We start from the raw sequence: 288,358 nt of genomic DNA, 5'->3' as shown, positions 1-288,358 counted from the left end.
TTCCATTCAATACTAACTACGGGTCCGCACGCTAGATTTTGTCAATGAAATGGCGACCCTGTTTCACGGATGTCTCTACACGACCACCGAATCCGTAAAGAACATAAATGACAACATCTTTTACAACTTGTCTGTAAAGATTACAGATCTACAAGCATCAGTTGACAGAAACATCGAACCTTAACATCGCGCGGTGCACTATCTCCATTCACGACCTCCATTCCACGGCTCGGAGTCGTCCGAGCATTTCCGGTGAATCCATGCACTGCGTCAGTAACAGACTCATTAATTAGAGACGAGAGCATTTAATACCAATTAATAATCTTACTCATTTTGTAAATTAAGGTAGGTTATAGAGATCGCTGGTTTATAGCGGACACCGCGGCAGTGCATCATTAGCGGCTGTCATCCACACACCAATTTACAACGCCTCACATTGATAAGACTAAATGACTTTATCTTGGTGTTCAGAAACAATAAATAAAAGTGAATGTCTGAATCATTTATTTCATGACGGGTAACTGTCGGGATTCCAAACCTACCGCAAGAAAATGAAATTGAAATCTGCCTGTAACAAAACACAGAAAATATACTATGCATAACGTTACACGGTAACAATAACAGTCCGCACTTTGGTGACGTCACTAGCGGTCCGCACTTTAGTGACGTCACTAGCTGACCGCACTTCGGTGACGTCATTAGCGGTCCGAACTTTGGTGACGTCATTAGCATTTGGCACTTTAGTGACGTCACTAACGGTCCGCACTTCGGTAAAGTTAGCAGATCATAGAAGGCGGTCGTTACAGCAGTATTTGTGGGTGCACTTCAAGGCCGTATACCCTGAGAAGCCTGGGTTTGAGTCTAATAAATTAGTCCCCTCACTAAACAGTCGCTGTATCTGTCTGCGGGGTGTCGGCGCTTTGTGCATTCCTCTACTTGATAGTTTATCTACAGGACCAATCTGGGCACCACCCGAACATTCAAGGGTAACATGTAAGCGAGGCCGGCGGATAGGACTGGGATCAATCTATCGCTACTGACTTTTATAGGCCGGTAATACGACTACGAGGAAGGAGAGCGCGCAGCCAAATTATTTCACCTACAACACCCAGGTATGAATTTAACACGGGAGGAAAAACTTCATTTAATTACCATCAGAACGCCAAAGCTCTCATTATTAATCTGCAGAAAAGTAATAGGTCTGCACTTTACAGATAAAATCCATAAAAATTAGATAAATGAGTTCGTTGGTAGTAAAGTTTATAGGATAAGCATTTCTGATATGCGAAGTTGGTGATGAGGCGTGGAAGCCAAGTCGCCCCTCGGTCTCTCGTCGCTTCACCCACACGCCTATCTGAGATGAGCTGCCAAAAGATTTGTATTTTAATCAAAGTGAGCCTTCAGAGTATAACCCATCAGTCAAAGCCTGCATGTAAAAAAAGAAGAAAAAGAAACCTTGAATTAAAACCCCACATCACGGTTTGTGTATCCGCTCAAGTAGTGTTATTTTTTTTACGAAGGTCCTTGAAAAAGAACAATGTTCCTGGAGATACTGTGACTGTTTTACGTGCTTCAGAATGTTTGTATCAAACGGTGTTTCATCGCTCAGATTTAGACTTTCTAAGGTTCCAGAGCTTGTCAGCACACACGGAAAGTGCGAGTCCACTTAAAAAATTAAGTCAGAGGGGAAACAAAGATAGAGCTATCAAGAGGTGTAGCCAGAAATAGCGACTGAACAACGCTTCTAACGTCGCCGCGGCCCGCCTCCGATTCCAAAATTATCCTCAAGTATTTCACTGACTAACTGTACGAAATTCAATTCATTGAACTCTTTTTGTCAAATTTGTTCTTGGAAAATAAAAAAAAAATGATTAAGATCATGCAAATATTTTGTATGTAATTTAACACCATTAATGACAGGGATCACTGTCTTAATCACGGACCAGAAAAATACTTCCCGCAGTTTTACTTGGTGAACAACCCCGGAAATGTTTGGAGACTCGGCAGTGATTGTTATATTCAAACTCGACTTCACACAAAAAAAGAAGCGTTTGTTTTGTGCTGACAGAAAGTAAATGTAGTGTAGATAAGGAATGACAAAAATAATTTCAACAACCCGATTCTGTATACTTATTTTTCACGAAGATAGTCTCGTTTAGACATCCGTATCGTAAACCGTGCCACTGGAGAGTTCATTCATGAATAACGCGCAAAGTGGGCCGAGGGTATGATTACGGAAATGGTTCTAAACTTGAATTGTTTGGAATTTTATCACCCGCACATCTCACAAACCTGGTATATAATACTAGACACAAAATACAAGTCGATGATTGAATTATTAATATTAATTAATAAGCGATCATTGGCGATGATAGACTGCGTTCGGTACGGACTTCCACGCGCTAACGCCGAGGGGTGGGTTTATCGGGCATCTCGACCCATCAGAGGGGTGCTCCCACAAAGGCCCAGACTTTAGCCTCTTTGTGATGATCGATGATAGGTCATTCATAAATAAAACAATATAGTTTTTATATTCTTTGATTGGACTTTATCAGTGCCTCGCCTGCCTGTTGGTCCCCTTTATACAGTAGTTTGTGGCCGTGAACAGGTCCCCATTACATATCAACAGCCTAACACCCCCTTGGTATAGTTCCTCTACTGTATGTGGGTTATCAGGACTACAGAGAAACAGGACCAGTATTTGTTAACGCCATCAGGACCGCGGACCAGCTAGAGTACAGGGAACCTTGTTTGACCATGACAATACAAAGTCTCAAATTGTTTACATCTGAGCCAGAACTTGCGTCTCACGATGACTTTAATAAATTCTTTTAAATCCCTCCTTAATTAGGAAGAATGTGATCCCCATTAATAAAACGGTAATTAATATCAGACTACAGACCAGATCGTATGGTGTACAGGGATGCAATACAAACAAATGGTAAAGGACTTAACGCTCATTCAGACAAGCCCTGGAATTCGTTAGAACAAAAACAGTACATGTAGGATTTAGAACGATCAAATAGCTCCTCGTCATAATGTACACGGCTCAAAACGGCACATATCGCTATATGTAATTTTCATTGTAAAGCTTAATTAATAAACAAACGATAATAATCTGTTGTTGAATCATGGTGATCTGCAGTTCTGGCCTTTTTTAAGTGTGTATGATGTATGAACGTACGTCAAACGGACAGTGACGTCATGTCGATAGACCGGACGTCTGTTGAGTGAAATTTTAGTTATATTCATAGAATAAGATTTTTAAATTATTTATTTTACCACTCTTAATGATCATGTTTAGTTTGAAATAAGCTTTTTGCTCAGACGAGCGGAGTTAAAACCCATATGCACCAAACTTGATCAAAAGAGAGTTTTAGTAAAGAGGGTCAGATATTACTTCATCTGTTTCGTAAATTTAGAAGAGAAGTTGGGGGGAAAATCTGCCGGAATTACGCGTGCGTATCGAGTCGACTTTTAGCTGTAACCTATCCGAATGAGTAAGGCGTTCTTGTAATGCCGTTGTTTTGACGCTTTTTTGTGTAAAATCGTCGGGATAGGAGTTAATGAAGTTATTTTCAAACGAAATAAGTTGGGAACGGAATAGAAAAAAATCGCAACTATGCAAAAGAAACGACTTGCAGTAAAACGTGCGATACGAACATCTATTTCACTCTACCGGGAGTCTAATGAAAATTACAGATAATTAACTACGACTAGGGCCACCCAAAGGAGCTGGTATTTGCTCGCACTTTCTGAAAGAATTTCTGAAATGCCATAATGTCCACGGTATTTGAATTGAATTAGCATCTTCATGATATATCCCGTTGAATGAGTTAATTTTCTGCGTTTTGCCAAATTCATTTCAAGGTGCACTTTCTCAAGATTTTTTCGTCAATATGAACTGTAAATGCTATTTGTTCAAAGCCTCTTTGAAGAAAAGGTAGAAAATTGAAAATAAAACGTTTCATCAGTCAGGAAAGGCGCCGTAATTTTCTTGAAACATACAGTCTAACTTTACATTTGCTGCCCCGAGTCTCAATAGGGACCACAGGTAATTAGGGGAGAGCTGAGAGCTGAAAAATGACACCTCAACGGAGCGTGTCGTCACTTGGGATGTTCATTACACCCCAAAATAAAGATATCGCAGCCACTTCTTATTCTTCCAACATCAACGCGAGTCTTAATGGAGTACCACTTGAAAAAAGACGATTAAAAATTTTAACAGGGTCGCACCTCCCAATTGATTGAGGCTGAATAGAAGCTTTGAAGTCCTTTACTTTTCACACCATTACGAGAGAAAGGTCGCGCTGTGGCTCAATCCAAGTGCCTGCTACTGGTCATTAGCAGAGCATGATGCGGCCTATCGCTGCCTGCGCCTGCGCTAGGCTCGGACCGACCCGCGCTGCTGTTCGTTGACAATCTCTAGCGCCACCTGGCGAGGGCGCGTTCAGTTGCTCGTACCCTGTTATTTGGATGGCGTCCCGCTGCCTCCGCGGTTGGAGGCAGGCTTCGGCATTCATTTTGTGTGGTCCAAAGATGGGTATAGTCTAACCATTGTACAGGGTTGAAGTTTGAAGTTCTCATAACTCAAGTCTGCCGTCTAGGTGGCGCGTTTTTTTCTTCGGGATATCGTGCGCAGTAATGCCATTTATATTGATACCTGGTATTTAATTTACAACAGTGTTTGACTTCATTTTGAAGACATAAAAGTTTATGTGTAATGATATGTGTTATATGCAGATTAAAGGTGACACGGGGCGGTGGTCTCTGGCACTTCTCCTCACTTCTTGACGTTGCTTTCAGTAGACGAGACTTCGGGAGGAAATAAATGCTCCAATTTACATGATAGACATCTTGATCGCTGAACGTTATCGACCAATTTTAATGCATTGAATTCTTTATGTCTTGATTGAGATCATTGTATGCAGAAGTTGAGTTCTCCCACCAGTTGAGATGCGCTGAGAGCTTCGTACTCCCTTGCGCTGTATGCTCACGCTGCATAGAGGTTGTTTCAGCGACTCAGTCGGAGCAAGGTTGAGACTAATCGAACAATGGCTTAACTGTTACAGACAAAACTCAAGAGAAAACAGTTTAATCAAGGAAACAAATCTATCGACTTTGATCCTGTGCTTAAAATGCTTGAATTCAACAAAGAAGATTGAGTCATGGACCGGAACTCTTAAAATCAGTGTCATCCATTTTTTAAAATTTCAATGATCATACCCGACTTATTTGGTCTAAAATTTGTCTTCCGTGATCAAAACCGCCTCTGTTTTTTCAGCAACAACACTAATTCTTTTTAGGACCAGGGTATAATGGAAAGGCTAGCCTATCTGATTTTGGAAAGAACTTTTCCCCTCAATACTGTCCCTTTAAAACGTTATGAGAACCCCAAAACGACAAATCAATTATTGTTTCCAGATTCCGCACAATCTTGTAAATCTAACGATTTTTGTCACAGCACACATAAAGCTAGTGGTCTATAGCGCCAAACATCTTTGACTCAATCAAAAGGACATCCCTAGATGGATAATTCTCATGTGATACGTGTTAGGGAAGAAAGATTAAACCAGTCTGGCAGTCATGGAGGTAATTTGGCGGGACGGCGAGAGTAAAAAGCGCGCCAAAAGTCGTTCACATATCAAACATAAGGGCGCCGAAACGTGGCTTCACGGAACGGAAATTTCAGAGAACACGTCTGTCCATATTTCTTACAAACAGAATTGAGTGACGTGATGTCTGGGCTTTTATTGCCTAATTTTGGTCCGTATTTACATGTGTACACATTAAGGCTCCTACGATGTATGAACAGGCGTCTATCGCTTACTCAGGCCTGGGTCTATCACCCTGGACTGCTCGCTCTCAATCACTGTGACGCCGGCCATCACGTAATACCCAATCAATTCATAGATAAGTTCAAAACTGTTAAACTTCTACACTCCTCTGTCGCTGCCCATGCTTACAGAGCACTGCGATCGCTCTAATACCGATAACTAAAATTTGCCTGATTTTTTATCAAAGAAAATTGCTTATTCTTGAATAATTTCCGTAATATGTCTAGCTGAAATACAATATATAGGCCCTGAGATATAATACAGAGACTCGCGAAAATCCCATACTTTCCTGCCTATTGTGAGAGACGCTCTCCATAAGCCTATCCTGCTTTTATGAATGAAATATTACAACTGCACACCAAAATATGATCAATATGGATAAATAGTGTAAAGGGAAAGACAGAAACCTGAATCAAATACCTCTGCCGCTACCTACAGACAAAGCCGCCACTCGGAGAGTAACGGTTATATCACGGCAATTAATTATAAGCGGACGCCCCTCATTAGAATTTAATCGACAATATAGATAAGGAACATCACAAAATGAAAGGAAATTACGTTTATTAAACGCGCGAGGAAGTTCGCAGAAAGTGAAGATTAAGCAATAAGACAACAGGCGCTGCTCTGGACTTAATTAGGATTTACTCAACGATAAACCCCCAAATCTTCAATCAAATTTTCCGTAATCCCAAACAGGAGGTGCCGCAAAACCAAAGATACCAAAAACCATAGTAATTGAGAGAGAGAGAGAGAGAGAGAGAGAGAGAGAGAGAGAGAGATTACATGCATTTGTTCTTGTTTACTGAACAAATTTAATTATGTCAAAAACATAAACTTAATTTTGCAGCAGTAATAACAATACATGTAATTTTTAATGTATATATAAGTGCAACTTTAAATATAGTCTGTTTGTTTGTTTTTTGGTGTGTTTTTTTTTTTTGCAATATTCTTTTTGTTACATAATAAGAAGTCTCGGAGTCTTTCCGACACGTAGAAAATGTTTCCGAGCTATGCCGGAAAGGCCCGATTGTGTAACAGCGAGAGTCTGGTATATTTATTCGTGCTCATAATTTGTTTATTCCCAACACCAGAGGCCGTTTTGACAGTACCGAACCAATTTGATTTCACTGCAGCACGTATCTAAATTCAATATGATTTTTTCTTTCGGGCTTCGAATCTATCTTATCATGAGCACATGAAAGAAACAAGTTTTCTTATATGTTGAAATCATTGAATGAGAACGTATTGTAAGGGCTGTAGATCTCAGCATTATATTAACAGTTCAATACTTTTATCACAAAACATTAAATTGTTTAATAAGTTGACAGCACACCTGTCAATCTCACAGGTAAAGTGACAGAAGTGTTCTAATTCAAAAGTATTAATAGGCTCCCTCCATTGATCTCCGTGGAATTATCGAGGTATTTCGCTCTTCATTCCGTCTAGTGAGGGACGTTAAACGCCTGAGTGTCTCATTCAGATAGCAAGAACAAACTGATACAGGGCCATCAATCGCTCGTCACCGGTCCAGCTTAAAAGTCCCAACCACTAATATACAGAGGCATCGCTTTTCTGGGGCCGATATATCATAACCAGCAAATGACGAAAAAATGAAGATGAAGAATCTATACTATTGAAAGGCCGTCAGTTTAAGCGCAACCTGTATCTTGTTAGACATGATTAATGGAATTTCCATCGCAGAAATCCTTTTGAAATTTTCCTCTCATTAGAGAAACTGTTGGGGTTATCGTGTTCACCGACACGTTAGTGTTTACAGGGAGTAGCTGATCCAATATATATCCAGGACTTAATGATTTGAACAGACTGCCCGTCCAAACATAGTCTGTCTTTATGTGAAATATGTGGACGTTGAAACAAAGGCGGATAAAATATAGAAACAAAAAACCTCGCAATTTTTCTTTGAAATTAGCAGAGAAATACCTGTCATTTAAATCGAGTTTTAATTAAATCTGTCTTTTGAAGTCACAACAAAACAAATGTATTTAATGCTAGATTCGTCTATTTTTACTGCGCCGTGCTAATTTTGTTGAAGTAAATGTCAGATTTCCTAAGATTTTTTTACACGACAGAAATTTCTGACAAAGCCGTTTTTCGTTGATAATTACCGACAGTTAAGTGTTTGTTGCAGTACACTCATAACTATAGGGGCGCATCTTACGAAAATAAAAACTGAAAATTCCATCAACCCCGCCCAGGTTGTTGTGAAGTCTACGTGATTATTAAGCAAAAAAATCTCTAAACACTGAAGCCCACAAATTCAAAACTGAATTATGCAGGCATATCTGTACAAAATTGATAACGTATAACGTGATGTAACACATACCTAAAAAGTACATGTATTTAGCTTAAGGTTTAAGTAAGCAGGTCCAATCTTTGATTTTATGTCTAATTGAGGTGTACTACCATTATAGCTTAAGTTTAAATGAAAGCAACTATTGATCTAGATGTATAACAACTAAAAACTGTATAGCTAAAGAGATTTTTTATTAATAAAAGATAAAGTGAAAAGTAGAACCTATCAAGTTATCTAACAATTCAAATGTAAATTGAAATAGGTAAGTAAATGTAACTGTAACAGTTTACATGTAAAGTAATGCAGATAAAGCTACGTAACTTTAACAAATTAAGTGCAATTTTAAAAAAAGATAAAGTGTAAAGTAGAACCGATAAAGTTATCTAACAATTCAAATGTAAATTGAAATAGTTAAGTAAATGTAACTGTAACGGTTTACATGTAAAGTAATGCAGATAAAGCTACGTAACTTTAACAAATTAAGTGTTTAATTTTAAAAAGGGTATGGTTATGTAACGGTGACGGTTGATTTGTAGAGTACAGCAAGTAAAGTTATTTAACTGTAAAGGATATATTTGAAAGTAAGGTATGTAAAGTCATGTAACTGTAACGGATATAGTAAAGAAAGGCATGTAAGGTCATGTAACTGTAACGGATATATTGTAAAGTAAAGCATGTAAAGTCATGTTACTGTACCGAATATATTGCAAAGTAAAGCATGTAAAGTTGTGCAACTGTAACGGATATATTGTAAAGTAAAGCATGTAAAGTCATGTTACTGTACCGAATATATGGCAAAGTAAAGCATGTAAAGTTGTGCAACTGTAACGAATATATTGTAAAGTAAAGCATGTAAAGTGTTGTTTCTGTAAAGGTTAATTGTAGATAAAAGCATGCAAAGTTATAACTGTAACGGTTACATTTTAACGTAAACAAGGTACAGTTATGTAACCGTAGCGGTCATATTGTAAAGTAAAGCTTGTAAAGTTATGTAACTGTAAGTAACGTTTAAGTAACGTTTAAGTGTAAGTTAAAGCAAGTTTACATATATTAATGTATCCATTTAGAGGTAAAAGTTTATTATGATTTCTACACAATAAAGTCAATATAACGTTACAATGCATTTGTTGTTGAGTTATTTGTATGCATTTGAAATTCTTGATTAAAAAATTATGCATTAAAAATTCCTTTTAAAACATTTCATTGATAATAAAGAGAATAAAATAAAAGCTTTTGGGCCAAAATAAAAAAATCCTTTTGTTTCCCTAAACGCGACCGACCCAATCAAATTCCGCCGACTGATTTTTTTTTACCACAATATAGCTTTTAAAAAAAATCTAATTATACCCGAAGTTTGAGAAATTAATTGATACTTAGTTGACATGTCAAGAATTATTAAAATGATATTTGAAGCTATGCTGACATGTATATACTTCAACATTGAAATGATTATGAAACTAGTCATGCACATCTAGTCATTGAAACAAACATGTTGAAATTTAAAATAAACAATATTAAACAACATTGTGAACTTGAAATTAAATTGTTAAATTTGTTTTACATTCCATTGGTACATGAATAATAAACCAATTTGTTTTACAATTGGTCATGTTGTTTAGTTTTGTTATTAATTAAGGAGTTGATTCATTTTTTGATATTAGTAATATAATGTATTTTCATTCTCTGTCCTGGAAGCCACCCAACTTTAAATTCTAGGGTCAGGTTAGGGGAAACAAAGATATTTTTAATGATAGCCTTGACATTTAACTTTACTTCTCAAAACCGTTGTTAAATCAGTTTAGAAAAATCTAAAAAGAAATATTTACATTTATACAGTATTATGCGCATTATATCTGAACAATTCGACTTCTTTACATGACTTCAGAGAAACTGCATCCTTGGCGTTTTATCAAATTATACTTTTAAATACACCATTTTGTACTTTCAAATACACCATTTTGTATTGATTATAAAATCTAAATCATAGAATTTTCTGAAATAAAATCAGTCATGTGTTACTCTTTAATGCGATTTTCTTACTTTACATACTATATAAGGTAGATTTATATTCTTATACGTACTCATTTTCAGGCAACAGAAGTGTTTATAAAGAATAACATCGCATTTCTGTTGCGTATATAAATTAAAAAGGTAGTTCAAATTTGCCAGCGCTGTGTGTGATGGAACATGTAAGGAGATTCATTAATCTACAAAATTTACATTGTACGTGTATATATAAGAAAAACATTTTTGTAAAAAATTCGGGATAAGTCTTCCCGTTATCACGTGATCGATATTAAGGAACAACTTCAATTACAGGAGGCACTTCGCGAATTCCCGGTCTCCCTGGAACCAGCGGGGGGGGGGGGGGGGGGGGGGGTCCGGGCCAGCGTGTTTACCCCGGGGACAGGAAGGCGTGGGTGATAGGTGACCACGGCTCGGACCCAGGCACACAGCGCTGTTCCCCGTCACGACCTCTCACAAGAATGCGACCCCCTGGGCCGGAGTGTTTTTGTGATTATTGTTGGGGTTCTTCAGCTATTTGATAACCAAGCATAATGCACCTGAAAACAGAAGCACATAACGGAAAGATAAGGTCCCTTTGAGAATATCGACTTTGATTACTTTTACCTGCCCCTTCCGCGCCTTTGACATGGGAATGAATTGCCTCTTCATATCCCTCTCAGCTCAGAGGTGTTAGCGTATTACCTCTTACAAGATAATTTTATCGATTGCGGTTCATAATCATTCAATGGCATCTTAGAAGCGTGTAAATATGTCGATAAAATTATAATGGGACGATACGAATAAACAATATTTTTCTTCTATTCCCGGCTACCTGAACGACTCAGTTTTTACCTTTCCTACTGAGTTGAGTTTCCGACTTTTTCTATGAGGACAGACGCCTGTCGATTGTGACTGCCATCAGCTCTTCAGCTCTTCACTCGGCGTTATGTGTTCTACCTTACAGGAGCTTTGTTCTGGAACATAATAAACAGTGGATTAAGACGGTTAAGGGCCGAGATAGGGGGCAAGAAATATTCAAAGTATTTCTTGTGTACGTCAAGTTGAGTATTCCTGATATCATACCTTACAACAACTTTAACATACAAACTACTGCCGTAGTAAACGTTTACACTCCTGTTTTTGTTGAAAACGAAAACCGCTATGGTAGTTCTGTTAGACGAAAAAATGATTCAATATTAAAATTTTGGTGTTTTTTTTTATTTACCCCTTTGATTATGGAAATTTTATACGGTATTTGATAAATAACAAAACAAACGGAAATGTAGCTTTAGGAAAGTAAGAGTAGAGCAAGTTCCAGGATTCTGTATGAATGCACAGACGACTTAAAAGATGGCGAGCAGCTAAGTGGAATGGCACGCCGTTAGTCCCTCCGCCCCGCCTGTCATGACGCGCCAAGAAATATATTGTCGAAAAAAACATTCCACATAGTTACCCTGTCACTTCCGTTTGTTATTCGTGCAATTAATCATTACACAATTAACGAAAATGCAAGACAACCTGGAGCCGGCTCTATGGAACAATGGCGGTTTTTTGCAACCTTTCCGATCGTCTGCTACCAAGAACTGTTCAAGAATGAAAACTTGCTCAAAAACTGACCAATGGCATAAGATGCTTGTAAGTGACGTCATTGATATGTAACACATCATGCAAACTCCCACACCAAAAATTCTGAGACCTTCAGGGAAGAATAGTTAGCGTCGGTGGTGCAATAAATTTCACGAAGTTGAGGGATAATTTCTTGGAAAATACACTGATGCAAATATGCATAATTGTGCACTTTTAGGTATTCTGAAAAAAAATGCAACCTCAAAATTTTCAATATCATTATGTATTCAAATGTACAAAATAAAAATAAACAGGTAATGTATTGAAATTCCTTTATTCGTGTCAACAACATGACACAATGCAATGCATGTTGAGCAGTTCTGAGCGAGTTTATATGCATGCATGGTCAGTACTATACGATCAGCGTTGTTAAAATCTCTGGAGACAGCCGAATGCCTTGTCGCGGTTTTAAGTATTGTATTCTTAATTATAGCTACTAAAATAGATGCACTTTGCTGTCAATTTAGATAGACATTTAGCTAAAAGTTTGAACAGGCTGTTAGTCGGTTCATCAACAAGAATCCGTGTTTTTAGTACAAAATAAAATTATATACTTATAGCTTCTTATATACATTTACTTAAACGTAGATTAAGATAAATATTTGGACAAGCTACAAAAATCGCACTTAGTGTATATAAATATAAAATAATATGCTTTTTGTGCTCAACGAATTAAATGAACCAAGAAATCATTGCCTGGACCTAGTCTGTCTTTTCTAGTTAACCCAGGGTACCACTTCATCATTCTCTGGTAGGGCCATTTGTCAGATTGTTTTGCAATTTGGTGGTGCCACACACGGAATCTGATTTCCCGCACTTATTCACGCATAACTATGAAAACTAATGGTTGCTACTGTGTACACGTACGTTTCTAGCATATTCCCTGCTTAGAATTTCTCTCTAAAAATTATTTCGTCAAATGGAGACACGATCCGTCGGCATAGTCAAATTTTCGTACCGTGGCTATGTCAGGAATTCGCAAACCCATATAACAGAATATGCTAAATTTGTTGTACCCACCATAAATCTGGTATAATTAAATTAAGTCATCTTTACCGAATTCTGCGTTGTAATGTTCCCGTATCATGAACTGTAGTTTGGGTCAACGGTTCCTAATGGTTGAAGAAAACTGCCACATGATCATTTCATTCGAGAATATTAAATACCAAGAAAGCCAGCTTTGTACGGTAACAGCGGCACATGATCTGCACCGATTCGCTCGCTTTAACATCCCATCAAGATGAATTCCAAGTTGGTGTAATAAAAAATTGATTTGGCCAAAGACGATGTACCAGAAATTCAAATTTACACGTTTTTGCATCTTGAGGTTAAGTTTGATTGAAAATCGGGAATGTTAAGTAGAATTATTGAAATTTTTACCCCAACATTCTTTTAGAGTGGCTATTTAAAGTTTTTGATAAGGATGCATCAAATAGATTCTCAGATGTAACCATATGTTGCTACATATCATTTGTTTCCTCCGAAGCGAATCGTTCAATAAATTAGAGCCTAGATCACCGCACCTACTACTTAAGGTGATGCAAATAAGAAGCGTCAATACTACGTCAGAGTTTAAATTAAAGTTTTATTTTTATCAATAAATATTCTGGTCATACGAAAAAAATATGACCATCACATATATATACAGAGTGAGGATGACCCATGGTTTAGTACAATTGTCAATAAACAAAAAACAACAGCAATTGCACTAGCGAAGGTTACAGAGTCCATGTAATATCAGTCTCTCTGGTACGGTACTCGGTTTGCCGGAAACCAAATCACTCGTTAGAAATGAAAGGCTAAGATCATCACTACATTGTAGCCCGAATGTCTAGGTATTTCTGCCAAGGAGTAGACGCCGTCTCCCACCGGAGGACGTGGTCGTGGCGGACGGCCGCGCGCTGGAGAAGCTATCCCCGGCGTTTGTAATAACAACCCAAGCATCTAGTTTACCGCACTAAGACGTGCATCTAAAGAACAATCATTAACGATAATGACCACATTCAGCGGATAAATAAATGAGATATTGTTTATTCCATAAACAAACGAAAGCCCTTCTAGTTCAGAACTCGAGGGAGCGAGGGTAGTGTGTTTTAACACCAATATAAGCCCCATAATGCCGCTATGTCGTCGCGGCGTCTGCTAAGATCCAAATATTTCTTCAATGTACCTTTCTTAATCAATGTATTTCCATTACAAGGTTTAAACATGGCATTTTATCAACTAGAGTAGAAGGTTGATGAGCGCACAGACGAGCTTGGTCACACAGCGACGCTTTGAACTCGGCCTCTTCACACATTGAGCTGATATAAGAGAAATTATCTAACAGAGATTGCTATTCACTGGTTCAGTTCTTCAGTTTGTTTGACAGATTCTTCAAACTTTCCAGCACGGGGCTCAGTTAATCGCGTTTTTTAATTTCCATGTAGAATTTTCCTCGCCATCTCAGATTATTCGGTAGATGTCCAAGTGAAAGAGGCGACGATAATCTGTGAAAACGAGATTACACATCGGGATAAGACGGGATAGAGGATCACCCGAGTTCCTTGTGTTTCTATAAACAGAGTTTGTACGAGAACTAAGGGTCGTATTTGGAGTCTTCGGGTGACGTATTTTGTTGTTTCACACCATGAACGTACTCCAATATAACTTCTAGTAACACCCAGAATAGCAATTAAATACGACAGAGTCAATATATTTTCACTGTGTCTTTCTAAATGAAAACACTGGCCATGGAAGTTTTCAATGATAAATTTAACCCATTGTTCCGCTGTTTGCGTTCGATTTTAAGATCCCTTCATATCAAACTCAGCTGGATCTGCAATTTGAAATCCCTATATTTAGTGATCACCACTTGAAGACTTTTCTATTTGTCTTCGTTCAATATCGCTATGAGCACGAACACGCACATTCCGTGAGCACTGGGTACTGCACTTTTATCCAGGAACAGTTTGTCCCAACTTCCGGACCCCGACAGTACCAGCGCAGTAACGTTATACGCATAGAGTCACTGGGCTGACAGTACATTCCGGGGGGAATAGAGCACGATTTCCCCCTAAAACACTGTCCTTCCCGAATCCAGCGAGGCCAAAATCTAACCCCCAAGTCTTTCCACGTGTGGAAAACTGGACAATGAGTATAACTCCATAAATATTTTTGCACTTTTTTTCTATCCTCACGTTTGAGTTTTAGTCTGATAGGTTTCTGAGTTTCACCCGTATAGACACGCTGTCCAAAGTATTTGATGAAGAGGGGCCTCCTCCCTTTTGGACGTCCCTTTTTGATTTTAAAATCCAAAGTTCCATTTCTGTGCAACACATGTTCTAGCGGTCTCACAGTGGACATGTAGTCCCGGTCAAAGTCTCTCCCTAGCAAGCGACGCAAGCGTTTATACTCCAGATCCTCTTCCTTCGGATCGTATAGCGGATTCGGATTTTCCTCTAAGTCAATGATCGGCAGCTGGTTCGAGGGAAATGGACGCGTCCCATCATGGAATGAAATAGAATTGCGTTCCTCCGGCTCAAAGGGGTGCCTCAGTCGGTTCCAAGCATCACGTGCACTTTGAGCGGTCACCCAACGATGCTCCCAGACCAACAAAACGACACAGTTCAATATAAAACGATATAGAATCATCACTTCATCCGTATACTTATATCTGAAAATACAGTGACACTGAATAAGTCCCACATAAAAACGGGCGTTACGGATTTACCGACATTAGTAAAATTCAAGTTTGAAATTTCATATGTTTTTGCGATGATCGTTGAATATACATAATAAAAAGGTTAAATACTTACCATCTATGCATCTTCTCATCTAATGCCATTGTATGAAAAATAAAAGTCAATATTGGAAGGTTTCACATGTAAAAAAAAAAAAAAATGTCGCCAAAATCTATTCCATTGAGAAACTGCGTCCAGACCAGGGATTGCGGGGGTAGCTCACTGGCCCCCTAAAGATAAATATCTCCAGTGTACACCACGACCCTCCAGGGAGAGGAATGTAGATGCTTTATGTTGGAGTTTAATGTAAACTATCCTTTTTGTATTTTTCTTGCTAGACACCCAGTCTGAAATGAATAGCCGTCTCTCTGAAAATCTACGGTAGTTTTTACAATGTTATGAGAAGACTGCCCGTAATCCTAAGCATAAGACAAACGGCGGCGACCATACGTGTTTAGAATCTGTGTCAACTCGGACAGTGCGACGATCAGTGTATGGGATTTCAGACCTATTCTCTATGTACATCGAATGTATGCTTGTCAAACTGAAGGGGGCGTGGCCTAACATGCGAACCAATACAAACGACTTCCCCCGTATTCATGATCCCATTCATAAATCGAAATAAAAGGTTCAGAGAGAGAGATCCGGAACCTGTGATTGGGCTTGAGAGATAGATTAATTCTTATCTGTTCCACAAGAGCGTTGTCTGTGAGATAGTACGAAATAGGAGAGTTCCCCGGCGGCGATCAATCTCCTTCCTTCACTCGTTTCGTTCCCGGCAAAAACGAGTTGAGCAATAAAGCTAGTAGAGTTATGGTAGAAGGGTTAGGCGGCGCCACGACCGATACCGCACTAATCCTCCCCTATTGTTATATCCCTCCATAGATACATTTATGTGCATGTAATAAGTATACACCGTACTCAACGCGTTTTCGGAATTTGAATGTTATCTTAAGTATACGACACAGAAAGAAATATTAATTTCATTTAATGTATTAATTTATTTCCACAAATCATAGTTTTGGACGCCGACATTTATCTAGAGTTTGTTGAAGAGCGGACTCGTTTTGTAAAGTCACCAAAGAAATGTCAGGCGAAGTTGTTAAACGACCACAATGACATATTTCAATTTAGAAAATTAAGTAGTGCGAGTAAATTATTGCTGGTAATTTTTTATTCTTCTAAACACAATACTTCACAATGTTGGTTGGAAATAAAATACATGTACCTTACTCAGTGACAAATCGGAAGATTAACTTGAAAGCGGTACAAAAGTTAACCAAATATTTTCGCTTAGCGGCCATTTCAGTCCTGATTTATGTTTTTAAAACATGATCGCAGAAATCAACCCAGTTCCGTTTTCTGAATCATAGTCAATTAATTAAACGCGTGAACTAGGGGGGTATCGTATTTCTATGACCTGTCGGTTTATATATAAATCGTTAAAAATAAATTTCCGAAAAATTCCATCGTACATTAAATTTCTCCATCAAAATTTTTAAGCGTAAATATTTCATGCTTTGCTGTAGTTGGCGGTTCGGTTTTCTCCGTGTTTAGACTGTACCGGATTGAATGACGAAACGTGTGGTAGGTTTGAATGGTAGATCAGCAATATCCAACTGATTTATTACACTTTTTATTTCGTAATTAGATTTAATTATCCAACAGTTCGGATCAGCGGTAGGCGATGTGCGAGAGTTATAATATCGGTATTCTTTCCTCCCTTCTGACGTTAAAGAGTTCGCGTGCAGGGGCCTCAGTGGTCGCGCCCGTGTCCCCGGAAATCAGCCTCGGTGTCACTTTACCCACCCTCTGCCAGGTCGAGGCTGAAGAATCCTATCTTAATATTATTTGTATGAGTGAAGATGGTTGATAAACACCTGTAGTTATTTTTTTTTTTTGCCTTTGTTGCCTGAACATTCTGCGACGTAGCCCAATGAACCTCTTTAATTTGCTGAATTGCATAATGTGTGATCGAAGAGTCGCGGGTGGTGGAATCGCATACTGTAATTTTAATAATGCACATTGATTGATCCTTTGTTTGAAATATTTAACATCACAAGCAAGAAGAAGCTGTAAATTAAAATTTCAAATATCCAGCGCTGGTCGTACAGGAGATTGATTATTATGGAAACTGGAGTTAAGGAAAATTTGTTGCGTCTAAAAATATGCACCAAATAGCCCAAGTAACAAAATTTGATAGCAATTAATCCCCTAAAATTTATTGAAAAGCGTTAGCATGTATTAATGAACCTTCTGGCCCATAAACACTCATAAAGATGAAAGAAATCTAATAACGCTGTAGCAGATTTTATCCAGACTGAAATCGTTTCTTTATGAATGAAAATCACAATGTACAATTTGGGGGCCCGGAATGCTTAGAAAGCAGTTGAGAACTCGCCGCCCCTCAGCTTTCTATTGTCAGAGTCACGGAGAGAGAGAGGAAAACGGCGTGTTTTTAGGTTTAGAGAGGTTGGAGTATTAGCCCCTGAAATACTTGGGTTGATAGACAACATTCATTCTTGTAATAGACGGAGACACTGCAGTTACTAGTATTTATATGCAACAAGACGACCGCATTCTATTCCATCAGCAGCGTGATAAAAAATTGACGCGGCCTACATCACAAGTCAGAGATTTCTCAAAACAGACCAACCTTCGCATAATGAGAAAATAATAAACTTTTAAATGAAAACATTTAATCTATTAGCGCTGAATAGGGCGCATTGTAGACCCGGTACAATTTGTGTCCAAAACATCTAGACTTGCAGAGTTTTTGTCGCATTATCAGATATAAATATATAAGAATGTAAGAAAGCAGTTTAAATAAGCTTTTGATTGAGTAACACCTGATACCATCGCAGTCTGACTTTTAGTCTCCATCTGCCTCGCCCGGTCAGACGTAAGGCGGCCCAGTAAGGCGTGCTGATGGGGGTGACGAGAGACGGACACCTTGGCATTGACATTGCAATCAATTCCCTCAAGGCTTAAAGCCAACACGTCTTTGTCTCTCTGATTGTTTATCGGGGATAACTTGGGATTTCTTTACGTATTAAAAGTAATGAACGGAAGGTTACTTGTGTGTGAAGGAAAATGTCCCGTGTAAAGAGACAAGACGGGGCTACGACTTCAACCCTTAAATACCGCTGCAAGATCAATGAAGTCAACCTGCCATTGAATTAAATCTAAATTTAAGCGGCTACCATTTTAATTTCATTACAAACCTGAGACACAGGACATCGTAGGAGATAACGATCAGAGAGCGCGATTTCCCGTGGTCTTTTTCAATTACCCTACACAAACAACTTAGTTGTTAAATTGTTTGGAGTTTATTCGGAATCACGCTGGCGATCCTTGTCATTTTTGTCTTTACCCACACCACTGAGCCCTAACCCTCCATCACCTGTCCCACTCCACGATTAGCATGCCGTTTTAACACTGTTTTATCTTGATTGGGGTAGTTTTAAATGATTAGAGAAAAGATATATTCTTTATTTGTTACATCACGTGAAAATTTATTCTTGTCGTGATCTTTCTGTAGACCACGATCTGATAAACGCACAGAAGATCACAGTTTTAGATAGTAATCAACGTTAGAAGTGATCAAGATCAAACGCTTGAGCTACCCTGATCAACTTTCGCCCAAAAAGGTTCTCCCCCGCCCCTTGGTAAGAACGGTTCAGTACAACGTTTCAGAGACTACAATAGGGCACAATCATTATATGTAATTTCCCCGTCTTTAATATCAAATGTAAACAGAGATTCAAACGTCAAAAATGGCGTCGAATAGATTCACTGTAAAGATTGATAGGTGCATTATGGTTTGTTCTACAACGTCTTATAATTAAACATCACCCTGGATTCAAAGAACCACCCAAGTAGGAGCATTCCAGCATTTGAGAATAAAGTGAGCACAGTATACTTAACAAGGAAGCGCTACAACAACCAAACTCATTACCCACATGGCTATATTAAAATAAAATTATTGTATTTTATTTATGATAATTATAGTCATGTCAGATCAGACCGTCTTCAGCGCTAGATTTGTATTAATAACAAGTCATAATCCCGCCAGAGGGGAGTCAGGGATTCTAGCGAACCTCTTCCAACGGGGGAAGCCTGGCTCCACAATGCTAATGCCCAACGATTTCTTGACAAATAAAATTGATACGCCGGCAATACTGACTTCATCAGAAGACAATAAATGGCGATAGTGTTCACTGGCCCCCGATACGTGCAGGGAATCTGAGAGGGAGCAAGGAGATCACAGGGAACCTTTTACCTGTGTAGTGTGGGGGAAAGGTATTAACATTCAAAGGGTCCACCTTATCTACCTTCAACAAAGGGTCATGGCTTCGCGTTTATTTGTCTATTATAATCTTTAGTTTAGCGATTTTATGGCGAATATAAAACTTATAATTACCTTGTTGACAGAACAAAATATGAAACGTTTATTCGAAAGAAGCACACCACGTTCTTTGATAAGAGCTAACATCGTTCATACAAGCGAATTGTTTGGAAATTGATACTTTGTCGTTCGCGGGACAAGATATGGAATGCCTCTCCAGCTGTTCAGTTTAAAGAACAGAACACGCCCATTTAGATTTCTTATATAACAATCTGCGGAGCCACCATTCTTGTTTTCGCCTCCTGAAGAATTTGGTAAAGTGATCAAAGCTAAACATGTTAGATTGGCTTTTCTTTTTTTTTATTTTACGTGTCGTAAGCGGTCTTATCTTAACTTGTAGTAATAATTCCTTTAAATGTCTGGGAAAAACAGTTTCATGTAAATAGTCATGAAGGTCATCACAAGAAATTTTGACACGAGACTTGTCACTTAGTACACGTTTGTTTCAGTATCAGTCAGTTTGGAGACACTATCAACAGTCTCATCAGGACTCTAATGGCAGCTAGTGGTGCTATAACCCCTGCCATCCAGAAATAACCTGTCTGAATGTTTTAATTTAGGGCCCAGAAAGTGTTCAAATAGAGAGAGATAAGAACATTATTGTGATGTAGAAGAATACCACCCCGCAATATGATGTTCCCTGCATCACCATTTATTGCTATATTTTCGGTATCGCCATAGTTCTAATAACTTAAAATCATTCCGCCTCGACTTATTGGTCTCGGTAAAAGGTCGGGCGGACTGTGTTATGGCGCTATCAAAGTACAGACTCCTACACTTATTTGACAAAATGGAGTAATAGTATGAGACACAAAGTACAGAACATGCTGGACCAAAACGGGGAATTTATCAGCAGATTCGACGAGTTAAATATTAATTCTGAATATTTTAGTGAAAATGCGCTGTTTACTAATTTAAATCGACAGAGAGTCAGGGGCTTTAAAAAACATGACATATCCACATTGGTCAATAACAAACTGCAAGATGTTAAACATTGAACGGGGCCCATTGTGCTTGATAGTGGCAAGTGTTTAAGGGAAAGTGTATTCGATTGATAAGACGCTTCATTGCATCCGTAATGTTACAGCTTTGTCTAAAGCTCTGTTTTACCAAAACACAGGTACAATGCCTGCAATGGGGAGGCGAAACGTTTCCTGCACTGAAGAAAAAGATGCGTTCTAGTTTTTAATGAAAGTCAACCATAAAAACATGTGTTTTGTGGAGACGAATGAACTGATAACTGAGTTAATTAAAGCAGTTCTTTGTCATAGCAACACGTCTCTACCATCCCTCCGCCACGCGTTAATCGGTGACCCGGAAGTGACGCTACCCGTTCCGCCATTGATGGCGTCTTGGTTCTAGAATTGTGACGTCATGATGTGAAGGATTGACTTAACACCCCAAGCGCTATTGAATCACGATAAACAGATTGCACAAAGTTCATGTACTTTTAAGATATATTCTTATAGTTGTACACAGGTATTTCTTTTATTAGAGAAATATTCTGACTGTTTTTAGCGGCAAGATACTGATGATAACGATTCATTCTGATAGTTGTAAGTTCGTACTTACGGTAACGAAATATTCTGACAGTTGTAAGCAGGTACCTATGGTTACGACATGTTTATTAATGATGTACGAGTAATGAACGTGCTTTGGTGTTTTCAAGTCAATTGTACCGAGTTTTAGATGTGTGCTCACTAATTACACGATTAAAAATATAGCTTCGTGATAATTTATTAATAAAAATAAAAATAAAAGAATGAAAATAAATTCTATAAAGAAAAAAGATTACAGAATATAGCCTAAGTGTAGCAGGACTCTTGGCATGGGGCGGAAACCACTTAGATACATAGCAGTAGTGCTGTGACTACAATCAATCAAGATACATACATGTATTGGATATGGACCAAGAAAGGAATTTATAGAAAGCGCTCGGAATGCAGTTCTTTGTCCCTTGTCAAAATATGTAGCACCTAATAAAAATCGGAGTATTTGACGAGAAAACACACGGTTTTATTATTGTTAAACACCATTTCACAAGACAGTCCGAGACTGTGGCGCAAATCGCAAATCTTCATTAGTCTACGTGTGTCAGGACAAACAGCCTCTATAAATATTGAACTCCCCGTTTGGTTATAGATTCTTTCATCTTTTTGACCCTTAAAAATGACACTCGATTAACAAAGGGCTTGTTTGTAGAACGGCATTTAATGCCATCACGCAAAAGGTCTTAATGTCTCGACTATATTAAAACTAATTCAATCAAATGTTTTGTTCACTACCTGGCTAGATTGACCAGTAGAACGACACAATAATGCTATTGTGCTCGCTGTGATGTGTTGGGTACAATGGCGTTTTGTTTCACAAGCTCCGAATGCCTCGCCGTTCATGTAATGTGTCACAGCGTTTTATTTCCTTTAATGTGGAATCCAAACAGTACAAAGACTACAAATAGTTTGTATACAATCATAACGTAACCTGCCCGTCACACTTTAAATAGAGGTAAATATTGAATTGACATATAAAGCCATATATTATTAATGGGCAAAATCACTGAGTTTTCGACTCAATAATTGCGATAAATTGGATGCCTTGCCTTCATTGTTCAGTTATGTTGTAAATAACAGATTATCAGTTTGAATGACAATGCCACAAGAAAGGTAGATGTCAAATTCACAGATTTCTTAATGATTTAAAATACAAGTCAAAGAAGCACATCACAGCTGTATTCCGTGCATCAAATGTCACAGGGCGAGTATAACAGTGTCTGTGTGGTTGGTCCAACGCCTTTCTTGTAAACCAATCATACAAATAAATTTCACGCAATATGAAAAATTAAGAATATTTCGTAATAACACAAATTACAGAGGGGACAGGGAGCACCGGCCAAGGAAGCGCCGACTATAAACTACAAGCTTCAATCTCTAAATCAAAGATGACCTCTAAAAGCTATAGTTATTCGTTTTATATTATATGTATTTTCAAATATGAATGCTACTTTAAACCCATGGCATCTGTAATGAATGACGTTTTTTTAAAAACAATTTTAAATCAATTTCATTCCTTTTTTTCACGTAACGATGAAGGAAAAATACTTTGATTTTGATATTTTATTTTTTTTTAAAAATTAATTGTTTTATTTTTGTAATTCAGTCAATGCATTTTGTGTAATGTTGGCTTTGATTAAGGTACTGTGGTAGCTACAATAACGTTACCCTTTATTTTCGTAAGATGACCTCCCCCCAAAAAAATGGTGGAACGGGCTAAATCATTCAGACTGTTCATTATTTTTTTTAGAATACTCGATGGCTTACCCATATCAGTAAACACTATCATACATACTAATTGCATTTAATTTTTTAATTAAAAATTTAATTTTATTCAATTTAATTTTGACAATGCTTTAATACCAATATTTTGTCTCGTCATAGTAATTAACTAAACTAACTAACAAAAAATACAAAATATAAAACTGAATAAAAAAAAATAAATTGAGAAAAAAAACCCTTTGTTTAATTGTATTGACGACAATGCCGGATCGTTGTGTTCTGTGGCCTTGACACGGTTGGGGAGGGAGAAATAAATTAACCTTAAGGGGCATCTATCACAGAGCACGGGAACCAATATACACTGTTGCTATATATTTTCCAGAGATTGAATGAATAAAGTAATATCCCTGTCTCGCCTCGAGGCTTCATCAGATTGATTGAAATTCTTTATTCTTAAATGAAATCCAGGCAATAATAAGACCCGGCTTTCATAGAAATTAGTAAAGATATAGAAATGAAAACGAGGTGAAGGGATAATCATTAACAGAATAAGTGCAGGACCTGAGTTCTTCAAAGAATCAAACATAAGTAAATAATAGAAAACACTTTGTAGCATTATCTGATCATTTCTGCTATTTCAAGTGGAGTCGGGACACTATTGACTTAGTCTTTTCAATGTAAATATGTCGCCGATATGCCAAAGACAGAAGCAAGTTTCTTGTCATTTCTTACAGTTTGAAATCGATTACGGCGCACTAGGGGATTACTGGAATCTTTATGGTGACCCTTGCTATCAATAAACCTCGACCCCGTGTTGTCTTTAAGATGTTTTTCCTCCCGTCCGACTCCACAATGTGACAATGGCGACACCTCCCGTGATCAGGGTTTATAAATGGAGAATTTTACGGTTATAAAATGCAATTCTCCCGTCAGAGCGATTCTAAATCTACCGCACACTTCAACTATTCAAGATTTAGAATGGAACATATATTTAAAATGTTCAGCTGATTAAAAAGGTCAACAAAAATGCACTAACTGGCGCTTTAGAGTATATAATTAAATTCGTCATTTCTTCCCCAAATTCGTTTTTATCCGGTAAGACATATTTCAAATAGCTAAGTAATTTCTTTCACGCTTCAGTAATTACATAACGTGTTTATTTCGTTTATTTCGATGGGTAATAAAAATTTCGTTATCTGATAGCAGGTATATCAACTCTTGGCCGGGCGCTATCTTTTTATATCAAAACTTTTAAATGATTTAAAGAGTTCAAATCTAAATAATCAAAGTGATGACTCATGGTGATCCATCTCTATACTCATTAACAAAGTGACGTCACAATTAGACTCATTAGCTTGCTGCAGGTGTATCTTTCATTGTACGAAAAGATAAATATGTACTAACATTCTGTGTGCTTTTTTCTGAAATGAGTCAACAGTGACCAAGCCCTGACTTATCTGATCAGGGTGCATGTGTTTAGTGAGGAAATATACGAAGAATGTGAAGTTTGGGGGGAATTTCTCAAGGACCCAGGCACAACATACTCCAAAGAACTTGTCTGTGATCAGTTCCCTTAGCTTTTTGGTATTCCACTAAGTACAAAAGACAAATGAAGAGACCTGTTCATAGCGGAGGTATCTGAAGATTTCACATTAAAAAAAAATAACATCGTCGCCTGCTGTTAAAAAAAGTTCAGGGAACAATTACAGATATTTCATTTCAAAATTAAATTTTTAACATTAAACTGAAGTAAACTTATCAAAGTATAAGAAAGGCGTAAACTCGGCGGTTATTGGGGACTTGGAGGGTGCGATAGCTGTCAAGGGCCGCGCAGACGTGTTGTTCTTTATTGTGATTTGGTCCTTAAGAGGACTGTTCTCGCCGCTGAAGAGTCTGTATCTGTCAAACATTGTCTCCCCCGATCAGATGAGGGGATTATTAGCGCTGATTGATAGATATAATGGCCCTACGTGGCGTCAACCGTCGACTCCTTGCTGGGCCGCCGAACACTCCATCGAATAAAGACCAGCTCCCCCGTCATTGTCTGGACACTTAGGGACTGCTTTATAATCGGGATACACAGAATTCATGGAAATGAATGGAAATCTGTACAGCGATTTCTCAGATTATCAGAAGTGGTTTTGACTCGATAATAAAGAGAAAATTAATGAATATTTTGTTATTGTATCTAATGTTTTGTGGAATTCCATAAAGCTGTCAAGAGAACTTGTTAGTGAAAATGAAAACATGACTGCCATTAGATAAAAACAATGCCTAGATAAAAATTCCAACAAAAGTTATTACAGAGACGGCAAATAAAAAAGAAAGAAAGAAAAGTAATGTTTTATTATGATTTCCTAAAAAAAAAAAAAACCTATAACAGAGACGAAAAACCCCAGATAACGACAGAACGTAAAATACGGTCCACTCTTCAAATGGGATTTTTTTCAGTGTTTCAGTTCTTTGCTGGTGTGTAGGATTAAGATGGAGATCACAGGGCTATTTCACTCTACAATGTTATTACAATTATATACAATATATATATAAAGATCGTTCACCTTGCACTTCTTGGTTCAGGGGGCTTCGTGGCATTCTTTCTTGCATTTAGCACCAAGACACGATTCGTAATTTTTATTTCCGAGGAAGCAGGGCCCGGTCACCGGGTACCCGCCGGATGAACCCCACCCCAGGGTTCTCATCCGGTCCACGGAACCCCGCGATAATCTCGTTGTAATGGCCCCCTCTCACGTCATCCTGAGAATTCTACCCATGCGAACATGACCAGCGACAATTCTCCATAGCCCAGACAGCCGGGGGGAGGCGCGCACGGAATCCCCCGAAATCCACACATAAATTATGCAACTCTAATGAACATGTACGCTTTTTGATTTACAAACATTTGGCGCCAAAAGAAATCGATGTATGTTTTATTTATGGAAAAACTGAACTAGACTTCCACATTTTCAAAGGGGAGTAAAAGTCTTTTATCTTTTCCAGTAAGAAACGGGATTAAGTGTGTGTTGTTGAGGGGCTCGTAAAAGTAAATAATTGATGAAGGGTAAATGAGTGTATATTAGTAGTTGAATTCCGTACAAGTAGTTAAACAACTAGTGAACACATAGAAAATAGCAAGTCATTTTGGAATTTATAAACGGAAACCTTGAGATACTCTGGAGGGACAATCCAATTACGTCATCGTATCGAGTCCTAATTCCAGTCCCAGAATCGGCTTTGGAGGACGGGGGGGGGGGGATCGACATAAGTTTTTTTGATTAAAATTTGTTATTTCATTATCTGTTATAGCTATATATTATTTTGAGTTGATTTTTTCTTTACCTTTGAAATGACATTATTTACCCCCCCCCCCCCGTCAGGAGTGACAAGGTCAGAGGAATGACGAAAAAATTGGTCAAGGTCATTTAGGTGTGTGGGTTTTTTTTGGCGCTATTCTGACTGAATGGTTAAGAGTAACCACTTCCCATAGCGGGCAGTACTCTTGGACTGCATTTCATCCAATATTTATATTTTTATCTTTAATATGTTTATTTAAAATGTTTTCAAAAAACAATTTTGTAACATATAAATGCATAAATAAGGAATATTCCCGTTATTTATACTGGTTCTTAGTGGTAGTAAAAATGTTCTTTATTCATCTTTAACTGACCTTGAACTTATCCCATGCCACACCTATGTTTGAAAATTCATAATCCATCAATATTTATTAAATTTTTCAAATTGAATTCGATTATGTCCGAAAAGTACTATACACAATCTGTAGAAAAGATCGATTAAAATGAAAATCTAAATAAAATGTATAGAAAGATAAAGAAAAATGCAATTATGATGATCGTTTTGAGATGTCAGTTTAGATAAAAGGAGATTCATATTCATATGAAATAACTGTGTTGAAATTTTGAATTATACAATATCTAACCTGCTTTAGTTACATTTTAAACTGTCATTTACGATATATTTATATTTCATTGTATCAAATAAAATATGCAAAATGACTCTTTTAAAGTACTAATGTATATTTTGTTTGATAAAATAAAATATCGGAAAGAACAATAGTAAGAAATTGTGAATGCCCGAGTTCAAACTCACGACTTTCATAAACATGTAGCTAGGGTTTACTTTCCGTCAATCATAATTAGAAGTCTTACCCACACACACCCCTCCTTTTTTTTTAATTACTGATTTTTTTCTCCTTTTTATTAACGGCGTTTTATTTAATTTTTATTCAATTTCTTTTTTAAGGGTTTCATTTTTTTAAAATTTCTTTCTTAATAAAATAAAGCTGATGTCGTAATACCATCAACACTAGTGATCAAACTACGGTACCTCTTAAAGCCACTACTCGTTAAAACCAAATATAAATACATGTGCAAACACATAGTTTACATGTAATGTAATTATGGTTCACTTGGGGAAAAACAAAACCAAAAAATTCCTGCTGATTGAACTTTTCGTCTTTACCGAGCACAGCATTAATAAGATTTTATTGGTATGATCGATAAACAAGAGTGCTTAGTCTCCTCGCAGACGTCTGCCTCGGTCTGGGGCGTGATTTAACGAATCCTCGACGATAACTCACGACCGGTCCACCATATCGTCTGCTTTATCTCGCTACCCAATCAGTGACGACGCCATTTTATGAAGATGATCAACATTTATTGCCGTTCGGCCGTAAAAGACCCAATAGTCCATATTCATATTTTTCCTAAATAAAAGCATAAATGCGCCTTATCTGACTCCATCGAAATGTAAAAGTCTTTAAAATGTCAAGTAATTAAATTATGGTGTACACCATTTGAAAGAGAAATCTACAGACAGCTCTTGACTATCACTGAGAAGATAGAGATGGAATCTAAAAAGATGGAATAACAATGCTGCAAACGGGGGTTTGTGATTCAAATGATAAAGAATGAAATGGGCTTAAGTGAACGTGGAAATGATGATTACAATTAAAACCGTCTGGAAAAAGTGATGAGATAAGAAATAAAAGAAAACGGCATAAAAATGATGTACTTTACATATTGGTGAATTAAATGTAAATGCATCCTTTTAAATGATTTATTTACCGGGATAACTTTGAAATTCTCAGCCCCCTCTCATTAGTAAGTAGTCATAACTTGTGCATATGACGTATCACTGATAAACTTACACATTAGGTAATTCACGCGACTCGTTTGCTCCCTAAACCAGCCCCCCCCCCCCCATTCGCACATGACGTACATGTACATGTATTATCTCATTAGCAGCTAGTCTACTACATGCCACATCATGGTGCCGGCTGACCAGACTCTTATTTCCATTTACAAAGATAATCTACATGTATTTATGTTCTTCTAATCAATAATTATTCTACATTGTTTATATGCATTTCGCAAAACGCAGGGGTTTAGTTTACTTGTGTACTTGACTTAAATATATTTTCGACAGGCAAATTAATAAGGGTATATTTTTTGAAGTGAAAAGAATTTGAAATTCAACACCAATACGTTTTTTGTTTTGTTTGTTTGTTTATTTTTGTGGGTTTTTATTTTTTAATTATGTGTGTATAACAAGGGGAACAATTACCATACTTTTTGGTAAAAATGTTCTAGTATTTTTCTTTTAAAATTACGGTTTTCTCTTACGTTCTCTTCATTGAAGTTCGGTAAATGAACAGCAAACATTTTTGAATCATATCATTTTTTTTTAGACAAGCACAAAACAAATGTGTTTCTTTTCAGGAAAAAAGGTCTCATAAGTGAAATAAGTTTGTCATCCACAGCCATAGCGTTTTTCTTATATCATAACATGTATTATAGGATTATAATATCATTTTTAGTAAAAATATTTCCGTAAAACATACGTGCCTTTGGTAATCAATTCCACGGGTAAAATAAATTTGTTATTTAACACTGTAACGTTTTTCTATAATTATCAGATTACATTTTTACGTCATTCTCAATTATTTTGCATGCGATATTTTCAAGCTTCCCTTTTCATTTAGTTGATTAAATTCCGGCATTTTATCGTGGAAAACGTAATTAAAAACAAACAACATATCATTATTTCCTCCTGTAATTTACATAAAAAAAACCCCCAAAAAACTATTTGATTGCGGTATTGAAATAAACGAAGATAATTATGCTAAGGGAAATAACTCCTACAGTCTTTCTATATATATTTGCAGCTTGCAAGAGTTAAATTTGCTTGCAAAAATATTCTTACATGCAAGAACATTACTTCAAATACGATTTGGCTGTTTCTTTTAGCTAAGTGAACGCTAATCACACGCACAGATTTTGAGGGGGTCAAAAGGGGAATGTTCTCGAAAATTTAACATTACTAAATTACCAATTCAAAGTCTAAAATCAAACACTTCTTTTCCCTCTTTTCTGCGACGCTCAATGGACTTACAACAAATGGTCTGAAAGGAACTTGTATAATGCAACCCGATTTTACTAAGTATCCAATGCTTTCTGTTACAAAAGAAAAGTTCTATAAAGCTGACTTATCATTTTTTCAAATAAATCCTCGGTGGGTTAACTTCAAAGGGAATGTCATAGCCAGTGTACCACTGTACACAAATAGAAGCAGCCAGAATAATAACAGGATTGAGAGTTAACTCTTCTAAAAGTATCTTATATAGCGAACTTGGCTGGGAGACCCTACAACCTCGAAGGGATAAACATAAGCTTATTCTTTTCTACAAAATAATTCATGGTTTAGCACCGCAGTACTTGTTAGACTTAATTCAACCATTCTTTCCAACTGAACATGCATATTATTTAGGTCTAATGGCAATTTTTACTCTCTGCCACTATTTGATGTCGGACTATTTCTTATTACAATAGCTTTATTCCGTCTACAATTAAATTATGGAATAATCTTGATGCAGAAATAAAACATTCATCATCTTTGTCTATTTTCAAGTCAAAAATCAAAAACCGAAATATACCCAAAACTTGTAAACACTACAGTTTTGGCAATAGGAAAGAAAATATTATCTTATGTCAATTACGGAATAAAGCTAGCAATTTAAATGCTCATTTATTTAAGGATTTTTTAATCGATGATAGTCGATGTACAAACTGTGGGTCTGAATCTGAAGGTAATATACATTTTTTTCTTGAGTGTCCAAGATACACTCAACATAGAGTTAAACTTTTTAATGACATTAGTGTATCTTTTCATATTAACTATATCCTTTATGGTAGTTCTGACTTTTCATACAACTTTGTAAAATCGTTTCTTATGTTCACAGTAATGAGTTATATTATAGCTTCTAAGCGTTTTTGACTTTTTTTTTTACTTATTAGTTCTTTTTTTTCTTTCAAATGGGCTGGATCATGAGAACTTTATACTATGTCTGTCTGTCGGTATGTATGAATGAGGTGATGGGTTTATAAATGTAGGAATATATGCTAAACAACAAATTAAATTTATAATCATATGACAAAAGTCAAGCTTATTATTTATTATCCAATTATCCTTTGTCTTGTATACAAAAAATATCAATAATATATCACTCTGTAAACTGGTAAATTATACTATATTCTATGATTATTCTATAACACCACTTCTTGACTTTGTATTTTGGAGAGGGTTTATATAGGCTTTGCCTGTTACCTAATCCATTTGATTACTCAATAAAATATGTTTAAATCAAAATGCACATTAAAGATAATGCTATAGATAAAGGTTAATACTATAGTCATTTCTAATCAATCTCTGCTTTCACTTTCACATAATATATTCTAACTATATTGAGAATGTATTAAATATACATACCCAAGCCGAGCCGTCTATGAGATTGATCAACCCAATATATTTCCGTAGTGAGTCAGTAACTAACCTAATAAGTGTTTTGTTTTCCCGAGTACTATCAAGCGACATATTCATTCACAAATAGCGGTGATCTACGCAAAGCCATGTATACAAGATGCCTTATATGTCGTCCAATTAAACTCATTTAAACTCTTCAAAATTATCAATACCACCTTTCAAATGCGCTTTAAAAATCTTCGCTTCACCCATATTACTTACAATGTTTTGTTGCTATTCAATTTTAAACCTCTGCAGGGATTTCCTAGACGCTGCCATTTTGTTCTGCTCCAGACACAACAATGTGACGTCAATATTCAAAGGGCAACTACTCTAATTTAAAAATAATTTCAAAGGGCCACTACTCTAAATATTTTAATGACTTACTGAACACGATTTCTGTGTTAAATAATATGAAATATCGAGATGAGTAGGTGCGGCGGCGGCCAATGACGGCCATATTGCCTAATATTAATCCTCAAAGAACCTACATAGAGATTTATGAGGCAATCACGTGCCATGTTTAATCCAATGAAAATGTGACATTTCAGTCCGAGGGAAAACAAATTTCCGTAGTTAGTCAGTAACTAACCTAATAAGTGTTTTGTTTTCCCGAGGACTATCAAGCGACATATTTATTCACAAATAGCGATGATCTACGTAAAACCATGTACAAAATGCCTAATATCTCGTCCAATTTAACTCATTTAAACTCTTCAAAATTTTCAATCTCACCTTTCAAATACTCTTTCAAAATCTTTGCTTCACCCATGTTTACTTACAATGTTTTGTTGCTATTCATTTTTAAATGTTTTCTCCCTTCCCTCTGCAGAGATTTGAGCAAATTTCGACGCTGCCATTTTGTTCTGCTCCAGACAAAACAATGTGACGTCAATATTCTAAGGACAACTACTCTTATTTTAAAGAATTTCAAAGGGAAACTACTCCAAATACTTTAAGAACTTACGGCATGCGGTTTATGTATAAAATACTATGAAATGTCGAAATGAGTAAGCGAAGCGTCGACTAATGACGGCCATATTGCCTAATATTATTTCTCACAGAACAAATATAGAGATATATGAGGCAATCACGTGCTATGTTTAAACCAATGAAAATGTGACATTTCAGTCCGAAGGAAAACAAATGTATATGTTGACCATTTAACTTTTAAAAATTGAATATATTATATCGTTATCAAACCCGTAGTGTCTTTTATATAATTCAAAACACATTTTTGGAATATAAATTTACCTTTTAAAACACCAAGCAAGGAAAAATAGATCAAGTTACAAACTAAATACAGCTTTTTCACATTGTACACCAAAATTAAAATGCTCTCGTGTCATTACATTGATAGGGAAGTTTGATATTCTATATGTTTTTCATGTCATATGTAAGAAACTCTTTCATAGGTGCATTTCAGCATTGAATTCTAAAGGTAGTGGGTGAATAATTTAGTGTTAGCTATGTGGAAATCCTCCTATCACTGCTCAAACACACAACCCACGTGATCTATATTTTAGTAGATCAAGATCAGGAAGAAGTGCCGCCATGTTGAATAAAGGTTAGTTGTTATTTTTTCACACATATAATAGTGTATATTTATGCCACGAAAGATCTTTTTTCATTTACTGTCGTTTTAAGAAATTTTGACTGAACAAAAGAATTGTGGTTAACTAAACTAACGAGATATTTTCAAATTTTGCATATGTAACAAAACCTTTCTGAATTAAAATAAAGCATAACAAATACATAATTTTACAAACGTAGAGAAGTCATTCCTCAGTAACAATTTTTTTTCGACTAGCAGCCCCTACGGAAGATATACATCTTTGCCGTGCGCTTTGCTTTAAGTAAATCACTTTTCTTTTTACAAAGTCTTTCAATACAATAAACATTACTTTAATAACTTATAACACCTGCAACCATGATAATTACTAGTAAACAACATTCCTAAATATATGAATTAGTTCACAAACTTTAACTTTGTAAACATTGTCTACGAGGGTCAATCAAAAAATACGAAGACAATGTGGCTGTCTATCATAGATTTCTCATGAAAGTCAGACTTAACAGATTAATCTGTGCACCAACACTCATGTTATTGATATGCGAAGTTTAAGTCCATTTGATGAGACGGTATTTTTGTTACCCCTTTTTAAAAACAACATGTTTTGTCACCATGGCGCACGGTAACGTTCAAAACATGACGTCAAGATTAAACACGCACAGTTTATAGATATGCCCCGTCTTTATATCACGCTTAGTCTCTTGTGCCTTTCTCCTTACAATTTAAAATGGCACTGAATTCAGATGTTAAGTGGTTCGAACCACTTAACATCTGATTTGCACACATTTGTTCGAGAATCATACGTTAGTTCTTCAAAGTTTTCATTTTCTAACCGTGTATCTCTTAGTTTGCAGTAGGGATAACCCTGAACGTCGGTTGACGTTACTTGTTTTTTTGACCGAATATTTACAGATATTCTACTCTCTTTCAGACTGTTTTATATTCAAAATACAATTACCACCACCCCCACAAAATTTATTACAATTAAACACAAACTTGCAAATAATTGTTGACTTATTTTTTGCACCATTGAGCATTTTCACAGCTTGTATCGGCGTTTTCCTGAGTTAAAATCCATTTTGTTTGTTCTTCTCGTTGCGCCGTGACGTCCGGCGTCGTCGAAGTTTTTAGTCAATTCTAAAGAGGACCATCTGTCTTTAGTTACAAATGTCTGTTCGACAAAACAATACATCCCGTCATTATTTGGTACATAGAATACCAGGACTATACTTAATTTGAGGTTTCAATATTATTTGGTTTTTAGCCCAATTTAAAGAGATATTACTTTCAACATTATATAGTTTAATGTTGACATAACACAAATTTTGACCGTGCGCCGTGACCTCATTTTTGCAGGATTAGATTCTAAATAAGTCTTAGATATAAAGGAATTTATCAACTTTTTTTTCTTGCAAATTGTTTGAAACTTTTGCTGAATTATGTCTACCAAATTTAGTAATGATATGACGTTAAGTAACACAGCAATGACAAAAGTCTTCGTATTTTTTTATTGACCCTCGTATTTATGAATAATTTAATTCTGGTTGTAACGCGGCATTTGATTGGATAGAAAAATTTAGTTAAATTTGTATAACCTGGTTTGCACGTCACAAGACACGTCACAATGCACCAACGTACTAATTCACTTGACGTTACGTTTGAATTTTGAACAGATTTATATCATTTTTAAAAGTAAAACGGACTCAATTTGTACAGCAAATTCCAGAAAATTAAATTATAAGGAATGAACTCAATATCTACCCAAGTTATACTCGTATAACCTGGGTTGGAGCAATTTACGCTTTTTTATAATCCGCTTCGCGGATTATAAAGCGTAAATTGCCCCAACCCAGGTTATACGAGTATAACTTGGGTAGACATTGAGTTCATTTCTTAATTATTTCACCTAATATCAGTTTTACTTTAAAATATGTGAATAAAAAAATCATTCAAGAAAAATTCAAATTTGCAAAACAACAAATCTTGTGAATCAAGAACAAGAGTTGCGTTGATAAAATTTAATTTTATCCATGTTTTTTGTCTTTGGATTTATATGCAGTTCATTGTCACTTTATTAGATAAACACATGTTGGATATTCGTCAAAAAGAGAGTAAAAGTATATTAAACCAAGTACCAAAACCAGCAAGATATCAGTAAAATATGAAAATCTTTGAATTAAAGGATTTTTTTTTCAGGTTTACTAGAGTAAATAAGTTGTCGAAGAATACATTCCCTGCGTTGGGCCCAGGATGTGTTACGGTGTCGCCTCTGTGAGACCCCGGGCCCCCCTATGTACTGTGACATTTGTCACATACATCTGTGTAAAGCCTGTGTGGGGGAACATCTCTCAGATCAATCCACAGAACACAAAGTGCTGCCATTTGAACAGCGGGGATCTACTCCAAATTACCCTAAGTGTCCGAAACATTCCATAAAACAATGTGAACTTCACTGTGAACAATGTGACATACCAATTTGTGTGAGGTGTGCTTCTTCAGCAGAACACCACGGTCATAAATTTATTGAAATAAGGAAAATCCTTGACAGCACAAAAGAAGTCATCCAGAGAGATCTACAAGAGCTAGAAAATTCAATCTATCCTATTTATCTAGAGATTGCCTCTAACATCCCAGTTCAGAAAGCTGATCTAAGTAAAAACTCGCAAAAATTGGCCGCTGCTATCGACAAACATGGTGAAGACTTGCACAGGGAAATAGACAACATGATAAAACAACTAAAATCTGAACTTGATGAAATAAACTCCAAAAATTTGGCTGTCTTTCTTTTACAGGAAGATGAAATCACAAACACCATTTCTCAAATCAAACGGAGCATTGCTAATCTGAGGAAACTACTGTACTCCAGTGATGTCACCCTTGTTTCTGCCTACAAATCAAGAAATTTTAGATTCAGAAGATTTCCTTCTAAACTTACAATCTCTTTACCAAGTTTTACCCCTCAGAAGATCAACAAGGAACAGCTTTATCAGCAATTTGGTTCTCTTTTAGCGACACATATCGAAACCAAAGAACATGGCAACACAAAGGATTCTTCAGGTGCTAAGTACATGCACTCTCCCCCGGACAGACCGCTCATTGATGTACCACGCATCATTACAGAGATAAACACTGAGTATGGAGACTCTAATAAGTTATGCAGTGTCTCTTGTGTGTATGATGAAGAACTGTGGACACGTGGTTGGGACAACATCATGAGACTCTACAATCTGCGAGGAAGACTAGTGAATTCAATCCGAACAAAATCAGGAAACCAGCCTCGGGACATTGCAGTGACAAGGAGTGGGGATCTAGTTTATTCTGATTACAATGATCGCACTGTGAACATTGTGAAGAATACACATTTGCAAAAAGTGATTAGAATATGGGGATGGAAACCTTGGGGTGTCTGTAGTACCTCTTCTTGTGACCTCCTGGTTGTCCTGGACAGTAATGACGATAATCAAGCAAAGGTTGTACGCTACTCTGGTTCCACAGAGAAACAAAGTATTCAGTTTAACCATAAAGGAAAAGCTCTGTTTTCATCTGGTGGCACTAAGTACATCAGTGAGAACAGGAACCTAGACATCTGCGTGTCAGATCGTAAAGCCCGCGCAGTAGTGGTGGTCAATCAGTCCGGGAAACTCCGGTTTACATACACTGGTCCTCCGTCCAAAAGATCATTTAATCCAGTCGGCATCACTACAGACAGCCAGAGTCGGATCCTGACAGCAGACTATGCCAATCGCCGTATTCATATCATAGATAAGGACGGACAGTTCCTCTGCTACGTTCACAACTGTAATCTTCAGACTCCATGGGGTCTATGCGTGGACACCAGAGATAACCTTTTGGTGGCTGACTATAGCACATGTAAAGTGAAGAAAATCCAGTATTACATGTGAACGAACTATGTGCTTTACGTTTGAAGGTGGCTCTATACACCACTTTTTGATAACGCAGTACGCAAAAAAGTAAACCGTAAAGCAGTTAATCCCGGTACTGGCTGATTTCAACTGAAGCGAATTGTATGGGGCCCGCTCTTTTGAAAAAATTGTCAATAAATGAATAGATTTAATTTGATAATTGGGAAATTCATTATTTACATGTAAGGTGGTATGGGTCACCATATGCAGGCACGTAGCATCAGGGGGGGCCAGGGGGGGCCTGGCCCCCCCACTTTTTCTCGCAGCAACAAATTTTTTAAAATATACATATAAAAAATTGAATTATCATGGAGTTGGCCCCCCCACTTTTTTGGGAGTATGTAAAAAATTGATATGAAAATAAGGAAATAAGGAGTGAAATTGAAGTTATATACGACGCCAGCCCTCCTCCCCCCCCCCCCCCCCCCCCGGATTAGAATTTTGAAGATTTTTGAAAACCTTAAATTTACCTTCTTTTTTTTTTTTTTTTTTTTTTTGCTTGTCAAGATTTTTTGGATGAGTCTGGCCCCCCCACTTTCAAAAACGATGCTACGTGCCTGATATGTTGTATCGTATTATTTATCGAAATAAACAATAATATTAAGTATAATTCTATAAAAAGCGCAGTGGGCCCCAGAGGGTCCACTACGGACCTGTAAGTCATGAGTTCGAATCTGCTGGGGATTTAAAAATTGTTACCTTTCCAAAGTTTTTTTAAAACGTATTTTTTGGTAAAATATTGCGAAAGAAAATTCTAAACCGGTGAAAGTATTTCAATTACTTGTATAATGTACTTTAATCCACACTAATGTCGACAGATGTTCCATACCACCTTAAGGGGATGGGAGGGTGGCGATGAATTTTTCTCAGGTTGGGATACATGAAATCCTACAAGTTAATTTTCCCCTTTATTTATTTGACTTAGTTTTGCATTAAGCAAATATATCTACTTATATAAGCCTATAATGAAATATTTATGTATTTACAATGAAGCGCATTGAAGTGGTAAATTTTTCGTTTGAATGGAATGGCCTACACTTTGTATCGAACGTCAATTGTTACATAAGACACGCCTATTTCTTTTATAATGAGGAAAATAGTATATGTAACAATTCTTTTGGAACCGCTCAACTTCTAAACAACACAAGTAGGGCTGCGGACCCTGGAAATGTGGACACAAGCTGAATCCCGATATTTTCTCTGTATATGTTTTCCGTGCCCCATGCATATCCTCATTCCCCACACCATGCTGCGAGCACAGCAAAAAATGCAGAAGAAGACGAAGAACGTAGCTTACCCCTCTAAAACGAAAAACTGAAACATGTGCATATATGTTGTGAAAAAATACTAAACTTTTCTTTATTTACAATACAGAACATGTAACAGGAAGTTAAAAACAAAAATAAATTTGTTACTAAAAATATTCTTGACTCTTTAATTTGAACAATATCACTATTTCTGAACATAGTTGGCACGAAAGAAAGTGTGTTTATGTAATGTATGTAATGTGTGAAATTCCTGCTGTTTAGAAGAGTGGCGGTTCCGAAATCATTGTGACGAATATTGTTTTCCTCGTTTCAAAAGAAATGGGCGTGTCTTATGTAACAATTGACGTCGATACAAAGTTTAGAACATTCCATTTGAACGAAAACTTTTACCACTTCAATGTGCTTCATTACCGTCTTCCTTGGAAGACGGTATAAAGAGTTGAAATAATTTACAGTCTCCGGGTTGTGCACGTCCTTTCCTTTGTGATTGGTAGAAAATACATGATGTGAAAATTTACATTTATTTCATTGGTTAAAATACTGTTCGGCGCAAGGGAGATAATTTTCTGATGATCTTTTTCATGTACGACCTAACAAATTTCGTAGTTTTCAAATCTTTCAAAAAAAAGTGAGAAAACGAAAAAACCAATACAAAATTGCTATGAATTAAATTCAGCCTTTGGTTTTCAGGTCCAACTAGTTGAAAGTAACATTCTATAATATCTATTGAAATTATTTGTTTTTCTTTTAGCATTGTTTATTCAAATATTTATACAAAATGAAAAAAAAATTGATACGGTATGCCTAATATCGGTAAAGATATTTGCACCTTAGATAGATAAATGCAGTGGGATAACTTTGATTTTATAAAAATAATACGAGTCTACGACCCTACCTAAGATCTCTTTTACCCTGTAGTCGATCTCAACTTACAAGCTCGGGTACGCAGTTCTCAATTTTAGACACGAAGGCTTCAACGACACATGATATAAAATGTTCCACTCGCCATGCTATGTAGAGGAAGGTGACATTTATATAAAAAGAATTAAACTGTCTTTGATAACTAATTGCTGTTTAGGGTTTGTTCTAAAGACGGTAAGCTTTTTAAAAAAAGCTAAACTTGTTGTATCATTCCAAACAATATTCAGGGAATTTACTTCAATCAGATATTGAAAAGTCCCCAAAGTGTTTGGGCCTTGGGACTTAGGAACGATAACTCTTACCTGAGGAACTTTCATACCAAATACAATTTTAAATATTTTTTGTGTTTATTTGCAATGATTTTCATTTTTTTTTATGTCACATTTATTAAAATACACTTTCTTATAACATCAAGCAGCTTTTTCAGATGATCTGTCAACAGAGTAAGAACTTATAAACAATTATGTTTCGGGGAAATACTAAAAAATAAGTATTCCTTTTAAAGGAATGATCAGCATGAAATATCATTGGTCAGCTCTGTTTTAATAATATACGCTACACGCAGTAAACTATATATAGCACCGTTTTATTCATTTCCGAAATGGCAAGGCATGAATGAGCTTTACTTTTAGTAGGCGAATTATACTTCCGACTAATATTGGTTCGCATAAGTTATGTGAAACAAGTATTCCTTTTAAAGGAATGATCGGCATCGGCATGAAATATCATTGGTCAGGTCTGTTTTTGCTAGCGCTCTCGAGCGCTAGCAACTACGTTAACTAGTCTTTTTCACTGGAATACGCATGCTCGACTCCATAGTAGGGGATTCTGGGAATACTGTACTACTGCAGATAAACTGTACCATTTGAATTTCGTTTTATCATTTTCACATGAAGTTTTGAAATGAAATGTCAAAAAGTAACAGTAGGTCTTATAATGCAAAGTTATTTTCAATACAATGATAAACAGCTAGCTTTATCTTAAATTTCTTCAAGCTCGGAAAACAACTTATGTTTTCCGAGCTTGCCAGAAAGGCCCGAGAAGATACGATTGCTACATAACAGTACCGATGTTTCTTGAAAATTTTCACCTTAAAATTGAAATTATAGTAATTAAGGCGCAATTAATGAGCTATGCCATGCCTCTAATTTCACAGTTCTAATTTGAGACCCCACTCCAGCGCAATTCCAGTACACCACTGTGCTTCCTATTTAATTAATCGATTCAGAAATATAAAACCAATGTTTTAGAAATTTGCTTCTGTGTTTTATGATGGTTACAGCGCTAGCTCACCAATCTTTTTAAAAGATAAGCTTGTTATAATATACGCTACATGCAGTAAACTATATATAGCACCGTTTTATTCATTTCCGAAATGGCAAGGCATGAATGAGCTTTATTTTTAGTAGGCGAATTATACTTCCGACTAATATTCTTACGCATATGTGAAGAAAAAAGGAGATTTGAATCATTATGTATGTAACTCTATAAATGTTTTATTTGCAGGGTAAACGGATAAGATTATCATTTTCAGTAATCTACGTCTAATTAAAGATTTGAATAAGGTTTTCATTGCATAGTAAATAAGAGTGCAAGGCGCAATGCGTACGCAAATAGTTAAATTTGCCGGATGCCTCATATGGACACAACTGTGATCGACCGAAGCCGATCACAAAAAACGTGATTTGAATCATTATGTGTGTAACGCTATAAATGTTTTATTTTCAGGGTAAACGGATAAGATTACCGTTTTAGTAATCTAAGTCTAATTAAAGATTTAATTAAAGTTGTCATTGCATGGTAAATAAAATAGTGTAAGGTGCAATGCGTGCGCAAATAGTTAAATTTGCCGGATGCCTCATATGGACACAACTGTAATCGGCCGAAGCCGATCACAAGAATGGCAATAATAAAAATTTTGAATATTATGAAGTGTTATATTTTATACAGTCAAGGGACATAATTATTCGCCACTTCAAAATGGCCGCCGGCTTTCGAATTTGCGCACATTGATATTTAGGATGTATCAAAATTTATTAAATGCCTATCTTACCTCAATACTTTGTTAGATTGCCTTTTATCTTTAAAACTTCAATTAGCCTTCCAGGAATAGTAGCATACAGGCACGGGTTCCCAGTGTTCTTTTTATCTTTAACCAAATATTCTCGATATAATATTAAGGTTAGGAGACCGGGCAGGCCATGATGTTGTAACTATATTTTTATTGGCAATGTATTCTTTAACTAAATTGGCTCTATGTACATGTACGGGAGCATTGTCGTCCATAAATACATATTGGTTATCACCGAAATGTCTGGCTAAAAGGGGCCAAAGGTTATTGTCTAATATTTCATTATATTTTCTGGTATTTATGTTACCTTCTACATCAGTTAAAGTCCCTATTCCCTTTATATAGATACACATCCCCAGATCATGATACTCAGGTGACGTCGCGATGGCGGACACACAAATTGCGCATTGTATTTTTCGTCGTCTTTCTTTTATAAACTTTCTTTTTTCCAATTACTAACTAGCTTTCGTCACTAAACTCCCATTTACTCCAGTCATGATCAACAGTTCAATTTCTCCTCTCCTTTCACCATTTACTCCGAGGCTTTTTGCTGACCTTGCGAATCGCGACTTTTTTCTTGGCAACACTCCGTTTGTATCCTAAGAATTTTTCTTTTTATGGTTCTGGTACGAAATCTATGACTGTTGCCCTCAGTCACAATACCAGTTATATCTTCGTAAGTTCTTCGTCTGTTTTCTTTAACTACGCGCGAAAGTTTGTTTTTATCTCTGTCCGTAAACACTCTCTTCCTTCCCTTTTTTACATGTCCCAATTCTTCAAATTTTTCACAATACTACGAATTGTAGATCTAGGAATTCCTAATGTTCTTTCGAACATATCTCATGTTTCTAAAGTATGGGGCATTTTACATTTGTTGGCTTCCTTGTGTATCTAATTATTACTTCTAACAGTTTGTTAACGGTAGAAAAGCGGTATTTAGCCGTAATATCAATTTAAATTATAGCCCCGATCGTTTAAAAACTCGTTAATTAGATAGCGTGTCACGTGGTACGGTGACGTCACATGCGACCTTCTTCGAACAACTGACTCTAAACAAATTGTAGGGTTAGCATTATCTTCTTTAAATCGTTTACATTTATTCACCATGTACGTTTTTGTTTTACATGCTGACTAAATTAAAAGAATTTTATTATTCAGTCGTGCATGTTTGAGCCACCAGTATGGATTAATAACGATGATATTATAGCCGAGGAAGCGACGATGAAGTCGGCAATAACGATCGACGTGTAAAAATTGTAAAGACAACTTAGTAAGGATTTTGGCTCAAATAAATCGGTTAAAGGTGTTTATTAAATTAATATCTACATCAGTCTTGCTTTTTGGCGTTCCTAACGACTCAGAGTGTTCATTATTGTAAAACTGTGGTGCACAAAAAGTTTGTTTCTTCGGCTGTAAATTGTCACAACTTTATAACTGATATTACTGAAAATCAAAGCCGATTAAACTCGCTGTTATTTGATGCACAATCATAAACTTAATTTGTGCTTCTCTTTTTAAAGTCAAGATATAATATTGATACAGGGTTCTTAACTACAATAATGATGACATATAAGAGTTTAGACATATTTGCAATTCAAGCTGATTTGATAAATGCACTTTATATTTTTAATACTGGATCCAGCATTGTCCCTTGAAAGTGTAACTTATTATAATACATGTATAAAAATATATCATATTGCGCTAAAATAAAATAAAAACATCCTGAAAAGTAAAGTTTGAAAGCAAAATGCATTAATTTTGCTTAAGAACCCATAAAATTCATTTTAATTAAAATGCGCTATGACAAAGAGGGACAAATGTCAGAAAATTAGATGTTAACATAAGATTTACAAGATGACAACCTGTCAATTTACATTGACCCATTAAATTCAAAATTTTCAGTAAGAAAAAAGGCAAAAAGTTAACACAGATTTTTTGGACTTCCTAATTACTTAACATGATATATTTATAATTCTATTGAGCACATTACACATGTCATCTACTTCAACAAAGTAATACTGAGTAAAGGCCCTGTCACACCAAGCTGCGTCCCCACGGCGTGTTTACGGCGTTGTAAAATTCATGGAATCGCCGTAGGATTGCAAGGAAATTCAGAAAAAATGCACAGTTTTATTTGAAAATTTTACAAACGGAGATGTCACGGCGTCCTGACGGCGACCAAGGCGTTCTTACGGAGCTCCCATGGCGTGTAACTGCGTTTCCACGGAGTTCTACTTGGCGATTAACTGCGCTCTCGCTGAGTCTCCGCCGAGCGCTACTGACGTGCTAGGAGTTTTTACCGCGCGTCCACGGCGTGCTATGCGCCCTGACTGCGTGCAAAAGTTAAGACGTTCTTTACTTCTTGGTAGGTTAATATCAATTTGTACAATTGTATGGGAAACAAACACGAATTTACAACTAGTAATTGAATGATTAAAAAATTGTTTTGATTTTATGAAAAGGTACATTGTAATTGAAACATTACTACTTCTAACCAATTAGTGAAGGACTAGGACAAAACTCTTAGTAGTCAGAAGAACTTACGACAAAGTCATAGATATTTACAGCCTCGTAAAACGATCTTTAAAGAACAGAATTGAGATATTATATAAATAGTGCCTGTTTGGGAGGGTAACAGTTGAAATTGACACCCCGAGAAAACCATTGTCAACCGACGCGAAGCGGAGGTTGACAATGGTTTTCGAGGGGTGTCAATTTCAACTGTTATCCTCCCAAACAGGCACTATTTATTTTGTTATACTGAATGTCTTTTTTAAAATTTTTAAGAAAATTTTACTGCTTTTATATAGGAATAACGTGAATTCTACAGCGAACCGTACGCGCATAATTTTCGCGCATGTAATATTTTTTAATGTTACCCGTTGCCAAGTGCGTTGCTAACGCTGAGGGTAATAGTAAATATTATTAACTGCGTCTTAACCAATCAGATTTCAGTATTTAACATGAAAGTATAACAAAACCATTTGTTTACAAATATTTTAACTCAAATAATTATATTTTCCAGCCATAAGAATAAATCATTGATTAGTTGGTGATTAATTCGCATTCATTAATTTGGTCGTAAGTCATAAGTTCTTTTGTAAAACGCAGCCCAGGTCTACAAAAAAGATCTGTTATTAGTTGTTAGAAAAGATGTGAAAACATCAGAACCAAATGGCGTGAATTCCATCTACGTCCATTGATAGGTCTTGGAATATTAGCAAATGTTACTTTTTACATAGTCATCTACATACAGTTTGATAATTATTACTACATCGCTTGCTATTGTACAACAGCCATTGTTCGAGTTTTCGTGGTCTTGATGACCACGCACTAGAAACGCCGAGGAAGCGCGGTATAAACGCAGAAGAAACGTCACGAGAGCGCGATGGACGCAGCAACAGCTCTTTGGGGTCGCTGTGTTAAGTAACTCAGCCAAATGAAAAACAACTTGTTCTAACGCTGTGGATGCGCAGAGCTGGTATTTCAGAAAGTCATAAAACGCTGCATTATCGAGGACTTATGCCAAAGCTATAGTCTAAAGTTTACACCTCTAGTTACGCCGCTTTATGAAATGCAATATAGATAGATAGATAGATAGATAGATAGATAGATAGATAGATATATATATATATATATATATATATATATATATATATATATATATATATATATATATATATATATATATATATATATATATATATATATATATATATATATATATATATATATATATACGCCCGACTAAGTTTCGGTGCAAGTCCTCGGACTAGCCTAAGTTAATCCCAGTTTTAAGGGATTTAAGCCCAAAATTTTGGCCGCTCTATGAAACGAGCCCCAGATCTTTTTATCTCGTCAGATTGTCAGGGACGTCTTTGTGGTTGGTAAGGATGTTAAAGTTGAAGTCACCACGTTTATCAAGTTTTTGTTGTTGTTACGTTGCCATTAATGTCCTTTTCAAGTAAAATATCTAAATATGAAACAGATGACTCAAACTCTGTGGTCTCTGATGTCAGACTCAAATTCCCATAAAAGACGAGTTGACTGTTTCTTAGATCTAATGCACTGATGAATATTAACAAATAACTAGTTTTTTTTCACATATACATGTACTCTTTATGATGAATTATTACCCGGTTATAATAATGGTGTGTAGCACTGATAGGAGGAGGGTTTCATACACGTGCATGTGTAAATTGTAAAAATCATGATTAATTAATTGAGACATACGTCCTATTAAGATTTCACCATGGGTGTTTTATGCCAAACATTATCTATAATTCTCTAGTACATGTTTATGTTATACTTATGTATATGAAATATTTGATTCACAACAACTCATTTTTTGCACTAAAATCATAATTCAACAACCAATGACTTTGGTGAAATGTTTACTTTTCACTGATACCAAAAACCGCGGACGTTTAGTACTAACAGGTATATAATCATATATACAACCTATTGTCCATATTACAGTAGTTCTAGATACTTTACAACACCTACACATCAAGATTAAAACCATTCAGTGAAAATCGATATCCTAAGGGAATACCACTCATTGATTTAACTGGGATTTAAATCTCGGCGACCAATGAAAACTTAAGACGTAGCTGTTAAATTCGTCGTCTTTCGTAGGTTTGACAAAACAGAGGTAAACAATGACAAAACATCTACCTGTCTATACACAGACAGTAAACATCCCCGTAACAACATTGAACATGCAGACGGGGGATTGAAAGTGAAAGCATGGCGATGTGGGGACGTGTGGTGTGTTTGTTGGTGCTGTGGCAGGTACTTGCTCTGAGCCGGGGGAATACCCGGGATCTACTGGACGACATGTTGACGGACGGGGAGGCCGGGAATGTGGAGGGGATGATAGATAAGGTGGGGGACATGCTGGGGGAACTCGTGGATTCCCTCGACTCCATCAACAGTCCGTGCTCATTTAAGTGTCCGAACGGTAAGAGAGAGAGAAGAATGATAAGGAGAAAATGTAAGAGGTCGAGAGAAAGAAAGAATGATAAACAGGTAGAGATAAACTAATGAAAAGTAGAGAGAGAGAGAGAGCGTAAGAGAGAATGAATGGAAGAAAGTGAACGCATGTACCTATATTTTGATGCTATGTGCCTGTAACGCACTGAGCTGATCGTTCTAGGATTTTATAACAAAGGAAAGATATTATGTCATATTAGACATATAATAGTCGAGAATGGAATGCAGTTTATTATATCACACAAAGGAAATGAATGACATGCACGGTCTACCGAACATGGCACAATCACTTTAAATTTGAGAGAGAGAGAATAAAAAGAGTGAAAGAGAGAGAACTCGCAATATATGTTATGCACTTACATGTATATATTGTAGGCATAAAACCAAAGGCGCGTGAAAACCACATCAAGTCCAGCAACGGATGCGGAACGTTCGGGTTCGAGGTAATTTTTTTCAATGTGAAATAAAGAAAAAAACCATTATAATTTTAGTTATATAATAGTTCATATACTAGATCTAATGTAGATTGATGATTTATCAACCACCGAGAAAAATAAATCATTTTGTTGTTACTTTTTAATTATATGATAGTTTATATACTAATGTAGATTGATGTTTAATTTTATTAACCACCGAGTAAAAAAAAATCATTTGGTTGTTACTATATGCATCGGTGTACATATGCAATACTAAATGGAAATCCATTATCCCTCCACTTGTTTCTGATGTACTCAACGCACGATAAATGCATGGATCACACGCACTCTGGGAATAAACATCCCCTCCTCTTAAGCTGCTTTAAAACTAAAAACCTATTCAAATGAACATGCTATACATGTACTTCTTCTATGTGTTGAAATTGGCTACATATACATGTAGTACATTTACAATTACATGAATTGTTCTACATGTGGTACAACATGTATTTGTTCTACATGTGGTTCAACATGTACTTGTTCTACAGGTGGTTCAGCATGTATTTGTTCTACATGTGGTTCAACATGTACTTGTTCTACATGTGGTAGAGCATGTACTTGTTCTACATGTGGTTCAACATGTACTTGTTCTACAGGTGGTTCAGCATGTACTTGGTCTACATGTGGTACAACATGTATTTGTTCTACATGTGGTACAACATGTACTTGGTCTACATGTGGTACAACATGTACTTGTTCTACATGTGGTAGAGCATGTACTTGTTCTACATGTGGTACAACATGTACTTGTTCTACATGTGGTAGAGCATGTACTTGTTCTACATGTGGTACAGCATGTACTTGTTCTACATGAGGTACAGCATGTATTTGTTCTACATGTGGTACAGCATGTACTTGTTCTACATGAGGTACAGCTTGTATTTGTTCTACATGTGGTACAGCATGTACTTGTTCTACATTTGGTTCAATAATTACTTGTTCTACATGTGGTTCAGCATATACTTGTTCTACATTTGGTTCAATAATTACTTGTTTTACATGTGGTTCAGCATATACTTGTTCTACATTTGGTTCAATAATTACTTGTTCTACATGTGGTTCAGCATATACTTGTTCTACATTTGGTTCAATAATTACTTGTTCTACATGTGGTTCAGCATATACTTGTTCTACATATGGTAGAGCATGTATTTGTTCTACATGAGGTAGAGCATGTATTTGTTCTACATGAGATAGAGCATGTATTTGTTCTACGTGTATTTGTTCTACATGTACTTGTTCCGTAGATCGACACCTCCACTGTTCCACTGATGACAAAGTGCTGTGACCAGCATGACTTCTGTTACGACACGTGTAACTCCAACAAGGATAAATGTGACAGTGATTTTAAGGCTTGTCTTCTTAATATGTGTAAGAAAATGGAGAAATCGCTTGAGAAGGACGAGTTTGAAGGTACGTTATATATACGAAATAGAAAAATGTCTCTCTACCCTGAAAATATGCAGTGAGTTTATAAATTAGTAACATAATCTCATTATGTTGTGCATGTATAAGTTCTTGTTCTTTATAATGTATACATGAGTGGTTTTGTTCTATATGTCTACAAACGCTTGCCATTTCACGTTGTCGTAATACACCATGACGACAATTAACTGGATGCATTGATCCATAGGTATCCTATCTGAATAATGTAGTTTTAGACAGTGAACCTGTTATGGAGGGGATGGAGAATATAGTTACTAACAACATCTCCAACTGTCACGTGATCTATTGCAGGGTGTAAGGCGACGGCAGAACTGATGTTTACCGGAACTACCATGTTGGGTTGTACTTCCTTTAAGGACTCCCAGAAAAGGGCGTGCGACTGCGGGGATATAGACATGGACTCGGACCCGGACGTACTGCGCGTCAACTCGGGAAAATCCACACTCATCCACGGGAAGAAGTCGGTAAACGCAAAGCCTATTCCGGGGACTGAGAACGAAAATACGGAGAATTTTTCCAAGACTAAAGACGTACCTAAATCAGATACTGTCCTAAAGGCCACCAAGCTTAAGGCGGAAAACCGGCACCAACACGAGGACCTGTGACATCCGGTCGATACGGTACACGTACAAATAATCAAGTACTTCAAAACGGGAATTCGTGTTACTGGTTTGGGCCGTCAGATTGCCCAGTTCAGACAGATAATACATTTGATACTGCGAGATTTTAACGTTCTTCCGTCCATGCCAGGTGCGCAGGATTTTTGTGTAGATGTATGTATACACACAACTGTTATCTTCCTGTTTTACAGTATTGTAGAACAGAGCTCGGTACTTTTGTAGAAACTAAAATGTCTTTAAAGAGATATTGTTATGAACTTTTATATTCGTTGAATTTTATCCCTTTTTGAACGATTGTACATTATATTGATATCAGTGAAATACGCAATTATATATATAGTATTTGTTATACTAGATTGTATGCATAGCATCTTTATATTTTGTTAATTTTTCATATTTGGTCATTTTCTGTATGTATTGATATGATAATAGATATATTATCCTCTATATTCGTATGTACACTGGTTCGTGCACACTTTTGTAAATCAATTGTATATAATTTTTTATGTTCTGTGTATAACATACATGTACATCAGATAAATGATGTAACTGTTATATCCGTGTATATATATTAATAGTGGATTTTACACAAACGCTTTATTATACCTATAAAAAAATTTATACAGTTTGTCATATAATTTCACGTTTCAAACATTCTTTATAAAAATACCAGTAGGTTTACCTCCCTTTCATGCAAAATGGAAATTATTTCTCTCCTATACGCAATTTACGTACACTGAAGCAAGTATATTCAGATCAATATGTTTATCGTGGCATTGTAAATCCAATATTCCCTCTCACTCTTCCTATAGTCTGTCCCAAGATATTTATGCAACACATTTGGACGATTTTCAATCAAAATACACATATCTTTAAAAAAAGTGCAATTGGAATAGTTGAAAGGGATAATTTCCAAAATAAATTCATTGACACATTATCAACTGTCACTCGGAAAAATTCACAGGAACGAAAACAGACTCCGTACGGAGATTTTTAATGGGGAATGTTTACATCTTTTCTCCATTCTGAATACACTCGGAATACATCGCGCAATTTTACAACGTTATCAGCCGGGCTTGCTGCAATGCAAAATCTCCGTAGACATCGCATTTTTTAGCATTATATTGAAACCTGATGGGCTAACAGGAGCGTTTTGACTGGGAAATCTTGGAAATTTTTCATACTTTTGAATGAACATCGTTTGAACCCTGAGTTATTTATAAATATAATGCAATTAGGCAAAATGTAAATCCAGGATATCTTGGAACCGAGTACAACACACTTTCAACTCCTCCAGATGAACTATGGGTCCTATATTTTTCAATTTTATCATTATATATATTTTAAATATAAAGTTTATTGTTTTCATGTTATCATTAAACATCTTCGCTAGCCAAGAGTTTTCGGTCCACTCCGCTCCCCATAAGATTTTCGGTCCACCCCCCCCCCCCCTAAATGGGGGGAGGGGGATGACCAAAAACCCTCAGCTAGCGAAGATGTTTCATGAAAAGGTTACTAGTATTAGATTTAAAAACACGTATAATATTATTCAAGCAAACCAACAACACCAAATTGACACAAAAAGCATCTGTATTCTGTAAATAGACAATTTAATGTACATTTCGCGTAAATTATGTTGATCATTATGTGTGTTTTTAAAGACAGTCGTTTAGTTCACATGACGATGTAATGTTTCAGATGGAGCACCCTGACAATCCTGTTTATTACAGTCAACATCTGTTATGCCGAGCGGGGCTTTAGTAGTACATGTCCGCCGTGTCCACGCTCTCAGATCTGGGAGGATCTTTTAGAAACTCTGAAAAACAGATTTAAACATAACATTATCCTCAAGATGTAAATTTTACTCTGAACTCTGAAAAACAGATCAACATTATCATTGTTTATTTACTTCCTTTGTGCGTTATAAAAGAATTCCGTTCTTTCATAGAACAGAATGATATAGAATATTGAATAGGGGGTAAGGGGAAGAAATTTCACTACTTCTTTTGGTATTCCAAAGTTATCAAATGTAGGTGAGGTTTTGTATTAACTGTTGTATCCAATACCGTGTGTTCAGTGCATGTTACACGTAGATGTATCCTACATGTATTTCAAGATATTAAAAAAATGATATTTGTGGCGAATTATAGTCCAATTCGTGTAACTAAATCTAGCATCACAGCAATTAACATGTGACATGTACTAAGTCTTTTGTAAGAAATGTTCCCCTACCCCAAATATCAAGGACGCCATCTTTATTGATGTCGAAGTTGTTGAGCTGTTGTTGAGCGTATCTTTCGGCTTCGTTCAGGGAGAAGTGGAAATTGTTGAAGAAGAAGTAGGCTATTTCGTGGAATTCCAGCTTGGAGTCTCCATTCAGATCGAACTTGTCGAACATGTCGAACACTGAGCGTTTGTCGAGAGAGGGCGCTGATCGCTGAAAAAGAAGCGGGAAAATTACAATGAAGCTTAGCAGCTTAGCTTGATCGCAGGCAACTGAAAACTAGGAGTACTATGACCCCACCCGTTCTTTCTATTTTATTTCATTTTATTTTTTTGCTTAATAATTTTTGGATTGTGTTAATTCCCTGTCTATCAATATACTTCCCTCAATCTAAAGATATTAAATATATATACACCTGTGTATTTTATTGTAAAGTAAACGTGTGCTCCCATGGATTTCTTATATCTCTAAAAGACATGTTAATGTGTCTCCATTCACAGTGGAACAGATTACAGTGTTAAATGATTGCGCCTCTCATCAGACACTGTGTGATAGTAGGCAGGAAATCTACTTATTTATATGAAATATTATCCCCGCAATTTTTGTATTTATAAAAAGCTCAGTATTAAAGGGAAGGGTGTTTTCAAACCTGATATGCCTCAAGAGTCTGTAGTTGATTATGCCTAGAATTTCTTCTGAATGCAAAATATCTACTCATGATTTAATTCAAGTCGAGTTATGATGGATTCTTCCTGTTTTACGTTAGAAGAATTTTGAAACATTGCTGACTTTATTTCTTGTTGTTACCGCATTAGAAGCTGATGAGCTGAATTTGAATACATGTCATAACATAGAGCCAACCCACAGTCAGACTGTGTTTACATGTCTGTATGTCTCACTCCTCCTTTTTATTCTTTGAACGTGATGTGTATCTACGGTTAATGGGCAAAAACAAATTCTTATTGTCTCCTAGAAAAACTAGTCCAGTAACTTCTGATAAAGTTAACAACCGCCGATAAACCTGCATTAAAGAAATGACGGCTAATCAAGCAGTTCTAGTGAACGGTGATAAGTTTAACAACCACGCGCTGATCGTCAGGTACATCCAGAAATAGAGAAAGGTACTGCAGGTTCCATATTTTCAGTCGTGATAAGAGGAAATCTAATATCATACGTTGTCATTATATTGAGTCCCAAAAGAATTAGAAAAAAATCATTTCATTAATTAACCCTCCAATTTTAGATCAAGTTGAAAAGAGGAGGCAAATTCGGAACGTGCAACATGAAAGTCCCCTGGGCGATTGATCCGGTCCGTGTTTATATAATCAGGGATAAAACCCGGTTATCGGGCGAGTCCGTGGAAACACAGCTCTCTAAATATAGGAGATCCATTTCATGTTGCCTCGATGAATTAAGTTCCATGATTTCAGACAAATCGCTGAATGAGCATGTTTTGATGTCGCGCTCCCTTGATAATTGTTTATTAATTTCAAGATTCGATGACGAAAGGTTCGATGAAATGACGATTAACAATCAGAACTGCCCTGATGTCTGTCGTATTTTATCACACAGACCGAAGTCCTGGATAAAACAAGAACAGACGGGTTTGTTGATAATTACACGGGTCTTTCATTACAGCCATTGGCGTTCGTGAATATTGTAGATTGGAATATATCAGTATTAATTTAATTTCATGATAGTCATGATTTGAGGTATTCAGATAACACTTTGCGTGGCGACTTTGAAGTTATTACATATTTTTACTGGTCAATTATCCAAATAAATCTTTTTTTTTTTACTATTAGCTACGATTTTTACTTCTAAGTCCAATATCACATTTCTAACAAATCGTACGTATGTCGAGCCAATTTGATAAAAACACCAATATATGGTTTCGATTTGAACATATTTTTATTCTACAAAATTACAACTGTCAATGGGCACAGGCTCAGAAACTCAGAGCGCCCTCTCCTCTATATATGGTAACACTTCCTAATATGTTAAAAGTATATCATATACCGGTATAGCATAGAGAGAAAGTAAAATTATATAATATATATCATAGAGAGAAAGTCTGTGTCGATTTGAGCATCAGACAATTTGTTAGCGAGTGGACATTTTAACAAAATATATCATGTTGATAGCAATCGTTTCATTTCGTTCTAGAAAAGGTCTTTCTTGGTTACCCTAAATATTGTAAAGTTGGTGAACGAATATTCGCAGTTTTAACGTTTTATAGGCGAACACAACAATGCATTATCAAAACTTATAATAGTGTTTTCCTTACATCTTACCTTACATACACGTACTTATATACACACGTCACTTTTCTGCAGCCACCCAATTGAAGTTAGTGGCATTAATTTATAGATGTTGAAATAAAAAATTAAAGATAATTCCGGTTTCACAGAATTATCTATAAAAAAAATCACACACCTCTTTAAAAAAACTCCCAAAATTGATCGCGTGCTTCAATATTTTTAGTTTGATATACGCGGCGGAAGTTTAACATAGACTGTACAAGAAGACCAGAAAAATTGGGATTTTTTTTATCATAAATGCCTGTTCACATAACTATTGGTACCTATAGTTTTGATGTGTACAAACTGTTATTTCTGCGCTTGAGTTTATTGCTATTGAAACCTACTCACACAAAACGTTAAGTAACTATGGCAACAACAGTTGATTCAAAGCCTCAATTTATATATCAAGTTCAATCAATGAAATAGACAACCTTTAAAAATGTTACCATAATCTGTGTTTTCACAGTCGTATGTTCATTACCACCTAATTATGATCCTGGGGATCTGCCGTTTTTATTGACCTGGGTTTCTAAAAAAAAACTCATCTCCACCTAAACCCAGTAAAATCGTCACACAAAGTTTATTCGCAAGAGCTAGAAAGAGCATAAGGATTAAGTCTTCCTATCATATGTGGCTATAACATGTACATGTATGGCAATATAAACTGATTAAAAACCATTTTAGTTTTACATTTTGCAACTTGCAAATCAACGATGATATGTGCACCGGATGTACATGTAATTGTTTAACCATGGTCAGATGCGAACACAGTCTGCGGAATACTTGTACTTATCTACTAGTATACAGGTAGTAGTTACGGGTGGCCATTAGTTTTTTTGTTTTGTTTTGTTTTTTTTTTTTAGATAATTACAAGTGTTATTTTATTTCATTGATGCATTTTCACCAAAGACATAGAATTATACCGGTTATATCGAATAGCCTGACCTTAGCATATAGGATGTATTCTGACAAATGTACATTTAATTTAATATTATTAGATACGATATATTTGTATCATGTAATATGTAAACGGTGTGACCGTTGGACCGAGCGCAGATTTAACACAGTGCATAGGATCCGCCAGCATGGTTGCCTACTCAAATCATTCGTCAAAGTTAAACTAAACGTCGCGTGCTCAGTCTACATTATGACGTCATATTTCAGACGTAAGACGTTCGTTTTGTCTTCGGAAATAGCCGAAGAGAGTTACGTGATTCCGAAAAAAAATTTTATTCTTTCATTGTTCATCAATTTAATTCATATGAATGTCAATGTAATAAAATTGAATACTTTATTCAGAATCTAAAAGATCAGTTCCTTGACGTTAATGTTTTTATTTTCCATCTGATCATTGATAAGACATACATAGAACAAGTCGTGTTTCTTGATTGAAGCACTATTGAAACTTATCTGGTTTCCTTTTTAATTTCTTTTAATTCAAATTACCTTCTATTGAAACACTGGAACTTATTTAATCGAGTTTAGGGGCAATAAAATCGATAAGTACCAGTCAATCAATGATCGAACTAACTTTTAAAAAACAAAATGGCTGCCAATATGGCGGCGCCCAGGGCTGGAAGAAATTTTTTTTGGCCTTAGTACCCCTGATTCAACTTTCATTTTTCACTGATTTTCTTATATATACGTGTTACCATTAATCCTCGCTTCGCGAGGCGGGCTTCTCGCTGCGCTCGGTATAACAAGTATTTAACTTCCTTGTTAACCTTAATAAAGCAGTGTTCTACATTTATTTCTCTACTAGTATATCAATGTATTGTTTATAATGTTGCGAAATTACTATTAAGCCGCGTATTCAATCGTAATATGTAAACGGTGTGACCGTTGGACCGAGCGCAGATTTAACACAGTGCAGTTCGATTTTTGTATGATAAAATCTATTTTAAAAAACGCATACAGTAGGATCCGCCTGCCTACTCATACCATTCGTTAAACTAAACGTCGCGTGCTCAGTCTACATTATGACGTCATATTTCAGACGTAAAACGTTCACGTTTTGTCTTCGGAAATAGCCGAAGAGAGTTACGTGATTCCGAACTTTTTTTTATTTCTTCTTTCATTGTTCATCAATTAAATTCATATGAATGCCGCTGTAATGACATTGAATATTTTATTAAGTATCTAAAAGTTCAGTTCCTTGACGTTTATGTTTTTATTTTCCATCTGATAATTTGATAAGACATACATAGAACAAGTCGTGTTTCTTGCTTGAAGCACTACTGAAACTTATCTGGTTTCCTTTTTAATTTCTTTTAATTCAAATTACCTTCAAATGTAACATTGGAACTTATTTAATCGAGTTCAGGGGCAATAAAGATCGATAAGTACCAGTCAATCAATGACCGAACTAACTTTTTAAAAACAAAATGGCTGCCAATATGGCGGCGCCCAGGGCTGGAAGAAATTTTTTTTGGCCTTAGTACCCCTGATTCAACTTTCATTTTTCACTGATTTTCATATATATACGTGTTACCATTAATCCTCGCTTCGCGAGGCGGGCTTCGCCCGCCTCTCGCTGCGCTCGGTATTAAAGAAAAGAAAATTGGTTCAATATAATCTATGAGAACAAATATATTTCTAAATACATAACTTAAATACTACTGTTTGATTTTGACTATATAGAAAAATAGGAGATAAATGTTTATATCCCAGATAATAATTTCTTACAAAATTTGAATACTCATCGACTGCTTGTTAATTTGACATATTGTGAAGTTACTTTATACACTGCGCAGGACGTCGGCTGTCGTACATATACCATTCCTAGTTATCTATTCATTCATTTTCTATAACTGACGCTCACTTTTGAATAAGAAGAGCTATCATCCACCGTCACCCTTCCCCTTTGGACTGAATTTCTATTCTGGGTTTTCAAATCGGCGTCATCGACAGGTGTCTGAGAAACTTAGAACTCGGGCTTAGAGATCGTCTACATGTCTCTGAAATACCTAGAGCTAAGGAGATCTGGGAGACCTAAGGAGATCGCTACATGTGTCTGGAAGATCTAAAACTAAGGAGATCGTCCACCCGTGTCTGAAAGACCTAGAAATAAGGAGATTGTCTACAGGTGTCTGGGAGACTTAGAACTAAGGAGATCGTCTACAGGTGTCTGGGAGAACTAGAACTAAAGAGATCGTCTACAGGTGTCTGGAAGACTTAGAACTAAAGATATCACCTACAGGTGTCTGGGAGACTTAGAACTAAATAGATCGTCTACAGGTGTCTGGGAGACCAAGAACTAAAAGAGATCGCCAACATGTATCTGGAAGACTTAGAACTAAATGAGATCGACTACATGTGTCTTATATACCTAGAACTAAGGAGATCGTCTACAGGTGTCTGGAAGAACTAGAACTAGGACTTACCTTCTGGACGGATCGTGACTTGGACTTGTCTGTTGGTAACGTTAGCACCACTGCCACCATAGACACAAAGAGAACCAGTTTAACAGCCGCCATGTTGTTTCTTCTGTAAGTGAAAAAGGAATGCCGTTACGCTACTATTCACTAAGCGATACTTAGTAATCTGCGCTGCAGAGGGGGTTTATATCCTAAACAAGTCATCTTCAAAATCAATCGATGACTTCTTTAGGGAATCGGACACATTTATCGAGGATTTGATATGAGGGTTTTTTAAAAGAAAGATGGAACCTGTGAAGGGGCAGAACACAAATGGTCAATTATGGCACAACAGATGGAGAACGTTACGTTATCTCCAATTAAAACCAATTCAGCACCGGTCCGTCCAGGAGGGCGCTCCAAGTCGATTATCGCCGAGCCTCGGCACTCAGTATAAGTCCGCCTTGCACTCTCCGTCCGTCTGTAAACACGACTGTTGACGCTGAGTGTTATCAAGATGGGTCTGAAGTGGCCGAACCCTGATGGTCCGTAGTTTATTCCTGCCCGGAACAAATACGATTTCCGCGATATGTGTTTCGTCAGTCCGACAAAGTGTAATGACTGGAGAGAATGGCGAGGAACACCATGTATACATTTCCTGGAGCCGTATTACTAAGACAAGCTCACTTTGAACTCAGTCTTACTTTTCCAAATTTTTTTCTTGTAATACTGCTGAGACCTAGATCAAAAGTGAGCCAATCTGAGTGATACTGTCCCGGAGCCTGCTGTAAGGTGTACGTTTTGTTTGTAGCCATAGAAACGTAGTTAGGCTAGATTTCCCGACAAATTGTCCATGCTCGTACCAACGACGTCTAACCTTACCTGATTAAGGTAAATATTTAAATTATGGTCCACAAGGGTAAAGTTGATTCGCCTAAAGACAGTTTCCTTTATTACCTGACGAGAGTTCCAACTCGTCTCTCAATGGCGCTGTACATCTGTATCTTACTTCAGACAGGTGTTTACTGTTTGTCACACCTGTACAGTATACTCAATTTTATATACAATATTGCGGATTCTAATACCGTACCCAGTTTTAATATTTTTACCTGTGCACAGGTGGTTGACCAAACTTTTACTGTAATAAGGCGGTTCTTACCTGTACGCACGTGTGTTGATCGTCCACGCTCTACTGGTACTGGTGTCCATACCCCAGTGCGGGTTTTATACCTGATCATCTGTCGTCATCAACTACCTGTGTTTCTCCGATAAATCAACTCTCTCTTTCTAAAGTTGGAGAAAAATTTAATGTCACACGATCTCCATCGATAATTATTTAGCAAACGCAATTAATGCTAATTGATCAATTACAATATACGGAGGGTTCACAACGGAAGTGTCATAAAACTTGAAAATTAAATAGACCGATTCTCAGAATTTTGACGTTGTTCAAAAACACGAACTCTTCCATTTTGGTATGCATTTTCCGTTGATTTTTTCTTAAAATTCCTGGGTTATTTTTTAGTTTGAAGGTTCTATCTATTTTTTTTTACTTAAATTCAACACCTTGGTTTATGTTTTATTTATATTTATACATAAATGATGTTTTTCGTTTCCGTTTTCTCGTACAGCACATGTTGTACATTTACCTTTAGTAACTAAAGTATGATTTTTCAAGTTTCTGTTTCATGGTTTTGGGGAGTTCGATTTGTTTACAATAACAGTATTTACGCCCTTTAAATCCTTGCTTCTTGGGGTTCATATCATACTTTTATTGGTTTAATTCTATATGCTTTGATGTTATCAATGTTATTGTATTTGTGACTGTTTTTATCCTTCGCTGTTCTTGCTTTTTAAAATTATTTGACCCAGCTACCTAGTTGATCCTTTGACATCATCATCATCGGACAGTTTTCAGTTCAGTTCTTAAATTAATTAATTAATTCATTCATTTTACATTCATTCATTCAAAAGTCATACAAATGGTACAAGCTGTACAAGTTACATATACACATCTGTCAACAAAGAGCACAACTTTAAGAGGACTCTGTGATCGTGACCATTTTTAGACTGTATTGATCTCAAAGAAGAAGAGCTTAATATAAAGATATGTGAAAATACCCAGTTTTAAAAGGAAACATTTATGGACTTTTTAAAAGTAAAGCTTGTTAATAGCTCAACAAACCACGTCTTACAATTTCAGGTAGATCTGATGGTTAATCTGTTAACCACTGAGCCTTTGGATTGTAATGATAAATTAGATTTAGAGTACAAAGTTCAGTTTCCCCATACGCCAAAAATTAAAGTATTAGATTTGAGATTATGACATATTTTGAAATGTTCAATTACACAATATACATCAATACAATAGATCAGGAGTGACCACTTCGTCAGATAAATCTGGCTGACATTCAAAAGGTAAACTACAAGAATATAATCTATCTTCTCGACTTGACTTTGCTTAGTCCTCTTAAGGATTGTTCTTTACACCTTTTGACTCAGTATTCACTGTAAAGTGATATCACCGGCACCTCCTCCTGTTGGCCACTTCATTGCCAGGAAATTGTATCACCACCGGCGTTGAAACACCACCTTAGTACTATCATTCCGACTCAGGTTTTAATGGCATTGGTCTGATTATGATTATAGTAATGCGATTGTTTTTGTTCTCAGTTCGGTAAAGGTATAGAAATCATCAGATCCAATTATTGACTCTTCATAAAACATAGCCGCCTTTATGTCTTATCTTTGCTGTAAAAAATACTATGTTGAATAATTTAATCATCTCCGCCACATCCAGATGTCAACGCCGCGCAAATTTCTGGATGTACAGAAATACACCACATTATTTTAACATTGAATTAAGCACAAAAAATCAATTTAACTAATAATGAAAGGTGTTTGATCTGCGTGTATCAAAATTCAATAACTACACGTTTTAAAATTTAACCTCTTGACAGCGATCCTTTCAAAGTGTTGAATTTTTTGAGTGAAAATAATTCAAAATTCATTGTAAAAACGTGTCCTTAGTTGTAAAATCAAGGGGAACACGCATAACATCAAATCATATTATCATTTCGAAAGCATGTTTTATATCTTCTGTGTTTTAATTACTTTTCCGTCAAGCACGTATTATGTGTGTGGTACCGTGGGCGTTGATCTCTGCCATGTGCAATCTTGTGATTTCTCGCCCAAAAATAGAGAGCCACCTACCCCAAAGACCCAATTTTTGCACACAAGAAATGCTGCAATTACGTCATATGGAGATGACTGAAACTTTACAAAAAGGAGACAGAGAAGCATATTTATCCCAGTTACTGATAGGCGTGGGTTTATTTTTCGATTACATGTATAGCGAATCTTCCTCACAACCTAGTTCCTGACATTGGTAACCTTAGCCCTACACCCCACACACACTGGTTCTCTGCAATGACAGCTTTTTGACAGTTCTACATCCCAAACACACTGGCAATTGCAGTCTTCGCTTTATACCCTCACACAAATGGTTCCCGGCAATTGCAGCCTTTGCTCTATAGCGCACAAAAACTGGTTTCTTGTAATGATAGCCTGGGTTCTATATCTCATAAACTGGTTACCTGCAATAACTGTCAGTTTTACTTGACGGTCCTGACAATTCTGAGACCAAAGGTAGACAATTTTTTAACAGATTGGGCTCTGTCTTTTCTTTAACCTTTTGTCGTTTACAAAGGGTTATATTAGGTCCAGAAATCTTGGTTTCTTTTATTTTGATAGCGGCTTACAGTTTCGATGATATAATTTCAATCCTGAAACCTAACTGTTCGTTTATTGGTTTTTGCATGAGATAACAACCCTCAAGGTTATCGGGGATTTGCTCTTGTTTGGCCTTGGTCAGTAGAGGATGGTCATAACGGGCCACGACTTGAGATTTAATGGACAAACTTCCGTTCGTGACGTGAGAGAACGCACTGACCCAAAAGAGATCGATACCTGGATATTCCGACCCCCTCCCTTTTCGTGGACGATGGAGGGTTGACCTGTATATATGTATAGTGTCTTCCCACACTTGTTGAGAGTCAGGGCACATTGCTGATGAGTGTCCATTCACAGGTCAGCAATTAAACAAACAAAAACAAAGAAACTGTAGCCGATAGTACGGATTTAGTAGTATGTAAACGCGTTTATATTTCGATTATAATGAACCTATTGAATCTTTATTATTACGCCCATCAATATAAAAATCAGATTAAACAATCTGACATAACTTTGGCTTCCAAGAACAATCGCAACAAGATATGGAATATATATACAAATGGTTATTGGTTGTTTTTTTCACCATAATTTTGATGTAAAGTAAGAACTACATATATATAAATAGTCTGATTATTTGAAATCAAAGTTCTGAAAGGCTTGTGATTAATTTAGAGTGACTGACTTTCCGAAATCAAATATTAACAGGTGAATTATTTTGAAGCGAGATTCGATTAACATTTCATGAATTTTCCCTCCCAATATCCTTCTTCTTGTCACGTGTTTCCGAAGTTTGATTAAAGACCAACGTCAAAGAAAACAAAGGTCTTAAGCTCACCGACTAATGCTTCATTTCCAACCAATGCCTGTGCTCTATTTCTCCGCAATTTCTTTGTATGGAACGGGTTTGTTTCCTTTTGTTCTAACTGACCCATTTAATAATCTTGTTATTTTTATTGACAAAGTTTTACTACCATTCAACAAAAATTACCTCCTTTGACACGAGACCCACCCCACAACGTTTACTCAATATTATTCCTTACAATCGCCGGGTGGTCGGGTCTGGTTGGGGGTAATTTCCCACAATCCTTCAGAGTTAACGTTTGCTCAGTTGCTTTTAGAGAAAAACTGAGCGATAGTGTGATTGGTGTCTCGATTATTTTTCTCGCCGCTCGAATTTACTCTCTTCATTCCACTTTAGTCTGGTATTAGATATTATTAGATATAGGGTGTGGCACGAGCAATATGATAAATCAATGAATTTTGCTATTATAGAAATTTAAACGCATATGCAACTTGCAGGTCTCACGTCACCATTTTTCCGAAGGTTCACGTCAAAACATGGCTGAGTCAAAATAAATCCCTAATTCCCCTTCGCGTAATAGGGTATTTCCGCCAGCAACAGGGGCTGTATTTTTATGATATAAAAACGACATGTACAATGTAAAATATCTGATTTTCCCACTTTAAAAAAAAATACGAGATCAATTGAATGTTGATATTAGTTGTTTCGGCAGGGGGTGAAAAGGCCTGGGCTTGATTTTTAAGCACATGTACAACTTTGATGTAAACAAACCATCGTGCTTTGTGAATGGCTGTGTGTTTTTTGCTACTAAATTGTTAAGGAACTATTGTTTTAAAAGTTGTAAAGGGGGATTTGCCCAGACGTTTAAATTTGCTACCTGCATCTAAACTTGCGTAATTTTATTAGAATATATAGTAAAAATAAAAAGTGGTGTGCAACCTGAAAGAAAAACTTAGATATTGTTCTTAGATATATATTATTTCCTCCAAAAAACGTAGTAAAATATTGAAACCCCGAATTCATTATTCTTTTGTACCTTTTTTAAGCTTGATGTTGTTTTATCAGCAATAATACTTATGATATATGAAATATTTTGCTTTGATGTATGATTCTCAAGACCTTACTATAATACAATGTGATGTGTTACTCTAGTAAATGTAACAATATGACATTACTTATATTAATTGATCAAATAAAATCTTTGTAATCATATGGTTTTATTGACAAAATATACCATTGTACATCACATTACGTCTAATATAGCGAAGTTTATCCAGCAGAGCAGAGACCTCTTCAGTTTTTGCTTTGAAATTAAGTGTATCAAGTTGTACCGTTCATGAGAGGAGTAAATTTTATAAGTGAATGGGTTGTAGTAAGCTCGCCGACCGGGCCCGCCTGCCTATTTGATTCCTCTCCACAGAGCGTAAACATGCCTGTATACGATCGAATTGGCTTCAAGAAAAAAATTGTTTATGGTTAATAATACTTCAGGGTTTGGCGATTATGAAAATGCATGTTTGTATCAAAACATTGATGCGTCATTCGGTATACTCTATCAACCCCATTCCCTCTCAGACGTCACAATGAGTCTATGACGTCAAATTATCACTTCAAAATCATTGGACCAATAAAGAGAAAATGGAAGCTTTCCCATAGGACCGATACTTTAGTAAAAAGCAAATATTTAATTATATCTATTTTTTCTTGAAAGGAAATAGTCAAATTGCATGAAACAATGTGGCCGATTAGAGATAATAATACATCTAATGGTTATTTATTTGAGCAAGAGAGTTCGGGAGAAACGTTAAATACGATGTTCGTTGACAATCGCTGATTGATTAGTCTACAGTATATGGATGTAAGCATTCCCATGACATTGTAATTGGTCTGTTAGATAAAAATACTAATGACATGTCATTACATAACATGGGTTGTAAGTCATTAGTCCTATCTATAAAATCGATCACATTAAAAAAAAAATCGATCTGTCAAATTGTAATTTTTGAATTTACTGTGTGGATGTATATATAAAAAAAAGTAAAATATGACAACTTGGAATTTTTTGATCATTTTCATTATCTAAACCACCTGACTCGCAGAATGTGGTCGCCTGACAATCAGAAAGGAAACACTCTCAGTAGATGATAGCAATATAAGTGTATACTTATTTTTGAAAAATTATCTTAAGGTCCATCGACCCTCCACAAGAAGAAATAATTCGAAATAATTCACGCCAATTGATTCTGTTCTAAAGAAACTTAAAATGTTCACGTGTATAAGCGAGCGAGTCAAATTCTGCATCTTACTGTTAATGGTAAATCTTTTCTTTTGTACATGTATATCATATGATTCTGTCGAGATCCTCGGCTCCCAGCTGTTTAGATGTATCCACATTAGACATAGCAGTCAACAACAAACTCTACATGACATTCTGTGGGAAAGGCAGAAAAAACTCCTGTTTTATCATTCAACGCAATCCACTTATTTCGTACTGTTCAAGAGATAATACCAATCAAACTAAATTTTTATACACTGTACGAATTAAAAATAAAAATGATTCAGATAATGAAAAAAAGCTGTGAATCCAATGCAGTAGAGCGAGTTATCTCTCTTTACACGATAAAGCGTCGACCTCCTAACACGGTAAGCTGTCTCACTATGCAGATATATTTTACACGTGGAAATATTGTGTATGGAAGGAGCGTAGAACTTTGTAACTTGTCCTAGAATTTTTGGTAATCTAACCTTGGTCAAAGTATTTCCTTCGTCCTTCCGTCTAGTTTCAGTTCTGTTATACAGATAGTATAGAATTGATGTGTATGTTATGCTTTTTCATATGAATGATATTAAATATATACATACATGTATATTGTTAGCTCTTTAGTCTGCTCGCCCTTATTTTCCGAATTGATGGAACAAAGTTTAATTTCTTAGATAAGTGTAGTATGTTGCAGCAGAGTTTTTGGCCCTTGAACTTCGAAATGTTTCGAGCTTTTGTATTTTACTAAATATATATGTTTTTTAATTTTTTTTTAAATTTAGGAAAAGTTGAAGTTATAACAATTTTAAACTTTTATAAATAATTGTGTAAAAGTTAGTTTTAAATTCTAGAAATCGGTAGCTTTATGGGAAACTTTGGGTTGACATATCGCATTTCAACCCGAATTTTCCCGTAGAGCTAAAGATCGACAGCTAGATCAAACAGCGTATTGAAGTGGTCTGTTGTTTTGGGCGGGGGTGAAGGGGAGGAGTTCCGATGCTGTTTTGGCGAGAAAGTTCATCTTCCTCCCCCGCGTCATCATGACGTCATCGTCTGTTTCAGATCAACACAACGTCCGATTTCCCCCACCAAATCAACAACCTTGAATTCCTTAACTAACACCATTTCTTCATCTCCATGATAAATATATACATGTACACTGCTCACTATAAGCTGAAATAACAGCGTGAGTTTTCTATTCCAACTTTACAGCATCACCTCCCCTGACACACAAATCAACAGAACTGTGTACTCTATCACCTTGCTTCCAGAAAAATGTGAACTTCCCCTCCCTTATACCATTCCTCCCCCGCTTTTGTAATGCAGGCATCTGTGTTTATTCAAGGTATCACACCGGTAATTGTTTTCACTATATAACACTATAGAGGGGAAAAAATTCTTAAAAATCAGTTTGTATTTTTCATGACAAAATATTCGGAGGAAATGTTATTTGTTACCTATCTCATCAGCTAACACCATAAAAAGGGCAAGCGATACTGCATTTTCTCAAAATATCTAGCTCCAAACAGGTCTACCCTCAAAACCACGTGTTTTCCATTTGTATGTAAACAGACTGCACACTCCCCAGGAAGCTGCTGCATGTGCCATGAAAGAAGTAGTCCCTGTGAAAAAAGATCATCACCTAACAAAATACATGAAATATCCTACTCAGTGGTACAAAAATTTTTAAAACTGAGTAAAGGAAAATGTAAAAATTCAGTCAAGGAAAAAAATAATTCTGAAGTATATATGGAACTGTTCATTTTGATTGGCCGATTACCGGTGTGATACCTTATAGAGGAGCCGCATACTGAAACATGGAGATGGAAATTCCTTCTCCCAAGATGTCGTCCGCTATTTTTTGTGAAAAGATTTTATATTTTATTTATTGGCGAGAATAAAAGAGCATCAATTTCTAAATGTAGTATTTCATGCAATTTATGATTCATACAAGAATTTAGATACAACTGGTTCAAAAGTTATATCAACCGGCCGGGGTCAGAAGCTATTCCAACCGGTCGGCCGGGGTCAGAGGTTATACTGACCGGGGTTATAGCTGTGGGTTATACTGACCGATTGACCATACTAAGATCGAAGTTCACAAAACGCATTATAAACAACACTGCTATCCTTATTCCACAATAAGTCTGAAAATGGGTTCAGAGACAGAAATGGTGTCAATAGAAAACACACTACGTTGTCTTAATACTAGTACCTGTTTGAAATTTAAGTTTGAAAAAAGGAGTACAAGAAGGTCAGTACATTTAAGTGTGGCATCCATACCTCGGAAATGTTGTTACACAAGTAGTGTTTTAAGAAATGACAGATAATTGTTTTCATGCAAGTTCTGTAGAGCATTCAACCTTCCGCCAGTCGTCGTCACGTGAGCTCAAATTATTAATCCATTTCGCTTACTTAATATCATTTGAGCCTCTAAATAGCGAGGCTTGCTTCTCAAACGTAAAATACCCTATAATGTAAGTAGCAGGTCTAGGTTCCTTCCGGTTCTCATATTTCCCCAAGAAAACTTCTTTGCAGAGGAATTCTTATTCAATAATGCAAAAAAAAAAATTGAAATAATGTCACCGATTTAGTTTATTTACGACTTAGATAACCGATTTTCTGTGTCCGCCTGAGGACGAACTATGATCCGGGGAACTGAGGAATCCGCGTTAATTACGCGTGATGGTTGAGAAATTGACAGGATCTACGCGCCATTGACTCAAAGCCATCAACGCTGTCTTTTTCATTGAAAACACAATGGACATTTAATGATTTGGACTATTAAAGTAATAAAATAATGTCCGTTATTCCGTTATATCGGTAATGCATGGTTATCAACATGCAAGGAAGAACCTCTCTCTCTCTCTCTCTCTCTCTCTCTCTCTCTCTCTCTCTCTCTCTCTCTCTCTCTGTTTTCATTGTTCCCCTGGAAGTGTTTCTTTCATAATAAAATTTCCTTAAGAGTCATGATAAAGAGCTACATACTACATGTTTATTTATTTTTTCATTAACACTAATTGCAAAGAAAGGTAATAATATACACGAAGCTATAGACACCGGCATGGACAGCTGTACATGGATCCCACGTGATAACTGCTATGTTAAGATGCACCATTTTCTAAAGACTGCATTCAGAATGTAAAACCTCTCTACCGCCTGCTACTCAAATTGTTATGTTTGTTGAAATAGATTTTCTTGTCATGTTTCAGACGATGTTTCCACTCATAAAACGATTTTGTGAAACCAGAAATATAATATACTTCAGTCAATGAGTTAAGGATCCATTCTACAACGACTGGAACACCTTAAAAATAAGAAAATCTTATTATTGTAGGTCATCAATCAGTAGAATAGTGGTATATTATATTATTAGATGTTCAGACTAATGAATCAATTTAATTAATCAATTGATACTGCGGGTTATGGAATTTGATAGCTATAATTATGAGTCTGTTTTCGTTTTGTTATCTGCGACTTCACCAGTTTTTGTTTCCGACTCTTCAAATTTTATCTCAATAAAAATGTAATTACAAAACTGGTTAAATCAGGTCCATCTGCGCACTTCGTTCTCTTAATTGACAAGGCGAAGTTTCGACATACCATAAAACAAATCAAGTGGTCAACCTCATACCATGTATAAATTATAGTATCTATTGCATGTATTTCAATGGACGATGTCACTTTATAAATTTAACATTGATAAATAATACGTTTTAATGCAGTTTTAAACTCCATGGAATGCGTGAATTCACACGGACAAATTGATTGAAACGTTAGAATTTAAAATCAACGAGATAGGTGACTCGCAATAATGAGATACGTAACCTGTTTTACCGAGATAGGTTACAAGTTATACCGAGATAGGTAACTTGTTATACCGAGATATGTAACTTGTAATAATATGATAATTAACTCGTTGTAAAGAGATTATCATTTTTTAATTTGCCAATTGTCGATTATCTCCTTTCGTACTAAGATTAATGTCAGTAACTTTATGAATTATGTCGGTGTTGTCAGTAAATGTATGAGCTTTTACGGTGGACTCTATTTGTAGTATCAATATAATTGTATGGGCTTTATCTGTATTGTCAGTAACTTATGTATTATACCTGTAATGTAAGTAACTGTATAAACTCTGTCGGTAATGTGTGTGTCTTATATCGGTAGAGTCAGTGAACGTATGAACTCAATCAGTAATATGAATAGCTACATGTATTAAATCGATTGACATTGTCGGTAAAGTCAGTAACTGTACGAATTATAACGGTTATGTCATTAACTGTATGGACTCTGTCGGTAATGTCAGTAACTATATGAACTCTCTCGGTAATGTCAGTAACTGTATGAACTCTCGGTAATGTCAGAAACTGTATCAATACTCTCGGTAATGTCGATAACTGTATGAATTATCTGGGTAATGTCAGTTACTACTAGTATATTAACTCTGTCGGTAATGTCACTTCTTATATAGAGTCTAACTCTAGGCATTTATCTGTAGTATTAGTCAGGCACGAAGCATCGTTTTTGAAAGTGGGGGGGGGGGGGGGTGCAGACTCATCCAAAAAATCTTGACAAGCAAAATAAAAAAGAAAGAAAGAAAAGGTTACTTTCCGAAATCATGAAAATCCTAAACCGTGGGGGTTGGGGGGTTGGAAGTTACTTTTAACTTCAGTTCTTCAGTTAACTTATTTTCAATTGAATTCAAATTTTAATATGGTCCAATAAAAGTGGGGGGAGGGGGGGGGGGCAACTCCATCTTAATTCAATTTTTTGTATGTAAATTTAAGAAAATCTTTGCTGCCCAAAAAAGTGGGGGCCAGCCCCCCCCCCCCCCCCCCGCCCCCCAATGCTACGTGCCTGTTAGTAACTGTATGAACTCTATAGGTAATATCAGTAACTGTATGAAGTCTATCTTTAATGTCAGTAACTGTATGAACTCTATAGGTAAAGTCAGTAACTGTATGAACTCTATAGGTAATGTCAGTAACTGTATGAATTCTTGAGGTAAAGTCAGTAACTGTATGAACTCTATAGGTAAAGTCAGTAACTGTATGAACTCTATAGGTAAAGTCAGTAACTGTATGAACTCTATAGGTAATGTCAGTAACTGTATGAATTCTTGAGGTAAAGTCAGTAACTGTATGAACTCTATAGGTAAAGTCAGTAACTGGATGAACTTTATAGGTAAAGTCAGTAACTGTATGAACTCTATAGGTAATGTCAGTAACTGTATGAACTCTATAGGTAAAGTCAGTAACTGTATGAACTCTATAGGTAATGTCAGTAACTGTATGAACTCTATAGGTAATGTCAGTAACTGTATGAACTCTACAGGTAATGTCAGTAACTGTATGAACTCTATAGGTAAAGTCAGTAACTGTATGAACTCTATAGGTAAAGTCAGTAACTGTATGAACTCTATAGGTAAGGTCAGTAACTGTATGAATTCTTGAGGTAAAGTCAGTAACTGTATGAACTCTATAGGTAAAGTCAGTAACTGTATGAACTCTATAGGTAATGTCAGTAACTGTATGAACTCTTTAGGTAAAGTCAGTAACTGTATGAATTCTATAGGTAAAGTCAGTAACTGTATGAACTCTATAGGTAATGTCAGTAACTGTATGAACTCTATAGGTAAAGTCAGTAACTGTATGAATTCTATAGGTAAAGTCAGTAACTGTATGAACTCTATAGGTAAAGTCAGTAACTGTATGAACTCTATAGGTAATGTCAGTAACTGTATGAATTATATAGGTAAAGTCAGTAACTGTATGAACTCTATAGGTAAAGTCAGTAACTGTATGAACTCTATAGGTAATGTCAGTAACTGTATGAATTTTTGAGGTAAAGTCAGTAACTGTATGAACTCTATAGGTAATGTCAGTAACTGTATGAACTCTACAGGTAATGTCAGTAACTGTATGAACTCTATAGGTAAAGTCAGTAACTGTATGAACTCTATAGGTAAAGTCAGTAACTGTATGAATTCTATAGGTAAAGTCAGTAACTGAATGGACTATATCAGTAATGTCAGTAACTGTATGAACTCTATAGGTAAAGTCAGTAACTGTATGAATTCTATAGGTAAAGTCAGTAACTGAATGGACTCTATAGGTAAAATCAGTAACTGTATGAACTCTATAGGTAAAGTCAGTAACTGTATGAACTCTATAGGTAAAGTCAGTAACTGTATGAACTCTATAGGTAATGTCAGTAACTGTATGAACTCTATAGGTAAAGTCAGTAACTGTATGAACTCTATAGGTAAAGTCAGTAACCGATGAATTCTATAGGTAAAGTCAGTAACTGTATGAACTCTATAGGTAAAGTCAGTAACTGAATGGACTATATCAGTAATGTCAGTAACTGTATGAATTCTTGAGGTAAAGTCAGTAACTGTATGAACTGTATCAGTAATGTCAGTAACTGTATGAACTATATCAGTAATGTCAGTAACTGTATGAACTTTATAGGTAAAGTCAGTAACTGTATGAACTCTGTTGTAAATGTCAGTTATTGAATTAATTCTGTCGGTTTTATCAGTGACTGTAGGAAATCTATCTCTGTAATGTCAATATCTGTATGAAATCTATCTGTCATGTCAGTAACTGTAATGATTTTTCGGTAATGTCAGACACAAGGGAGAAAATAAGTTAGGAGTAGATGCAAATATATTTCAAAAAAGTCAAAAGCTATTGAATGCATTTATTCCTTTCATCAACTTTGATAAAGTTTTTTGGCGATCTTTAAAGAAAATTAGAGCAGAAGCAACTTTTTCACCCAATCAGCAGTCGCTAAATATTCTATTGGCGATGTTTTTTATTGTTAAGAATTTCTCTACGTTCACAGCGACGTCACTTTTAGATTGACTTAGAGAGCCGTAAATAAAAGAGGGATGCTATTTTCCAAGTAAGTTAGATCATATAATACGTAAAATTTAGGCGATTTAGAAGGGGCGTGGTTGCTTCGCTCCCTTCGTCTCCTTCTTAATCGCGTAAATTTTACTTGCTATGATCTGACAATCACTAAGACAATTTAATTAAAACAGAACAGATCAAAATGTAATGGCTGTTTTATTGGCCACAGAAAAATATCAACAAGACACAAACACAACAAATACCTGCTCAATAATAACATCTTAACATGTGAACACTGATGATAGCAGGTAACAGGTATCACATAGAACAGAACGACCTTGACACATGGAACAATAACGGCCTTGACACACGAAACAGTAACGGCCTTGACACACGGAACAGTAACGACCTTGACACACGGAACATCAGGACAGTTGATTACGTGATCTGTGCTGAAAACCGGAATATTGATGCCAGTCGAGTGCAGGTACATAACAACAATTATCTGCCGTCATTCAATGATAATTACAATAATTGGAAAATACTGGTCTTTACATATAACAATTACTGGTTTGTGTTTTGCTAATAACCGTTTAATTTATCGAGAAAGAATTTCTAAAATATTTATATCATTCATGCATTAAATCCGCCACGTCTTAGTTTACTTCATGTATCATACAGCCACATTTTAAATAAGACAAACAACACGTAATCATGTACGATTCAAAGTATATTCAAACTGATGACAATAATTTCCACATGTAAAAACTCATATCTTTTAACAGAAGGTTAAACATGTAGAGTACTTTAAAATTATTTTGTTTAAAAAAGTACAGGCGAGGAGGAGAGGGTTTAGGTGCTCTCAGCCCAGAAAGCATGGCCTCGACTGACGTTCATTATAAACCACAGACGTAGTCGGTCACTGCCGGCATCCGCCACGCGTTTATTTTCCAAGAAACTTGAATATCTCAAGGAGGATGGAATAGGACGCTGTTTGAGTTTGCATTATACCCTGAATGAAGCAACCATGGCCAGATGTACATCTCCAATATACCTGTAGGTCTTTCTCTGCAGACAGGAAAGTATAGACAGTCGGTTCTGATTATTATGAATCGTTTATGAAATGGATAAACATTTTGTCGCGAGATGCGATATTGCACAGATTAAGTGTGAAAAAGTTTGCTTTAATCTTGGAAACGTTTCGTCTTTGAATATGTATCTAAACACACCCCGGGCCACGGCCGTGACCCCGAATGATTTTCATTATTTTTCCTTTGATACAATGCACAGCACTTAGAGTGGATTTCTGAACAACCCCAGCTTCCTGTAGGATCGCTTCATGCTAACAAACCAACGTCTGCATCCCTCTTCGTCTGGAAAACAAAGGCAAGGGCCAACAGGTGGAACATAGCTGCGAACCATTACGCGTTTAAACAACCAAATTTGCGCAATTAGGAGCATTGAGCAAAACATCCCCCCTGCGTAGTGTGAGTGATTTTAAACAGTCAAAAAGATCGACTGAAAAAAAAACAAGATATCAAAATAAATAACACTGACCTATGTAGATGTCCTGAGTAAAAAACAAAATATACACTTAAGCCCTAAAAACCGCCATTTTGAATACGACGTCACAAACAGCTCAGCTGTTGTTCCTGATCACACGGTTTATCCATTTGAGGTAATGCGACACCTTGGTGTAGATTCCGTACTTCCCTTTCTGCCCACACCCCTCGCCGTAACTCGTCACCCCGTACACAATCCATCTCTCCGTCCCGTTTACTATTTTGGGACATATAAGCGGCCCGCCGCTGTCACCGGCGCAAGAATCCACGCCCCCCTTTTTCAACCCTGCACAGATTTGTTTTTCGCCTATTCTGTAGTCAAATGCTTTGCGACACTTTTTCTTGCTAACAATAGGAACCTCCGCTTCTCGGAGTGACTCGGATCCCAATAAGTGGGTGTTTTTCTGTTTCCCCCAACCCACGATGTAACAACGCGTTCCGTCAGCTAACTTGTCCTCGGGCTCAGGTAAACATGCATACTGGACCAAGTCTTTAATTCTTTCCGGTTTCCGGAGTTTGAGAAGAGCGATGTCATTCGTTATAGTTTCGTAATCAAAACTTTTATGTGGAAAATCTTGCTCTACTTTCATATCGACTTCATTTTTGTTGTCTACATGGATTTCGTGCTCGCCGACTCGGACGATGACCTTGCGTTTGTGGCCCTTTCGTCGAATACAATGAGCGGCAGTCAGAACCCACCCTGGCGCAATGAGGGTCCCCCCACAATACTGTTCCTTCCACTTTGTCAGGATCGCTACCTGTTATATCAATAAAAAAAATTAATTACAGTTTATGATATCAAACTTCTTTAGGATCGCTACCTGTTATATTAATAAAAAAATAATTATAGTTTATTATATCAAACTTCGTCAGGTATATTAATAAAAAAATTAATAACAGTTTATAATATCAAAATGAAAAAAAATAGTGTATCCACTCTACCCCCCCCCCCCAAAAAAAAAACAAACCCAAAAAACCCACCAATATACAAAAACAAAAACAAAACATAACATAAAAACTACCCCCTAAAAATTAAAATAAAATGGGAGTATGGTAAGAATACATAAATTTGTGCTAAAAATCAAATGTAATTCCTGTTTGTTGAGAAACCCCGAGGTTGTTTTAAATATAGAGCGACCCATCAGCAGATCGTGATTTATAAACCGCGAACAGAGAGACATAAATAAGTTAATCCATTAATCGACCCTTTAGATATTAGAAATTCTGCTAATGTTATCCGGAAGAGCGCTGTGTCTGGTTCTTTTATTACTTACCTGCCATGGCCAGCTGTGGGGGATAGACTCCTTACCGCCCACAATGCGGTAACCCCCGCGCGGACGCACTCCACACTGGCCTTGTGTGGAGACCAAGAGAGGGGCCTTTTGTTCACGAGCTATCAACGAAATAAAAAAATAATATCTCAATTTTATCTATCGTTGTACTCAATTTTCTCAATACAAATCGTTAAGAAATAAAATATGCAACTTATTTGTAATGTACATTCTTTTTTAGTTGCTATCAGAGACATATTTAACATATACGTCCCTGTTGTTATCATGTAATTTTTTTTTATTGTTTACCGTGGGTCCCTACAATAGTAAAACCAATGTCCAGGGTAAGTATAAGACAGCAAGGACTGCGTAAATGTAAATCTGGCCGAAATTCTTAGACATGTAGAGTTTTGGAAATTTCTACAGATCCTTCCCCTTACCTCCTACCAACCGATCCCCCACACCCCTCTATCCCCCCCCCCCCTCCCCACAATCCCTTGCCGTCACCCGAACAGATTTATGTTGCTGTTTAAAGTACAAGGAAAGGAGAAACAATGCAGAGAATACTGTGATGGAGCTTTACAGCAGACGATCTGTAACTCACTCCTCCTGCACAAACAGGTGCGTGTATCATGCAGTGGAATGTATCTCTGAAAAGCAACGAGAGAGAGAGAGAGAGAGAGAGAGAGAGAGAGAGAGAGAGAGAGAGAGAGAGAGAGAGAGAGAGAATCACGCGTCAGTTCTCTGACACTTTTGTTTCGTTCACTCTCAGAAGAACACTCTTTTTTAGATCCAATATAGATAGCTTTTATAATTGAATACGAACAAAGACATGGAAAAGCGATCAAGTTGATGACGAGGTTATTATTCATGTGCTACTTCAAGGACCCTGCCATTCCAAAAATGATATCAATGGTACTATCACGAATCAAGGTCATATGGGCGACCTTGACCTTGATTTGTACTTTTCATAAAAGCTAATTGCATTGTCAAGAGACACTATCGACTCCAGCATTGATTTAGCACTCTGTGAAGTTAGCACGGATGCACATATAAAAGACCCTACAACGATCGGAAATTCCGCTGCTCCTAATCCGCTCAGATCTAGATTAACCCCTGGCTCTGTTCATAAGATTAACTCGGACCATCAGGATATCAAGACTACAGGCTCTCCAGTCCGAAAGTAAATCTCTATTGTTTATTTTAACAAGAGAGGAAAAATTCTGTATCATACTTTCATCGCACATTTTGAGTAGTTTGACCGACATTTTGGCAAGCCTGTCAAAATAGCCTATTGAGATCACTGGGAAAAACAATTACCTATATAAAGAATCGGCCTGTTTTTGCCAAGGGGAGATAATGAAGGTCGACAGACGACAGCTGTTAGGTATTCCTAGAACACACCAGCTCTGATCTATGGGATTTATGACAAAGGGAACAAGTGCGCTCAGCTCAAAAACTGAAGTTTACGAAATCGCATGTCGGGGTTATAGAAAGCAGAGACATGCAGTTCCCTACCTCCCCGCCGTCTTACCGAGATATCAATACCAATCGTTTACATAAAAAATACACAATTGTTCTGAATAAAACGGTGCTGAATTCAGAAGGGAAAAAATGAGACGAAATTTCACAATGATTTAAGATTAAAGTAAATATTAATATAATGGCGGTGATTCTGCATGTACCCTCAGCGTGGGGTAGCCTTGGATTCGTCTCCAGATACGGCGTCCACGCATGCACCTCCCCCAAAGGCATACTGAAGATTTCAAGTCACCTAGAAGAATTCCCCCCACGGAGATTGGCAATCAATGAATAATATCGAATCTTTCTGTGAATATCAATTTAGTCTATCGAAAGAAACTCTTTAGAAGATTAAGGTACTATCGAGAAAGACCCCCTTGTTTGCTTGCTGATGTACAAAAGCCGTGCGATTTTTTATAGCGATATAAATACAATGAGAATTCGTTTGGCAGAAAAATAAAACACTTTTCTTAAATAATAGCCTGAAATAATATGCAAAGGCGCCAATTATCTCTATTGATTTTCAAGAGTTCAGTAATGTTATCGAAATTGTTATTCTGTTCCTGAATCTGATTTAGTATGCAAAGGTCAAAGAGACACAATCGCTATGTCTACGATAGAACGTATATTTTCATTCCTGGAGAATATCAAGGAACTGTCCTGAATAAATGATTTCAAGACAACATCTTTGAAACACGTGAAAATCAATCTTAAGTCGCTCATTTTATTACGTCAACAGTTATTTGCTGGATTTAATAACTGGCAAAAACCATTTTTTTTCATTAAAGTTCGTATAGACAAAATCTTTAAAATATACTGAAAATCGTTTCCTTTCAAGTTTTAACAGACGGCAGTGTTAAATCGCAGAACTTTGACGAAAATTTATCAGTTTATTGATAGAACCTTGTAAGAATTGACCGAGTCCTGGTGACTTATCCTAAAATCGCCAAAGGTTGACAACAATATTTAATAACAGAACTAGCAATCAATGCCTGCGTTCAGCCCCCCCCCCCCCCCTGTAGCTACTGGTATATGAAACACGTGGTTGTGTTGTGTTTTTCAGGTATGAAGCAACTGATAGGATAAATACGAGAGGCAAGTTCATCTCTACTACTCGTACGTTGCCATGAATTTGGAATTTGCTGTAGCATTATATATAGTTTATGTCTTCAGATACTCTGTAACCTGCCCATTTCCACAGAAATTGGGTCAAGCTGTACCACGTGATCACGGACAGACTGACTGACACATGTTTATGTGCACGAGGTCTGACATCAAACTGTGTACACGTTGAACATTCAGACGAGGCTTCTCATGATGGATGCTCTTAGAACAAATAAAAAGCTTCTGTTTTTAAGGAGCTGAGTATTCGTCGTAACAGATCAAGAAACTAGGCTGAGGTTTCGTGAACCATTTCTTCCTTTGCGAATCGGAAGCGTCGGGTTTTCGTTAGCACAGATAACTATGTTCACTCTAAAATCCGGACCGGAATCGGTTTGCATTCATGCGATGTGAATGAACTTTGATTACAATGACTGCCGTGCCGGGCGACTATAAGAAACAGCTAATCAAATATCGGAAATCGAGCTCTCCCATTGCGTTCCCTACCTCATGTTTTCCTCCACAATGGACTCTACACGAATAATATATACGCTATACATCACAACTGTAATCAAATAAGTGATCATTTATGTGTGATAATAGTTTTAAAGATTTAGAATTCTTCCATTAATGTCGCGATACGATCACTCCCTACCATTTTTTACTAATGCATTATTTTATCAGCGACTCCTAAAGAAAATTCTTAATTTGAAGACTCCAAACGGCGTTATTGTCAATTATGATTATAGAACGAAGGACGGCAATGGTGGTCAGATGTGTTCATCTGATCCAGGACTAGAAAATAAAACATAACTGTCAAAACAACTTCATCTGTTGGAGAATACAAATTAAATTATTCGCAAAACACATAAATGTATTTCCCTACTGGCGAGCATCGGAGGGGAGGACTGCAGGCAGTCGATGTAACAGTATCACCCACACAGATCACCCCCAGACCTGATACCAGTACCGTCGTCGCGCTGAAACTAAAGTGCACGTTTCTCATTATAACCATTTATACCTATTTCCCGATGTTGTATCTATAAAAAAAAAGAAACGCAGCACAGATAAAGGTACTTGGTGCATGGACCAGCCCTCATCCCCTTTCAATTTTTGAACACATTTAAAATTCTGAGGCAGGCACAATTTTTTTCTAATAAGTATTTTTTTAAAGATGAATAATGTTATAGTATGTCGGCTATAATAGCTATTTATAATGCTTGAACGCGTTTTTGGATTGTCACATTATTGTGTCAGACAAAAATCGCAAGTTTCTACAATAAATTATGAAGGCAAATAGGTTACATTATTCTTTAACTTTTGACGCATTGTCGATGGAATTCATGCATATTAGATTCATAGACAAGAAAAAAAACTGTGACAAAGATTTTTTTTTGAAGGAGGGTCCTTGCCAATTGAAAATGGCAGTTACAGGAAGGAAGATGACTTGACAAAAAATGAACATTCGACAGAATATTGCAGTCTTGGTTTAAGACAAGGTCACCAGTTAATCCAAGAGATTAATTGAACAGATGACCTTTAGGACTATATGCTTCAGTAATACACTCTCGCCTCACTAAAAGCCCTGAAATTCATGAGCTAGAAAGTTCGCATTTTCTTTAAATGCATATCTCAATGTGAAGTCTATGAGAGAGAGAGAGAGAGAGAGAGAGAGAGAGAGAGAGAGAGAGAGAGAGAGAGAGAGAGAAACAATATTCAAAAATCGTTTATTTACTTCAATATATTCAATTCTGTTGATTGAGATGTAAAGAACTAACTTCTCAGCAACCTAAGAGTTCTTTGAATAAAGGGTGGAAGTAAACCACACAACCCAAGAATGGTTGCCCTCGTGTACCAAGACTTTACGTGTAAACGTCCCTGTTTGTACGAACGTATTGAGTGGGGTCGGGGTTAGGATCGGGTCTGTAATTATGGGCTGATCGCTCCGGCTTCATTGACAGAAAGTCGAAGGCAATGACGTCATGTACCACATATAAACACCTGTTTAAATCTCCTGTACCCCTCCCTAAAAGACGGAAGGGAATCAAATGTCAAAAGAGCAGATCATTTTAAGTACTGAAGAAATTAAAGATTGATTCAGGTGCACAAAGGTGACGAGAATTTTACGAAATGTAAGGCTTTACTTGGGAAGTGATTTGGTGCAAAGATAACAGAGGATTGATTGGAAATCACTACATTCTTGTGGGTGACACCGAACGTTTATCCCTTTCGAAGGAAGACAGGACGGGCACTTACCCCTTTACCTTTGGACACAAAGCGGTGACTTACCCCTTTTCCTGGAGACAGGGCGGTGACTTTCCCTGTGTGACAACGTGGTGACTTACCCCTTTTCCACAGAAACGGGGCGGTGATTTCCCGATTTACCCTTTCTGTGGTGACTAAACATTTTCCCTAGAAAACAGCCCGGTGGCTTACCCTGGGGAGACAGTTTAGGAACTTACGCCTTTCCCTGGGAAAGAGCGCGTTGATTTACCCCTTTCCATATAAGACGGAGCGATGACTTACCCCTTTCCGCGTAAGACGGAGGGTTGACTTACCCGTCTCCTTGTAAGACAAAGCGGTGACTTACCCCTTTCCATATAAGATAGAGCGTTGACTTACCCCTTTCCATATAAGACAGATCGATGACTTACCCCTTTCCCCGTAAGACGGAGCGGTGACTTACCCCTTTCCATATAAGACAGAGCGTTGACTTACCCGTCTCCTTGTAAGACAGAACGGTGACTTACCCCTTTCCATAGAAGACTGAGCGATGATTTACCCGTCTCTTTGTAAAGCAGAGCGGTGACTTACCCCTTTCTATATAAGACGGAGCGATGACTTACCCCTTTCCATATAAGACAGAGCGATGACCTACCCCTTTCCATATAAGACAGAGCGTTGACTTACCTGTCTCCTTGTAAAGCAGAGCGATGACTTGCACAATGTACCCCTTTCCCTATAGGAAATAGCGGTGACTTACCCGTCTCCTTGTAAGACAGAACGGTGACTTACCCCTTTCCATAGAAGACTGAGCGATGATTTACCCGTCTCTTTGTAAAGCAGAGCGGTGACTTATCCCTTTCCATATAAGACGGAGCGATGACCTAACCCTTTCCATATAAGACGGAGCGATGACTTACCCCTTTCCATATAAGACAGAGCGATGACTTACCCGTCTCCTTGTAAAGCAGAGCGATGACTTACACAATGTACCCCTTTCCCTATAGGACAGAGCAGTGACTTACCCCTTTCCCTATAGGACAGAGCGGTGACTTATACCCCTTTCACTGTGAGACAGACCTGTGACTTACCCCTTTCCCTGAGAGACAGTGTATTGACTTACCCCTTTCCCTGGGAGAGAGCGCGGTGACGGACGGCGAGTGTCGGTCTGGTTCAAAGGTGTTGAAAAAGTACTTTTTACCACAAACGTTCCCCGGCGAGCGACATTTGCGCTCTTCCTGAATATAACTGTTCCCGCAAATCTTGTGTTCTTTGCACTTGCGAAATCTTCGTTTACGACATGCACGTGTGCAGTGGCCCCACTGGGACCACCCTTCGTACAGTAAGTCGTACAAGAGCTCCTCTATCAGGCGGTTTCCCCGGCGGAATCCTATCACTTTGTAGGATAAGGTGGAACACCGGCCCTTCTTCCTCCTACAGCTCTGCTTCTCCTTCAGGACACTGGAGCCGCAGTTTTCCGGTTGGTTGCAGCGCCGAACCCGTGTCTGTTCACACTTCCGGTTACATCGGCTCCAAGCCGTCCACTGGGTGTAATACTCACACAAAATCTTATTTTCCCGGTTACTGGTTAATCCGTTTGGTTGAGTGGTTAAACTCAAGGTTGAGTTCCGGGTTTCTATGCGTTTGTTCTTTCTCTGCAAAATCATTAAAGAAAATTATGAAATGATTTCAGATTTTTCACTGAGCTGGTAGTCAAATTTTTTCCCCAAATGATAGATTAAAATAACATGGGCCATAAACTGAGAATAAATCACAGCGATTAAAGCCGAGGATTATTTTCACATTATTTCGATTTTCAATCGACGGACGACCTTGTTCGCCAGTCTGGGGATTAACCACGTTGTCTGATGGAGTTTACAGTAACACGGGGGGGGGGGTATATACAGTATAAAGTAACGAACGAATTTAGGGTGACTTTAACCCTTAATTGAAAACAATTATCTTCACTTTTAGTAATACCCTAAGGCTATGATTCATGAGTCTTCAATACATGCAGGATACCTCGGCAGAGTAGCGGGGCGTGGAGCGCACGGAGTCATTGTCTGCCGATATCAACCCCCCCCCCCCCCCCAACCCACCTACTGAACGACATCTTGACTAGACGTCTGATGTCTCTTTAAGGAATCAAAGTTCGATGAAATATTTACTCTTGACTTTTGGGCAACAATAGACACATGCGTATTGTTTTGGCGTTTTGGCTATTCGCCCCCTAGCAAGATCTGTATCTCCGTCATGTTAAATTCACTGCTTTACGAATTGTCAATACGGTCAAGGCACCTAACCATCGAAATGGCAGGTGCTTCCATAAATATATCTAGTCTATCAATCAGATGTAAATCTCTTACTTAAATTCCTTGCAAATGCAAATATTATTTTAATTGACAAGGGGTATAAGACTTTAAAGTGCTTGCTGCTACAATGTCATCGGTAAGTGTTTAATAGTTGTACATGTATATTCTGCAATTTCTTTGTATCTCGTGAGAAATCGTAAACACACGGAGTTTTCACGACAAGCTGACCAGACACACAACTACTTGTTTATAAGATTGGTAGTTTGTATACACAGTATCAATGAAGAGGGGGAATTCCTAGCTTATTCGAAAATTTATTTCTTGGTCGGTGCCTGCTTGATCTAGATACGTCGCACCGAATTGTGTCGGGAAACCCCGTCTGGTTTGTTTTTACCTCGCTTCCAGAAGAGAGAACAAAACTATGCCAAACTTGTGTCATGTTAAGGATTTCCCGAACCAGGGCTTTTGTATCTAAAGTCGGTGCCTATCCTTGCATGCTAAGAGGAAACGCGGAATTTGTGAAACAGTTATAACAGACAGATGATAATTTGCTTAAATTTGTGAATGAAAAGATTTTCTATTTCCGGTCTTCTTCATCTTGCTGTTAAGGTTATTGCAAGCGGAAATTGAGGTTTGAATGATAGTTAGGTATGTTAGAGCTCTAATTTGATTTTAAGTAATTTTCTATGCTTTGAACAGACGTGAATGCTTCTCGCTGAATTCTTTCATGCACACCGCGAATACAACAAGAGTTCCGTTCATTCATTCATTCATTCGTTACATCCAATATCACTGCCCTTAAATTACGATAGAAAAAAAGCAACGACGTTTGACATAGATTCATTTATCACTTACCCTTTTTGCATTAACCATTGATAGGTCCGTAATCGAGAAAAATAGAATAACAATGGAAACACGGATAAATCTCGTCATGTTCACGTATAGATTTTTAGATCGCCTGGATACTGATGTAATCCCCCGAACTCCTCGACATCCTGCTCATTATTTGGACAGAGTGCGTTCCTTGCATGGAGAGAGACCCTGACAGAGTGTGGCTTTAATCCTACAGCTCAACCTTTTTCATAAAATGCGCCGTGCCAACACGCGTTCGCCGCACGCATTCGATGTGACGTCGTCCGATCAAATTATAAGTTCCCGTCAACCCCTAAGCGCATCTCAAGTGAAATGAATGTTGGCTGTACAGTTCCTTAGACTTATCAAATAATTTCGTAGTCCCATAGCGATATTTAAAAACTGCGCTCTGTACCAGCTCCTCGTCCGAGAAACATTTCTCTCTGCGGTGCTTGTACCTAAGTTTTTGACACACCAATAAACACTACACAATTTTCGGCACGCGAGGAAATTGTAGTTTTGTTTACATTGTAGCAAATACAAGAGAGCTTCATTCATCTGCCGCTGACGGTTGTTGGTTCCGCGAGCCCCGGACGCTACCTGCAGAAACAAGCACCTGCTTCCCTCAGCGACCCGCCTGGACTGCTATGCAAACAATCGTGTCCCTGCCCCTCTATAACACGTTTCTGTTACGGTCTGATTTCAAACTGAAACCGTCAATAATATTTAAGTGTTCCTCGAGGAGAGGACGGGTTGATGTCTACAGATAATCGAGACTAATCCATGAAATATTAATTGAGAGAGCGTTGAGAATCGTAATCTTTGAGCCTCGCTGAGGGGTCGCGGGGTGGACAGGTGTCCCAGGATGTCCGCAGCGAGGGCGACACTGGTCACGATGATTTCACTCGGATCCGCCCGGCTCGTCCTGGACAATATATAGCTACCCTGTCCACGGGTTTATTGAACCGGAAATTAAGTAATGAATGTCCCGTAATGGCTTTTCATTTCTCCATTAAAGAATCCTCTATTTCACCTAGCTGCATTTACTCTCTCTTTATTTTAATGTCCATTGATAAAGAAAATGAATTTTCCTATATCCTACAAAGTAATTAAATGTTGTTCTATCCAAATATATCTTATTCTCGAGATATTCTAAATTAACACGCACGTTGATTTATATTTTTTTCCTTGAAAATTCAATGTTTTTCTGTCTATTTTGAGACGATGTCCCATTTGGAAATATCTAATTGAACAATCAAAGTCCCACAGTTAAGGAGTTTAAATTTCTAATTGAAAGGAAATCGCTTGAATTCCACTAAATATAGAACATTAATAATGTCGGGGATAGCGGCTATTTTTTGTAAATCGGTGAAGAGGTTTGAGTTAAATTTTAGTAAAAGAACAAATTTATAACTGAGAAAAAACCCCACAACAACAATATAACGGTGTCTGATTTACGTACACAGTACGAACAAACATGCTGGAGGGGTTTTACGATTTCCGAATCATTCATAAAAAATCATACACTGGAGAGAAAAGTGCATATTAAAAAGAAGGAGATTGTATTTATAAAACGGAATTCATAAAGGAAGTCGTAAAGCGGGTCGAGTTCCTTGTTCGCGGCTATATCGAGAAGTGTTGATACTTCATATGCCAAAGCTGTTCAACTGTTAATTTAAGGTCGCAAGGTTCGCTGCTCTATATGTGAGAGCCTTCATCAAAAAGTGACTTCTTGAGGAGAAGCTCAGGTCAGATTTGAGTGTATAATAAATAAATGAATCTGTCAATCATCGAATTAAGGAAACGGCGGGACCCATATAGCGGGAGGGCGTGAACCTGATCGTGAATCGCTCGGTTCATTCCCATACTAGCTAATTTAAAATTAACTCAAGTTGAATGAAATAAAGATCATGAATCAAGTGTATTGAAAAAACGCAAAACAGAAAGAGAGCATACCTAGTATATTTTTTATATCGATGGGTCTTTTTTCATGTTTTATGTTTTTATTTATAAGACTACACTTTTCTTTACAGGGTGCCATGAAAATTATTTAATGCCTGAATGAGATACAGCGAGTACGTGGTAGCATCGTATACTGACTGTTTAACTAATTGGGTACTGTGTTTGAGTGTCGTATGTTGACTGGGTTATATCACTGGGTACTGTGTTTAAGTGTCGTATGTTGACTGGGTCATATCACTGGGTACTGTGCGTTAGTGTCGTATGTTGACTAGGTTATATCACTGATAACTGTGTCTTAGTGTTGTATGTTGACTGGGTTATATCACTGGGTACTGTGCTTTAGTGTCGTATGTTGACTGGGTTATATCACTGATAACTGTGTATTAGTGTCGTATGTTGACTGGATCTATTCACTGGGTACTGTGTATTAGTGTCGTATGTTGACTGGGTTATATCACTGGGTACTGTGCTTCAGTGTCGTATGTTGACTGGGTCTAATCACTGGGTACTGTGCTTTAGTGTCGTGTGTCGTATGTTGACTGGGTTATATCACTGGGTACTGTGCTTTAGTGTCGTATGTTGACTGGGTTATATCACTGGGTACTGTGTTAAAGTGTCGTATGTTGACTGGGTTATATCACAGGGTACTGTGCTTTAGTGTCGTGTGTCGTATGTTGACTGGGTTATATCACTGGGTACTGTGTTAAAGTTTAATCGTATGTTGACTGGGTGATATCACTGGGTACTGTGTTAAAGTATAATCGTGTGTTGACTGGGTGATATCACTGGGTACCGTGTTAAAGAATAATCGTATGTTGACTGGGTGATATCACTGGGTACTGTGTTAAAGAATAATCGTATGTTGACTGGGTGATATCACTGGGTACTGTGTTAAAGAATAATCGTATGTTGACTGGGTGATATCACTGGGTACTGTGTTAAAGAATAATCGTGTGTTGACTGGGTGATATCACTGGGTACTGTGTTAAAGTTTAATCGTGTGTTGACTGGGTGATATCACTGGGTACTGTGTTAAAGTTTAATCGTGTGTTGACTGGGTGATATCACTGGGTACTGTGTTAAAGAATAATCGTGTGTTGACTGGGTGATATCACTGGGTACTGTGTTAAAGAATAATCGTGTGTTGACTGGGTGATATCACTGGGTACTGTGTTAAAGTATAATCGTGTGTTGACTGGGTGATATCACTGGGTACTGTGTTAAAGAATAATCGTATGTTGACTGGGAGATATCACTGGGTACTGTGTTAAAGAATAATCGTATGTTGACTGGGTGATATCACTGGGTACTGTGTTAAAGAATAATCGTATGTTGACTGGTTGATATCACTGGGTACTGTGTTAAAGAATAATCGTGTGTTGACTGGGTGATATCACTGGGTACTGTGTTAAAGTATAATCGTGTGTTGACTGGGTGATATCACTGGGTACTGTGTTAAAGAATAATCGTATGTTGACTGGGTGATATCACTGGGTACTGTGTTAAAGAATAATCGTATGTTGACTGGGTGATATCACTGGGTACTGTGTTAAAGTTTAATCGTATGTTGACTGGTTGATATCAATGGGTACTCTGTTAAAGTATAATCGTATGTTGACTGGGTGATATAACTGGGTACTGAGTTTTAGTGTCGTGTGTTGACTGGGTGATATCACTGGGTACTGTGTTAAAGAATAATCGTATGTTGACTGGGTGATATCACTGGGTACTGTGTTAAAGTTTAATCGTATGTTGACTGGGTGATATCACTGGGTACTGTGTTAAAGTTTAATCGTATGTTGACTGGGTGATATCACTGGGTACTGTGTTAAAGAATAATCGTGTGTTGACTGGGTGATATCACTGGGTACTGTGTTAAAGTTTAATCGTATGTTGACTGGGTGATATCACTGGGGACTGTGTTAAAGTTTAATCGTGTGTTGACTGTGTGATATCACTGGGTACTGTGTTAAAGTATAATCGTGTGTTGACTGGGTGATACCAATGGGTACTGTGTTAAAGTATAATCGTATGTTGACTGGGTGATATCACTGGGTACTGTGTTAAAGAATAATCCTATGTTGACTGGGTGATATCACTGGGTACTGTGTTAAAGTTTAATCGTATGTTGACTGGGTGATATCACTGGGTACTGTGTTAAAGTTTAATCGTGTGTTGACTGGGTGATATCACTGGGTACTGTGTTAAAGTTTAATCGTATGTTGACTGGGTGATATCACTGGGTACTGTGTTAAAGAATAATCGTATGTTGACTGGGTGATATCACTGGGTACTGTGTTAAAGTATAATCGTATGTTGACTGGGTGATATCACTGGGTACTGTGTTAAAGAATAATCGTATGTTGACTGGGTGATATCACTGGGTACTGTGTTAAAGTTTAATCGTGTGTTGACTGTGTGATATCACTGGGTACTGTGTTAAAGAATAATCGTATGTTGACTGGGTGATATCACTGGGTACTGTGTTAAAGTTTAATCATGTGTTGACTGTGTGATATCACTGGGTACTGTGTTAAAGTATAATCGTGTGTTGACTGTGTGATATCACTGGGTACTGTGTTAAAGTATAATCGTGTGTTGACTGGGTGATATCACTGGGTACTGTGTTAAAGTTTAATCGTGTGTTGACTGTGTGATATCACTGGGTACTGTGTTAAAGTATAATCGTGTGTTGACTGGGTGATATCACTGGGTACTGTGTTAAAGTATAATCGTATGTTGACTGGGTGATATCACTGGGTACTGTGTTAAAGAATAATCGTGTGTTGACTGGGTGATATCACTGGGTACTGTGTTAAAGTTTAATCGTGTGTTGACTGTGTGATATCACTGGGTACTGTGTTAAAGTATAATCGTGTGTTGACTGGGTGATACCAATGGGTACTGTGTTAAAGTATAATCGTATGTTGACTGGGTGATATCACTGGGTACTGTGTTAAAGAATAATCCTATGTTGACTGGGTGATATCACTGGGTACTGTGTTAAAGTTTAATCGTATGTTGACTAGGTGATATCACTGTGTACTGTGTTAAAGAATAATCCTATGTTGACTGGGTGATATCACTGGGTACTGTGTTAAAGTTTAATCGTGTGTTGACTAGGTGATACCAATGGGTACTGTGTTAAAGTTTAATCGTATGTTGACTGGGTGATATCACTGGGTACTGTGTTAAAGTTTAATCGTGTGTTGACTAGGTGATACCAATGGGTACTGTGTTAAAGAATAATCGTATGTTGACTTGGTGATATCACTGGGTACTGTGTTAAAGAATAATCGTATGTTGACTGGGTGATATCACTGGGTACTGTGTTAAAGAATAATCGTATGTTGACTGGGTGATATCACTGGGTACTGTGTTAAAGTTTAATCGTGTGTTGACTGGGTGATATCACTGGGTACTGTGTTAAAGAATAATCGTATGTTGACTAGGTGATATCACTGGGTACTGTGTTAAAGAATAATCGTATGTTGACTTGGTGATATCACTGGGTACTGTGTTTAAGTTTAATCGTGTGTTGACTGGGTGATATCACTGGGTACTGTGTTAAAGAATAATCGTATGTTGACTTGGTGATATCACTGGGTACTGTGTTAAAGTATAATCGTGTGTTGACTGGGTGATATCACTGGGTACTGTGTTTTATCACACCTGTCTTAGTTTCAGTGATGCAAATTATTGTTGGCTCAATCTAATTAAAATTAGACGTTCTGAATCGCAGATTCCGAACCTCTAATTTTAATTAGATTGTTGTTGGCTCTTATATTTTTTAAAAGTACATAGATGTTATAGACAGAAAATATTCCATTCTTGAATTGTAATATACACTTTCAAATTTAATGAACTGCTCTTAATTAAAGGTGTCTGACTGTAATTTTATGAAAGAATACTAAAAAAAAATCAATAGAAATTAAAGCCATATGAAGTCCACAGCATGTTCTGAAATAACTCTTTCTGAGAATTAAGTTTCTAGTCTGAAATCACCGCATTAAAGTATTTAACTTACCTAATCACTTAAAATCGATATTTCAAAAAATAAACAACGTATTATTCAAAAATATATTGGATATGCAAGGTGTTTAGTTTACAATTCGAAACGTAAATTATATATATATATATATATATATATATATATATATATATATATATATATATATATATATATATATATATATATATATACACAAACACACACACACAGCCGTCAACGAGTCTCGTTCGCTAGGAGTTACACAATGAAATAATAAAATATCTCTAAATATACTATTTAATGAGTAGGTTGCCGTGCTAATGTACAAAGAAATAAAATTAAATGAAAACAAAGACGTGCTAGACATTCCGTGTTGTACACTATACAGCCCGCTCGTCTGTTATTATAATAGGATAGATTTTGTTTAAAATATACTTCTAGAATCACAAGTTCTTAAAGATATCCCCCATTTTTATCAAATAAAAAATACAGTTCTTTTTTCCAGTTGTATACTTTTTAGAATATGAACTTACATGTTCGATTTTTCCATTAAAAGAAACTGCATTATGATTTTGCTTAGATCGTGATGAGACATTGAAAAAATAGTCATTTTTAGCCGGGCTCTGCTGAAAGCAGAGTCTTGGCTGTAGGCAGGCAAATCGCCAAAGTTACTATAAATACCACTACTTCAAAAGTAAACAAAAAACCGAACAGCGTCAAAGTAAAAACTTCCGCTATACCAAATAGTTACAAAAAGAGTCACATTTTGTCAAAAGTGTTTGTTTTTTTTTGTTGTTTTTTTTTTAAATTTCGAGAGAATTGTCTATCTCTTTAGTTTTCTTATTAATTACGTGTTTTAAAGACAAGACTGTGCATTTTAGACACATACAATGCGCATGAATTTCCATGAACTACTTTGCTGCGCATATAACGCTTGCTGCAAAATTCAAGGCAGCAACTGTTGAATTTTTTTTCTACCAGACAGACATATTCTTGTTTGTAGCCGCTTACAAAATTTGGTCGCTCTCTGACGCTTTGCCGACATTAAAAGCATGAGAGAGAGAGAGAGAGAGAGAGAGAGAGAGAGAGAGAGAGAGAGAGAGATAGAGAGAGAGAGAGAGAGAGAGAGAGAGAGATTGAGATTTATTTTTAGTCTTTACTACACAATATGCATAAAGACACATCAAAAGAGCCCGGCTTTCAGTACTTCAGTACTTTGATTTATTATTCAGGCATTATAAATTTATGCAGTATACAGGTCAGTTGAGGAAGTAAACCACAGCTTACATGTAGGTCTCTTTTTAATTTGTTTCCACCTCCAAAAAAAAATGTAGAAATATCTAAGAAAATGAAACAGATTATGACAGTTTTTCACTGTACGTGTCACACATTCTACTGCAACCACTGTACTGTACTGTCCATGTGTATATAATCCATTTCAGTTTAGATTTTTCATCCCTTCCCTCTAAATATCCAACAATGCAGTTTGTTTTTATTTCAATTTTAAAGGATTAAGATAAGGAAAAAATTAGACAAAATATACACAAAAAATGAAGAAAAAAATTGGTTTCACATATTAAGTAGTATATTATAATAATGTGTAAAGCGTTAATTTCCGCGCTTGCGCGGGGTATTCTCTAGTAGTTGAACAAGTTGTGAAGAAATTGAATAGATGAATGGGAAACAAGCTTTATATTGCACAAATTGCGATTTAAAGAAAAGTATCGACTAAGTCTGCGCGTGAATTTGGGACATGACATTTGATCATTTATTGACGCAAAAGAGACAAAATTTCAAATTATAAGCGAATTCCGAGAAAATTGTATCGCATAATCTAGATGCATTCTGTTTTTCTATTCGATAAATCCTTAAAGTCTTCGTGTCCTTAAGGTTGTAAAATACACTCTATTGATAGACGGCCCTAGTAAGATATGCAACTGGGGCCCCAAATCTCATGTACAATATAAGCATTTAAAAGAAACTGGCCCCAAAAACTCATTTACAAAATACGAATTTAAAAGAAACTGCAAGTGCTCACAATTTATTAAAAATAAATGTATTTAAGATAAATTGGGTTCCAAAACTCATTCACAATAAACGCATTTGAAAGAAATTGGTGCTAAAAACTCATATATACATGTACAACAGTTCATAAAAGTAACACTATCACTTCATTTCAAAAAGTAACTTAGATTCTTTATTAATATAGATCTAATGTTGAGCATGCGATTGTTTTCCTGTTTTAATTTTTGACGGTTTTATATATCCTCTTTACCAATTCTCTTTTTGTACCTGTATATTAGTAGAAATCAGGTGAATCTCTCTGATAGAAGGCAAATGTCATATTTGCGTATTTAATTCGTAGGTCTATTTTATCAGCACAATGTATATATAACAAATACATGCTGACTTTATAAACAGTACCACTTTAACTTTTAAAATATAAGAAGATTTGTTACCACGGCAACAGATTATGGCATTTTGTTGGTAAACTGCTAAACTCTTTAGAAGGCGACAAGAACATATCAGTAGTTTATGGACTTTAACAACTCTATATATTTCCATAGACAGTCAGTGACAAACCTATAATAAATGCTCTTCATCCAAAACCTAGTTGTACTAGTTGAGATGGATAAAATGTTGCTTCTATCAATCCTAGAAATCACGTATGGCATTTTATCCATTGAAAAATCGTCTATATCTCATTGGCTTTCAAACAATACACATTACAATATTCTTTTCATTTTTTTTTTTCTCTAATAACGGGATTCTGTTAGGTTATATACTAAAAAAAAACCCTACGCATATGTGTTCAAATTACGTGCACATGTGTGTGTGTGCGCTGGAGAGGGGGGGGGGGGGGGGGTAGGGCATCATTTTCTATTCAAAAGGAGGTTTTTAGAATAATCAAAGTTTCAAAAAACTGTATATGAGGATATACATGTTTTTTATTTGTATCTTAGATAAGCTTTAAACATTACAGAAAGATTTACAGCTAATTCAGGCAAATGCATTCAAATTCCGTAGGTTACTACACTATGCAGTAAGAAAATCCGCATAAATCAGCCCACCTAGCTAGATTCTCTAAATAGACCGAATGCATGTACCTTTATATATCTATATATTTTTATATTTTTTTTTATTTATTCACCAATCAAGGGCCCTCAGGGGGCATATACAAAAAAAAAAAAAATAATAATAATAATATCATGATTATAACAAATAATGAATGAAATACTGCTCACAATGTCCAGGCAACAATATGCAAAATGTTTCATTAATACAATGAAATATATGTATGGGATTTACACATCAGTGAATACAACAGCTATACAGAAACAAAGTGGCCTGAAAACAGAGAGTACCAAGGGACGGTGCCTGCACAGTCGATTAGACTGGTCTACTTGTACTCAAAGTGTTCAAGCCAGTATGCTTATACATAACATAACCCCCCCCCCCCCCCCCAACCAAAGTAAATACACTGCATAATATATCTGTATATATAACTATAACCATTATATTCCATCTTTAAGAATCATTTCACTGAGTTGTTCTATATTGTTTCACTTTCAAAATAATAACATGTTTATTTCAATTCTGATCGTGGAACTACAACAATGGAATATATATGATTCCAGAATGAAGGTTTGATAAAGCTCATACACTTAGTCCGACGCTTTTTAATAACTCATTTAATCAACGTTACCAAAAAATCCCAGATACCGAAGTCAATATCTGTAGGTAATAAAAATGATTGGCGCGACTCTCGAGTATTACGGGAAATATAGAATGACATTGAGCAATCTATAGATAATTATATAACTAGCGGTTTTGATAGCAATAATGATTAAATTTCATTTGTTAGTGAGAGGGTCTATAAATAACCCGGTAAGTGCAGTGTAACATTGGGACTCCGTGTTTGCTGAATGGGCTGTAAATTTTAGACATGAGATTCGTGGGAGGACTGGTATCAGTAATGTTGATTTATCGGTTACCATTGTTCTGTTTACAACCGCCTTATCTATTTGTGCTGGCTAATATTTCTGAATAGAAACATATCAGATGGCATGGTATCAAAGAAAATACATTTGCTTAAATTTAGAGATGTTGACTCAATACAGCAGGCAATGAACATTTGAAAATGATAAATCAAACCTAAAAATAGATCGGAATTGGCTGAATAAGACAGATCTCGGGAAGTCTAGCGCTTCATAAACTAGATGAATCAATAAGAAATCACGTTTTGAGTTTATTAATCCATGTTTTAAATATTTCATTAAAGTAAGAAGTCGACTTATACTCCTAGACGTTGCTTATCAGTATTTCTATCGCCCTTGTCAGTTGATTGACTGAGTGTGACGTCACTAATGACGTCAACGAGAACCGGGCCTTGATGTGATTTTAATCTCTAGCAATTTATTTGTTAATCCCGTGTGATAAAGACAGGAAATTCTTGGGCAGTAATCAGAAAAGAAAGCAAAGGCGGAATTAAAAGTACTTGTAATCTTTGCTAATTAATTAAATTAATTGCGAACCGGAAGTTAATGCTTTACAAGTCGTCATAGACTTTATTATGATGAAGAGAAAGCGACAGCGATCGAGCGGGATAAAAATTAAACCAGACCATATTTCTTGTAGTTCTCCGAACGTGACGGAGAGTTGGACCGCGGGTGTGAAAACTGACTTGAAGGGACTTCGAATAAATCTTAAACCGTCGTGTTAAAATGTTTCTACAAAATGAACATTGATATGTCAAATCACACGTGGGCTAAATTAGAAACGAATTAGTTCCCACCTGAATATCACGACATAAACTTTTGAATATTTTTTTGTATAATTGATAATCTAAAAGCCGGAAAATCTCGTAAAAGATGCAAAACTGCTACTCTTTGGGTTTTGTTTTTTTACATTTTAAAGTGGGCGAGAACAAGTTTATGTACTTTCTTTTCTTTGCGTTTGTTGCGTACGCAGGCTTTAAAAAATGATGACTCCGCGAAATTCAGCCTCGTTTCAAAGCAGAGACAAAGTTGCTTTCATTGAGTCATAATATTTCAATTTATGTGGCGGTCCAAAATACATAATTTTCTCTACGATTGCCTACTTTTGTAGTTTTGCTGTCCACAAGTACTCGACTATTACCGGACATACTAATCCAAGCTTTCAATGTTTTAGTCGGTTACTCGTAATGAAGATAATAAATTTTCAAACATTTAATTTATTTCTTGAAATATTAACACATCGATATTTTTGTAAGTTAAATCTTTTTTTGTTTATCATTGCAATAATAATTTTAAAAAAAATGTTTGATAGTGATTTAAGTGAAGCAAACGGACGCGAAAGACAGAGCTGCAAATGTTCTTACTGTCCGTACATAGAGCATCATCTTAAGAAAATACCGGAAATACTAGCGCCCGTCAATTAGAACGTTAATCCTAGGATTTTGATGAAGATTATCACCTTTCTATAAAGAGATTATATAGCGCATACACATTAATAGACATATAAGGGGATTGTCGCACTTGAAGTCAATACATATACAGTAGATCACTGGATATTGTAAAATAATCACTCTGTGAGGCTAAATACTCGATGAAAGATAATAACACTAGATAATATAACTAAACGTGACTAAATGTCATGTATTTTAATGCATTTTAGTTTTTTGTGAAATAAAATCATTTTCAACACACGAAGTCATTTCAACACTACAGCTGCTAAGTGAATTTTAACATAGCGAAGTCCGGTCAAGACCGCTGTATGCAAGCAAATAACATGATATTTAAAGTACGTTTATGTCATAACAATCATCAGGTTTCTTGGATTTCCACCTTTTTGATTTTTTTTTTTATCATAAATCATGATTTCCGTTAGCACGATGAGTCCAAGACTCTAAATTAAGATTTTATAAAAAAAAAAAAAAAACTCCAGTTGACGTAAGTATATGTTTACCATTCATCCACACGAATTTATTTTTAACGAATTCTAGGCGAGGCCCATGTATATTGTTGAGTAGCAGAGGAGCCAGAAGAGCGTCAATGGCGAAACAAAAGCGTGTCACACTTCAAGTCTAGCTCTCTTTGCTTGTCAGTCGATCGTTCACCAATTGTTCTCAAAAATTGCTCCATTGTTGCGTCAAAGAACGGAGCCAAATTGTTGAAGGCAACGCCCTGGATCGGCTCCCGTTAATCGATGAGAGACAAAGGGGAGAGGAGATCCACGCCCTAGGCCCGGTGTCATATTGATGAGCATTTACTTAAACTTTAATTTGATGTTGCACTTCAATACGATTTTGTACCTGGCGCGAGATTAGAACCTGGGTTTTTAATTTGACAAAATGTATATTGCACTGGTAGGGTATTGACAATGGCGGCTTTTATTTTTGGCCGATAGTTTACACAACGGGAATCATAATAACAAAATCTTCATTCATAGCCGCGACGTGTCAGAATCGATGAATTAAAAATATTGTGAAACTCACTTTTATCTTCATCTAAGCAGGCAATGGTATCATTTGTCATTGACAGGGAAATATCTACGATATCCTGACGTCTAAATGTTCACAATCTTGTAGACATCTATCGCTGAAATCACTTAATAAGTCTGTTCATGTCCAAAAATTTAGATTCTTATCAATTAAAATTATTTTTTTTTATAAAGAACACAAGGCGTAATTCAGTAACGACTGTTGTGTATTCGCATGTAATGTCGATGTTTCCTTGTGCTGATTTGATTGGTTGTCACCTTATCTAAAATTGCGAGCGAAAGAAAAGTGTATCAGGGTGTTAACCATGCATCGGACACATAACTTATACCGGACAACGGTTAGGTTAAAAATATACAAACTTATGTGCATGCGCTCACGTGGTGTTTCGTATATCCCTGAATTAGAACTTAGGAATTTTATCAAATTGAATATTAAGAATTTGACAGTCACATTGTCAAAACTATAGCAAAATAGAATCGTAAAATGACGTTATATATACGCCATCATTGAAAATTTAGTAACGAAGATTCGACACAAAATCAGTATTTGAATGTTGTGCATTTGATTGTTAATTAGTGGAATACACCCTTTATCTAAAATAAATAGAATTTTAAAGAAGTAAGTTTTGAAACAAAACTTGATTAAATAAGTCTTAGAAATTTAAACAATTGTAAAGGTCATTTTTACTCCATATATTCATTTCACAATGGATCGGACCCAAAATTCACCATGCATCGGACAGTTTTCAATGCATAATTTCATCTAATTATTGACATGCCCCCATTTTTTCTCGCAGCAAACATTTTTCTTAAAATGACTATAAAAAGTGAACTAACATTGACTTGTACCCCCCAATCAGTTTTAAAGAAATCTTAATAACATGAAAGGCATGCGTGGATTAATTTAAACATATATCTTATTGAGAGAACAAATGGATCGTGTGACAGACAAAGCCTAAGTAAACCCTCTCCAAAATACAAAGTCAAGTAGTGGGGTTATAAAATAATCTATAGAATATAGTATTGACAGTTTACAGAGTGATATATTATTGATATTTTTTGTATGTACAAGACAAGGGATAATTTGATATTCAATAATAATCTTGACTTTTGTCGTTATAAATTGTAAGTTAATTTGCTGTTTTAAAACATGTACATTCATACTTACATTTACAAACCCACCACATGCGTGGATCTAAAGGGGGTGGGGGTCAGACGAAAAATTTACCGTAAATGTGCCTCGGACCCACACATCCACCCCCTTCCCAGCAAACATATAAACTCCTCGGACCCCTTGGTAATATTTTCTGGATCCGCTCATGGGAGATGTTAAATAATAACACCTAACCGTCATTATACTGTTTGGGAGACAATATTTCAGAGCAAACCAAGGTGGATTTGAAAGAAGAAGTTAATTGTTCACAACCATAACTCAGAGTAAGTGGTTGTAGAAGAAATTGCATCCACTTGTCACATTTTATTTGCATTCTGTCTCTACCTGTTTCTGAATATGACGCATGCGCACATGGCATCTGTATTTGTGTCTTGTTTACTGGGTATCGTATTACCGTCACAGTGTGAACACTGCGGTGGATACCATATCAAGAATCCACCCTAATTAAGAATATTTAAAGCATAATGAAAATAATCTTTTATTGAGGGAAACCATTTATTCGTAATGAACCACAATATAGACAATGACAATTGACTAAAGTTTAAAGTCTGTCCAAGTTAAATCATGACTTCGTTCATTATTCTGACTTCATGGACTTTAAATCTATTAAACACTCTTTATCTAAAATCGTACTTTCGGTAGCAAGTTTCTCTTTCTCTATTCTAATCTACGTGTTATCATCAATACTTAAATGAATTCAAAAACATATATTGCTATGAAGTAAAAATATTTGATATAATCCAATCAACTGAATATATATATATATATATATATATATATATATATATATATATATATATCATGAAGATTTACACCGACGGGGCTACATATGGATATCTAATGTTTATCTTTTCTCCAGTAGTAATTTAACGCCATTGAGTGGCTTTAAGAGTCCTGTTTTGGCCAGTTTCAAAGGAATCTGAAAAAAGTAAATATGAATGAGTTTTAAAGCTGCTTGGTCCGATTTTTTAGTAATTACAGTATCAAATTTTTTTTCATACAAATCATTTATCTTAGAAAGTTATGGACTTTCTCCTATTTACACCAGAAGACTCAGTCTCCTTTCAAAGTTAGAAATATTCAAAGTAAGTAAAAATAATTTCTCTTTGGGCAAACGAAAAAACAAACCAAAATGCATCACGGGAATGTTTAGAAAAGGAAACCGCTTGGTTTCGTCCCCCGAATGATTGGGGTTATTCAACACGCATGCTATGCATCGATTGTAAAGAAAGCAGACTTTAGAAATATTAGCGAACAAAACGTACAAATGTTTATTTGTAATTTGTCTGATCATTTCGACCTTTATTCGAAGCGATGTCAAATTCGTAATACAACCATACCCGTCTCGTCGTCAGGGGTAAAATTTAACATGAGGCGAAATAACGCAGTACCTTTTAATGACGTTTGTTTTGTTTGCAAATTTTGTACGTATTTTTCTTTATTGAAATTTGGCATAATTGACGGGTAAAACTACTGCAATGTCTATTATTATACATATACTAAGCATAGCCATCGTTTAAAAACGTGCATAAAATTTGATATAAAATCGGACCAAGCAGCTTTAAGATATGTGGCATAATGTTACACTGTACTGTGAGGGTAAGATCTATGTTTTGGCTGGGCTTGGTTTTATGTTACTGTACCTCTGTTTCGTCACACGGTTTGAAGCGGTAATGCTGAAGTATGTACACAATGGCGCATTTTATCTCCATGGTAGCCAAACGCTGACCAATGCAGTTCCGTGGACCGTGGCCAAACGGAAGGAATGCATATGGATGGCGCTCGGACTTTTTCTCGGGAGAAAATCTACAGAATTAATTTATATGTTTTCTGGAAATTTTATCAATTTTGATTAGTGTACATAATAGGAAATATATTTAGATAATACAAGAGGCTCAGGGGCCACATCGCTCACCTGAGCAACAATTGCCTTAATTCTAATCAAATTAGCATTACAGTATCAAAATATCTTGACAAGAAAAATTGAAAATCTGCCAATTTTTATCCACCTCTTTTTTTTTTGGTATATACCAAGCCCCTTTTGTTGTTGTACCTGTAAGAAGATTTTTCTCTATTCCTATATACCCCCCCTCCATTTTGTGGCCCCACTTTTCTCTAAGGTATCATGGTTTCATCAAACTTATATCTGCATAACCTGTGCTTTCACACAAAGTACTGAGTTTTGGACCGAAAACTTTCCCAGAATATTTTTAAAGATTTTCTCTATATATTCCTATGTAAAAATTCAAACCGCCATCACGGCCCCGCCCTACCACTAGGGACTGTGATTTTGAAAACTTGAATTTACACTACCCGAGGATGCCTCTACACAAGTTTAAGCTTTTCTGGCCAAATGGTCTTTAAAAAGAAGATTTTTAAAGATTTTCTCTATATATTCCTATGTAAAAATTCACCCCCAACTGTGGCCTCACCATACCACTGGACTATTATTTTAACAAACTTGAATCTATACGATTTGGAAATGCTTCCACTCAGATTTGGGCTTTCCTGGCCTAATAGTTTTGAGAAGAAGATTTTTTTTAGAGATTTTCTCTATATATAAAAATGTATCCCCCATTGTGGCCCCGCCCTACCCCCAGGGACCATGATTTGAACAAACTTGAATCTACATTATCTGAGGATGGTTACCCGACAATTTGAGCATTCTTGGTCAAATAGTTTTTGAGAAGAAGATTCTTAAAGATTTTCTCTATATATTCCTATGTAAAACTTGATTCCCCAATTGTGGCCCCACCCTATCCCCGGGGACCATGATTTGAACAAACTTGAATCTACACTACCTGAGGATGCCTCCACACAAGTTTAAGCTTTTCAGGCCGAATAGTTTTTGAGAAAAAGATTTTTGAAAAATACCCACAAATTTTCAATAATTCTCAATTATCTCCCCTTTAAAGAAGGCGTGGCCCTTCATTTGAACAAACTTGAATCCCCTTCACCTAGTGGTGCTTTGTGCCAAATTTGGTTGAAATCTGCCCAGTGGTTCTTGAGAAGAAGATGAAAATGTGAAAAGTTAACAACGACGACGACGCCGACGCCGACAACGACAGACAACGGACAAATTGTGATCAGAAAAGCTCACTTGAGCCTTGACTCAGGTGAGCTAAAAATTAAAAACACAACCAATCACTTCTTTTGAAATATTTACCATCAACCTTGAAGAAATTGAACACTTTTTAGTGAACGTTTACTTAAAATTATTTTTAAGGATGTTGAAATACATATATAATATCCTACCTTTCAGGGTCGAATTTCTCGGGTTCAGGCCAAATTTCGGGATCTCTGTGCAGGGCATAGATAGCAAAAGCAAGCTCTATGCCTTTAGGAACCTTATATCCACCAATATCTAGCTCCATGTTGCCCACTCGACCGGTTCTGTGAAATATCAAAATATGTGTATACTATAATACATGTAGCTAGGAATCTGAGTTTACTTAAATTGATCAAGGTGGAAAGGTGTCTATCTTTGCTTCAAAAGTTGGTAAAGTAGAAATATATTTATCTGGATATCCGTATGCAAGAGAATCGAGAGGCTTTTCGTTACCTAGATGGTTTTCAGAACATTTTTTGTATCCTTTTAGATTAAAATTGAAAATGAAAAGAAAGACAACTCGTCTAAAATTTCGTGTTTGGAATGGTCTTCTGTTGTCGGAGTTGGGCAATGCTGGATCACCTGGAGACAGGTGAGTACGTTAAGAGGTGTATAAAGGTGAGATACATGTTTTACCTTGAGTCAGGTTATAGAAAGGACGTCGCATGTATGCCCCTGTTACCTTGATCTATTGTGATTTGAGATATGATGGTGGAGTTACATGAGTGTATGTACCCGATATCGTCAGTAGGGCAATAAAGTGTCGTCAGTAGGGCAATAAGGTGATGTCAATGACCCGTGTATGTACCTGATATCGTCAGTAGAGCAATAAGGTGGTGACAATGACCCGTCCATATCGTCAGTAGGGCAATAAGGTGGTGTCAATGACCCGTGTATGTACCCGATATCGTCAGTAGAGCAATAAGGTGGTGTCAATGACCCGTCGATATCGTCAGTAGGGCAATAAGATGGTGTCAATGACCCGTCGATATCGTCAGTAGGGCAATAAGGTTGTGTATGTACCCGATATCGTCAGTAGGGCAATAAGGTGGTGTCATTGACCCGTGTCTAGCTGGTTATTGAGGTCTATATATATTACCGAGAGAAAGGTAGGTAGGAGTATTCTGTCCACGTTACCTTGTAGCTGGGGGATACAGTCTCAGAGTCTCGTTCAGCACCCTGTCTAAGTACTCTATCGTCTGAACGTTATCGTAGGTAGGCAGTTCCTGCAAATAGCATGTACACCAGTTTTAGAGTGTTAAACAACATAAAAACTCATGCGCGGACTAATAGGGGGAGATCCAACACACACCCTCCTATCTCTGAAAATATTTTTAAACTTTATAAAATTCATATAATAAAATAATCGTAATTGTGCTTCGGATCCCCCTCTTGGAAATCCAATTTATCCCTCGGATCCCCAATGATTCTTTGTTTACCTGTCCTATAGCTGAGTCTATCTCGCTGATTAGCCTCTCTTGACAGTCTGAATTGGTTGCTAAGCAATACGCCATGAACGCTAGAGTACTGGCAGTGGTGTCGTAACCCGCGATGATGAATACGATGGCGTTGCCTGTCACCTCATCCGTGGTTAATCCTGATATATAAGCACAGTGTACGCAATTAGAGCCGTTTTAAAAAAAGCTTGGACTTTGGGCAGTACGTTTCAAACTCCAATTTGATGAAGGCGGGGTCTACTCATGGTTAACTGTCCGGTCATTGGCTATATATAATAGACATGAGTACATTGGACGCAATCACACTTGCCCCACTATATCTAGGGATGGACATGTATATGTCAGTTAAAACATCGTCTATTTCACACTGAAATAATAACTTTCCTACTTTGACAGTCTATGATTATTGAATAAACTTTATTAGCAAATCAGAAAGAAGGTACTCAATATTTGAAGAACAAACTAGAAACTTAGAGAGAGTGACCGAAATTCCAAGCTCTTGTTAAAACAGCTCTATAAGAGTAGAATAAAAATTATAAAAGTGATGAAGTAAAAAAAAAAGAGAGGCACATGGGCCACATTGCTCACCTGAGCAACAATACACCTAATAAATTCAGCTTTGTGAAGTCATATCCAAACTATTGAGACAATGAATGAGTAAAAGAGATCCTGTATTTAAAAATTTCTCCAGATGTTCTCATGTTGAGCCCCTTCTGTAACTAGATAATTTCATAGTTATATCACATATTGAGCATTGCCATTCCTATGTAAAAATTTGAACCCCATCCGCCACTGTGGTCTAACCCTTCATCTGGGGATCATGGTTTATGGTCTGAACAAACTAGAATCTACACTACCTGAGGATGCTTCCACACAGGTTACAGCTTTTCTAGCTAATTGGTTTCTAGAATGAAGATTTTTACTGATTTTGCTGTTTATATTCCTATGTGAAAATTTGACCCCCGTGGCGGCCCCACCGTACCCCCGGGGATCATGATTTGAACGAACTTGAATCTACAATACTTGAGGATGCTTTAATACTAATTACAGCTTTTCTGATCCATTGGTTCTTGAGAAAACATTTTAAAAGATACCAACACTTTTTAAAAAGTATTAATCATCTCCCTTTGAAAGAGGGCGCTGCTCTTCTTTTTAATAAACGTGAATTCCCTTTACCTAAGAATGCTTTGTGCCAAGTTTGGTTGAAATCTGCCCTGTGGTTCTGCAGAAGAAGTCGAAAACGTAAAAGGTTTACAGACGGACGGACGGGCATACGGACAGATATAGACGGACGCCGGAAAAAAGTGATCAGAGAAGCTCACTTGAGCTTGTCTTTTAACAGACAAACACATGGGCAGAGTCAGATACCTCGTTTCTTCCATTTCTGAGGATCATCTTGGATTGCTTGTTCCTCCTCCATTTCGTTTTTGTCCGTGTCTTTGTGAGCATTGATCATGAGCTGAAGAAGGTCCTGTCTGTTCTGATGTAAAATAAATACAAACTTAGCAAGGAATACCCTGCTTACAAAGTTATGTAAGGACGTTAGTTTGCAATCAAAAATAACATGGTGTAATTGTTCCGTTAGTGTTAAAATTCTAATTTGCAGTATTTACAGTTTTAAATTAGTATATCATATAATGCCAGGCCGATTATAGAATCGAAAATATTGAGAAACATTTTGAACATTTAAAAAAAGCACAGCTGAACCAACAATTTAATACAACCATTAAGCAGTAAGGGAAAAATGTAACAAAGGTTGAACACTTTACTCCAATATATTCAACAGGCATTTCAATATTTCAAAAACAGACAATAAGAAAATTCAAAACCTTTGACTTGTTGGTATTTGACCAGACATTTATGGCTTGAAAACGCCATAAATAAAAGAACAAGTAGATTTCATTTATAAAGCATCACTTTGTAGTAAACTAGTAAGAATTGGATAAAACTAGACACCTCTCAGTGGTTCAAGGTCACTGCACACTATTAACCAATAACTCTGTTTAAGTAAAGTATTAGCCAAATAGGGCTTAGTAGAGAGTATATATATTCTCTAAAAAAGATTGTTGTATGATCTGATATGTCCTCGACACTTGACCTACAGACATTATTCAAGTTCACTGCATATCCATTGATAAAAGGCAACATGTGGGGAAGTATGAGCCAAATTGAGCTAAAGGGATAGAGGATATGCCTCAGACAAGAATTTTGCATATACTATTTTCATATAATTCTGCTATGACCTATACATTTGATCTTGAAAAATGGTTCAAGGTTACAATAAACCCTTTACTCAAGACCTCTGTTTATGTGAAGCACGAACCAAATAGGGCTAAGTGGAAAGTATATATGCTCTAAAAAAGGATTTTGTGTGGTTCGACATGACCTTGACCCTTGACCTACTAACTTTATTCAAGGTCACTGCACACTCTTTGACCATAGACACTATGCTAGTGAAGTATGAGCCAGATTGATCCAAGGGGAGAGAATACATGCCTACGACATGGATTTTAAATATAATTCTGATAAGACCCTAACCTTAAACTTAGAGACATGGTTCAACATCACTGCATATCCTTTACCCAAAGGTATTCTGTGGGTGAAGTATGGGCCGGATTGGGCCAAAGGGAGAGAAGATATATTCCGGACAAGCAATCTCAGATGGACAGATGGACGAAAGGACAAAAGACGGACAGACGGACAGACAAACTGATCACGAGCTATAGGGTGCTTGCAGAGCGGGGTTTCAATTTTTGGTCTCATGTCATCACGAATTTAATTTTCATCATAATTATAGCTAACCTTGTCTACGTTGTCACGCATTTCTATGGCCCGTTCCACAGCTGATTTAAAAAAGTCCATCACTCGACGATTGTTCAAAGGGGACACATTGAAGTAATTGAATATAATGTCCAGTTTAGGGATAAGTACTGCAATAAAAATTTGATGGGATTCATGAAATTGTCCTAAAATGGTATTTAATGCAGTCAAACGATAATGAGGGATACCAATTATTTATAAGTTAATACTAAGTAGAAAAATAATTCATAATTCATTGATGAAAAAACCACAACATCGGTGATACGGGTTAGGTTTGAATCTTACCCAAAAGAATGATTATGGGATTAAACGAAAAGGTCAACAGTTCTTTGGCATATTTCACGAACAAATTATCTGGATTTGTTTGTGAGTCTATATCCATTCCAAATCCAAGGGAAGCTATCACGTCCATTGTGTAAGCGCCAAACGTTCTGAAACAAGGCAATACGTGGCTGTATGCAATATATCGAGAAATTGAATGACTTAATTTGTTTCTGAATTTAAAATTTGAATTCCATACTGCTTGAATTCTATTGGCTTTCCCTCGTCCGCGTTGGTTTTCAAACTTTTAAGCAGCAACTTATACTTCATTCTAAGTAAAGGATCCATCTACATAGACAATGTAAGTTTCAGCAAGGGTAATCATCGGATTTATACTTAAATTTTTTATTTTAAACAGATTTTTACATGAAAGCTTATCAAAAGTTTACACAGAAAAAATTTAAAAGAAATGTATACAAAGAAGCAAAAAACAAATCTCTCTCTTTGATTTAGACTTTATATATTAAGGAAGAAAACATTCACTCACCTTCCGCATTTTTCCACTAGAAAACGTGGGTAGGAGTGTGTTCCTCATGAACCTCCAGTGATCGTCCTCCACGGCTGTCAGCCCGTGCCTCATCTCATTTTTTGTTTCAGAAAAATGTTGCTTTAAAAAAAAATTAATTGTATTCCTGGGTCCCCTGCCGGTCAATTATTATACTTACATATATCTCTGATGTCTTCAGATGTTAATAAACTAGCAATATATTCGATGATGGGGCGGAGCGCGATATAACAGTATACAGATGGACAAACAGACGCACGTTTGTACGGACGCCCGGCATTTTTATGTCCCCGCTCCGCGTTGCGGCGGGGGACAAAAAAAATAGGAGCTAATTATAGTCAGACTTTGTATTCAGAGGTGTCTGCTTTAATCAATGTGTCCCGGAACGGAAAATAGTCGGAATTAACCATTACTTCATTTTAATTAGTTTGACAAGATATTGCCTTCTATGACTGGTCGAAAAATTTCTTTGATACCTGCGCCTCTCTACTGTTCTGATTTAAGACTATTTATAGAACGAGAATTTACAAAATAAACGCTGTCAACAAAGTGTAAAATTATGACTAGTCAATTGTAGGTAAACAAATATTCAACTTTATAGATACATAAAATATTAAAAATATAACCGTGAAAAATAAACAATTCACACTTTAATTCACTGAGTGTGTCTTCTCACGATTTCGTTTGCTTGAGACGACGATCAACATTTACGGCGAGGCTGGCTGTTGTAGGAATATTTAAAATAAACATACATAGTATATTTATATACATGTATATGTAGGGTAACACGACTGTTAAAGCATGACCACGATGAGTTTTGAATTCAAACACGTACATAATCGACCATCAGAATAAATCGTCACGTACATGCAGCTATGGATAGTGCATCCACGGCTCCACCCCTTCACTACCATTTTTAAAAGTACCTCACCTGCTTTCTAATTACCACAACTTTCACAAACGTCGCACATGCATACTATTTGTCGATAGATTAACAATTTAGACCACGATCACGTCTCTTTACTATACCCAGTTGCGTTTTTCCACCGATCCAACTCACTTTAATCCAGTTTAAACGAATCTTGCTGCACAGTAGAGAATATTACAAACCATAAATGTATAAAATTTCCCCTTCGTTTTTAATTCAGCTAGTTCAGATTAAATCGTTCTTTCATGTTTAATCCTGTAGTTCTACATCAGCTGTAGGCGCCACCATTTTGAATATTGGTGCTGTTACTGCTGTATATTATTACTCGAACGCAGGTTATACGAGTATAACTTTACTATTAACAAGAGGCCCATTGGGCCACATCGCTCACCTGAGCAACAATGGCTTTATATGGGTGTTCAAAGGATATAATTAACTTTTAGTGAGACATTTCTAGTGATCAATCGAAATTTCAGCGTCAATCGTAGAATTATAAACAAGATACTCAAAATTCTGCTTGGTTTGAGTCAATTTTTTGTTCACAAGAGTTAATTACATTCAACTTTAGATTTTTAAACTAGGTATTTCATATTCAGAATGTCTTGAACAAAATCATGGTCTTAGTTCTGTGAGCAAGGCTCTCTATCTTGCTTATAATTCGAAACTTGACACAGCTGAATATGGTTAGCAAAGAGAAAATTGTAAACAATTAAAACAGAAGAAACATGCACTAAAACCAATAGAATGTATAGTATTTATAATATAATGCTGTTTTATTATAAATATAGTGCATCAGATTTTGCTCATTTTGCGCAGGTAAACAATTAACAGTCTGATTTACCGAAGTCTATATTTGATTCGATACGTAAAAATTCCAAAATACAGGCGATAGTTAAAAGCATAAACGAAATTCAAAACAACGTAAAACTACTGTCACAAGTGAAAATGTCAACGCATTGAAAGATTTAACCTCAATTCACTTCATGAAATCGGCACGAATATATTTAGCATGTTTCAAGAATCACTTCGCACGTAAACTGTTGCACGACAAGCAAATTCATCTTTGTCAATTTGTTATGCGTCAACATTCAAACATGGCTGCTTAAAACAAAGAACTTTCGTTTTCGATATGGAATACCGAACCCGAAGTAATAAACTGATTGACCGCGATTATCTCTTTATTCTTATTTTCAACACTGTGCCGGATAATTATGCCAGTGCCAAGGTGGCATTTTTGCACCCGTCTAAGCTGCATATATCGAAAAATTCAATTATGCCATATGATAGACCATTTGAAACAAAATTCGCCGATAATTTTTGCAATTTATATTTTCCTTTCCATAAGGATTATTTATGCAAAATTACGTTGAATTTGACTCAGTAGTTCTTGAGAAGATTTTTTAAAATGCACCCACTTTTTCTACAGTTTCGAGGTTTTCTCCGTTTTAAATTTAGATCGGTCTTTCATTTTTGCAATTTATAATCACCTTTCTATAGAATTGCTTTGTGCTAAATTTGGTTGAAATTGGCCAAGTGGTTTTAGAGAAGAAGTTCGAAATGTGAAAAGTTTACAGACGGACAGACGGACGGACAGACACACGGACGGACGACGGACAAATGGTGATCAGAAAAGCTCACTTGAGCTTTCAGCTAAAAATGACATTATAAATCTCTTCAAATTCAAACGTAACGTCAAGCGGATTGGTACGTTTTTGACGTAAGTGCATTGTGACGAGCAAACCAGGATAGTTTTAATAGTTTTTTTGATCGACGTATCAAAGGAAAAATTGACAATAACACACGCATTGATGAAAAAGTTTTCCGGTCAATTTTTCCTTTTATACGTCAATAAAAAAATGAATGAATTCATTTCTTAAGTCAGTAATGATACAAACAGTATTATGTTCACCCTAATATTGTTTGTAATTTCAGCATTAACTGAAAAAATTGTTCGAATAAGAAAACACACTGTGTTGTTATATTTATATGACGATGTAGATTTTATTCAAATATTTGATTTATTGAAAATTGATTTCGAATTCTAGCAAGGCTGTGAAGTAATTTAACCTAATAAAATTTGTGGAACCTAAAATAATTTGAATTTCACGTTTGTTTCACGAATTATTGCTGATATCTCTAATGCTAAAGAGCAGGACACAAATATAAATTATTTACAAGTTAGAGCAAAATATGTAAAAAAAAAAAAAAAAAAAAAAAAAAAAAATCTTTTATAAATAAAAAAAGATATGTATTGTCATGCCCAAAATCGGAAATCAAGTGGATTTATGAAGCAGATAATGTGACATTTTATTTGGAAATCAAAACTTACAAATCTGTTTGGCGCTTTGGAGAACTCTTTGACAGAGATGTTCTTTATGATCTCTGGGTCAGCTATCAGAAGACTTGGATTACTTCCCAGGTACATTCTACAACAACAACACGTTTTGCACCATCATTGCAAGCAAATATTCCTTTAATTGGATTACAAAGCATGCATTCGAAGGAAGGTTAGGAATAAACGTTATAATGACACTGATTGAATTATTTATGATTTATTTATGTTTCCTAATTGCTATTACAGAACTAAAGTTTTAATTCAAAAAATATTCACTCACCCAACAATTCTCCCATACTTTGTAATTAACGTTTTGTCAAACTCATAAATTCCCTGAAAAAAACAATGACCTTGAAATGTTCAGATAGAGAGAAAAACAATGGATTCATTACATCGAAGTAGCCAAGGTAGACGTTTTAATTCTGTGACTGAAGAAAAGAAACTCGCATTAAATGGATTGAAATAATTGTTTTCAAAAGAACCCCTTTCCCTATACATGTAGTACATTACCTGTTTCTTGATCTCTTTCATGGTTCCAATATAAGGGAAGTAATCGGGAGACGGAACACCCATACGCTTCCAGAATCCAAACTTCCATTTCACGTGTCTGAAAAAATTGAGTTCCTTTAGAGCTTCCATAGATCCAGCAAACATTACACCATCAGTTTATGCGACAAAACATTGCATTTGCATTGAATGGTTTTAATGATGATATGAATTCAGTACAAATTTATACTGTTTTATCAAAGCCAGAGATTTTAAACAATAATATTTTTTATAAAAACAATTATTGCCTCATCAAAATACATACATGTAAATGGCAACGAACACGAAGGCAATTAAAAAAATCCAAACGTTGATATTTCCGAGAATGCTTATGACGTCCATGGTTTACCCCTGCATGGGTTCGAATTTTGACGAGCATTTATAGACAACAAACTGGACCCATATCCCCCGGTGACTCATGTGGGTGACGAAATAACTATGTCAGTAAGTAAACACATGACGAACGATCCGTCAAGCAATACCTTCTTTCATTTTACTCATAAGAATTTTTCTGTATAAGCGGCAACTATTGGACTTAGATAAAAAAAATAAAAAAGGGGTTTCGTCCCTATACGAATATAAATATTCTTCATGTTAGAATATTTATATCAGTAAGTATTTTATTTCTGATTTGTATTTCGACTTTTACAATGAACGTACAAAAATAACGTTTGTTAATGAATTGAAAACTAGGTCGCCATGGCCTACTTATTAATTTTTTTATTGTTTAAGTGATTAGTAATGTACATTCAACAGTGAGACCCTGCTTGGTATGCATATATATCAAGCGTATTGATAACAGACTGCCCTTTCCTATATTATCTCGGATTACACGGTATCCAGGCAGGTAAGCCAGGTATACCAGGTAAATCAGGTGAGGCTCACCTTGTCTGTTTGAATTAGTATCGATCACTACATGTGTACGTCCAATTGTCAGACAAACAACCGAGGGTTCACATAATTTGGACAAGACAGGCCTAAAGTTTCAGACCATGAGATACGACAGACATTAAGGCGATCCTGGTGTCAAACGCCTAGATGCGCGCAATAGAGTCTCCTACTTCGACGCAACAACGCAATGACATTGCAATTCGACGGCACATACTTTGAGCATAGACAAAATACGTGCCTGGGACTGCATTCTGTTAAGCACGTATTAAAAACGAAATTTATTATCAAAGGTATGCAGTAGCGCTACAAGAGATCCGTTTGGCGTGCTAATCTAACGCAGGTAACCGTAGTAAAGACGCGGGATTAAGTCGAGTTCACTTGCACGAAGACCTCTCGGAGTCCTTTTGGATCACAAAAATATCTTAAACACGCGGTCAGCGCATTGAGCACACAGCAAACGCGAGGTGGAATCTCTTCAAGTGCGCAGTTAATACCAGAGTAGAGCTCCATAGGAAAGCCATTACACGCAGGTGAGGCTCCGTAGAAACGTTCCATTCGCCGTCAGACCGCAGATACATTTTTTCCTTGCAAGCACATAAATCTGCTTAAAACAGAACTTTTAAGTAGTTTAAACAAAAACATATGTCACAAGCCTTGTTTACATAACAGAGTTATGAGCTCTGTGTCTTTAACGTGTGTGTGTGTGTGTGTGTGTGTGTGTGTGTGTGTATATATATATATATATATATATATATATATATATATATATATATATATATATATATATATATATATATATATATATATATATATATATATATATATATAACACTGACATTGTAATTTGTGCTGACCATTAACAGTACCCAAGTGAAGCATTGTCCATCTTGCAATTACAATCAACAGAATATTTTATTAAGACCTTTCATTCATAATTTATCACGCACTAGCTGATTGACAACATTTTGGTGTTAAAGTTTTTAAATCATTACGTCTGCTTTGCAATATAAACAATTTCCTGTTTGAAATTGTGGCACAAGTATTAACTTCTAACATTCTTATCCATGTGTGGTCATCAGTATGAAATCAAATATCCATTTCGATAAAGTATAGATATTTCGATTTATATAATGTATAACAATTCACAAAAGCAACAAAGAATATTTATACAAAAAGAACAACTTAATGATACTGATATTTCGAACTCGGGAAAAAAAATCGTAACAATTCTGTATTCAAGCAACGTTTATCTTTTCTCCAGCAGTAAATTTACGCCGTTTAGCGGTTTTAACAGTCCTGTTATGGCTAACCTCAGAGGAATCTGAAAAAGTAAATATCGAATTTCAATATCTATGGTATAATTTTACATTACTATGATAGTAACGTCCGTAAATCTATTTTCATTTCAAAACTATTAGGAAAGTAAACAAGTTTCAAAGAAATAGGTTATCTGTCTTTTACCAGAAAGTTTTATATGAAATTCATTTTTATGTTTTAAATGATAACCAAACATTTCATTATTGTTAAAAGTAAAAGAGACTTCTTAATTTGTAGCATTAAGATTTTATTCTAGCATTCATTCAAACATCATGTAAAATGCATGTGTCCTTCTAGTTAAAACAAACAATGAACAGAGAAGCACTGTATTGCTGGACTGTTGGACTTCAATCTTTTTTACTGTACCTCTGTTTCGTCACACGTTTTGAAGCGGTAATGCTGAAGTATGTACACAATGGCGCATTTTATCTCCATGGTAGCCAAACGCTGACCAATGCAGTTCCGTGGACCGTGGCCAAACGGAAGGAATGCATACGGATGGCGCTCGGACTTTTTCTCGGGAGAAAATCTTTAAAATATTTTTTTCTTCATTTTATCACTTCTAATTATTATATTATACATATTCGACGTTAATATAAGGAAGTAGTTAATAGCTTACACTCACCTCTTTACATGTAAAACACTTTACTATAAAGGGTGTAAAAATTATCAACTTTCTTTTTAGGCAGCATTGGGTTTTTTTTACACTTAAAAACTGAGAGAATGTCAAAACAGTGTGACGTACCTCTCAGGGTCGAATTTCTCGGGCTCAGGCCAAAACTCGGGATCTCTGTGCAGGGCATATACAGCAAAAGCGAGCTCTATGCCTCCAGGAATCTTATATCCACCAATATCTAGCTCCGTTTTGCCTACTCGACTTAATCTACGAAATATCAAAATATGTGTATAGCTTAAAATTATCATGGTGGAGTGATGTCTGTCTGTGCGTCAGAAAGGTTTTTTTGTGTTGCCTAAATCAAGTTTGATAAGAGAGGTAGAGGTATTGTCACATGTCAAGTAGACAATAAGGCCCTGTTAATTACCTGAATGATTCTAAGCAATTAGAATATTGTTTTCCATATAAACAAGAGAAAGGTTGGTAGGAGTATTCTGTCCACGTTACCTTGTAGCGGGGGGATACAGCCTCAAAGTCTCGTTAAGCACCCTGTCTAAGTATTCTATAGTCTGAACGTTATCGTAGGTAGGCAGTTCCTGCAAATAGCATGTACACCAGTTTTGAGTGTTAAACAACATAAAAACACATGCGCGCACTTCCTGCAAATACATCAGATGTAGGATGTATTTTATGATAGCCTTGTCTTCAATTTATAAACTAAATATCAATGTATATTTTCCCCTTTTTTACCTGTCCTATAGCCGAGTCTATCTCGTTTATTAGTCTTTCTTGGCAGTCTGGATTGGTTGCTAAGCAATACGCCATGAAAGCCATAGTACTGGCAGTTGTTTCATAACCCGCGATGAAGAATATGATGGCGTTGCCTGTCACCTCATCCGTGGTTAATCCTAAAATATAAACATACTACATGAAGATGTTACAGTAGATCAAAGATTGTGACAGACAAAGAAAGAACAGACAAACACACGGGCAGAGTCAGATACCTCGTTTCTTCCATTTCTGAGGATCATCTTGGATTGCTTGTTCCTCCTCCATTTCGTTTTTGTCCGTGTCTTTGTGAGCATTGAGCATGAGCTGAAGAAGGTCCTGTCTGTTCTGTAGTAAATTAATAATGACATAGCAAGGAATACTCTGCCCACAGCATTACTATTGAAGCAGGTGTGTAATCATATTTTACGCGAGTGAACCGTAAATAAATATGATGTTTTTGGTAGAGAAAAAGTAATGTGACGTTAAAAAAGCTCTTTCGACGTTCTTAGACGGAAGCGCCAGTTACAATTTCTTTTATGACCTTTACATCACAGGGCATTCTCGCCCTTTTTTGTGGTATTCCTATCGGTTGTAACTTAAACTAAGGGCACATAACTCATTAAAAACCACCTCCTCCAACTGTTTGGCCCCCGTTCCGTATTTTTAGTAATAGAACTTTTTGTGGTATTAATCACTAATTTTTTCGTTAATAAATATCAATTTGATTGATTTGAAAAATGCCCAGTAGCAAAATCAGTAAGTAGACGAGCTTACAATTATCTCTAAAGGATGCTAAGTAGAGGGACGAAAGATAACTCTCGCTTGGTATCCAATATACTCAAACGGTGAGTACGGGATCAGAAGCATGCTGTCAAAATTAATTACGAAGGGGGAAATTGTTCAACATATGTGTTTATGTTTAGGAATAATTAATAAGTGCGCAGGTAATGAATGCTTTCCATGAACAACGGTTGATATGATACCATTACTGGCACCTGACGTTATAATACTATTCCTGGCACCTGACGTTATATACTTTTCTTATAATAAAAAAATATCATCTAACTCATGATAAATAGAGGGTTTATATTTTTTTATTGTGATAAAAGTATATAACGTCAGGTTTATATTTTTTTATTGTGATAAAAATATCATTTAATATTTATTCGTTTGATGAGATATCGGCGCTTCTGATTGGTCGAAAAATTTCTTTGATACCTGCATCAATAAAATTTTTTGCCGGATCTACTTTTCTCAACTGTTCTGATCTAAAGCTATTTATAGAACGGGAATTTCCAAGATAAACACTGTCAACAAAATGTAAAGTTGTGTTTGTTTTATTGTCAGCAAACAAAATGCAACCTTGTGAATATAAAAACCACAAAGTTTAACCTTCAAAAATAAACAAAACACATTATTTGATTCACGAAATGGAAAATTAAAGCGTCTTCTCACGATTTCGTCTGCTTGAGATCAATCAACATTTACAGCGAGGCTGGCTGTTCCTTTTCCATGAATATTATAACGAACATATACGCCTATAAACTTTCACGGAAACACTGCTGTTCAAATTTGGTAACGATAATTTTTAAATTTACACACGTAACGTTACATGATCGGTCTTCAGAATAAGCGTCCTAAAGAAAAGCTATGAGTAGGTATCAACTCCTTCGGCGCATTCCAAGCGGCAGATATACCATTTAAGTACATCACTGGCTATCTAGTTACCACACCGTTTACAAAAGTCGCTTATACATACTATTCTTTGTCGACATATCAGCTATTTTCGTCCACGATCGCCTTTCCTTGGATGGTTATGTCCAGTTGCATATTCCAGCGATCTCACATGAAAACTAGTTTTATTACGAGTTTTTCTGCACAGTGAATAATATCACTAGCTACCGCATGTATTTTCCTTTCGTTTTCAATTCAGCCGGTTCAGATTTTAACTCACTATTTGTGTTTAATCCATTAAATTCAGTTCAATAGCTCTGCATCAGCTGAAGACGCATCCATTTTGAATATTGTTGCTGTCATACGCGCCGCTTCATTTACATTATTTACATTTTTGATCAATGACACTTCACATTTTTTATTTGAAAATGTTTTATTAAATGATAAGAAATGAAGATAATAATTTTTCTATTGATCGACGTATCAAAGAAAAAATTGACCGGAAAACTTTTTCATCAATGCGCTACGCGCATTGATGAAGTTTTCCGGTCAATTTTTTCTTTGATACGTCGATCAATAGAAAAATTATTATCTTCATTTCTTAAATATAACGTCAGGTTTATATTTATTTTTATAATAAAAATTTATAACGTCGATAAGATATATTAGAATGATATGATTAAGAAATAAAGTACGAGTTTTCGTGAATGTTGCAGAATAACCTCCGAGGTCGAGATATGTTGTTTTGAAATATAAAAGCCGAGGCGTTAGCCGAGGCTTTTATATTTCAAACAACATTTCGAGACCGAGGAGGTTATCCTGCAACATTCATGAAAACAAGAACTTTATTTCTATTCTACTAACAGCCCAGTATTTCTACAGATCGTTTCTCCTATAGAGAGACGATCTAGGTCATTTTGACGGCTGTTCCGTGTAACCCCAACGGTTTTGTTAGTAATGTTTACATGTGTATCGATCAAAGGCATCACATGCAGACGACATACTTTTTTCTTAGGATTTTAATACTCTTCACTTATTTATAAAATATCTTTGAATCACATTCCTAATATTTTAAAGACAATTTAATACGATTATTACTACAACACGTTATATATTTTATGTAAAAACACGCCGTGAAAATGTGCTAGGGAGGTCCTAGGAACAGCCGCATTGATCTCTTAAGAATAAAGATTTGAGGCAATACACATTGTTTTGACTGGAACTAACACGTGAAATTGACATGGTTTTAAAACTTTTTACGGTTTGAAGTGGTACTTCCATGATTAGTGCGAGACAAATAGGTATTTCTGATCTGATAATTTACTGATGACGTTCGTGGTATATTGGAGAATAATGTCCGCGGCATCTCTTTGATCTCGGCAATAACTGTAGTAGAATGCCCAATATTTATAATTTGTAAACATATCAACCGTTTCGGCGTTTTTTAATCAAGCACATTTTTAGACGGTGGCTAATTATAGTCAGCTGGTGGCTGTTTATTGTCTGATGGTGGTTATTAATACCAATGTCTTTTGCTAATGGTTCTGGGAACACCTTATGAATGAACAACAGAGTAGTAACAAAATCTGTTTAAAACTTACTAGTATTATCATCATATATTTACTTTTCCCAGTGTCCACTACGTATCGATTATGTACTATATAACCCATAATACAAATGACGCAAAACTGAGGCGCCAGCGGGGTTTGCTTATGTATATTTAAATATTTAATCGTACGATGTCTTAAAATCATATAAATATAAGTTATAAGGAATCATTCTTTGAATATTATGAGGTGGTAATTTCGGTCAAATCTATCATTATTGGATTTGATCACGCCCCGACCAAAATTATCACCTCATAATACTCAAAAAATGATACCTTATTCCTTATAAAATTCATACAAATATCCTCGATCGCGATTTCCAGAAATTGCTTAACTTTCAAATCAATCAAGATCTTTTTTAAACATGCTTTAAGGAAGATTATAATGTTGTAAAATGGGAATTTTGACGTTCAGTCAAATGGATAAAAATCCATGCTTCAAAAATTGCACAAACATTAGTTGCAAAATGTTGTGACTGTGATAATCTTCATAAAGTCATTAGCATTTTATTTTAACTGTAACAAGATAGCATGCATTAACTATTTAAACGATTTATGTATTCTATATCAAAGGCATATCCATTTTGCATCTTATTTCAGATTTCTTAGTAAGTGCATTTTTACAATAACGAACAAATTCACTTACATTTTGAAAACATTAGGGTTTATTCTAACTACTTTCTTCCAGGCTTAGGTTTGTATCTGGTTGAATACACGCCTAATGTCAACATACTTATATATAGATGTATCAGTCGAATTGTCACCATATCAATGCTCCGTGGGAGTGTCTGTGTTAGCGTCTACTGATGGGTATTAAATAAGTTCGGCAGCACTATAACGTTGGGTCTTTTTTAAGATGACACGAATGGTCTCGTTATATCTTTTAAAATACAGCGAGACGTGTTCGAACATTAAAAATTCAAGAAGCGGCTACGATGCAACAACTTAGCAACATGTACCCTGTTCTCTGATGATTGTTCTAGCTATTTGATATGCAATTCAGTATATCTAAAAAAAGAACACAGGCAATGAGAAAATTCAAAACGTTTGACTGGGTGAGGAAAAGTATTAGACCCGATTTACAGCTTTAAATTAGAAGGAAAAGTAAATATATTTTCAAGTAAAAAATATCACACTTTGTTGTTAACCTGTAAGAATTAAATATAACTATTAGATTTATGTCGCCTCGAGTTGAATTTTCATCATATATTATTAGGTAGGTAGCTAACCTTGTCTTCATCATCACGCATTTCAATGGCCCGTTCCACAGCCGATTTAAAAAAGCCCATCACTCGACGATTGTTCAAAGGGGACACATTGAAGTAATCAAATATAATGTCCAGTTTAGGGATAAGTACTGCAATTTAAGTTTGATGGGATTTTTTGAAATAGACAAATATGATAGGTACTCAATGCAATATATTAATGTTGAAGAATAGTAATAGTTGATTATAAATTAATATCTAATTTATAATTTGCAGTCCAAACAACAGAATAGCTTTGAATCTTACCTAAAAGAATGGTAAGAGGAGATAACGAAAAATTCATCAGTTCTTTGGTATTTGTAACGAATAAATTATCTGGATTTGTTTGTGAGTTGATATCCATTCCAAATCCAAGGGAAGCTATCACGTCCATTGTGTAAGCACCAAATGTTCTGAAAACAATTTAATGCATGACTGGGATACCTATTTGCAATATATGAAGAAAAAGATATTCAAAACTTGAAACTGAACGTCCATACTGCTTGAAGTCTATTAACTTTCCCTCGTCGGCATTGGTTTTCAAACTGTCAAGCAGCAACTTGTACTTCACTCTAAGTAGAGGGTCCATCTACAAATACACACAAGTTTCATTACGACTACATGTATGAACTATAATTAAATTTTTAAATTCAAACAAACATTTAAATGAACGCTTATTCAAAGTTTGCGCACTAAAATGCCAAGAAATACGTAAAAATCAAAAGACAAAGGAAAATCGCTTGGTATAATTTAAAATATAAATATTCAAGACTCTTGGTAAACTGTAAGACTTCTATTCAACGCCAGGAGTCCTGAGTCCATGGGCATGAGTGGACTAACGATCACTCACGTTATGGAAATGAATGGACTCAGGACCCCTGACGTTATGGGGATGAGTGTACTCAGGATCCCTGACCTTGTGGGGATAGGTGGTCTTAGGGCCTTTAACGGTGTGGAGATGAGTGGACCTAAGATTCTCTGATGTTTTGGAAGATGAGTGGACTCAGAGCCCCTGATGTTGTGAGAATGAGTGGACTCAGGACCTCTGACGTTGTGGGGATGATTGGACTAAAGCCTCCCTAACGTTTTTTAGAGATGGGTGGACCCAGAACCTCAGATTTGTGAGGATGAGTGGACCCAAGACCCCTGACGTTATGGGGTGAGTGGACTCAGGACCCCTGATGTTGTGGGGTGAATGGACTCAGGACCCCTTACGTTGTGGGGATAATTGGACTCAAGACTCTCTGACGTTGTGGGAATGAGTGAACTCAGGACCTCTGACATAGTGAGGATGGGTGAACCCAGGACCCCTGACGTTGTGGGATGAGTGGACTCAGGACCTCTGATGTTATGGGGATGAGTGGGCTAAGGACTCATTGCGTTCTGAGGATGAGTGGACTCAGGACCCCTGATGTTATGCGATGAGTAAACTCAGGACCCTTGTTGTTGTGGGGATGAGTGGACTCAGGACCCCTGACAATTTGTGGTATGTGGACTCAGGACCCCTGATGTTGTGGGGCGAGTGGACTCAGGCCCCCTGACGATTTGTGGATGAGTGGACTCAGGACCTCTGACGTTAAGGGTATGAGTGGACTCATGACTCATGACGTTGTGTGGTATGTGGACTCAGGACCCCTGATGTTGTTGGGCGAGTGGACTCAGGACCCCTGACGTTGTGGGAATGAGTGAACTCAGGACTCATGACGTTGTGTGGTGTGTGGACTCAGGACCCCTGATGTTGGGTGAGTGGACTCAGGACCCATGACGATTTGCGGGTGAGTGGACTCAGGACCCCTGACGTTGTGAGGATGAATATAAGAGAACACTCACTCACCTTCCTCATTTTTCCACTAGAAAACGTGGGTAGGAGTGTGTTCCTCATGAACCTCCAGTGGTCGTCCTCCACGGCTGTCAGCCCATGCCTCATCTCATTTTTTGATCCAGAAAAATGTTGCTGTAAAAAGAAAAGAAAAGAATTGCATTTTAAAAAGTGGTAACTATATATATCCAATCGCGCATGTTTTAATCAATGTTCTATAAAAGGGGAGAAATAGTAGAAATCCGTATTCATTGATGGTCGTAAAAGCTCTATGTTCATCGTAATCACATCCATACGAATAAATAAAGCTCATAGAAAATGTTTAAATGAGGACAAAAAACACAATATGTAAAAATATCTATAAGGCAAGGTAGTTGTCTTTAAAAAAGATAGGAGTAAAATAGTAGAAATTTTATAATGGATGTGTTACTTCACTCGCATTAAAGTGAGCGAAAGTTGAAGTAGTTTCAAAGTTCGCTCTAATTTAACAAGTCGTGTTATTCGATACTGTTACCTTGGAGACAGGAAACATACAGAAATAACCTTTAAGTTATTCATTCTGGAAAAAAATTACAGATATATTTTGTGAGGGTCTTTTACATGTATTAAAAGATGATGTGCGTGCTGTGCCAAAAAACTTGAAAATGAAAACAATAATTAATGGCGCCATAATATATATTAAACGGTTTATGTGATTTTTACAACAAATACAATTATACTTTGAAAGGGTTTTTTATTGATAAAAAATATTATGTGTGTCGGGCCAAAAACTTGAACATGAAAACAATTTCTAATAGTGTCATTAAACTAATATATATTAAACAGTTACTGTGCTTTTTTTTTATAACAATTACTATATTTTGTGAGGGTCTTTTACTAATATGTGTGTCATGCTTAAAACTTTTACATCAAAACAAATATCTAATGGCGCCATAATATATATTAAACAATATCTGTGATATTTTTTACAATTATTACAAGTATACTTTGTGAAAAAAAAAACTGTGCCAAAAACTTGAATATGAAAACAATATTTAATGGCCCAATGGTATTATATCAAACAGTAAATGTGATTTTTTTTACAACAATTTCAACAATATTCTGTGAGTGTCTTTTATAAATAAAAATTATTATGTGTGTCGGGCCAAAAACTTGAATATGGAAACAATATCAATCGCGCTATAATATATATTAAACAGTTAATGTGATTTTTTTTAAACTATACAACTATTTTTTTAGGGTCTTTTATTGATAAAAAAAAAATCATGAGTGTCGTGCTAAAAACTCGAATATTAAAACAATTTCTAAGAGCACTAAAATATGTATTGAACAGTTAATGTGATATTTTATTGGAAAATCAAAGCTTACAAATCTGTTTGGGGCTTTGGAGAACTCTTTGACAGAGATGTTCTTTATGATCTCTGGGTCAGCTATCAGAAGACTTGGATTACCTCCTATTTGCAATCTACAACAATGAGACAAAGTATTTTTATAGATGTTTACCGTCAAAGCTGAGATTTCCTACAAATTCACTGTGCACTCAAGAGGACTACTTATGCTCGTGGCAATTTTTAGAATTAATCATTTACCTTGAGAAAAAGGTAATAAAGACAGAAAATATTCAAGTTTTCAAACTAAAATATTTGGGATTTTTCTCAAATAATAGCTTCCAGATAAAAAATCTCTTAAATTTTAAGGTAGACCTGATAAATAATATGTTAATCACCCAGCCTCCTCATGGTTTTTTTAACAAGATAATTATGTCATTAAAATCCATATACCCCTGACTGATTAATCATGTTTCATAAAAATTTATATACCTTAACTGATAAATTGTCTAGATATTCATCTTTAAGAAAATTATTTAAAACAGCAAGTAATATTCATTTAATTATGAAAGGGCAGCACTAAGGGAATAGGGCCTTAGCAAAGATTCGCAAATAAATGACAACTTGTAAATATTGTATTATCTCCAAAACATTAAAATCTAAACTTACGACATAATAGTAAATATTATGTTAACATTAGGAAAAACCGTACAAAATCTGTATAAAAAAATAATGAAGTTCTTTTCTTTTAATAAAATGGGTTAAGTCAAAAACAGTTTGTTAATTTTGTATCCATTCAGTATTTCTGAAATAAAGTATAAGGGAAGATCATAATTATAATTTCCATTATAAAATAAGCATACCGAACAAGATTAGGAATACACAACAAACGGTTTTATCCTAATTGCTATTATATAACTTAGGTTATCGAGTATTTACTCACCCAACTACTCTCCCGTACTTTGTGATTAATTTTTTGTCAAACTCATAAATACCCTGTAAAGAATAACATTCAAGTGTTAAGATAAAAATTCAGACAATTCATTTGTTATATCAAACAATAGCACATTACGTAAACGTTCAGTTTTTTATATCTAGAATCAGCAAACCATTTTTTCCCCCCAATTAACCCTTAAAACCTTTTTTTTTCAATTTACCTTATTCCCGAAACATATATCACATTACCTGTTTTTGAATCTCTGCCATGCCTCCAATGTAAGGGAAGTAATCGGGAGACGGAACACCTAAACGCTTCCAGAATCCAAACTTCCATTTCACGTGTCTGAAACAAAAATGATATTTTGTGTTCCTTCAGGGCTTCCATAGCTCAAGTAAACAAAATTACTCGTTGCAAATTACATGAAGGCAGTACAGTTTAACAAATCGCAGGAATTTAAACAATATTTTATTGTAGGTAATGTATGTTCAGTAAATTATCTAATCATTAAAATACATACATGTAGACACCGACAAACACAAAGGCAATCAAAAAAATCCAAACGTTTATGTTCCCGAGAATGCTTAACACATCCATTGTCTATCCTCGGGTCCGAACTCAATAGACGACAAACTGGATAGCTTCTAGTCTAGTCTCGTTCAACCAGACGCTCGGTTGTCTCCGTAAATGTCCGACAAGCAGACATACCAGCTAATTTGCTATTAACTCTAATAATACGGCAACAAGGCACGTAAATTAAGTTAGTGTTCACCATTGCTAGTCTGAATTACATGTATTATTGATAGCTACGGGTGCAGACTGTATGGCCAGTCCAGCAAACCTAAATAGGATTTCAGGGATTAACGCAACTTGGACACACAGGCCTGAAGTTCCAACACTTTAAATTCGCCAATCTCCCTGTGAAGAGAAAGTACGACCCCCCAGCCATGCAAACTTTAAGCTATATTTTTAGGGACGTAAATTCTCCATATTGTCACTGAGATTATTCGGACTTTTGATAAGTCTAGAGAGCAAAAAAAAAAATCCGCGACAAAATGGCTCTTTTATCGCATGCTTTCGGATCTCCTTAGTAAATACATTAAGAGTTTGCATCAACTTTTGTTGCTATCGATAAGTTGGGCGAGTACCTAATACATTTCGTCACGATGCGTTTGTTTATGTATGCACCAGAAGTATTCATCTGTCTATAAATAAAACACAAGGACTCTTCCATAAAGTGCAGTTTGACATGCGAACGTTTTATTCTGCGGGCGGGGAAATAAAAACATGCATACCATGGCCAAAAATATGTTTCGATTTGAAACTGACCAGGACACTGGTCCAAGAGTCGAGAAAAAGTCGTTTTGAATTAACTTAAAACCATCGTTTGGAAAAAGAAACTTCTTGGGGAATTATGCCAGAAATTTAAGGTTTGTTTTGCTTATAACTGTATTTTTATTTTAAAATTTTGAATATTGAGTCAGAGTAAAACTTTACTTACTTATTCTTATTTAAAAACCTATCAAGCTTTATATGTATTTGTTATCTTTTTTAAGGTAGGATTTATCTACTCTTGAGTTTTGTCCTTCGTGATGTACTTATCAAAGCCCCATCCAGATTATGACAGGTAATTTTGATTGAAACAAAAATATATTATCTTTATAACTGAATATTTACATGTATCTTATCTGTAGTAAGAAATGGTCCCCCTTGTCAGCGACCGAAATAAAGTTTTCTCGAATCTGATGCTGTGTGGTTCTGTAATGTCTGTAATGAGAATTTGAGCAGTTTTCTCAGCTCCTACAGCAAAACCACAAACTTATCAAAAGTATTTAGAGAACATTCCATAAGAGCAATTGGAGCATTCATTCTGTCCAAGTGCATGCATGGGCACTCACAAGGAGAACCATTTTAAAAAGGCCTTGGACTTTCAGTAGGACGTAACTATCTATTTCTTGGGTCAAAACAGGTTAAAATGACGCTGATTTCAAGTGAAATGTACACCGATTGTGTAGTTTTCTCTAAAAAGCCAGACAAATCTTGTTAATTTCAAAGAGCAATGGCTGAAGGGCAAGCTATAAATTATAGACAGGCCTACGTCAAATTGCTGTTTGACAAAACTACCCAAAGTCCAAGCTCTTGTTAAAATGGTTCTAATTTCAGTCACTGAACACAAGTCCGTAAAGAGCATTACCGAGTGTCTTTCAGCTATCTAGTGATGAAGAAAAAACATTAGAAGGGTGAGTCAATCAGCGAAAATCATGCACCAACATCCAGCTTGCCAACGTTACCAAGTACCAAAAGACACGCTATTATGGCTAATTCATCATCTTAATCAATGTGAAACTCAGATAATGAAATGTGATCTTACCGGATGGCAGATGGATTAACTCTTCAAAGATTTTGAAATTCAAAGTCAAGTAGAAGGGAAGAGACCATTTAGACCAATATGATTTCGTAACTGCACAGTAAATATTGACAATCTTAACATTGATACAAAATAGTTTAGAAAATGAAAATACAGAAATCTGAGTGGTTTTGATTGTTTATTATTTGATGTTGAGAGTATGACAGTTCGTCGTTAAAAATACTGTTTACTGTTGACATAAAATTGTTGAAATTTTACTTGAATTACGTGATCAACGCTTCTTGGAAATGAATGCATCACTTTATAATCCTTTGGGAAACAAAACACTTATTAACTTAGTTACTGACTGACTATGGAACTACACCGGATTGATCAGTTTTATAGACAACTCAGCTTCGCCTCGCCGTCCATATTACTGATCAACCTGATATAGTTCCGTAGTCAGTCAGTAACTAAACTAATAAGTAATATTGCCATGTACCCTGTCCAAAAAGTTATCTACCCAATAATTAATACAAATGTTGTTAAAGGGATGTCTCAATATATAACATCAAAATATGTAAAATCCCCCCCCCCCCCCCCCTCCTATCCTTTGAGCAGCAATGACGTTATAAATGTATTTCACAGATTTTGATATTCAAATATGACAAAAATGTATTGTGTCTTGCTTTTAACTTGTTATTCGACAGTAATATTTTTGACTACAATAATTACTACTTTTTAATCAAACAAGAAATGATATTGTAATTTTTTTTTATCAAAATCGTTGCCATATCACTTTATCCTAATTCAAATAATTTAAAAAAAATATTTAGTTTCTTATGTTTCGTTTAACGATGTTTAATTTATGCATATACATGTGCCTGAAAAATTATTGTTTTTGCATTCATTTTTGCAAAACGATTATCATCCTTTACATAATCCTGAAAGGAATACCGTAGCACCACATTTTTTTTCAAAAACGTTTTCTAGAATAAAAGAGTAATGATTTAGTGAGTAATGGGACTCTTCTGTAGACGAACAGTTTATCTTTATTTCACCAAAATCAAACTAAATGACACAAGTTTGTTTGTCATTTACAAACTTACAATTGCAAAACGTATTCTCATTCAAAAAGGACTCGGAACATCAATAATAAGAATAATTTTTTTTATTAAACTTTTTTTTTCATAAAAAATATACAAAAAGGACTTGAATTTTATTGAATACAGTTCTCATCTTTACATAAAATATAATAATCAAATCTTTTTGGAAAAATCTCACAAGGGTACATTCAACACCAGAGCATTATTTAAAAAATCCCTCTATTGTTAAACATGAAAAACATCTAAGAATTCTAACTTCTAAAAACACCCCAAAATAAAAAAAAAAAACACAGTATATAAGTTTATTATACATATTGTTAGTTATTATTCAAAGCATTTAAAAAATGGTATACAATTTTTTTTTTAAACATACAAAAATTAAAACATCAATTGTCTCTTTTATAAGATACATGAAATAATCTTGAAATTAAATCATCAAACCATGACAACAAACGAGTCGCCTCCCTTGACACGGGAATTGGCTATGAAAGTTTTGACAGCCTCCATTTTGACATCTCTTTCCATCACATTGGCTTTCATCACGGTCGCCCCTTTGCCACCCTGCAACGTAAAGGAGAAGGGATAAGCATCGCAGTAGTAGGGATACCGTACTCCGTGCGTTTGAACGTAATTCGAGCACGCTTCTTTGTTGTTAATTTCCACAATTCTTTCATTTTCCGTGAAAACCATCACATCTCCGTGGTACATTTTCCCCATTTTAATGTTCTCACATACGGCTTTCATTCTTGAACAGTATGGTCGTAGATCCAATACCTTTGTGGTAAGCCTAGCTTCAAACTCACAGGGTTGGTGTGATATCAAATGTTCTTTATTGCTTCTTTGTTTGAGGCCCAACTCACTTATTTCATTCCCATAAGCCAAATCCGCTAAGATATTTGCAGGTGATATTTGCAGTGCTTTAAATTGACCAATTTCGTTGATCTGGATGACTTCGCCCAGTTCATTTAACCCATACAAGTCACCATAACCTGTAGTCAATATCGGTAAGATTCCAGTTTGGGACAAAAGTTGGTTTTCTGCATTAAGTTTTTTCGACAGAGTGTAATTGAAAATATAAACACCCCTTTTCAACAACTGTTCGATTAAATCTGTTGGACAGTTATTAGATTTATTTGAATGGTAACAAAAATATGTGGCGTTGAAAAGAAATACAGCATCGGATATTTTCTTCTCAGCTAACGAATTTGGAGAATGAAAACTGTAGGGTATTACCAAATTTTGACTGTGTGTGAGAAAGGCGGAGGGACAGCAAAACGATTCAGCCACTGTAGACGACACATTCACTCCACCCCATTCAAATAATTTCCTTCTAAAACTCTTAGAGAGAAACGAGAATCCAATTTTACCGGAAATATAAATGGAACCTCTCAACATGGTGGCATCTACATGTAAGAAGTGACAAAATTTCCGACTAGGAAGGTTCAAAGCTACGTTTGTTTGCGCAGACCCTGTAACTACTTTTAGGTCTCCCTGAAGTCCGACTTTTATAATAGCAGCATTTACATTTACGTCAAAACTCGCGGTCAAATTTGCCTGCGGTTGGGCTACAACGTTGACTTGTTGAGGATACATATCACTATCGTTTCCGATAATATTGAATCCATATCCAAAAGACACTGGACCGTTTAGGCCTATTTTAAGGTTAACAGATGCCAAGCCAGCAATACCGTACACAAAGTCAAAATCTCCAAACTTGAAATATTCAGAAAGAGTATGTCTGATAATACCATTGTTTGCTCGACATGGATTTCCTGCGGTAAGACCCAACCCTAAGCGGAATTTCCAAGACTTCATGAACAGATCATATTCTCGGCCAAACAACTTAAGAGTCATGAACGCAGATGACATAAAAAGGTTTGTATCAACCAGCGAGCTAGCAGATCCTGCAGTTACAAGATTTGTCCGCTTTCCAAACACCTTTACATCTAGATTTGTATTGGCGTTGAAATCAAATTCAGATCCGCGAACTTGAGATTCAGTTTTAATTTGCACGTAAACCCCAAAATTTTGCGACTCTCGTTTGACCTCGTGAACATTTTCTTTGATATTAAGTTCTCTCTTGATTTTGTCTATTTCTAATGTCTTTGCAATTATATCTGAATGATATTCTTTAATGCAATATTTTTGCAGATCAAAGAACATGTTTTTTACTGCATTGAGTATATCGTTGTCTTTTGATTCACGTGCGATATTTACTATTCTGTTTGAATCAGCTGGAGTCATCCATTTGCCTTTGTACGTGAGAGTTTTCAAACACTGAAGAGCCTCAATCTTACTTCTTGTGTTCAAAAGTCTTCCTAAAATAAGCTCATAGCTCTTCTGGCCCGGAATATTTTTAAACGCTCGAATGCTTAGAATTCTATAGTATGTTTCATTACCCTTTAATTGTTCCTCTAAAGGTCTTGAAGCGCTCTCCGAGTGCGTATTTCCTAAAGCGGATATTAGAGCGCATTTTTCATCATGACGGACATCATTCTTGAATAGAGCTCCACTCAGAATAGGAATGATCTTGTGCTGCAAACCTTTACTTCCCAAAACTCCCAAAACAAGAATGGATCGAATCTGTACGTCTTCATCAAAGGTGCTCTTCCTTCTTTTTGATATCGCGTAAACAAAATCTTCAGAAACGTTTGAAAGTTGTGTTATGGCGCCTAGAGCGAGATAATGATCGCCTTTTATTGTTTCTTTAGCCTCTATCATCTCCAGCAAAACTTTTTGTCCCTGGTTTGTGTCTGATGCCCCAAGCATTGCAATAAGGACTGATCGGGAATCACTGTCTAAATAATTCTTAGTGAAAATTATCTTTTTGATAACAGAAAACGCAGACTTGGTTTTTTTAATCAGGTCGATACCAAGAGACAGTCGACGGTTTGGAAACGGTTGGCTCATTATCTTACTGACATCTTCATAGAAATCACTGTCTTTATACTCCTCCTGATATGGTATTGGTTGAAACGCCATTTCGTCAATCGCAGAGTATTTAGTATCTTTAGCCGCTAGACTAATTTGTATGTAGTCCAATTCTCTGCTGGCTTTAGAGTTCGTTATTCTTGTCATGGAAATCAATGAACCTAATGCGGTTACGTGACCTTTGAAGGAGGGTAAGGGGGCAAGGTTCGTGTCGTCCCCATCGGCTGGCCCCTCACCAAGGTCCATATCCTGACCGATCTGGAACACCTCCATCATGGTGATGATTTCAGGAGACCCAGCCTCCCCCATGCACACTTTCTTCTCCTCGCGATCAGTAATCATGGTCTCTGTTTTCACTGTCCTATTGAAGTCGTAACATTGCATGCCGAGTCGGGATTTTGAAGAAACGCGTGAAGTTATAACCTGTTTTCCATTTTCAGTCGACATTTTCTCCTTTTTCTCATCCATAGGTAGTATTTCGCTGTCTATGAACCGCAGTATGCGCGCTATGAAGGTAGCTTCCGCCTCCGTAGAAGCATTGTAATAGACGTTCAGGATTTTTCCAGTACTTAAATTTTGAGAAAACAAAACTATTATTTTTGATAGAGAATTGGTCGAATCTTGGTTGCAAGTCAAATTCTTAAAAGCTACTTTAGTCTGATTTTTATATTCAGAGGAGCATACTGCATTCAGAATTCTAAGTACAGCGATAGAGATATTAGATTCTCTTGGAAAAGCTGTTACTGAGAATGTGATGTTGACTTCCGAAAGAAAATTCCAAACATCAAGACCTCTAAATGGCGTGGAATCATTCGTTTTCATCAAAATGTCGCTCTCCATTGTGTAAGATAGTGACAAGTTGTAGACATATCTCATCTGTGGCTGAAACCCTGGTGCAAAAGGCATTTCGCACGTCATTCCCTGCCAGCCACGCTCACACGTGCACGTGTCTGGGGCCGTACAGTTACCGTGGCTAGTACAGGGCATACCACAGATTGCTACGTCACACTTGTCTCCAGTCCATCCTACGTCACAATGGCAAGTGCCCGGACGCACGCAAGCACCTTGGTGACACATGGGCTGGCAGACTGGTTCGTCACAGAATTGACCCGAGTATCCAGCAGGACAGGCCGCTGTGAAAGTGAAGAATGGTTCTGAGTAAAGCGTCTATACATATATTTACACTTTAAACAAAAAAGAAATTCGCTCTCCTCAAATGCACGGGGACAACGAACACCTGCACCGGAGCAGACCTAAGATGATATTTTAGTTAAGATCAGCGTTGTAATTAAAACTGAAGGCAAATTAAATGAGCTGTCAATTGTTAAAATTATTTTATTTTCGCTTTATCCATAAAAAACGTTGCTAACGAAATCGGAAGATGTTTTTCGTTAGTCAAAGCAATTAGCTTAAATGTTTTATATAAAAATTCGCGTGACGTTAAACGTTAAGAGGTGTTTAAACAATGTTTTTTAAAGCAGAACTCACTTAGCGAATTTTGTTCCGGTTGGTTGACCGGTTGTAGTGTGAGTGGGAGAGATATGGCTACCACTACAACCACCACCAAGGAAAGGACCAGCAGCGACCACAGCAGCCTCCGACCGGATGTCTGCAATCAGATCACAAGTTCAAGTCTACCTATAATGAACTGTTCTGTGAAATTTAAGTGAAATTGCTGAAGAGGTTCATTTATCTTAATTAAAAATTGTGAATGCATTCGACATGTATTTTTTTTATACATGAAATTAATTAAATAAGAATAGTACAAATGTATTAAGGAAATATATTAATCATAATCTCTAATCGTGAAACAAGAATTAAGTGTAATAATTTTTATTTAATATTGTCAACTTTTTTAATCACAAAAGCATTAATAGAACGGATTAAATGTTTCTCTCCAATTTAGAGTCAAATATGATTGTCGTAATGTAACAAAATACCAAAAGATACATGTATGATAGCAATAATTATAACCAAACAATTTAAAAACACGTTCAAATATTTACATCTACTTGGAACCCCCCCCCCCCCCCCCTTTTTGCGCAAAAAATTGTGTTAATACGAAATTGATTTCGATGTAGCTTCTATCAACCAAACTGATCGACAGTAACAATTAGTTACGAACTTTTATTTACTGTCAATGTGTCAATTATTGCAGAAAAAGTTACATTACTCGCTGACATGTTACTTGCACGTCACGTACATGTGCAAACAATAAATTTACAGTGTACGAAAAGAAATAGAATGGTTCCTAAGATATGTTGTTTTTGATAAAATTGTACTCAAATATTTCTGGTTCTATTCAATGTATAATGAGCAGGTATTATAGCGTCTGCAAGCATGCGCACTCGTGGACTTTGGGAACGCTGTCTACTAGGACTTTACCAAGACGTCATTTATAACATATCTTAGGTTGCCAAATACAAAAGATATTGAACCGAAACTTCATTAAGGACATCATTTTACACTCAAACTTTCATTTACTATACAAATGATTTACATCTACAATTTGAAGCAATAAAATGTAATAAAAAAAATCACGATAGTTCAACTCTTTTATACAGTGTACTGATGAAGACCTATCGTAATCAGTTTTCCTACTGGGCTTTCTATTTATATTTCTATTCAGATTTTTTTTTCTGTTAAGTTTAAATAGAGAAAAATACATACCCTTTTCCAAATCACAGCCAGTACCAGCCCGAGACTCCAATATCAGCTCGAGGGCCGAAAGCCCGAGGAATGATATTGGTCGAGGGCTGATACAGGCTTTGATATGGAAAAAGGGTATCTATTACATTTATTCCATATTTAGTAAAAAAAAAAAATTTAAAAGCATCAACTTGAATAAATTGATCCTAAATATCATTTGAAAGTAGTCTGTACTTGTATTTGATAAAAACATGAGATCTTATTGTTTTACCAAACATGTAGCTACAGAACAACGATTTCCCCAGGTTTTCAAATAAACTGCTCCAAAACATTTAACTTGCTAGCATTTGTAGTTTTAAAATGTGTCGACGGTAACAAATGTTTTATTTATCGTTTGTATACATGCACAAATGCCGAAACGAAAGAAGACAGAGGAGTTCCGAAATAGATATGATAGGGATCCGTTTCAGCCTAAGAGGGCTAATAACCTGTATCAGCCCCGGAGGCCGATACGAGTTTTGTGATGTCATTTGTATCACTCATGCAAAAACTCTGTATTTATTACTAAGTATTTAACAAATGTGTATGATATAAATTAATTTATGTCTACCAAGATATTTAATGTTAACAAATCATATAGATCATGGAAACTTTCATTTTGTCAAATATTTTTATTTTATTTATAGTTTTAAATTATTCTTACATGCTAGTAACTGATCCTAGTACTTCTATTCATAAAAAAATGACCACCAAATGGTGATGTGATTTATATTTTCTATTGGTTGTAATTCCACATTTTATTTCTCTGTCTGTGATCTTCAATAACATTTACAATCTATAGAAAATGTTCACAGTCTGTACAGCTGATAACAGGATATTTATTTTAATTGTGAAGTGCACCCTACCTACGTAATTAAGATTTGCAATATTCATTCAAGTACTTATGTATAACAAAGGGGTGGCTATGCGTGAAAAGGAGCATTTTCCTTTAGTTATCCTAGTCAAATTAGACTGATCCAATAATCGACACCTTACCCCAAGAATACTAATAAAATCTTAATTAGGGAAAAAAGGGGGTTGTCTCCTTTTCAAAAAATTTTATTAAGAAAATGTGAGTACAACGACGAAAAGTCCCCCCCCCCCATCCGAAATTTTAAATTTAAATATGAAACAAGCTATTAAAGAACACTGCTTAAAATGAAACGGAAGAAATGTATATTTCCCATTAATTAAGAATCAGTCATAAGTATTTGAACCCTTGGCCCCTGTATCCACACCTGATGTGAATCATTGCACTCTGACCAGGGCTTGTGTTATTTTTAGACGGGGTCACGTGACCCTGTCTATTAGTTTACTGTCAGCCGAATTCTCAAACCGGAAGGCACGCGTAGAACACATGAATTGAGTCTAGGCGTAAGAAAATAGTGCAGAAAATGTTCATGCATTTCAGTAAATATGTATCATAAAAACACGCATTAAATCTGTTTAAGTCCTCTGTGTATAAACAAAGTTCTATTTAGAAAATAAACAAATAGTTTTATTGATCAAAATATTCTTGCTCGGATTCAAATTTGGAATGAGTTAAGAAACTGAATGCACAGCGCCGTTGAAGATTCAATTGGTGTACGAGCTCAATAATCAGTAGAAGAGGTTGATGGTGGAATTGAAATTAAAGTTCCCAAACGCAATGTGCCATTTTTGGAAGTTAAAATCGGGACGGGTTATACACAGATGTTTTACAAATTAAATAGGTGTTTCATTGGCTTCCAGTCTACCTGCGGTATGACTGCTGTTCGTCTCTATAGGAATTTTGTACAAAGAAAATAAAAACAAGTCTGAATTTGCCTTCTCGTTCGTTGGCACTTTAATTGATTAAACTTAATTTAAATTTTAAACAATGCATTGTAAGCATAATCTATAATAGATTATACATTTTCGAAGACATATATATCATATAATATATACAATATTATCGATTGAAGAACCAAGTTAAATGTTAATGTTCATGTTTTCCGGCTTAGTTGGAATCAGGCTTGGGGTGAATTACATTGTAAAATAATGCATTACATTACCATTACTTCATGAATCAGGGCATTAAATTACCATTACCATTACTTAATTTTCTTGAAGTAATGCATTACATTACCATTACATGAGTAAAGTAATGCATTACCATTACTTTGTGAAAAGTCAATAAGTTTTAAAAAAGTAATTTAAAAACTAAATAAAGAGTTTTTGTAAATATTTAATAAATAAAACATGATTTAAATATTTACAGGTTCATGTTCACTATTAGGTTCAAATTTAATGACTTATACAAGATTGCTGTTGCACTTGTAGTTCTTAAAGTAAGGTTGGTCCCGTAACATTTACACGCTAATGGCGGGGTTGACAATCTCTGTTATTTATGTCTCTGATTTTCGGAGTATGATTTTTAATGAAAGGAACGGTTGTGTCGTAATTCGTGTAGGTGATGCACGAGTTTACACAAAAAAATAGTAAGTGGCGAACGGATTTATTTTTACCTATTAATTGTGCATGAATCGCAAATGAAGAAAATCGTGTCAGATAAGCCGGTCTTAAAAATCAAAATGGCGACCGTAACAAATCTTTTTATTGTCAAAGTTCTTGGAATCTTATTGTAAAAAAATATTTCTAACGTCAGGTGCCTGTGTTTGTTATCGGTATACAAATGTTCACTTTGTTTGTTAATTCAGCAGTTTTAGAGTTTTCGGGGTTTTCATAAAACTTTTATTACAGATACCGTCCGACTTGTGGATTTTCCTTTGGATCACAAAATTGAATAAATCTAATGATTAAAATTATCTACTTTGATATAGTTGTTTGATTTTCCCGGTTAGTAGTAATTTTTAAAGATTTTCCTTGGGGTCTTATTTTACATAATATACCGTTGTGTCAATTTTCTACAATTATGAAGGCTGGGATTGAGTAAAATTTAAACAAAGTATCAGACAATTGCAAAAAAGCCGAATTAACATAGATTGTAACAACTAATTCAAACTCATAAATTTTGGAAGCATATTCGAGGAAATCCAATTACAAATTCAAACTTTCAAGACCCCGTCTTTCAGTACTCTCAGTACTTTGATTTAGACTGTATTTTTCTACAATACAAGTAGCAAAAAATGACTCTAACGACTTAATTTTGTACGAAATCGTCTAAATTTTTAACACAAAATGGGTTATTTTACAACGTAACTATATATTTTGGTCAAACGACTATTTTGAGAGGGTCATTTTTCTTCGTTAAACTGGTATCACCTGTACACTTTGAACAGAATAAGTCTCGTTCATGCAAAATACACGAAGAAGCTAATAGTTTTCATATGTCTTTTAATTATTTTCTAGATAACAGGGGCTTTTGTTGATTTATATAATTCTCCTGTTAAATATTTCAAAATAAACATTATTTGAGGTAAAACTTACTGTTTTGAAAAAGTGGATTTTCGGGTTCTCTTCTGAAGTACTGGTAAAAGGGGGAAAAAATTAAAATTAGAATTTTTTTCAATAAAGAATTCAGATGCATGTTAACAAATTCCTAAACAAATTGAACAATAAAACTAAATTTTACCACATTTGCTGTAGGTCATCCATTATGACTGAGTCTTTAAACTTCCTCAATATTAAAGTCTGTCGGAGAACTCATATGCAGGTCCTGAAGTTAAAATACTTTATAGGATACAATGCTTAAATGACATGCACAAAACATGAGAGCATGCGGCAATTTGAAGAATTCATTTCCATAAATTATAAAATGAGATGACTTTAGGAAGTATCACCAAATCATATGATTACTTCGTGTTTAATTGTAGTGACTTGCATATTATGATCAATTTCCGGTTTTTGTAAATTTGTTCATGTAAACTATAAATTGAAACATTTACTCTTTTTTCGCGGTTTATAAAGTGTAAACTGTCCAAAGTTATGTTATACCTTTTAAAATAGGTGAAGTTCAAATTAAAGGAGCATTGTTATGGGGTTTTTTTAATTGTTCTTTTTGTTATTATTTTTAAAATGTTTATTCCTTAACCAAGACATTTTTAATTCCAACTAGTTTACCGTCAGTTGTCAAGTAATAACCAAGGTTAATAGTTCACATTTCTTTGTTTTGTAAACAAATGGTTTGTACAAAATTATGTTGAATATGCTGACAAAAGCTTTGTTTCCCTTTGTTGATTTTTTTTTTCTGTCTGCAAGTGTAACATAAGCATGATAAAACAGTTTCAAGTGTTGTTATCTCTTTTTTTTCAAAAAATATAATTCCTTTTCGGCAGCCTAGATGTAAACAATAATACAGGACGCGAGTCTTGTTTTGATAACACCAAGTTTTCTGCTCTATATTTCTGATGACTCGTCAACTTGTGTTTATGTTTTGGCTAGCGATTGTAGATACCTCGATAAGCATTGTAGATACCTCGATAAGCATTGTAGATACCTCGATAAGCATTAGAAATACCTCGATAAGCATTAGAAATACCTCGATAAGCATTAGAAATACCTCGATAAGCATTAGAAATACCTCGATAAGCATTAGAAATACCTCGATAAACATTGTAGATACAAAAATCAGAGAAGAAAGTTTTGACAAACAGATAGTGTCCAAGTCCCATGATGGAACAGTGTGAATGCTATATGATTTATCAGGAACAGAATTTTTTCATCTTTGACATTCAATGCTGGCTGCCTTACATGTAAATTTAAAATAGAGATTGGTATTCTCTGTACATTTATTTAAGATTTGATCCAACCATTATTTATTGTAGATTTGATAGTGGGTTTGTATATTATATTCATGCAAAAGTGGAGGTTTCCACTCATGGTCGTATTCTTTTAAGACATTCGTCTTCAATAATTCAAAGAAATGTATTCCACATTCGCTCTTTTCACAGTAATCATTCTGACATTTAAAACACAAACTTTAAAAATGAACTGCACCAAATTGATGCACAGTGCGAGCTATAGGTGATTCAGTCGGAGGGAAACACCGCTACAAGATTAAGGAAGTTAAATATGTACTTTCGTATTTTTGAAAAAAGCACAAGTGTCTGATTTCAGTGTTTTAAGTAGTGTTATTAAACCGAACCTGCGTTTTTATAGTACGAATAGAGCAATTCAATGTTCTCATGATGAAAGTATTAATCAACACTGTGGTCGATATATAACAAATATCAGAAGACTTAAAAAAATGTACTGTGTGAAATTGAAAAGTTTAATGAACAATTAGAAACTTAATTGTGTGCAATTAATATTATTTGTGTATGTGCATAGTAGAATGTGTATGATTCATAGGCGTCGAAACGCTGGGGGGGGGGGGGGGGGAGGGAGGCTTAGCCCACCGCCCCCCTTTTTACAAATTTAAACCTACCAAAGACCTTTTTTTGTTTCCGACACCAATGAGATTGATGACTGTTACGGCAGCTACAGATGAAATTTACAGCTTTTTAAGTGTTTTATTAATTGATTGAAATAAAATGATTATCTTATTGCAAGGTCTTCAATATCAATATACAGCGTTAAACAACATAGCTTCTCTTTTATCAGAATAAATTTCCACAGACATTAAAATGTTGAATATTCTAATTGGTGTACAAAAAGCCTATTTCTGTATTTATTCGAGGTTTTCTAGAGCGTTTCCATCGACTGACACGTATCACGTATCTCTTTTGTCCGTACCGGGGGGGGGGGGGGGGGGGGGTGTAGCTTGCACGTGAGCGCGAATTCGCAGGAATCACAGCTGACCTGGCTCTGGCAACAGACTCTGAAATTAGAGGATTCCATCTCTTTCTTTTATTGATAAGGTAATTGTATATCCCTGGGTTTTCTTTTATCTTTTTCTGTAACGATTTGTTATCGCTTTTAGTCGTGTAAATCTCAATTAAATCTCATTAAGAGTACATAACCGAAACACATCGCATAAGTTTTTTTTCATTGAGATACTCAACAGAAGTTTCTGAATTTGCAAAACATTATGAAACTGTAAGCATATTTCGTCAATATATGTTGACAAGGAAGATTTAAACACTATTTATACAAAGTGGTCATGTTGTATCTGTTAGAAAAATGTAACTTGGGATTAATCCACTAAACATTTAATGAAAGTTCGCACATCGAGACGAACAAAAGTTTATATCTCTTTTCCTCACCAAATACACTTTAATTATCATTACGAGGGGCTGATACAAAAATAAAACCACCAACTCGATAGGATTAAGAAAACTTGCCGTAAAGTGAGAGTTTTTTGCATTTTGAAATATCTATATGTATATTAATATAGATCTGAAAATTTCAATGCATAATATATTGATAATTTTGACGATAACGTACATATAGAACGTGAGTAAATAGAAGTCGCTGCACACCTGAAAAAAAACCCGTCAAACTAGATATTATTTAACGACGCGGCAATATCCCAAATGAAAAATGTTCTGAGGATTAATATCTTTTTTAATTATCACCAAAAATATTGTTTTTTGATTTATAAAATGTCCTTACATCGCCCATGAAAAGCACGTTATCCTTATTACAGAGATGTTTTGTCTGTCTTTAACTATACTTAATATCTGCTGACATTTACATGTAAATTTTACTGTAGTTTAATAAAGCATGGTTATGATATAAATTATTTTTTGTTAAAAAATATTCTAATATTCTAGCAATCAAAAGAATGGTGCCAGTGTTTGGTTTTGTTGTGTGTTTTTTGTTTTTGTTTTGTTTTTTGTTTTTGATAGACCAACCCTTGAGCAGTACTGTTCCAATATTATATAAGTATACATCTCTATGATAACATCCAATATACATATATCTTTACCTGGCATATATGTATCTTTTGTAACATTCAATATATCTTCGCCTACACATACAGTTTTTTAAAAGCATGCATTACCACAAATGAGCTTATCTTTCAATTGTAATTCCCCCAAATTACCCTCCTGTGTACCTCTCATTAATCAAAGACAACGAAACCAGAAATTAAACTTTCGTAAAGCCTCATTTAGTTTTTGCCGACATCAGTGTTTTCCTGTTGCTGGCGGCGGGGGTTTATAAGGCCCCGGGACCCCGGCTCTGTCAGTCTCAGACTCGGCTTTACACTGTGATCACCATGCGGGCTTGTATACTACTGTGCGTCCTCGGGGTAGCTGCCGTGTACGGGGCCCCCAACAACGACTGTACGACGGAGTTAGGCAGGCTGAGGACAGAGCTGGAGATGATGAAAGACACACTGAGCAAGCTCCAGGAAGAGATCATAGAGACCGAGGAAAGTGAGTACTGTTGCAATCCTCTCTAAGATAACTGTTACACTAGTTAGAGATTGTAGAGACCGAGGAAAGTGAGTACTGTTACAATCCTCTCTAAGATAACTGTTACACTAGTTAGAGATCATAGAGACCGAGGAAAGTGAGTACTGTTACAATCCTCTCTAAGATAACAGTTACACTAGTTAGAGATTGTAGAGACCGAGGAAAGTGAGTACTGTTACAATCCTCTCTAAGATAACTGTTACACTAGTTAGAGATTGTAGAGGCCGAGTACTGTTACAATCCTCCCTAAGATAACTGTTACACTAGTTAGAGATTGTAGAGAGCGAGGAAAGTGAGTACTGTTGCAATCCTCCCTAAGATAATTGTTACACTAGTTAGAGATTGTAGAGGCCGAGTACTGTTACAATCCTCCCTAAGATAACTGTTACACTAGTTAGCGATTGTAGAGGCCGAGACCTTGGGCAACAGTTTGCGAGCCGGTCCGAGAGATCAACTGTTGACCTCGCCCCAGTCAACAACTGTATAATATGTCATCCTTAAACAGCTCTTAGACTGCTACTTTTCCATACGTAACAAGTGTTTCAATTCAGTAACTAATGCTATTGTCTTGGTTCCTAGTTTTACCAATTTTATAACATTATTTCTGTAAATTACATCAATAGAGCTGCCAATATTCTTTACGTAACTCACTACTCAGTGGAATTGGCCGAACCCATTTCTCGATATTATGTTAACTTTTTCAATACTATGAAAGTTGACGATAACACATAAAATAAGTCAAACTACAATTCAGTCTACAACGATGCTTCCTTTTTTATAAACAGGATTTGCTAACAAGGCCTACACCAGGTTTATCCGTCAATATACATACCGTACAAATAAACTTTCGCGCTTGCACAAGGAACTTTTGAACCGAATTTCAAAGAACATCCTTAAAACAGTTACCTAGATTTAGCCATACATACAAAGGGCATTGACAGATGGAATTAAATCATGATTTTATTTTTCCAGCAACCCCACACAGCAGAGGGAAGCGAGCTGGGTCTTATTTCCTGAGAGGACCTGCCGGACCCATGGGAGCCTCAGGTAGTGGCTTCAATTAGTTTGCCAAGAGTTTGGGCGTTTCTGAATATTCAAAACATGTACAATGTAAAACTGACTCTACTTTGGGTAAAATAATACACTTAAGGACTTATTGAATGAGTATATAACACCGCCTCTTTTTTGTGACAGGCCCCAAGGGAGAACCAGGCGCCCCAGGAGAGCCAGGACCACAGGGAAAACAAGGTTACCCAGGATTCAGAGGAGACAACGGACCTCCAGGTATCCCCGGAGACCAGGGAGTCCCTGGTTTGCCTGGACCTCAGGGTGACACCGGCGTCCAAGGTGAAACAGGTGCCCCAGGTGAGCCTGGACCCATGGGACCAATGGGACCTCAGGGACTGAAGGGATACGAGGGAGCCGTTGGAGCGCCAGGTGCCCCCGGAGAGCCAGGTCTTACCGGAGAACCAGGACAGCCTGGACCAATGGGCCCTGTAGGACCAATGGGACCTCAAGGAGAGAAAGGTATTGAATACTGTCTCCTGTGTAAACCAGATTAACAAACAGCCCAATAAGAAATGAACCATATGTAAAGTTTAAAACATCGTTTAAATATGCTTTCCTGTATCATTCAGGTGATACCGGGTACCCGGGAATGCCAGGCGAGCCCGGACCTCAGGGACCATCTGGCGAGCCCGGACCCGAGGGGCCTGCAGGACCCATTGGACCACGTGGTCTTCAGGGATACCCCGGTGCTCAGGGTGCCCCCGGAAACCCAGGAGAGAAGGGAGACCGTGGTGTCCAGGGAGCCCCAGGCCGCCAAGGTCAGCCCGGACAGGCCCAGTTCGCCCCCGCGGCCGCGAAGGACCAGTCTTATTACGCAAGAGCTGCCCCCCAACGGGCAAACTACAAGGGAACGTAAATAATATCTATGTTTAAATTCCAAAAAAGCTCTTTATAAATTCCATCCATGCTTGTTATTTTTGGCGTATACTGTATTAGTGTTATTAGATATGCTTGGGCTATCCCGGTCTGGGCAGTACGTGAGATGTGTCTGTGATGAGGAAAAAATGTGAAAATGTCCAATAAAAAACATTAAAAAGTAGTTGTGAATTTTTCTCTTGCTCACTATCGCTAATCAAATGGTTTATGAATGTAAGGCAACTTGTGTTAATCACAATAGGGTAAGATCTTATGAACAAGGTATTTCCAGTGCATATGGTAGAAATATTATATTGAATGATTTTCAGTGATCGATTTTAACAGTCAAAATTTAGTATACTTTGCTATAAACTGCAGATATTAAAAGATGAAAACATTAAAAGTTTCCAGCGGACTTGAAGTCGCTATTTACATATTACAGTCGACGCATTTACCGACTCAATTGTGCTGAAGTGGAAACGATCAAATGATTTTAGGATTAGTTAGTAGGGAGTAGACAATAAAGTTGCTTCACTCCTAATAAGTTTTCATCTTCCTACATCAAAACTATATGCGATCGATTGGTGTTCAAGAGTAATCATTAAATATAATCTGTTACTAGTAAATGTGTTTGGTGGTTTAAACATTGATTTAGATCTTCTCGAGAACTTTAATGCTCATTATGTGAAATGACTATACTGTGACAAAAAAGGGATCAATGATAAACCGAATATCCAGGGAAAAAACTGATTTTTTAAAAAATGTAAGACTACATTGTCCATATTTTTTTTGTATATTATGACTCTATATTTACATTCTGCTGTGTTTTTCCATTAAATTCTGTGATCTTCAAATGCCTCTAAATGCAACAAGTAGTCAAAGGTCAAATTGACGAGTTTTATTATGACGTCACAAACGTTGAACGCTGTAAACTGCAACGTCACAAGCGAAAATCAAAGTTCACGCTTGTGGCTGTTACTGTGGCTCTTCCATTAATATTAACTTACCCTTAGAATAAGATAGGAATTTTAAGATATGAATTACATTTGCAGACAAGGCAAGAAGTTAAAAAATGTAAATATAAGCGTTAAATCATGATTTTTTGAAGTATACACTCTCATAGCTGCAGCGGTGTGTGCATACAAATTTTCATAACGCGCTAACGCGCGTTACTCAATTTGTATGCACACACCGCTGCAGTTATGAGAGTGTATACTTCAAAAAATCATGATTCAATGCTATAGTACAACTGATTTTATTATGTCTATTGTTTCTCAGGTGGGCAATGGGCCTCTTGTTTAAGATAATGTTATAAAAGCAAATAATCGGTTGCACGAACGTTAATTAAATTAACGGCTAGTTTGTGCCGTAACTTGCCGTTAAATATTTAACGGCTAGTTAGCCAACTGTCAGTTAAATTTTAATGTTTAATTAAATATTTACCTGAGTGAAATCTCGCCGTTAATTTTAACGTCACATTAACGTCAAGTTAACGTCAAGTTAACGGCTAGTTATCGTCAAGTTAACGGCTAGTTAAATTCAACTAACGTTTCTGCAACCGGAATTTACTAAATAAATGTTATTCACTAAAAATGCGCCACATATACCAAAATACGCAACATATACCTTTAATAATTCTCCACTATTTCATAGAAAATTTGAAATTGGTATATATTCTATACTTACATCTTGGTGGCGTCGGTCATGGTTATGTATACCTTTGTAAAAAAAAAAGTTGGGGGGGGGGGGGGGGCGGTCTAAGCCACACTAGCCCGACGCCTATACATCTTTCATTTGTTGAATTAATGAGTCGATCGTAATGAGTAATTAAGTTAACTAAACTAAATTTTTGTTAATGTATATCAGTAAGTTATATAAAAGAAACAGCCAAGTCGTCTTAAATGGAGTGAAATGGATGAATCTGACATCATCATAATTACTTAAGGGCGTATAAGTCACGTCAGTTTCAACAGAGCTATGACATTGATTGCTACTGCTGTGTTAACCATGCCTCTCAGTCTGAGTGATTCAGATGACAGAGTGTTTCTGTATAGAGGAAATTATGGAATAACTTTCCTTTCCTTGTCTAAACACTCAATAGAAAGAATATGTTTGGTTGTTATCAAACGGGAAGTTGTATAAGCATACATGCAAGTGCGAGAAAATAGATTTGAGAAATCCCATGACAGATGCTCAGGAAGATGAGAATTATAAGGACATGGTCACGATTTGAGCTGAAAATTTTATTTCTGTATCTTTAATGATTAGAATTCTTCATTACTTTATTCTAAATGATCAATTAGAATTTGAGTGGCAAATTAAATTTCATAAATGTCAAGGAAAAATGAATCCCAGTTTTGGGCTAAATTTAGCTTATTTCATGCCATATCTCAAATTGTACATATTATTAATAGACCCATACTTTTGGTTTTATTTTCTGAAATTTGAAATTTTTTGTTACAAGTTTATCATAATTTGAAAAAGTTGAGACTTTTAATTAATTTTATTTCATGTTGAGTCGGTAATGGATAAAACAGCGTTTTATTAGAGGAAAAAGGTCAAAATATCAATTAGGTGAGGAAATTGTAACATTTTTCTTTATGATGATTTTAATTTTATTTATTTTAGATAGTTTAAATTTGTATTTGATGCCATAGTTCATTCCGATAATAAAATAAAGAGGGAAATACGATTTATGTGCAATCTGCACTTTCAGTGCAGAAAGGTCATACATTTATTAAATACACCGTAGCGCCAAATGAAGCATATATGCCCCAAAATTTTGTTTTGAATTTCGATTAAACTATGTGTGTAGATTTAAAAATATACTTAAAAAAAACTTTAATACTTTTTATCGCAGGATCCAACGTCCTTAACAAATGCCCATGCCGCTCTAATGAATTTTTGGAAAAGATTATAACAATCATAATTATTGACTTTAAGTTAAAAATAGCTCAATACATGCATTTACACAATATGTTTAAATTCCTGTCGCAGAACGGACAAGTGCATCGTTCTTTGGTGCAAATATCTTAAAGAACCATCAAGATGAATGTAGAATCCACGACAACATTTAATGGTCACAAAAGGGGACGTTGTACTTTATAATCAGTAAGTTCACCCTAAGACAAAAATCACAAAAAATATATATCACCGTCCAAAGAAATGAAATTCAAAAACAATTCCAAAGACATTCATATGTGGCATACATTATTTCTTATCATACATTTACAGTCTGAACAATTTAAACAATGAAATATAGGCTGGTATTTTACCTTGCTTATTAATGATACTTGAACATACTAGTATATTTTAATCAAACCATTCATTCTCCACACTCATACTGCTTAACAGATGTATCCATCATTTTAAAAAATTCCTTAGCTTATACACTAGCCATTATTTATTACATTATAACAAGTTTAGCTTTAAAAAAAAAGTTAACCGTCTTTAAAGCACACTTTATTAAAGCAAAAAGTTGTCAAAGAAACTTTTATTTTTTTATATATAAATGTCTTGTCTGCCTTTTAAGCGTGCGTGCATAAAACTGAGAAACGTGTACAAATTTTAATAAAATCAAAGTTAATACCACTACATTCAGCATTTGTTTTACTGATAATAGTTTTACCGTATCAAATATGCAAACTTGTATACATACTATATCAAACTTTTTGCATTTGCATAAACAAAACAAGAAGGAAATAATATATTCTTTCAATAGATATTAAGGAGGCTGGGGGGTCAAAAAAAAAATTCTCCAAAATTCACCAAATTTGCAGAAATGTTTCATATAATCTTAATTTACATTTTGATGCGAAAGACCACATCACAATCTTCATAAATTTTATCTTTTATTGCATCTGAAAAAATTGCACATTATGTAAAAAAAAATTATGAAAAATGTATGAAATATTAATAAGGGCAAAAAACATACCAATAACATCACAAAAAATTAACACAATAACAAAAACTTAACATTATTTGTTATAAAGAAAAATATCACAATTTTACCAAAAATGTATTTTTCACACAAATGCAAATCTGCAAAGAAAAAAAAAGTAGCCAAAAGATTATTTCCAAATTTTAACATAAAATAATCAATACATGTGTAATAAAGATTGAGCATTAAAAAATATTTTCGATGGTGAAATTAAAATAAAAAAGAAAGAAAGGAAATATCTGAACAAAATATTTGGAGTTTTACAAGTTACCTCCCTTTGAAAAGTTAAAAAGGTGCTGAAAAACAGCTAAAATGATTTTTTGGCATCTTGCATCCCTTGGTTACCATTGATTGACTATTTAAATAATGCTTCTATACCATCATATCAATTTTTTCAAAAGACAATTTCAGTACAATGTAAGAGTTATAGAACCTTAAAGTGAAAATCTTTTTTTGTGTAGAGATAAAAACGCTGTAATATGGCAGCCACCCCCAGCCTCGTTAAAGAATATATTGCGTTTAACTAGTTTTACTGAAAAATGAAAGCCTTTAATTTTTCAGTAGGAATTTTAAGTATTTTTTTTGAAGATTTGAAATCTACGAAAATTGTTAAGTCGTACGTAAAAAAAAGATCATCAGAGAGTATCCCTTGCGCCGAACCGTATTTCAACCAATAAAATAAATGTAGATATAAATATCCTGTATTTTCAACCAATCATAAAGAAGAGGAAGTGCACAACCCGGAGACTGTAAATCATTGCTTGCGCTCTCGGGTGCTAGCAACTACGTTAGTCTTGTTTACTGCCGGTGATATGCATGCTGGACTTCATGGTAGGGGATTCTGGGAATTACACTGTGCTACTGTAGAGAAACTGAAGTTTTGTGTTTTATTGTAAATGTCAAAAAGTAACAGTAGTTTAGGTCTTATTACGCCAAGTTCTTTCTTAAATTACAATAAATAGCTAACTCTATCTTCACCGCCTTCAAGCTCGAAAAACAACCTCGGATATGATTTCCGACCTTACCGGAAAGGTCCGAGAGGAAACGATTGCTTCCAAACACATTGGCGGATCCATAAGGGGGGGTTCCGGGGGTCGGAACCCCCCTTTCTCTAGGACATATGAATTTTTTTGAAAACGTTTAATGCCTATTTAAAGGCAATTTTCCTCATTTATAATGGAAAGACTAGAGTTATCTCAAATAAATGCTTTTAAAATTGCTTATTTAAAGAATTTCGTTAATTTTGTTCTTATATATAAAAAAAAACCCCTATCGATTTTTTATCGAAATAAAGTACATTGTACTCCCCTTCAGCATATGGTGTTTACTACATTGAGTAAACATGTGGAAAATTAAAGAAAAAATACATAAAATTAAGCAGTATCGCTAATAACACAACATCTACAATGCATTTTCTACTCTATAAATGATTATACTGTTACATGTAGTTCATACAGTTTTGAACTGACAAGCCATCGAGTAAAACGACGTTCAAGTACGAGTACATGCATTCGTTTTACTTTAAAAAGCCGCTTTCAAATGTATTGTTTAGTAAATTAACTTAAGTAATTAAAATAGATGAGTTTTACTTCGTTTCATACAAAAAATACAATCGATAGAAATCAAAATTGATTAATAGTTCAGAATTTAAAACCACCAAAGACATAAAAAAATTACCAAAATATCCATTTTTATTATAGTTTGTCGTAATTAGTCTGAGTTATTTTTTGCTTCTTAGTGTTTCTTTTCTGTGAAGCATAGAAGCACTTTCTCATTGCTGGAGACTTGGGTTTCTTGTGGCTAGATATTATGCAAATCTTCCTTACCTAAACGCAAAACGCTCAATAATGCAGTGCACTCTGCTGTTGAAATAGATGTAAAATAGATAGTGATGAGATAAATGTTTATTAAATACAGATGTATACGAACGGAAAACGTTCAAAAAGTCCTTGTTTTTTGACAAATGATGAATTTTGCACATATGGGTTTTCATCAAATGGAACCCCCCTTTTCCAAATTGCTGGATCCGCCTTTGAAACAGTACCAATAATTCTACTGATCTTTAAAATTTTCACCTCGAAATTGAAAGTTCAGTAGAGATAGAATGATTTCAGCAAAGTGAAGTAGTTATGCCTTTGTCAATGTGAAGCCCACTCTGGATTTGCAGTTCTTAATTGAGACCCCCACCCCCACCACCATTCCTGTGTCCTCCTAATTATAGGCAATCGATTAAGAAAATTAAACTAATGGTTTAGAAATCTATTTTGTGGTTTATGTGCTAGCTCACTGATCTTTTCTAAAAAGATAAGCTTGTTTCAACTCTTTATACCGTCTTCCAAGGAAGAGGGCTTCATGGACTTCATAAACATGCATTTAGTTTTTCTGAAATATTTATTAGAGTAGAGAATGAGATTATTAAGGATTTATTGTATTTTTACTATACGGTCATATAAGCTCCGACCGACAAGTACATAGCATCTGACGTTATATATTCACTTTAGCAAAAAAGACATCCTATGCCTAGTAATACAAAACACTTCTTACCTTGTTAATTATAGGGGAATCATTTATTATGCATATAATTACAAAATATATTTAACGTTAGCTAGGTCCCCGTGGATCAAAAGCACCTTGTTTATAATTCTTCGAATTTGACACCAAATCTGCTACTCGGTACAAAGGATCTCAAGATATTTGTACTTTTATCGAATGTTTGAAAATTACTGCTAATGAAGGCAATTGACCAAAAAACTAGAAACAGATAGGGATTCAGTTTACAGTCAACGCAATCAAAGCTAGGGGCAGGTGTTGACTTAGAGTTTGGTAAGCGCGTTCTCATTCATTTATTCTCCTGCCCAGCCTGCACAGCCTCTTTTCATTTCGTCCTCAGCACTATGCACATGTACATCCCATTTCTGGTTTTCGGGGCCGCATCTGTGTTGGCCGATATTCATGATGAAATCCGGAAAATTTCGGACGAAATGGATTTGGTCAAATCTGAAATCGTATCCCTCCAAGAGAAAATCCGTCTGATGAGGGTCAATGAGGAAGACTTACACCGCATAGCGCGTGAGTACCCGTGAAGGGACCCAGTGCTTAAGTCTTCTTAGACGTTATAACACCTGCTTTATACTCTGTTTTTTTCTATTATTTAGCTGGTCACGATAGAAAGAAGAGGCACGTCTTTGTTGAGTTTGCCCCTAGAGGTTCCCCCGGTCAGCCAGGTAAAATCTTATAAAGACCTCATCGTAGATCTAGAACTCATAGTATACATTTAATAACCGTCTACGATCTCTTGAGATGTGGAATCATCATTTTCAGCAGAATTCATGTGGATTGCGATCGCCATTTTTTATCCGGTAAACCGGTTATTCGGTCGGAACGATGGTAACCGGTAACAAAATTGGTAATCGGTTTGTCGTAAAAAATATTTATATAAAAAGTTAATATTTTAGCGCAATACCATTTTACTTGTCTATCTTTTGAGACATTAATATCTAATCAAGTTGAATTGCAAGGAAAGTTCTACATTTAAATTTCAAATCCAAAGACTACAAATGCATGGATTATCCTACATTTTAACACCAGTAAATGATACATTTTTAGTTTATAATTAAATACAAGGCAACTTTTATGGATCGGACTATTTTTAAAAACCAGTCTTACGATAAAAATTTCAATTTGGTCAGAGTAAGTAACGTCTATTAAGATATATATTAACAGATAAATATCACATGTAAATACTAAGTAAGTATTTCATAAGATTGAAAATGCTACATGTAAACAAATCGCGGTTTTTGTAAATAAACATGACTGTTAATTTAAAAAAAATTATCAAAGCATGGGCACTTGATAAACAGAAGTGGTTCATTTTATCAGGTGAGAGAGGCCCACGAGGGGAGCCTGGAATGCCCGGACTACGGGGACCTGCTGGTGAAGACGGGGTAAAGGGGGTCCGAGGGGATCCCGGGTTCCCAGGACATCTCGGCTACGTAGGGGTGAGGGGTCCTATGGGACCGAAGGGCGAAACTGGCTCCAAGGGCAAGCAAGGCGCAATGGGATCACATGGAATGCGTGGACAAACGGGTCCAAAAGGAGAAAAGGGAGATCAAGGACCCCCTGGACCACCAGGTGAGTTAAGTGACAAATGTACATCAGTGATGAATGCATGATTATCGTGAGATAGCCTATCTAATAATGTAACGATTTACATCAGTAACCTAACTAAATTGATGAATGAAGGATTTACAAATTGTACTGATTTGACAACTGCACGATTCATGTCGGTAAACTTACCAGTTCGATAAATGCACGGTTTATGTCATAGAGCATACTACATGTAGTTCAATTATTGCACAGTTTACGTCATAGAGTGTACTGGTTCGATAAATGCACGGTTTACGTCATAGAGTGTACCAGTTCGATTACTGCACGGTTTACGTCATAAAGTGTACTAGTTCGATTACTGCACGGTGTACGTCATAGAGTGTACTAGTTCGATAAATGCACGGTTTACGTCATAAAGTGTACTGGTTCGATTAATGCACAGTTTACGTCATAAAGTGTACTGGTTCGATTACTGCACGGTTTACGTCATAGAGTGTACTAGTGCAATTAATGCATGGTTTACGTCATAGAGTGTACTAGTTCGATTACTGCACGGTTTACGTCATACAGTGTACTAGTTCGATTACTGCACGGTGTACGTCATAGAGTGTACTAGTTCGATTACTGCACAGTTTACGTCATAAAGTGTACTAGTTCGATTACTGCACGGTGTACGTCATGTAGAGTGTACTAGTTCGATTACTGCACGGTGTACCTCATATAGAGTATACTAGTTCGATAAATGCACGGTTTACGTCATAAAGTGTACTGGTTCGATTAATGCACAGTTTACGTCATAAAGTGTACTAGTTCGATTACTCCACGGTTTACGTCATAGAGTGTACTAGTTCGATAAATGCACGGTTTACGTCATAGAGTGTACTTGTTCGATTGCTGCACGGTTTACATCATAAAGTGTACTAGTTCGATTACTGCACGGTTTACATCATACAGCATACTAGTTCGATTACTGCACGATTCATGTCGGTAAACTTACTAGTTCAATTACTGCACGGTTTATGTCATAAAGTGTACTAGTGCGATTAATGCACGGTTTACGTCATAGAGTGTACTAATTTGATTAATGCACGGTTTACATTACTGGATGTAGCTCTAGACAACAAGTACATCATATGGTTTATGTCATAGGGTGTACTAGTTCGATTACTACACGATTTATGTCGGTAAACTTACTAGTTCGATTACTGAACGGTATACGTCATAAGAGTGTACTAGTGCGATAAATGCACGGTTTACATCATAGAGTGTACTTGTTCGATTAATGCATGGTTTACTTCATAGAGTGTACTAGTTAGTTTAATGCACGGTTTACGTCATAGAGTGTACTAGTTCGATTACTGCACGGTTTACGTCATAGAGTGTACGTTCGATTACTGCACGGTTTACGTCATAGAGTGTACTAGTACGATTAATGCATGGTTTACGTCATAGAGTGTACTAGTTCGATTACTGCACGGTTTACGTCATAAAGTGTTCTGGTTCGATTACTGCACGGTGTACGTCAAAGAGTGTATGTTCGATTACTGCACGGTTTACGTTATAAGAGTGTACTAGTGCGATTAATGCACGGTTTACATCATAGAGTGTACTAGTTCGATTAATGCATGGTTTACATCATAGAGTGTACTAGTTCGATTACTGCACGGTTTACGTCAAAGAGTGTATGTTCGATTACTGCACGGTTTACGTCATAAGAGTGTACTAGTGCGATTAATGCACGGTTTACATCATAGTGTGTACTAGTTCGATTACTGCACGCAATATTCACGGCATTGAGCAAACTTTACTCTGATAAATGCACAATTAACATCGGTGTATTTGATATCTTATAAGAGCATGGTTTACACCGATCGGTAAAATAATAATTAGTTTGATATATACAAAATTTACATTTTTAAACTCCCGGACATTGGAAGTCAATGTACATGTATAAAATGTGCATGTTTAAAAAAAGATTCACATACAAAATAAATTCATATCAACTTCAAGTGCCCATGGTCAACTTACTAATTTAATAATACACGATTTGCATCGATGGACTAATATAATCAATGCACGAATTCGATAATAATTAATTGCACGATTTATATTGGTGAAGTTAATAATCTCACAATGCCTAGATAGTTTGATAAATACACGATTTAACATCATTGCCATTTGGCCCCGGGGCCATAAAATTAGTCGAGCTTACTTTTGATCTCAGTCTCACTTTTCCACTATATGTTCCATTGGTAAAAGTGAGACTGAGATCAAAAGTGAGCTTGTCTAACTTTTATGGCCCCGGGGCCAGATTCACAATTACGTTTTTATGCAAAACTATTTCGAGGTTGACTTTCTCAAAGATTACTTGTAGGTTAACTAAATAAATCGAATATATTGTAATTTAAAGGAGTTCGTTTTCTTTATAATAATAGAAACTTGCTAAACTCAGTGTAAATCTCACCAACACTGTCTCCTGAAGCCATTTCGTTCTCTACAGGTATTCCTGGATTTCCCGGTTTTGCTGGAACAGACGGAACCATGGGAATGACGGGCGATATGGGGGAGCCCGGGCCCAAAGGCGACCAAGGGGAGCCCGGCGAACCGGGCATTGTTGGACGGATGGGAGAGACCGGAAAACCCGGGGACACTGGGGCCCCGGGAATCATGGGATACAGGGGACCCCGCGGGGAGTACGGACCGACAGGGGTAGAGGGGGTGCCAGGATTCCCAGGTTTACCAGGAGACTCCGGACTTCCAGGTCCTCAGGGACCACAGGGGGTGACGTACGCCGAGTACATTATCGCTTACAACGAGGCTCTCGCCAGGTTACGTGAAAGCGAACAGTAATACCAAGTGTTTGGACGTTTGGAGCTTTAGCATAGGCTTATTTTAATGACATATCTAGAAAAGCTTTGTTGCCAAAATATTAATGTTTCTAATAGAATTTTAAATAGTTCTTTGCAATATTTGATTATTCAAAATTATTAGTCATGGATAGAAACGTAATTGAACTCATGACCGTATGTATATGTACATACATTGCCATACTTCTGAGGAGCGGTACAGGTGTGTGCGCGTGGATCTATTACCCATCAAATATATCAATTATATCACACGCTGATTTTGATTTACATCTACAACATCAGTTGGCTTACTAAGTACTCCAAACAAGCTATACGGAAATACATCCGTGCACCTGTTCCCAGAAGTCTATGAAAATCTTGGTTCCTTAATTGGTGACATGGGAGGTTGGAATATCCCAGTATTTTATTACTTGTTCGCGATTATAAAATTGACACGCAGTTTTACGAAATGAAACTTGGTAGACCTACAATGGTCTTTATGAGAAAAGGCAGACGTTCAAGCGATATTGGCAAAAGGTGACTGCCAGGTTTTTAAAGAATTGTAAAAACTCAATGTTCACCAAATATGAAATGATTTGAAACAGTGTGTGCAAGATTAGACGACCGGTGATAGCTTGATTTGTTATATTGTGTGTATTAATTCTTCAAATGATTGTACTTATACATGTAATAAATATTTGTGAAACTCTGCCGTTTCACGTTTTGAAGATTTTGAGGTGTTTTTTTAGTTGTTTTTTTTCCGGGGGAAGTATTAGGCATTTAAGAGTACGTTTTGGGGGTTTTTTTTTTCGTTTTTTTTTTGGGGGGGGGGGTGGAGGGATATGGACACCCCACACCACAAATGTCAAGATCCCACTGTCCGAGAGGCTGGCATAAACGGGATGCGTCAAATGACAATACCTGTGCATGTCTGAAATTATTTGCCGCATCTCAATTAAGATGCCATCATTTTACGTTTGAGTTCCTACTGCATCCTTTAAATAACTTAATTGCGCATATTAAAGTATACTGGTGGACTGAATACTACTTGGTTGGTTAAATATATTTCAGGAATAATTCTGTATTTACCTATTGTAGCGGATGCTTTTGTTTCTCTTCTACAAGTAATATAGGACAGGCCCCAAATGAAAATTTCCGCGATTGACCGAATCGAGCTAGGTCAAAATATACGTACATGTACCTATTAAATTATATGTATATACAATTTTCCAATAAGATTTCTGTGCAAAGGTATTAAACAGTTTGATCAATGTATTTTTAAACCTTTTAATCCATGGGGACTGAAAAGTGGCTTTAGAATAATTATATCATTTGTCATGTCCTCAGTTTATTGCCTTAGAGATATACATATATATAGAATACATGTACATGGTATGGCATGCTAAGTTTATGGTCTTAGAGTCGGCTGACTTTTCTCCTTCTACCAAAATATGGTGTAACATTGTAAACTGTTAAAAGTAAGCTTCCACAAAATATTTCTCAAACTTCTATTCAAAACTGAGCAGCAATTCACAAACTATAAACAAGATAAACATGAAATCATTGTCTTCTTTATTTCTAATACATTAACTTAACAGGCTCATCACTTTCTTCCTTTCCTCTTTGATTTAAACTTGGGTTTCTTCGTTATCTCCCCCGACCTTTTGGCCTTCCTGTTACTAGGTCTGTCTTTCTGCTTGAAATGTTCACCCTTTTTGCCTTTCACTTTTCCAAAACTTTCCTTTTGATGCCTCTTGGAGAATTTCCCCTTCTGTTCCCCCTTGTTGTGTTTGACATTGGGTTTACCCCCATCTCTAACACCAGCACCCCTTGCTCCAGAACTTGGTCTCTTCTTCTTGAATGGAACTGGGGAATTGTGGGATTGCTTTCTCTTTCTGTTTTTTCTTTGAAACAAATCTACAAGTAATGAAAGGTGAACAGTTAGTTCACAGACTATACATGTACTTCTTCTTTAATGACCCTCAATGCAATAGAGAGATCAGTTTACCTTAGTGAAAAATTTTCTTGAACTTCCAAGAAAATTATATCTTGTAAAGGTGTGCATTTTCACTTTTAAGCAAATTCAAATTCTCATTTACTTCATCTTTGTCTAATGTTTTGAAAACTAAGTGATTATAATCTAAGGAAGCAAGGAATACTTGAAATGTGTGCATTTCAGTCATATCTTAGATTTCCTGGGATAGTCATCACTAGAGCAACATTTTCACATAGGAATAAATAGGGTATGAATAAATAGGGCATGATGACCCATATATGTTAATTTATAAGTATAACCGAGTTATCTTCACCCCAATCCCTTCATGAGAATCTAGGTCAAATGAGGCCTATACCTGGGTCTGGGGCCTCTCCCACTTCCTCCTCATAGTACGCAGCATCATCGTCCTCATCATCATCTTCATTACCTACAAGTAACGATAAGTCAACTATAGTGACATTTTCAATATTTTAATAAACTGAACAGTAAAGAAAAATCTTTATACAAAGAGAATTATTAGCAATGTGCATCTCTACACATGTATGTATATAGGAGATATCTTATTAATTTTTTTCTATTAATGAAATAAAACACAATTCTATAGTTATACATGTAATATTAATTTTATTGACAAATGAAAGTTATTGAGAACAAATTTTACAGTAAAGATTCTGTAGACAAGACTGCCATTATTTTTGTTTGTTCTCTCTTATTCCAGGCAGAAGCAGTGTTACCAACATAGGCTTTATCTTACTCAATTTTCTCCTGTCTTAATTTCATTCATAACAAACCACTTTTATTTTATTGATGTTTTGGATCATTGACTAAACAACATTTGTGTAAAGCAAAATTCTCAGACCCCGAAGCAGAAAAAAATTCCAAGATAGAATCGGTTCATCGATTACAACTACAGGAAATTAAACTCAATTATCCAATCAATTTCCAGATGTTTCATTTGAAATAGTTAAAAACAATCACCTTATCTACCTACTGGGTTCTTAATCTGGACAACACTGATTTTTTTAAAATGCTAAATGAATCATACACTTGTTTTACCAAAAAGCTCAGTTAAAAGTTGCATGCAGCATGCATTACATTTCTTTTCTTTAATTAATGTTTATGCAATCAGAGAAAAGGTACAATAAGAAATTGAAATCTTCTGAATTTTCTATCAAAAAATCCTTTGTAACAATCATCCCTGATATTGAAGACTCCCCCCCCCCCCAACTCCCTCAAACACAGTGAGAACATCCTTATATAATTCTTGAAGCCCCTACTCCCAAGTGATTTACTATTCCTATGTATATATACGTAAGTATATGATTGTGAAAAATAATCATCTTTTTGTCAACCTTACAATATTGAACAATTGCATTCACAGCTCATAACCAATCTGACACCATCTGTACCCCTGCCATTGTGCACTTCTTGTACACTATAACACTGTGTGTGTGTGTGTGTTGGGGGGTGTCATTGGCCCATTTAAATAAGAGCCAAGCTGCCAGGGTTGTGAGAGAACAACTTTCTCTCAGAAATACTTTTAAAAAGATTCCCCATGTATCCCTGCTCCTAATATAGGTCACAGATTAGAGACTCTAAGAAATCAAGTGATAAGCAGACAAATTGAGGTATATCATGGTGTAACGCAAATGGACTGGAAAATTAACCTCGTTTGATCTCAATTTCTTGAACATTCTTACATAACATTGATGTCTTAACATCACAGGCTTCACCAGCATGTTTAAGCTGAACTCTCTATTACAGGTGCACTACCCAGATATTAAAGATGACGAACAGTGTCAAATGACTGAATTTGTCCAAGTTCAGAATACTTTTACTTAAATCTGTTTGATCATGCATTAAAGTTGTTTCATTTAGACAAAAAGAAAAGAAGAGCTTACCTATCTCTGGTTAAAGCAACGTATCAATTACTTTAAGTGCAACCAACTAGTATGTAATTCATAGGGTTTTCATAATTTTTGCTTGAAACAATGATGAACTACATTGGGTTCTACCCGCTCATGCTACCAAGGATATCAAAGTCCTTCTAATTCCTTACCCCCCATCTCTGGCTCCCCTAGAGCCTGTCTACCCCTCCTGTTACCAAAGATATCAAAGTCCTTCACATTCCTTACCCCCCATCTCTGGCTCCCCTCAAGCCTGTCTACCCCCTCCTGTTACCAAGATATCAAAGTCCTTCACATTCCTTACCCCCCATCTCCGGCTCCTCTACATCTCCCTCCTCTTTCCTCATTCCTTTCAAACTTTTCTGTTTGTGTTCTTCCTTTATTTGAAGTTTCTTGCTGACATTTTCTTCTTGCTGTCTTTTGCGAAGTTCTTTGAGTTTTCTGATAAAAAATTAACATACATCATGAACCATACAAAACTCAGAGTAAACTTGGAAATTCTTTATATTTACATATTATGCAGTGTTTGCAGATCTGCATGTTTCATGGAAGGAACAATAACTCTTTCAAGTTTTTGCCTAACAAAAACATCCAATTCTTTTATTTTATTACATTTTAAGTCACAGAGACAATTCCATGCTGTATTTGATGGACTACTATAAATTTGGAAAATTCCAAACTAATTAATCTATATTTTATAAAATTTGAAAAAGCATGCAATTAAATGCTATCTAAACTTATTATTTATCAGAAACATATTTTGACCATGTAAATCAAACTTATGCATTCGTCTTCTCCTTGGATATACATGTATGTTATTAAGTATAAGTATCATTTATAATTCTGATAGAGTCAAAGAAACAGAAGAAAAACATGATGACTAGAGAATTATACAACTGATAAAACACTGACAAGTTAACAGCAAACAATTGCATGTCAACAACTAAATGTCAACAATTGAATGTTAACACCTGAATGTAAACAACTAAATGTAAACACCTAAATGTAAACATCTGAATGTCAACAACTAAATGTTAACAACTGAATGTAAACAACTAAATGTAAACACCTGAATGTCAACAACTAAATGTAAACACCTGAATGTCAACAACTAAATGTAAACACCTGAATGTAAACAACTAAATGTAAACACCTGAATGTCAACAACTAAATGTTAACACCTGAATGTCAACAACTGAATGTTAACACCTGAATGTCAACAACTGAATGTTAACACCTGAATGTCAACAACTGAATGTTAACACCTGAATGTTTAAGGTAGACAACAGACGTGAGTTACTCAGAGTGTGTAACATGGATCATCACCTCATCAGAGCCATGGAAGTAAGAATTCATCATTGTAACCTCACTTATTGTCTTTAATAAGGACAAGACCGAAACAAACGGCTAACATTGCATGTATAAGAAGGATTATCTGTAAGAATACTAGTAAATTATGTACCTTTGGTTACATACTGTACACAATTATAAGGCGTAAATAAAAATAATTTCAGTAAAATTTCTGTAACAAATCTCAAAAAGGAAATTCAGTATTTTTGTACAATATCTGGGAAATAATTATGACTAACGTAAAAATAAAGCTGAAATAAAATCAATAGATAAAAATCATTCCAATTTATTATAATGAATCCTAGATGTGACAACATATAAGGCCTAGGGTTCGACACATAATGCAATTCCCTTTAACCAGATATCAGATATATCTCAAAACACTATCACTGAGTCTGACTCACTCAGATGTAAGAGTACTGCTCCTCCTCATTTCCATACAAACAATAAAGTACAATTAAGTAAACCCTAACTTTATATTTTTCACCATTTACATTGTCATCTACAAGCTCAATTCATTTTTTTTCAACCAAAAATTTTATTACTAAAAAGTTTATTCTCTGATATATCTGTCAGTCTCACGTCTTGGACTCCATGACTGTCATTCACTTAGACTTGAGTGTCAGTCTCACCTCTTGGACTCACTGACTGTCATCATACTCAGACTTAAGTGTCAGTCTCACCTCCTGGACTCACTGTCAATATACTTGGACTTAAGTGTCAGTCTCGCCTCTTGGACTCCCTGACTGTCATCATACTTAGACTTAAGTGTCAGTCTCACCTCTTGAAATCTCTGACTGTCATTATACTCAGACTTATTTGTCAGTCTCACCTCTTGGACACCCTGACAGTCAATATACTTGGACTTAAGTGTTAGTCTCACCTCTTGGACTCCCTGACAGTCAATATACTTGGACTTATTTGTCAGTCTCACCTCTTGGACTCCCTGAGGGCCTTTATGTCTTTGATGTCTTTGTCTGATTTGTGGACCAGTTCATGGAACATGACGTCTCCCTGACACACACCGTCCTCTATCTTCAGAAGCTGGAGGGTCATCCTGGGACCAACCTCTGTCAACCTAGCAATAGAAAATAAAACTATAGCAACACAGACAGATCTCCATCAACCTAGCAACAAAAACAAAAACTATAGCAACAGACTACCTCTGTCAACCTAGCAACAAGACACATTGCTATAAAAACACAGAACTATATCTGATTGAACTCATCAACAACAACAAAAGCTACAGCATCATAATATGCATGCGCGGATCCAGAAAATTTTTCCAGGGGGGGGTCCGAAGGATAATTGTGTTTGCCAGGGGGGGTCCGAGGCATATTTTCGCGATAATTTTACTATGTAAATTTAATAAATTTTCATTTTCCAGGGGGGGTTGGGACCCCCCCGACCCCCCCTCTAGATCCGCGCATGATATGTAACAACATTACAACTGTGCATTTAGTAAAGGGGGGGGGGGGGGGGGTAAAAATACTCTTGTAAATTTTATGAAGATATTGAGGTAAAGTAAACTCAAGCAGAGTAATCTTTAATAAGACACAGATCATTCAGAGTGTGTAACATGGTTCATCATTAAGTCAGAGCCATGGAAGTTGGATTTCATCATTTGTCTTGTGTCTTGAATAGTCTTAAATAAAAGTCTAAGGGTGGACTTTAATCTCTCTCTCTCTCTCTCTCTCTCTCTCTCTCTCTCTCTCTCTCTCTCTCTCTCTCTCTCTTAAATGTACAATCAGCAAGCTGAAAAACAATGTCATTATTTTTATTAATTTCTAAAAGTCTAGAAACAGAGATGAATGAACCGCTGAAGCAGTACAGAACAGAAGAAGTCGGATGTAGATAACAGATGTATGGTAGTCAGTAGACGTGAGTTACTCAGAGTGTGTAACGAGGATCATCACCTCATCAGAGCCATGGAAGTAGGATTTCATCATTTGTCTTGTGTCTTGAATAGTCTTAGATAAAAGTTATAGGGTGGACTTTAATCTCTCTCTCTCTCTCTCTCTCTCTCTCTCTCTCTCTCTCTCTCTCTCTCTCTCTCTCTCTCTCTCTCTCATTTACTTCCTTTTTCTCTCTTCTCTCAATTGTTTCCTCAAATGTTTGTGATAAAGCAAAACAAGATATCTGTGAGCCAATGCTCACTAGTGATACCCCCGCTCTGATGTGAATATGCAAAATAAGCAAAGTCGACATTTAACAGAAAGCTGGCATCCGATTGGTACAGAAATATATCCAACAATATGGCATGCCTAAACAAATAGTGTGTTAAAATTTCTAAGCATCTGCAATAAACAGCTGCTGAGAAATCTTAGAGGAAAATTTGTTTGAAAATTTTGGCTAAAATAAACAAAGTACTCATTTAACAGGAAGATGACGTCCAATTGGTACAAAAATATATCCCACAATATGGCATGCCTTAACAAACACTGTGTAAAAATTTCAAGCATCTCCGATAAATAGCTGCTGAGAAATCTTTGACGAAAATTTGTTTGAAAATTTTGGCAAAAAATAAACAAAGTCATTATTTAACAGGATGTTGACGTCCGATAGATACAAAAATATATCCCACGATATGGCATGCCAAAACAAATAGTGTGTTAAAATTTCAAGCATCTGCGAAAAATAGCTGCTGAGAAATCTTTGACAAAAATTTGTTTGAAAATTTTGGCTAAAAATAAACAAAGTCGTCATTTAACAGGAAGTTGACACCCGATTGGTACAGAAATATATCCCACGATATGGCATGCCTATACAAATATTGTGTAAAAATTTCAAGCATCTGCGATAAATAGTTGCTGAGAAATCTTTGACGAAAATTTGTTTGAAAATTTTGGTTAAAAAATAAGCAAAGTCGTCATTTAACAGGAAGTTGACGTCCGGTTGATACAAAAATATATCCCACAATATGGCATGCCTAAACAAATAGTGTGTTAAAATTTCAAGCATTTGCGATAAATAGCTGCTGAGAATTCTTTGACGGAAATTTGTTTGAAAATTTTGGCAAAAAATAAACGAAGTCGTCATTTAACAGGAAGTTGACGTTTGATTGGTACAAAAATACATCCCACGATATGGCATGCCTTAACAAACACTGTGTTAAAATTTCAAGCATCTGCGATAAACAGTTGCTGAGAAATCTTTGACGAAAATTTGTTTGAAAATTTTGGTTAAAAAATAAGCAAAGTCGTCATTTAACAGGAAGTTGACGTCCGATTGGTACAAAAATATATCCCACGATATGGCATGCCTTAACAAACACTGTGTTAAAATTTCAAGCATCTGCGATAAATAGTTGCTGAGATAAATGCGACAGAAATTTTTGTTACGGACGGACAGACAGACGGACGGACAGACAGACAGACAGACAGACAGACGGACAGACAGACACACAAGGGTAAAACAGTATACCCCCTCTCCTTCGGAGCGGGGGTATAATAAAAACCTATTCTTTCTATGAGCACAATATCATACTTGATCAGAACTATAAAAAACAAATACACAACATTTAGGTCAAAGAAACTACAACAGCACACAAGTCAAGGTATAAGGAGGTATAAATGTAACTTATACAACAGATGAAACAATTCACCACGATTGCATTGTCAACCATAAAATTGTTACCACTGAAAAGGTATACAACAAACGTGAGTTACTCAGAGTGTGTAACGAGGATCATCACCTCATCAGAGCCATGGAAGTAGGATCTCATCATTGTAACCTCGCACAAGCAGGAAATATTTACTTTTTTCACACTCAAATCTCATAAACTAATTATTTTGCAAACCGATAATTGCCCATCAATAAATTTTGTTAAAATCATAATCTTATCTTTTTTTCTAAGCATTTCATTGGTCTTTTATTGTCACATGATAGTATTTTCAATTCTGTTAACTTACAACATAAAATTTATTTACCTTAGAATTTCATACAAAATACAGGTTTTGGCTTGTGTAACACTGTGACACCACAATAAAAACATTACACCTATACATGATGAACCAAATACTTTACTGTTTAGAGTTATGAGGTATCATTTTCAGATTTATTATAATGATATGTTTATAGACCTCTGGTACAGGTCAATACATATTTTATAGACCTAATTAGAATATATAGAGTTATACTCTCATCAGGTCTATAAAAACATGTACAGACCTATCAGCAGGCCTTACAGGTAGATGCAACATTTCAGTTGAAATTAAGAAAAATAAAGAGTAACATATGACATCTTTAATAAGACACAGATCATTCAGAGTGTGTAACATGGTTCATCATTAAGTCAGAGCCATGGAAGTTGGATTTCATCATTTGTCTTGTGTCTTGATACTGTTAAACAAACTCTTGAATTACTGTTAACATTGCTTTATTTCCTTCTTTCCGTCATAGTTAAAATTGTGGTATATCAAAATAAGGGATATTTGCTTTTAAAGAATCCCAATATTGTGTTTTCACTGATAGACGTGTCAAAATAACTTTTATTTATATCCTTTCTACAATATATGAGCACTTTTAAAACTTGAGGTGGTGATCTGGATCTAGATCTGCGCATGGGCAGAGTATTTTTACAATTAAGAAGTGGACTGGTTTGAGAGGTAAATTACAGACCCCAGCACTGCTTCACTTTACCAAGTATGAGATATCAACCTGTCCCGGTAATTACAAGACCTTGTAACTAATATACCACCACTAGTTGACTGGTGTTCTTGCCTTGTAACTAAATATCCCACCACTAGTTGTCTGGCATTTTCACTGTGTAACTAATATGTCTGGCATTCTCTCCTTGTAACTAATAAATCACCACTAATTGTCTGACTTTCTCACCTGATGGCACTCTTGGCAGAGCGGATGTTTCCTCGACTCCTGATGTCCTGGGGTAGAACCACTTCATTGTGGTCTCCATCCAACTCAGCCTCACTCTCTGACAAATTACCTCCCCTACAAATGAAATGTCTGCATCGGTACCTTCCAGAGCTACATCAATATCCTCCAGAGTTACATCAATATCCTCCAGAGCTATATCAGTAGCCTCCAGAGTTACATCAAAATCCTCAACATGTCTTCACAAACATGTATTAAGGATTTCATAAAAAGTTATTTTACAAAAGTAACTAACTTCACAAGAGTTACAATTGATTAAGCTTACTTGGTTACAAAGTCATTAACAATTTGATTACAAATGATTACAATTATAATGACTTACTTGGTTACAAAGTCATTAACAATTTGATTACAAATGATTACAATTATAATGACTTACTTGGTTACAAAGTCATTAACAATTTGATTACAAATGATTACAATTATAATGACTTACTTGGTAACAAAGTCATTAACAATTTGATTACAATTGATTCAGCTTACTTGGTTATAAAGTCACTAACATCATTAAAACGACTGAGATCTGGAACTTCCGCCTTAATCAGCTTCTTCACACCTCTGCTTAATCCCACTGGTACAACCTTCACGTTACTGAAATATAAAACAATCTCTACTCAATCCCACAGGTACAACCTTCACGTTACTGAAATATAAAACAATCTCTACTTAATCCCACAGGTACAACCTACGCGTTACTGAAATATAAAACAATCTCTACTCAATCCCACAGGTACAACCTTCACGTTACTGAAATATAAAACAATCTCTACTCAATCCCACAGGTACAACCTTCACGTTACTGAAATATAAAACAATCTCTACTCAATCCCACAGGTACCACCTTCACGTTACTGAAATATAAAACAATCTCCATTCAATCCCACAGGTACAACCTTTACGTTACTGAAATATAAAACAATCTCTACTTAATCCCACAGGTACAACCTTGATGTTACTGAAATATAAAACAATCTCTACTCAATCCCACTGATACAACCTTTACGTTACTGAAATATAAAACAATCTCTACTCAATCCCACAGGTACAACCTTGATGTTACTGAAATATAAACAATCTCTACTCAATCCCACAGGTACAACCTTTACGTTACTGAAATATAAAACAATCTCTACTCAATCCCACAGGTACAACCTTGATGTTACTGAAATATAAACAATCTCTACTCAATCCCACAGGTACAACCTTTACGTTACTGAAACATAAAACAATCTCTACTCAATCCCACAGGTACAACCTTGATGTTACTGAAATATAAAACAATCTGTACTCAATCCCACTGGTACAACCTTCACGTTACTGAAATATAGAAACAATCTCTACTTAATCCCACAGGTACAACCTTGATGTTACTGAAATATAGAAACAATCTCTACTTAATCCCACAGGTACAACCTTCACGTTACTGAAATATAAAACAATCTCTACTCAATCCCACAGGTACCACCTTCACGTTAGAGAAATATAAAAACAATCTCTACTCAATCCCACAGGTACCACCTTCACGTTAGAGAAATATAAAAACAATCTCTACTTAATCCCACTGGTACAACCTTCACGTTACTGAAATATAAAACAATCTCTACGCAATCCCACAGGTACAACCTTGATGTTACTGAAATATAAACAATCTCTACTCAATCCCACAGGTACAACCTTTACGTTACTGAAACATAAAACAATCTCTACTCAATCCCACAGGTACCACCTTCATGTTAGAGAAATATAAAACAATCTCTACTTAATCCCACTGGTACAACCTTTACGTTACTGAAATATAGAAACAATCTCTACTCAATCCCACAGGTACCACCTTCATGTTAGAGAAATATAAAACAATCTCTACTTAATCCCACTGGTACAACCTTTACGTTACTGAAATATAGAAACAATCTCTACTCAATCCCACAGGTACAACTTTTACGTTACTGAAATATAAAAACAATCTCTACTTAATCCCACAGGTACCACCTTTACGTTACTAAAATATAGAAACAATCTCTACTTAATCCCACTGGGACAACCTTGATGTTACTGAAATATAGAAACAATCTCTACTCAATCCCACAGGTACCACCTTCATGTTACTAAAATATATAAACAATCTCTACTCAATCCCACAGGTACCACCTTCATGTTACTAAAATATATAAACAATCTCTACTCAATCCCACAGGTACCACCTTCATGTTACTAAAATATATAAACAATCTCTGCTTAATCCCACAGGTACAACCTTGATGTTACTGAAATATAAAACAATCTCTACTCAATCCCACTGATACAACCTTTACGTTACTGAAATATAAAACAATCTCTACTCAATCCCACAGGTACAACCTTCACGTTACTGAAATATAAACAATCTCTACTCAATCCCACAGGTACAACCTTCACGTTACTGAAATATAAACAATCTCTACTCAATCCCACAGGTACCACCTTCACGTTAGAGAAATATAAAACAATCTCCACTTAATCCCACAGGTACAACCTTCATGTTACTAAAATATTGATCAATCTCTACTTAATCCCACCGGTACAACCTTGATGTTACTGAAATACAAATTAATGTCCGATTCAGTCATATACTCACATTGCTTAAACTAACAAAAATGTTAAATCAATTTTTATAAATTATCATTTTGTCCCAAAAAATTAACAGCAATACAATAACATCCCATTTAGTTTTTGATGATCATCTGTTGCAAGATTAACAGGCAAGACAAATAAAGAATTTGTCTTGAAACAGAACAGCATCCTTACACCTTACCTGTACGTAAACCAAATTCCCATGCACAATGCAAAGCAAGAAAAGGAAAACCCAATAATTCCTTATTTATAAGTATGAACTGAGCACTTGATCTCAAGTAAATGATATTCGACCCAGAGGTTGGGTGACTGGACAGATGACAAACAAGTGGAACACTTACTAGTGTCTGAAGTCAATGGTTTTATCCTCACTGTTGTAATTTATCATCACACATCTCTTTATGTTATTCAAGTTTACCTGAAACAAAAGGAAAAGATTTCAAACACATTCACATAGAACCATTATAACAAGACCTTGGACTTTTAGTTGGTCGTAGCTATCTATTTCTTGCGTCAAAAAAAGTTAAAAATGATGCGGTTTCCAGCGATATATGCACCGTAGCATCTTCTCCTGTTGAATCCTGTTGATTTCAAAGAGCCAAAACTGAGTGGCCTACAATGAAATAGACAGGCCTACGTCACATTGCTGTTTGACACAACTACCCAAAGTCCAAGCTCTTGTTAAAATGTATCTAAGTAGACAAAGTAGATAAAAAGTCATGGGCATGTGATATTCATGTGTACTGAAATTTAAACTGGAATATTTACATTTGCATATATGTTTCCTTATATGAACCTATAGAATAGCCAAAACTTTCAATTCTGTATGAACTTTTTCATGACGTCACAATGATCATAGCATGCGCTTATCGCTTGGGTTATGGTAAACTTAAAATCTCTGTAATTTTAACAGTTCTGAACAATTTGTCTTTTTCATACATAAATATAAGTAATAAACAGCAATGTTAAGAAGTTCACCGGGATATGAAGTTGGTTGGTACATGATCAAATCTCAAATCTACCGAGAAGCCCTTCAGATTTCACAGGATTTGATCATGTGACCAACCAACTTCATATTGCTATTTATTTCTTAAATGAAAAACTATAAACCTATTAACTTATATTGTTCTGTTTCCACATTTTGCAGCAAAACTATCAATGTTTGTATTTAAAATTTTTCTCCTTTCCCTTGCTTCTTAAAGTATAAATTTACAAAAAAAAACAAACCAGAAATAACACATTCATTAACAAGGCCTTTGTCATAGATCACTCCCCATCCCTCATTAACAGTTTACATAAACTTTCCCAGAATGAGTAACTCAATATCTACCTATATATGTAAACCATTAACATACCTTCCTGTTTTAACTTATCAACATTTCCAGTAGATTGCTTAACATCAAGAATTGAAACCTGTTCAACTTTGTTCTAACAATTTATAGACAGGAGTTACCTCTCTTAGTTTACATTACCCAGACTGACAGACAAGGGAGCGAGAGGGACGGGCCTGCACCCACCCCTGTCCCCTCACATAGACTCTGCAGATTGATAGATACAAGGACTAAAGTATCTACCTTGTTAATGTTAATTGAAGGAAACATATTCTGAAACATGGTGGACATCAGCTTCAGATGCATTTCTTCTCCTGTAAAATTGTTCATGACCAGCAGTGGGTGATGGTTGAACTGTTTAGGGTCCATGTTCGGCTTTTTCAGGGCCGACACAATGTCTTTACACAAAGTGTACTCGTGAACTCTGAAGGTCAAGGTCGGTCCTCGAGGTAATCGACACATCCTCAAGTGAACGTTTATGTCTGATTTTGTGTAGATCAAGAAATGGGACACTCCTAATTCTCCTGCTATATTGACAAAGTCTTTCAACACATTCTTCTTTCGGACCTGTAAAATATTATTAAAACAAAAACATTAATTCAGTTTGTTCATCAATAATACTTAATTATCCAAGTGTTTTAAATGACTTACTTTTGTGAAACATATTTAGATAATAGTGTTAACAAATGATTAATTACAGACCAAAGTTAGTTTTAGTGACAAAGTACCTTCGTTACTTCGGAGCAGAATTTAAATAATCATGTTTGATGTCATTACAGATACAAAAAACACTCCACTGTATTAGTATGATTGTGGTTTGCAATACCTGCTATAAATATTTCTGTATGACAAACCAATCAGCACTACAATGTTCATCAATCATTTGTATATGAGGTAAGTGGGAACTTAATATTTGGACTGGTGCCTTCACCAAATCTGAGGACAGTCCTTTATAATTTCCCTTGTCCTGGTTACAATCAAAATATTTGAGTGCATTATCCCAATAAGTTACCAAGGTTGGGATAGAATTTTTAAGTGTGAATTTTGAAGAACTGTTCCGAGCTTCAGTGAAGGTGTTGGTCCAAACATTACTGCGGAATCATTAAAATTTGTGGTGGCTCAATTTTCGTGGATAGCCCTCCCACACGAATTTACATCCTCGACGAAAACAAATTTCGAAAGATTTTGTTATCTTACTGATACTAAAAACCGACAAATCCATGAAATGACATCCCCACGAATAAGCAAAAATCCCACAATCCACGAAAATTGACCCCAAAGAATTTAAATGATTCCACAGTAACCTCTAGCCAAATCTCAGCTGAGTTGAGATCAGAGAAAGAAGGTACCTTAAGTCTAGAAGATGTATAACCACTACATATATTCATTGATCGTTTGTATGCGGGGCGTGTAATACCTTAAGTCTAGAAGATGTATAACCACTACATATATTCATTGATCGTTTGTATGTGGGGCGTGTAATACCTTAAGTCTAGAAGATGTATAACCACTACATATATTCATTGATCATTTGTATGCGGGGCGGGTAGTACCTGAAGTCTAGACGCAGTGTATGGTTCCATTAACTGTCTCATGTCTTTAACAAGCTGCAAAACATTTTTCCCCACATGACCACGTTGAAACACAAATGAATGGGGCGCCTTTTTATACTCCTCCTCCTGTCCAGTACTCTGTTTTGTTCTTATGGAGCGAATGGCTTTAGTCTACAGAAAAACAAATGTTCTTATGGAGTGAATGGCTTAGGTCTACAGAAAAACAAATGTTCTTATGGAGCGAATGGCTTTAGTCTACAGAAAAACAAATGAATATATCCGATATCAGCGATTGGAATTCATTTCAAACTGAAAGAATTTTTATAAATCAATCCAAAGTTATACATGTATTTAAACTTCCGTAAAAAAAAAAATTATTACAAAATTAACTTATTTATAACATATCTATTCTGGTATATAAAATAGACGCAATAGACTCAACACTGCCATAAGAGATGTACAATACAGGTCCAGTACAATCACTACATTTAGCTACACAGCTTGATTTACCTACCTGAAGTAGATTTATTTAGCTAACTTTATGCAATTTTGCATTTATGTAAACAGACAAAAAGTCGCAAAGAACTGTCAACCTATACTTGTACTGTGTACAAGTTTTATAAAAACAACCAATTAAAGCACAGCTGCTTTTGAGCAGTTTTATGGAACACATGAATTTCTATGGTTTAATTAACTGTATGACACCTTGTGTGCGATGAGGCATGGATAAGTGTCTCTGTGATTACTTCATATTGTGCTGAATTATTACCAATCAATCATCATGTTAAGGTGGAATAACACACCTGGAAAAAGTCACTAAAATTTACTGTAAATTATTTGATTATATGAAAGATATAATGATAAATAAACTATACATATGTCAAATAAGCAAAAAATTGGCATTTTGGGGATAAAAAATGAATATGTAAAAAAATCAATTCAGTAAGTAACAACAAAAGCCCCTGCGGGATTCGAACTCGGGATTTACAGATCATAAACCCGACCTTTATCCACTGGGCTATGATATTTGTTATAAGTTGCTGTCGATAATCCTTTTAATAAAACAAAATGTTGTTTCGATCAGAGGTCAGCCATTTTAAGACGTGTTATTCCACCTTAACCAGAACTGTTCTTCTTTGTTATTTCATTCAAGAAGTAGCTGTTTGGTAACACATTAACAGTTATACATAGCCCAAAAACTTTTAGAACATTGACTGCATTATCGCAAAAAGAGCAACATTCTTAGGAAGGGTTTTTTTCTTATGAATTGTTTTCAGATCAGTTCAAAGTTGAAAAATTATTGCTGCACCTGAGACTGAGTGCGACTTTGTTTTGGTACAGATGCCCATTTAAGACAAAAGAATGATTGAGTAGCTAAAAAAACGTACTTCAGGTAGGCACATAAAACTATGTAGGTAAACCAAGCTACGTAGCTAAATCTAGTGATTGTACTGAACCTGGTGTACACGTCCCAAACAGCATGCAGCATGAACGTTTTTTACAGTGTTTCAATATAAAATAATAATGAACCTTAAACTTGAAAATGGTAAGTGATAATTACAATAAAAAGCATGAAATTATAAAAACATCAATGGTAAATTACCCGTTTCTTGCCCATCTTTTAGAGTTTGTGTGATGTTGTCTTCACCAAAACATTATTTTGCTCAACACGTGTAGGAACCGGAAGTACTAAATTTTTATACGGATGTTGGATAACTTGAACAATGAACTATTCGATCCAGGTGTTTTATTTTTCACAACTATTAAGGTAATATTTTAATTGTATAAATAAATGCCAGATAATCGGCAACTAATAAGATTTACAACTCTTGACCACTGTGTTATGCATATCATGTTACTCTGTATGTTGCATTTGAAATATGACAACGTACAGGACTGATCAATGCATGCATTTACGGTACTTTTCGCACACAGGTACATGTTTACGACGTAACATATAATTATTCATGATTATAGGGGCGTGAATACAACGTATTTATGTATGTACCGTTAAAATAATTTAGATTTCTTTAACTGCATTAATTAATTAGGGATATTGTCATTAGTATGGTACTGAGCAAAGGACCAATGGAAACCCGCGGCGCTTTGCTATACCTAGACCACTGGTATCGAATTCTTGGTAATTGAATCGGTAAAAAAAATTGACTTCAAAATTCTAATCAATAGCAGGTTATTTACAAAGTTCACGAAATAAGACTTACAAAAAATCAATGTAATTGTCATCAATGAAACCGTCCCTGCAAAAGACTTTTAAAGAAAATCGCATTTCAGCTTCCTATTACAGCGTATTGTGTTCGACCGCGTGCAATATTGAAATTGTCGTGTATAATTCTAATATCTTTAAAACCTCTATTAAAAAATGTCAATTTTATTTTTAAAACTAAGAGTACATTTTCAAGTTAAGAAAGGCAGTCTTATTGATTAGCGTGAATTATCAGCATCTGTGCTTTAATATATTGGAAGTTTTTGTTGGAATTTGCTCGACACGTTCGTGGCCACCGCTCGATCGATTCCGGGAGAGTGTGTCGGTCTGATCCTTCATGCGCTTCCTCCACAGACGCGGGATTCCACCGTATTGTGGAACTCTGGGACAGCGACAGACAGTGACCCCGTGACTCTGACCAGCAATACAGGTAAGGGTGCCATGTTCTCTCCTCCTTGTCTCCCCAAACCACTGTGCAGGGTCCGTCATAACGCGACTGTGTGTATGTGTGATTCCAAAGTAAGTGTGGTTACATAATCGATACTGTACATGTTACTATAAACATAATCATGCACGTGTTTATCACTGGCGTACAGTAAATGTATGTTTGATTGCGTAATATAACATACGTGTATGTGCCGTGTTTTTATCATTCAATAATTGTATCCATACCATTTCTATATATAAACTTGAGCAGTATACACATTAATGTAATAACGTGCTTCAGTACTTTTATGCGAGGTGGCTTTTGATCAATTGCACGATTCTCACAAACCAACGGTAAAATCAACTCTCACAGATGTGATACTGAGGACAATAATTAACTGGTGTACCTGTCAGGTGACTTCTGAATCAAGACAAAAAAACAAGAGACGCCCAGCATCCGTGCAAGAAGTGTTTCTCTGCGGGATAAATAAGCTGGTCAACCAAACCGGACTAGTGCTAACTTTTGGTGTTTTCTGACAATGCAGTCTACGGGATGTACTGTTGTAGTGCATGCCAAACTGCAGGTCCTTAAATATGAATGCAATCAATAAAAACAGTGCGTAAAAATGTCAAACAACCCGTCTTGAACAACACCGACAAAAACAGCAATATGGACAACAACTATATAGACAACAGCTTTAACAACATGATGTCGACAACAGCAAAGGCACAGCTAGCCTAGGCAAGAGAGTGGTGGGTGGGTGCATGGGCGCGGTACCTCTTCGAGCGGTTGGTCGGCAAGCGCGGTCCCTTTATGAGCGGTAGGTGGGTGGGCGCGGTCCCTCTATGAGCGGTGGGTGGGTGGGCGCGGCCCTATACAGGCGATTGGTGGTTGGATGGGTTGGTCCCTCTTCTATTGTTTTGACAGAAGTAATTTTAGTCCTATTTTAAAGCTATTGTTTAATAAGCAACTGAATGCCCTGTACTCCTTGAGACAGTTTTGGGATTATGTTTAACTGATAAATAAAATTGTTGACCCCCAGAGGAATTTGCTTAAGTGTCAGTGGTGGGTTTTTGGTTGGAGGGGGAGGGAGGGAGTTGCAAGTCTAAATTTTGGTGTAGGCCTCCCATGTTTTGAAAACGAGACTTCGATAAAAGGCCAAGCTAGGTGCCATTCTGTGACGTCACGTCAGGACGCTTTGGTCTTAATTAGGTCCTTAGCAAAACTTGTGAATTATGCGGTTGATCGGAGCCGTGTTATTAATTGATGAAAGGCCGAGGAGCAGGGATCGATAGCACAAGGAGGCTTGATAAACGCGCGCTTAATTACATTACCGCAGCTATAATTAGAAAATGTTGTTTTCACACAATAAAAGTTGTTTAAAATTCCACCCAGAACAAAGACATTGTCCACTACATTCATAAACTTTCCCGAGAAGGATAATAGTTCAAATTTGATATTAATTATCATAGTTTTCTTTTTAGCGTCAACTTTTTGTACCAAGCTGTTAATGTAATAAAAATTGATTTTTTAAAGTAAACTCGCAGTCCTTAAAGATATGACAGAACCATTAAAATAAGACGGAGTAACCATGTTATAGTGTCCACGTACTCTCGATATAAGTAATTGCCGTTTGCCTCTATCTACATTTACACTTGTACATTACCTTTTCTTCACTATTGCACACCGCGTCATTCTCCAGTGTTAATTGCCCACGTGTACGTCTATTTACCTTTGAGCCAATTAAATAACTCGTGCAAGTCGCTTTGAGACTGTTCATTTATTTAAACACATGCATTTTGAATCGTAGTTTTAGCGCACACTGGGCATACAAGCACAGGTCTTGATTAATTAATATCCAGTACATTTATTGTAAATTCATCAACCAAGGGCCCTCTAGGGCAACGTATGATTAAAAAAATACAGCAATCATTTTTCAAAATACGAACGAGAAAAGTCTATAAATTTCACAATGGTCTTTCATTGTCTCGCAGAATGAGAGATACCGTATCGCATGGGATGAAATTTGTAATGACTAAACTGTGGCTCTAGGGCCCGTCAACCCGAATTTCCCGTAGAGCTACAGTTCTGCAGCTACAGTGTAGGCAAACCCAGGGAGTCGAGCTAGCTGGATGCACTGTATGTATTTCACACTCCCTAAGGCACAATTAAAACCTGGAGAATGAGACCGAGACACTTATAGGTTGTTGTGTGTTAAGGACCTTATCTACACTTAACACTGAAGAGTTCTTATTTAGTGACAATATTGTGATGCCTATCTTACAAAAGACGCAACTCTTGTGATGGCAATGGTCATAACATTCATTTATAAATCTGTCCATCTATTAAGAGTATTTTTCCTGGAGAGCTGTTACATAATTATGCTGACACATATGCGCATTATAACCACAAATGCTATACAGAAGATGCTTTACAAGAATTAATCAGTATTCGTCCTATAGAGGATGCTTGCACAGTAAAATGATTAATTTAAGATATATGAAACCGATGTCAAATAACTGCACGTAGATTTGTTTCTTCAGTGAGATAAAGACGAAGTACTTAAATGTATTATGCATTGTTCATCAATTGAATAGTCTAAGCAAAGACTTTAGAGTGATCAACTTCGATTACAATAACTTCGTTTCTTAGCTTAAACCATTCCCCCGTGGATTAATCCTGACCATTCCCCCGTAGATAAATCCTGACTATTCCCCCGTGGATTAATCCTGACAATTCCCCCGTGGATTTGTACTGACCATTCCCCGTGGATTAATCCTGACCATCCCCCGTGGATTAATCCTGACCATTCCCCCGTAGATAAATCCTGACCATTCCCCCGTGGATTAATCCTGACCATTCCCCCGTGGATAAATCCTGACCATTCCCCCCGTGGATTAATCCTGACCATTTTCCCGTGGATTAATCCTGACCATTCCCCCGTGCATTAATCCTGACCATTCCCCGTGGATTAATCCTGACCATTCCCCGTGGATTAATCCTGACCATTCCCCCGTGGATTAATCCTGACCATTCCCCGTAGATTAATCCTGACCATCCCCCGTTCATTAATCCTGACCATTCCCCGTGGATTAATCCTGACCATTCCCCGTGGATTAATCCTGACCATTCCCCCGTCGATTAATCCTGACCATTCCCCCGTAGATTAATCCTGACCATTCCCCCGTTCATTAATCCTGACCATTCCCCGTGGATTAATCCTGACCATTCCCCGTGGATAAATCCTGACCATTCCCCCGTGGATAAATCATGACCAATCTCCCGTGGATAAATTCTGACCATTTCCCCTTGGATTAATCGTGACCAATCCCCCATGGATAAATCATGACCATTCCCCCGTGGATTAATCCTGAACATTCCCCCGTGGATAAATCCTGACCATTTCCCCGTGGATAAAACCTGACCATTCCCCGTGGATAAACCCTGACCATTCCCCCGTGGATAAATACTGACCATTCCCCCGTGGATTAATCCTGGTAGGCAGTTCCTGATTCAAAAGACAATCATCTAGTTTTGAGACTTCTACACATGATTGGTGTTTGTGGTATATTTGGCTAAACAATCAGATAAGGTCCACACTCTTGAAATTTACAGTACTTTCAGGACTTTGATTTTGCTTTAATCTCTGCTTGTCTTCTCTGTCATTCTAAATTTTCTGGTACAGAGGAAGCTGTCACTCGTCGTTTTTCTCCTTATGCCTCACATCAAAAAGATCTTATGATTGTTTCAAACTTTGAGGAGTAATGGAATTACATTAATCGCAGCAAACATAGCCGCCATTACTTAGTGACAGATGATCGAATCTCTTCGTCACTGATGTCCTATGCAATGTAACTACCCATCCAAAGTTCATACAATGAGATGAGAGAGAGAGAGAGAGAGAGAGAGAGAGATTGCATGACAATTTTCAATCTGCACATGTTACGTAATTTTGCAGAATATCGACAACTTGCAAAGCATAAAAGGCCCGATGCATTCGATATTGGGCATTTTCAAGACTGCACCAAGAGACACGAGATTGGGGAGACCCATTATGTATTAGTGCGTCTTAGATTGGTGCTTGATTGCAAAGACAAAACGTTTACAGATGTGCACTTTCACTTCCCGGACTTATTTGGCTGTAAACATTTTGAAGTTAACTAGCCTCTATGAATATTCCATCTTCATTAATCACGCTATCCACTCTTTTAATGATCTTACGAAGCCAAATTTATTTCCCTATCCCCATCATTAGCAGCAAAAATGTAGAACAACTTCCTGCGGAACCCGACCGTCTTGCCGTTAAAACTGTCTCGGTCATTCAATTTAGATGGAGATTGGTCGGGCTCAGCTATTAGATTTGGGGGGAATCTAAAGAAAAAAGGAAAAGCAGCAACACTCTTTTTGATTTTGTTGTTGAATTGACATATGTGGATCGATTGGAGAGGGTAACAAGCGAGTTATTGTTTGGCGGCCTTTATTTTCAGAGAGGCGCTAGATGTATTGGGTTGTTGGTCAAAGTTCTCGTCTGGCCGGGATTCACTGTATGATGCGATGACCAGCACTGGTGGACATTCCCGCCGTTGGAAACTAGCAGACGTTAGTTTTACGGGTGTCTGTTTGCTCGTGATTGCTGTACAACTGCTGCTGTTTTCCCGCTCGGACAATGTGGCCGCTAACAAGATATCTGAGAGCAAGAAACGTGAGTAGTGAAAAACGTCAAATAGACCCTTATATTAATATATAAAAATTGACAACACCACGTATATATTGTTCATTATAAGCGATTAACCCAATATTCTGTAAATTAACTTTTCTTTGTCAGGGTTCTCTTTTAAGACTAAATGAGTTGAACTCTGTCCTTTTTGCGAATGGTCTTAAATTTCTTACAGCCTTGATATAGACATATATAAAGGCCATAATTATCCCTGTCAATATTTCTCGTAAATTCTCATGAACTAGTGAGTTGCTCTATGATTCTGCCAAAGGATACATCCTGTAGACTCTGATTTAAGAGGGATTGATTGTCGTGGCCATTTTTAGGCTGTAAGAATCTCCTTAAAAAGAAGAGCTATGTGAAAAGATATAGGAAAACACTCAAAATGTTAAACCTTAAATATATGGAAGTTTTCTTTACTAAATGATAGTTAAAAGCAAAATAAATCATTTTAATTTTGTAGCATTGTTAACTTGTTGATCACCCTTCAGGCTTGGTAGTTCTGTAGTATAGATAATTTGTCGCCGTTTCTTATTTCCACAATGTTGATTTTTTTCTTTTATTCAATGCTGTAGCAATACTTGCCCTCTGTTTCTTTGTTGAGATATTTGTTGTTTGTTGTTTAAGCAGACGACATTCTGACAGAGAAGTGCCACCCGTCGTATTATACTCGGCCCAAATGTCTGAACCACACTGATGGGTACGGCTGCTCCTGTGGGCCGGGCTTCCACTGGAACACCGAGATGTGCATGTGTGAGTACTACGTCATCCTTCGTCACTCTGCTGTCCCTCGTGTACAGTGCAATAATGTCATTTTGTAAACTGTAGGTCACTCCCATTGAGGTCGCTTAAGTCATTGCTTTCACGCAGTTTTGTTATAATCATAACGGTCCAATTACCTTTCGTAATCAATAGACGCAACAACCTCTAATTAATATAAAAGGAAAAGGATACTTGGAGAAAACAGAGAGCAATACTTTATTCATATTTATATAGCATTCTATTGGCGTATTACTGCCCTAAATATGATTAAATGACGTCAATAGACCATTTGCACCAAAAACAAACAAGCAAGGTAATTCTTTAAAAGAGCCAATGACTTAAGTAGAAGTAGACTTTTTCTGAAATGAATCTTGTTCAGACCCCCAATTACCAGTGTTTTTATAACCTTTGAATGACCTTTTTTTATAGAGACAAAATGTAAGTTTGCTAGAACTATTACCTTTGGGGTCATGAAGAGATCATATGGATCATAAAGGTTTGATTATAGAAAAGAAAAAATCTTTTAAGAACTTAGATAGTTAAGATGGTATAATTTGTGAAATTACTACAGAAGCAAATTAGTATGCAGAATAATGAAGAGGAAAGGGGAACTGAAAGGTTTTTTGAAGCAAACTAACATGCATGTGAATACGAGGTAAACAAATTGGCTATTATGCGGTTATCATTATGTCGAGAAGAAAACTTATTGGACAACAAATATTTGAAAAATAATGTTTAATAAGTTCTCCTCTTCAACCCAAAATCTGTAAGTTGTAGAAATGGACCGAACTGGGAAAACATACCTGTACATAGGGGTACTTGTATCAATCAAACAGGACTCAGAAGAGGACTGAGAAAACGACATATCTTGTTTCAATGTTTCAGATGTTTTTTCATTAATATATAAATACTTTCTACTGCCTTTGCTTGTTGTGCTGAATAAGCTTGCGTTTTTATTTGGCATTTCAAATTCAGGTTATATTTTATAAATAGATATTAGCTCTTGCAGCCAGCCTTAGACATGGTCAAATCAAGTTAGCAATGTTGTCCATGGACCTTTTGTTCATTTAATAACCAGTCAACTAACCAGAAAAATCAGGGTCTCTTTTTCAAAATAGAAGTCAGCGTTAATCGGATGAATTAACGCATGGGTTCATTGCAGAATACAAAGTTGCCCCTTTCATTCATCCCAAGTATTGGCTATATCTGATAGGGGTTAATAAAATAAGGAAATTGGATAAACCAATTTGGCGGTAGATAATTAGGGACCCTGCTCTATTGCAGCTTCAGCCATTGATTCGCGGCTTGAGTTTTCGGCAAAGGACCCGGCCCGCTACACATTATTATTAGATAAGGCCTTTCCTAAGCTGTCGAAATTCACCATTGGACTCTGGATCCGGCTGAGGAAACACGAAAACGAGTCTGTTGGCACCATCATGTCTTACAAACACAGCAAGAAAGGCGAGGTGTTCCGATTGTACGTCAATAACTCGGAAGACGACTCGCTGGGATTCACAGTATGGGGGACTCCAATAAAGACGGACATCAAATTAGGTCATATTTACTGGTCCCATGTCTTCTGGATTTGGGAATCAAAATGTAAGAACCAGCTGACTCTCAGACAGTTTTTTAATTGGAATTTACATGTGCAATGGTTAGACTAATCAATGTGAACCTTTAGAGACTTTATTTATTTTATAATTATAACATAAATAATAATAAAAGCAATTAAAAAAGGACGCTAACAGTAATAAAAAGATTACAATATATACCACTTTAACTGCAATCACTAATATTGAGAGTACTTTCAGTTTTTTATAATGCGCTGTTTCTTAACGTAGACGGATCCTGGAAAATTTTGATTAACAACACCAAAGAGGACGAGGGGTCTCGAACGTCTCTGGCAGCGCCCTTTCCCAGCGATGGGGAGTTCGTCGTGGGACAGGCCCCCAGGAAGAAGTTCCTGTTCAACACTAAATACGCATTCGTAGGCGACATCGCTCACCTGAATTTATGGAACGAAGTTCTGGATGACCAAACAATGAGATCGATCTTCAGTTCGTGTATCTTCATGTATTGCGGTAATGGGGTCCAGTGGGCCGACCTAAGGAGCGGGACTAGGGGGCCCATGAGGATGAGGTGGCCGTCTGCAGTTGTGTGTGAGTACAAATCAGTGAGTTAAGCGTCACCGAGAGATATATTATTTATCAATTTGTCACTTATAGAGACCGACCACACTGATAATAAAAATAAAATTTTATGCAAAATCAATGATGGAGTTTGATCTTACGAATAATGTATGCAAATGATATTGTCGAACACACGAATAAAAATATAACGAATTCATGGAAAAAACAATAAAGTTAGAATAAGATACGTTTAAAGCTTTTTGGAAAGTAAATTCTTCTCTTTTTTTATTTTATTAATTGTTATGTGAACTTATTGCAGCCGTCATACTAAAGGGAGATAAACCTTGTAACACAAAGCAGGAGAAGGCCATAGCGTGCAACAAATACTGCAGTGACGTCATAGGTGGGGTACTCTCCCCCTCTTTCTCTCTCTGTCTCTGTCTCTCTGTCTCTCTCTCTCTCTCTCTCTCTCTCTCTCTCTCTCTCTCTCTCTCTCTCTCTCTCTCTCTGATGGATTGTATTTGGTATTCATTTTGCGTAGTACTTTATAAAAGGTCAAAATATTTTTGACTGCGTTGCCTTGGTTACAGGAGCTCAATGTAACTTGGAGACAGTGGAGAACATCGTCTGGGTGCGCACGCCTGCCGTTACCAATGCAACCGTGCCTTGTCCAGGGCAGGAAGACAACAAAGCTAGGAACGAAACTTACGGTGACGTTATGAAAATTACGTACTTGTATCAAATATCATTTAAACAGGAAAATTGCACGGGAATACTCCATTGGTTTGACATTGAAATTGTGTTTTAATCCGTTCTAGATTCGACCTCAAGAACATGTTACAGAACTTCAGAAAACGAGGGCATATGGGGAAAGCCTTACATAGATGAATGCATCGCTTACGATCTTCTAGATATGAAACAACAGGTCGGTCATTCAGTTTAATTTTTATTAATTAATAATAAGTATAGGTATAAAGTATAAAATGACTTAAATCTTGTTTATAGGTACACAAATGTCATATACTTGATCAGTTTGTATTGATATGTATAAACATACGACCATGTTTACAACAACTCACATTTATGATGATTTTATGGTTAGTAATAATGATAAATGATTAGTTTCTTCTCGTATCATTGGTGATTCTACGTTGTAGATTCTAGGAAAGTCCGGATCTTCCGCCGTGGACGCGGTATGGATAAGGAACTTCGCCTCGGACCTACAGAACCACACGGCTTCCAGCGTCTACACTAACCCGATAGATGTCGCCACCGTCATTGATCTGTTGGAACTGATCGTTAATCTCCAGGCCAAGTCAATTTCCGTCGATGTCCAAACATCAGAGAAAGGCTCCAAAGAATTCAAAAAAGCAACAGTCGAATCCCTCACACAAGAAGATGTCCATGAATTTATCCAGGTTTGTATGTCTATTTTGATGGCTATTTTTGTCCGCATTGATAGTGTGAAATAAATATAACGTTAGTCATAAATCATGTTTTTAGATTTTCTTGGACATCGTGAACAATCTGCTAGACTCTAAGCACGACAGCGCCTGGAAGAAGACCAAGCCCCCAGGAGTTGAGGGAAATAACCTACTTATCGTGGTAGAGAAGTTCGCGGCAACGGTAGCGGGCATACTGGAGGGACAGATAGTGAGGGGAGACCTGGAAAACTTTGACAAACCAAGCGCAGAGGTCCGAGAACACATAGGTATGGGTGGCATGGGCGGCTTGGTCTTTTTTCAAATTGTTCACCATAAACAGGTAGAAAAGAACCACTTTGTAAAAATGTATAATAACAAATCCAAGACCAGGGACATGGGTGTTTGATGAGATTCAAAGATGCTTTTTCTACTTAACAATATACTCGTATTTCTATGAGTTGTTAAAAAATTCTCAAAGTACGTGGTTATTTCTAAAGGGAAATCTATTTAATCCTTTAACCATTCTTAAGTACTAATTAAGTAAACTCCGATTTAAGCTAGGTGATATTCCTGACAAAAAACCTTTTTAAAAGAATTAAAAACCTAAATCTTTCTCTCACCCATTTCTTATGAAAATATTTTTTATGTTGCCCATAATGTATTTAGTGCAGGGATTTACATGTAATTACATTTTAATAATTATAAAAAATATTTCAGAATATAAACTCGATATACAGATGAAGGACTCCATAAGAGAGTTCATGTACCCCGACACTTCCGATGGCCTCAAGTTTGGCTTGAATGGAGAGGCCGGGGAGGTCCGAATGGTTCCTCTGTTTGATGACGTCAACGGAAACGTGACGATTTCTTCCGGTTCGTTTCTGGAAATCATTCACTGAAATAATAACTGCTGTGACTTACAGAAAATATTGAAAATCAGCTTTTAAACTGCTTATCAACGAACAAAAATGCACATATTCTGAGAATTCTTGAATTTGTTTGTTTATTCTTTTGTAGAGTATATTAAGATATCAGGATTCCGGTTCAGACACTTAGCAAAATATTTACCAAACCACGAGGGGTAATTATTAAAAAAAAAACCGCTAGACTCTATCACAAAAGAATTAAAATATTTGTTTATGATCAATACCATACCGGTAGAAAGTGTTTAAAAAGTTTATAAAATCATTGATACGTCATAAAAGAACTTAATTAAATCATTTGCAACATTTTTTATAAAATAATTTTATTAAGAAAAAAAAAGACAGCTACTGTCCTTTAACTTTCAGCAAAAGCAAGGAAGACAACGTGAATACCGCCATTTTGGCTCTGTACGTGCATGACCTTGATCACGTGGGTCCCTACAACCTAACCAGTCCCATCCGCTACCACGCCGCCTACCTGGATGTAAGTCCGCCAAAGCAGCGATTGCGTCACCTTAAATGTCAGAAATAAACAGAATTTTGTTATGTTGTGGTTTTTAAAAGACGATGAACTATAAGTTTGGCTAATTTTTTGACTTTTTTAAAATTTATAAAACATTCTTGGCTTCTTGGAGAAAATCTAGTATAATTTACAATCTATCGAATAAAAGAGTAAACTTTTAAAATCATCCGATCATATAGGAGAAATACCATACAAACTTTCTTTCTAGACATTCAACATATCAAATGCAGAGTGTGTGAGGATTGAGCATCACCATAATAACAAAACCAGGTAACAAGACCACGGGGCGCGAAATACCTGTTCGTCAACAATGGGGTGATGGAGGGGGTTATGGTGTATATTCAATATAATTAGATTTTGAACATAGATTTGAACAGATGATAATGACTTGAAGTAAACAATATATACGCATAGGAGTGACCTCCCCTATCGTTATAGTGCGGGCCAGTGGCGATGGGGGACAGACCAGTGCGTGCTTCTCTCAGACACCGGGACAGAGGGGTTCTGTAGCTGCTACCTCCCTGGCGTGTTCGCCCTCACCACAGACATGTACAACGTTAACGTGAGTGAAATCTATATTTGTTCAATCTCACCACATACAACGTTAATGTGAGTGAAATCTATACTTGTTCAATCTCACCACATACAACGTTAATGTGAGTGAAATCTATATTTGTTCACTCTCACCACATACAACGTTAACGTGAGTGAAATCTATACTTGTTCAATCTCACCTCACATCCTTCTTTGTTTCTTATTGATTTTAATAGTAGTAATCTTAATGACTGAGTATATCATCTTGGTCTTGAAAATATGATTTTTCTTGGCAAAATAAAATAAAATTTCTGAAATTTGGCAAGGAAATTAAACTTTAATCTTATCATAGCCTTAAATAAGTCCACAATGTGGTAAAAATCCATTGAAAAAAATCCTAACATTGATTTCCAATGATGAAAATGTTGCAGGGAAACAACCAAGATGAATCTCATGAAGCCTTTTTTTTAAGCATTGAATCATTATTTTTTGAAAGATGAGGTTATGATAATTTGTTTGCACTCATCGTTGCAGTTATGAGACTACATCTTTCAAAAAATAATGATTCAATGCTTATATATATGTTTTTAAACATTTATTTCCTTCCCGCAAATATGATTTATTTTTAAAAAGCTCTGTCTTATTCAATGAGTAATGCGAAATTAACGGAATGACCATTGGAACAGCCGAAATATGCTGACAAAAAATGGTGCACAGCGATTTAAATTCTAATAACACAATTTTATTTTTCTTTCTGTAATATAATGGATTTACTCTTGGTATACCAAGAAATTAATCAATTGAATTCATTTAACTGTCAAAATATATTTACATCAATGAAATATTTATCAGCGTATGCATAAAATCAGGTCGTTATCCGGTTTGAAGTCGCGAGAAGAGTCAGTTCATCGAGAAATACTGAAGGAATCATACGCACCAGATTTGGTGATTGGGTCTTCTGTGTTATGCGTAAATTTTATATCACTCAAATCAACTAATGCAATTTAATAGAGGGAAAGAAAGTGAATCTAAATATATGAGTTTAAATTGTGTTAGACGTCAAATGTGTATTGCACGAGCCGATAATACACTGCTGAAATCACAAAATGAATGTGTGTAATTTATAACTCAAAATAATTACTATGATTAAGGCAACAGGTATATAACTGTAACTCCGTCAGGGGAAATGGTGGTATTCCTAGGAAGAGAACCCAATGCTCGTTGTTCAACGCCCCAGCCAAGCTCATGAGAAACTTTAGAATTGAATCAAAAGACTTATAGCATTTAATTTTCCGACATAAAATTGGAAACTTTGCATTAAAAATCGCCGTTTTATTTATCTTGAATTGATTAAGCGTTTTCTCTATACTTAGTGGGACAGAGGCATCAAGCGGCCCATTCTTATGAACATAGCGTCGTACGCCGGATGCGCGTTGACAACCTTAATGTGCCTTGCCAGCGTCATCATTCACATCAGATACAAGTGAGTACAAATCTCAAGCATTGCATCATTTGTGACCACGTGGACTGAGTTTTCACACCGGAAGTTGATTCTTTCTTCAGGTCATCCACCACCACCGCGTCCCTCCACAAGAACCTGGCCGCCTCCGTTGTCCTCGGGCAGATCGTCTTCATGGTCGGCATCGACAAGTACGACTACCCTGTAAGCTAAACCTTTTTTTAAAGAAATGCACATGTAATGCGAGGGAAATGAAAATTAATACACTCTGCTTGAACATCATCAACAAAGTTAATTTTTGTGCGACAGAAAATGAATTTCAGCTCATGTAATTTTTTTCCCTTTTTTGTGTAAAACTAAGTGCCTTAAATTATGATATTCAATTTACTCGTCCAAAAATTCTTCTTGTTACTATAAATCACATAATAATATTGTCTCATATAAAGTTTTTCTATAACTTGTGTTTCAGATGTTGTGCCACATTTTCGCCATTTTGCTGCACTACGCCTTCATGTCCAACTTCTGCTGGCTGATGAACGAGGTGTTCAATCAGTACATCGTCATTACGTACGCCGCGCACTCCCACTCAGATCAGCGCGCCGACAACGGCTCCATGATCCGATACTACGTCCTGGGCTGGCGTAAGTCTCTCTCTCTCTCTCTCTCTCTCTCTCTCTCTCTCTCTCTCTCTCTCTCTCTCTCTCAACTGGTACCTTCCAATTAGTTTTTGAACTTTCACTTACAGTGTACTGTAAAATATTTAAATGTACTAGAAAAAAAGACATAGAAGATATGAACTTCTTTAATGAAATTTGGAAATCAAAATATTAATTAGTTGAATGTTTGATTCTTCTGATAGTGTTAGTTCAGGATAGATTACTTGAGTATAAAGTGTTCATCAAAAATAGTGATGAAAGAGTTATGTTGCCTTTCCAGTTGTTGTATTCTGACTACTTAAACTTATTTACATAGTCATTAAGTTAAACTGCTGTGTTTTAATTAAGTACAAAGTGCAAGTTACTTTGAACAGAATAAAAGAACCAACAAAAAGTAAAAAAAAAAAATTCATACCCATATAAAAATGAGCAAATACGTATACCACACAACTGCACTTGAAAGGCCGGATGAAATAGTAGAGCAAAACTAGTTTATAGCGAATTTTTAGGATCAATAGAAAAAATTCCTTATATCTGTAATTCATGACACGTTTATAGAGAAGACTTCAAACTATTGATAGTTATAAAATCAATATAACAGTCTTCTACATAACGATGGCAATACAACCTTTTCAATTAAAATTTTAAGGAAAAAAAATGTATTATATTTTAGTATTTTAATGCATCTTAAAATTACATGTATCTTAAATGTTAGTAATGGAAAATATTCGTTATGTTATTGATAAACTACGTTTACACTTTTAGTATTGGAAGTGTATGCTCTTTTGATAAAGTTTATAATTTTTTTTAAGAAACCAAAGTGTTGCTTTTTTCAGCTGAATGATTTTGATTTTGTTTTACTTGTATGTATACTGTTTTTACCTGTATGTATACACAATACTGTTTTTACCTGTATGTATACAGTAATTTTGTTTTACCTGTATGAATACAGTTATTTTGTCTTTACCTGTATGTATCTATACTACTCTATTAAAATAATAGATTCGAATTTCCGGGCTTTAATACCGAAAAATAGGAAAAGTAATGTCTTTTGTTTCATGTATTTTAAACATAACTGGAACTTAAGGATTACCAATTTGTTATTATTTTTTTCTAAATTAAGCTTTGCTAATTAATAATCAACGAAAAATCCTTTAAAATACCCGGATATCATCTGGAATTTTTGGATTATACAATCTTGCGCATGCGCAATACATCCACGTTAAATCACGGGAGGCTCTTTAGTTTATGTTTCTACAATATCACATTTGCATGGATAAACTCAGAAACGATAATACAATACGTAAAAATTTTCATTGAAAAGTGATAAATTCTGTTCATGAAAGAAAATACGGGATATAACTCTAACTCAGTGCATTTAATAGAAAAAATCCCGTGATTCCGAATGTCAACACTGTGTGTAAAAAACGTTGGTGAAAAAGTGTTGAATCCTTTATTAATATGAATTAAATTTTTAAATAAAAAATGTATTTAAAGCCTCAAAATGGTATGTTTTGAATAATTTGACTGTTATTTTCATTGCCGCTTTGTTGATTTTCTCCAAAACCGTTTCGGAGCCATTTTGCAATTTTTTGCTACATTACGGGTACGTGAGAGTCATTTTACTGTGGTGAAGGCCTGTCCCGAGACACAGTTAGACGGAACCCAGTTAGATTATTCTAACTAAGCAGAGTGTAGTGAAATAAATAGCATTATTGTAGGCTTATAAGTTATGTTAATGTCAACAATAAGGTGTGTCGATGTATCTACTTCGTAATTGTCCGATATCATATGCAATGCCAACCCTTGAATGCACGGGTCAAAGTCTAGTACAGTAAATTTGTTTTACCTGTATTTATACAGTAATATTGTTTTTACCTGTTTGTATCCAGTAATTTTATTTAAACATGGATGTATAAAGTGATTTGTTTTTACTTGTATGTATACAGTAATTTTGTTGTTACCTGTATGTTTACAGTGATTTTGTTTTTACCTGTATGTATACAGTGATTTTGTTTTTACCTGTATGTATAAAGTAATTTCGTTTTTACCTGTATGTATACAGTGATTTTGTTTTTACCTGTATGTATACAGTAGTTTTGTTTTTATCTGTATGTATACAGTAGTTTTGTTTTTACCTGTATGTATACAGTGATTTTGTTTTCACCTGTATGTATACAGTAATTTTGTTTTTACCTGTATGTATACAGTAGTTTTGTTTTTACCTGTATATATACAGTGATATTGTTTTTACCTGTATGTATACAGTAATTTTGTTTTTACCTGTATGTATACAGTGATTTTGTTTTTACCTGTATGTATACAGTAGTTTTGTTTTTACCTGTATGTATACAGTCGTTTTGTTTTTACCTGTATATAAACAGTAATATTGTTTTTACCTGTATTTATATAGTTTTCCCCGGTGTTTTGGTCGGAGCTTTCATCGGATCACAAGGAGAATCTTACTATGCCAAAGACATGTACGTAATATATCATTTCTATCATTGCTTTTTCAAAAAGATGTACATAATTTTCCAGGTCTTTTATTACAATGGCGTCGGAAGCAACTTGAAAGTGGGGGGCTAGACTAACCATCAGAAATCTTGACAAGCAAAAAACAAGTGAAAAGCTGTCGATGTGACAGCAAACCGGGTTTTCTTTTATGTGAACTGTATCCATAATCCATGTCAACCCTGAATTGATAAACACTACCTACTGTATCCAGTGAAATGGAGTACCCTATATGCAATATTGTGCCAAAAAATGACCAAGATAAAAAGCTGGTATTTTTTTCATTAAGATCAGAAATCAAAATCCTAGCAATATGCACACCTCTTATATATATATATACAATTGATCTGCAAAAGAACAACTTCCTATCTTGAAAATTGTAGGAGGAGTTATCCGTACAATGAGGGTACTCTCATGCTTAGGTCTACCTTTGCAAAAAAAAAAGTGCGGGGGGAGGCTAAGGCCCCTCCCTCAGCCGCCCTGCCCCCCACCCCCGTTCCGACGCCTACGTATTACTATGCCAAAATCATCTACGTAATATTCCAATTCTCTAATTACTATGCCAAAGACATGTATGAACATTCTTTTTTCTCTTATTACTATGCAAAAATAATATTCTTCTGCTCTTACTCCTTTGAATATATGTACGTAACATTTTACTTATTAAGTTTTCTTATTCCTACGAAAATAACATAACACAGTATACTAGTATTGTTCTTCTGCTCTGCAAAATGAAATTCTTTAATATTTTTACAATGAAAGAAGGACACTCGCTCTAATTTTGCTTTAAATATTATTTCACATAAATTAATGATATCCTCGTTCTGCTCTTAAAATGCTTAAAGTATAACATCTTTTTAATCTAACTTTGCTTTAAAGGGGCATGGTCACGATTTTGGTCAAAAATTATTTTTTCGATTTTAATATTTACAATGCTTCAGAAAGGCATTTTAAATAGGCAACCGAAATTTGGGTGTCATTTGTTGAGTTATAAGCGAGTTAAAGAGCTTGAAATTCTTCGCTATATAAACAAAGCGTTTGCTTACATTTTGAACGTTAAAGTAAAAATTTCAGTTTTAAACCTAAAACGAATGTGTTAAACGTTAGAAACTGTTTATCTATGCCTAGAATAAATAAAAAGATAGACAAATAAGCTAGAAAAATATTTTTACTGGTGTATTGAACCCATCTAAACAAAAACAGGGCACGAGCCTTGTTTACTGGACGAAGAATTGTTAGCCCTGTATCTTGCTTATAACTCTACGAATGACTCTAAAATTTTTTTTGATCATTAAAAATGCATTTCTAAAGCATTGTAAATAATAAAAACATAAAAATAGAATTTGACCAAAATCGTGACCATGCCCCTTTAACCTTTCCTAAAACAAAAAGAATATCTGCCCTTGTTATGTCAGAACATTGTAGACGATATTCCAGTTTAGTTTTCTACATTTATTTATAAGACAATTAAATAACATTTCTATCCATCTTTAACTATTACCACGACATTTACGCGCTATTCTAGTTTTGTTCCTAATATGCTGGTAATATACACGCGGTATTTTGCTATTCCGTTACTGCTAGCCGTTGTACCTATTAACACCGCGCTGTTGACGTCTGTTTGTAGGTGCTGGATTGCCTGGGACAGTATCTGGTTGTTCGTAGCCCCGGCCCTGGGACTCCAAGCGGTATGTCATAGTTATCTATGTAACCCGGAGATACGTAAACATGACAAATAACACAATACCATAGATGTACATTGACTGCCTTTATTTTAAATCGATTCAGAAGGCTGAATGATCTTAGTCATTTTTAGACTATAATAGCCTCCTTGAAAAGAAGAGTTCTGTTTAAAGATATGGGAAAATATTTAAATGTTAAAGTAAAATTAATGAATTATTAATTTAATAGATATATGGCCTAGAATAGCTCATCAAAAGATTTAAAGTAGATTTGATTAGAAATTTGTTGACTATTAAGCCTCCATAATAATATAAGTTACAATTCCTTAAGATAAACAAAATAACAATCAGATGGCCTGACGGATTGGTTTTTATGCTAAATGGAATTCGCCATCCGTCTCCACCCTAAGTTCTTATCATGCAAGACAGAAATGACTTTTAAAATGCTACGCAATTATTTAAAGAAACTGTACACCATTTATGGAAATGAAACTAATCCAAATAGGTAGAAGCAGAATCCAACGAGTTATGTTTTCTTTTTAAAGGTGTCTGTTATGGTATTGATATTTGCCACAAAAGAACACAACGAAAATTCCTACACAAACAGTGAGAAGACCAACAGAGTTATCATGTAGGTATATGTACGGAGTTGTTATGTAGGTATATGTACGGGGTTATCATGTAGGTATATGTACGGGGTTGTTATGTAGGTATATGTACGGGATTATCATGTAGGTATATGTAAGGGGTTATTATGTAGGTATATGTAAGGATTTGTCGTATATGTATATGTACGGGGTTATCATGTAGGTATATGTACGGGGTTGTTATGTAGGTATATGTACGGGATTATCATGTAGGTATATGTAAGGGGTTATTATGTAGGTATATGTAAGGATTTGTCGTGTATGTATATGTACGGGGTTATCATGTAGGTATATGTACGGAGTTTTTATGTAGGTATATGTACGGGGTTATCATGTAGGTATATGTACGGAGTTTTTATGTAGGTATATGTACGGGGTTATCATGTAGGTATATGTACGGGGTTATCATATAGGTATATGTACGGAGTTATCATGTAGGTATATGTACGTGGTTGTTATGTAGGTATATGTACGGAGTTGTTATGTAGGTATATATACGGAGTTGTTATGTAGGTATATGTACGGGGTTATCATGTAGGTATATGAACGTGGTTGTTATGTAGGTATATGTACAGAGTTATCATGTAGGTATATGTACGGAGTTATCATGTAGGTATATGTACGTAGTTGTTAAGTAGGTATATGTAAGGGCTTATCATGTAGTTATATGTACGTAGTTGTTATGTAGGTATATGTACGGAGTTGTTATTTAGGTATATGTACGGGGTTATCATGTAGGTATATGTACGGGGTTATATCATGTAGATATATGTACGGGGTTATCATGTAGGTATATGTACGTAGTTGTTATGTAGGTATATGTAAGGGCTTATCATGTAGTTATATGTACGTGGTTGTGATGTTGGTATATGTACGGGGTTATCATGTAGGTATATGTACGGAGTTATATCATGTAGGTATATGTACGGGGTTATCATGTAGGTTTATGTACAGAGTTACCATGTAGGTATATGTACGTGCTTGTTATGTAGGTATATGTGCGGGGTTATCGGTATATGTATGGGGTTATCATGTAGGTATATGTACGGAGGTGTTATGTAGGTATATGTACGGAGTTGTTATGTAGGTATATGTACGGGGTTATCATGTAGGTATATGTACGTGGTTATCATGTAGGTATATGTATGGGGTTATCATGTAGGTATATGTACGGAGGTGTTACATAGGTATATGTACGGAGTTGTTATGTAGGTATATGTACGGGGTTATCATGTAGGTATATGTACGGGGTTATCATGTAGGCATATGTATGGGGTTATCATGTAGGTATATGTACGGAGTTTTCATGTATATATATGCACGGAGTTGTTATGTAGGTATATGTACAAATTTATCATGTAGGTATATGTACAGAGTTATAATGTAGGTATATGTACGGAGTTGTTATGTAGGTATATGTACGGAGTTGTTATGTAGGTATATGTACGGAGTTGTTATGTAGGTATATGTACGGGGTTATCACGTAGGTATATGTACGGAAGTGTTATTTAGGTATATGTACGGGGTTATCATGTAGGTATATGTACGGGGGTTATCATGTAGGTATATGTACGTGGTTATCATGTAGGTATATGTACGGAGTTGTTATGTAGGTATATGTACGGGGTTATCATTAAGGTATATGTACGGGGGTTATCATGTAGGTATATGTACGGGGGTTATCATGTAGGTATATGTACGGAGTTTTTATGTAGGTATATGTACAGAGTTCTCATGTAGGTATATGTACGTGGTTATCATGTAGGTATATGTACGGGGGTTATCATGTAGGTATATGTACGGGGGTTATCATGTAGGTATATGTACGTGGTTGTTATGTTGGTATATGTAAGGGGTTATCATGTAGTTATATGTACGGGGTTGTTATGTGGGTATATGTACAGAGTTATCATGTAGGTATATGTACGGGGTTGTTATGTTGGTATATGTAAGGGGTTATCATGTAGTTATATGTACGTGGTTGTTATGTAGGTATATGTACGTGGTTGTTATGTAGGTATATGTACGTGGTTGTTATGTAGGTATATGTACGGGGTAATCATGTAGGTATATGTACGGAGTTGTTATGTAGGTATATGTATAAAGTTATTATGTAGTTAGTCCACTTCTATTACTTAACAATGACATGCTTAATGCTCTTAAAATTCTGACGCATTAAACATTCGTCTTACTTGATATAATGATAGTTTTATATGACTATGATATATAAAGTATTAATGTAAATGCATGTAACGATATAATGATATATTTACATTTGCCAAGTATGGTTCTCTCTAGTTCTTACGGAAACTTAGTCAATTCATAGCTATAGAAACAGCCAGGCTGAAATATACACGCCCCGTTTACCGACTGGTCGAAACCTATAGCTACAACGACCTAAGAAAAATCACGGACTGTGCGAAATAATCATGCCAGACTCAAAGTCTCACAGGAGACGATTTGGCTGTTTCTTTTAGCTTACGTACTCATGTTCGTGAACACTAATTTAATGAATTTTACTTATTTTTATAATCAATTTATCAATTACTGAAAAGAAAGATGTAAATACAAACAATTAAATGCTTTCTTTGATGATTCATGCGGATTGTGAAGGTAGCGATCACTGCAGAAAAAATTAACATAACCCGCTGACGCGGGTTATCTATTTTTTCTGCAATGTCACAACCTTCATATGATCCCGCATGAATCACCAGAGAAAGCATTTTATTGTTTGAGTAATTTCTGTATTTACACTTACCGATATAATTGGTTACACTTACCGATATAATTGGTTACACTTACCGATATAATTGGTTACACTTACCGATATAATTGGTCAAACTAATGATATGAAAGTTTGTTTTTGTTCTATTTTTAGGATTCAAATGCGTGGCTTATGGATTCAGATAATTTTAATCACAGTTTCATGGGCGTTTGCATTTTTATCACTGAGAATGCACGACTCCGTCATCAAATACCTGTATGCCATGATGAATATTTTACAGGTATTTTGAAAGATTAGCTTAATCATAAATGCTTTTACATGCTCCATGATGAAAATAATATTAATCATTTGTTTGTAATTCAATTTTTTTGTGGAAAAAAAACCTGTTCAAATACGTAACCAATATTTCAGTCATAATCTGTGCGGTTACTGATGAACCTTTTCTCTTTCATTCCCAGGGTGCTTTCGTTCTTGTGTTTTTCGTCTTTTTGCATGAAGAGGTAAGTATGCTTTTTATACTTAGTCAGTATTGATTAAAATACAATTACTATTAAATACATTAGATGCACGTGAAATTTCAAAGAATTTCGTGATGAATTAACAGTATCCCCTATCACATTAATGTACATAATTTTCCTCGAATTGCTGTTTGCACTGTATTATTAATTTTCTTAAAATCTTAAAATCAAATAATTATTAAGCATTATAATATTTATACATTTATTAGATGAAACTATTTAACCATATACAAAGTAATTCATTAAATTGTAAAAATAATTATGAAAAATATTATTTTTTGAAATGATACTACGATTTATGGACGATAAGTCGATTCTGTTACCCTGTCTTAAGCTTACTGTATCAGCTTCATCGACCTAACTAAGATTACTTTTTCAAATGTTATGATGAAGATCCAAGCAGTCCTGAAATCCAGAAAGACGAGAAAGACACTGATAGTGTACGACCCAGACAGGGACCAGTCCATGGACTCGCTAGTCAACGAAGAGGTCAAGGTAACTTGTGGGGAGGGGGTTGTTACCGTGGGGATTTCAAACTAATTTGGTTCATTGTTAGAACCATAAAACTGAAATCTATGAAAATTTTAAATGTACAGGCATTAAATCTGTGAAGATTTCAAACCAATTTGATTAAATGGTAGATGTTTTAAATGTTTGGATAAAGAAAAAAAATATCTGTGATAAGATTATTAATGCATTTAATTTCTTTAACACCAACAATAGGAGTATTCGGACACGGAGCCCCTGAACAAGAGATCGGAGAGCCCGGATGATACTGTTAAACACAAAACAAGAGACTCCAAGAAGGACATGTTTAGTTTGGCGGAGGCGTGTGAAATGGTGACAAGTGTGTGAAAGTAGTGTGCATGTGTAACCCTCCACCTTGTGAGCTTAGATAATAAAGCATTTTATACGGTTTTATAGATAATTTATTTGTAATTTTTATCAATTATTTATTTTATTATAAAATGAATATTCGTAAATATTTTTCTGTTTTCTTTTACGTCGAGGAAAACCTATTCAATTAAATATGGGGGAAAATAATGATCATCGGGAAGTAGAAAGTTCTATTGGGACAGCTGATGAAATATCCCAGTACGCCAAAGACAGTTCTCCAGTCCTCCTTTTCATATTACATTTAAAATTAAAGGGACCTAGACAAGATTTGAGTTCAACATATTCAAATTTAATTATCCGTTTAGGATGGTTAATATGGATATATTAAAGCAATATGGGCTGCAATTTTCATGTTGAACATTTTTTATACGAAAGTGTTATTTTCTACTAAAATGACAAAAAATATCATGTTTTATATATTTCTGTTTGCCATTTTTTTGTGGGGAAAAGACTAGAAGCCTTAATTTGAGAAAAATTGAATTATTGTCATCCTGTACAAACACTGATCTGCTACATATTCCTTAGAAGAAAAATCTTTCTTCGGACAAAGATTAATGTTTTTTTCAGGTCTTATTTATCATAAAAGTTTAAGTTATATGCAGACTTATCATACTAGCAGGTTTTTGCAGCAAAATATAATTCGAAATAATACAGCTCATATTGCTTTATATTTAAATGTTTCATCAAATTCTGAGGGTAAAATATCGAGTTACGAGAAAGATATGGAGATTTAAATTCTTTGTTTTGTTAACAAACTTAGTCTTGTTATTGTTTATGCATTCATAATGGTTAATGATTCAATCAAATGTTGCTTAGTGTACATAGAAATTGACAGTTAAAAATGATTTTTCTCTGCGTTTACCCAAAATATAATAATATATTTCACTCTGTAAACAGGTTAGTAATACTATATACTTAATAATACTATTATATTCTATGATTATTTTATATCACCACTCCTTGACTTTGTATATTGGAGAGGGTTTATCCATTTGATTACTCAAAAAAATATGTTTGAATTAAGTTTACCCCAAAAAATTAAGCCACAGTACACCCTTAAAAATTAAACTATTGTTATGAAGCATTAATGAAAATAATTCCACCTGAATTTTCATAAACCTGTAGACATTTTTCATTTACAAGATCTTAAAGCAAAGTCAAAGGATTCGGAACACACAACTTGGAATGTTTTGAACTTGCATTTGTTTTCCGTTGCGTTGTTGTATTCATCTGTCTGTTACTAAAAGATGCCACTTGTGCACTGTGTGCGCAGGTGTTAAAAAGGGTACTTATCTTATAAGATGAGCTGGCTATGTGAATGAAAGAGCTTTAGTGCCATAATTCGGTAGCTCTGCTCTCTTCGTATGCATGCTCTCATAGAAGCTGAGGATGCTATGCATTGTTCGGGTCACGCCAGGGGATAATATGTAGAAGTCATGTGTTTACTTTGCGAACAAGACTATAAATCCCTGTCACTGCCTTTTTACCTTTTATGTAAATTTCCTTATTTTAACATTTAACATGGGACAAAAGATAAGCATGCTAAATAGGTATGTGTTGTTGTTGTTATAGCAACTTGTTTATAACCGTAGGAATTGTTTAGAACATTCTCGTGGATCTCATACAACCTCGCTATAAGCGTGTTCGTACTGTATGATGTTAACTTTATAATACGCGATTTGTTACATTTGTTGAATTGTTTAAAATGATGATTTTATTTTGTGTTATATCATTAAAAAGCACGATCTTGTTGACCCAGTTGATTCTAATTACATGTATATATACAAAATCCATCTAAGATTATCACAACAAATTGCCATACCGTTGAAACAAATTTAAAGGTGTATAAATGATTTATCTTTATATATTTACATTATACTGTGTTTTTCCATTAAATTCTGTGATCTTCAAACGCCTCTAAATGCAACAAGTAGTCAAAGGTCAAATTGACGAGTTTAATTATGACGTCACAAACGTTGAACGCTGAAAACTGCAACGTCACAAGCGAAAATCAAAGTTCACGCTTGTGGCTGTTACTGTGGCTCTTCCATTAATATTAACTTACCCGTAGGATAAGATATGAATTTAAAGGTATGAATCACATTTGCAGACGAGGCAAGAAGTTAAAAAATGTAAATATAAGCATTAAATCATGATTTTTTTTAAGTATACACTCTCATAACTGCAGCGGTGCGTGCATACAAATTTTCATAACGCGCAAACGCGCGTTACTCAATTTGTATGCACACACCGCTGCAGTTATGAGAGTGTATACTTCAAAAAATCATGATTCAATGCTATAATAAAATGCAGTATATGTTTTAAACTGTATAAATTAGTTAGCATCTAATAAATACTAGTACTTCCTAATTTAGATGAGATCATTTACAAGTCATCACAATGAGATAAAGCCGATGCGTTGAGGGATGTCAGGACATCATCGACTTTTTTTCAGTTGTTTAATCACGGCCTATAAAGCAGACAAGGGGGATGCGTCCCTGCGACGCGTGACAGTGTCAGCGCCGGCGTTCTTAGTGGTCGTGCTAATTACCGGAACGGTCCGCCGGCCATTGTCTGCCTCCTTCAACACGATGCTACAAAATGACTTTCCATCTGTGACTTGCCAATAAATGAAGCAATTAATTGTTCATTTTTTTCACATATGGACTGATATATAGGCAGAAACTGGATTTCCAAAATTACTGTTTAAATGTATCGTATATATCATTGGGCGTATGCTTTGCAAGAGTAAACTGCAAAAATTACTTACATAGTACGCATCAGTATTGCATTTGGTCTTAAATTCGTATTTTATACAATATATTATGTTGGATGTTAAAACTAATTTTTTACAGTATCCATTCAAAAACTTATCCAAATAATGTTTAAAAAAAATAACCAAAATGTTTCAATCGTCTGCTTGTTTACGGCATGCGCCATCTCGTCGGAATCCTTAATTTGTGCCCAATCATTATTAGACAGAAAAATAAATGCATTTACTTGCCCCATTGCGACTTCTGCAGATAATTGAAATGACAACACTCTTGATTTGATACAAAACAGTAGACAAGCGGTTCTTAGCTGCGCGGCAAATCTCTCGGCTCTGATGGTTCCTGTCTTGCCTTCCCTGATGCTTGCAGCTATCAGGCTAATATGTCTTTCCCAAACATGATAACTTGGGATCAATATCAATTCTGACCACTAATTTGTAATTTATAAAATCCAATCAATGTCAATCTGTTGAGAAGCCTGTGATGCCGCGCTCCAGCGTCCCTGTTACTGGGGGTGATTGGAGTGCCCTCCAAGCCGGAGACTGTACAACCGGGGAGCCAGCCAATTATACGACGATTTCGTGAAGTGAGCTTCCATAGCTCTGAATTTCGGTTGAAATTAACGCTATTACCCCATTCTGAATATCAAACTGAAGCATTACAGGGCGATAGATACAGTTTGTCGGATTCTGTGTATGCTAGAACGGGCTTGATCTTGCTTTATTCGGAGATTTGCAGTGACAGTCGCTCATACAGCCAATATACTGTTACACTTTATCATAAACATCAATATTTATTTGTTGTCTTTGAATCCTGACAGAGTAATTTTGACGCAGAACGGAGCGCGAAAAGACGGAACGTAATTTGCAAGAACGGTTCTCTTGGGCCATAAATGAGCCGGGTCTATAGAACAAACAGTTGATTTACGGGATGTTTCGTGAGAAACCGTTACAGAGAAAAGGTCTACTTATTGAAATGAAGCAATATTTACCGTACATCATCTATTCATTTGCATGTAAATGGTACGTCAAGCATCCATTATTATAAGGTTGCAGAAATAATGGCATCACGTACAAATCTGGGTGAATAGGTTGTCCTTACTCTCTTCGGAAAAGTAGACAAGAAGCAGACAGGTAAAGCATTCATCAGCCAGCCTGCTAACTTCACTAAAGAGAATAAGCTGTCTCATAAACCTCATAATCACCTAATACAAACCAAGGTTGGTGTTTAACCTGTATACCTATATTAAGATTAAACACACATATATATCCAATACCAGAGTGAATACTAGTATTCGCTTCCTTTACATATGCAATAACTTAATTACTGGGAATACAAACTAAAATATGTGTCTTAAATGATCTATATCATTGTTCAATTGATGTAATTTTTCTTTGCCTTTTAAGTCCTCAGCATTTAGATGTTTATTGTTCGTGTCTGGATATTCGCATGTCCCTGATGGTTGAGAACAAAAGGAGTAACTGCGAAGATGCTGTCGATCTTGTTGAGTCTGTTTTCTCTGTCTCTCAAAGTCTGTTTCCGTAGACAGCTGCTACAACCCGGTTTTATTCTGATGGATGAAGAAAGGCCATACTGTGTACATTCGAACAAATATTGCGATTTATGCAAACAAAAAAAGCACGAAAACCCAAACAATGCCTTAAATGAAATGTCAATTGTGGGGAAAAAAAACATCGCATCGTGTTCTGTCCCTCGAACCTGAAATGGTAATAAAGAGAAACCACGGACAATTGCTGGTAGTTGAGAAGTCCAGGCGGTTGCTGATCAGAGCGTGGATTGAGTTCTAGGCGCACTGATTACTGCTCACGAAGGTTCTTATCAGAATTAACAATTTCAATACACGTATGGATGCTTCAGTGCTTTAATAAAATGTCGTGATTGATTTTAATCCCGCAGAAAATGTTGTTTGTGAGGTAAATAATGAGGGGAACCTGGCAAAGTACAGATTTGTTCCATCAGTCAGCCAGCTCCTGATGGCCCTAAGATTGAGGTTCTGGAATGTTTGTAGTCCCGGCAAATTGATATCATATTGGAGTTGTCCGCTGTACATAAAACCAATCGATAGATACACAACTGAAAAGAATAGATATGCTATTATAATTTTAGAAATTCACGAATTTTTCAGATTATTTCTTTTTTGTAAATGTGTCGAGGATATAAACACAATACATGAAATTGCTACATTACATGTTTAAGCCAATTATAATTGAGAAATTTGAATTATAAAATTTATTATTATTAGAATTGGTTGGCCAATCATTTTCATTTCAATGTCACTCTTGTTTGGAAATAAAAATGATAAATGCAAAACGTGAATCCAGTCGAATTCACCTCCGTTATATGTCCAAGATCTAAAAGTGCATAGCTCACATACATATAATTAATATCTCTCTCTCTCTCTCTCTCTCTCTCTCTCTCTCTCTCTCTCTCTCTCTCTCTCTCTCTCTCAAAGTAAGTAGCAATAATGATGATGTTCATGATGGATACACCAGAGTACGAAAAATTCACGACTGAAACGTACTACGAAAAACTAAACATTTGCAATTCAAAAAAAAATTCTAAATGTCCAACCATTCAATTAATTCTTGAAATCCCGTATATCTTGGGTATTTGTCAGAGGGGGTGAGAAAACGAAAACCGTCTTCGGAGAGTCAATGTGGCGACAAGGTTTTGGTCCCTCATTACTGTTAGTGCGTGGACCAGCGACAAACATCAATGTCTGTTATCTCAGCTCGGCAAAACATAAATTGAATCCGCCATGAGGCCATGCCCCCGCAGCATATAGAGGGAGATGATTTCCCTATGTTCAATACAGGGGTAGTCATACGCGAACATTATTCGCACTTTGGAGATTAAAAGTGTTTAAAATATGAATAGAAGAGTGCAATGATAATAGAGAGCCATGTCCAGGCGTCCGTCGAGGGACCTCAAAGCCGAGTCTCGTCAGCGCATTGCAGGAAAGCTTTTTCTGTCGGAATTTAATTATGAGTTTCCAATGGAAGAGCTGAGGCGATTGAAATGTTTTCAAACAAGAAATTCATGTATTGGATGACTGAGATGACAGGCCATACAGTTATTTTTTTCCAAGATGGAGAGGGGCTGGGTTTAAAAACATCATCAAATACAAAGTACTTATTTAGTTATATATGTACAATGTACAAGGCAAATGGTGCCGGATAACTATGCCACTCCCAATGCGGCATTTAGATGCGTTTTCTAAAAGTCCATACATTTACGAATTAAATAAACTTTTGAGATTATATCATCTGTTACCATGATCGTCTAAAAAACAATTATGAACTAGTTCATTAAATTCCTTCAATTTCCCACGAGATTCCCTTGCAATGTCACCTTTTTATTGTTAACAACCATCAAACAGGTCTAACTGAATTGTACAGCTGAGTGTGTTTATTAAAAATCTAGATTTAAAATTCATGCAAAGCTTAACAAGATAGGCTGGTTTTGGAGTCAAGATGTGAATTGCAATTAAGTACTCAAACTGTGTGCATAGGCCTCTGTCCCTGCTCAGGGGACGACCCGTTGTGCATTCATTTAGAGATTTGGAGTCCTCCCGGGTAGTAGCCCGATCTTCCCCAGAAAAACGCGATAATAAGTACCAATTAATCCCCCAGAAGAAAGGCGATGTTATTGGACGATCTCAGGGTACATTTCGTCTTTTCTTTGGCCATTAGCTCTTGTAGCTTTTTGATTTTTCGGTGATCGCTCTCGGTGTAAAGCTTGAAAGTAATTGACGGGGTAAGAGGCTTGAAGTGGAACAAGGATTAAATGATCCGATTTGTAAGTTGAGCAGATGGCAGCACCAAACTTTAAACACCAGGCTATTCAAATTAACAAAGTTGTCCTGCCTTCCCTAACAAAGCGCTATTTTATATAAACTTCCAATGTGATGGAAATTATTGACGGCGAATCTGACAAAGATGAAAGCCCTCACTCGACCATTGTGTGAGGCATATGCTGATCCGGGTCCGCGCCCGGCTCCGGTTTCCTCCTTGGTTCATCGTCTCGAGTTTTAACACTCGTTATAATCACAAAAGAAGTAACAATTCATTACAAATACATGAAATGTCAATGTTATGTAGAAAGGACTATTGGATCACCCCCGATGTTCAGTCGCTGGATCTTATTTGCGCATGTGCGAGCGATCATTTAAACCCTTCCAAAGATGTTGTATGTACCGACTTGACGTTAGTTATGATGGAGTACGATTCCACGCTCTGGTTCAAGATTTAACATCTGCTCAAGGTAATTATACCACGTGGTTTTTTGTTGTTTTTTTTATCCCTAATTCGATATAGATTTCGTTTTATGAAATAGACTAAGAATAATTTTTATTTTTATTCATTTTTAAAAAATATTTTCTAACGCATTCAATTATCCGTCAAAATTTACTACAACGTCGATATTTGTGATGAGCATATTTCACTTGCTGTATTTAACCAATTTGCTTATATTATATTAAGGTTTTTTTAAATAATGTTTAAACGTCCCTACATATGAATGTTGTCTAATTAATTAACGTTTGATTGTTATCGCATCATGAGTCATAACTACAATAATCAAAGTAATGCTGTGTTTGTTAAATAGCCAGTAAATCCAAGACTAAAACATGCATCTGTAATATCAATGGTTCTGTTTTTGATAGAAAGAATTATTTTACTATAGGAAGGTTGTCAAGAAGCAATTACCAACTCAATACTCTGATTTAGAAAATCGTGTATTTATCTAAATACTAGTACTTGCAAAGTGTCCTATCCCTAAACGTTGTAATTTTTTATTTTCATGTTAAACAAAAGATGTGCGTTTTTTATTTATTTAAACATTTGTTTTATTTTATTCAATGGTTGCATCAAATTTGTATGCAACCAATATCCTACATACATTTACAGCATAACATATAAACGCTCTTTGTCCGTGCCGCATACCGATATTTATCCTTAAACTTGGTTTTATGCAAGTTGAAAATTTTCAAGAATTTATTTAAGCTGACTTAGTATCATGATGGTGGTCACAAGTACGGACCTGGATTACGGCGTCATTTTTGGACCCATTGTTGTCCAGCCGTCCATTCTCAACCCAAGTTGTTTGATAGGACTAATGACAGAGGATAGCAGGAATGACCTGAGTGACACTAGGCTATCGGTAAGTGTGCATACATGTAATCGACTTCACTTTCTCAAATGTCTAAATACAATCAACACTCGCGGTAAATGCTAATCTTTTCATAACCTAATATCTCATATTTTCAATTTATAAGGTTATCTGTTCTCCACAAACATAATTTAGCTCTGATCTTCCAGAATTGTTGTAAATACTTACATATAATTCGTGCCTCTTGTACCAAGTACGTGTTTGTAGTGAATAAAGAAAGCGCGAAATCCTTTCGTTAAGTCCGGTGATGACGGGGTATTTTTCGTTATTTAGTTGAACCTCCTAGGGTTGTCCCGGCGGAGCCCCTCACTGGACTGGCTGGTGTGTATCCCCCCGGCCCGACACGAGGAGGAACAGAACATGGAGGCGTACAGTAAGGACGGCGGGGTATACTACCGCACCCTACGGATCATCCGGGCGGGGGAACCGCTGTTTGTCTGGTACAGTAAGGACTTCTGTCAGACCCTGCAGATCCCGGCCGTCAGGGGGCGCGGTGACCAGGGTAAGACAGGCTGGAATTACATATACTATTGATTAAAATAATAATTTTGTCCAAATATTTAACTGATATCTTTTAAATTTTTATAACGGTAAACGGTTAATTGTTACGTTTTCAGGTTTCACGTTGTTAAACGAAAAAAATGTTTACTTTGATCCTTCAAAAACAGTCTGCACTGAAAAATTTATTATCTTCTTTTAAATATTCTTAATAATTAATTATCAATGTTATGAGAGAGAGAGAGAGAGAGAGAGAGAGAGAGAGAGAGAGAGAGAGCATTTTTTAAATTTTTAATTCTTTGAAAAAAGTATCTTTGCTCTAAAACTTATTAGCACGCCTGTGCTAAAAGCTCGAGTGAGTTTCTCTGATCACTTGTCCGGCATCCGTCTATCTGTCCGTTCGTCTATGCATTTTTTTTTTTTTTACATTTTTTACTTCTTCTCCAGAACTACTGGGCCATTTTCAACCAAACGACACAAACCTTACCTAGGTAAAGGGAATTTATGTTTGTTTAAAACGAAGGACCAACCCTCTTCCAAGGGAGAGATAATTAATTAAGCATTAAATGCCTTTTTTGCCAGGCCGTGCAGACAATACCGCGCGTAAGGTTTGATAAGTTGTTTGCACGACCTGGTGTGTGATAGGACCGACGATTCCAAATATAGGCATTCAATGCTTGTATATATATTTATTTAAATGTTTATTTGAATAAAATAGTTGTGTATCGTCGCTTTTAAGACACTATATACACTCTTTGTCAGGGATATGAATAATAAACAGAACAGTCAGAGAACGTGTCATTTAGAGCACTTCCTCGTTGAAACATATACAATGCATGAAACTTTGCCGGGAAATCTCTTTTGAGTTCGAATTTAATAGATATGATTTTTTAAGAGTACATATCAAAATGGTTATGTAAGTTTGAGTGTTTCATTTAGTCTTACAATAATAAATCTTTTCAAAACGCGTGATGACGTTTACTTGTGGTCACACGCCGTATTCAGATTTGACGTGGGTTAACGATATTGTAAATCGAACGTCTCAGATTTCCGATGCAGACAAAAGGGAGAATATACACCGAATGTTAATATGATTCATTGAAAAGCTATTGGTATCTAAAAAAAAAAAATCTCCAAAATCCTTTGGGTCAGAAAAGCTGAAATAAGTGTGGAGACATACTCATGTAGTGTAGATTGAAGTTTGTTCAAATCATGATTTCCGGGGATAAGGCGAGTTCACAATAGGGGTTGAATTCTATAGGATATTAGGAATGAATAGAGAAAAATCTTTGAAAATTTTCCTGTCAAAGACCATTTGGCCAGAAAATCTGAAATTTGTCTAGCAGCATCATCTTGTATTGAAGAATTAAAAAATTGTTGATTTTTTACATAGAAATAAATAGAAAAAATCTTTAAATTATTACGTCCTTTTTCTCAAAATCCAAAACAACAAAAGGGGCTTATTGTTTATATTTAGAGAAATTTGAAAATCTTTTAAAACAAGATCTTATTGTCCAGATGTTTTGTACCAGTATTTGATAGCAAAAAGCAAATTTGATTAAGTATTAAGTTATGGCAATTGTTTCTCAGGTGAGCGGTGTGGCCTCTGGGCCTCTTGTTTTTTTTTTTTTATAAATGTGAATATACATTTAAATACCAGTTGTACATTGCAAGTTCTTCAATAATGAAACTATTATATCTATTTTTCTCCAACACATTTCAGTAAAGGACCACTTGGTCTGCACAAGTTGTGGAGAAGTGTTCGTGTACGAGTTTTCATTAATGGCTCACAAACGTTTCAAATGCGAGGAATCCGAAACATCAAATTTTAAAGAAACTAGTATTGAAAATATCAAGACCGAGTTAGAATCAATGACATCCAAACTTCAGAAATTACTTCAGGAGATGGTGTTAGATGGGGAATCTATGGCCTCCAAAGACAGTGCTACCAGTAGAATACAAAAGCGTCATTTTACAAATGAAGAAAACACACAAAGCAATCCACGAACAAAAATGGGGAAATTTTCTTGTAAAAGTCTGATGAACTCATTTTCAGATGTCAGTGCTTTTCGAAAAGTTGAACTGCAAAACAAACATCCATCATCCAATTTTCCCGCAAAATGTTTAAAACTGTCTGATTCTCCAGACCTAAATTTATACGTTCATACTGTCAGTGTTCAGGATTCACGGTTAACGTCCGTTTTACCAAAACGTTTTCCAAACAGAACAGTGCATGCGCAGCTGCCATTATCACAACGAGGCTCCCAGGAAGTGCCACACAGTTCTAGTATGATGTCTGTATCCGATCCATGGAAGCAGTACTTCCTGTCGGAAAGACTAAATGCCGGAATACCGTACATGAAGAATTCTAATCCAATGGTGGAAAAGATTTTACAAAATACCTCCCCTGTAGCCGTTTCCTCTCCCGTCAATGCGATGGCGTTATCCCAGAACTGGTGCGCTAAATGCAACGCTTCCTTCCGTATGACGAGTGATCTTGTCTATCACATGAGATCTCATCATAAACGAGAATTTGATCCCGTGAAGAAGAAACGAGACGACAAATTACGGTGTAATATCTGCCAGGAAACGTTCAGAGAGAGGCACCATTTAACTCGTCACATGACGTCACATGTTTAATTCTTGAATTGAATGATTTCTGTAGTATCATAGCAAGCTTAAAATTATTTGAAAAAGGGAAGAAGTTATTGTTTACCTATGCTATTATTGAATTGATATAAACTTTTGAAATACAAATGTATTATAAAAATTGATATGTGTAAAACTTTTCAAGGGAAAAATAGGATATTGAATCACAATTTACAGCTGCAGATAATAATTACATTTATATAATTATACTAGTTACAGATTTTGCATGTTTTATGTGGTACCAAATCGGTAAATGATATTTTTACTTCTATTTGTAATTGTTATTGGATTGGGCAAGTAAAACGTTTTTTAATTAAAGGTTTAGTACGACCAAAAATATATGTTTCGATATTTTTTTCATGTGCCTCTATTTCATTTTTTATAGTGGTTAAACTAGCACCGATAAGATTTTGTACAGTTATATTAGAATTGATTTTACTCTGATATAGATTTATGTATTTCTTGATTTTTTTTTTTTGGGGGGGGGGGGATATTATTATTTCATTTATTTTGCATTAAATCATCTGTTGCATTTTCTTTCTTGCCTTTCTATATTATCTTACAATCAAATTGATTATTGGCCCATGCTCTATGAAAATCATTCTGTCAAATGAATGGATTGCAATGTCGTATAATTCCCTTCAAACTCGGTCAAAGAGAAATGAATTGCAATGAAATCCTCAGATTGAATTGGCCTAATTTAGAAAATATGTCAATAACAACGAGGTTTATAAGAATGTGTGTCAAAAGGACGCCAGGTGAGCGTGCAGTCCTTCGTCTACGTCAGTCCTTATCCTGTTATCTCACCTGCCTCATACATGATAGTGTGTATTGTACCACAGTCAAATAGTTTTGAATATATATTTACTTCGTAATTTCAATGGTACATGTATTTTTAACACTTTTTTTTTTAAAGAAATACTTTATTTTGCCGATGGTAAATCAATTTCGTCGCCGATTAACATTTTTTATGCCGATTTTTATTTACATATTTTGTCAACAATGATAAACCCCTATTTTATCGATGATTAGTCTGATTAGCTCACCTAAGTAAGCTTTTTCTCATCCTTTATACGGCGTCTGTGTGTCTGTCTGTAAACTTTTGATATTTTCGACTACTTCTCCAGAACTACTTGCCTAATTTCGTCCATACTTAGCTCAAAACATCTTTAAGTGAAGGAGATTCAAGTTTGTTAAAATGAAAGGGAAACAATGAGAATAAATAACCATTTGATGATATATTCATAAACAACAAAGAGGCCCACGAGCCTTGACGGTTACTTGAGTACCATAACCCGTACATAAACCTGTCAGGGAGTCTGTGTTTGTTTTTAAAGATTCATATTGGAGTCTAAACTTTATGTAAAATTTTATTATTTGATGTTTGCAAACATCAATTCATGAGTTCGATAAATCTCGGATTATCTATACACTAGCTCCAGGGGCTCAAAATTGTAAACGTTTGGTAAAGAGAGACCTGCAGGTCTTTACTAGTCACTTGTCAATGAGTAGAATGAAAGGTTGTACCTGAGGATGTTGTGAAATTTAATCGACTGGGCACACTGGTGATTCCAGCTATCAAAGTATTGTGAAGTACTCTGTGCTTCGTGTACAATAAGATACAAAATCTCTTCGATTTTTTGTAGGATCAATAAATTGCTATTTAGAGCAATACATATTTGCTATTTTCTGCTTTAATTAATACAAGCCATTATCCAGCGTACAATATTAGTGCCATAATTGACATTACTCTTATAGTTGACGAGTCCTGTATGGAGCAAAAGTGGATATGTCATTTGACTGATTTGAAAATGTATCTGACCCATCTTGCATGAGAGAGGATGCATGCATGAATCAACTGTCTTCTCTTTTGGTGATGGAGGCTAGCACATGCGAGCACATTTTCACTTTATGGCCATTTCGGCCCCGCCAAAGAACCCCTGACCCAGGGGCCATGGATTTCACAAATTTGGTAGAGGGCTTCATGGACATCTTAACAGTTATTTCTCAAATATATTCATTTGGTTTATGGGAGTAAAGAAAAGATTTTCGAAGATTTAATTCATTTGTACTAAATGGCCATTTTGGTCCGGTCCTAAGGCCTGAACCCCTGAATATTTGTTTTAGATTTAAGACATATTTACTAAATGGCCATATTGGCTCTGCCCCAAATACTGAACCCCTCTATCATGGATTTTACAATTTTGGAAGAGGGAATCATGGACATCATAATCATGCATTTAGGGTTTTTTCCACATGTGTGGAGTAAAGAAGACTTCTTTTTTAAAAGTTAACCTTTTTTGGGCAGATTCCTGTTATCCTAGAAATGCCTCAAACCAAAAATGATAATAATTGGTGTTGTAGTTTTCCAAGAAATCTAATCGAAGGATTTTATCACGCCCGACCGTATTTGGTGACCTCGTAACATCAAACAATGAAAACATTATTACTTGTATTTATATAATATTCAGCGATTGTACAGTTAAATATTAAATAGTCATCAATGAAGTGTATTGGACAATACATTAAAAAATCGATTCCTAGTTTTTATCTCAGACAAAGACACTGGAAAAATGTAAATATTCAAATTTATTACCGTTGTTGCTTTTGTGAGCGATGTGGCTCATGAGCCTATTGTTGTTAACGAGTTACTGAGCATATCATAACAATCCTTTTTCTTCGTTAATTAATAATAAACCTATGTTGATGATGATAATTCTTTATCGTTGGTGATAAAACTTTGTGTTTTTTGATTTTCAAATAAACATATTTTTCATATAATCTTATTTACAAATTTTTGTAAAACCTCTTTTGTTGTTGATAATAAACCATATAAGGCATGTAGCAACAGGGGGTGGGGTGACTCCTTCGCCTAAAAAGATGTATCTTATTTATGCAGAAAGCAGGTTCTTTTTATGTTTAACTTTATGACTCTCTCACTACCCCCCTCCCCCCCCCCCCCCACGCACCCCCTTCTCCCGACGGATTGAGATTTTGAAAATTTTGCGAAGTGTTCAATATGTCAATTTTTTTAATTTTTAGTAACCCCCCCCCCCCACTTTAAAAATCGATGCTAAGTGCCTGTTTGTCGATAATAATAAACTTGTGTTGCTGATGTTGAACATCTTTTGGCTAGGATGATGATAATCCTTTTTGTGACGTTTTTTTCTTACCACGAACCAATTCTCTGTTACAGAGTCACTTCTGGCTATTACGTCGCCATAGTCTTATTACATATATTTTAATTAATTTTCCTAACATGTTTTATATATTTTATGTGTCAATTTTAGATTTTGATGTAAAAAAATAATAATTTGCTATTGTGATTTCTTGCAATTGATCCCACAGTCTGTTTCAAATGTTTTTTTAAATATGTATTCGTTTTGTTATGAAGCTGTGATCACTGTAAATTTCATTATTCTGCAACTGGTACAAATTGCTTCCATTCAATATGCATCGTTCGGTGCGAAGTTATGAATGCAAGATTGATGCGCGTGTTGGAATAAACAGCTTCTAAGGGTAAGACGTTTACTACAAAACACGTAACACGGAGAGAGGTGCCAATCCTTGTTAAGACATCCCCGGTAGAACAGCCAAATTACAACATTATGGCGGTCCATCTTCATGTTCTCTCTGATTAGGCAATAGAAAGGAGATTACCGAGGGAGACTAAACATATTAGGTGGGAGCCCAAGGACTCGTAAAGCAGACAAATTGCGATGGGCAGAAGACGCTCTCTGGTGTTAAAATATGCTCGTCATCATTTTCCTTGACAGGCTATCAGAAAGAAAAACATAGACGAACAAAGATGACGGCGCGTGAGATCTGTTCCTCTGGTGTCGACAATACTAGTCGGGCTTAATACCAATTCTGATGACTTTCTATTGAGCGAATAACGGGAAAACTAGTATCGATTTGAGGCTATACAAATTGTTGAAATGAATACGCTATGAATATATATATATATATATATATATATATATATATATATTGGTAATCACTACAGTACTGTGTTGAATTTTGCTATTTTTTATATCTTACAAGATGACATAGTGTTGCAAATGCTGGACTAACATATATCTTTATATCATTTCCTTTCTAGAACAGATGTTCATAATTTTGATCAAGGAAGATTTTTGATCATTTTTTCAGACGGAGCTGGATAGTCAGCAAATCACTCATCTGTTCTACCTTAATTTTTTATATGATATTTTTGGCCATAAACTATAATTTAGTTTAAAACCCCCAAATATTTTAAGCATACAAGTTTGAAATTTGGAAGATCTTCCACGCGACATATCGATTACGGGGAGCGGATGGAAGTGCTAATATTAATTAGAATGTTGTTGATTTAACATCTGCTGGGTTAAAAATTTCATTATAACACATGCGTTATCAAAAAGTGAACAATATCCACTTCATAGTTGATTATAAAGAGGACATACAAATTAAAAATGATATTCATATTCAACAACAGTCTGACAATTAAAACAATATCTTTCGTCCCTTGAAATAATAGGATTACAATGTCTGGAAAACACGATGGGATGAATCGTTGTATGATGATATAAGAATTCAATTGTATGATCATTTACCGCAATTGGATGAAGTTTTATTTAATGTAGAACTAACAAAAAACGGTGTGAATAATTGTATAGAATCATTTACGCAAGTACTCAATAATGTATTTTTACCGCATTATAGCAAAGAGTTTGTTGTAAATAAAACTAGCAATTATACTCATTGTAAAAGTTATAAAACCTTAGACAACAAACCTTGGTTTGATGAAAAATGTGTAAACCTCCGGAGAATCTATTTACGGAATTTGAAACTGTTTAATAGTGCAAAAACTCATTACAATAGAACTCTTCTGGTTTCAGCAAAAAGAACTTATGAAAAATACGAAGGAAAACTTAAGCGTGTTTACCTCCGATACCAAGGAGATCATATGGCATATTTAAAAAAGAAGAACCCCAAACAATTCTACCATTTCTTTCGTCAACATAAGAAGAATCCTATACAAGGACCAACTATTATAAATTTTCATGATCATTTTAAAGAGCTGTCCTCCTCGGATAACAACACCTACTCCGATCAGGAAACATTCGCTGAAGCGGACAATTCTTCGTACCCCGAACTTAACGGTCCAATAACAACAGAGGAGGTAACTCGCGTCATAAAACGTTTGAAAAAGGACGTACAAGTCTCCAGGAATGGACAATCTTTTGAACGAATATTTTATTGCGTTTGGTGACTATCTTAGTACAAACTTAGTTGACTTATTTAATATTGTTTTTTCTTCCGGAATCTTTCCCCAAATATGGTCGGAAGGTATTATAACTCCTATTTATAAAATGGGAGACTCTATGGACAGTAATAACTACAGAGGTATCACACTTGTAAGCTGTCTATCTAAAATATTTTCATCTCTATTGAACGACAGATTATGTAATTGGTCCAAGGCATATAATGTAACAAGTTTAGTTTTTTTAAAAAGCTTACCGTCTTTAGAGCAATTTCTTAACAGCAATAAGATATCAAAAACAATTTGATTATTTTTATATGAATGTCGCCTTCTTCTCCATGCAATAGCGTGCCGAACTTTTTGAAAAAATATGTGCCTTTTAAGCGTGCGTGCTTAAAATTGAAAATTATTTACAGTATGTTATTTATTTGAAATCGACTGTAGCAGGTAAAAAGAGATCTGAGGAAGGGTTGTATCACAGTAGTAAAATCAAAGTTAACACAACTGCATTCAGTATCATTCAGTTTTACTGATATTAGTTTCACCGTTTCTAATATACAAACCTGTTTACTGATATTAGCCATACCTTATGAAATTTCATTGGTATTTGTGTAATCAAAACAAAAAGAAAAGAACAAATTATTTCAAGAGATGTTACAGAATATTGCTTTTTTAAAACTAGTTAACAGAAAAATGAATGCCTGAATTTCACTTGCCCGGAGACTGTAAATTATTTCAACTCTTTATACCGTCTTCCAAGCTCAATTTGGCTTTAGAGCTGGACATAGTACAACAGATGCAATTTTTATTTTACATTGGTTAATTAGTCGAAGCATTGCAAAGAGGAAAAAATTATTTTGCTGTTTTGTAGATTATCAAAAGGCTTTTGACAAAATTGATAGAAATCTAATGTTTTTTTAAATTAGCAAGAAGTGGTGTTGATTGTCGTATGTTAAATATTATAAAGTCTATGTATAGTAACATAAAGTCATGTGTAAAATATCAAAATCATATATATCCGAGTTTTTTTATTGTCTCGAGGGTTTGATGCAGGGTGGGTGAGTCTATGTCTCCTTTCTTATTTTCCTTGTACGTAAATGATTTTGAAATTGAATTCATAAAGGAGATGTGTCTACCTGTTGAAATTAGAGATATTGTTTTATTCTTAATTATGTATGCAGACGACACTGTACTTTTTCAGAGACAGAGCAAGGTTTACAAAATATGCTTGATTGTTTACAGCAATATACATCCAAGTGGAAGTTAAAAGTTAATGTAGATAAAACAAAAATTGTTGTATTTAGAAAAGGTGGAAGGTTAAAAAATAATTATTGTTGGAATTATAACAATGAATGTATTGATATTGTTGAAAACTTCAATTATCTTGGTATAACTTTGAATTTTAATGGCAGTTTTCATAAAACGCAAAGCGTTTTAGCATCACAAAGTAGAAAAGCGATGCATTGTTTATTGTCCAAAATGAAGCCATTACAATTGAATGTTAATACAAAATTATCACTGTTTGATACATATATTGGTAGCATAGTACATTATGGTTGCGAATTATGGGGACAGCACCCAGCAATTTAGTGAATTAGAAAGTATACATTTAGATTTTTGTAAGAAGTTATTATGTGTTAAGAAAAGTGTTACATCAATGATGGTGTATTTTGAATTAGGTCGTAAACCACTGCAGTTGGATAGAAATTATAGAATGTTGAAATATTGGATAAAGTTAAAGAATAGTGATAATTGTATTTTAAGCAATATATACCAAGATATGGTAAATGAATGTGAAACACAGTTAGCCTCTAATTGTTGGCTCTCATACATAAAACAATTGATTAACAATTTAGGTTTTGGATAAATATGGAACTGTAAAGAACAATTTAATGAACATGTATTCCTACATGAAGTGAAGCAGAGGTTGACCGACATGTTTATACAAGAAGGACATGGCTACTTTGAAAATTCTCCCAAATGTATAATGTATAAGCACTTATGTAATAATTTTGAAGTACAGGAATATTTAACAAAACCAATACCAACTGTATATGTTCAATTCATAAGTAAATACCGTTTATCCTCTCATCAACTCGAGATTGAGCGTGGGAGATTTTATAATATCCATAGAAATGAGAGAGTTTGTAAACTATGTTCACTATCACAGATTGAAGATGAGTTTCATTTTATTTTAATCTGTCCATTTTATAAGGAAATAAGAAAGTTGTATGTAAAAAAAAATATTATTATGAAAAGCCTTCTGTTTTTAAACTTATTCAATTACTTTCAACAAAGAATATCAAAGAGTTGTGCAATTTGGGAAAATACCTATATAAATGCTCAAAATTACGATAAAATTATAATTAGTTTTTGTTTTGATAATATACTCTTCATTATCCTGTTAACTTCTGTCATGTATATTTTGCAGACTGCTATGTGCACACGCAGTCTAATACAAGAATATGTACTTCAACAGCAGACGTGTAAAGGGAGCTAACTTTTGTTGTGTTGTTGAGCGTTGTAGGCATCTGGCGAAAAAGAATCAAGTAAACTCTCTTTCTTATTACAACTTACCATTTTTCAGAAATCGCTAATTTTTAAAAAATCAACAACCAAGTCACCTGGTATTTTCAAAAATGTTAACTATTACTTAAATTCAAAAGTTTGAAACAATCACTGCATGCAGAGGCGGATCCAGCAATTTGGAAAAGGAGGGGGGGGGGTCCAATCAATACGTGCAAAATTCATTATTTGTCAATAAACAAGGACTTTTTGAACGTTTTCCGTGCGTAAAAATAAACATTTATCTCGTCACTAGCTATTTCATTTCTATTTCAACATCAGAGTACACTGCATTATTGAGCGTTTTGCAGTTTTGGTTTAGGTAAGGAAGATTTGCATAATTTTTTCGCCTTAAAAAAAAAACAAGTCTCCGGCAATAAGAACGTAAGTGAGTCTGTGCTTAATAGAAAAGAAACACTAAAAACAACAAATAATTCAGACTAATTACGACAAACTATTATAAAAATCGATTTTTTAGTAAAGAAGATGGGTGGATAAGGCATGTGAAATGCCCATACACGGTCGGACAAGCTACTGAAAAATTAAAATATCAATAAATCTGATATATTTTTTAAAAATCGTTTAAAACAATATACATTTAACATATCAGTGATTTTTAACCTATAAACATGTTCAACACTTGGAATATGTTGACTCAAACAGGCGTATACGTATCAAATCCTGCAAATACTGTCATTTTTTAAAACTTCAAGGCATTTTCTTTCATAGAGTGGGTCTGTGCTCCATATTTTCCTCATAGTCTAAATAAGGTCTATTGGAAAACAAACCGATTTCAATCAACAAAAACGTGGAGAGATGACCCACTATACATTAAAAATATCATTTTGTATCCCAACAATTGAACGTTTTGAGAAAAAAAAAATACAAGTCCGTAAACTCGTGGTCAAAGTCACACATAATATTTAAACAGCTTTGTTGTGTCTGAATTGGCTCAGTGGTTAGAGTACCCGACATAAGCTAACATTAAATATCTAGGGTTTTTATGTTATGGGTTCGATACCGCAAACATTTCTGGGAATATTTTTTTTCTTATCTTGTGTTAAATATTGTAAAAAATGAATATAGTTAGAAATTGTGCTTTTGCAAACTTGTATTATAATATATTTGAATAGATTTAATTGGGAAAAAATAAATTCAAAATTGTATTTCACCACTAAACCGAATGGGCGTTTGCGCCATCTTATTCCCCCATCTTCAAATTTTTTATGTGTTTGATATTTAAATTCTGAACAATTTATCGATTTTGATTTCTATCGAATGCTTTCTTAAATAAAGGTCTAAATGATAGGATATGACAAAAGAATGGGGATAATTTATCTGCTGAATACCGGTATATTGTACATGTGTAATACAGTGGTACAAGCAATTGTCGTCCCAGGGAACTTGATGTGATCTCTGTAATGGGTACGCTACATCATCCGGCACTAGTACAGATGCGATCATATAATTATTTAGGAGAGTTTTGAAAAGTTGTGCATTTTCATAATGGTTTACATATAAACCCTTTACACGGTATTTTTGTCGGACAGAATTTCCGATTCTTGGAAACAAAAAAAAGCTGTCTATTGTGGGTATGAAGGTATGTAGCCAGCATGTTTTGCATAAAACGAATTAAAACTTATCTATATTATTACTTAAGTTAATTTATTAAACAATACATTTGAAAGCGGCTTTTAAAAGTAAAACGAATGCGTGTACTCGTACTTGAACGTCGTTTTACTCGATTGTTTGTCAGTTCAAAGCTGTATGAACTAGTATAATCGATTTTTTAAAATAAGAAATAGAGTAAAAAATACATTGTAGATGTTATTATAAATCTGTGTTTTTAAAGATACTGCTTAATTTTTTATTATTTTTCACATGTTTACTCAGTTTAGTAAACACCGGATGCTGAAGGGGGTACTTTATTTCGATAAAGAAACTGAATTCATATGTCCCAGAGAAAGGGGGGGGGGGTTCGGACCCCTGGAACCCCCCCCCCCCCCTCTGGATCCGCCAATGGCATGTAAAATCCCAAAATTATATGAAAATTATAGATGACGAGTTATACATGTAAATAACTGATATGGACAATTCCATTCAGGAACTACATTTTATGTATGTTTCTTTAAAACATGGACGGTGTTATTGTTCCATACTATCTAATGAATCAAATAGAAATATGCTCAAAATGATATGAGTGTTTCAAACATTATCTTTGAAAATTGTTGAATGGTTCTTTAACGAAATCGAAAACAACAATATACTTTCCTTTTTAAGATTAATAAGTACGCCCTGTGCGCAATAAGGACAAGGTATTCTTTCCTGACATTATACTTTCTTGATTGTGCAAGATAAGTCGTTCGTTAAAAGGTCAAAAATGACGTTGTGGCCTTGAGTGATTTCCTCATAAAAAACGCAGCTACTGTTTAAAATACGGAGAATTAATTCAGAGATAAAGAATATGAAATGAAAGTAAAATTCCAGAGAATAAAGATAATATTGAAATATCCATGGAACGATCTAACAATTTGATTGTAAATTGGCACTTCCGGTAATTTTTCAGCGTTTTCGCAGGTTGGTAATTTGGTATTCAGCATAATCCAATCATAAAAAGAAGCAGACGTATTTTTGTAATGTCAGTTCAATGTGAATTGATGGGTTCAAATGTATCCTGCCTTATGGTTGAAATAGAAGGTGAAATGCACGGATTGCGACGTTTTTCTTTAGAAACCAATGTCAACACTGGTCAATGCTTAGGGAACTCGAGCGTCTCAAAATATTGTGAATTCTGCGTTGTATTTTAAACAAGTAGATCTTCATTAATCTATCAAAGACGAACACAAGTTTCTTTTGTTATAGATGTATTAGAAGAGAACAGGTATGATATGTACATCCAACGTGTCCCGCTCTGTTCCCTTTTAATATCTCACATTCTCTTTCTCTCCTTTTATACACAGTACGCTGACCGACACCAAACACCATTAGGCCTCCCCATTAGGGCATTAGACACCATAGTTGGGGCGCCCGTTAGGGCATTAGACAGGTTGGGACCACTCTCCCAATTGGGATATAATAGTCGGTTTGGGATATAATAGCCCAAATGGGATATAAATTTTAAGTGCAAAAAATAAAAAAAATTTGATTATGAAATTTTTGATATAAATCCGCATTAGAATAGATGAAATAAAACAACTTTTGGTAAACAACTTTTTCTGTAGCTGTACTATTACTGAGATTGATCCCTCAGTTTATCCAAAACTTCTTGGGGATCAATCTTACAAACTATAGAAATATAGAAAAACTTCTTAACCAAAAGTTGTTGTGTTTTATTTACATTAATGCGGAAATATTTCAAAAATATAAAAATAAAAAAAAATATTTTTTTCACTTAAAATGTATATCCCATTTGGGCTATTATATCCCAAACGGGCTATTATATCCCATTTGGGAGAGTGATCCCAACCTGTTAGACACCATAGTTGGGGCGACTGTTAGGGCATTAGGCTCCTGTATTATGGCTTAGGTGCACTTTAATGCAGTGATAGTTTTCAACTTTTAATAGTTCTGTAAACAATGCATGTAAAGATTGCTCATCAATTTGTGTCTCTTTCGGAGACTTTGTACTTAAAATTCTAAAAGTTTTGGGGTAAATGATTTATGTCCACACAGGTACTTCTTGAATGAAATACATGTATAAAGAAGGTCAGTGACTTTAAGGTCTGTGTAATATCGGGGGATCGTTTTCGAGAATGATTTTTATGAATTTTGGAATCAAGTCAAGTCGTACCCAACCCGTCTCGCACCCAAACCAACTCGTACTCAAATGGTCAGGTTGTACCCAAAACTATGTGGTTCACTCGTACCCAGATATTTGAGTAGGACTTCACTAGTCAACTTGTACCCACGGGGAAATATATATTTATACTAGGGCTGGGACGATTCTGTACTTAGCCAATTCGGTACATATCACGATACATGATATGCAACGATACATTGCAACTAAATGAAAGCATGAATAAGGGTTAAAAATTTATTCAATCTGTCGATGTATTACCGCATGTCCAAAGTTATTTTGATATATTTAAAATGAGCGTTGCACAATTTACAAATTACTTAAGTCTCATATACACTACTTTTTCATAAACAAGTAATCCAAAAGTTGTCCACACTCCAGATTTAGCTTCCTAACAGTTTTGACAACTTTACGAGGTTTTCCGCTAGCTTTGTACTTTCATATTAGGCACGCAGACTAAAAATAGCCGACATATGAAGCTCGGATATTTTTGCAAAATAGAACGTTCATCAATTATAGGGCTTTGATTTCAGTGAATTACATGGTCATACTGGTCATAGTGTACTAATAATACTGTATGAGTACAAAGGACTAATGATGACCCAAGAGCTTCACATTTAGGCCCCCCAAAAAATGATTGTTTGTTTGGAATTGTCTCCTGCCTAATTGAAATTCCACTGCTAGTAAAATTTTGTTAGCAAAAAATAAAGAAGTTTTTTATTGTTTTTCTTTTCATCGTACAATGTTCACATATAAGTTCATTCATCAAAATAGCTTTTTTACCAAATTGGATTCAATGTTATGAAATTAACAAACAACACAGATCAATAATTATAATTTTTGTAGTATTTATGATATTGAGATCAAAATTCCTAAGAGAAATCCTGTAAAAGAAATTTGTGTTAGTGATGAAATTTAATCCTAAAGATTTGAATTTCGTTTTATGGTTGTGTTATTTGACAAGAAAAAAATAAGCATTAAATTTCCACTGTTTACTGTAAATTCCTTATTTTATGCGAGTACTTAATTCCGCGATTCAGGTGTTTTGTATCAAATCGCGAGAATATAAAATCGAGATCAGCAATTATTTTTTATAATATCCTGTAGTTTAAAACTGTCTGAAAAATAAAAGCGAGATTCTAAAATCTGCGAGAGTTGCTACTCGCAATTTTACGCAGAAATTAATTCCTCGCGTTTGACTAGGAATCTACAGTACATGGTTTATGTAGATTTTTATGTTTTACTAATTTTTTTATTAAACTTCCAGTTTAAAACAAAAAATCCCCCCTCCCTCCCTCCTGGGTCTGGAAACCCCCAGGCGGCAATTTCAAACATTTTTTTAAGAATAGCCCTCTATTTACCGGTAGCTCATTATTTTTTCTGCTTGGTTTTTTGTTCTAGTTATCACAAATATGGGTAGAAGGAAGAAGTCGAGGAAACCTCCACCCAAGAGGAAGATCATTGAGGCCTTGGACACCATGTTCAACTGTCCCTTCTGTAACCACGAAAAATCATGTGAAGTCAAAATGTGAGTTATCTTAATTACAAAACAAGCACTTACTTTACTAGTCTACCAATGATGAAATATTACAAATCTTGTCTGAGATGAATTTGAAGTGTTAAATATGAATTGTTCACAATTCAGACAGTGGGACATTTGTGATTTCTGTATGAAAACAATCGGATATGAGAGTTAAATGCAATATACTGATTCATTTTTAAAATTGTTAATTAGCGGGGTTTTTATTGATCGTTGACAGGGATCGGGAGAGGAACACGGGATTCATAACCTGCACTGTGTGTCTGGAAGATTACCAGACTAGTATCAACTGTATCCTTGTCATGTCCATTATGTGTCAGCAGTAAGATTATAACTGAGGGTCAAGGTTGGTGTTGTAGGGTGGCCTTTGTGACACAAGAGATACTATCTATGTGGAAACATATGCATACGCGTCTGTCCATGATAGTAAAGGGTAATCTTGTCCATTGTAATTTTGTTTGTGTTACCCAAGTTTTCAAGTTTCAGACAGTTTGATCTTCTTTCAGCACACTTTACAAGATCTCTAGACTTTCAGAGTGTTAAGACTACATGCCACTGTTCCTGCACATATTTAATAAAGAACTATATATGATATGAGTTGAATTTGGTCCCCATAATTCACCATTTTTAAAAGTGTTTCAATTACAATAAAAAGTTTTGTTATTTTTAGAAGAGTTGATATAAAATATATTTTTCACATATTTATTTGATTAATTTGCACTCACTTGCAGTATATGACGTCAAAAGTGACGCTATTTTTATAATTCAATCAAAATCAGTCAAAAATTGACATTTTTCTTATCTTTTTATGAATGGGAATTAAGAGTGCATGCTTGAACAAGGAAAAAAATTTTGACACTTATAAGTCTTGGCTAGATACATCTCTGATTAAAATATTTTGTTTGTTCAAGCATGCGCTCTATTTTTTCTGAAAGAAAAACTGCTTGAAAACAAGCTGTTTTATGCTTAAAATGCAAAAATGGCGGGAAAAGGTTGTCTTTACAATGCCATATTTCTAAATTGTGGGCACTTGAATCAAAATGAACATTAAGTAAAAACATCCCTTATATATCTGTACAAAGAATTACAGTGAAATAATGATATTCCCTTTAGGGGGCCATTTTAGGCCCATAGCATACATTTAAGCATTGAATCACTATTTTTTGAAAGATATAGTCTCATAACTGCAGCGGTGTGTGCATACAAATTGAGTAACGCGCGCTAGCGCTTTATGAAAATTTGTATGCACACACCGCTGCAGTTATGAGACTATATCTTTCAAAAAATAATGATTTAATGCTTATATTTAAATTTTTTAACTTCTTGCCTTGTCTGCAAATGTGTTTTATAGGTCAAAATTTTTGTTTTATCCTAAGGGTAAGTTCAAATTAATGGAAGAGCCACTGTAACAGCCGAAAGCGTGAACTTTGATTCTCGCTTGTGACGTTGCATTTTACAGCGTTCTACGTTTGTGACGACATAATAAAACTCGTCATTTTAACCTTTGAGTACCTTATGTGTGTTCCGGTCTTATAACTGCAGTACCTTTTCACACACTTTACATGCAAAAAATATTTGGAATGTAAATATAGTCCTTTGTTATCAAACATGCTCTTGTACTGAGACAATTAGTTTTCAAGGAATGATGATGATGAATGCATTGAAGCTTTTTTTTACCTATATTAAATAGTATTTCTATCTTGCAGTACATCATGTACATGTGAAATGTATATTAGTATTAAATTTCTTTTAGGCCTACTGTCAGAGTAATGGGAATTTGTGCTTTTGATAAGTTTATGCAACCTCTTTCTTCGCTGCTAAATGATATATTTAATATATTACATTTTTGCGCAGTCTTCATCTTCAGCTGAAAGCAGACAAGTTTCATTATGTAATTGTTTTCATCATCTTTTTCCCTGTGCTTGAATTTATTAACAAGAAGCAATGAGTGAGTTGTTTGGATGCATATGTAACAGCGACACTTATTGCCTCTGCTGGGGTTTGAACTCGGGTCCTCTGGCATGCCAGTCCGGCACTTTACTGATCGAGCTAAAGGGTTAACCGACTAGGCAGAGCTAGTAGGAATGCCTTATACCTGATTCTACCACATTTATATAATTAAGTATTCCCACATTACGTATTAGAGTTTTTTCCCTCATTCTATCATGTCATGGTGGGGAAACTGTTTAATTTTCAAAAAATAAAATTAGTATATATAGAATTTATAATCACTGAAAATATACTGCCTTCTGGTTATCATGGATGAAAAGAGATTTAGATTTTTAACCGGGTTTCCAACTGAAAAATCCGGTTATTAAAATGGTGAAAATGACGGGCGGCTGCCAAAAGGGTACCCTCATTGTATGGATAACTCCTCCTACAGTTTTCAAGATAGGAAATTGTTGTTTTCCAGATCAATTGTACATATATCAGAGGTATGCATATTGCTAGGATTTTGATTTCCGATAATTTTTGAAAAAAATACCAGCTTTTGAACTTAGTCATTTTTTGGAAAAATATTGCATATAGGGTACTCCATTTCACTAGATACAGGTTGACATGGATTATGGATACAGTTCACACACACGGATACAGTTCACACTTCTGACAGGGTCAGCCATCTTGACGTCTTCGATAAATACTGATTCTGATTGGACCATCAGGAATATTGACCAATGAAATTAAGTTTAACATTTTTTTTATCACAATGGCCGGTCTGGTCAGAAGTTGATGTGACTGCAGAATAAAAGTTAAGTTTGGAGAGTATTTACGGAATTTTATCGGAATTTAAGGATGTAAGTAGCGTGCATTTGATGTGAGATTTTAAAAGATTAGAGCGAATGTTTCTCGACTTGTTGCAATACTGCTGTTGTCAGAGGCAAAATCCCATCGTGAGCCCTGGACCGGTAAATGTCCGAGTAAAAATAAAATGGCGAATTCGAGAGAATAATGACGTATATATCCGCTATTTTAAGACCCATCAACTTGAAATTCGGCATGAGTGTATCTTAGACATTATTTTTCTGGAAAATACATGCATATTGCAAGTGTTGTAAAAAATAATTGATTTATTAGGCTTTTGAAGCGAGCTGGTAGTTTTTTTATCTGGGTCAGAGTTCGACCCCTTTCTTTATTTATGGTTACATTGAAATTAATGTTAAAACGGGCTTGGCCCCTGTGCGTGTTACCGGTCTTCATCAGTCGGTGTTTATTGTCTAATATTTACATTCTACTGTGTTTTTCCATTAAATTCCGTGATGTTTAAATGCCTCTAAATGCAACAAGTAGTCAAAGGTCAAATTGACGAGTTTTATTATGACGTCACAAACGTTGAACGCTGTAAATTGCAACGTCACAGGCGAAAATCAAAGTTCACGCTTGTGGCTGTTACTGTGGCTCTTCCATTAATATTAACTTACCCTTAGGATAAGATAGGAATTTTAAGGTATGAATCACATTTGCAGACAAGGCAAGAAGTTAAAAATATGTAAATATAAGCATTAAATCATGATTTTTTGAAGTATACACTCTCATAACTGCAGCGGTGTGTGCATACAAATTTTCATAACGCGCTAACGCGCGTTACTCAATTTGTATGCACACACCGCTGCAGTTATGAGAGTGTATACTTCAAAAAATCATGATTCAATACTATATAGCAACACAACGTAGAACATATACTATGACGTCACAATGTTAATACAGTCTGGCAAGTATTAACATTGTGACGTCATAGTATATGTTCTACGTTGTGTTGCTATAGACAATAAACACCGACTGATGAAGACCGGTAACACGGTCGAAATATTTTGAAACAGTGTTTTAAAAGTTTTTTATTATTCATTGAAAAAGAGGCTTTGGAGATATATATATATATATATATATATATATATATATATATATATATATATATATATATATATATACATTCCACATATATTTTGCATGTAAAGCTACTGCAGATATAGCACCATAACACAGACAGGGTACTAAAAGGTTAAATCACGAGTTTTAATTGTGACGTTACAAACGTTGAACGCTGATAAATACAACGTCACAAGCGAAAATCAAATATCACGCTTGTGGCTGTTACTGTGGCTCTTCCATTAATTTGAACTTACCCATAGGATAATACAGTAACTTGAGGTATAATTCGCATTTGCGTCCAAGGCAAGAAGGTAAAAAAATGTAAATATAAGCATTAAATCCTTATTTTTTGAAAGATATAGTCTCATAACTGCAACGGTGTGTGCATACAAATTGAATAACGCGCGTTATTCAATTTGTATGCACACACCGTTGCAGTTATGAGACTATATCTTTCAAAAAATAAGGATTCAATACTTAAATATATATTTTACAATCAGATGAATAAACAGAATGAATTATGTGTTTTAAACACAACACTAAATTTGCACGATGTGTTCCTTTCTGAAAAAAATATTTCTTAATTAAAGAAAAAAGAAGAGTATCAATGTTGCAGTGATTTATTAGGAGGATTGTGTTGCAATTTCCCAACTCTTCCACATACATTTAGTAATGTCCCTTTACTTTATGGATGACACTGAGTGTACAAAGTGATTGATTGATCCGTGCATTATTTCCATGCTTATTGATCCATGCATTATTTCCATGCTTATTGATCCATGCATTATTTCCATGCTTATTGATCCGTGCATTATTTCCATGCTTATTGATCCATGCATTATTTCCATGCTTATTGATCCGTGCATTATTTCCATGCTTATTGATCCGTGCATTATTTCCATGCTTATTGACCCATGCATTATTTCCATGCGTCAGCGAAGTTTTTCTTGACCACAGACAGATTTATCGGAGCCCATAGATGTGTACAGCGATTGGATAGATGCATGTGAATCGGCCAATACATAGCACACGAATAATGGGGAGGCGGGTCATGCATAGAATTGTACCACGTGATTCACAACGTCATAAAGACTCGTATTTTAAGCTTGTGTGACAGTTTTATTACAGGATGCAATACTTTACAAGGAAAAAATCCAGTTATTCACACAAAAAGATATTTATATGTAAAATAATGTGGTTTACATGTTGATGTCATCATGACAATGGTTTGTGAATTTTAATTTGATAGTTTTTATGTGTTCATTTTACGGTATTTTCTAATGATTTCACCATTCGTCTGTCCATCTTATTGTTATATTCGTCAATAAATAGTCAAACTCTCGTTCTGCGTGATTAACTTTTAAATATCCACAATCTAAGTCAACTTTATAATATCCTTTGTGTTTATAATGGATAATGAAGTAGAATTTAAAACTTCTAAGGTTCATTCTATTAAAGCTGTAAATGAAATCCATAATGGCGTGCATTAGTCGATAGTGTGCAGTAAAATTGAGTTCTTGTTTCCTCTGAATAAGAGGTAGAATTTGAAAGGCAACGGTAGAATAAATGACGATAGGAATGTTCAGAACGCTTTTACTTTAAAAACTAGGCTGTGTAACGGGCGATATAACTTTATTAATGTCTCTGTAAATTTGTCTGTTAAATCTGTTTCAGTCATATAACCTAGCTGTGTGGAATTGAATAGTCAATAAAAATGAAATGAACCTGGGAGTTGATCCTATCTTTATGAAGTGAATTCGGTATTTAGCCACCTCTAAGCTTTCGGCAAGCAGACGACACCCCGGAGGTCAGCGCGCGCGTCCATGGTAACGTCCAGCGCCGTCTCCATTTTGATGTAATAAGCGCCCTATTTATAACCGTGCCCCTCCGTCTCTATGCCAAAACTTTCTTATTCTGCTTTATTGAAAGGATATTGTTTGTTCGCTAAGCTTATAATTGAATCCAATATTACCCGACAGACGCTCTTTATTGAAAATAAAAAGGCGGAATTTCTAATTCTAAATTGCGTATTAAACCCCCAAAGATTTAAAAAGATAAAACTATTCATTAAAGAAATGTTGTAAATGTCTTTAGATAGATCTTATTCCTTAATAAAAAAGAACTATATGCAGGGTTTTAAACTGATCAATTTCTAGAAATCGAAGATTCACTTGTTTTGCTCGAGTTATTTGACATTTAAAGTAGCTGTGTTTTTGGTTGGATGGCATGTTATCCTTCAGAGTATTTCCAATTATGATTATAATACACACAAGGGATCTTATATCGGGTATTACGTGCACCATAATTATCAAAAAACTTATAGACTCATCCCTCCCCTAATAAATCGATTGACGTACCGACAGGTGGTCCCCCCCCCCCCCCCCCCCCGCCAGGAACGCGGTGCCTCTTGATATGGCCACCACCCAATACTGCACCACCAAGTGGCAATACTTCTCGAGTTGATAAGTAGAAAGTTGTGCACTATCAAACACTTGTCTGATCTCCCGGAGCGCCTGACAAATGATTTAAAATTCCGATGAGTAAGTGAGTGATATCTAGGTAACGGCGGACACACGGAGGTTTTCCCAATAATTTCTGTCAACATTGACACACGCGATTCAAACAATATACTTAGTATTTTTAACCATTTTGCTACCGATACCAATATTTTGTCTCGCTTAATTTATTGGCAGTAACAGTCGGGATACGAGTCTGTAAGAGAATCTGTGCACGCTTCTCTAATGGAGAGAGTGCTGCACTAAAAGCAGGTGCCCGAATCTCGCAGGGGACTGTCTCCGAGCTTCCAAGCCCTGCCTTCTATCACCGTATTGATCGCAGTGGGAGATTTCTTACAAGACGAGAGATAATGCAGTACTTTACACTTTTTCTCTAAACCAACCTGTTCGGACATGCCAGAGTGATTGACTGAGAGATTGAGCTTCAGGGTTAAACAAAACAAACTCTCCAAAAGAAAATAACTTTTGGTCACAATTCGCGTAATCGTTAGATATGGAGGTTTGTTTTCAACACTGTCATTTACTGACAAGAGTCTTGAAAAAAGTATAATGGGTCGAGACTGTCTCCTGAATTAGAAGAAATTTACCGTTCCCATTTAAATGGAATTCTTCGCTTGGCTGTGTCGATTTTAAAATTGTTGAAAGTTTTTAAATAAGATATTGACATAGACCCCTTGCCACAGTATTTCTGATCCCCAGTGTTGATTACTCCCGAGTTTTGGAAACCATGTAGTTTGGATTACGTGTCTCGGTTATTATCGAAATATCCAGTTTGTGTATTAAGGAGGAGTATGTTGTCTACTGAAAAACACCACAAGTGTTCTTAACAATTTCGAAACAACGATGAAATTCAAAGGTAGGGGTAAATCTGCCCCGATAGTACAGCTGACGGACGTGATGGACAGGGGCTATTTCCAGCAGGTCAGGTTCTTTATTGACCTTGGGATCGACATAGACTCCCCGAACGCCGACCACCGGACCCCGCTGATGCTGTGTGCTCTGATGGAGCCAGAGGAGTGGGGGACCGGGATCGCGCGCCTTCTGATAGAGAAAGGCGCCTCCCTGGACTGTGTGGATAGGTACGGTATGAACGCAATGCATCTATCATGTATTTATGGCCGCGTGGAACTAGCTAGAATTCTTCTCAATGCCCTAGACTTTGATTTAACAGAGGCCGACAAGTGGGGGAATACTGTTCTTCATTACGCCGTCAGAGCCGGAAGTGTCCCCTTAGTACGGCTCGTGGTCCACGCCCACAAAAAATACAAAATCCCCATGGACCGGAAGAACCGCGACGGGCTGTCGGCGCTTGAGGAGGCCTTCCGGTTCTCTCATGGACGGTGCGCTGAGATTATCGCAGCCTCCGAGAGGATCGCAGAGGAGGACGTAGAGTTACTGGTCCCCCCTCCCACGCTGGACCTCAGATTCTCCAAGGATACGCTCAGCAACCGCACCGTCTCCGAACGCTCAATGACGCGGCCGCGGACAGCGTTTGTGACGCGCCGGAACTCAATGTCCAGCGGAAGCTCGACGTCAAGTTTATACCTCGCACAGAGACCAATTTTTGTGCGGGAATTTGCTGGAGCCAAAAGGGAAAAGTTGCCGAATGAAAAGGACTTTAACCAAATTATACGTTGTGCTAGTTTGTCAGACTTTAGGAATAATCCTGAATATCTTTACAATTTGACTGTTCCCGGTGCGATCGTTAGCAATGGTTCACATGTGGGGAACCGACAGACAAACAGACCCAAGTCTTGTTACGTGAGACGACCCGTGTCGGTGTCCAGTGAAGGGCCGGGCTTCAGCTGGAGAGTCGAGTTCAAGAAACTGTACGTCCACTATGAGTACCAGTGCTCTCCCTCCTACAGAGACGCCGCTAAATACGTCCCCGGGGAATTCCCCTCTCTCGACGGAAGTGGTTCCCCGCTACCCAACGAAGACATGGAGGACGGAGAGCGCGGAAAGAAAGGGAAGCGGTGTGGTAGCGGGAAAAAGGAGGCGGCGGAGAAACAGCGTAAACAGTCCCAGCAACAGAAGCAGCGCAAACAGTCCAGTGTCCAGACGCCGCAGGACAAGGGGAAGCAATCCAGTACGTCACTGGACGGGTCACTGGGGTCAAGCAGTGAGTCCATCGGAAGTAGTGGCGTTTCGTCCAAAAAGCAACAAGCTGCTTCCGGTGATACACAAACGACAAAACCGACGAAGTCCACAACGGAAAGTCACGGACGTATTAGTAGGACAATGCATTATGGGAAGACCGTGCCCCACGTATCGGTCCATGATGACGAAGGGATTTCCGGAGACGGTAGATCACCAAAAACGCCACCTATTGACCAAAACAAATTAAAGCCATAAATCTTAACATTAGCAATATACTGTAGATAAAGATTTTGTTATTATTGTAATTATGCCTTCTACTATAACCGGAGCTTTGGAAAACTAATGGCGCCTTGTTTGATGATAGATATGAGATATGAATGGATTTAAGGAAATACTAATTGTAGCTAACGAGACAGTTTTTAATGTTTATTTTACTCGTGAAGGAAACATGAGAGTGAAACTTTAAATGAAACACAAATACGGAAACTAATCCAATATTGACTTAACCAATTCCTCGAGTCGTGCAGAAAGGAAGCGACTTCATTTGTCCTCCGTGAGTGAGCCCACTCCGCAGTGGGAGCGACACGTATTTGTCTGGAATGACAAATATACGCGATTACCCGCCAATCTTTCTGGCTTTTCAACTGTGCTTATAGAAATTAAATTGAATACAAATATCACACGGGCCTTTCATTGTTGGAGTATTTCCGATATGATTGTCATTAACGTTCTCCTTGATATGGAATGATTTCTTTGCCTTCGATCTATCGACTGCGAGTTTCTGGCAATGGAGGAATTCTCAATGAGACTCTCGTAAAACAACATGGTTGACAAGCTGCCAAAGACGGAAACACGGTGTAATGTTTGGTCTGGGCTTTAGTACACATCGAAACATCCAGTGTTCTCAGTAAACCACATAAATATGTTTTAAAAGTAAAACCACTTATAAACAAAGGGAACATCTCATCGCGTGCATTGTGTGGTTAAACACAACATCCAAGTGTTTGACCAGCAATTTTTTTGTTTAGGGATTAGTGTTCAACTTAGAATTTAAACAATTTTCTTTCTCGCACACTTTAAAGTTCACTCGTTTGGATTCTTGATGTATTGAAATCCTTTATTCCTTAAAATTCACACTGTGAGTTTATTTTTGTAGATAAGAAAGACAAACAAACCATTATTAATCCTAGGAGAATACGGACAATCTTACAATTCGTACACCGGACAATAACATGCGCTGTCGACTTGTCAGAGCTGATTTTTTGCTGCGTAATTATACATTGTCTTTCGTGCTCAGTAACTCAATGTGTCAATATACACGGTTCCATTGTTCAGTAACTTCTTGCTGCGTAATTATACACGGTCTTTCGTGCTCAGTAACTCAATGTGTCAATATACACGGTTCCATTGTTCTGTAACTTCTTGCTGCGTAATTATACACGGTCTTCTGTGTTCAGTAACTCAATGTGTCAATACACACGGTCTCCCGTGTTCAGTAACTTCTTGCTGCGTAATTATACACGGCCCTCCATGTTCAATAACTTAATGTGTCAATATATTGTTTTTATTGTTCAGTAACTTCTTGCTGTGTAATTATGCACGGTCTCCCGTGTTCAATAACCTCTTGATGTGTATCTATGCATGGACACCCGTGTTCAGTTCCTTTGTGATATATAACTGCACAAATACCTGTGTACATATACCCCTTGATTTATAATTACAATTATACATGAGTACAACTACATGTTGATGATTGACTATAAAAGAGTGCATGTGAAATGTAAAGGACAACTTTAGATCGGTAACTTTGTATAAGTACCTGTTGACGGACATCTGTGTACTGTAGTACTTGTGTACTATAGTACCTGTGTTTGAGTACCCGTTAATGAGTACTTTGTACCTGTATACGAGAATACGTTTTGACGGTTTCCCATGTACTAGTTCCTTAGTACGAGTACCCGCTGACAGGCACCTGTGTATTATAGTACACGTGTGTGGGTGCCTGTTGACGTGAACCTTTGTACTAGTTTAATTCTCTGTACGAGTACCTGTTAACAGGTACATATGTACATGTATTATAGTACCTGTGTGGTTAAATCTTCCTTCATGTGGTCTGTACACGTGCGATTGCTTTACCTTTCGTCCGTTGCGATGAATGGCCGGTTTTGTTTATATTCGACTGAGTCCCACATCAGTCAACATTGCTATCTTGATGCCTTTTTCAATTAGGTGGGAAAATGTGGGGTTATTTAATTTGATCGAGCAGTAACTGTTTACACATGTGTGAGATTGACTTTTTATCAATTCAGCCAAAGTTCCCAAGAGTCTATAGCAAAGGACGTTGAAATCCGCCGTCCATTTTGTATGTATGCATGATTCCGTTGTATGGAAGTCATTCTATCATCAAAATTATCAACAATATATAAAGTATTTGAATTACAACCAAAGATTTCTCGGTCATTCTCCTGGTGAAATAGTCTGAAGTGATTATTGTTATTTTTAACTTTTCCCGGTATTTGCTCCATTTCAAAATTGTGTTCTATATCAGCGATGTACTTTAAACTGAAGACAATATAATGGGTGCGAGTTTTATCAAAGAAAATTCCGTAATGTGTACACTTTAGATTGGTGTTGGCGAAAGCTAATCATGATGCCATTAAAACTTTAAACTGTTTTAAGATGTTTGAAAACTTTGAAAAAAGGAAACCATTGTTCCATATCATTTCTACGAACTCTTCGTAGAATTTGAATTAATTCAAGGAATTTAAAGGAAAAAAACTGACTCGCTGTAATATACCTCAAGGATATAAATTAATTCTAGCTTAATTCTATCAAATGACTTAAAAAAATAGACGGTCTGGGATGATCCAACAGTACTTGGTTTATCGGGGACGATTCATCCGCACGCAGGAACATAAAAACACATTTTTAGTCAGGCTGAAGCAGCTGTACTGTCGTCTTTTCACTTTACAAAAAATTGTACAATTTCAAAATCATTTGATTTTTTCACACAAAAAAATTACAAGAAGAAAACTGATGCTGCAACAAAAATAATTGTCAATAAAGGAACTGCTTTGATTTAATCAGATTGGGTCGACAATGGAATGCGTTTGATAGTTATGTCTTTTACTTGTATGTCTTGTTTGATATTTAAAAAATTTAGCTGTCCTAAAATCAACTCTCTCTCTCTCTCTCTCTCTCTCTCTCTCTCTCTGGAGCTTACACTAACTTTCTTCCAATGAAAACATTCTATTTAGCATATCATTTTGTAGAAAATGAGACAATTCGACTCTATGAGCCCTTTTTTTTAAATCGCATTTTTCGACAGACAAGTAAAGAGAGAGAACTCTGACAGTCACAAGCTTAATAAAGGTATCACACTGGTAATCGGCCAATTCAATTGTAGTTCCATAAATTATATACTTCAGAATAATTTTTTTCCTTGACTGCATTTTTACATTTTCCTTTAATCAGTTTTAAATTTTTTTGTACCGCTGAGTAGGATATTTCATGTATTTTGTTAAGTGATGATCTTTTTTCACAGGGACTACTTATTTCAGGGCACATGCAGCAGCTTCCTGGGGAGTGTGCAGTCTGTTTACATACAAATGGAAAACACGTGGTTTTGAGGGTAGACCTGTTTGGAGCTAGATATTTTGAGAAAATGCCGTATCGCTTGCCCTTTTTATGGTGTTAGCTGATGAGATAGGTAACAAATAACATTTCCTCCGAATATTTTGTCATGAGGAATACAAACTGATTTTTAGTGAAAACAATTACCGGTGTGATACCTTGAAAGTGCATGACCTTCGCAAAAAAATTCTGTTGATCAAATTACACTAAGAGTTATTCCTCTTTGTACGTTTCTATATTGTGTGAGGAGCATTGATATTGAGATCCATACAACGAACATGTGCTTGATGTTTCTATAACACATCTCAGCTGGTTTATTTATAAAGTCTTGTTATTAGTGACATTAATGAGAATTTTGTCAATACGGTTTATTCTCAAATATTGTAAAATTAAAAACGGTTACTATAACATACCTCTTTTTTTCTTCAATTCTTATCTATAATATTTCAAATAGAGCGTGTAATTTCAACATTCTCAAAGTATGTTTTATCTCTTTACTCTTATCTTAGGTTTTTTTCGTTGGTTATTTTTTCTGTCTCTTAAAATATTCAATATACCCTATTGTGTTGTGTGTACAATTAAAATAATATAAACGCACCTGTATATAAAATATTCAATACATGTATATCCTGTTGTGATATGTGTACATTTAGGTGCGGTGGGGGTGAGACGGTTATGGTATATATTTTTTCAACACCAACTGTTAAAACTTCTTCTTGGACAAGATGACATATCAATATAGTTTTTAATCTGAGTTTTCAGAGATAACACCATGTTGTCCGTGTGTTAAATAGTAGGCGGCCCATCAAGGACTGACAACATGGTTACAGAACATCATCGTAGGACCTTTAATAGAACCATTTTAACAAGAGTTTGGACTTTCTGTAGTTGTGTTAAACACCAATGTGACGTAGTTCTGTCTATTTCATTGCTGGCCATTCTGCCATGGCTCTTGTCTGGATTTTGAGCTAAGACTGTGCAATCTGTGCATATTTCGCTTGAAACCGCGTCATTACGCAAACCAACAGATTTGTACACATCTTTTTAGGCTGTCCAAAACAACACCACCTTCAAAATTAAAAAACTACGAGAAAAGCAAATACATTTTGTATAAACACAATTTTGCAGCAAATTTTTTTATTCATTTATATGGTCACCAGTGTTGATACAAATTGAAAACTCTTCACAATCAATCCGTGTCTCATCCAAAATGTATGTTGTATTTACACTATTTCCCTACTGTCCATAAACACCCAAAACATTCTTATTGAACACGCTGTTTAGATAAAGGTCATTTTTCGGTGTCCATGGGGTAGGATTTCTGTCCAAGTTTCTTCATTAAGGTGCAAAATTATACCTAAAAAAGAACATTGCAAATATAAAATTCATTTTGTACGCAATTTAAAAAAGTGACTAAAATATGAAAAGTTCTTTATCATGTAGCGTCAAATCACAACAGTTAAAAATACATCTGGTTGCTGGGATGAAGCATCTTTTTTGAAAGTGGTGATGGGAGGGGGGCGCAGACTTATCTGTTATCTTGACAAGCAAAAAGAAAAAAAAGGGGGGGGGGGGGGGGAACGACGTCTATTTTCAAAATCCTAATCCGCACGGGTGGTGGTAATTTAAGATTAATTTTCTTAGTTAAATTTAAGATTTCTTACCAGCTCCGAAAAAAGGGGGGGGGGGGTAGTTCAGAAAAGATTTTTGTCTTTGTAATTTAAAGAAAATTGTTTGCTGCAAGAAATTGGGGGTCCCTCCTGTTTATGCTACGTGCCTTAGTAAATTACACCAAAAAATATAGTGTGCCTTTTTAACTTTATCTTCTTAAAAAGAAGTTTTATTTAATTTTTAAATTCACATTTGGCGTACAGATATGATCCACTGAAGCCTAGTCTTGAATATGATGAAGATGTCTTGTACTCCAACGAGGGAAAACTAATGATCAGTCTACAAAAATTAGAACAAATTATTGAACTTGACTGTACCTAAAATAACTGTGAATAATTTAAAAGAAATAAAGGTCAATGATCCAAGCTTTTCTGATCCGCACCGCTTCTCACAAAGGTTCACTTGGCTAGCGAAGATGCGGATAATCTTAAATTTACATAAGGAGTAAGCAATCATTCTTTGAGTATTGTGAGGTGATAATTTCGGTCGGGGCGTGATCAAATCCAATAAAGCCCGAAGGGCCTTATGATAGATTTGATCACGCCCCGACCGAAATTATCACCTCATAATATTCAAAGAATGATTCCTTATTACTTATATTTATATAATTTTAAGCCATCGTACGATTAAATATAAAAATGTAAATAAACAAACCAAGCTGGCGCCTCGATTTGGCGTCATTTGTATTATGGGTTATATAGTACAAAATCGATACGTAGTGTTATCACAGACAAAGACACTGGATAATGTAAATATATATATATGACGTTTTTAGCAATTCATGAGGCAGACAACAATCACGTGATCCTAAAGAGGTCACCTAACCAGGAAGAGTATATATTACCCCGAGTCGCCATGATAGAAGTTGAAGGTTTGTACAGTTTTGAGATCTAAATGTTGCTGCATGCTGTCTGTATTTTCCAACGTTTTTCAACAACACATTTTTATATAATACCTTATTAAAAGTCATTAAAGGTTAGATGGTTGAACATATATGTAAATCATACGATATTTTAGATACATGTATGTGCATGTAAATGAATTTTATACAACTACAAAAAAATGAACTGAAAGAGGACAGTTTCACACATAAACACAAAATTTATATCTTGGATACAAAATCTGTACAAGCGGGAACATATGTAAATAAAATACAAGAATTAATTTTTTTCAGAATCCGTGCAAGTTCATTGCCTGACCATGGACGAGCGTTGGGCCCAGGATGTGTTACGGTGTCGTCTCTGTGAGACCCCGGGACCCCCTATGTACTGTGACATTTGTCACATACATCTGTGTAAAGCCTGTGTGGGGGAACATCTCTTCGATCAATCCAAAGAACACAAAGTGCTGCCATTTGAACAGCGGGGATCTACTCCAAATTACCCTAAGTGTTCTAAACATTCCACAAAACAATGTGAACTTCACTGTGAACAATGTGACATTCCTATTTGTGCACTCTGTATTTCTGGAGAACATTTAGGACATAAACCAGTTGACATTGTTTTACATATTAAAAGCAAAAAAGAACTTTTACAGAGAGAAATGCAAGAGTTAGAGAAATCCATTTCTCCTAAATATCAACAGATTGCCTCTAATATCCCAGTTCAGAAAGCTGCTCTGAATGAAAACAGCCAGAAATTGACATCAGCAATAGACAAACATGGAGAAGCCTTGCACAGAGAAATAGACACCAGGATCCACAAACTGAAATCTGATCTCAATGAAATGGACACCAAACACCTGGCCGTCCTCAACAAACATGAAGATGAAATCACACGCACCATTGATGAAATCACACAGACCATTGCTGATCTGAAGAAGTTAGTGGACTCCAATGATGTCAGCCGTGTCTCTGCCTACAAATCAAGGAATGCTGAATTCAGAAGATTGCCTCCTAAACTCACCGTGTCCTTACCAAGTTTTACCCCTCAGAAGATCAACAAAGAACAGCTTTATCAACAATTTGGTTCTCTGTCAGCGTCATCTATCAAAACAGAAGAACAAGTCTACACCATGGATTCCCCCGGTGCTGAGTCCTCTCCCCCGGACAGACCGCTCATTGATGTACCACGGATCATCACACAGATAAACACCGAGTATGGAGACTCTAATAGATTATACAGTGTGTCCTGTCTGAGTGATGAAGAACTATGGACGAGTGGTGTGGACAACAAGATGAGACTGTACAACCTAAAGGGAGAACTAGTGAAGTCAGTCAAAACCAAGTCAGGGAACGGTCCATGGGACATAGCAGTGACAAGGAGTGGGGATCTAGTTTATACTGATGGCAATGATAGAACTGTGAACATAGTGAAGAATAAAAAGATAAAGACAGTGATCAGACTACAGGGGTGGAGACCTCTCTATGTCTGTAGTACCTCCTCTGGTGACCTCCTGGTTGTCATGGTCAGTGATGATAAACAAACAAAAGTTGTGTGTTACTCTGGCTCCACAGAGAAACAAAGTATTCAGTACGACGACAAAGGACAACCTCTCTATTCATCTGGTGTGTACAATAAATACATCAGTGAGAACAGGAACCTAGATATCTGTGTGTCAGACCATGGAGCCGATGCAGTAGTGGTGGTCAATCAGGCCGGGAAACTCCGGTTTACCTACACTGGTCCTCCCTCTACTACCCAGGGATCATTCAATCCAGTCGGCATCACAACAGACAGCCAGGGTCGGATCCTGACAGCAGACTATGACAACTACCGTATCCACATCCTGGATCAGGACGGACAGTTCCTCCGCTACATTGACAACTGTCATTTACAGGATCCATTTGGTCTATGTGTGGACACCAGAGACAACCTCTTTGTGGGTGAGTGGATCACAGGTAAAGTGAAGAAAATCCAGTATTCTATGTAAACAAACTGTGTGTATATCTACATATATAAACAAACTGTGTGTATATCTACATATATAAACAAACTGTGTGTATATCTACATATATAAACAAACTGTGTGTATATCTACATATATAAACAAACTGTGTGTATATCTACATATATAAACAGTGTGTATATCTACATATATAAACAAACTGTGTGTATATCTACATATATAAACAAACTGTGTGTATATCTACATATATAAACAAACTGTGTGTATATCTACATATATAAACAAACTGTGTGTATATCTACATATATAAACAAACTGTGTGTATATCTACATATATAAACAAACTGTCGGTGATACATTGATATGAATTGTTTACATATTGATAGATGAAATACAAACTACATGTATGTGTGAATACAACACTTAAACAAGCTCTGTATAAATACTATAGAGGAACATTTCTGTGGATTGTGCACAAATTACAGGTATATTTTATATGTACATGTATTGTGTGTGTGTGTAAACATACTCTTATGTATATTGTGTATAATTATATTGCATGTATATAATATTGTTTATTTCTTATTATTTAAGAAAGAATAAAAATGTTAAATAGTTCTATGGGATATAAACTTGTTGGTCACATGATTAAATCCTGTGAAGTCTGAAGGAATTCTCACAAGATTACATCATGTCCCAACCAACTTTATCCAAGAGAACATTTTAACATTAAAATATATTATCATATTTACATTGAGATGAGATCATTCCAAATCATGACTTACTGTCTGTCATACATACCAGGTTATATGCTCCATGTGACAAGCCGTCAGTTGACCTCTTGACCCTTCAGAAAGTTCTACTGAATTCTTCACTTCATCCTTCAATAGATTCAGATGACAAGAGAAATAGCAATGTACTTTATATTAACAAACTGTATTTATTTTAATGTTAAGAGACTGATTGCATTTACATGTACCATGTAAACAAAACAATACTTATATACAAATTGTACTTCTATTCTCATTAATAATTGTATTTCATGTTGAATGATTAATAAAAAAAATTATTGTATGTTACACTGAATATTACTTTGCTGTCAAATAAATAAAACAAGACAATAATAATAAACCATGTTACAGAGTTTTACATGTTATTAGATTATCTTACCTGGAAGATTAATGATTATCTTACCTGGAAGATTAATGATTATCTTACCTTGTAGAATTTCTGAATTCCATCAGTTTCACGGGATAATTTGATTTTATTTGTGTCCTGAAGTGTCTGAAAATAGTGCAAGATATGAAAAAGAGAGTAATTGCAGAAGAGGCCCATAAGCCTCATTGCTAACCCGAGCTTTAATTTTAAAACTTAGTTACTCAGTTAAAGTTAGATAGTTAAATTAGCTAAAACTTTAGTTCATGTACTTTCATAATTATACCTCTAATTTATTTATAATTTAAGAAATTACGGATTTGGTTTTTGCGTCAAAAGACTATGATACGGGCTTAAAAAATGGGCTGCTAAAAATGAACATTATATTACTGTTATTCTTTTACAGATATACATGATATGAATATAGAAGCTTAATAGAGCATTGAATGATTTATATTTGATGTCGTCATGTCAATAACTGCCGTCAGGTGAACAGACAAATTGAATAATGCATGTTAGCGCATTATTCTGGTTGTAACGCGGCATTTGATTGGATAGAAATATTTAGTTAATTTGGATAGCCTGGTTTGCATGTCACAAGACACGTCACAATGCACCAACGTCAAAAACGTACTAATCCGCTTAACAGGGTGTTTTGATAACATTTATGATTTATATTTTTTAACCGATAACATAGAAATCACTGTTTGAGACCTACTTATTGTAAATTACATGTAAATTCATAGCAGTGATTAGTTGTTGCATTTAGAGGCATTTAAATATCACAGAATTTAATGGAAAAACACAGTAGAATGTAAATATATCTTATTAACTAAACTTTTCATTTTTATTCATACACAAAGGATGTTGTTACATGTAGATCTTGTATTTATCACATATTTATCTTAATATACGGTGGATATCACTCATGGAATATATTTTTGATATTCCACTGTGTGTTCTTACGCCACATGACGTCATAATTAAACATTACGTAGCTTTAGACAGATTATTAACGAAGAAAGGAAAAATAACAAAATAATTCAGTTGAAAACGCATTGAGTCATAATGTGCAGCATTTGATGTGTTTCAGATTTTTATGAATTAATAAAAATATACCAGAAAATGAAATGTTTTTTGTTAATCTTCAAGGAACTTTTTTCCATGCGTAAAGTTGATGACGTCTTGTACATATAGTGAATGTGTTGTGCAGCTCACAATTATAATGTTTACAGAAAGATTGAGGTTTAACAAAAGATTGAGGTTTACCGTGTGGTAAAACATGTGAAAAAAAAGAATCTTTCATGATTTGCAATGGTTTATGATTTTTATCCAACGACTTGTGTGTTTGATAGAAAACACACAAGTCGTTGGATAAAAATCATATACCTTGCATCTCAAATCATGAGATCCGATATATAATATATAATAGTGGAGTGATTAAACAAGTCTAGTTTAAATTAGATTTGGTTAAAAATGACTGCAGTGGTCTGGAGGAGACAAGACACTGTCACAGAGTCAATGGACAACAGGCTTCAAGGTCATAAAATGAGAATAGACGTAAGTTTAAATTGTAACTGATGTGGTATCTTAAAATATTGTTAATAACTTGATGAATGTCTGGCTTTAGGTTTCTATATCTTTATTATATACAGATGGAAAATTTCTGGCAATTCATGACTCGATCAAGTCAAGTAAAAAAGATGCAAAATACATCTTTTGACCTAAATATATTCTTAGTTAATAGTATTAGAGCCCAGTGATCTGTAAATCTCTATGGTTTTGAGAGTAACAAAATATACACGAAGTATTCATTGCTTTATCACCTGAAAAGATTCTTACCTGTAAATTCCAATGAAAATTGAATTCTGCATCCCACTTTTGGTCCTATATTGAATCAACATTACATAAGGAGGCTATATAACCTTCTTGTTCAATACTGTAACAAACAAACCAGCAAAGATAAAGCAATATACCAACATGTAATTCTCTTACAAGTGGATATCTTCCTAAACAATTTTAGAAAATGAAATTTATGTAGATAGGATCTTGGAAATATAAAAAAAATGTCAACTAAATCATGTTATTGGTCTTGAATCTTCAATCAACAACAGATATAAAATGATTAACAACTTACAATCAATACGTGCACTAAATGACCTCACTCAGGTAGCTTGTGTGAATCACCTGAATTCAATTCCAAATCATATCAATGGACTCCATCAAAAGAGAGCATCACCAAGTGTTACTACCTGTAACAATATAGGTTTTGTATAAACAAACAGAGCATTTGCTTTTATACAAGTTTGACAAATAAAATAATTAAACTTCTATACTTTTTTCACTTCATATAAGAGAAAATCAATATACATTGCTGGTTCTCTAAAATTCACCCTAAACAGACTCAGATTCCCTGCAAAAGGTGTGTCAGCTTGGTGAACTGATACACATCTGCATGCAATTGGAACACTTAGCAGTTTCTTTTAATCTAAGGAAAATTCCAAATTTTTTTCGAATAAAATCATGAATACTAGTATTCATTATCAAATAGAATTAAAACAGTTTATAGTAGCAAACGACAAGTACACATCTGGCGAGTTACATGTATATTGATTTAAAATATTTTTCTCTGATTTGTAGTTGGTGTAACAGGTTAATTTATATATATATTGAAATATTTTAACTTTATAAAGGGAGATAACTTATACAAGTAAAGTACACTTTACATAGTATCTCCTCTATATCAATCTGCATTCATTTACTTTTGAGACATAAAATCATTGTCATAAATATATAATGCATATAAGAGAACCATTATAACAGGAGCTTGGACTTTGGGTAGCTGTGTCAAACTGCAATGTGACGTATGCCTGTCTATTTCATTGCTGCCCACTCAGTGAAAGCTCATTGAAATCAACACGATTTGTCTGGCTTTTGAGCTAAGACTACGCAATTGGTGCATATTTCACTTGAATCCAGCGTCATTTTTAACATGTTTTGACGCAAGAAATGATAGCTAAGTCCTACGGAAAGTCCAAGGCCTTGTTAAAATGGTTCTAATACATTATGATATTCCAAGTATAACCATACACATACCGTTCTATAGGAATAGCCCCCGTACAAGGTGAACCAAGTTCAATATGACGACTCAAGATTTTCTGTAATTAATTATATATACAACTGCAACTATTACATTATCATAAAAGTAGTTTTGATTTAAAACAAAACATATAAAGAGACTTTAGTTAAAACTATAAAAATACAATTTAACATATTATTCAAAAAGTCTATCTCACTCATTGCATTCAATTGGGGAAAGTGCAAAAGATTTATAAATATGATTAAATACTGATTTGATATTTTAGAAATATCATAATATATTTTGAGATGAATTGAATAATTATAGAATTAAATTGATATATATGCAGTCAGAAAATCACAAAAATATCAAAATGAAATGATGTTTATGTAATTAAGATGTAAATGAATCATAAAATATGAGACTGCTACATTGGTATCATAGATATAGCATGGTATTATATAACGTTAGTATAGTAAAGCAGTTTAAGTTCCACTGTTCAATGGTGGTAGAGAAAAAGGCCTTCCACAATACTGTTCAATTGAGGTAGAGAAGTTACTTCTTAATCTTTCAACATGGAGACATTTCAGCTTTTGTACTCATAAATTGTAGGGCCTCCTTACTCAACTCAAGCTCAGTCCAGACGACATTTTTGGTTTTCATTTGTAGAACGAACCCGACCATTTAATAAAATTATCGGGGGGGGGGGGGGGGGGGGATCGCAACTTCTCGGGATTTCCGGCAAGCTCGTCAAAACACGTGTTTTTCCGAGCTTGCCGGAAAGGCCCAAGAAGTTCCGTTGGGGGGGGGGGGGGGGGGCTCTTTGCTAGCCAAGGGTTTCTGGTCCGCACCGCTCCCCTCGAACGTTCGAAGATGGGGGTGGAGATGGCTCTCGGATACATGTAACGAGGGGTCTCGTGGTCAGGTTAGGGGTTTAAAGCCTTATTCCATACAATCTCTATATACTGTATTAGATATAGTTTTCGAGATTCTAAATAGAGATAGGGATTATGTGTAACGTTAGACCTTATCGGTGATTACCGGGGGGGGGGGGGGGGTAGGGGGCGGGGGTCAAATATCGCGGTTTGTCAGCCTTTATGTTCCCACTTCGTTTGCTTTTTTCGTTATGGTTTGGCAAATTTTTGGATGTCAGAAATCTTCAATCAAATGTCAACAAGTTACAACGGTTAAAAACAAATTGTCAATGTTACTGAATAAAGTATTTTCATAATTTTCAAGACATAACAATTTAATCCAAAATAAATGTTTTATTTCATAACCTGCCAACCCAAAACACACGTTTTCGTTTGAATGCTTCGGAATGAATTTTGAAAAGGAATTTTGTGTGTACTGATGCGAATTATTTGCCGATAATTTAATGTTTAGAAAAGAGGCTGATATGTTCTCATATTTATATGCGCAGATCAAGAATTATTTTCGAGTAGGGATGGGGGTACTGACTGAGGGATAATTTGTAATTTTGTTTGCCAGGAGGAGGGGGAATCTGAGGCCTATCTAAGAACGTTTACTATTTGAATTTAAAAGAAAGTTTAAATTGGACCCCCCCTCCCCCAAACTTCTAGGTCCGCGCATCAGTAATACTTAAGATACGCTGTATTCTCACAGTCCTGTATCATAATGAACATCATAGCAAGCTTGACATGGAAGTCTGTCAAACCAATTCTTTTTTCACTCAAGACCAGTTCACTGGTAGACATGTATAATGCTTATGTCTGCAATTACGGTAGCTTAAACACATTTAAAACGCAACAGAAACGCACAATGATATGATTGATAAACTAACAAAGCTACAATAAGCCTGGCTGTGAGTGAGGCAGGTGCCGCAGGTATATACATTTCAATCAATTCGAAATTTTGTGTGAATAAGAAACATATGTACAGAATATAGGTTTTGTATTTCAGAAAAATATATATATTATTTGGAACTAAATATATGAATGAGTTTTGATTTAGGCTTAAGGATCACAGATATATTCATTCATATCACATACTGTATTTTAATCTCTTAAGCCTGTAATGAGTAACGTTAATGATACTTTAGATTTGTTAATTTTATCGAATATATTTAATTCTGCGATTCCGCTGTTTCGCATCAAATCGCAAAAATTCAAAATGCGAGCACCAAACTTTGTTACAATTTCATAAAGTTCACAACCTTCAGAAAAATAAGTGAGGTTTTAAAACCTCCAAGGTATCCTTATGCCGATTTTACGCGGATATAATTTTTTGCGTTTAATCAGGATATACAATACTGTAGCACGGTAGCCTAATGAGACTCAGATATACAGTACTGTAGTACTGTAGCATAATGAGACACAGATATACAAAAATGTAGTACTGTAGCCTAATTAGACTCAGATAAACAGTACTGTAGTATTGTAGCCTAATGAGACTCAGATATACAGAACTGTAGTTCTGTAGCCTAATGAGACTCAGATATACAATAATGTAGTACTGTAGCCTAATGAGACTCAGATATACAGTACTGTAGTACTGTAGCATAATGAGACACAGATATACAAAAATGTAGTACTGTAGCCTAATTAGACTCAGATAAACAGTACTGTAGTATTGTAGCCTAATGAGACTCAGATATACAGAACTGTAGTTCTGTAGCCTAATGAGACTCAGATATACAATAATGTAGTACTGTAGCCTAATGAGACTCAGATATACAGTACTGTAGTGCGGTAGCCGTATGAGACTCAGATATACAGTACTGTTTTTGTTGTAATCTAATGAAACACAGATATACAGAATAGTAGTGCTGTAGCCTAATGAGACTAAGATATACAGTACTGTAATACTGCAGCTTAAAGAGACTCAGATATACAGTACTGTAATACTGTAGCCTAATGAGACTCAAATAGGGATTCATGCATGTGATGATTACAGTATAATAATGTTGTAAAGAATGATATGAATATAAAAGAAAGAAGAAAGAATTTACACAGATATGAAGAGAGTATTTTCCTGGCTTTTTAACGATTTTGATATTTAATTTTACATGTCCTAAACGACGCCAATACAAAACAGGAAATTCACTGCCCTCAAGTGGATATATCTTAAGATTTTTAGTGAGCAGTTCCTGTATTAGGAAAAACAGGGAAGAGTTTAATTCAAGCATACTTGGAAAAATCACAAAATACTTAGAAGATCCATCTATTTTCACATTCGTATAGTATACATTAAGGAAATTATATGGGTATTCCAAGTTAATTGCAACATACTATATTTGCCTTAATTCTTGTGAGAAAAAACCATATTTAATATCTTGAATAGATAGGGTGGGGTGGGGGTTGGAATTGCATCAATGAACATATGCCAAAAGCCAAGGACGCACGTAAAGTTTCTCATTTCAATATTTTTGGGAATGTGCACAAGAGTTTTAGAAAATTCACTAATTGAAATATTTTTTTAATTTCCAATATGGGGACCATGTTAAACGAAAAAAAACGTGTTAAAAGAAGCTGCTTTAACCCCTTTTTTGGGGTGGGGTTTATTGATGGTTCAAGTTTTTCTCACTTGGTCAAGACTTGAAAATGTGTGTTTAGAATTTATACATACATGTACAGTATCATTTTTAGTCTTAATTAACGTCATTTGATATTTTTGAGCAAGCCTTTTTGTTGATGAAATGCTGTATACTATATTTGGAACGGGTTCGGAATTCAGGTCGGGTTCGGTGTGTGATTGATGTTGTATGTGTATTGAATAAACGCATGTTTGATCGTCACAGCTATTTAATAATTATTCGTCCCGATAGCACGAATTAACATGGTGGCAGCGGTGTGTGGACTCTGATAACGTCTCAACGCTCCATATCGGCATTCTTTAGGTGATTTTGAACATTACAAACTGATATTTGTAAGAGCAAAGTTTGACTTTTTGTGCAACCACGTGCATCCGCCATTTGCATATATGAAACATGGGCGAAGCAGAACCAACCCCAGTGCAGGTATATAACTGTCCTTTTCGATTACCCCCTGAGTTAGAATTAACAACAGGAAATGTGTCAGAAAATTTCAAGAAATGGAAAAGACAGGTCGAGGTGTATCTCGCAGCTTCCGGTGGCACAGAGAAGGCCAAAGAAGTGCAGGTAGCCATAATACTAAGTTGTGGAGGCCCCCACGTGGTTGAAATTTATGACCAATTCCAGTGGGACGATGGTAATGACAAGAATGACCCTGATAAACTGTTTCAGAAATTACAATCTTATTGTAACCCCAGATCAAATGAGGTACTCGAATCACACAGATTTTGGAAGCTCCCATACCAAGATCCATTTGATAGTTTTCTCACAGATCTGAAGACCCGTGCAGCATCTTGCAATTTCAAAGAACCTGACAGAATGATGAGAGACAAAATAGTGTTCACAGTTACCGGAAAGTTACAGGAACTTCTACTCAGAGAGGACAAACTTACACTCGAAAGAACCATACAAGTTTGTAGGGCGTATGAACAATCCAACAGACAAGTAAAGGAGCTACGTGAAGCCACTCTGCAAGTGAACAAACTACAGAGATCTGAAAAGTACATGCACAGCAAACCGAAAACAGAGAAAAAGAAGGAAATTCCAAAGACTAAACACACTCAGTATAAGAAGAAAGACTGTGAATTCTGTGGGTACAAACACGAACCAGGGAGACAAAAGTGTCCAGCATGGGGAAAATGTTGTGAACAGTGTGGTGGAAGGAATCACTTCAAAGCAAAGTGCAAGAAGATACATTCAGTCAGTCAGGAAGAAGAATTCAACGAGGACCAATGGTTGAAAGCTGTTAGTTCTGGTGGCAAAGAAGTAACTGCAATAATGCGTATCAATGAGTGTGACATTAGATTTCAACTTGACAGTGCCGCAGATGTGAATACAATTTCTCAGCGTTATGTCCGCAAGGAGCAATGCAAGCTTACCAAAATCCGATTGAACATGTGGAATAAGACAAACATGAAACCACTTGGTGAGGCAGATCTGACAGTCGTCAATCCACGTACAAATGAGAAGCACCAACTCAGATTCATTGTTGTTCCAAATCATTACACATGTTTACTTGGACTTGAGGCGGTACAGAAATTAAAGTTGATTACCATAAATAACGAGAAATTCATATCCAGTGTATCAAGCAGTGACTTAGGTGATTTGGGAACAGCCCATCTACATGTCGACCCAAATGTGAAACCCAAAGCTCTTCCCTGCAGGAAGATCCCTATCGCACTCCAGAGCTTGGTACAAGCTTGAAGATAGAGGAGTACTTATTCCGATTACAGAGCCTACTCCATGGGTCAGCCAGATGGCTATTGCTCGTAAAGCCAACGGCAAGCTAAGATTGTGTATTGACCCGCAAGCACTCAACACAGCGTTGATGAGAGAACATTATCGCCTACCTGTTCTTGATGACATTCTACCGCAGCTCAGTAAGGCCAGAACCTTCACAAAACTTGATGTCAAGGAGGCTTTTTGGCATGTGAAGTTGGATGAGGAATCCAGCAGACTAACGACAATGATAACTCCTTTTGGAAGGTACAGATGGGCAAGACTACCTTTTGGACTAAAGGTATCAAGTGAAATATTCCAGAGGAAACTGGATGAGGTGTTCGGAAACATGACAGGTGTTTTCAGCGTGGTAGACGATATCATAATAGCCGGCTGTGGAGAAAACGATGTAGTAGCTGAGCAAGACCATGCTTTAAAATTGAGAAAAGTGTTGGAGAGATGTGAGGAGAGACACATCATCTTGAATAAAGAAAAACAGGAGATTGGACTGAAAGAAATCTCATTTCATGGACATGTTATTTCCAGAGATGGAGTGAAAATTGATAACAAGAAAGTGAAAGCCATTAATGACATGCAACCTCCTACTGACGTTTCAGGAATTAAGAGACTGTGTGGCATGGTTCAGTACATGGCGAAGTTCCTTCCAGACCTTTCTACCATAATGGAGCCGCTCAGAGAACTTACTCGCAAAGATAAGGCATGGCATTGGTCTAAAGACTGTGAAGCAGCATTTCAGAGGATCAAGATGATGCTGACAGAAACTCCTGTACTAGCTTATTTTGACCCTGGGAAGGAAGTAGTAGTACAAGTGGACAGTAGTAAAGACGGCATTGGTGCAGTTCTCCTTCAAGACGGTAGACCAGTGGAGTATGCATCTAGATCACTGACAGTGTCAGAGAGAAACTGGGCGCAGATCGAGAAAGAAGCGTTATCTGTGTTATACGGTCTGGAACGTTTTGACCAATATACATATGGCCGTAATGTGATGATACAGAATGACCATAAACCATTAGAGGCCATCCTGAAGAAACCTCTTGCAATGGCACCGAAGCGACTACAGGACATCATGATGAGATGGAACCGGTACGATTTTAACTTTGTGTATGTCAAGGGAACTAACCTTACAATTGCAGATACATTGAGTCGCGCATATCTGAAGAGTGAGGAAGGTAATTTTAGTGAGAGGCTAAGAATCATGGCATTGAAAAGTGACGAACCATGTGACATTCCTGATGCTCGACTTAGTGAAATAAAAGGAGCAACAGAGAGTGACGAGGAAATGCAAATTCTCAAGGAAACTGTGATGAACGGTTGGCCAGAGCAGAAACAAGAAACGCCACAGAGAATTCGCCATTACTTTGATTTTAGAGACACTATATCATACAGTGATGGACTTATGCTCAAAGGGGAAGCTGTAATAATCCCTAAATCTTTGAGGAGTGAAATGAAGGCCAGACTTCACAAGGCTCACTTTGGATATGATAGCATGCTGAGAAGGGCAAGAGGAACAATATTTTGGCCAGGAATGAATTCAGACATCAAACAGTTGGCTGATTGTTGCTCAATATGTCAAGAGAGAAAACCAATGAACCAAAATGCTCCATTGATGCAGCATGCAGAAGGATCTACTCCATGGCAGAAAATAGGACTTGACCTGTTTGAGCTGAATGGAAAGCATTATTTGATTGCAGTTGACTATTTTTCTAGTTTCATCGAAATCGACTTGCTAACATCTTTGACAAGCTCCAGAGTAATAGCTTTACTCAAGAAACAATTTGCTCGATTTGGAATTCCAAATGTAATCATGTCTGATGGAGGACCACAGTTCGTAAGCCAAGAATTCCAAGATTTTGCAAAGAAGTGGGGTATCACTCACATGACATCATCGCCTATGCATCAACAAGCCAATGGCAAGGCCGAGTCAGCTGTAAAAATCATGAAGACTTTGTTAAGAAAATGTGAAGCGGAGAAGACTGATCCTTATGAAGCAATTCTTGAACAAAGAAATACACCAAAACAGGATACTGGTATTAGTCCTGCAGAAATCATGTTTAACAGAAAAGTGCGTGGCATGATTCCACATTTTCCACAGAAACTGGAGAAACCAGAAAGTGATGCATTCATCAGGAAGAGGAATCAGCGCAGACAGACAGTAAAGAAATCCTTTGACAAGAAGTCTCGCGAGCAGAGTGAATTGGACGTTGGTCAAGCAGTATTCTTCCAGCATCTAGAGGGACGCAACTGGAAACTCGGAAAGATCAATGGTATTCTTGGACCAAGGACATACACTGTCAAGGACCAGAACGGAACCACTTATCGTAGAAACAGAATTCATTTGCGACCTACCACAGTTAATTTCTATAGTCGTGACCGCTCACCGATGCGTTCAGTCCCAGATGATGATACAGAGGGCATACAGAGACACTTTGTGACAGACTCTAAGCCAGTGAACAATCCGAACTCTACTGTTAGCGGAAGCGCACCAGAAACACCGTCCGTTGAACTTACCGTACCAACGCAAAATGAACCACTCCGTGAAGGAAGACCTGTTCGCGAAAGGAGAAAACCAGCCTATCTGAAAGACTATATTACTGGTTAATGGACTTCGTTTTATGAAATTAAGTCAAGTGATTTTCTAGTCATTTGTGTACATGTAATTTTGTATCATTTTGTGTCTATAGGTCAGATACTTTACCATTTCAGTGACATTTTGTGCTAAATAAGTGCACTATTCATTTTATGTTTGTAACATGATGAAAGTCTATTTTGTTTGATGAAATTTGATGTTTTGATGAAATTTTGACAAATTTTCTTAAGAAAAGGGGATGTTGATGAAATGCTGTATACTATATTTGGAACGGGTTCGGAATTCAGGTCGGGTTCGGTGTGTGATTGATGTTGTATGTGTATTGAATAAACGCATGTTTGATCGTCACAGCTATTTAATAATTATTCGTCCCGATAGCACGAATTAACACTTTTCCTCTTCATCTTTAAAATTCGAAATACGTGTATTAATTTAGACGCATTTGACATAAATATTTGGTTACTTTAGATAAAAAAGGAATAACTATATGAATTATCTAAATAGTTACTTGCTAATAAAATAAAACAATTTAAGAGATGAATATTCCCACAGTTCAGCTATATAGAGAAAAATCTCTCGCATGAAAATGCGAGGAAGCTATTTTATCACAAGTAGTACATGTATTTTCAATCGATTGCATATATTAACAATAATCCCCTTCATATATATCTCTCTCTCTTTCTCTCTTTCTCTCTCTCTCTCTCTCTCTCTCTCTTCATTAACATTAAAATCCATACAAATCCTAAAAAATTATAGTCTTAGTCATATCTTAGGATAAATCTAACGACATTGTGGACTGACCCCCAAGTTACTGAGACACTGGAAAATTGAATGAATTTCTTGTTTAATTATACTTTGCTAGTTCAGAAAGCAACGTAACCAAATTATTAATGTATCTTCCTTCCTTGGCATAGCATATAGTATAGTGACGGAGTTTGGTTATTGATATTAGATAAGCACGTGTGATAAATGTCGTATTCAGTGGTCTTATTTGAATATATAGTAATACAAATATTTTTTTAAATAATTTTTATAAACAAGATATTTCCTCACTAGTAATACCCCCGGTCTGATGTGAATACAAGTATACACAATTAACAAAGACTTCATTTAACAGGAAGAGGACTTCCGATTTGTACAAAAATTTATCCCACCATATGGCATGCCTAAACAAACCGTGTTCAAATGTCAAGCATCTGCAATGAATTGTTGTCGAGAAAAATGACAGAAAGTTTTGTTACGGACAGATAGACAGACAGACAGACAAGGGTAAAACAGAACTATTTATAGTATACCCCCTTCCCCGTCGGAGCGGGGGTATAATTATAATGTTTCATGATTGCAAAAATTTACAGAGCAACGCGGAATGTTTTCTGCTTATGGTGACGGAGTTTGGATACTCGGGAATACAGCACAGACGCTTGTTTCTCAGTGTAATAAAAGTTCATACTATACTCAGTAGCTTAATGTAAGCACGTGTATACATTCTTTTCTTTTTTTTATCTCAATCTTTCAAAACTTTGTTATTTTATCATTGCAAATTCCGACCTTTTGCGTTTGTGTCGGAACTTTTCCGGAAGCATCATGAACTTGTTTATACATGTAGTGTGATAATGGGTTGTCCCGAGGAAAGAAAACAACTCACTGATATGATTCTTCAATTTATTCGGAGATATACGGGGTTTCGCGAGTTAACCCGGTAATAGAAGAAATAGTTATCATCATAAAAATGATCAATATCAACGTTATACTACTTGCAAAGAAGAATAACTCTGATCACAATAGATAATTTCAAGGTTAATCAGAGTTACTGCCGTTGAACGCAATTCACTAAAATATAAAAATACGTTGTGCTCTTTATCAGAATGAATATAATATTCGATTAGATAAAAATATAAACCTTCAATGTAGCTCCTTTGTAGATTACATTACTTCAAGATACTAGTAAATATAATAAAACTTTGTAAGATCAACTGGATATAGAACCGGGATATGAACATGCTTTTTCGAGAAAACGCATTTTTGTTAATGAATAAATATGATTCAAGGAATAGATCTATGAATTAACGATTATTTATTTATGCCTTAAAATTACTGTATTATCCTAAGGGTAAGTTCAAATTAATGGAAGAGCCAATGTAACAGCCGCAAGCATGAATTTTGATTTTCGCTGGTGACGTTGCACTTTTGCCCAACATCGTTCAACGTTAGTGACGTAATAGTTCAACTCATCATTTAACCTTTCACTATCTTTTGCGTGTTATTTACAAAATGAATTCAATAACTTTTCTATGGATCGACGTATCAAAGAACGTCGATCAATAGTAAAAATCATTACATTCATTTCTTATCATTTAATGTATAAATCATTTTCAAATCATAAAATGTAAAGTGTCATTGATAAAAAATATAAAAATGTAAATGAAGCTGCGCGTATGAATATAAAACAATTACCAAGGCAACAATATTCAAAATAGATCCGCCTTCAGCTGATGCAGAGCTATTGAGCTGCAGTTGCTTTCCACACCCTTTACATGCAAAAAATATGTGGACTGTAAATATTATTTATTAGGTTTGTTACTGACTGACTACATAAATATTATACATATACATGTAGGCCCTATTACATGGCTTCGAGGGCGACACACCAGAATATTTGCCCTGAGGTGACAGGAAAGCCCTGGAGTGTTATGTTGCCCGATGCCGAAGATATTGTCGCCCGAGAAGACATGTAATATATGTTATATAACATTTTTTAAAATAAGAATCTTTTTAAGACTATATTAATCTTATTAACATGAGATTTTAAATATTAATGCATCTTCATATCTTACAATTCAATTTTCTTGTAAAATGTTGATAGATACTTTCAAAAACAAGATAATTTTTCAAATTGAATAATTAAAGTAAGTTTCTCTGCATAGCAGACACTGTCATGACATTAATTTTTTTATTTTCGAGGAACTGTTTACGTTTGCTTGTAGCTAAATTTCGAACCCGACGTAATCAATATGCAGAATGATTGCACGCAAGGGTGATGTAACAGTTTCGGTAGGGCAATATATTTCCGGGAGGGCAATATAACTATTTCCGGTGTGATTCAGCAATTTTCAAGGCATAGTAATAAAATTATCTCATTTGTGACATAACGAGAAAACTTATTCAAAAATGTTATATTATACATACATTACATGGCATCGAGGGCGACATACCACTCCAGGGCTTTCCTGCCATCTCGGGGCAAATATTCTGGTATGTCGCCCTCGATGCCATGTAATATATGTATAATGTAGAGCAGAGCGGATCAGAAACCCTTGACTTGGGAAGATGGTATATTATATAATCAGAATATTATTTCCCTTGCGCCGAACAGCATTTCAACCAATAAAATAAAGTAAATTTGTACATCATGTATTCTCTACTAATCACAAGGAAGACGTTATATAATAAGGATTTAATTCATTGCATATGGTACTGGAGAATGAAAGTGTATTGTACATTAGCAACAGCACATACCTCATGGTGGAATTTAAAAGCCCATTCAGAACTGGATCAAATGTATCTAGAGATTATATATTTCTAGTATTTATAATCGGTTCGACCGGGTCCCATTTTACTGTGGGTGCGCTTGATTTGTCTACACTGTTGTACACCAGGTGTAGATGATTAACACCATATAATCAAGCGAAATTTGGTGTAGTGTTCAATATGGACGCCAAATAGTGACAGCTGCCGAGGAGTTCCGTTTTTAAGACAATTCTTTTAATAGCTTTTGAAAATAAATAATTTTTGTAATCCATTGCTTACCTTGCCAGTTTTCAGGTACATGCAAAGTACAGTATGTGTTTGTTTCTTTTGAATAGGCTATTAAAATTGTTTAGTTTATGTTAGGAGAGACACAATGCTCAGCAAAAGAGAAAACTTATTGTCAAGCAAAAAAAAATATTTAAGTGAATTTACAACTGAAAAAGTATAATCTGGCAAAATAACTAGAAAGCTAGTGCATTCATATGCATTGAAAAAATAAATGCGTAAAAAACCATCTTTTCTTACTTCTTAGTATACTATACATGTTCAATGTATCTGTTGACTTTTTCTGACAAAACATGTTTTCTTTATATAAATAAAAAATACAAAGCTTTTGATTTTTTTTTCATATGCTTTGAACACTTTCATATTTACACACGCAATATGTGCTACAATTAGGCTATCAACTCTAGCATATTTTATGTGCTGACAAAAGAAATTCTGCAGATTTCTATGTTTACCGTTTTGCCGCCATATTGAAAATAAGAGTGTAATGTCCAACACATGCCCTGCACAAAGTGTAGACGGTGTACACGTAAAGTGTCCACTTTTGCACTTGATTATAGAAAAGTGTACACAGGTCGTTAGGTGTAGACAAATCAAGCGCGCCCTGTAATTAAAAAAAAAATACTAGATGACTTCCAAATCTATGCTTTTTACTCCAAGGTTTACAGAGGTCATGTCTCTTAGAAACCAAATCCAAGGACAAGCTGCCCTTTAAAGGGCATCAATGCAGGATATCATTGTAAAAAAGGGAAAGTAAGGTAAAATAGTGGGCGGATTTCATATCAATTCTACTTACAAAAAAAACAAAAACCAAAGTTCGCCACATCAATAATTAGTCTAATTAGCTAATACAATTACAGAAGCAGAGCCGGTGTATGCCTGCATTACGTGATTATTGTAAAAGTAAACACAGGCGCCATTAGATGGCGCATCTTTCTTCGAGTGAGTACACAAACTGTGAACTTGATCACATTGAGTGTTCGATTTTCATTCTCGTACGCAGATGAAACAATTATGCAGTGTTTTGTCTGAAACGAGGTAATTCTATTTATTGTGATCGGGTGTCATAGACTTCATAAAACATTCATATAAAACAGAGCACACGGATAGTTCTGTACACATTGTGTCTGACAAAGACAAATAACAAATACGAATAGTTCCTTGGTATAAAAAAATAACAAGAATATATACAAATAGTTATGTATGCTATACCGTACAACAGGGTACTAATCATACAGTTTATATGTATATGCCCCTACTCTACATAAAGAAGCTATTGAATGAAAATACATTTTCAATTCTACATTAAATTCATGCATGTCAGAAAGTTCTGGTTCAATTCTCAGATATCCTTGGGTTTTTTTAAAGTAAGCACTAATAATAATGATAATTATAATAGTAGTAAAAATAAAAATGATAGTACGTAATAATAATATTAAGAATATTTAATGTATAGACAATAATATCGGTATAAGACGACACGCCATCAAAACCTGAATTAATGATAAAACCTAAACAATTAAAACTTGTACCGTACAATATACAGAATAAAATCAAGGGACACAGAGGGCTCGACAACAGATAGACAGATAGAACGCAGTTCGCAATTCAAAATTTAGAATTCATACTTGGGGCCCGCTTGCCTTATATGCGATTGAATAGTGAACTGCGTTCTATCTAGATCGCAGTTCGCAATTCAAAATTTAGAATTCATATTTGGGGCCCGCTTGCCTTATATGCAATTGAATAGTGAACTGCGTTCTATAGAACGCAGTTCGCAATTCAAAATTTAGTGCGATTGAATAGTGAACTGCGTTCTATCTAGAACGCAGTTTGGGGCCCGCTTGCCTTATATGCAATTGAATAGTGAACTGAGTTCTATAGAACGCAGTTCGCAATTCAAAATTTAGTGCGATTGAATAGTGAACTGCGTTCTATCTAGAATGCAGTTCGCAATTCAAAATTTAGAATTCATACTTGGGGCCCGCTTGCCTTATATGCAATTGAATAGTGAACTGCGTTCTATCTAGAACGCAGTTCGCAATTCAAAATTTAGAATTCATACTTGGGGCCCGCTTGCCTTATATGCAATTGAATAGTGAACTGCGTTCTATCTAGAACGCAGTTCGCAATTCAAAATTTAGAATTCATACTTGGGGCCCGCTTGCCTTATATGCAATTGAATAGTGAACTGCGTTCTAGATAGAACGCAGTTCACTATTCAATGAACTTCAAAATTTAGAATTCATACTTGGGGCCCGCTTGCCTTATATGCAATTGAATAATGAACTGCGTTCTATAGAACGCAGTTCGCACTTCAAAATTTAGTGCGATTGAATAGTGAACTGCGTTCTATCTAGAACGCAGTTCGCAATTCAAAATTTAGAATTCATACTTGGGGCCCGCTTGCCTTATATGCAATTGAATAGTGAACTGCGTTTTATCTAGAACGCAGTTCGCAATTCAAAATTTAGAATTCATACTTGGGGCCCGCTTGCCTTATATGCAATTGAATAGTGAACTGCGTTCTATCTAGAACGCAGTTCGCAATTCAAAATTTAGAATTCATACTTGGGGCCCGCTTGCTTTATATGCAATTGAATAGTGAACTGCGTTCTATCTAGAACGCAGTTCGCAATTCAAAATTTAGAATTTATATTTGGGGCCCGATTGCCTTATATGCAATGGAATAGTGAACTGCGTTCTAGAACGCAGTTCGCAATTCATTTTTGGGGCCCGAAATTTTCAGGGGCATCTACTAGTGGTATTTCACTACCACTGTGAAATTTGGTGATGCAGTAATCTATAGTTTTTGAGATCTGTATGGTGTCCGGATAGGGCCATTTGCATTAGCGCGACATCGCGTTCAGATAAACGAGACATTGCGCTAACACATGTACACAACACACCGTCGCGCTAACGCAACTTTGCACAACACGCCGTCGCGCTAACACAACTTTGCACAACACGCCGTCGCGCTAACACAAGTTTGCTTAACACGCCGTCGCGCTAACGCAACTTTGCAAGTTTCATAGTCTAGTAGGAAGTCATGTCCGGAAATATTAGACTGCGCATGCTGAAATATGCATGCACGCAAGCATGGATAAAAAATAAATAAAATGTACTTTGAAATATATATATTATTTTCATTTATTATCAGTGCATATGAATAAAAATATAGTTACTAGTGTGTCACTAGATAAGGATATGAATTTCGTGGATCTTTGCACAACACGCCGTCGCGCTAACACAACTTTGCTTAACACGCCGTCGCGCTAACGCAACTTTGCAAGTTTCATAGTCTAGTAGGAAGTCATGTCCGGAAATATTAGACTGCGCATGCTGAAATATGCATGCACGCAAGCATGGATAAAAAATAAATAAAATGTACTTTGAAATATATATATTATTTTCATTTATTATCAGTGCATATGAGTAAAAATATAGTTACTAGTGTGTCACTAGATAAGGATATGAATTTTGTGGATCATTGTTTAGTTGATCCACGAAATTAAATATTCATTGAAGTGCAATTTTAATTAACATTTTGTATTGATAGGTTCATTGGCCACTAATTTACGTATACTTGATATTGTGATTTTCACTTTATCCACGAAAATTGATGCCCTTGAATATCAATGAAACCACAATATTCAATTGCATATAAGCCCGATTCTCAGAAACTATAGATAACTGCATCACCATATTTTCACAGTGGTAGTGAAATACCACTAGTAAATGCCCCTGAAAAATTCAGGTCCCAAATATGAATTCTAAATTTTAATTGCGAATTGCTTTCTAGATAGAACGCAGTTCACTATATTCAATTGCATATAAGCCCGATTCTTAAACATAGGTAATAACAGATTACAAAGCTCACCGAGACGAGGGATCACCTTTTTGAGGAATCACCTTTATGAGACCACCTTTATCATATTATTTGAAAATCATAGTTAATGATCTTGGATATACATGGATATTGTTTTGACAAAATATCGTATAACAATATAATATAATAAAAATTGTATAATAATCATATGTTCATTTCATAGGGTATTATATGATACAATGTTTATCAATACGATAATATAAAATACTATATTGCATCCTATGATACCAGTACAATATATATCATATATTACAATAAAATACTGTAATAAATAATGATGCAATATGATATTGTAACATATGATATGACATTGTATCTTGTTATACATTGTTAAATTTGATCACATAATACAATATCATAATATATTATGATATTGATATGATATGATACATTATAATAATATATGATACAATATCATATCACATAATGCATCACAATATTATACTGTATAATATTATAGCATGATATTGCATTGTATGATATTGTATCATATTTAATACAATGTAGGATATTGTATCATATGATACAATAAAATTAGCTACAACATTGTACCATATCAATTGATACAATATCATGTGATATAGTACTATATTATATCATACAATATCATAGTATACTTTATTGTTTTATATGATACAATATCACATTATACAATATCATATAACACATTTTCATATATTGATATAATAATATATTATATAAACCAATCTCATTTTATACAATATCGTATGATATGATATGATATGATATATATTATACAATATCATATCATATGATACTATATTATGTTGCAATATCATATGAATTAGCATGTGATAAAATATAATATATGTGATATTATACAATATCATATTATACAATATTGTATCATAATAAACAATACTATACATAACAATATCACAATACAATATCATATCATAATGTACCAAAAAATTGATACAATATCATATCGTATCATATAACTTTTTACAATATAATATATGATATAATATTGTATCATATAAAACAATAGTGTATCATATCATACAATACTATATCATAGGAATCATATTATATCATTTAACAACGAACACATCTATCAAGCAGGTTTTAGATAGGATAATTTTTTGTAGCATCCTTGATAATGGAGATCTGCATCTGAAGCTACCTCTGCAGTTCATTAATATTATAGTTAAATCAACTATGCAAGCTATTATCTAAATATGTGACCTGTTCCAAAAAAACAAATCTCATCCAGCATCCGAAACATACGCCTCAGATTCAGCATTCAAGCTTGCCAGGTGCATCAGTATCATAAGACGTATCATCCATGCAAGTTTTATGAAGTTAGGACCAGTAATAACTGAGATATAATCATCAGAGGGCACCTGCTCCAAAAACTTTAACAAACTCTTAAAACCTTAACCTCCTTCAGCATCCGAAACCTATGGCTCAGATTCAGCATTCATGCCTGTCAGGTGCATCAGTATTATAAGACGCACCATCCATATAAGTTTGGTGAAGTTAAGACCAGTGATAACTAAGTTATAATCATCAAAGGGCACCTGCTCCAAAAACTTTAACCAGCTCTAAAAACCTTAACCTCATCCAGCATCCGAAACCTATGGCTCAGATTCGGCATTCCTTCCTGTCAGAGGCATCAGTATCATACGACACACCATCTATGCAAGTTTGGTGAAGTTAGGACCAGTAATAACTAAGATATAATCATCAAAGGGCACCTGCTCCAAAAACTTTAACCAGCTCTAAAAACCTTAACCTCATCCAGCATCTGAAACCTATGGCTCAGATTCAGCATTCAAGCCTGCCAGGTATATCAGTATCATAAGACGCACCATCTATGCAAATTTAGTGAAGTTAGGACCAGTAATAACTAAGATATAATCATCAAAGGGCACCTGCTCCAAAAACTTTAACCAGCTCTAAAAACCTTAACCTCATCCAGCATCTGAAACCTAAGGCTCAGATTCAGCATTAAAGCATGTCTGATGCATCAGTATCATAAGATGCACCATCCATGCAAGTTTGGTAAAGTTAGGACCAGTAGTAACCTATAAATTACTATCAAAGGGCACCTGCACCAAAAACTTTAACTTGCTCCAAAAACCTTAACCTCCTCCAGCATCTGAAACTCATGGCCCTGATTCAGCATTCAGGTCTTTCAAGTCCATGAGTAGGTCAAGATGCATCATCCATGCAAGTTTGGTGAAGATAGGACAAGTAATAACTTAGATACAGGACCTGCAACAAAAACATTAACCAGGTTCGGACGCCGACGCCGACGCCGAGGGTATAGCATAAGCACCCCCCGACTTCGTTTCGGTGAGCTAAAAACTACCCAAATATGAATTCTAAATTTGAATTGCGAACTGCGTTCTAGATAGAACGCAGTTCACTATTCCATTGCATATAAGGCAAGCGGGTCCCAAGTATGAATTCAAAATTTTGAATTGCGAACTGCGTTCTAGATAGAACGCAGTTCACTATTCAATTGCACATAAGGCAAGCGGGCCCCAAATATGAATTCTAAATTTTGAATTGCGAACTGCGTTCTAGATAGAACGCAGTTCACTATTCAATCGCACTAAATTTTGAATTGCGAACTGCGTTCTATAGAACGCAGTTCACTATTCAATTGCATATAAGGCAACGGGCCCCAAATATGAATTCTAAATTTTGAATTGCGAACTGCGTTCTAGATAGAACGCAGTTCACTATTCAATCGCACTAAATTTTGAATTGCGAACTGCGTTCTATAGAACGCAGTTCACTATTTAATTGCATATAAGGCAAGCGGGCCCCAAGTATGAATTCTAAATTTTGAATTGCGAACTGCGTTCTAGATAGAACGCAGTTCACTATTCAATTGCATATAAGGCAAGCGGGCCCCAAGTATGAATTCTAAATTTTGATTTGCGAACTGCGTTCTAGATAGAACGCAGTTCACTCTTCAATTGCATATAAGGCAAGCGGGCCCCAAGTATGAATTCTAAATTTTGAATTGCGAACTGCGTTCTAGATAGAACGCAGTTCACTATTCAATTGCATATAAGGCAAGCGGGCCCCAAGTATGAATTCTAAATTTTGAATTGCGAACTGCGTTCTAGATAGAACGCAGTTCACTATTCAATCGCACTAAATTTTGAATTGCGAACTGCGTTCTATAGAACGCAGTTCACTATTCAATTGCATATAAGGCAAGCGGGCCCCAAATATGAATTCTAAATTTTGAATTGCGAACTGCGTTCTATAGAACGCAGTTCACTATTCAATTGCATATAAGGCAAGCGGGCCCCAAATATATATTCTTAATTTTGAATTGCGAACTGCGTTCTAGATAGAACGCAGTTCACTATTCAATCGCACTAAATTTTGAATTGCGAACTGCGTTCTATAGAACGCAGTTCACTATTCAATTGCATATAAAGCAAGCGGGCCCCAAATATGAATTCTAAATTTTGAATTGCGAACTGCGTTCTAGATAGAACACAGTTTACTATTCAATTGCATATAAGGCAAGCGGGCCCCAAGTATGAATTCTAAATTTTGAATTGCGAACTGCATTCTAGATAGAACGCAGTTCACTATTCAATCGCACTAAATTTTGAATTGCGAACTGCGTTCTATAGAACGCAGTTCACTATTCAATTGCATATAAGGCAAGCGGGCCCCAAATATGAATTCTAAATTTTGAATTGCGAACTGCGTTCTAGATAGAACGCAGTTCACTATTCAATCGCACTAAATTTTGAATTGCGAACTGCGTTCTATAGAACGCAGTTCACTATTCAATTGCGAACTGCGAACTGCGTTCTAAAAACCGATTGCCTACTTTTTGTGGTCCTTACGTGTATATGCAAATTCCACTTTAACTTAGATAAGTTTTTTTACAGAGAAAATAATACATTCCACTATTTTCATGTTTCAGATTATAGTACAAAAATAATAATAACTAGACACGATCTCGTTGCGAGCAACGAGGAGGTCTTCCGTCCGGTTTTTAGAATTTGATATGACGTCATCAACGCTAATTTTTGAATTGAAATATTGAATGTGTGATAACGTATAAACACGAGAAGCATGTGTCCTAACTACAGTGAATTGAATCGGCTGTCCACAAGCGCAGCGTCTCCTCGGCCCGTGTTATGTAAATGTACACTCAACGTTGTGGGTTTCAAATGTTTGCAGTTCGACAAATGAATTTTACTTTTCAACATTAAACTATTTTATGACATAGACAAGATCATATAGAACGCCTTTTTCAACGAACAACATTTGCAGCGCACAAATACCCCGTTTTTTTCCAAATAAAATAAAAATACGTGGTAACAACCTTATTACACTCATATTAAGCAATACCTGAACAAAAAATTATTGTTACGAAATTGATAAGATCATAATGAACAACATTTGCAGCGACATCAATATCTAAAGGGTTCTAGGTCGCTAATTTGAGTGACCAGCCCTTTTTCTTGATGTCAAACAAAAAATCTTGTAAATAAAAATATTTCAAAAAATGTCTCAACAAAATAATTGCAAGAAAAGAGATACACTAAGAAAAGCATGCAAAATTACAACGCTTTTTTATCTCAATTTTCGTTTTCTGCCGAGCTCCGGTAACTCTTGTGCTAGGCAAATATGAATGCTTTATACAAATTAACAATCTTTTATTTATCATTCTTGAAATTTTGAAATCGATATCGCAAGTAGGTCATGAGAACACTCTTGCACAAACCAACACCCTAAAATTCCTTAAAATGTCAATATCTCAAAAACGGAAATGATGTCATCAACCAAAAAAAATTCCGTTAAGGTTAAAAACATCGTTAGTTAGATCTGAAAATGTCATAAATTTCGGTAAAAAAAAATATCGGCACTCAGGGCTTGAACACGGGTCGCCTGGGCACATATCCACGACTCTAACGACTGAGCTATTCGGACTCTCGCTTCAAAACTGTGATGCTAGATATCTCGAGAATGCGTTGTTTAATTTTAAAACAAATTACATATTCTGAATCAGTGAAAGGGTCACTATCAACCCTACATAGAAATATCAAAAAAGAAAAAAGTTGAAAAAATCGATTTTTTGTCTTTCCTTCCGGTGACGAACGGAAGTGACGGACGTTAATTATTTAACATAAAGGCACCCATCCAAAGGTAGATCTATCATTGCTGAAAATTTGAAGTTTCTATCTTCAACCATTTTTTAAATATTTGCTGGACAAAATGAATTTTTGAAAAAAGTAAATTGAACGACGTTGACAAACAGAAGTGATGTCATATTCGAAAAGATGCGTATGCATAGCTTTAGGTACTCCCTTCTATCTGTGAAAATTTCGTGAAAATCTGTCGAATTGTTTTTAATATATATGGTTTTGAAAAATTTGGTGCAGGAAAAAAAAACAAGAAAAATAATAGGTCAAAAGAAACCTAACGAAAACAATAGGTCTTCCGTTGGAAACGGAAGACCTTAATTAGTTTCATTTTTCTAGCAGCATTTACTTTTTAACTAAAAATTAAAGCATCATAATTTTCTTCGTGTTCAGTCTAAAGATAGGGATCACACTGTAACAGTAAATAATGGACATTGGTGGTAAAAAAAGAAGACATTTCACTGTTTTATTAGTCACAGACTTGGAGCAGAATTCACATGAACTTTTCATCAGCACTCCTTGGTGATACCTTAACTGATTCATGCCGTTGATAAAGTATTCCTTCAATGACATCAAACATGTTTTAATCACTTTAATGTGTATAAAATTGAATTGGTGATCTGTTACCTAATAGTTGCAGATATTCAGCTAGTAGACCTGCTTGAATCGACCACAATTAATGAAACTTTTATTATCAGTGTCAAAGTAAATCAGTTTATTCCAAAATGGGCTGTGACCTACAAACCTTTTAATGTAAATTGGTCAACACAAAAATATATATGTATGGTTTAGAAGTAAGGATACATGCAACGATCGAGAGGTTGGACCAGGGCCTGTGCCACCCTGGAAAGTTCATATATATCAATATTTTAAAGATGCTTGTTAATTTCCTACATAAGGACAATGTAGTAAAATTAATTCTGTATATAAAATAATCCAGTGTTAGCTCGACGCCAAGTTTATAACTCGCACGCACAGGGATCCATTTTTGTGCGGGATTGTGCTTGTGCCAACAAGAAAAAGTTGCCGAATGAAAAGGACTTTAACCAAATTATACGTTGTGCTAGTTTGTCAGACTTTAGGAATAATCCTGAATATCTTTACAATTTGACTGTTCCCGGTGCGATCTTTAGCAATGGTTCACACGTGGGGAACCGACAGACAAACAGACCCAAGTCGTGCAACGTGAAACGACCCGTGTTTGTGTCCAGTGAAGGACCGGGCTTCAGCTCGAGAGTCGAGTTCATGAAAGTGTACGTCCACTATGAGTACCAGTGCTCTCCCTCCTACAGAGACGCCGCTAAATACGTCCCCGGGGAATTCCCCTCTCTCGACGGAAGTGGTTCCCCGCTACCCAACGAAGACATGGAGGACGGAGAGCGCGGAAAGAAAGGGAAGCGGTGTGGTAGCGGGAAAAAGGAGGCGGCGGAGAAACAGCGTAAACAGTCCCAGCAACAGAAGCAGCGCAAACAGTCCAGTGTCCAGACGCCGCAGGACAAGGGGAAGCAATCCAGTACGTCACTGGACGGGTCACTGGGGTCAAGCAGTGAGTCCATCGGAAGTAATGGCGTGTCGTCCAAAAAGCATCAAGCTGCTTCCGGTGATACACAAACGACAAAACCACGAAGTCCACAACGGAAAGTCACGGACGTATTAGTAGGACAATGCATTATGGGAAAACCGTGCCCCACGTAGTACGAGTACCCGCTGACAGACACCTGTGTACTGTACTGTACTTGTGTACGAGTACATATGTACGAGTACCTGTTGACGGTTTCCTATGTATTAGTTCCTTAGTATACGAGACACCTGTGCACTGTAGTACTTGTGTACGAGTACATATGTACGAGTACCTGTTGACGGTTTCCTATGTATTAGTTCATTAGTATGAGTACCCGCTGACAGATACCTGTGTACTGTATTACACGTGTGTGGGTACCTGTTGACGTGAACCTTTATACTAGTGTGTACGAGTACCTGTTAACAGGTACATTACATGTACATGTATTATAGTACCTGTGTGGTTAAATCTTCCTTCATGTGGTTTGTACACGTGCGATTGCTTTACCTTTCGTCCGTTGCGATGAAGTTCCAAGTTCCAAGTTCCCAAGAGCCTATAGCAAAGGACATTGAAATCCGCCGTCCATTTTGTATGTATGATTCCGTTGTATTGAAGTCATTCTATCATCAAAATTATCAACAATATATAAAGTATTTGAATTACAACAAAAGATTTCCCGGTCATTCTCCTGGTGAAATAGTCTGAAGTGATTATTGTTATTTTAACTTTTCCCGGTATTTGCTCCATTTCAAAATTTTGTTCTATATCAGCGATGTACTTTAAACTGAAGACAATAATGGGTGCGAGTTTTATCAAAGAAAATTCCGTAATGTGTACACTTTAGATTGGTGTTGGCGAAAGCTAATCATGATGCCATTAAAACTTTAAACTGTTTTAAGATGTTTGAAAACTTTGAAAAAAGGAAACAATTGTTCCATATCATTTCTACGAACTCTTCGTAGAATTTGAATTAATTCAAGGAATTTAAAGGAAAAAAACTGACTCGCTGTTGTAGACCTCAAGAACATAAAATAAATTCTAGCTTAATTCTATCAAATGACTATAAAAAATAGACGGTGTGTGATGGTCCAACAGTACTTGTTTTATCCGGGACGATTCATCCGCACGAAGGAACATAGAAACACATTTTTAGTCAGGCTGAAGCAGCTGTGCCTTCTTTTCACTTAACAAAAACTTGTACAATTTCAAAATCATTTGACTTTTCACCCAAAAAAAAAATAACAAGAGGAAAACTGATGCTGCAACAAATATATAATTATCAATAAAAGAACTGATTTGAGTTATAATCAGATTGGGTCGACAATAGAATGCGTTTGATGGTTATGTCTTTTACTTGTGTCTTGTTTGATATTTAAAAAAATTAGCTGTCCTAAAATCAACACTCTCTCTCTCTCTCTCTCTCTCTCTCTCTCTCTCTCTCTCTCTCTCTGGGGCTTACACTAACTTTCTTCCAATAAAAACATTCTATTAAGCATATTATTTTGTAGAAAATGGGACAATTCGACTCTATGAGCCCTTTTTTTTAAATCGCATTTTTCGACAGGCAAGTAACGAGAGAGCAAGCTTATAAATAATGATCAAATCCAATAAAGTCCGAAGGGCCTTATGATAGATTTGATCACACCCCGACCGAAATTATCACCTCATTATATTCAAAGAATGATTCCTTATTACTTATATTTATATAATTTTAAGCCATCGTACGATTAAATATAAAAATGTAAATAAACAAACCAAGCTGGCGCCTCGATTTGGCGTCATTTGTATTATGGGTTATATAGTACAAAATCGATACGTAGTGTTATCACAGACAAAGACACTGGATAATGTAAATATATATATATGACGTTTTTAGCAATTCATGAGGCAGACAACAATCACGTGATCCTAAAGGGGTCACCTAACCAGGAAGAGTATATATTACCCCGAGTCGCCATGATAGAAGTTGAAGGTTTGTACAGTTTTGAGATCTAAATGTTGCTGCATGCTGTCTGTATTTTCCAACGTTTTTCAACAACACATTTTTATATAATACCTTATTAAAAGTCATTAAAAGTTAGATGGTTGAACATATATGTAAATCATACGATATTTTAGATACATGTATGTGCATGTAAATGAATTTTATACAACTACAAAAAAAATGAACTGAAAGAGGACAGTTTCACACATAAACACAAAATTTATATCTTGGATACAAAATCTGTACAAGCGGGAACATATGTAAATAAAATACAAGAATTAATTTTTTTCAGAATCCGTGCAAGTTCATTGTCTGACCATGGACGAGCGTTGGGCCCAGGATGTGTTACGGTGTCGTCTCTGTGAGACCCCGGGACCCCCTATGTACTGTGACATTTGTCACATACATCTGTGTAAAGCCTGTGTGGGGGAACATCTCTCCGATCAATCCAAAGAACACAAAGTGCTGCCATTTGAACAGCGGGGATCTACTCTAAATTACCCTAAGTGTCCTAAACATTCCACAAAACAATGTGAACTTCACTGTGAACAATGTGACATTCCTATTTGTGCACTCTGTATTTCTGGAGAACATTTAGGACATAAACCAGTCGACATTGTTAAACATATTGAAAGCAAAAAAGAACTTTTACAGAGAGAAATGCAAGAGTTACAGAAATCCATTTCTCCTAAATATCAACAGATTGCCTCTAATATCCCAGTTCAGAAAGCTGCTCTGAATGAAAACGGCCAGAAATTGACATCAGCAATAGACAAACATGGAGAAGCCTTGCACAGAGAAATAGACACCAGGATCCACAAACTGAAATCTGATCTGAATGAAATGGACACCAAACACCTGGCCGTCCTCAACAAACAGGAGGATGAAATCACACGCACCATATCTGAAATCACACAGAGCATTACTGATCTGAAGAAGTTAGTGGACTCCAATGATGTCAGTCTTGTCTCTGCCTACAAATCTAGGATTGCTGAATTTAGAAGATTGCCTCCTAAACTCACAGTGTCCTTACCAAGTTTTACCCCTCAGAAGATCAACAAAGAACAGCTTTATCAACAGTTTGGTTCTCTGTCAGCGTCATCTATCAAAACAGAAGAACAAGTCTACACCATGGATTCCCCCGGTGCTGAGTCCTCTCCCCCGGACAGACCGCTCATTGATGTACCACGGATCATCACACAGATAAACACCGAGTATGTCGACTCTAATAGATTATACAGTGTGTCCTGTCTGAGGGATGAAGAACTATGGACGCATGGTGGGGAAAACAAGATGAGACTGTACAACCTAAAGGGAGAACTATTGAAGTCAGTCCAAACCAAGTCAGGGAACGTTCCATTCGACATAGCAGTGACAAGGAGTGGGGATCTAGTTTATACTGATTACAAAGATAGAACTGTGAACATAGTAAAGAATAAAAAGATAAAGACAGTGATCAGACTACAGGGGTGGGGACCTCTCAGTGTCTGTAGTACCTCCTCTGGTGACCTCCTGGTTGTCATGGACAGTGATGATGATAAACAAACAAAAGTTGTGTGTTACTCTGGCTCCACAGAGAAACAAAGTATTCAGTACGATGACAAAGGACAACCTCTCTATTCATCTGGTAACATTAAATACATCAGTGAGAACAGGAACCTAGATATCTGTGTGTCAGACTGGGACGCCCGTGCAGTAGTGGTGGTCAATCAGGCCGGGAAACTCCGGTTTACCTACACTGGTCCTCCCTCTACTACCAAGGAATCATTTAGTCCATACGGCATCACAACAGACAGCCAGGGTCGGATCCTGACAGTAGACCGTGACAACGACCGTATCCACATCCTGGATCAGGACGGACAGTTCCTCCGCTACATTGACAACTGTCATTTACAGAGTCCATTGGGTCTATGTGTGGACACCAGAGACAACCTCTTTGTGGCTGAGTTAGACACAGGTAAAGTGAAGAAAATCCAGTATTACATGTAAACAAACTGTGTGTATATCTACATATAAAAACAAACTGTGTGTATACCTACATATATAAACAAACTGTGTGTATATCTACATATATAAACAAACTGTGTGTATATCTACATATATAAACAAACTGTGTGTATACCTACATATATAAACAAACTGTCGGTGATACATTGATATGAATTGTTTACATATTGATAGATGAAATACAAACTATATGTATGTGTCAATACAACACTTAAACAGGCTCTGTATAAATACTATAGAGGAACATTTCTGTGGATTGTGCACAAATTACAGGTATATTTTATATGTACATGTATTGCGTGTGTATGTAAACATACTGTTATGTATATTGTGTATAATTATATTGCATGTATATAATATTGTTTATTTCTTATTATTTAAGAAAGAATAAAAATGTTAAATAGTTCTATGGGATATAAACTTGTTGGTCACATAATTAAATCCTGTGAAGTCTGAAGGAATTCTCACAAGATTACATCATGTCCCAACCAACTTTATCCAAGAGAACATTTTAACATTAAAATATATAATCATATTTACATTGAGATGAGATCATTCCAAATCATGACTTACTGTCTGTCATACATACCAGGTTATATGCTCCATGTGACAAGCCGTCAGTTGACCTCTTGACCCTTCAGAAAGTTCTACTGAATTCTTCACTTCATCCTTCAATAGATTCAGATGACAAGAGAAATAGCAATGTACTTTATATTAACAAACTGTATTTATTTTAATGTTAAGAGACTGATTGCATTTACATGGACCATGTAAACAAACAATACTTATATACAAATTGTACTTCTATTCTCATTAATAATTGTATTTCATGTTGAATGATTAATAAAAAAATATTGTATTCTACATTGAATATCACTTTGCTGTCAAATAAATACAACAGAGTTTTACATGTTATTAGATTATCTTATACCTGGAAGATTAATGATTATCTTACCTGGAAGATTAATGATTATCTTACCTTGTAGAATTTCTGAATTCCATCAGTTTCACAGGATGTTTTGATTTTATTTGTGTCCTGAAGTGTCTGAAAATAGTGCAAGATATGAAAAAGAGAGTAATTGCAGAAGAGGCCCATAAGCCTCATTGCTAACCTGAGCTTTAATTTTAAAACTTAGTTACCCAGTTAAAGTTAGATAGTTAAACTAGCTAAAACTTTAGTACATCTACTTTCATAATTATACCTCTAATTTATTTATAATTTAAGAAATTGCGGATTTGGTTTTTGCGTCAAAAGACTATGTTACGGGCTTAAAAAATGGCCTGCTAAAAATGAACATTATATTCCTGTTATTCGTTTACAGATATACAAGACATGAATATAGAAGCTTAATAGAGCATTGAATGATTTATATTTGATGTGGTCGTGTCAATAACTGCCGTCAGGTGAGCAGACAAATTGAATAATGCGTGTTAGCGCGTTATTCTGGTTGTAACGCGGCATTTGATTGGATAGAAATATTTAGTTAATTTGGATAACCTGGTTTGCATGTCACAATAATTGTTTAACAGGGTGTTTTGATAACATTTATGAAATATATTTTTTAACCGATAACATAGAAATTACCGTTTTAGAACTACTTATTGTAAATTACATGTAAATTCATAGCAGTGATTAGTTGTTGCATTTAGAGGCATTTAAATAACACAGAATTTAATGGAAAAACACAGTAGAATGTAAATATATCTTATTAAAAACATTTTTCATTTTTATTTATACACAAAGGATGTTGTTACATGTAGATCTTGTATTTATCACATATTTATCTCAATATACGGTGGATATCACTCATGGAATATATTTTTGATATTCACTTTATAAAGGGAGATAACTTATACAAGTAAAGTACACTTTACATAGTATCTCCTCTATATCAATCTGCATTCATTTACTTTTGAAACATAAAATCATTGTCATAAATATATAATGCATATAAGAGAACCATTATAACTGGAGCTTGGACTTTGGGTAGCTGTGTCAAACTGCAATGTGACGTATGCCTGTCTATTTCATTGCTGCCCACTCAGTGAAAGCTCATTGAAATCAACACGATTTGTCTGGCTTTTGAGCCAAGACTACGCAATCGGTGCATATTTCACTTGAATCCAGCGTCATTTTTAACATGTTTTGACGCAAGAAATGATAGTTAAGTCCTACGGAAAGTCCAAGGCCTTGTTAAAATGGTTCTAATACATTATGATATTCCAAGTATAACCATACACATACCGTTCTATAGGAATAGCCCCCGTACAAGGTGAACCAAGTTCAATATGACGACTCAAGATTTTCTGTAATTAATTATATAACTGCAACTATTACATTATCATAAAAGTAGTTTTAATTTAAAAAAAAAACATATAAGAGACTTTAGTTAAAACTATAAAAATACAATTTAACATATTATTCAAAAAGTCTATCTCACTCATTGCATTCAATTGGGGAAAGTACGTGCAAAAGATTTATAAATATGATTAAATACTGATTTGATATTTTAGAAATATCATAATATATTTTGAGATGAATTGAATAATTATAGAATTAAATTGATATATATGCATTCAGAAAATCACAAAAATATCAAAATGAAATGATGTTTATGTAATTAAGATGTAAATGAATCATAAAATATGAGACTGCTACATTGGTATTATAGATATAGCATTGTATTATATAACGTTACTATAGTAAAGCAGTTAAAGTTCCACTGTTCAATGGTGGTAGAGAAAAAGGCCTTCCACAATACTGTTCAATTGTGGTAGAGAAGTTACTTCTTAATCTTTCAATATGGAGACATTTCAGCTTTTGTACTCATAAATTGTAGGGCCTCCTTACTCAAGCTCAGTCCAGACGACATTTTTGGTTTTCATTTGTAGAACGAACCCGACCATTTAATAAAATTATCAGGGGGGGGGGGGTGCAATCGCAACTTCGGAATGAATTTTGAAAAGGAATTTTTGTGTGTACTGATGCGAATTATTTGCCGATAATTTAATGTTTAGAAAAGAGGCTGAAATGTTCTCATATTTATATGCGCAGATCAAGAATTATTTTCGAGTAGGGATGGGGGTACTGACTGAGGGATAATTTGTAATTTTGTTTGCCAGGAGGAGGGGGAATCTGAGGCCTATCTAAGAACGTTTACTATTTGAATTTAAAAGAAAGTTTAAATTGGACCGCCCCAAACTTCTAGGTCCGCGCATCAGTAATACTTAAGATACGCTGTATTCTCACAGTCCTGTATCATAATGAACATCATAGCAAGCTTGACATGGAAGTCTGTCAAACCAATTCTTTTTTCACTCAAGACCAGTTCACTGGTAGACATGTATAATGCTTATGTCTGCAATTACGGTAGCTTAAACACATTTAAAACGCAACAGAAACGCACAATGATATGATTGATAAATAAACAAAGCTACAATAAGCCTGGCTGTGAGTGAGGCAGGTATATACATTTCAATCAATTCGAAATTTTGTGTGAATAAGAAACATATGTACAGAATATAGGTTTTGTATTTCAGAAAAATATATATTTTATTTGGAACTAAATATATGAATGAGTTTTGATTTAGGCTTAAGGATCACAGATATATTCATTCATATCACATACTGTATTTTAATCTCTTAAGCCTGGGTAATTTTTTTTACTTCGTAATGAGTAACGTTAATGATACTTTAGATTTGTTAATTTTATCGAATATATTTAATTCTGCGATTCCGCTGTTTCGCATCAAATCGCAAAAATTCAAAATGAGAGCACCAAACTTTGTTACAATTTCATAAAGTTCACAACCTTCAGAAAAATAAGTGAGGTTTTAAAACTTCCAAGGTATCCTTATGACTATTTTACGCGGATATAATATTTTGCGTTTAATCAGGATATACAGTACTGTAGCACGGTAGCCTAATGAGACTCAGATATACAGTACTGTAGTACGGTAGCATAATGAGACACAGATATACAAAAATGTAGTACTGTAGCCTAATTAGACTCAGATAAACAGTAATGTAGTGCGGTAGCCTTATGAGACTCAGATATAGAGTACTGTAGTACTGTAGCATAATGAGACACAGATATACAAAAATGTAGTACTGTAGCCTAATTAGACTCAGATAAACAGTACTGTAGTATTGTAGCCTATTGAGACTCAGATGTACAGTACTTTAGTACTGTAGCCTAATTAGACTCAGATAAACAGTACTGTAGTGCGGTAGCCTTATGAGACTCAGAAATACAGAACTGTAGTTCTGTAGCCTAATGAGACTCAGATATACAATAATGTAGTACTGTAGCCTAATGAGACTCAGATATACAGTACTGTAGTGCGGTAGCCTTATGAGACTCAGATATACAGTACTGTTTTGTTGTAATCTAATGAAACACAGATATACAGAATAGTAGTGCTGTAGCCTAATGAGACTCAGATATACAGTACTGTAAAACTGTAGCCTAATGAGACTCAGATATACGGTAAGGTAGTGCTGTATCCTAAAAAGACTCAGATATACAGTACTGTAATACTGTAGCCTAATGAGACTCAGATATACAAAACTGTAATACTGTAGCCTACCGTGACACAGCTAGATATACAAAATTGTAGTAATGTAGCTTAACGAGACTCGGATATACAGTACTGTAATACTGTAGCCTAATGAGACTAAGATATACAGTACTGTAATACTGAAGCTTAAAGAGACTCAGATATACAGTACTGTAATACTGTAGCCTAATGAAACTCAGATATACAGTACTGTATTACTGTAGCCTAATGAAACTCAGATATACGGTAAGGTAGTGCTGCAGCTTTAAGAGACTCAGATATACAGTACTGTAATACGGTAGCCTAATGAGACTCAAATAGGGATTCATGCATGTGATGATTACAGTATAATAATGTTGTAAATAATGATATGAATATAAAAGAAAGAAGAAAGAATTTACACAGATATGAAGAGAGTATTTTCCTGGCTTTTTAACGATTTTGATATTTAATTTTACATGTCCTAAACGACGCCAATACAAAACAGGAAATTCACTGCCCTCAAGTGGATATATCTTAAGATTTTTAGTGAGCAGTTCCTGTATTAGGAAAAACAGGGAAGAGTTTAATTCAAGCATACTTGGAAAAATCACAAAATACTTAGACGATCCATTTATTTTCACATTCGTATAGTATACACTAAGGAAATTATATGGGTATTCCAAGTTAATTGCAACATACTATATTTGCCTTAATTCTTGTGAGAAAAAACCATATTTAATATCTTGAATAGATAGGGTGGGGTGGGGGTTGGAATTGCATCAATGAACATATGCCAAAAGCCAAGGACGCACGTAAAGTTTCTCATTTCAATATTTTTGGGAATGTGCACAAGAGTTTTAGAAAATTCACTAATTGAAATATTTTTTTAATTTCCAATATGGGGACCATGTTAAACGAAAAAAAACGTGTTTAAAGAAGCTGCTGTAACCCCTTTTTTGGGGTGGGGTTTATTGATGGTTCAAGTTTTTCTCACTTGGTCAAGACTTGAAAATGTGTGTTTAGAATTTATACATACACGTACAGTATCATCTTTAGTCTTAATTAACGTCATTTGATATTTTTGAGCAAGCCTTTTCCTCTTCATCTTTAAAATTCGAAATACGTGTATTAATTTAGACGCATTTGACATAAATATTTGGTTACTTTAGATAAAAAAGGAATAACTATATGAATTATCTAAATAGTTACTTGCTAATAAAATAAAACAATTTTAGAGATGAATATTCCCACAGTTCAGCTATATAGAGAAAAATCTCTCGCATGAAAATGCGAGGAAGCTATTTTATCACAAGTAGTACATGTATTTTCAATCGATTGCATATATTAACAATAATCCCCTTCATATATATCTCTCTCTCTTTCTCTCTTTCTCTCTCTCTCTCTCTCTCTCTCTCTCTCTCTCTCTCTTCATTAACATTAAAATCCATACAAATCCTAAAAAATTATAGTCTTAGACATATCTTAGGATAAATCTAACGACATTGTGGACTGACCCCCAAGTTACTGAGACACTGGAAAATTGAATGAATTTCTTGTTTAATTATACTTTGCTAGTTCAGAAAGCAACGTAACCAAATTATTAATGTATCTTCATTCCTTGGCATAGCATATAGTATAGTGACGGAGTTTGGTTATTGATATTAGATAAGCACGTGTGATAAATGTCGTATTCAGTGGTCTTATTTGAATATATAGTAATACAAATATTTTTTAAAATAATTTTTATAAACAAGATATTTCCTCACTAGTAATACCCCCGGTCTGATGTGAATACAAGTATACACAATTAACAAAGACTTCATTTAACAGGAAGAGGACTTCCGATTTGTACAAAAAATTATCCCACCATATGGCATGCCTAAACAAACCGTGTTCAAATGTCAAGCATCTGCAATGAATTGTTGTCGAGAAAAATGACAGAAAGTTTTGTTACGGACAGATAGACAGACAGACAGACAAAGATAAAACAGAACTATTTATAGTATACCCCCTTCTCCGTCGGAGCGGGGGTATAATTATAATGTTTCATGTTATATTTAGAGATTGCAAAAATTTACAGAGCAACGCGGAATGTTTTCCGCTTATGGTGACGGAGTTTGGATACTCGGGAATACAGCACAGACGCTTGTTTCTCAGTGTAATAAAAGTTCATACTATACTCAGTAGCTTAATGTAAGCACGTGTATACATTCTTTTCTTTTTTTTATCTCAATCTTTCAAAACTTTGTTATTTTATCATTGCAAATTCCGACCTTTTGCGTTTGTGCCGGAACTTTTCCGGAAGCATCATGAACTTGTTTATACATGTAGTGTGATAATGGGTTGTCCCGAGGAAAGAAAACAACTCACTGATAGGGTTCTTCAATTTATTCGGAGATATACGGGGTTTCGAGAGTTAACCCGGTAATAGAATCATAAAAATGATCAATATCAACGTTATACTACTTGCAAAGAAGAATAACTCTGATCACAATAGATAATTTCAAGGTAAATCAGAGTTACTGCCGTTGAACGCAATTCACTAAAATATAAAAATACGTTGTGCTCTTTATCAGAATGAATATAATATTCGATTAAATAAAAATATAAACCTTCAATGTAGCTCCTTTGTAGATTACATTACTTCAAGATACTAGTAAATATAATAAAACTTTGTGTGATCAACTGGATATAGAACCGGGATATGAACATGCTTTTTCGAGAAAACGCATTTTTGTTAATGAATAAATATGATTCAAGGAATAGATCTATGAATTAACGATTATTTATTTATGCCTTAAAATTACTGTATTATCCTTAGGGTAAGTTCAAATTAATGGAAGAGCCAATTTAACAGCCGCAAGCATGAATTTTGATTTTCGCTGGTGACGTTGCACTTTTGCCCAACATCGTTCAACGTTAGTGACGTAATAGTTCAACTCATCATTTAACCTTTCACTATCTTTTGCGTGTTATTTACAAAATGAATTCAATAATTTTTCTATGGATCGACGTATCAAAGAACGTCGATCAATAGTAAAAATCATTACATTCATTTCTTATCATTTAATGTATAAATCATTTTCAAATCATAAAATGTAAAGTGTCATTGATAAAAAATATAAAAATGTAAATGAAGCTGCGCGTATGAATACAAAACAATAACCAAGGCAACAATATTCAAAATAGATGCGCCTTCAGCTGATGCAGAGCTATTGAGCTGCAGTTGCTTTCCACACCCTTTACATGCAAAAAATATGTAGACTGTAAATATTATTTATTATAGGTTTGTTACTGACTGACTACATAAATATTATACATATACATGTAGGCCCTATTACATGGCTTCGAGGGCGACAGAATATTTGCCCTGAGGTGACAGGAAAGCCCTGGAATATTATGTTGCCCGATGCCGAAGATATTGTCGCCCGAGAAGACATGTAATATATGTTATTTAACATTTTTTAAAATAAGAATCTTTTTAAGAATATATTAATCTTATTAACATGAGATTTTAAATATTAATGCATCTTCATATCTTACAAATCAATTTTCTTGTAAAATGTTGATAGATGCTTTCAAAAACAAGATAATTTTTCAAATTGAATTATTTAAGTAAGTTTCTCTGCATAGCAGACAATGTCATGACATTAATTTTTTTATTTTCGAGGAACTGTTTACGTTTGCTTGTAGCTAAATTTTGAACCCGATGTAATTAATATGCAGAATGATTGCACGCAAGGGTGATGTAACAGTTTCGGTAGGGCAATATATTTCCGGGAGGGCAATATAACTATTTCCGGTGTGATTCGGCAATTTTCAAGGAATAGTAATAAAAATATCTCATTTGTGACATAACGAGAAAACTTATTCAAAAATGTTATATTATACATATATTACATGGCATCGAGGGCGACATACTACTCCAGGGCTTTCCTGCCACCTCGGGGCAAATATTCTGGTATGTCGCCCTCGATGCCATGTAATATATGTATAATGTAGAGCAGAGCGGATCAGAAACCCTTGACTTGGGAAGATGGTATATTATATAATCAGAATATTATTTCCCTTGCGCCGAACAGCATTTCAACCAATAAAATAAAGTAAATTTGTACATCATGTATTCTCTACTAATCACAAGGAAGACGTTATATAATAAGGATTTAATTCATTGCATATGGTACTGGAGAATGAAAGTGTATTGTACATTAGCAACAGCATATACCTCATGGTGGAATTTAAAAGCCCATTCAGAACTGGATCAAATGTATCTTGAGATAATATATTTCTAGTATTTATAATCGATTCGACCGGGTCCCATTTGTTTATTGTAAAAGTAAACACAGGCGCCATTAGATGGCGCATCTTTCTTTGAGTGAGTACACAAACTGTGAGTTTGATCACAGTGAGTGTTCGATTTTCATTCTCGTACGCAGATGAAACAATTATGCAGTGTTTTTCTGAAACAAGGTAATTCTATTTATCGTGATCGGGTGTCATAGACTTCATAATACATTCATATAAAACAGAGCACACGGATAGTTCTGTACACATTGTGTCTGACAAAGACAAATAACAAATACGAATAGTTCCTTGGTATAAAAAAAATAACAAGAATATATACAAATAGTTATGTATACTATACCGTATAACAGGGGCCTAATCATACAGTTTGTATGTATATGCCCCTACTCTACATTAAAAAGGTATTGAATGAAAATACATTTTCTATTCTAAATTAAATTCATGCATGTCAGAAAGTTCTGGATCAATTTTCAGATATCCTTGGTATCCTTGGTTTTTTTTTTTACAGTAAGCACTAATAATAATAATAATTATAATAGTAGTAAAAATAAAAATGATAGTACGTAATAATGATATTAAGAATAGTTAATGTATAGACAATAATATCGGTATAAGACGACACGCCATCAAAACCTGAATTAATGATAAAACCTAAACAATTAAAACTTGTACCCTACAATATACAGAATAAAATCATGGGACACAGAGAGCTCCACAACAGAGAGACAACAGTATGGACACCAGACGACGGACAACGGACAAAACGAACCCAAACCGAGGCCGTCTAATCTATAGCTACACATCTGTTTTCTGTATAGGTCGACGCGGTGTCAGCAACAATATCCGGTTTCTAACTTTTTATAGGCACTTCATGGGAATGTATTAACTGCTTATATGAGAAAAATATGGATTTCATCAAAGAGAGCATCACCAAGTGTTCCGTCCTGTAACAATATGGGTTTTTTAAAATAGATAAAGAGAGCACTCGTTTTTATACTTGGCAAATAAAAAATCATGAATGTGCTAAGCCATTAACAGTTAGACCCATCTCTACTTTCTGTGGTCCTTACGTGTATATGCAAATTCCACTTTAACTTAGATTTGTTTTTTACAGAGAAAATAATACATTCCACTATTTTCATGTTTCAGATTATAGTACAAAAATAATAATAATTAGTTTCATTCTTCTAGCAGCATTTACTTTTTAATTAAAAATTAAAGCATCATAATTTTCTTCTTGTTCAGTCTAAAGATAGGGATCACACTGTAACAGTAAATAATGGTGGTAAAAAAAGAAGAAGACATTTCACTGTTTTATTAGTCACAGACTTGGAGCAGAATTCACATGAACTTTTCATCAGCACTCCTTGGTGATACCTTAACTGATTCATGTCGTCGATAAAGTATTCCGTCAGTGACATTAAACATGTTTTAATCACTTTAATGTGTATAAAATTGAATTGGTGATCTGTTACCTAATAGTTGTAGATATTCAGCTAGTAGACCTGCTTGAATCGACCACATTTAATGAAACTTTTATTATCAGTGTCAAAGTAAATCAGTTTATTCCAAAATGGGCTGTGACCTACAAACCTTTCAATGTGAATTGGTCAACACAAAGTATATTTGTATGGTATAGAAGTAGGGATACATGCAACGATCGAGAGGTTGGACCAGGGCCTGTGCCACCCTGGAAAGTTCATATATATCAATATTTTAAAGATGCTTGTTAATTTCCTACATAAGGACAATGTAGTAAAATTAATTCTGTATATAAAATAATCCAGTGTTAGCTCGACGCCAAGTTTATAACTCGCACGCACAGGGATCCATTTTTGTGCGGGATTGTGCTTGTGCCAACAAGAAAAAGTTGCCGAATGAAAAGGGCTTTAACTAAATTATACGTTGTGCTAGTTTGTCAGACTTTAGGAATAATCCTGAATATCTTTACAATTTGACTGTTCCCGGTGCGATCGTTAGCAATGGTACACATGTGGGGAACCGACAGACAAACAGACCCAAGTCTTGTTACGTGAGACGACCCGTGTCGGTGTCCAGTGAAGGGCCGGGCTTCAGCTGGAGAGTCGAGTTCAAGAAACTGTACGTCCACTATGAGTACCAGTGCTCTCCCTTCTACAGAGACGCCGCTAAATACGTCCCCGGGGAATTCCCCTCTCTCGACGAAGTGGTTCCCCGGTACCCAACGAAGACATGGAGGACGGAGAGCGCGGAAAGAAAGGGAAGCGGTGTGGTAGCGGGAAAAAGAAGGCGGCGGATAAACAGCGAAAACAGTCCCAGCAACAGAAGCAGCGCAAACAGTCCAGTGTCCAGACGCCGCAGGACAAGGGGAAGCAATCCAGTACGTCACTGGACGGGTCACTGGGGTCAAGCAGCGAGTCCATCGGAAGTAGTGGCGTTTCGTCCAAAAAGCAACAAGCTGCTTCCGGTGATACACAAACGACAAAACCGACGAAGTCCACAACGGAAAGTCACGGACGTATTAGTAGGACAATGCATTATGGGAAGACCGTGCCTCACGTAGCGGTCCATGATGACGAAGGAATTTCCGGAGACGGTAGATCATCAAAAACGCCACCTATTGACCAAAACAAATTAAAGCCATAAATCTTAACATTAGCAATATACCGTAGATAAAGATTTTGTTATTATTGTAATTATGCCTTCTACTATAACCGGAGCTTTGGAAAACTAATGGCGCCTTGTTTTATGATAGATATGAGATATGAATGGATTTAAGGATATACTAATTGTAGCTAACGAGACAGTTTTTAATGTTTATTTTACTCGTGAAGGAAACATGAGAGTGAAACTTTAAATGAAACACAAATACGGAAACTAATCCAATATTGACTTAACCAATTCCTCGAGTCGTGCAGAAAGGAAGCGACTTCATTTGTCCTCCATGAGTGAGCCCACTCCGCAGTGGGAGCGACACGTATTTGTCTGCAATGACAAATATACGCGATTACCCGCCAATCTTTCTGGCTTTTCAACTGTGCTTATAGAAATTAAATTCAAATACAAATATCACACGGGCCTTTCATTGTTGGAGTATTTCCGATATGATTGTCATTAAATTTCTCCTTGATATGGAATGATTTCTTTGCCTTCGATCTATCGACTGCGAGTTTCTGGCAATGGAGGAATTCTCAATGAGAATCTCGTAAAACAGCATGGTTGACATACTGCCAAAGACGGAAACACGGTGTAGTGTTTGGTCTGGGCTTTAGTACACATCGAAACATCCAGTGTTCTCAGTAAACCACATAAATATGTTTTAAAAGTAAAACCACTTATAAACAAAGGGAACATCTCATCGCGTGCATTGTGTGGTTAAACACAACATCCAAGTGTTTGACCAGCAATTTTTTTGTTTAGGGATTAGTGTTCAACTTAGAATTTAAACAATTTTCTTTCTCGCACACTTTAAAGTTCACTTGTTTGGATTCTTGATGTATTGAAATCCTTTATTCCTTAAAATTCACACTGTGAGTTTATTTTTGTAGATAAGAAAGACAAACAAACCATTAATATCCTAGGAGAGTACGGACAATCTTACAATTCGTACACCGGACAATAACATGCGCTGTCGACTTGTCAGAGCTGATTTCTTGCTGCGTAATTATACACGGTCTTTCGTGCTCAGTAACTCAATGTGTCAATATACACAGTTCCATTGTTCAGTAACTTCTTGCTGCGTAATTATACACGGTCTTTCGTGCTCAGTAACTCAATGTGTCAATATACACAGTTCCATTGTTCAGTAACTTCTTGCTGCGTAATTATACACGGTCTTTCGTGCTCAGTAACTCAATGTGTCAATATACACGGTTCCATTGTTCAGTAACTTCTTGCTGCGAAATTATACACGGTCTTTCGTGCTCAGTAACTCAATGTGTCAATATACACGGTTCCAATGTTCTGTAACTTCTTGCTGCGTAATTATACACGGTCTTCTGTGTTCAGTAACTTAATGTGTCAATATACACAGTTCCATTGTTCAGTAACTTCTTGCTGCGTAATTATACACGGCCCTCCATGTTCAATAACTTAATGTGTCAATATATCGTTTTTATTGTTTAGTAACTTCTTGCTGCGTAATTATGCACGGTCTCCCGTATTCAATAACCTCTTGATGTGTATCTATGCATGGACACCCGTGTTCAGTTCCTTTGTGATATATAACTGCACAAATACCTGTGTACATATACCCCTTGATTTATAATTACAATTATACATGAGTACAACTACATGTTGATGATTGACTATAAAAGAGTGCATGTGAAATGTAAAGGACAACTTTAGATCGGTAACTTTGTATAAGTACCTGTTGACGGACATCTGTGTACTGTAGTACTTGTGTACTATAGTACCTGTGTTTGAGTACCCGTTGATGAGTACTTAGTACCGGTATACGTTTTGACGGTTTCCCATGTACTAGTTCCTTAGTACGAGTATACCCGCTGACAGGCACCTGTGTATTATAGTACACGTGTGTGGGTGCCTGTTGACGTGAACCTTTGTACTAGTTTAATTCTCTGTACGAGTACCTGTTAACAGGTACATATGTACATGTATTATAGTACCTGTGTGGTTAAATCTTCCTTCATGTGGTCTGTACACGTGCGATTGCTTTACCTTTCGTCCGTTGCGATGAATGGCCGGTTTTGTTTATATTCGACTGAGTCCCACATCAGTCAACATTGCTATCTTGATGCCTTTTTCAATTAGGTGGGAAAATGTGGGGTTATTTAATTTGATCGAGCAGTAACTGTTTATACATGTGTGAGATTGACTTTTTATCAATTCAGCCAAAGTTCCCAAGAGTCTATAGCAAAGGACGTTGAAATCCGCCGTCCATTTTGTATGTATGTATGATTCCGTTGTATGGAAGTCATTCTATCATCAAAATTATCAACAATATATAAAGTATTTGAATTACAACAAAAGATTTCTCGGTCATTCTCCTGGTGAAATAGTCTGAAGTGATTATTGTTATTTTAACTTTTCCCGGTATTTGCTCCATTTCAAAATTGTGTTCTATATCAGCGATGTACTTTAAACTGAAGACAATATAATGGGTGCGAGTTTTATCAAAGAAAATTCCGTAATGTGTACACTTTAGATTGGTGTTGGCGAAAGCTAATCATGATGCCATTAAAACTTTAAACTGTTTTAAGATGTTTGAAAACTTTGAAAAAAGGAAACCATTGTTCCATATCATTTCTACGAACTCTTCGTAGAATTTGAATTAATTCAAGGAATTTAAAGGAAAAAAACTGACTCGCTGTAATATACCTCAAGGATATAAATTAATTCTAGCTTAATTCTATCAAATGACTTAAAAAAATAGACGGTCTGGGATAATCCAACAGTACTTGGTTTATCGGGGACGATTCATCCGCACGCAGGAACATAAAAACACATTTTTAGTCAGGCTGAAGCAGCTGTACTGTCGTCTTTTCACTTTACAAAAAATTGTACAATTTCAAAATCATTTGATTTTTTCACACAAAAAAATTACAAGAAGAAAACTGATGCTGCAACAAAAATAATTATCAATAAAGGAACTGCTTTGATTTAATCAGATTGGGTCGACAATGGAATGCGTTTGATAGTTATGTCTTTTACTTGTATGTCTTGTTTGATATTTAAAAAAATTTGCTGTCCTAAAATCAACTCTCTCTCTCTCTCTCAGTCACAAGCTTATAAAGACGAATAAAGGTATCACACTGGTAATCGGCCAATTCAATTGTAGTTCCATATATACTTCAGAATTATTTTTTTCCTTGACTGCATTTTTACATTTTCCTTTAATCAGTTATAAATTTTTTTGTACCGCTGAGTAGGATATTTCATGTATTTTGTTAAGTGATGATCTTTTTTCACAGGGACTACTTATTTCAGGGCACATGCAGCAGCTTCCTGGGAAGTGTGCAGTCTGTTTACATACAAATGGAAAACACGTGGTTTTGAGGGTAGACCTGTTTGGAGCTAGATATTTTGAGAAAATGCCGTATCGCTTGCCCTTTTTATGGTGTTAGCTGATGAGATAGGTAACAAATAACATTTCCTCCGAATATTTTGTCATGAGGAATACAACTGATTTTTAGTGAAAACAATTACCGGTGTGATACCTTGAAAGTGCATGACCTTCGCAAAAAAATTCTGTTGATCAAATTACACTAAGAGTTATTCCTCTTTGTACGTTTCTATATTGTGTGAGTAGCATTGATATTGAGATCCATACAACGAACATGTGCTTGATGTTTCTATAACACATCTCAGCTGGTTTATTTATAAAGTCTTGTTATTAGTGACATTAATAAGAATTTTGTCAATACGGTTTATTCTCAAATATTGTAAAATTAAAAACGGTTACTATAACATACCTCTTTTTTTCTTCAATTCTTATCTATAATATTTCAAATAGAGCGTGTAATTTCAACATTCTGAAAGTATGTTTTATCTCTTTACTCTGATCTTAGGTTTTTTCGTTGGTTACTTTTTCTGTCTCTTAAAATATTCAATATACCCTATTGTGTTGTGTGTACAATTAAAATAATATATACACACCTGTATATATGGTATTCAATACATGTATATCCTGTTGTGATGTGTGTACGTTTATGTGAGGTGGGGTGAGACGGTTATGGTATATTTTTTTCAACACCCTCTGTTCTGCTTGGACAAGATGGCATATCAATATAGGCTAGTTTTATCTGAGTTTTCAGAGATAACACCATGTTGTCCTTGTGTTTAACAGTAGGCGGCCCATCAAGGACTGACAGCATGGTTACAGAACATCATCGTAAGACCTTTAATAACAGTTGGACTTTCGGTAGTTGTGTTAAACACCAATGTGACGGAGGCCTGTCTATTTCATTGTCAGCCACTCAGTCAAGGCTCTTTGAAATCAACAAGATTTGTCTGGATTTTCAGCTAAGACTGCAATCGGTGAAACCGCGTCATTACGCAAACCAACAGATTTGTACACATCTTTTTAGGCTGTCCAAAACAACACCACCTTCAAAATTAAAAAACTACGAGAAAAGCAAATACATTTTGTATAAACACAATTCTGCAGCAAATTTTTTTATTCATTTATATGGTCACCAGTGTTGATACAAATTGAAAACTCTTCACAATCAATCCGTGTCTCATCCAAAATGTATGTTGTATTTACACTATTTCCCTACTGTCCATAAACACCCAAAACATTCTTATTGAACACGCTGTTTAGATAAAGGTCATTTTTCGGTGTCCATGGGGTAGGATTTCTGTCCAAGTTTCTTCATTAAGGTGCAAAATTATACCTAAAAAAGAACATTGCAAATATAAAATTCATTTTGTACGCAATTTAAAAAAGTGACTAAAATATGAAAAGTTCTTTATCATGTAGCGTCAAATCACAACAGTTAAAAATACATCTGGTTGCTGGGATGAAGCATCTTTTTTGAAAGTGGTGATGGGAGGGGGGCGCAGACTTATCTGTTATCTTGACAAGCAAAAAGAAAAAAAAGGGGGGGGGGAACGACGTCTATTTTCAAAATCCTAATCCGCACGGGTGGTGGTAATTTAAGATTAATTTTCTTAGTTAAATTTAAGATTTCTTACCAGCTCCGAAAAAAGGGGGGGGGGTAGTTCAGAAAAGATTTTTGTCTTTGTAATTTAAAGAAAATTGTTTGCTGCAAGAAATTGGGGGTCCCTCCTGTTTATGCTACGTGCCTTAGTAAATTACACCAAAAAATATAGTGTGCCTTTTTAACTTTATCTTCTTAAAAAGAAGTTTTATTTAATTTTTAAATTCACATTTGGCGTACAGATATGATCCACTGAAGCCTAGTCTTGAATATGATGAAGATGTCTTGTACTCCAACGAGGGAAAACTAATGATCAGTCTACAAAAATTAGAACAAATTATTGAACTTGACTGTACCTAAAATAACTGTGAATAATTTAAAAGAAATAAAGGTCAATGATCCAAGCTTTTCTGATCCGCACCGCTTCTCACAAAGGTTCACTTGGCTAGCGAAGATGCGGATAATCTTAAATTTACATAAGGAGTAAGCAATCATTCTTTGAGTATTGTGAGGTGATAATTTCGGTCGGGGCGTGATCAAATCCAATAAAGCCCGAAGGGCCTTATGATAGATTTGATCACGCCCCGACCGAAATTATCACCTCATAATATTCAAAGAATGATTCCTTATTACTTATATTTATATAATTTTAAGCCATCGTACGATTAAATATAAAAATGTAAATAAACAAACCAAGCTGGCGCCTCGATTTGGCGTCATTTGTATTATGGGTTATATAGTACAAAATCGATACGTAGTGTTATCACAGACAAAGACACTGGATAATGTAAATATACATATATGACGTTTTTAGCAATTCATGAGGCAGACAACAATCACGTGATCCTAAAGAGGTCACCTAACCAGGAAGAGTATATATTACCCCGAGTCGCCATGATAGAAGTTGAAGGTTTGTACAGTTTTGAGATCTAAATGTTGCTGCATGCTGTCTGTATTTTCCAACGTTTTTCAACAACACATTTTTATATAATACCTTATTAAAAGTCATTAAAGGTTAGATGGTTGAACATATATGTAAATCATACGATATTTTAGATACATGTATGTGCATGTAAATGAATTTTATACAACTACAAAAAAATGAACTGAAAGAGGACAGTTTCACACATAAACACAAAATTTATATCTTGGATACAAAATCTGTACAAGCGGGAACATATGTAAATAAAATACAAGAATTAATTTTTTTCAGAATCCGTGCAAGTTCATTGCCTGACCATGGACGAGCGTTGGGCCCAGGATGTGTTACGGTGTCGTCTCTGTGAGACCCCGGGACCCCCTATGTACTGTGACATTTGTCACATACATCTGTGTAAAGCCTGTGTGGGGGAACATCTCTCCGATCAATCCAAAGAACACAAAGTGCTGCCATTTGAACAGCGGGGATCTACTCCAAATTACCCTAAGTGTTCTAAACATTCCACAAAACAATGTGAACTTCACTGTGAACAATGTGACATTCCTATTTGCACACTCTGTATTTCTGGAGAATTACATTTAGGACATAAACCAGTTGACATTGTTTTACATATTGAAAGCAAAAAAGAACTTTTACAGAGAGAAATGCAAGAGTTAGAGAAATCCATTTCTCCTAAATATCAACAGATTGCCTCTAATATCCCAGTTCAGAAAGCTGCTCTGAATAAAAACAGCCAGAAATTGACATCAGCAATAGACAAACATGGAGAAGCCTTGCACAGAGAAATAGACACCATGATCCACGAACTGAAATCTGATCTCAATGAAATGGACACCAAACACCTGGCCGTCCTCGACAAACATGAAGATGAAATCACACGCACCATTGATGAAATCACACAGACCATTACTGAACTGAAGAAGTTAGTGGACTCCAATGATGTCAGCCGTGTCTCTGCCTACAAATCCAGGATTGCTGAATTTAGAAGATTGCCTCCTAAACTCACCGTGTCCTTACCAAGTTTTACCCCTCAGAAGATCAACAAAGAACAGCTCTATCAACAGTGTGGTTCTCTGTCAGCATCATCTATCAAAACAGAAGAACAAGTCTACACCATGGATTCCCCCGGCGCTGAGTCCTCTCCCCCGGACAGACCGCTCATTGATGTACCACGGATCATCACGGAGATAAACACCGAGTATGGAGACTCTAATAGATTACCCAGTGTGTCCTGTCTGAGTGATGAAGAACTATGGACGAGTGGTGAGGACAACAAGATGAGACTGTACAACCTAAAGGGAAAACTAAGGAAGTCAGTCCAAACCAAGTCAGGGAACCTTCCATGCAACATAGCAGTGACAAGGAGTGGGGATCTAGTTTATACTGATGTAGTTGATAGAACTGTGAACATAGTGAAGAATAAAAAGATAAAGACAGTGATCAGACTACGGGGGTGGAGACCTCTCTATGTCTGTAGTACCTCCTCTGGTGACCTCCTGGTTGTCATGGTCAGTGATGATGATAAACAAACAAAAGTTGTGTGTTACTCTGGCTCCACAGAGAAACAAAGTATTCAGTACGATGACAAAGGACATCCTCTCTATTTATCTGGTAGATACACTAAATACATCAGTGAGAACAGGAACCTAGATATCTGTGTGTCAGACAGTGGAGCCCGTGCAGTAGTGGTGGTCAATCAGGCCGGGAAACTCCGGTTTACCTACACTGGTCCTCCCTCTACTACCGAGGGATCATTTAGTCCAGGCGACATCACAACAGACAGCCAGGGTCGGATCCTGACAGTAGACCGTAACAACGACCGTATCCACATCCTGGATCAGGACGGACAGTTCCTCCGCTACATTGACAACTGTCATTTACAGTATCCATCGGGTCTATGTGTGGACACCAGAGACAACCTCTTTGTGGGTGAGTGGTTCACAGGTAAAGTGAAGAAAATCCAGTATTACATGTAAACAAACTGTGTGTATATCTACATATATAAACAAACTGTGTGTATATCTACATATATAAACAAACTGTGTGTATATCTACATATATAAACAGTCTGTGTGTATATCTACATATATAAACAAACTGTGTGTATATCTACATATATAAACAAACTGTGTGTATATCTACATATATAAACAAACTGTGTGTATATCTACATATATAAACAAACTGTGTGTATATCTACATATATAAACAAACTGTGTGTATATCTACATATATAAACAGTCTGTGTGTATATCTACATATATAAACAAACTGTGTGTATATCTACATATATAAACAAACTGTGTGTATATCTACATATATAAACAAACTGTGTGTATATCTACATATATAAACAAACTGTGTGTATATCTACATATATAAACAAACTGTGGGTGTTACATTGATATGAATTGTTTACATATTGATAGATGAAATACAAACTACATGTATGTGTGAATACAACACTTAAACAGGCTCTGTATAAATACTATAGAGGAACATTTCTGTGGATTGTGCACAAATTACAGGTATATTTTATATGTACATGTATTGTGTGTGTGTGTAAACATACTCTTATGTATATTGTGTATAATTATATTGCATGTATATAATATTGTTTATTTCTTATTATTTAAGAAAGAATAAAAATGTTAAATAGTTCTATGGGATATAAACTTGTTGGTCACATGATTAAATCCTGTGAAGTCTGAATGAATTCTCACAAGATTACATCATGTCCCAACCAACTTTATCCAAGAGAACATTTTAACATTAAAATATATTATCATATTTACATTGAGATGAGATCATTCCAAATCATGACTTACTGTCTGTCATACATACCAGGTTATATGCTCCATGTGACAAGCCGTCAGTTGACCTCTTGACCCTTCAGAAAGTTCTACTGAATTCTTCACTTCATCCTTCAATAGATTCAGATGACAAGAGAAATAGCAATGTACTTTATATAAACAAACTGTATTTATTTTAATGTTAAGAGACTGATTGCATTTACATGTACCATGTAAACAAACATTACTTATATACAAATTGTACTTCTATTCTCATTAATAATTGTATTTCATGTTGAATGATTAATAAAAAAAATTATTGTATGTTACACTGAATATCACTTTGCTGTCAAATAAATAAAACAAGACAATAATAATAAACCATGTTACAGAGTTTTACATGTTATTAGATTATCTTACCTGGAAGATTAATGATTATCTTACCTGGAAGATTAATGATTATCTTACCTTGTAGAATTTCTGAATTCCATCAGTTTCACGGGATAATTTGATTTTATTTGTGTCCTGAAGTGTCTGAAAATAGTGCAAGATATGAAAAAGAGAGTAATTGCAGAAGAGGCCCATAAGCCTCATTGCTAACCCGAGCTTTAATTTTAAAACTTAGTTACTCAGTTAAAGTTAGATAGTTAAATTAGCTAAAACTTTAGTTCATGTACTTTCATAATTATACCTCTAATTTATTTATAATTTAAGAAATTACGGATTTGGTTTTTGCGTCAAAAGACTATGATACGGGCTTAAAAAATGGGCTGCTAAAAATGAACATTATATTACTGTTATTCTTTTACAGATATACATGATATGAATATAGAAGCTTAATAGAGCATTGAATGATTTATATTTGATGTCGTCATGTCAATAACTGCCGTCAGGTGAACAGACAAATTGAATAATGCATGTTAGCGCATTATTCTGGTTGTAACGCGGCATTTGATTGGATAGAAATATTTAGTTAATTTGGATAGCCTGGTTTGCATGTCACAAGACACGTCACAATGCACCAACGTCAAAAACGTACTAATCCGCTTAACAGGGTGTTTTGATAACATTTATGATTTATATTTTTTAACCGATAACATAGAAATCACTGTTTGAGACCTACTTATTGTAAATTACATGTAAATTCATAGCAGTGATTAGTTGTTGCATTTAGAGGCATTTAAATATCACAGAATTTAATGGAAAAACACAGTAGAATGTAAATATATCTTATTAACTAAACTTTTCATTTTTATTCATACACAAAGGATGTTGTTACATGTAGATCTTGTATTTATCACATATTTATCTTAATATACGGTGGATATCACTCATGGAATATATTTTTGATATTCCACTGTGTGTTCTTACGCCACATGACGTCATAATTAAACATTACGTAGCTTTAGACAGATTATTAACGTAGAAAGGAAAAATAACAAAATAATTCAGTTGAAAACGCATTGAGTCATAATGTGCAGCATTTGATGTGTTTCAGATTTTTATGAATTAATAAAAATATACCAGAAAATGAAATGTTTTTTGTTAATCTTCAAGGAACTTTTTTCCATTCGTAAAGTTGATGACGTCTTGTACATATAGTGAATGTGTTGTGCAGCTCACAATTATAATGTTTACAGAAAGATTGAGGTTTAACAAAAGATTGAGGTTTACCGTGTGGTAAAACATGTGAAAAAAAAGAATCTTTCATGATTTGCAATGGTTTATGATTTTTATCCAACGACTTGTGTGTTTGATAGAAAACACACAAGTCGTTGGATAAAAATCATATACCTTGCATCTCAAATCATGAGATCCGATATATAATATATAATAGTGGAGTGATTAAACAAGTCTAGTTTAAATTAGATTTGGTTAAAAATGACTGCAGTGGTCTGGAGGAGACAAGACACTGTCACAGAGTCAATGGACAACAGGCTTCAAGGTCATAAAATGAGAATAGACGTAAGTTTAAATTGTAACTGATGTGGTATCTTAAAATATTGTTAATAACTTGATGAATGTCTGGCTTTAGGTTTCTATATCTTTATTATATACAGATGGAAAATTTCTGGCAATTCATGACTCGATCAAGTCAAGTAAAAAAGATGCAAAATACATCTTTTGACCTAAATATATTCTTAGTTAATAGTATTAGAGCCCAGTGATCTGTAAATCTCTATGGTTTTGAGAGTAACAAAATATACACGAAGTATTCATTGCTTTATCACCTGAAAAGATTCTTACCTGTAAATTCCAATGAAAATTGAATTCTGCATCCCACTTTTGGTCCTATATTGAATCAACATTACATAAGGAGGCTATATAACCTTCTTGTTCAATACTGTAACAAACAAACCAGCAAAGATAAAGCAATATACCAACATGTAATTCTCTTACAAGTGGATATCTTCCTAAACAATTTTAGAAAATGAAATTTATGTAGATAGGATCTTGGAAATATAAAAAACATAGGTAATCACAGATTACAAAGCTCACCGAGACGAGACATCACCCTTATGAGATTTCACCTTTATGAGACCATCTTTATCATATTAAATGAAAATCATACTTTATGATCTTGGATATTCATGGATTCTGTTTTGACAAAATATCGTATATCATCTGTTAAAAAATTGTATGATAATCATATGTTTATATGTTAATCAATACAATAATATAAACTTAAATTAAATATTGCATCCTATCATATTTACAACATATATCATATAATACAATAAAATACCATAATAAACAATGATGAGATATGATATTGTAACGTATGATATGACATTGTATTGTGTTATACCTTATTGTATTTGATCAAATAATACAATATCATAATATATAAAACAATATAATATAGTATTATATTACAATATCATATTACATAATACATCATAACATTGAAACATATGATATTATATTGCATAATATAGTATGATATTGTATGATACTGTATCATTTTTGATACATAATATGATATTGTATCATATGATACAATATAATTTGATACAACATTGTATCATATCAAATGAAACAATTTTATGTGATAAAGTAAAACATTATTTAATACAATATTATATTATACATATGGTATCATATGATACAATAATATATTTTATAATATCATACAATACAATTTCATGTGATGTGATAAATATCATATTATAAACCAATATCATATTATACAATATCGTATGATATGATATTATATAATATAACAGTATCATATTATACAATTTCATGTGATATAATTCTCTATTACAGAAACTAATATCATATTATGCAAAATCGTATGAAACAATATTATAGCATATACAATATAGTATCAATATACAATATTATATTTTGCAATATCTGATGTAATAGTATCATGTGATTAGAAAATAAATTAATAATACAATATAATATTATACAATATTGTATCATAATATACATTACTATACATAACGATATCATGATACAATATAATTACATAAAATATCAAAAAAAAATTGTACAATATCATATCGTATCATATAACTTTTTATAATATTACATATGATATTATATTGTATCATATTAAACAATATCGTTTCATACCATACAATACTATATCATAGGAATCATGTTATATCATTTATCAACAAACACATCTATCTATCGAGCAGGTTTGAGTGAGGTAGGAGATTTCTTTAGCATCCTTGATAATGGAGATCAGGCTCTGCATCTGAAGCAACCTCTGCGTTTCATTAATAATATAGTTAAATCAACTATGCAAGCTATCATCTATAAAACATGTGACCTGTTCCAAAAAAACTAAACCTCATCCAGCATCCGAAACCTATGGCTCAGATTCAGCATTCAAGCATGTCAGGTGCATAGGTATACATAAGACGCATCTCCATGCAAGTTTGGTGAAGTTCAGACCAGTAATAACTAAGATATCATCATCAGAGGGCACTAGAAATTAAAACCTTAACCTGCTCCAGCATCTGCAACCTATGGGTCAGATTCAACAATCATGCCTGTCAGGTGGATCTGTATCATAAGACACACCATCCATTCAAGTTTGGTGAAGTTAGGACCTGTAACAACTAAGATATATTTTTTAGCATCCTTGATATTGGAGATCAAGCTCTGCATCTGAAGCTTCCTCTGTGATTCATTCATACTACAGTTTAATCAACTATGCAAGTTTGAAAAAGTACTATTATCTATTAAACATGTGACCTGTTCCAAAAAACTTAACCATATCCAGCATCTGAAACCTATGGCTAAGATTCAGCATTCAAACCTGTCAGGTGCATCAGTATCATAAGACGCACCATCCATGGAAGTCTGGTGAAGTTAGGACAAGTAATAACTAAGATATAATCATCAGAGGGCACCTGTTTCAAACACTTTAACCAGCTCTAAAAACCTTAACCTCCTTCAGCATCCGAAACGTATGGCTCAGATTCAGCATTCAAGCCTGTCTGGTGCATCAGTATCATAAGACACACCATCTGTGGAAGTCTGGTGAAGTACGGACCAGCAGAAACTAAGATATAATCATCAGAGGGCACCTGCAACAAAAACTTTAACCAGCTCTAAAAACCTTAACCTCCTCCAGCATCCGAAACCTATAGCTCAGATTCAGCACCCAAGCCTGCCTGGTGCATCAGTATCATAAGACACACCATCCATGCAAGTTTGGTGAAGTACGGACCTGCAGTAACTTAGATATTGCTATCAAAGGGCACCTGCAACAAAAACTTTAACCAGCTCCAAAAACCTTAACCTCCTCCAGCATCCGAAACCTATAGCTCAGATTCAGCACTCAAGCCTGTCTGGTGCATCAGTATCATAAGACACACCATCCATGCAAGTTTGGTGAAGTATGGACCTGCAGTAACTTAGATATTGCTATCAAAGGGCACCTGCAACAAAAACTTTAACCTGGTCCAACAACCTTAACCTCCTCCAGCATCTGAAATTTAGGACTCAGATTCAGCATCCAAGTCTTTCAAGTCCATAAGTAGGTCCAGATGCATCATCCAAGCAAGTTTGGTGAAGATAGGACAAGTAATATCTTAGATACAGGACCTGCAACAAAAACTTTAACCAGGTCCGGACGCCGACGCCGACGCCGACACCGACGCCGACGCCGAGGGTATAGCATAAGCTCCCCCTGACTTCGTCTCGGTGAGCTAAAAATGTCAACTAAATAATGTTATTGGTCTTGAATCTTCAATCAACAACAGATATAAAATGATTAACAACTTACAATCAATACGTGCACTAAATGACCTCACTCAGGTAGCTTGTGTGAATCACCTGAATTCAATTCCAAATCATATCAATGGACTCCATCAAAAGAGAGCATCACCAAGTGTTACTACCTGTAACAATATAGGTTTTGTATAAACAAACAGAGCATTTGCTTTTATACAAGTTTGACAAATAAAATAATTAAACTTCTATACTTTTTTCACTTCATATAAGAGAAAATCAATATACATTGCTGGTTCTCTAAAATTCACCCTAAACAGACTCAGATTCCCTGCAAAAGGTGTGTCAGCTTGGTGAACTGATACACATCTGCATGCAATTGGAACACTTAGCAGTTTCTTTTAATCTAAGGAAAATTCCAAATTTTTTTCGAATAAAATCATGAATACTAGTATTCATTATCAAATAGAATTAAAACAGTTTATAGTAGCAAACGACAAGTACACATCTGGCGAGTTACATGTATATTGATTTAAAATATTTTTCTCTGATTTGTAGTTGGTGTAACAGGTTAATTTATATATATATATTGAAATATTTTAACTTTATAAAGGGAGATAACTTATACAAGTAAAGTACACTTTACATAGTATCTCCTCTATATCAATCTGCATTCATTTACTTTTGAGACATAAAATCATTGTCATAAATATATAATGCATATAAGAGAACCATTATAACAGGAGCTTGGACTTTGGGTAGCTGTGTCAAACTGCAATGTGACGTATGCCTGTCTATTTCATTGCTGCCCACTCAGTGAAAGCTCATTGAAATCAACACGATTTGTCTGGCTTTTGAGCTAAGACTACGCAATCGGTGCATATTTCACTTGAATCCAGCGTCATTTTTAACATGTTTTGACGCAAGAAGTGATAGCTAAGTCCTACGGAAAGTCCAACGCCTTGTTAAAATGGTTCTAATACATTATGATATTCCAAGTATAACCATACACATACACATACATCTATAGGAATAGCCCCCGTACAAGGTGAACCAAGTTCAATATGACAACTCAAGATTTTCTGTAATTAATTATATATACAACTGCAACTATTACATTATCATAAAAGTAGTTTTGATTTAAACAAAACATATAAGAGACTTTAGTTAAAACTATAAAAATACATTTTAACATATTATTCAAAAAGTCTATCTCACTCATTGCATTCAATTGGGGAAAGTGCAAAAGATTTATAAATATGATTAAATACTGATTTGATATTTTAGAAATATCATAATATATTTTGAGATGAATTGAATAATTATAGAATTAAATTGATATATATGCATTCAGAAAATCACAAAAATATCAAAATGAAATGATGTTTATGTAATTAAGATGTAAATGAATCATAAAATATGAGACTGCTACATTGGTATTATAGATATAGCATTGTATTATATAACGTTACTATAGTAAAGCAGTTAAAGTTCCACTGTTCAATGGTGGTAGAGAAAAAAGCCTTCCACAATACTGTTCAATTGAGGTAGAGAAGTTACTTCTTAATCTTTCAACATGGAGACATTTCAGCTTTTGTACTCATAAATTGTAGGGCCTCCTTACTCGAGCTCAGTCCAGATCCAGACGACATTTTGGTTTTCATTTGTAGAACGAACCCGACCATTTAATAAAATTATCAGGGGGGGGGGGGGGGGGGGGAGGGGCAATCGCAACTTCTCGGGATTTCCGGCTAGCTCGTCAAAACACGTGTTTTTCCGAGCTTGCCGGAAAGGCCCGAGAAGTTCCGTTGGGGGGGGGGGGGGGGCTCTTTGCTAGCCAAGGGTTTCTGGTCCGCACCGCTCCCCTCGAACGTTCGAAGATGGGAGTGGAGATGGCTCTCGGATACATGTAACGAGGGGTCTCGCGGTCAGGTTAGGGGTTTAAAGCCTTATTCCACACAATCTCTATATACTGTATTAGATATAGTTTTCGAGATTCTAAATAGAGATAGGGATTATGTGTAACGTTAGACCTTATCGGTGATTACCGGAGGGGGGGGGGGTAGGGGGCGGGGGTCAAATATCGCGGTTTGTCAGCCTTTCTGTTCCCACTTCGTTTGCTTTTTTCGTTATGGTTTGGCAAATTTTTGGATGTCAGAAATCTTCAATCAAATGTCAACAAGTTACAACGGTTAAAAACAAATTGTCAATGTTACTGAATAAAGTATTTTCTTAATTTTCAAGACATAACAATTTAATCCAAAATAAATGTTTTATTTCATAACCTGCCAACCCAAAACACACGCTTTCGTTTGAATGCTTCGGAATGAATTTTGAAAAGGAATTTTGTGTGTACTGATGCGAATTATTTGCCGATAATTTAATGTTTAGAAAAGAGGCTGAAATGTTCTCATATTTATATGCGCAGATCAAGAATTTTTTTCGAGTAGGGATGGGGGTACTGACTGAGGGATAATTTGTAATTTTGTTTGCCAGGAGGAGGGGGAATCTGAGGCCTATCTAAGAACGTTTACTATTTGAATTTAAAAGAAAGTTTAAATTGGACCCCCCCCCCAAACTTCTAGGTCCGCGCATCAGTAATACTTAAGATACGCTGTATTCTCACAGTCCTGTATCATAATGAACATCATAGCAAGCTTGACATGGAAGTCTGTCAAACCAATTCTTTTTTCACTCAAGACCAGTTCACTGGTAGACATGTATAATGCTTATGTCTGCAATTACGGTAGCTTAAACACATTTAAAACGCAACAGAAACGCACAATGATATGATTGATAAATAAACAAAGCTACAATAAGCCTGGCTGTGAGTGAGGCAGGTATATACATTTCAATCAATTCGAAATTTTGTGTGAATAAGAAACATATGTACAGAATTTAGGTTTTGTATTTCAGAAAAATATATATTTTATTTGGAACTAAATATATGAATGAGTTTTGATTTAGGCTTAAGGATCACAGATATATTCATTCATATCACATACTGTATTTTAATCTCTTAAGCCTGTAATGAGTAACGTTAATGATACTTTAGATTTGTTAATTTTATCGAATATATTTAATTCTGCGATTCCGCTGTTTCGCATCAAATCGCAAAAAATCAAAATGCGAGCACCAAACTTTGTTACAATTTCATAACCTTCAGAAAAATAAGTGAGGTTTTAAAACCTCCAAGGTATCCTTATGACTATTTTACGCGGATATAATTTTTTGCGTTTAATCAGGATATACAGTACTGTAGCACGGTAGCCTAATGAGACTCAGATATACAGTACTGTAGTACTGTAGCATAATGAGACACAGATATACAAAAATGTAGTACTGTAGCCTAATTAGACTCAGATAAACAGTACTGTAGTATTGTAGCCTAATGAGACTCAGATATACAGAACTGTAGTTCTGTAGCCTAATGAGACTCAGATATACAATAATGTAGTACTGTAGCCTAATGAGACTCAGATATACAGTACTGTAGT

The 288,358-nt window shown here is 35.7% G+C and overlaps 17 protein-coding genes, 3 long non-coding RNA genes and 1 other non-coding gene across 36 annotated transcripts; 11 read left to right on the top strand and 10 right to left on the bottom strand.

Moving 5' to 3' along the window:
• Positions 1–13,349: 13,349 nt before the first annotated feature.
• On the bottom strand, positions 13,350–16,021 carry LOC105342853 (noggin-2). The gene is made up of 2 exons (XM_011449907.4): positions 15,582–16,021; positions 13,350–15,439 (listed from the first exon to the last, which is right to left on the bottom strand). Exon 2 carries the CDS (start codon positions 15,415–15,417, stop codon positions 14,674–14,676), a length of 744 nt encoding a protein of 247 aa, XP_011448209.1. The 5' UTR covers positions 15,418–15,439; positions 15,582–16,021; the 3' UTR covers positions 13,350–14,673.
• A 16,396-nt stretch (positions 16,022–32,417) lies between these two features.
• LOC136270179 (tripartite motif-containing protein 3-like) lies at positions 32,418–36,693 on the top strand. Its single transcript, XM_066066914.1, has 2 exons — positions 32,418–32,568; positions 34,771–36,693. The coding sequence occupies exon 2, from the start codon at positions 34,866–34,868 to the stop codon at positions 36,474–36,476; it is 1,611 nt and encodes a 536-aa protein (XP_065922986.1). The 5' UTR covers positions 32,418–32,568; positions 34,771–34,865; the 3' UTR covers positions 36,477–36,693.
• An 8,694-nt stretch (positions 36,694–45,387) lies between these two features.
• Positions 45,388–49,157, top strand: LOC105335483 (group XIIA secretory phospholipase A2). Its single transcript, XM_034459118.2, has 4 exons — positions 45,388–45,720; positions 46,128–46,195; positions 47,476–47,641; positions 47,966–49,157. Exons 1-4 carry the CDS (start codon positions 45,507–45,509, stop codon positions 48,277–48,279), a joined length of 762 nt encoding a protein of 253 aa, XP_034315009.2. The 5' UTR covers positions 45,388–45,506; the 3' UTR covers positions 48,280–49,157.
• A 709-nt stretch (positions 49,158–49,866) lies between these two features.
• LOC105335481 (uncharacterized) lies at positions 49,867–57,471 on the bottom strand. Of its 3 annotated transcripts, none has more exons than XM_011439346.4 (4): positions 57,337–57,471; positions 56,205–56,307; positions 50,527–50,731; positions 49,867–50,110 (listed from the first exon to the last, which is right to left on the bottom strand). In XM_011439346.4, exons 1-4 carry the CDS (start codon positions 57,384–57,386, stop codon positions 50,052–50,054), a joined length of 417 nt encoding a protein of 138 aa, XP_011437648.1. In that variant the 5' UTR covers positions 57,387–57,471; the 3' UTR covers positions 49,867–50,051. The 3 variants fall into 3 exon arrangements, with proteins under 3 accessions (XP_011437648.1, XP_011437650.1, XP_065922322.1); XM_011439348.3 differs by lacking the exon at positions 57,337–57,471 and adding an exon at positions 57,135–57,190; XM_066066250.1 differs by lacking the exon at positions 57,337–57,471 and adding an exon at positions 56,490–56,608.
• Positions 57,472–70,031: 12,560 nt separating this feature from the next.
• On the bottom strand, positions 70,032–81,579 carry LOC105335492 (chymotrypsinogen B). Its single transcript, XM_034459110.2, has 4 exons — positions 80,677–81,579; positions 78,633–79,164; positions 72,668–72,786; positions 70,032–72,151 (listed from the first exon to the last, which is right to left on the bottom strand). Exons 1-4 carry the CDS (start codon positions 80,752–80,754, stop codon positions 71,471–71,473), a joined length of 1,410 nt encoding a protein of 469 aa, XP_034315001.2. The 5' UTR covers positions 80,755–81,579; the 3' UTR covers positions 70,032–71,470.
• Positions 81,580–94,743: 13,164 nt separating this feature from the next.
• LOC105335491 (cytochrome P450 3A6) lies at positions 94,744–106,788 on the bottom strand. Its single transcript, XM_034459107.2, has 14 exons — positions 106,570–106,788; positions 106,269–106,365; positions 106,039–106,091; positions 105,753–105,849; positions 102,478–102,597; positions 102,190–102,278; positions 101,955–102,100; positions 101,652–101,779; positions 100,218–100,329; positions 98,832–98,989; positions 98,530–98,618; positions 97,539–97,676; positions 95,927–96,089; positions 94,744–95,202 (listed from the first exon to the last, which is right to left on the bottom strand). The coding sequence occupies exons 1-14, from the start codon at positions 106,644–106,646 to the stop codon at positions 95,128–95,130; spliced, it is 1,542 nt and encodes a 513-aa protein (XP_034314998.2). The 5' UTR covers positions 106,647–106,788; the 3' UTR covers positions 94,744–95,127.
• Positions 106,789–108,102: 1,314 nt separating this feature from the next.
• On the bottom strand, positions 108,103–119,460 carry LOC105335480 (cytochrome P450 3A29). Its single transcript, XM_011439344.4, has 14 exons — positions 119,028–119,460; positions 118,756–118,852; positions 118,514–118,566; positions 117,611–117,707; positions 116,258–116,377; positions 114,924–115,012; positions 114,691–114,836; positions 114,409–114,536; positions 110,133–110,244; positions 109,879–110,036; positions 109,636–109,724; positions 109,258–109,395; positions 108,879–109,041; positions 108,103–108,516 (listed from the first exon to the last, which is right to left on the bottom strand). Exons 1-14 carry the CDS (start codon positions 119,102–119,104, stop codon positions 108,442–108,444), a joined length of 1,542 nt encoding a protein of 513 aa, XP_011437646.3. The 5' UTR covers positions 119,105–119,460; the 3' UTR covers positions 108,103–108,441.
• A 2,549-nt stretch (positions 119,461–122,009) lies between these two features.
• LOC105335479 (uncharacterized) lies at positions 122,010–131,292 on the bottom strand. The gene is made up of 4 exons (XM_011439343.4): positions 131,133–131,292; positions 130,988–131,027; positions 126,380–126,500; positions 122,010–126,024 (listed from the first exon to the last, which is right to left on the bottom strand). Exons 1-4 carry the CDS (start codon positions 131,153–131,155, stop codon positions 122,396–122,398), a joined length of 3,813 nt encoding a protein of 1,270 aa, XP_011437645.3. The 5' UTR covers positions 131,156–131,292; the 3' UTR covers positions 122,010–122,395.
• A 3,318-nt stretch (positions 131,293–134,610) lies between these two features.
• On the top strand, positions 134,611–148,408 carry LOC105335477 (collagen alpha-1(I) chain). Its single transcript, XM_011439341.4, has 8 exons — positions 134,611–134,820; positions 135,832–135,906; positions 136,054–136,386; positions 136,497–136,779; positions 143,496–143,791; positions 143,878–143,946; positions 144,602–144,853; positions 147,330–148,408. Exons 1-8 carry the CDS (start codon positions 134,661–134,663, stop codon positions 147,677–147,679), a joined length of 1,818 nt encoding a protein of 605 aa, XP_011437643.2. The 5' UTR covers positions 134,611–134,660; the 3' UTR covers positions 147,680–148,408.
• Positions 148,409–149,234: 826 nt separating this feature from the next.
• On the bottom strand, positions 149,235–165,019 carry LOC105335476 (suppressor of SWI4 1 homolog). Of its 2 annotated transcripts, none has more exons than XM_066066306.1 (10): positions 164,919–165,019; positions 163,316–163,486; positions 162,006–162,329; positions 160,773–160,849; positions 158,305–158,412; positions 157,765–157,878; positions 153,863–154,006; positions 151,883–152,019; positions 150,027–150,098; positions 149,235–149,592 (listed from the first exon to the last, which is right to left on the bottom strand). In XM_066066306.1, the coding sequence occupies exons 1-10, from the start codon at positions 164,931–164,933 to the stop codon at positions 149,279–149,281; spliced, it is 1,476 nt and encodes a 491-aa protein (XP_065922378.1). In that variant the 5' UTR covers positions 164,934–165,019; the 3' UTR covers positions 149,235–149,278. The 2 variants fall into 2 exon arrangements, with proteins under 2 accessions (XP_065922378.1, XP_065922379.1); XM_066066307.1 differs by lacking the exon at positions 164,919–165,019 and adding an exon at positions 164,877–164,903.
• A 792-nt stretch (positions 165,020–165,811) lies between these two features.
• On the top strand, positions 165,812–188,159 carry LOC105334590 (adhesion G protein-coupled receptor L2). Of its 4 annotated transcripts, none has more exons than XM_066065612.1 (25): positions 165,812–165,969; positions 170,454–170,668; positions 171,311–171,436; positions 172,730–173,044; positions 173,287–173,604; positions 173,894–173,977; positions 174,165–174,284; positions 174,393–174,499; positions 174,732–174,992; positions 175,078–175,285; positions 175,716–175,871; positions 176,016–176,079; positions 176,288–176,405; positions 176,653–176,714; positions 176,859–177,006; positions 178,352–178,461; positions 178,542–178,641; positions 178,907–179,078; positions 181,507–181,573; positions 183,232–183,292; positions 183,832–183,917; positions 186,812–186,938; positions 187,117–187,158; positions 187,570–187,671; positions 187,900–188,159. In XM_066065612.1, exons 2-25 carry the CDS (start codon positions 170,521–170,523, stop codon positions 188,029–188,031), a joined length of 3,234 nt encoding a protein of 1,077 aa, XP_065921684.1. In that variant the 5' UTR covers positions 165,812–165,969; positions 170,454–170,520; the 3' UTR covers positions 188,032–188,159. The 4 variants fall into 4 exon arrangements, with proteins under 4 accessions (XP_065921684.1, XP_065921681.1, XP_065921682.1 ...); XM_066065609.1 differs by lacking the exon at positions 165,812–165,969 and adding an exon at positions 169,937–170,022; XM_066065610.1 differs by lacking the exon at positions 165,812–165,969 and adding an exon at positions 169,938–170,022 and having other exon boundaries at positions 171,314–171,436.
• Positions 188,160–192,724: 4,565 nt separating this feature from the next.
• On the bottom strand, positions 192,725–196,337 carry LOC136269890 (uncharacterized). The gene is made up of 2 exons (XR_010707476.1): positions 196,203–196,337; positions 192,725–192,938 (listed from the first exon to the last, which is right to left on the bottom strand). It is a non-coding gene; the product is annotated as an uncharacterized lncRNA (long non-coding RNA).
• Positions 194,324–199,838, top strand: LOC105334577 (zinc finger protein 488). The gene is made up of 4 exons (XM_011438099.4): positions 194,324–195,128; positions 195,869–196,025; positions 196,308–196,536; positions 198,256–199,838. Exons 2-4 carry the CDS (start codon positions 195,882–195,884, stop codon positions 199,170–199,172), a joined length of 1,290 nt encoding a protein of 429 aa, XP_011436401.3. The 5' UTR covers positions 194,324–195,128; positions 195,869–195,881; the 3' UTR covers positions 199,173–199,838.
• A 9,710-nt stretch (positions 199,839–209,548) lies between these two features.
• Positions 209,549–212,316, top strand: LOC105334578 (uncharacterized). The gene is made up of 2 exons (XR_010707475.1): positions 209,549–209,688; positions 212,189–212,316. It is a non-coding gene; the product is annotated as an uncharacterized protein (transcript).
• A 6,413-nt stretch (positions 212,317–218,729) lies between these two features.
• On the top strand, positions 218,730–221,490 carry LOC105334579 (uncharacterized). Its single transcript, XM_011438101.4, has one exon. It carries the CDS (start codon positions 219,554–219,556, stop codon positions 221,063–221,065), a length of 1,512 nt encoding a protein of 503 aa, XP_011436403.3. The 5' UTR covers positions 218,730–219,553; the 3' UTR covers positions 221,066–221,490.
• A 4,071-nt stretch (positions 221,491–225,561) lies between these two features.
• LOC117684945 (uncharacterized) lies at positions 225,562–233,883 on the bottom strand. Of its 7 annotated transcripts, none has more exons than XR_010707450.1 (8): positions 233,755–233,883; positions 233,213–233,274; positions 232,487–232,604; positions 232,254–232,368; positions 231,959–232,055; positions 230,180–230,245; positions 229,763–229,842; positions 225,562–225,800 (listed from the first exon to the last, which is right to left on the bottom strand). It is a non-coding gene; the product is annotated as an uncharacterized lncRNA (long non-coding RNA). The 7 variants fall into 7 exon arrangements; XR_010707451.1 differs by having other exon boundaries at positions 232,510–232,604; XR_010707452.1 differs by lacking the exon at positions 232,487–232,604 and adding an exon at positions 226,316–226,393 and having other exon boundaries at positions 233,755–233,882.
• On the top strand, positions 226,816–229,114 carry LOC109619323 (E3 ubiquitin-protein ligase TRIM71-like). The gene is made up of 2 exons (XM_020069145.3): positions 226,816–226,985; positions 227,289–229,114. Exons 1-2 carry the CDS (start codon positions 226,877–226,879, stop codon positions 228,983–228,985), a joined length of 1,806 nt encoding a protein of 601 aa, XP_019924704.3. The 5' UTR covers positions 226,816–226,876; the 3' UTR covers positions 228,986–229,114.
• A 4,621-nt stretch (positions 233,884–238,504) lies between the features above and the next one.
• Positions 238,505–241,087, top strand: LOC117688397 (retrovirus-related Pol polyprotein from transposon 297). The gene has a single exon (XM_034466448.2). It carries the CDS (start codon positions 238,505–238,507, stop codon positions 241,085–241,087), a length of 2,583 nt encoding a protein of 860 aa, XP_034322339.2.
• A 16,225-nt stretch (positions 241,088–257,312) lies between these two features.
• On the top strand, positions 257,313–260,325 carry LOC136269872 (tripartite motif-containing protein 3-like). The gene is made up of 3 exons (XM_066065394.1): positions 257,313–257,463; positions 257,768–259,755; positions 260,075–260,325. Exons 1-2 carry the CDS (start codon positions 257,355–257,357, stop codon positions 259,462–259,464), a joined length of 1,806 nt encoding a protein of 601 aa, XP_065921466.1. The 5' UTR covers positions 257,313–257,354; the 3' UTR covers positions 259,465–259,755; positions 260,075–260,325.
• A 15,297-nt stretch (positions 260,326–275,622) lies between these two features.
• Positions 275,623–286,521, bottom strand: LOC117684960 (uncharacterized). Of its 4 annotated transcripts, XR_010707445.1 has the most exons (8): positions 286,422–286,515; positions 285,150–285,267; positions 284,917–285,031; positions 281,913–282,009; positions 280,134–280,199; positions 279,718–279,797; positions 276,174–276,251; positions 275,623–275,666 (listed from the first exon to the last, which is right to left on the bottom strand). It is a non-coding gene; the product is annotated as an uncharacterized lncRNA (long non-coding RNA). The 4 variants fall into 4 exon arrangements; XR_010707442.1 differs by lacking the exon at positions 276,174–276,251 and having other exon boundaries at positions 286,422–286,509; XR_010707443.1 differs by lacking the exon at positions 276,174–276,251 and having other exon boundaries at positions 285,173–285,267; positions 286,422–286,508.
• On the top strand, positions 276,694–278,933 carry LOC117684948 (tripartite motif-containing protein 3). The gene is made up of 2 exons (XM_034459100.2): positions 276,694–276,843; positions 277,147–278,933. The coding sequence occupies exons 1-2, from the start codon at positions 276,735–276,737 to the stop codon at positions 278,847–278,849; spliced, it is 1,812 nt and encodes a 603-aa protein (XP_034314991.2). The 5' UTR covers positions 276,694–276,734; the 3' UTR covers positions 278,850–278,933.
• Positions 286,522–288,358: the final 1,837 nt, after the last annotated feature.

This window comes from Magallana gigas, chromosome 7 (genome assembly GCF_963853765.1).
Source record: "Magallana gigas chromosome 7, xbMagGiga1.1, whole genome shotgun sequence".
In the NCBI taxonomy this organism is placed as follows: Eukaryota; Metazoa; Mollusca; class Bivalvia; order Ostreida; family Ostreidae; genus Magallana; species Magallana gigas.
Note: the sequence above shows the minus strand (reverse complement) of the source record. Positions and strands in the feature narration are given on the sequence as shown.

Excerpts from the sequence above, each read along its gene's own strand:
- LOC105335477 (XM_011439341.4), top strand. The coding sequence starts at position 134,661 with ATGCGGGCTTGTATACTACTGTGCGTCCTCGGGGTAGCTGCCGTGTAC. Across the intron at positions 134,821-135,831 it reads GATCATAGAGACCGAGGAAA|CAACCCCACACAGCAGAGGG; the intron begins GTGAGTACTGTT and ends TTATTTTTCCAG. Across the intron at positions 136,780-143,495 it reads CGGGCAAACTACAAGGGAAC|TTTACAGTCAACGCAATCAA; the intron begins GTAAATAATATC and ends ATAGGGATTCAG.
- LOC105335491 (XM_034459107.2), bottom strand. The coding sequence starts at position 106,646 with ATGGACGTCATAAGCATTCTCGGAAATATCAACGTTTGGATTTTTTTA. Across the intron at positions 102,279-102,477 it reads CTAGTGGAAAAATGCGGAAG|ATGGATCCTTTACTTAGAAT; the intron begins GTGAGTGAATGT and ends TTGTCTATGTAG. Across the intron at positions 97,677-98,529 it reads CTGTATCCCCCAGCTACAAG|AACCGGTCGAGTGGGCAACA; the intron begins GTAACGTGGACA and ends GATATTTCACAG.
- LOC105335480 (XM_011439344.4), bottom strand. The coding sequence starts at position 119,104 with ATGGATGTGTTAAGCATTCTCGGGAACATAAACGTTTGGATTTTTTTG. Across the intron at positions 110,245-114,408 it reads TGCGTGATGATGAAGACAAG|AACAGACAGGACCTTCTTCA; the intron begins GTTAGCTACCTA and ends AATTTACTACAG. Across the intron at positions 108,517-108,878 it reads AAACGTGTGACGAAACAGAG|ATTCCTCTGAGGTTAGCCAT; the intron begins GTACAGTAAAAA and ends TTACTTTTTCAG.
- LOC109619323 (XM_020069145.3), top strand. The coding sequence starts at position 226,877 with ATGACGTTTTTAGCAATTCATGAGGCAGACAACAATCACGTGATCCTA. Across the intron at positions 226,986-227,288 it reads CGCCATGATAGAAGTTGAAG|AATCCGTGCAAGTTCATTGC; the intron begins GTTTGTACAGTT and ends AATTTTTTTCAG.
- LOC105334577 (XM_011438099.4), top strand. The coding sequence starts at position 195,882 with ATGATGGTGGTCACAAGTACGGACCTGGATTACGGCGTCATTTTTGGA. Across the intron at positions 196,026-196,307 it reads TGAGTGACACTAGGCTATCG|TTGAACCTCCTAGGGTTGTC; the intron begins GTAAGTGTGCAT and ends TTCGTTATTTAG. Across the intron at positions 196,537-198,255 it reads CAGGGGGCGCGGTGACCAGG|TAAAGGACCACTTGGTCTGC; the intron begins GTAAGACAGGCT and ends AACACATTTCAG.
- LOC136269872 (XM_066065394.1), top strand. The coding sequence starts at position 257,355 with ATGACGTTTTTAGCAATTCATGAGGCAGACAACAATCACGTGATCCTA. Across the intron at positions 257,464-257,767 it reads CGCCATGATAGAAGTTGAAG|AATCCGTGCAAGTTCATTGT; the intron begins GTTTGTACAGTT and ends AATTTTTTTCAG.
- LOC105335481 (XM_011439346.4), bottom strand. The coding sequence starts at position 57,386 with ATGGACACCAGTACCAGTAGAGCGTGGACGATCAACACACGTGCGTAC. Across the intron at positions 56,308-57,336 it reads ATCAACACACGTGCGTACAG|AAGAAACAACATGGCGGCTG; the intron begins GTAAGAACCGCC and ends TTTCACTTACAG. Across the intron at positions 50,732-56,204 it reads AGTCACGATCCGTCCAGAAG|CGATCAGCGCCCTCTCTCGA; the intron begins GTAAGTCCTAGT and ends CTTCTTTTTCAG.
- LOC105334579 (XM_011438101.4), top strand. The coding sequence starts at position 219,554 with ATGAAATTCAAAGGTAGGGGTAAATCTGCCCCGATAGTACAGCTGACG.
- LOC105335492 (XM_034459110.2), bottom strand. The coding sequence starts at position 80,754 with ATGACGAGATTTATCCGTGTTTCCATTGTTATTCTATTTTTCTCGATT. Across the intron at positions 79,165-80,676 it reads CAATGGTTAATGCAAAAAGG|AGAAAGAACAAACGCATAGA; the intron begins GTAAGTGATAAA and ends ATGATTTTGCAG. Across the intron at positions 72,787-78,632 it reads GCTCTCTCCCAGGGAAAGGG|CTCGTGAACAAAAGGCCCCT; the intron begins GTAAGTCAATAC and ends TTTCGTTGATAG.
- LOC105335483 (XM_034459118.2), top strand. The coding sequence starts at position 45,507 with ATGGCGATGTGGGGACGTGTGGTGTGTTTGTTGGTGCTGTGGCAGGTA. Across the intron at positions 46,196-47,475 it reads GCGGAACGTTCGGGTTCGAG|ATCGACACCTCCACTGTTCC; the intron begins GTAATTTTTTTC and ends CTTGTTCCGTAG. Across the intron at positions 47,642-47,965 it reads TGAGAAGGACGAGTTTGAAG|GGTGTAAGGCGACGGCAGAA; the intron begins GTACGTTATATA and ends GATCTATTGCAG.
- LOC117688397 (XM_034466448.2), top strand. The coding sequence starts at position 238,505 with ATGGCTATTGCTCGTAAAGCCAACGGCAAGCTAAGATTGTGTATTGAC.
- LOC105334590 (XM_066065609.1), top strand. The coding sequence starts at position 169,958 with ATGCATTCGATATTGGGCATTTTCAAGACTGCACCAAGAGACACGAGA. Across the intron at positions 174,993-175,077 it reads ATGTCCATGAATTTATCCAG|ATTTTCTTGGACATCGTGAA; the intron begins GTTTGTATGTCT and ends TCATGTTTTTAG. Across the intron at positions 177,007-178,351 it reads CAGACATGTACAACGTTAAC|TGGGACAGAGGCATCAAGCG; the intron begins GTGAGTGAAATC and ends CTCTATACTTAG.
- LOC136270179 (XM_066066914.1), top strand. The coding sequence starts at position 34,866 with ATGTACTGTGACATTTGTCACATACATCTGTGTAAAGCCTGTGTGGGG.
- LOC105335479 (XM_011439343.4), bottom strand. The coding sequence starts at position 131,155 with ATGGATGACCTACAGCAAATGTG. Across the intron at positions 131,028-131,132 it reads GATGACCTACAGCAAATGTG|TACTTCAGAAGAGAACCCGA; the intron begins GTAAAATTTAGT and ends CCCTTTTACCAG. Across the intron at positions 126,501-130,987 it reads AAATCCACTTTTTCAAAACA|ACATCCGGTCGGAGGCTGCT; the intron begins GTAAGTTTTACC and ends ATCTGATTGCAG.
- LOC117684948 (XM_034459100.2), top strand. The coding sequence starts at position 276,735 with ATGACGTTTTTAGCAATTCATGAGGCAGACAACAATCACGTGATCCTA. Across the intron at positions 276,844-277,146 it reads CGCCATGATAGAAGTTGAAG|AATCCGTGCAAGTTCATTGC; the intron begins GTTTGTACAGTT and ends AATTTTTTTCAG.
- LOC105335476 (XM_066066306.1), bottom strand. Across the intron at positions 162,330-163,315 it reads ACACTGCGTCTAGACTTCAG|GTCCGAAAGAAGAATGTGTT; the intron begins GTACTACCCGCC and ends AATATTTTACAG. Across the intron at positions 154,007-157,764 it reads TCTGCCAAGAGTGCCATCAG|GTTGACAGAGGTTGGTCCCA; the intron begins GTGAGAAAGTCA and ends TTCTATTGCTAG.
- LOC105342853 (XM_011449907.4), bottom strand. The coding sequence starts at position 15,417 with ATGATTCTATATCGTTTTATATTGAACTGTGTCGTTTTGTTGGTCTGG.